Below are 288,358 nucleotides of genomic sequence, written 5' to 3' on the forward strand. Positions count from 1 at the left end.
TGACTGTATGACAGGAGCACCGAATCAGATGTATTGAGGTTCCTCTGACCTCTCTGAGGAGATGTATCCCTGAAAGAACAAATGTGTTCAACATCTAGATATGGGGAACTGCTAATCCTGCCAATATTCTGCATCAGGTTCCCTAACATAGTACCTATTGGTTTATGGGTACAGTATGTGTCTATATGAACTGTATGGAACAGTAGAGTGGTGTTTGCATTGGGGTACACTTTCTCTTTAGGTAATGGGAACCAAGGTGGTATATTAACGTGTCTGTCACCATGCACTTAAATATCAGATTGTGGATTCGGTTCTGAGGTAGAGTAAGGGGGAAACTAATGGCCTTGACATTCTTAAGGCTGAAAAGGGGGAGACACACCTCCCTGATGAGCACATTGAGGTCCTATGGGGAGGTAACAAAAGGTCTAGAGAAATTTGAATCTGCTCCATGATATTTTGTCTTTTCCTCCCATCAGGGAAGTATTCAGAATTTTCTTTCACAGAGAGCTTTGAAATGTTCAGGTTTCGTTTCAAATCAGAACAAAGCCAAATTTAAAAATCTCCAAATCCTCTATGAAACAGAATATCTGTCTTCCACACAATTCTAATTAATAATTCTCTCTTCAGAGCAGGTTTTAAATAGCGTGCAGTAAATAGGGCTTGAGAAAAAATGAGGATAATACAAATGATTGAATAGCTGTTCATTAACTGAGCACCACCCATTCTATGCAGTGAATGAGGCAGGGGTCCTGTGGAAAAAATAATATGTGATCATGTAATTAAAAGACTGTATCATATAACACATACACACAAGGGGGACAAATTAAGGTTGCATTTGGAATATCCTAACTTCTGAGTGCTTAACTTTTGCAACGTTAATGTTCTTTCAGTGAAGCATTTATGTGTATTTATCTGTATATAAATCTATTTGATAGTAGATTTGTTATAGTTGTTCATTCATTAAAGTAAAAAGAAAAGGAGTACTTGTGGCACCTTAGAGACTAACTAATTTATTTGAGCATAAGCTTTCGTGAGCTGCAGCTCACTTCATCGGATGCATACTGTGGAAAGTGTAGAAGATCTTTTTATATACACACAAAGCATGAAAAAATACCTCCTCCCACCCCACTCTCCTGCTGGTAGTAGCTTATCTAAAGTGATCACCCTCCTTACAATGTGTATGATAATCAAGATGGGCCATTTCCAGCACAAATCCAGGTTTTCTCATCCCCCCCCCCCCCCCCGGAATAGAGACTGGGAGTGGCTAAGTCATTATGCAAGGTAACCTATTTCCCCTTGTTTTTTCCTACCCCCCACCCCCAGACGTTCTTGTTAAACCCTGGATTTGTGCTGGAAATGGCCCACCTTGATTATCATACACATTGTAAGGAGAGTGGTCACTTTAGATAAGCTATTACCAGCAGGAGAGTGGGTTTGTGTGGGGGGTAGGGGGGTGAGAAAACCTGGATTTGTGCTGGAAATGGCCCACCTTGATTATCATACACATTGTAAGGAGAGTGATCACTTTAGATAAGCTATTACCAGCAGGAGAGTGGGGTGGGAGGAGGTATTTTTTCATGCTTTGTGTGTATATAAAAAGATCTTCTACACTTTCCACAGTATGCATCCAATGAAGTGAGCTGTAGCTCACGAAAGCTTATGCTCAAATAAATTGGTTAGTCTCTAAGGTGCCACAAGTACTCCTTTTCTTTTTGCGAATACAGACTAACACGGCTGTTACTCTGAAACTATTCATTAAAGTGTTATTTATAATATTTTTTTTGTTTTTTCACATATAGAAGTTCTGCTGTGTAAGAACTGATTATGAAAGTACAGCAGCAGTGATGTGTTAACCAATAGGCCAAGGCTTTGCACAGCAGCAAATGAAGGGCAGCATGTCATGGCAAGAGAGGAAATACATAGGTGACTTTGCATAAAATATTTTGATTCTGATTTGGTTTTGTGTGTTCTTGTGGCCCATTTGATGACCCCTGATCACTTGGGCACTGCATCTAGTGCATTCTTCTATATACTTGAAGAGTTGCCTGTTTGCAGAATTTTGCACTTCCATCTAGGCAGCATACAGGAGGTAGGTATGTATGTTTGTTTTTATTTCCAGTCTTGTCCCAGTCAACAGCAAGGGGTAATCTATCACTGCACAGCAGGAAAGAGACTGGGAAAATAGGTTCCAAAATCATTTGTCTAGGATTGGCTCTGCTGTGCATCTGTTTGGGGAGAATGGAGAAGCAGCTCATCTGTTAAGAATTTGATGTAATGAAGATACAAAACTAATAGTCTTACAATGTAAAAGCAAGTTATAGTTGAATGACCTAATAAATACATATGGAAGTCAAATTAAATTGTGGATTGTTCAATTTTCCTTAAATAATCGGGTAGATAGAAATCTGTTTAGAATTAGGCCCTGTCTATGCTAAACACACCATATTTTTGTAAAAATTTGACCTGGTTACAACACAAACAGTTTGATTGTGTCCACATAGCAATTTTTTCCCCATAACACAATAACGTAGGTGGCACATACTTTGTTACCTAACTATGGGTATATCAGTGCATTCTGGGAGAATATGGAGAGCATACTGCCTCAGTAAGGGATAATGCCCAGAAGACACACACACACAAAGAATAACATATGTCGAGCAATGCACTAAGGGATGTTTTATCACACAAAGCTAGAAGCAGGAACAACCACTTAATTAGGTTACACAGGCAAGGTTAAGACAGTCCCACAAACGCAGCCAAGTAAGTTTTATAACCTAGTTAGAGGAAAACAACGATGTGTCGCTTTGGGCTGATTGCAAGGGTGGCACAATTAGTTACCATCACTATTAAATAGTGCATTAGCCAAGACATCCAGGGAGCCAGCTATGTCAATAACTGGTTACAAACACTTAATTTATATTGCAAACAGGAATAAATATGATCCAGTTAACCAACTCTTCATTTTAGCACTCCTGATGACTTTGATTTTTATCATCTAGGGACCAAGTTCTGAAGTCTCATTCAGTCCTTATTCAGGCACAACTCTGATAGACTCCAGTAGTTTTGCCTTAGTAAATACTAGCAAATCTGGCCCTAGATTAATATCTTTCACCCACAAATGGTTTGTCTATACCAAAATTTTTAACTCTAGCTAAATTATCTCAAGTTAGCCAACAACTTTTTTACATGGTCGAGTGTACATGCCACGTTTGTTCAAGGACACGAATATCTGTGATTTAGCCGAGGGCTGAGCGTGTTGTCCTGGACCAACAATTTGTTGAGGACCAACAATTTGTTGAGTATCCCAGTTAGCATGTGTAAGTGTTATCTAACTCTGAGTTTAGACTCAAGTGCACAGATATCCACCCTGTAGGGAAGCTGATCTGCACAGGGGCTTTAAGCTCACTTTTACACTCTCCTGATTCTGCAGCTCTCTGCAGAACTGGTCCCCCTACACTATGTTAGAACAGCCTGAGGGCCTGCCAGGCTGAGAAAGATAAAAAAATTAGTTGATTGGTGTGATGCAGGACAGTCACAACTCTTTTCCTTTCTATGTCAGTAGCAGGGTATGTATGAGGTGCACAAGTCCCTACATCAGCTCTACAGCAGAGAATCACCTTGCACTGAGGTGATTCTCCCTGGTCCACCAAGCCAATTTCATAGCCAGAGTATACTGCTGATGAGGTGTCAAATAGTCACACCAGAGAATCTGACCCATAGAGCCTGCTTTTCAGGTAGGCTAGGGCTCCTTTACATCATTCATTTACACTCATCCTAAGATACCTTGGCACTGCCAGTGGGAGGCTAAAGCTCCTTTACACAACTGAGAATCAGGCCCACTATGTTTAATACCTTAATGTTTCATCTCATGTCTCATAAATTTAGGTCATAACCATTACACTGTTCTTAGTCTTCTTTTTATAATGATTGATTATTTGTTGTGATTTTTATAAAAAAACACCAAAACCAAACAATTCCAACTTTTGTGTATTTATTGTGGAGGTTATATTCCTTTTCTGGTTCTCTTTATGTTAATACTGTTTATTCAGAAGACACGCTACAAGCTCCAAATCTACAAATTTTGCAAACATATTAAGCACTTTGCAATAAAAGAAAATAAGTGAATAACATCGAACAAGAAAATGTGTTTCAAAAATTAAAAAAACAACGAAAAATCGATGTAGTGAAATAATAAAGAAAAGGATTGTAAGTTTGCATCTAAAGATCTGAGTGAGACAGCTGTACAGATATCACAACAAACAGAATAACTCCAAATGCGAGCCAAACAAGCAACAGCACAATATTTTGAGACAGCAAGGAAGAGGGTGGGTAATAGAGCTAAATCAGAAACAGAATGCAAGTTACAGGAGGAAACAAACATGAACCATATGGAAAAATATTCATAACACATTAGTGTTTAATTAAATAATATGCTGGAAAGGACACTTATCCAAGTCATCATAAACATAGACAAAGAATAAATGAAAAATGTGCTGCCCATAAAACTGGTTAACCCATTTGCCCTCTAATTGTAATCTGAGCAGCCACAAGTTCAGACATGGTGACTTAAAGCTGAAAATAATTATGTTTTTGGTAAATTACTTTGCTACTGTAAATCACAAGCTATAGATTAGTGACTATCAAAGTAGAAGCTCCAGGATATTGTAAGAAAGAGCTACTCATAATCAAATACATGAGCCCAGAATTAATGAGTCACTCTGCTAAAAGAAAAGGAAGAAAGTAGTAGAATGTATTTGGAAAGAGAATGTATTTGGAATTGTCATAACCATACAGATAAGGATAGCCTAGTATTTCCCAAAGGGGAAAATGAGCGATCTAACAAACCACTATTAACTGTATGAGAGAACTATAACTATAGAGAACAACTATGTGCACTAGGAACAAAAGACACTGCTAAGGCGCTTGCTGTAAGCAGTGAGCAAAGTTCCAGCTAGCTGTCACGGGCAGTAAGAAGGAACTGAGGGAGTGGAGGGTCGGCAGGGCCCTATACCAGGACCCTATACCGCTCCAGGGGGCGCCCAGGCCAACCCTACGGATGCTGCTACGGAAAAATCTTCTGACTGGCGTGCTTGTGGCGCACACACACCTGCTTGGAATGGACATGAACAATCACTCGAAGAAGAACTAATATTGCAGCAGTTGCTCTTTGCCTACAGGGCTGTACCACATCCCAATTAGGGTTTTCACCATTTGAACTTGTGTATGGCCGCAAGGTTAAGGGGCCATTACAGTTGGTGAAGCAGCAATGGGAGGGGTTTACGCCTTCTCCAGAAACTAACATTCTGGACTTTGTAAACAACCTACAAAACACCCTCCGAACCTCTTTAGCCCTTGCTAGAGAAAACCTAAAAGATGTTCAGGAAGAGCAAAAGGCCTGGTGTGATAAACATACCAGAGAACGTTCCTTAAAGTAGGGGACCAGGTCATGGTCTTGAAGGCGCTTCAGGCCCATAAGATGGAAGAGTCATGGGAAGGGCCATTTATGACCCAAGAGCGCCTGGGAGCTGTTAACTATCTCATAACATTCCCCACCTCAAACCTAAAACCAAAAGTGTACCATGTTAATGCTCTAAAGCCCTTTTATTCCAGAGAATTAAAGGTTTGTCAGTTTACAGCCCAGGGAGGAGATGACGCTGCGTGGCCTGAAGGTGTCTACTACGAAGGAAAAAGTGACAGTGGCGTGGAAGAGGTCAACTTCTCAATGACCCTAGGACGTATTCAGTGCCAGCAGATCAAAGAGTTGTGCACTAGATTCGCACTGATGTTCTCAGCCATCCCAGGACGGACCGAACGGGCATACCACTCCATTGACACAGGTAATGCTCACCCAATTAAAGCCTAACCGTACCAGGTGTCTCCTCAAGCCAAAACTGCTATAGAACGGGAGAACATGCTACAGATGGGTGTAATCTGCCCCTGTAACAGTGCATGGGCATCTCCAGTGGTTCTAGTTCCCAAACCGGATGGGGAGATACACTTTTGCATGGACTACCGTAAGCTAAATGCTGTAACTCGCCCAGACAACTATCCAATGCCACACACAGATGAGCTATTGGAGAAACCAGAATGTGCCCAGTTCATTTCTACCTTAGATTTAACCAAGGGGTACTGGTAAGTACCACTGGATGAATCCGCCCAGGAAAGGTCAGCCTTCGTCACCCATGTAGGGCTGTATGAATTTAATCTGCTCCCTTTCAGGCTGAGAAATGCACCTGCCACTTTCAAAAAAAAACGTAGGTAGTCTCCTAGCGGGATTGGGAGAATCTGCAGTTGCCTACCTTGACGATGTGGACATCTTTTCTGATTCATGGGCAGAACACCTGGAGCATCTGCAAAAAGTCTTCAAGCATATAAGGAAGGCAGGGCTAACTGTTAAGGCTAAAAAACGTCAAATAGGCCTAAACAAAGTGACTTTCCTTGGACACCAGGTGGGTCAAGGAACTATCAACCCCCTACAGGCCAAAGTGAATGCTATCCAAAAGTCCCCTGTCCCAAAGTCAAAGAAACAGGTCCAATCCTTCTTAGGCTTGGCTGGATATTACAGGTGATTTGTACTGCACTACAGCCAAATCGCCGCCTCACTGACAGACCTAACCAAAAAGAAACAGCCAAATGCAGTTCAGTGGACCGAAGAGTGTCAGAAGGTCTTTGACCAGCTTAAAGCAACACTCATGTCTGACCCTGTGCTAAGGGCCCCAGATTTTGACAAACCATTCCTAGTAACCACAGATGCGTCCGAGCGTGGTGTGGGAGCAGCTTTAATGCAGGAAGGACCAGATCAAGAATTACATCCTCTCGTGTTTCTCAGCAAGAAACTGTCTGAGAGGGAAAGTCACTGGTCAATCAGCAAAAAGGAATGTTACGCCATTGTGTACACTCTGGAAAAGTGCCCATACGTTTGGGGACGGCGTTTCCACCTGCAAACAGACCATGCCGTGCTGAAGTGGCTTCATACCGCCAAGGGAAATAACAAAAAACTTCTTTGGTGGAATTTAGCTCTCCAAGATTTTGATTTTGAAATACAACACATTTCAGGAGCTTCTAACAAAGTGGCTGATGCACTCTCCAGTGAAAGTTTCCCAGAATCAACTGGTTAAAATTGTTCTTGAAATGTGGAACATATTGTTAGTTTTTATATAATTAGTTGTATCTCTAGAGGTGCATGTGTCTTAATTCTGTTTTCTCCTAGCGCTCCAGGAAGAAATCACAGCCAGTGTGGTACAGGCTGTCCAGCACCGTCTGTGATTTGGGGGGCGTGTCATAACCATACAGCTAAGGGTAGCCTAGAATTCCTCCTTACCTGTAAGGGGTTAAGAAGCTCAAATAACCTGGTTGGCACCTGACCAAAAGGACCAATGGGAAAGAAGATACTTTCAAATCTTGAGGGGGAGGGAAGGCTTTGTTGGTGTGTTCTCTGAGGAAAGCAGAGAAGCATCAAGTCAGAAAACTCCTTCTCCTATAAACCATCCTAAAAGTCTCTCATATTACAAAAATTGTAAGTAAAAGCCAGGCAAGGTATGTTAGATTATCTTTTCTTCTGCTTGTGAATTTTCCCTTTGCTAGACGGAGGTTTATCCCATTTTTTTGTAACTTTAAGGTTTTGCCTAGAGAGGAATCCTCTGTATTTTCAATCTGATTACCCTCTAAAGTATTTATCATCCTGATTTTACAGAGGTGATTCTTTTACCTTTTCTTTAAATAAAATTCTTCTTTTAAGAACCTGATTGATTTTTCATTGTTCTTAAGATCCAAGAGTTTGGGTCTGTGTTCACCTGTACTAACTGGTGAAGATATTATTCTTAAGTCTTCCCCAGGAAAGGGGGTGTAGGGCTTGGGGGGAATAGGACTCCAAGTGGTCCTTTCCCTGGTTGTCTAAATCACTTGGTGGTGGCAACATATTGTTCAAGGAAAAGGCGGAATTTGTGCCTTGGGAAAGTTTTTAACCTAAGCTGGTAAAAATAAGTTTAGGGGGTCTTTCATGCGGGTCCCCACATCTGTACCCCAGAGTTCAGAGTGGGGAAGGAACCCTGAGAGGAATGGTGGTAGAACTTCCTTGATTACATTCCTCCTTTTCCTAAATAGTATTTTTTTTATGGAGGGTGTTTGTAAATCCACGTGGCTGGTTCATACATGTTACACACTAGGGCATGGATCCCCAGAGTAAAATTGGTGTAAGAGTGGAGAATTAGACACTGTTTGTCCTATTCATTAAATTTATACAATGAAGTAGCACAATGGTACCCTCCTACATAAATCACAAAATTGGCTTAGAGCATCATCCTGGGTTAATTGCCTTCTAACAGTAGACCTATCTGTGACAGCATTGGGAATGGAATGCGAGTGAAAAGTACGCAAGACAAACAAAATGGTAGGGAAGTAGTCTGGATATGTATGATTCTTTACATGTTTACAAAGAAAATTTCAAAAGAAAAATACACAAAAGTCTGACCAGCCCATAGTAGGTATAATTTACACAAGTGGTGCTTCATGGCACTTAACCCTAGTTTTCACTATGCTTACGACTTTCTGAGAAGTCTCTTTTCACTTACTAGAGAGATCTGTAGAACTATATAATTATTTTTATATAAATTGCACGTGGTGTTTTTTCAGGTTGGTAAGGATGATAGTTGGACCACAATTAATGTTCAGCAACAGGACTCAAACACAGAGAGAGAATTTCATGGTAAAGTTCTCAAATAGAGAAAAAAAAGTTTGAGAGGATAAAAAGTAGATAAACCCAATATTTTTAATTTTTTATTTTTTGTTGAATTGTATAAAGAAAAGATCCTTAATTATACAATACAATAATAAGTACTTATATTAATAGATAAAAAAATTTTGTATGGTAACCATGAGCACAAAATATTTCCATTTTACATGGTTTACAATGCACTTACACTAATGTGACTTTGTAATTATTTTCTTAACACAGTTTGCATCCCCTCCCAACCAAAGACTTTCAAGCCTAAAAGTTTCAAGCACATTATGTCCATATTGCACAAATTAAATTCATATTTAACTGGAACTAAATTTGTATAATATTCATATGGAGCTGAAAACTGGGTATTTTTGGTAGCTGGCCACATCTCTGGAATTCTTTCTATAAAGAAATATGCTTACAAACCAGGCTATGTTTAGAAAGAGCCACAAGATACATCTCTTTGCCCAGACGTTTACAAATAATTAAACCATTAATTCCTAGGTTCCTAGCTGAAAAATCAGATTAAAAGATGAGGATAATAAGGAGTTTCATGTTTCTTAATTCTTATTTACAATATAAATTGACACAATTTAAACCTTGTAAGATGTGCCTAGACACTACAGTGATGGGCATCTTATAAATGCAGTAATAACATTTAATTAACTGGCCTGTATGAGGAATCAGAAGAGATTCATTAGGCCAAATTATCATCTTTGACGATGGCTTTTTTATTTATTGTGACAAACTTTTAAAAACAGTATAGTGAGTATATGGCATTCTTCATGAGAGGCTGAGATCCGCAGTTGCTTGGTGATTAAATATAGCAAGGTTCAAAAAATCCACTCATCTACTTCTTAATGGTAACTGGGAGGCTTTCAAGTGGTGGTTGTGGGCTAATCCATCAATTTATGCAAACTCTAGCTTCTCTTTTTTTAGTTGCTAATCCTTTTGGTGGCAGTTAACCATCCAAATGTAAACTAATTCAGTGCTGTCTTCATGTGACTACAAACAGATCACTCCAGTGTCCCTCCTATTATTTCTAAGCAGCAGCAGTATGAAAATTAAGAATGCTCCTGTCAGTTTCACTTCTGCTCTTCACAAACTGGTGGTCAGCAGAGAAAATGACAACAAATGTCATCTGTTGTCTTTGTGCTGTTGCTTACAAATCTCCAAGAGACAAGTGTGAACAAGCACTGCAACTATTCACAAGGAGTATCAGATAAAACTGAACAAAACCTCAGAGGTGAGGCTGAGGAAAGTCAAGAATAGCAAAAGATATACCCCATCATGCAGAGCAGCCAGTAGGCTCAAGGAGAAATAAAGAAGCCGAGAAACGATACCTTCCTACAACAATCAAGAGGCTCTAGAGAAGGAAATAATCTTCCCTTCTCCCTCTCAGCAGCCTGAGGAAAGCACCTTGATAGGAATCGCAGCTTCTTTAAACCTAAGAGCCAAAGTGATTTTTTCCCCCCAAAGATGACAAGTTACAAAACAGAATCAAAACAAGCTGACTGAAGGACACATACAAAGGAGAAGTTTGGATTTTGGTACTGTGCGTGCAAGAGACAAATGTTATAAACCTTTTGAATAAAGAGAGTATGAATGGTGAATTAAACATCAGATTTTTTCCCCCATCTTCTGCAACTGCCATCTAAAACATCACAAGTTTAAAGAGACTGAAATCCTAGCACAGTACTCCACAAGCGACGCTCAGGACAAACATCATCTGTAGAATTACAAGCATTTAAATTTATTACCTGTGTTACTAATACCTTAGGGCAGTGGTTCTCAACCTATTTACCATTGTGGGCTGCATATGTAGCTCTCTATGTGTTATGCAGGCTGCATCCACACAATATATATATATATATATACATGCATATATATACACTACCTGTATAGCCCTGAGGATGTCATATGGGCCACAACTGTGTGCTGATTGGGCTGTACTTAGGCCCTGACCTGAAAGGTGCTCCATAGGACTGGATGTTTGCTTGTATGCAGAGCAGCTTGCAGGACTGGGCCCTAGACAAAATTAAAACCCTGTCTTACTTTTCAGCATTTATATTTTTTTACTCTTTGTAATTTACTCACTTTTAACAATAATATTTTACTGAGGGTTTCACTTGTATTTCATAGTCCATTTCACTTTGTGATTCTAAGGTACCCATGTACTTGGGTTTCAGAAACTTTTAATTCATAAAAAAGATTTCTATTATGATTTGTAACCCTTTTTAAAAAAGGTCTAATGGGCAGATCCTTAGCAGGCATAAACTGTTATAGTTCCACTGAACTCAATGGAGCTCTGGTAATTTACACCAGCTAAGGATCTGCCCCTAAATGCTGAGCCTAAACGTACCCAAATTTTCAGAAGCATGCACACTCAAACAATGCTGACATGTGCCTGTAAATGAGAGCTGTGGCATACTTAGGCATCTGAACAAATAAATCCATAACTTGCATACACTTTTGAGACTGTGGACTGCCCTGTCCCTTTAACACAATGTATAGAACAAATACACAGCTGCAAAAAATTAGCTTATATAGATCAGCGTTATGAGAAAATATTTGAGAAATCTGTGGAATCTCATGTTTCAGCTTTCTCTGTCATTTTTCAATTAAGAAAAAGTCACTTCAGTTTAAAAACCCATTGTTTCTATAAAATGAAGTCATATATGTACATGAATACACAGACTACCTAACGGAATGTGATAAGGTCATTTAGGCCCCAGATTTAGTAGTTTTAAAATTATTTTTAAAAATCTAATACAAGTAGAAATGTTTTCCCTGAAATTTACTGTGTTCTGTTCAGATTTAACCATTCACAGAAGTGTTGGCAACCTAAACATCACAGAATTATTCGAGTGCATGAGAACAAGGAAGTGAGAATAACTAGAAATAAGAGGGAAACTGACTAACTTGTTTTTGTTCTCTAAACTGAGTGAAATGTAAAAAGTAAACAAATAGCATAAATGGTGAAAGATCAATCAAATGTCTAACATTTTCAATGTTTTAATTACTGAAGGTATTTATTAAATAAAGAAATATGTGGGTTTTTAATTTTAAAAATAACAGCATCTTTTTGGTGTGTATAACCTCTCCACCCCAGTAAAGTAGAAAATATGGTTTGTTAAAAAGATATTTGACAAATTCTTTACATTGTGGAGACAGCTCACTTTTCTTCTAGTTCTTTTCTTTCTTGATTAGAGCCCTGTAATGCAATATCAACATCATTTATGTAAATCATCCCATATTACTTTGAAGTACATGACAAATCAATCAGTTACTTCATATCTATATGGTGATGGAGATTATGGTAAGAGGTAAGTGAGATCATGCTATACAAGTGGAGAAGAAAATGACAAATATGTAACATACATTATGTTCTGGAGCTGTTATGACTACAAGTGGAGCTCCTCTGCCATTTTGCACTTGGGAAGTCAAACTTAACTCTCTTCTTGGCCTCAGTTAACCTTTTATTTCCTAACACCAAGTGCTTTATTTAGTAAATCAGATCTTCTCTATAGGCTTGTACACCAAACAAACCCTGACTTGCAAAATCTGTCCAGCTATTTTGAGGGTGATGGTGAGAGAGAGAGAGAGATTCATGGGGAAGACAAGAGGTAAGACCTGCCCCTAGTGTCTTTGGGGAAGGAGACAGGCCCATTTGGGCGGGGAGGGGGGTGGAAGGGGGAGCAAAGACTCCTTCACTGAACATAACTTTTAAACTAAGTCTCTCTCTTCTGGAGATGACTGAAGGGGGATTTTGATCCGATAATTTTGCTGTAGACATTAGTATCCCTGCCCACGAGCATACCCGTCACACTCGGAAAACCCCCCGACTCGGCTCTGCACGGGGCCCCGGGGAGATCCCCCTCCCACACACCCAAGCTCACAGGAATCCCCGCCTTCCTCGGTGGGGATCCCCTTCCTGCACACCCCGGGCCTAAGGGTATCCCTCTCGCCTCCCGCCCATGGGATTCCCCGCCCCGCCCCGCCCCCGGTAGGGATCCCCCCTCCCGCACACCCCTTACCCACGGGGATCCCCCTCCCACATACCTCTTACCCACGGGGATCCCCCGCCCCTCTTTCGCCCCCGATCCCCGGGTCGGCGCCACAGCCCGCACTGCGCTCCCCTCTGCCCCGGCACCTGAGGCAGGAACTTTTCCCTCTTCCCCGTTCAAACGTGCTGCCGTAAAGCACCCGTCTCCCCTGGCAACAAGGTTCCGGCCGAGAACTAGGTGTAGGAAGGTGATGTAAAAGTAAAACCACCCAGTGTCGTAAACCAGGTCCGGGGGGGAGGGGTGGGAGGGGAGGGAGGGAGGGGGAGGAGGTGACTGGAGCATTTAGACACAAGCGAGAGGATCATGGCGGATGGCCCCAGGTGTAAGCGCAGGAAGCAGGCGAACCCGAGGCGCAATAACGGTCAGTCAGCCCGTAGGGCAGCGGCCCGCTCCGCGCCGGGCCGGCTCCGGGGCCGGGCCGGGCCGGGCCGCCCGGAGTGCAGGGGGGACGGGAGAAGTAGAAAGTAATTTCCCTGCTGCTCCTCGCTGGGTGCCCGGCTCCCTCTGCACCGTTATATCCGCTACCTGGTGCCTCCCTCGCTCCCTCCCTCCGCGCTCGCTCCCTGCCTCCCTCCTCCGCCTAGTGGTGCCTCCTCGCTCAGCCGCCTGTCCGGGACCGTTACACGCTGCCTCCCCCACACGCCCGGCAGCGGCAGCACCTTCTCCTGCCGCTCCCCGGGGCTGCGGGTCCCCCCTCGCGGGGCTCCGAGCCCCTCGGGCGAGCGCGGGGAGGCTCGGCCGGCCCTGGCAGCCCAACTCCCAAACTTGTTACCTGGGTGCGAGAGAGAGCGAGCGGGGGCAGGCGCCTCCGCCCCGGGCGGGCAGCGTGCGCGCCCCGGGCCGGAGCGGGGCGCCCCCCTCGCTGCCGCCGGGGCGGCTGTCTCTGTCCCCAGCGGTACTTTCCCCGCGTGCTCGCGGGCTGGTGTGAGGCGTTACCTGGGGTGACTGGGACCCACCCGCGGAGTGGGGTGACGGAAGGGGGGGCTGCTGGCGCTCGGGGGCTGCGGGGCTGGCCCCGGCTGCGGCCCGGGGGGAGGCACTGGTGCGTACTGCAGTGCATTATCGATTTGCGGGGAAAACACCCTCACCCCCACGCCCGGGGGACCGCAGTGAGAGGGGAACCTCCCCCACCCCCCAAAATAGCCCGCTTGCTACTTTTGGAGCCGCCTTTACTGCAGCGCAAGTTTATTTCTGTTTGCGGCCGTTGACTGGGCTGTTTCTCCTCCCTAAAAAAGTCCCGATCTCTGCAGGATTGTCGGGACAAATAGGTTTCTGTCGGAGTGGCGGGGAAGGGAGGGTTTCTGTCGGAGTGGCGGGGGAGGGAATGCGATTCGGTGAAGTTTCTTCCCTTCCTTTGGCTTTGGAGGTACCTGTTTGTATAATAATGGGTGGTAACGGTTTGGCCAGGGGCCTCTCTGCTGTGTGTCTGAACTGCTGCAGTCTATATAAGGAATTACATTTACATTTCAGACTTAAGGGGCTGTTTTTTTGGTACGTGTGTTACTTCAAAACGCATTTTGAGGATAAATAGAGGGGGAATAAACGCTCATAACTCCTACTCCGTGTTTATCTTCAGAAAATAAGGAAACAGCTCTGTTGGTGGAGTAACTCTTTTTAATGGGATGTTAAACGGGAGGTTTTGTAACCGTCCTTGGCAATTTTAGGTTTTATGTGGCATTTCCTGTGTAGGGTCACGGATAGGAAGGCTTTCAGCTGTGATTCTTACCGCGTGAACAGTTTTTATTTTGTTTATTTTTAATATATTTGAGCGAGGGAATTGATGTTTCTGATCACTGCTTCGAATTGTTTAGGTATATAAATGCGTATGTAAACATTGGCCTTTTAAGGGACTAACAAGTTGATCTGATCGTTCTGAACTCGTGGCTCTCTTATTTTTACTGTAGGGAGATGTTTTTATTATAGCAAGTATCGGTGTATTTAAAATTGCAGTTTTTAATTTCCTGTTTTACGTCAGTACTTATATTTAGTTGATGTGGCTTTATTAAAGGTAAGTTTAGAAAGTGCTTTTCTCTTCCACCTTATTTAAAACGTTGATGATCAGAGAAAGGGGCTTTTCTTGTTGCTGACGACATGTGTGTGACATGTGAGTCTGAACCACCCAGTGTCTGTGCGGGAGCAGTAAACATGTTTACCTGAGCAGGAAAGAAAATGGATTTTATCTTAAAGATCCCGTGATATGAATATCATCGTCTTAAAGCATATCAACAGATGACTTGCGAGAGAGAGAGATTTTTTTTCCGAAAACCTAGCTTTTGGAATCAACGGGAAAAAGAGGTTCTCGATCGCTGCAGCAAATGGCAACTTGTGCAGGTAGAAAAAAAGATGGTGTTTAGTTTTCTCCTGCATGCATGTCAGCCCCCTCCTGTCTGCTGCTTTCATTCTCTAGGGAGGGATTTATTTACCACGCTTGCTGTCAGTGTTTTTTCCTTTGTGCTTAATATTAGAAAACAGATTTGAGGCTGTTTAGCACAAAACGTTTTGTCTGCAGCGTGCATCGCTTGCAGAAAACAAAAGGTGTATAGGGCCATTCAGGTGTCTTTCATCTTCGTCACTTTTGGTCCTCATCATTGCACCTTTTTGTTATCGGAGGCGTTTTATTCTTTATTAACTAATTTTGTTGTCTAGAATTTTTTTATTGCAAATTAAAAATAACTTCTTAAGATGTGTATTGAAGCATGCGGATAGGATAGATTATAGATGCTGGATAATAGAGATTTCTGGGCAGTGGGCTTATGTCTGACTTGCAAATATTTACTGAAGAAAATTGATAGAAAAAATGTTAAACCTTTAGCACAAATAAGTAACTGAAATTATTTCTGTGGCAAGCTTCTAAATGTACTATAGATAGAGATCTTTTTGTTAATCTAAGATTAAGGAACAGTAGATCCTCTAGGCACTGTGTTACTAGGCATATGCAGTAAATTAATTTGTACTCTGTTCCTTTCTCCCTCTACATCTCTTCCCCCTGCAGGACATTTTACTGGATGTCAGCAGTGTATGGCTAGAACACCAAACTGTGTACTCTAAACTTTAAAGCTGTTGCTCATGTAATGGAGGCACATACAAGCTCTAATTGATTTACCATGACTTTTTTGATGCTGTCAATTATCTACCTTTTTTAATTCTTTTTTTTAAAATACCTATCCTTTTCTCCTTTCTTCCCCTGTTGGGAGTCCAAACTTATGGCTGCCATTCTGGTACATTAACTCTGGATGGAAAGACAGCTGTACACCTTTCTGTCTCTGGAGCTAGTTCCTTTGCTGCCTTTTGAATACTGGATTCTACAGCCAATACTGGATTCTAGCGAAAGATCTGATTGTTGCCAGTGAAAGCTTTCTGGTAGAACCAATATCTGGCACTTCCAGTTCATTCCTCAATAAACCATTGATTAAAGAGCAGCATAACACACATAAAAAGATCCAAAGAATAAATGTCTATATAGTGTGTCTGTATAATTAGAATTAAATTACCAGACTATAAACAGTAGCAACACAAAGACTCTTGAGTGATTGTATGTTTTTTGTTTAGTATTTTTGTGCCGGTGAGGGGAGGAGGGACAGGAAGAAGGCCCTGATTCTTCAGTCTGATCTGCATGGACGTTACCCTTACATCTGTGTAGAGAGCCCTTTAGAAGTCAGTGGGTCCTGTGTAGGCACAGGGGTCCAACAGTGTGGTTCAATGTTCAGGCTCAGGGCCTAAGGATATTGTTTTGTCCCTATGGCTTTAGGTCACACCTCTTCAATTAAAGACTTTATTAGCATATTTAGCATGCATGTTGCTTAATTCTTATTTAAATGGTTGTTATGGTAATGATTAATAATGGTGGATGGTGAATGTCCTTTAAATTAAAAAGTCAGAAAGCAACAACTATTACTTATTTCTATCACAGTGTTTAAATAAACTTCTTCTGCAGGAGGGCTAAATGGACAGTCAACTCAAAATAGTAATTTTCAAAAAATGAGTTTAGACACAACTACAGACACCTTGTGAGCACTATATCTTACATTGAGTACCTTTACCAGCTTTTTGTGTTGGTAAAATATTTCCACTTTTAAAAAATATGTCTTTCTACATGCAGAGGAACATGTGAAACTTACTAGCCACACACTACAATCATGTTTACAAAATTAAAAATAAGGTGGATTTTTCTCTAACCTTGCACTTATACTAATACATAATATTACTTCTAACAATAATAGACAAACATTTTCAGGAAAGCTTTTTTATTAGTGACTAACCATTTTACAATTGTTTTTTTCTTCATTTACGATTTTATGATGTAATTATATATCTTCCGTATGCTAAAATACAGATTAAAAATAACACTGCTTCCAAATAAACCAAAAGTATGACATGGCTGTTACCTTCAAGGTGTTAACAACTGGCAGGATGTCAAGTGTTTGTGACACTTGGGATACTACTTTCTTTTTCATGCCTTTCTCCCCCCAACCTTCCCAATAGGTATCCTGTTTTCACTCCAGCATTAATTTAAACTTGCAATTTGGGAATTGAGGAATGTAGCCCAAGTTAAAATTCTAGGGACAGTGAACAGGTTCTGCTCAGCCAGTTGAATTAATCCAAAGAAATCCAGTATCTCATGTAAACTAAATGCAATTTTTGACCATTTGAAAATCAAATCCAGTTTTCTCCTTTTTAACTTTCTTCTGGATTGTTTGTGTCTAGTATAAAAATGGATGTAAAGCCTGTTATTTGAAGTTAATCGGCTTATTTACTTCTAATAGCAGAAATATTTTCACTTTAATTTTTACAGCACTTTTCAATGAAAAAACTGCAAGCAGACAAGCTTCTATGTAGAGGAATAGAAGTTTAAGTCTGACTATACGTTACAGAAGCTTAAATTAACTTCCTCAGCCTGGCATCAGCTTTCTTATATCAGGAGTTTAGATGTTTGGGGGAGGTGGGTGTTCAATTAATTGAATGAGTCTTTTGTTTTGAGTTACCTTTTATCATGTCAAATATTCCTCCCCATTGAGAGCGTGATAGGAGTCTTTCCATAGATCTCACTGGGCTCTGCATCAGGCTCTGTACGAGTGTCCCAGCTTCTGTTGACTTCTGAATTTGGGTTTTATGTTTTCAGTGGTTATCAGCCTGGTATCTAGATGAGCCTGTCTCCTTAATAATTGTATGTACAAAAGAAGATAAAGTTCAGGCAATTAAATTATTGGTAGAATTTATATTCTGTTTTAGGAGGGAGGTTAGAGGGACAGGACAGGTGAAGCAATATCTTTATTGGACCGATTTCTATTGGTGAGAGAGACAAAGTTTCAAGCTACACAGAGCTCTTCCTGAGGGAGGTGGCATAGTGTTGGTTCATCTGTTCTTAATTATTCTCTGTTAAGATTTGTATACTTATTATTTTTCTCATCATTTTACATATTTCAGGTATTGTGCCTTTGCACATGTGGAAATGACTACAGAAACATGGGAGATTCTCAGCAAGGGATATTGATGATTATAAAACCATTATTTACACTTCTATTCCTAGGGATGTTATATTCTTTCGTTATAGTCCTTTTTTTAAACTCACTTACATATATGTCACTAGCATTACAGTGACTGCAGTTTGGTGGCTTTTTTTTTAAATCCTTGAGCAAAATATCTGCTTGAGCAATTATTCAGAATACTTACAAGAGGAAACACTGCTAAGACTGAGACTATCCAACCTGCTGGTTTTAAAAAAGAAAACAAAAACAAACCCTCAGGTGCTCAAACCTTTAGCTGCAGCCACTATGTTAATAAAAATTAGTTGCTTTTAATTGGTTGCTGTATTTTTTACAAAGACGGAGACAAATGAGAGCTGATTATGCATATCACTTATTATGAGGCACACCTTCTTGTGACCATAGAAGTGCCACAAGTGCTATTAATGTTAAAAATGTTTATCTTTTGGAGTGCCTAGAGGTCCTGGTTGTGGTAGGCTCTACGCAAACACGGAAGACACAGTGTCTGCCCCAAAAAGATGAAACTCTGGAGAATTGGGTTCAATTCCTGGCTTTGCTACAGATTTCTTTGTGACCTTGAGCAAAGGGCCTAAAGCTACATTTTCAAATGTACCCACAAATAGGATCAAATTTTTAAAAGTTTCTTTGTAGGCACGTAAATAAGGAACTGATTTATAAAGGTGCTCGGCACCCAGCAGTTGCTATTTTGCCACATATAACCAGACTTTAAGAACTCTGCACCTGTTGTGCTGACCTGTCTTGAAAATTTAGCCAGTTCATATTGGTACCTAAATGGGAAGTGAGCTTTCTAGAAAAAATATAGCCCTTAAGTGATTTGCCCAAGGTCACACATGTAGACATGTGACCGGAATTGAACCCAGATCCCTTGAATCCCAGTCCATGTTTTGCCATCAAGAGTGTGCATCCTCTCTGGTGAAGGGAGAGCTTTAAAGAAAAGGGATGGATCTAGAATAAGAATTTGGCAAATGCCTATTAAATGCTTAGGAAGCCCCTTTGACTGACTTAAAGTCAATACATACAAATATTAAGTTCTGTTCCTACATATCAAGGTGCAGGTACCATACATGTCAAGCAGTGGTACTTAATCAAAACCAACTAAAAATGATTAATGAAAAAATTAGGACACTTTCTTCATGAATGACTCTTCCTACATTTAAAGTCGATGTGGAAGGAATGAGGAGCAAAAGTTCTGTACCTTGATTTTGCACAGCATAACAAGCAATAAATCTATTGCAAAACAGAGTGTAGGCAGGGACACTAATAAAATAAAATGAATGAGGGAATTGAACTGTAAAGAATGCTAACCAGTGTTTAACAGTCTAAATCTTCTCAGGTGTCCGAGTAGCTGGTGTGAGTCTTTACTTAGATGGTTAATATATGAGTTCTATCAGGGGAGGAGACTGCTTGACCTGCTCTTGGTCGACTGTGGCTCAGAGAGAGAGAGAGAGCACTATTGGATGGCTGGAATTGCTAGTTTCAGAACGCATCTGCCAGAAAAAAGTAGCAGCATGGTGGGTTTTTTCATTTTTAGGTATGAATTGGGTTGGAATCCACCTGTTCAAGGTAGGCACAATAAACATCTGCTGAATTATGTTTATTTTTAAAATTTCTAGCCCTCATTTCTAGCATGGCTGCATGCATAGTCATTCAAGTGTGAAAAGAGACAGCATAAATCTATTTGGTGATGTCTTCCTAAACTGTCTGGACATCTCCAGTATCATCACTGCTTGGTGGGGAGGGAAGAGAGGGAATTGCTACTTTTAGGACAGGGCAGCAGAGAAGGCCACTCTGAGGAGTAGGGTGGCCTGGTGAGGTGGTTGCTGGTTGTACAGTCACCACCAACGCTGGATCATGGGTTTGGGCGGAGGGCTGGCATCCTAACTGAGGAATATGTAGACTTGTGGGTGAAGTCAAGGGCATCATAAACTAATCTCTGGTGACAGGGGAACTGTCTTTTCATTCATTTACTGAAAAGGAGTGTAGTTTGATTGGGGTAGAGGGGATAACTGGTTGTAGGAAAACATTGGGAGGTGTTGAAGAAAAAGCTATTCCTTTACTCTTTTGTAGAGGGTGGGGAAATGGGAGCATTCCAACTGTCACTGAAGTTTGGTACCTTGCCTCTATGGTGGTCTATCCTGGTGATCTTTTCGTGAAAAGTATACACCCATCTCTTACAACATAGTGCCATTGGCTGGTTGTGCAATGGGAGACAATAGTATAAAATATTTTTTTGACATCAGTTGATCAGCTTATGCTTTGAAACACTAGGATTGCTAACCCTTAACTTTTCTCCTTACATGTTCTTCATGTAAATGGGCAATCTTTTAAAATCTCACCTGGCTATTGCCTCCAATATCCTGATTTAGTCAATCCCACAGGTTAATTATGAGATGCACAGGAGTTTCTCATCAGTCTTTAATCAGGTTTTTTTAGCTTTTGAATTTCAAGTGTGTCCTTTGTTTTTTAAATTATAGGAAAGAGTAACGGAAGTCCATGACTAGGTTGAAACCACTCATTGTTCTATATTGTTGTACTTCTGTATTCTCAGTCTCTCTCTCCACTTCAGACTAAATAACCATAGTCTTTTTAAAACTGCCTCTTTTATGAAAATGTCTTCTGTGTATGAATTTTTTTACTGATCTTTTTGTGCCTTTCTAATTTTTGCTGTGTTGGCTAGGATAAGTCCTATTTGGCAGCCCAGAAAAATGAAACTTCCTATTTGGTGAACAAGCTACAGACTTGCACTTAGATTCATGTGGGTACCCACAACTTACCTAGGTATTTACCTGGACCACCACCATCATAGTATTTAGCACCTCCCAAGTATTTAAAAACAATGTTAGCTTACAGAGTCCCCTGTTACGGTGATTGTGTCTGTGTCCCTGAATCCTTGTCTAAATATTTCATTACCAGCACTGTTGCCCTCTGAATGCATTTTCTCTTAAGGACTTTTGTTTTACACAAGAACTTGCTCTCCTTGGTCTTCTGGAGAGTGAAGGAGGAAAATAAAAGTAGTGAAACTCTAATTTTTATGTTTAAGACTGGTGGGGCAGTAAGGGTTTAATTTCATTTTCTTGATGGGGGAAGACTCTTCCCAGCACCTGGCCACAACGCACATTTTTCAAAATGTGGGGGCAAGGATAAAGGAGATGGTAATACAAAAGAGTCAGAAAAAGGCTTTTAGATTAGAGCCAGGTGCTGATATTTTTGAACTTCTTACCGGTCTCCACCACCATTCTTCTGGGTCAGTTCATCCTTATCTCCCAACCCAGCATTTCATGCTTCTCTCCAGTCATGTTTCATTTGACCTCTTGTCTCCCTTTCAGGGTGTTGTAAAATTGGTGTAAGTATCCTGGGTTTTCCAGCATGCCTTTTTGTTCTTAACATGTCTCCGTTTCTACTCCTGTTTCTAATGCTTGACCTGGTAGCTGGCAATAGTAGTATAGTGAAACTGGTGTAATCGTGATCTATCGCTCTGCTGCTCTTGTGGAGGACGTATTTACAGGGGCTGTTCTGGTGAAGAGTAAAAAGAGGGGATGTTGCTGACAAACAAGGGAGTGGGATAGTAGTTTCACCGATGGTCAAGTGAAAGAACACATCAGTACCCCTGCTGCCTGGTCCAGTGCTGAAAAATCAGTGCATTCAGGGCCTGGTTTGTGAATGCTTCCCATCTTTCTAGGAAAATCCCATTCACTAAATTGCATCTGATAGAGTAGTGTGGATGGATGATGGTGTCAGCTATGCCCACCCCCTTTTGTACAGAGGTTGCCAACATAGAGGAACTTTTGGAGGGAGTACAAAAAATAAGATTCCAAAATATCCACAAACAAATATGGTGGTAGCTTAAAGGGGTGGTGGTGGTGGGAAATGTTCTCCATCTGAAGGAATGGATTAGAGAAGAGACCCAGAAAAAAGGAGAAAATTGCTTTTGCGGGTTTGAGAGTTATTTTTGCTAAGATGAAGGTGGCAAGCTGGACTAGTAGTTCAAAGAAAATATTCTAACTAAACCCGCCAGCAAAACCAACATTGTGGCATTCTCCATCTGAAAATGTTTGGGAGAGTGGGAGACTCTGCTTCCCTTACTCCCAGATACATACTTAATTTGTGTCTGTGCACAGCTTCTCTCCACACTTCAGTCTGAGCGCCCCTGCCCCACCCCAGTCCCCTTTCAAGGTTGTCTTTTGAGATTTCTTTACCATCATTTTGTTTGTTAATTTTCCAAGGCTACATATCACAGTGACCATCAGTCAAACTAATTCTGGATTTGACTTCATCCAAAGACTGGCAAACATTTTCTTTGGTCCAGCCTTCTGCTCTGCTTTTCCTTAACAGAATTTTGCCTGTGCCTTGTTGCTCCTGTTGCTATCTAGCAGCAGCACCAGGAGTTGCAACAGAACAGAACTGATGTTCCCTCTCATTAGGTTCACTCTGTGGTTGCCATGAGGAAGTGTTGCGAGTAGCAAAAGCAAATCCCCAGATGCAGTTGATTCCTGCAGCAAAAGGGTGTGGATAGAAGAGAATACAGTGATTCTCTCTTGATGTCTACCTATTAACTTTCTCTCCCGTCAGAAGAGAACCTGATAGGATCTGTATCAATTTCTTTCTGCTTTTGAGGAAGTGTTCTAGGTTGTAGCAGAGATGAGGGGTGATCTTTTATGAGACCGTCGTGCAGGGGAATTTCAGAACTTTTGAGTGGTGAAAAGGGACTAGAAAAAATAGTTCCCATGCCAAAGTTAAACTCTTGTATTGTGAGGATTACTTCAGTGAGTCATCCACAGCTATACTTAAGTCTTTTGAGAGATTACAACTAATTCAGATACCATTAGTGAATTAGAAGCTCAAACTTTTGGTTCCAGTGTGTGTTTATACTCTGAATTTCATCTGTAGATTTGTTGTTTGTATTATAAAGTTTAAATAATTACAATATATACAGAAAGATTTTTTGCTAGTATCCTATACCTCTTACTTCATCTAATAAGAGATTGGCTTAAACTCTGCATGTTATAACATGGATAAACTACGCTTGCTCAGTTGGTAACGATAATGATACTGAACAAACCAAGACTAACGACTTCCATTTACGGAATCTGTTCTAATTCCTTGTCAGGGATGTCAAATCAAGGACGTTATAAAATTCTCCCTGTGGAATAATGTTCTTTAGTAACTTATTTGTGGGGGTTTTTTTGTTTTGTTTTTTTTGGTTTTGTTTTGGAGCCTTGTTTAGGGAAAGAGGAAACTTTCCATCCTATACATAGTGCCTTTCCCTACTTCCTCCTCATTCTATACAAGAACAAATAAAATAAATGGTTTGCATTTTTCTTGCAAACAGGCCTTTATTGGGTGTGGGTGAGAGAGATTTCCCTCTAAATTGTAGAACTTTTGTCTATTTTCTAAATGTTTTCAAAATCACCTCCAGAAAGTTCAGGAAATTGTAAAATTCATATTGCAATCTTTTTTTTTTACAAGTTTTTATTTTCTCTAACTGGACATTGCACCTTAAATTTCAACCTTCACCTCTAACCTATCCAATTTAGAACTTTGAATTTCTCAAACTTTTATAAGGATTTCTCTACAGAAACTTCCTGAGACTCCAGCTTTGGCATCCTACAGACATTGCTTGTGTTATAAAGACTTCTGTTCTCTTGATATTTACGCAAACTGCGGGAAAATCTTAACTGGTATCAGGCATTTCACTTAGATTTTTAATAGTCTAGGTTGAATAGGCTTAAAGAACTGCCATGTCTCCCACCAGCCTCCACAATACTAGGTGTGGTTGCAAGAAACAACGAGACAAGCTCCCCGTAGGAAGGTATTGGATGGTCCAGCAGGCACAAGAACCAGCAAGTATTGATGAATTTTTTTCTTCCCCCTTGTCTCTCTTGCCACACTAACTGTTGGCAGGAAATGCTAACAGCTTCAACAAATGGCTCTACTGCTGTTAGGCATACAAGATGCTGTTTTCAAAGATATTGACACACCTGACATTAAAAGCGGGTTTTGACACAGCAGCTTGCATCTGCTTCACTCCTTGTGTCCTAGCTTCCTTTTTAACATTAAGTAACTTAACGTTTTATATCGGTAAACTTTACCACTTCACTCATTTTTAATCTGTAGAGGAGCTTTGTGTAGTTTGAAAATTTCTGTTTCTTTCACCAGAAGAAGTTGGTCCAATAAACCACCTTGTGTCGCTAAAATATAAAGCAGTCTTGGTGCACTTCCACATCAACCTCTGTCCTCAGTGAGAAATAGCCGTTTTTGATTGTTCCTCTTACCCAGTTCTTAAAGTCTGACAGTAGATTTATGTCAGGTCTGTTCCCAACTCTTTCTAACAGCATCTCTTCAGAGACTGTATTAAATATTTTGAAAGTCTATATTTAATCCACCAGCTCCCCTTAATCCATTTTTTTTTTTTAAATTTAACTGGTAGAGGTATTCAAAGCAGCCACAACTTCTCCATTGTGCCAAGTGTGCTAGGTGCTTTACAGACTAATCTAGAGAGTAGGTCTTTGCTCCAGAGATGATACATTCTGAAAGGACAGGGATTAAACAAGGGATAGCAGAAGGAATGTGATGCAAAGTAGCACAATAGTATGGTTAAATAGAACAAGTGTCTTATTCCACTTTAATTTAGTGTTTTGTATATAGAAGTGTGGTTTATCTAATCTTACAGGCAGAGATGTTAAGGTTTTATAGGCCTTTTGGAAGGGGTATCAGATCTACTTGAAGGAATGAAGGCCAGAAGCATGGTGGATTGAGACAGGGATGCAGGTCACGGAAAGAAGATTTGGAACAGATAACTTTACTGGTTGGGTGGAACAAAGGGGTGTGCAGAAATACTCAGGAGTTAGTGTCTCAAGGCCTAAACAACCCAACCTGGTACCCTATCACAGCAGATCAGGGTTTCAAAGACTTGAGCATTTTCTGCTACCCATGTTCTTCCTAACCTCCACTCTCCACTAGAGCTTGGGGTGGAGGGAAGAGACTTTATTTGCTTTGTGGTAGGCTTGCAGCATCCAGCCAGCAGATGCTCTACTCCTGCGTTCTGCTGTAAATGAAGGAGACTTTCTGGACCTTACCTCCACTCATGAAGTGAGGGCAGTGTCTTTGAGAGTTTGTATTTGTGTCAATTGAACTGGCAAGTTAACATGAAACAGTTTGTTTTTGTTATGGAAGGAGTCAGATGCGTGAGGTTTGCAAAATTTTATTTCCAGTGTTTCATTTCACCTGAATGAAAGTCTAGTCTATCTTGGCATTTTGTTTTTAGTCCTTAAACTCTGACATATCAAAGCGTTTTCAAATTTCCACATGGAAAAGGATAGTGTTTAACCAGGAAGGATGATCTAGTAGTTAGAACACTGGCCTGAGATTTGGGCAACCTGGGTTCAACTCCCTGCTCTGGCAAAGACTTCCTGAGTGACCTTGGACAAGGCACTGAGGTCTTGTCTACCACCCTGGAGCAAACATTCACCTGTGTTTTGCCTGCCACGGATAGCTCAGTGGTTTGAGCATTGGCCTGCTAAACCCAGGGTTGTGAGTTCAATCCTTGAGGGGGCCATTTAGGGAGCTGGGGCAAAAATTGGGGATTGGTTCTGCTTTGAGCAGGGGGTTGGACTAGATGACCTCCTGAGGTCCCTTCCAACCCTGATATTCTATGATTCTATGATACATGAACTCTAGTTCATTGTCATTTAAGCACTAAGTTCTTGTTACTGTATAATGTAAGTATTTGTAACTCTTACTCTGTTTACCTCTTTGACAGGTATATCTTATGATCTCCTTACTCCCTGGCTGCTTTTCTCTTGGTCTAACCATAATTACGGTCATTCAAGATGCATCATTTTCATGTACATGAGACTCACTTTATGACCCTTCCAGATTTCATTGTGTCTTAAGTACCTCTACACCAGATTTTCCTTCAATCCTAGATCCTATTGTCAATACCCTTTCCCTCCCTCCTATTTCTATTTTTCTCTATTTTAAAGAGCGACTTTAGAATATGAAACCTACTGTTGATCTATCTGTGGTCCACAGAGAGCTGGCAGGGTACTCGGTGCTGCCTCCACCTCTTTCCTTAGATTTGTTTCTACAGACATCCAGGCTCTTTATGGCGTTGAAAAGTCTGGCTGTCTATATTTTAAATAAAGTAAAAAAAGCTAGAGACAAGGAAGAACTATCCTAGATGCCTTCTGTAGAGCAGCTTCTAGTGTGGGGAGGGGTGAGTGGGAGGAGAATGGAATCAAAGCTACTCATGGAGACTATATCAATTATTGGAACATTAAAAATACTTCTTTCCACATAGGCAATTGATGTAGTTTATATAGTCTCAAATTTAAAGAGAATGGTTCATACCACCGTCTTGGGAAGGGAGGTTGCCAGTGAGACTCTGTAAAATGTAAGCCAGGCTAATGAACTCTTGTGTTGGAGCCCTAGTAGATTTCTGTGAAGGCCAGGTTTAACACTTATGACTGTGGCCAACCTATGTTTGTTACTAAAGTCTCCCTGCTTTTCAAACTGAATTGGCGCTCTCAGAAGTGAATGTCCCAGTCGACTGAGTCTCAAATGCCCATACATGGAAGGAGGGAGGAAGGTGTCCAAAGATAACTGTGACCTTCAGCAAATAGGGGAATTGAATATGAAGGGGATAATATTCTACAACTGTTAGATGTGCAATTATAAAGATCACATGTAAAACTAGGGAGGTGGTAATGCTGCTTAATGTCACTTAATGTCGACTTGGTGTGTGACTTTTGCTAGAATGTTGTGCAGTGGTCCCCACATTTCAGAAAACCTATAGAAAAAGCAGAGAATACCGTACAAAGGAGGGATCAATTGCCTGAGGTTTTAAAAACTAATTAGGTTAGAAAGAACTCTTGCATTAAACAAAAAAGATAGATAATGGTAGAATAACTACCAAGGTAGGTGGTGTCCGAAGCACAATTATTGCAGATATTAAATCTATTGCAAAAATTTGTTAGTGGGAATTATATAGTGAATAATCCTCCTTTATAGGAGGTTAACTGTGTTATTTTCAGGCCCTGCTTCTCTTTTTTTCTCCTCACTACATAAAACATCAGTCACTCTGATACCGCTGCAGATATTGTGGTATACAATATGATTTTTTTCTCAATTGTCTAATCTCCTAACTCAACCAACTGGCAATGATGTCTTTCAAACAAGATGACTACATTTGTCACTCTCATTGAAACTGTCAAATTGAGTTTGAGAATACTGTTCTAAAACTTTGTTTTAACACTAGGTTCTGTCCACACTGGCTAGTCCAAACCACATTAAAAACTGGTTTTGTGGAGATAGCAAAATGCAGTTATAGTAAAACTCTATCCTTGGGCCTCTGGTCTGCGTAGGATCACCTTGTAATCTTACTTCTGGGGGAATTCTGCGCCATTGCGCATGCACAGAATTCATGTCCCCTGCAGATTTCTTTGCTTCCCTGCAGAAAAGTGACTTTCTGATGGGGAAGCAAAGGAAAGCCCCAAGAGTGCTCATGCAGCCTTCCCCAGCAGTATGTTTTGGGTGCTCAGGGCAGCCTACAGAGATGCAAATCACTGTGGGGCAGGGGGTGGGACTTGGGAAGACCCAGCTGGTGGCTCCTACCCTGCGCCAGGCTTAGCTGATAGTCCTGGCTGGGCTGGGGAGGGTGGGACTTCCTCTTCTCCTGCACAGCATCTAGGACTGGGTCAGATCCATCCCCAGATTTCTCCCGAGGCTTCAGAAAGCTCTGCAAACTTCCCCCCCGGCCCTCGCTTCCTGCACCCATTGCTCCTCAGCTGCAGGGGGAGGGATTGCTGTATGGGGAGCTGATCCTCCATCTGCCCAACCCCCATGCATCCAGATCCCCTCATACACAGAACCCCCTCAGCCGAGCTCCACTGCCCCTGGTCCAGTCACTTGCACCTGAATCCCCACTCCACTGAGCCCCAAGCAGCTGCATCTGGACCCCCTACTTACCCCCCACACACACCCCAGACCCCCTGCTGAGCTCTATCCCCACCACACCCAGACTCCCCACCCCCATTGAGCTCCAACCACCTTCACCTGGATCCCCTGCAGAGTCCCATTAGTCTTGCACCCAGAACCCGCTCCCCAACAAGCCCCGGTGCATCCAGATCCCCCCTGCACCCAGGTTACCCTACACAGAACCCTCTCAACCCACACCAAGCCTCTCCACACTTGGATCCTGCCAGGCTGAGCCTGCCTGCCCACACCCAGTGAACCTGGCACAGAGGGACAGGGCCCTGGGATGTTCCTGGGGCAGGCCCCGTCCTTGCACTGTATCAGGATTAGGTGCAGCCTCACTGCTGAGTCCATGCCCCGGGGCAGGGAGCTGCAGAGTGATCTCCCTGCTCTGTGCAGCCAGTGGCCTGTGCTCCCCAATGCCATACTGGAGCTTCCACATTTATTTGACAAATAAAATTTGCAGAATTTTGAAACATTGTGCACAGGATTTTATTTATTTTTTTTTTGGGTGCAGAATGCCCTCAGAAAATTGAAACAGAGTCAGATTCTGGCCTCTGCTCCAACAGCATATGGAGTTATGGTGATTGAAGAGTAATTCTCTCACTGTAGGGCGGATGCAAGTGACTCTGCGCTGCCCAGCAGCACCCCATGGGCACAAGAATAGGAGTGTGCTAGGGGACAGGAGCGGGCATTCTCAGTCATATGGAGATTCTGGACTGCAGAACCACTTGAGTAAGGCTGTCATGAGTTAAAGCAGCACAGGGCTGCTTTAAGTCATGGTGAGGCCACTTCAGCCTTCAGAGCAGTCCAGAATTCAGGTTGTGTAAAGCTGCCTTTCCTTCAGTACAGAATCTAGCCTATTGTAGCCACACACTATAGAAACTACAGATTTAAACATACCCTTTGTCAAGCATGAGTTTTGGAAGCCAGATGTACATACATTTTATTAAAAATAGTCTAATGAAGTCACTTTTAATCTGGAATAAAAGCGAATCTGAACTGGAAGTTCTTTGCTCAATGATTGTGCATTCAGAGAGCAATCGTGCAACTTGCTGAAGCGACAGCTAAACTCACACCTGTGTCTTTGGTAGCTGGGAGTGTGTGCGCTTCACAAAGGCATTAAAAAGAATAAATTATTTTCTTACATTACTGTGTTTTTTCCTCACCAATTATCAGTTGCCGTCTCCCCTCCTCTTTAACTTTGTAGCCATCCAGTCTGCTAGTGTTTCAAATTGCTCCATGCTAACTGTCGTCTTCAAAATGTATTGAACAGTTCTGTAAAAATTGACATTTGAGGTGACTTTTTAATTGACACTAGTTAGAAATCAGTGTGTTGCAGCTCTCCATTTCTATCAAAGTAACAAATATCCTGATAAGACAGGATAATTAAATCTGAATTTTATACTTGATCCAACTGACTAAGCTTTCATTTATACAGAAAATGCTTTCTGTATTTTTAGGGGCAAAGGGGCAATTGAATTATCTATTCAGGGCCTGCTTTCCACCAGTTCACAATATTAGTTGCTCTATAGCTGAACTGTATTAATAAAAATTGAGATGTGATTTTTTTATTCAGTTTTTGATTTCAGTTTTAACAGGAGTCTTATTTGGGATTTTTATCTGTACTTAGAGACAAAATTGTGCCGCTTGCTAAAAAAAAAAAAGGAAATCTAGTTTTGCTGGTTCATCTAAATGACATTCTTTGAATTAAATTTACCAAACATTCCATGAAATATTCTTGGCCAGCTCAAGCTCCCATGTCAGAGTCTCCATTACTGTAGATAGGGTTAAGCTAGTCCCCTTTTTAAATCTGAGTAAGCAGCAGCTGAAATACTGCTAAATGACCTTTGACATAGGAACCCATGAATGCCCCAAGTATGATTTCACTTTCACCATGTTCTTTGTGAACCTGAATGCTTGTCAAATCAGATGTGTGTTTAGACCTTTTCACTGAATGTGCCTGGAGGGGGAGAACAAAGCATGGGGTCAATTTGGCATAATCCCCACGTTTTATCTTTATTCTGTTATAGTGGCTTGTGGGGGATGGGGTAACTTTTCTTCCTAAGGTGAAAGTGCAAGCAGAGTGTAGGGAGGCTATCAGTCATTTCTTCTAGACTTTCTTCTCAACAACCTAGCTGGTCTCCTGTGATATACACAACTAATGTATGGCTGACTAGATTGCTGTTGATATGTAATGATTGCTATTTGCTTTACTCACCACTGTTATGTAATAGTAGCATCAATTGGCTAATTATGTGAAGTAAACAAATGTGTATATTTAACCTTGGATAACAGATGCAGAAGTCTGTACTAAACACTGCTTTCTTCTTGGCCTTGGAGCAGGAAGATGATTATTTGTGGTATATTAAAATGATAGGTAAACAGTTTGAATATCTTAAATTATTTTTATAAAGACTTGAGCAACTTAATATACATTTTTACTGTGTAATCTTCATTACATTTCCTTTTGCAGGTTTTTGGTTTTACTCAAAGTAGTGACTAAATTTTCAAAGCATGTAAGGTTTTGTTGTTTGGGAAACAAATAGTAGAGCTCCTCTCCTACTAAATTATTACGGTTCTTGTAATAGTATTTGGAGATTTTACTCCTGTAGTAGATTGACTTTGCAATAAAGGATATTGGTTTCTCTATTGAGCTTGAGTGGTCTGAATCTGTAAACGAGCCATTGTGTGGTAAAGTATGAGTGGATGGAGGAACTATGACAAAGGCTTAGTTACCTTTACAGTTTGTTCGCTGTACCTTGTACACTTTGTTTCAGAAGAAAAGCGCTATTCAGTGTCTTGTGTGAAAGATTACCTCCTCATACGCAAGGCTTGTGGGAAATTTCTCTCCAACATGTGGGTTTTCAACTTGTGTAGAGCTACACTGAATGCCTTTGGGATGTGACTTCAAACAGTTTTTTTTATATAAAACATCTTTAGACTGAGCATTTCCTAATTTGACACTTTGACAGTGAAAACAGAAATCAAACCTCAAGAGCACTTAAGAGGTGGAACATGTTAGTCACTAGCCCTTTTTAAAAACTTACTCTTCAGAAAAGATGCCTTTCCAAGGGACTCCTGAAATAGGAAATTGCTTTCACTGAGGTTAAAAATCTTGCTTTAATTTTGGGAGGAGGAAAACGCATTCAAATGTAAAGAGCTAATTAAGTATTGTCTTAACCAATTCTGGAAGAAAAACAAGTTTTTCTTAACTGCGATCTAAACCTCATCTGCTGTCCTCATTAAACCTGATAGTTGTCATAAACCCCATAAAAAATTACATGTTTCAGCATTGTATCTGGGTATATAACTGCTTTAGAAAACAAAGGGACAACTTTTGTTTCTTGTCTATATTAGCATTGCAGAGAATAAAACTTTTAAAATACACTTTAGAAAGCTTCTAGGTACATTTAGGAGGTGTGCTTCACTCAAAATATAACTATTATGGGGGTTAAAAATGTAACTATTCTTCCTCTTTGCCTCCAGTCACTGATTTTTTTTAAATTTATTTGACTGCAGTCCTCTTTGGCATTGAAGTGGGAAAGGGTGTGATGGGAGGGGGAGAGAGCTAGGCTCATTCCTGGCTAGCAGCCTCCTTCAAGAACTCTTATATTCTTTCCTCCCTGAGTCCTGTTCTTAGCCCCAAGCTTATCTTCTGCCCATCTGTATGAATAGCTGCTTTTCTTGTCTAAGAAGGTAATTCTGGGAAAGGATTAATACTACTAGGCTTCAGGGACATTTCCCAGAGGAGGATGATTAAGAAGCCCAGCCTGTCTCTGAGGCAGGCCTTGGCTCCATGAAAGCTCTTGCAATTTTTCCCTTTTGCAACCTGCCGCCCTCTGAATTTTCAGACCTTACATCAAAACTACTAACCTAAGTTCACAAGCATGTGCTGTTCTGAATTAAAGGAATGCAAGCCAGAGTGCATTTGCAGAACACCTGAACAACAGCCTCTTCTCATTCATACCAAGGGTGCTTCAGTTCATCTGTACTATGTTAGTAGGTCATGGTGAGAGAAGCAGTCTTGGTAGGTACATTTTCTGCAACAAAAAAACATTGTTAAACTTAATTTGGAAATCTGCAAGCAAGGAACATTGGCTTAATCTGCATGCACTAAGAATGCTACTTACTATTGCATTCAGCATCTGCTTCAATTTAGCCTTAATCTAGTGATAAGGGGGAAAAATTACATTAATTGTGTTGTGAAGGTCTTTTGTCCCCCAGATGCATTCAGAAACTAAGAACAATTCTTTAATGTTTATGCAAAAGCACCTTTATTTTACTAGCAAACTGAAAGAACTAGCAGGAGTCTCTGTGCGAACCTGTATCCAGTTTTCACACATCAGTATTGATGTGGAGTGATCAGCACATACAAAATCACTGCATTCACCATGTTGCTTGGGTCTCCTCTGGTCAGCTGACTTTGGGTGAACATGGCAGCATCAACAGCTGAGTTTGCTAGGTTCTTCTGTGGTGGCTGGTTTTTTGATGGTAGGCAAGGGACAAGAGTGCTGCTTTGATGGACATAGCGAGATGATTGATATCAAGGATTCTTCTCTTTATATGTGTGTCTACGAGTCATTCAGCAAGACTGACAGGGAACAAGTGCCTTCTTTGTCTTGGTTGAGCATGTGGTGCCATGCAAGATTGTAGCAGATCCAAAGGACGAGAGTTGCAATGCCAGCAACATCAGGCACAAGATAAATGGTTCTTTTCTTCAACATACCTGAAGAAGTACATTCTTACAAGGTGGTCCATGTTATTGACACCACTTTTAATGTCATTGTAGTGGAGAATTATGTAGGGTTTCTTTGTCTCTTTCTACAACCTTGTCACGATGCATCTTCGATAGCATTATTACTGACTTGCCCTTCTTTGGCATATAGGAAACCAGTGTGTATGGCCTAGCAAACTTGAACATTGATGACTGTTTTTCTCTGCTGTGTTTATGGATGCATTTCACTGGGTATATGTAGCTTATTTCATTGGATTGTTCCAGCATAACTTATTTACCAGTTTTCAGTTTGCTGAAGATCTAACTCAATTTTTTGTTGAGGTAGGTCTCCAACTACATCTCTCCCAGTGTACATCAGGTCTGAACATGAGCTCCTAATTGTCTGAAGATGAACAATCAATGGAAATGTGGTCTTCCTTCTCAGAGCAACTCTTGATGTGATCAGGCACAAAATCACTATAATCTAATACATTGACGACTTGCTTTCGGAGTTGCCAAATGATGACAATCCTTTTTATAAGGCCAGAAGCAGAATATTCTGCCCATTTGTTTGCCATCTTGAATTGTGCAACACAGAAAATTGCCTCTAGTTTCCTGAGTCTGTAGTGTTTGGAGCACAATACCTGCATAGAAAATCCTCTTCAGTGTTGAGGATACTTAACACAGAGTAGACTGTTGCTGGCTGTCTTTGCCTAACAGGCCTGGAAGAACCAGCCTCCCTGGAATACTTTCTATGGGGACTATGCAGCTACCTCTGTCATTGCAATGCATTATCAATTAGTGTATGCTGACTACTAAAATACAACATACTCTCACTAGAAGCAAATATGTAGATTGAACTACTAGAAATACCAGATAATAGTGCAACATGTTTCAGGTACACTTGTGTACCACATACAGTGTTTTCATATAAATTTTTTTTCAACTGAATCATGTACGTGTGCCTAGGTGACAGTGTCCTAAAATAACATAGTTTGAGGGCCACTAGGTCATGAATTACTGCAACTTATATGCTTGTGGGATATAACATTACTCCATGAATGTGCATGAAGTCTCAGATGTAGACCCATGGAGAGAGCATTACAGTAGTACAATCTTGAAGTGACGATGGCAGGGATGACAGTCAGCCTGCTTCTAAAGGGAATGGTAGCCTCTAGATCATAGACCGAAGAGAAGAAAAGGCTGATCTGCCTTTTGATCTCCTGGTAATGGCAGAGAATCCAACTAGATCTCTAGATTGTGAATCTAACCAACAAATTGCAGACACATTCTCAATTAAGAGGACAAGAACAACTGCCTCATCTATCTTCGTTATATGCTACTGCCCATCACCATAATGTGAGTACTAATGATTTTAATGGAAGACAGAAAGTCAGTCCCTGATGTACCAATTGTCTGATTGCTTCCCTCAACCAACTGACCTCACCTCTGTCTTGTCTAGGGCCTCGGTGAAGTTCATTGAGACACTGGGGCAGGGGAAGAGGAGTGAATGTAAGTGGAGGATGAATGGGGGTGAGTGAACAATCTGGCTATGTATGAGTTGGTGCAGTGTTGATTGAGTAGTTAGTGATGGTTGGCGTGGCCTATGTGTATGTTTCTCCTTGTTTATGGTTATGTGAGTGGAAAATCTAGGGGTTTCTTCATGGTAAGGGTAGGCTACTAGGCTCTCATCCAGATTGGTAAATTTCCTTGGTAATTCTGGAAAACTGTCTTTAATGTTTTGTGCACTTAAATTTTAAGCCGTTAACTCACTCTGCTAGTTAGCTTCTTTTACCACAAAATTTTACTGAGCTCGATAGAGTCAGGAGCTATCCTTGGATCCTGGTTGCTCTGCTCTGTGGCACTATGAGCTAAGCGATCCTAGAGAGCTTAGCAGTGCCTCAAAGTGCTGAGAGCTAGGGCTGCCCCGACCCTATTTTGTTCAAGGTTTTGTGGTAGTGGAAGCTAAATTGCTTCTAGCTGAGCCAGTTAAGTGCGAAGGCATTTGAGGAAACTGTAATTGTTTAACCAATGAAGCAAAAAGCCCGTTATTGTTGATTAATATTTTCTCCAGCTTCCATGGTGTAGACTAACAAAGCTAATAACTCTTTACTTAAAACTGAACTATGATTATTTTGCATCTGTTCCACTAGCAAAATTTTAAAGTATTTAAACAAAGCCATGTAAATTTGAGGGATCTGAAAACTAACCCCCCGCCCACTAATTCTTTAAATTCCTCGACTATTGAATATACTTAACTCTGTATAGAGTTACAAGTTTATTCAGTAGTGTTTACTTAATGTGGCATACATTTCATGGTACACATTTTGTATTCTTCACAAGTGTTAAACCATGCTTCAGCTGGAAAGGAGTATCCAATACATATACAATTATAATGGATTTCCACCCTACTTCTCTTCTTTCTTATTTAAAAGCAACATTTTTCCCCCAGTTGGCAGCTGCCCCATCCAGCAGGAATTACAGTTGTAGAAATAAAAAAATAGTTGGTCTATTCTGCATCGCGGTTAAACTATACGTGAAGTTGATAGCTCTGCCTACAGTTAAATTGCCCAATGCTTGCCATTGTAAGACCCTGTTTTCAGTTGTTTATAACTTTGGGATGAAATATCCCAGGTGTTTGCTTCACACTGGATTTTTTTTTTGAAAGCTTCAGCAAAAACCATTCAACTGTTCCTCAATATCATTCTTAGAAAAATACATTATTTTGCCCACGGTTTAAAAAAAAATAATAAAAAAAAAATCTTACAACCATTTCCTTAAGAATCTTTAGTGTCTGGATGCTTTGCGGCAGGGACTTGAAACTTGGTATGTGTGTTCCCTTTGTGGCAGGGCTATGCTTTAAGTGGGCCTTTTGCTGCTCCTATGAAAAAAATCCAAATTTGGCCAAACTATTGTGAAAAATCAGTTTGCATATGCTCAGTAGATACTTGTTAGAACTTGGCAGCTAAATTCTCCAAAGATTCCACTGTACTAGCAGGGTGGATTTGATTTAAATCACTAGTCAGGAAGACTCGATTTAATCATGGATTTCTGCATAAAAGTGCATTCTTGTTGGTTGTTATAACCTTAATACATATTCTTCACAACTTAGATATAGGCTTCACTTTTAGAAGGTGCACATACATTTTTAAAGTGATTTATTTTGAAAACTTTTCAGATTAGTTTTACAGCTATATCAAAAAATGAATGATTGGTTTATTTCATTTACCAAAGGTAATTGAAGCAGATATTTATGAAGTCACTGGGAGGTGAACTATCTCCAATTCAACAGGTTAATCATTAATATTTGGAGGATTTTCTTGCCATGCTCTATTAGGAGGAGAACATCACCAGACAGACATTTTAAATGGTTTTATTTAACTAAAACAAGAACGTTATGTATTCTGGATTTTTTTCTTCAACGGCAAATGTATAATAATTTAACAAACAAACCATGAATTTTTGAATGTAGTAGTTAAACATTCAAATTTTTTAAAATCAAGTGTTTTTTTTAAAATTGTTTAACTAAAATCGTTAAATGAAATTAAAAAAAACCCCACACCAATTAAATCGACTATGTCAGCCAGGTCAACATGCCAAACTTAAAATATTGGCTGCTTCAGCTAACTCAGTCATCTTCACCTTCATTTTCCTGTTTGTTCATAATCTGGAAAAGAAAAACAAGCTTTCCTGCTTTTTTCAGGTCCCAAACGATTTCTCAATTTGGAATGAATTAGTCTGAAGGAAGAAAATCTTATTTCTACACCATCAGAAGAAGCCACTGCTGTTAAGTGAGATTATCACTTCAACAGTCTCTGAATCCAAGTGCTTAAGTGACTTCCACCAGTTGACTGGTGTGACTTTCTTTAAAACATCATCAGAAAACATATTTCTTGAATGGTTCTTATGCCCAAACTAGGTCTCTTTTATGGCCTGCTGTCATTATAGTTTTTCCCTTCCAACGAGAGAATGGTATGATCGATCTCAAATCAATGAAGGCTAGAATCAGAAACACCTCAAGACTTCTGGAATATGCTGCTCAAACAGTTTCACTTTTGTTTCTACTACCTGTCCCTCCCTTCTCACATATATCTCTAGACTTCTTCTTGTCCAGATCTATTCGGCCCCCAACAATCTTCTATTCATTGAACTTTTTGAAACTTTTAGAGAGAGGTAAGGGATTGACTCTGTGTATGCAAATTTGCAGAGGGACAATAGGGTTGAGGTCTGTTATTTCTCATCTCTATATATTTAAAAACATTTTTGCTGTTAACAAGCATGTTATCTCTGGAGACACAAATCCACAATTTGAGAACTGCAAAACTCAGCATCTCTGATGGTATCTTCTAGACTGAGCACTGAGTCCCATTGGGTAGGTAGAAAGATTTATTTAGGTTAATCTATACAGAGGCCCCTGGAATCCCATAAAATTGGGTCCCTAATCCATGAGCTATTGGAACTCATTTACAAAAGTTTTCTTAAACATTATATAAATATATTGTCTCATACTTTAGAATGTATAATCCCTATTCTATGATGATATCTATGAGCTATAATGTATCTTAATTAAAACTATCTTTAGATTGCTTTTTCCCTCAAAAAGCATTTTATCAAAAAAATCCGATTTAAATTAAAAAAAATCTGAATTTATTTTTTTATTAATCATTTTTATGTATACTGGGCATACTCCAGCCCAGGGCTGCAGGGATGGAATAGGATTATTGCTGCTTCTGGCTGCTATGGGCTGCTGTGGTGCCAAGCCACTAGAATTTAGAGCAGGGAGATTATTTTCTGTACTCCCAGTGCTGCCTCATTTGTTGCAGAGGTTAGAAGGTGGTAATAAATGAGGCAGGGGACTGCGGGAAGAGAGGATAGCCTCATGACTAAAGCAGTTGGAATGCTTCCCTGGAGAATTGGATTGTATCCCTGCCTCAGACACAAGATTGCTATGTGATGCTATATAAGTCACTTAAACCAAACTTCACAAGTTATTGCTAATTGTCTTCCTTATTTTCTGGGTGTCTTAGTTGAGACCCTGGGTTCTGAACTTTCACACTTACTAAGCACTCACAGTTGTAACTGAAGTTAATAGGAACTGTGCTTTGAACATACGAAGTACTCTATAATACTAAGTACTCTGAAAAATCTTGCCCCTAGGTGTTCGTAAAACATGCACAATACCTCCCCTTCACCTCACTGGGGTCTTGTGGAGATAAATTCACTTTCTGAAGCACTTGGATACTATAATGATGAGCGCCGCAGAAAATCCCATGAGGAAACTAATAATTCTGTATTCAGAGCAGGGTTTGAATAATGTGTAGTAAATAAGGGATGAGGCCACATATTAAACAATAAATATTCCTCAGGAAATTCTGTGCCCCCCCTCCCAAAAATTCTGCACACAGTTATTTTAAAATTCTGCATATTTTATTTGTTACAGTAACACTATATAGTCATGCCAGTTTCAATTATGTTGACAAGCATTTTGAAATAAATTACCAACAACTGTCTGTAATAGTGCAGACACACAAAAATTTCCCCTAGGAGTATAGTTAAAGAAACTCCTATGACAACCTGGTCCTGTTACTGTCTCCTCCCCCTCAGAGCCCAACCCTGGGGAGGGGTCAGACCCCCTCCCCCCCCAGACATCTGCACCCCTACCCCCTCCAAAACCCAGGCTTATATAGCATTTCCTGTGTGTGTGTGTGTGTATGTATATAGGTTCCCAGGCGCTTATAGCATTTCCTGCATACTGCCTCCTTCCTTCAGGGTGTGCCCAGAACCCTCCAGCTCCTCCCCCCCCCCCCCCCCCAAAACCATGTCTTATATTTACCAGCTGTGGAGCTGGGCTCTGCTGAGTCCAACAGCCCATAATGGCGGCCAGCAGCTCTGCAGTGCCAATTCTGTGGTGGTGGGGGAGGAAATTCTGCACAGAACATTAATTCTGTGCAAATTCTGCATTGCACAGTGGTGCAGAATTCCCTCAGGAGTAAATAAGGATAAAACAAAATATTGAATAGTCACTTATTCAATGAGCACAGCTCATCCTGTGTATTAAATGAGGCAGCAATCCTTTTGAAAGTCAATGTGTGATCATGTAATAAAAGACCGAATAATTATGCAAGTCACAACAGGGCCTCTTTAAGGTTGCATGGATAACTTTTTTTATTCTGGTATTTCCTAAACTTTGAGCAGTTGACTTTGCAACCTTAACATTCTTTTCATGTAGTTTTTTTGGAAGTAATAAAATTTATGTCCATGGCAGTTACATCCTATGAACAGTGGAGAATCTTGTAATTCTGTGTAAAAACACCGTACTAGCTTCCCAGTATGCGGAAACTTGATAGCTCATAATTTTAACTTTCCTCACAACTTTTTGTACACTGGGAAAGCTAGTACTCCATTTTATTATCAGGCTTGAACAAAAACTTCTGTACTGCACCATTTAAAAAAAACTGTTTACTATTAAAGTTAATGAGCTATCAACTGTGATGTTCCTTTTTCTCTTTCCTGTTCACATCTGCTGTTACAAATGAGGTGTTTGCTAATAATTTATTTTGTTTTTACAGAGTACATCAGGCCCCAGAAATCTTTGTACTACTTATTCTGTACAGGCTGCTGCTTTCTGAAGCAATTCATGCCAGCCAACTGTCTGCTTCTACCATGTATAAAAGGAGTGTTGAACATAGCCTGGGCTTATCTCTGATCTATAATAATTTTATAACTTAGGCCCTTTAACCCACAATATTTAAATCTATATCAGCCTGCCAGATAAATAAAAAGAGCACTTGTAGGCCTCCTGCCATTTGCAGAGTCACTGCCATCCAAAGTATTTCCTCCAGTGATAAGTAAAAACTGAACTGTCTATGGCATCTCTCTGGAAATCACTTGAACTTTATAAATATAGTCAATTTCTAATTACCTGAATTTATCGGGAATTATTTGTGTAATCAGTTTGATAATTGATACAAAAACAAATATACAGGCAATCCTCTGACTTACGACACAATTGACTCCTGAAAATTGTGTCATAAGTCAAGATGTTATAACTCGGAACTGCAGTCCACTCCACGGTGGGACTGAGCATTGTAAAGTTGAAACCAGATGTTGTAAGTCGAATCAATGTGTCAATTCAGAAGCATTATAAGTGCTGTTCGTTGTAAGTCAAATGTCATAAAGTCGGGGACTACGTGTTGTGACACGGTCGGGCCAGATGGCTACAGGAGAGTGATAGAAGGCAGATATATTAGTCCCTTTTCCCTGGGTAAGGTAACAGGAAAGGTTCTAGAACAATCAGGAACTTTCTGGAAACAATTAAGGCAGAAAGGTTGATTAGAACACCTGCAGCCAATCAAGAAGCTGCTAGAATCAATTAAGGCAGGCTTATCAGGGCACCTGGGCTTAAAAAAGGAGCTCACTTCAGTTTGTGGTGCGTGCGAGGAGCTGGGAGCAAGAGGCACAAGAAGCTGAGAGTGAGAAGGCATACTATTGGGAAAACTGAGAAGTACAAGCATTATCAAACATCAGGAGGAAGGTCCTGTGGTGAGAATAAAGAAGGTGTTGGGAGGAGGCCATGGGGAAGTAGCCCAGGGAGTTGTAGCTGTCACGCAGCTGTTTACAGGAGCCACTGTAAACAGCTGCAATCCACAGGGCCCTGGGCTGGAACCTGGAGTAGAGGGCAGGCCTGGGTTCCCTCCATGCCCCCCCCCACCAAACTCCCTACTTGATACTGGAGGAGTTGACCTGGACTGTGGGTTCCACCAGAGGTGAAGGTCTCTGGCGTGTTCCCCGATCCACTAGGTGGATCAGCAGAGACTGTGGGGATTGTTCTTCTTCCTTTTCCCATGCTGGCCAGTGATGAGGCTAACTGAGTGAATGGCAGATTTGAGCCATGAAAGTGGCCAAACTGAGGGCTGTCATGAACCTCTGAGGCGAGAAAATCTGCCAATAAGCCCAGGACCCACCGAGGTAGAGGAGGAACTTTGTCACACTGTATATATTTTTTGAATTGGATAAACTGGAAATATGGATAATTGAGGTTGAAATATAGCTTAAGAACCCTTTACACAACACTAAAAGGTACCACCTGAAAGAGTAAAAGTTGTCATATTCCATATAACCATTCAGAAAGGGACGAACCCAGTATCATCCTAAAACTGAGAGAACTTTTGTGGGTGAAATCATTTAGTCAAGGATAGGGCTAGTTACTACTACTGTACTACAAAATGTGCTTTTATTTATTTTTAACCCACATATGGTTAGGGCCTCCATCTCTTTTTTCTCCTCTAAAAGACACCATAACACCATGCCTGAACACTTGCTTAATATTTATTCAGAGGGGAAAAAAGCAATTCATTGACTGGCAAACACCTTTTTGCAGCACTTAGTATTCTTTAAATTAGGTATTCATCAGGCCTGAGTAGTTTAGGAGGTTTGAATATTGGAGCAGTATTGCTTCCTTTCAAACTACTCATTCTGTTAGGTGGGCTTGGGTGGAGGATGAAGCCTGGCTAGAGGTGGGAACACTCTCCAATTGTCTGTCTGTATTTGGACAGAGAGAATGTCTCCTCTTCTTCCCCCCCCTTTTTTTCAAGCAAATTTTCTTGTTAGTATATTGAATAAAGGAGGTGATGAACACAGCTTAAATGTACAGTAACCAATCTAGTAAGCAGAAAGCTTCCATGGGTTCAGTCTCTTTGAATTTGTGATTGCTATGTAATAGCAATACAATTATGATTAAAGCAGTTTAGTATATGTAGTACCAGACAAGATTCTACCGACTTCTAAAATCATATTTGACTTTTTTTTCATATTTCTCCCCAGCTTGGTGTTTATAGGGTAGAGTTAAGGTGATTTGGGTATAGTAACTGCATTTCTTTCTCAACATGTTTGAATTTCTTTTTAAGTGTTACCTTTTACTCTGTTTCTTCGGTTTGTAATACTTATTTTGGGATGATTATAACATCCTTGTGATGTGTGTTTGCCATTAAGTTACTGAAACATACACTCAATCTTAACTTCATCATATCATAGACTTTTTTGGAGAGTGGGGGGTAAAATTTCCTTTGTCTTGAATATTTAAAATTTCATTCTCTCTCTCAAACCCAAGGAGAATGCTACCAAGAGAGATTTCTAATGACATGTAGTAAAACTTAAAATTTTATCTTAAAAAAAATCTCTAAAGGCAGATTCACTGGTAGCACAAAACCAGAGTGCACTGACCAGTGAAGCAGGCTTTACAGCTGCTTTGTGTACTAAAACAAAACAGCTGAAGCATGTTAGTAAATCTGGCCCTTAATTTGCAGTCGACTTATCGGTTTAGAGGGTTGAGTTAATGAGACTGGCATAAAGGAATGGGGGTTGGGCAGGGAGAATTTAGTCCTAATGTCTTTGTGCTTTAAGGTATTCTCTTGTACTCTTGTCTCAGTTCTCCTGGCCTGGCAGTGCTGCCTCAAAGTACAGTGGACCCATAGCACTGCTGCTTTGGCACTTTCACTCGCTGATGCCTAAACTATCATGTAGCCACAGCATCTTTAATGATGGGACAAGTAATCTGCCAACATGAACTCTTGATGTGTGTCCAGTCTCCCTCAGACTGCTAATTCAGCACAGGCAATAGAATTGTTGTATTAAAAACTAGCTGTAGAAGAAGCGTGCTGGTTGGTTTTGTTAGCTCTGTCACAATGGCCCCACTTAAGGGTTACCTGACTTGTTGATTTGATCCTGTCTGGAGATTATGTAATAACAATAATTAGGTTATAATTAAGCTACATTATTGATGACTAACTTAAAATATAGCCGATGCACAATGTTTTAATAAATTATAAATTTATAGAAAGTTTGACTTGTCTGTTTCATTAAGAAATCTAGTATTTGTTTTTTTTTCCCAAATGAACTTAAAGGGCCCAGGTTTTAATGCTAACTGAGACTAATTAATGAATTAACTTGTCAATTCTCAGAAAATTACTTCTGTACTTAGTCTAAGTGCTGGAAGTTTGTAGAGGAGACACTGTATGTTTAATATAAAGCAAAAGATAAATCCCTGCTTTAAGTCAAAATGGAGTTCTCTTAGCTGTAGTCATGACCAGCACCTCCATCATATAATCACATAGCAATTAAAATAAACCAATTAAAGCTCCTACTCTGCAAAAATATTAATAGGTATCAAACCTAATATCTGCCAGCTTTTTACTCCCAAATAAAGTGAAAGGTAAGTACAATATTTCCACACAAGAAAGGAATAATGGTGTTGCTGTTAAAGCATTGAACTAGGATTCAGGTGATCTGTATTTAAATTCCTGGTTCTGCAACAGGCTTGTGTGACCTTGGGTAAGTAACTTAATCCCCTGTTGCTTCAGTTCCTTATCTGTAAAATAGGACTAGTGTTTCCTCTGTCTACTTATAGCTGTAAAATACTTTTGGTCAGGGGCTTCCTAGATGTACAGCCCCTAAAAACTTCATTCAATTTATTAATGCTAATATGAGAGAGATCCCAAGATGAATGGCAGGGCTGACAATTTACAAGTGAGGAATATTTTTCCTGAGCAGTATGATCGAGAAATCCATTGACATTTGTTGCCTATAAACTGCTCACTTTCAAGCAAAGTAACACCTTAATGAAAAATGGTGTAGGAATTCAGCTTAGTTTTCCATGCTAGCAGATTTTCCTATACTGCCTCTAATTTTCACATTGAGTCATCCTGTTCTGCACAGAATTACAAGAACACTCCCATAACACAAACTATTCAGATAGTAGGTGTTCACCCCCTCCCTTTTTAACTGCATTTGTGTACCCTCAGCACACCAATTTGTGATTTTTGACTTGTTACTTCTCCTTTCATCACTAAAGGACAACACAGCTGATTTTTGTTTAGGTACTCTTTCCTTCTGCTATTGAAATTTTTCTGCTGTTACTCTCTCTCCCTAGTATTTTCTTCTCTTCATAAGGACAGAAAAAGTTGAGGCAGTTGATGACTTATTTTCCTATGATAAAACACATGTTGGACTTGAAATATCTCAGTACAGTTGAAGTGACTAACTTTAAATAGCCACTATGACTGACTGACTGATTCTCTATCTGTCCTTACAACTGCATGAAATCGGAGTTGTAGGATGCCTGTCTTCAGATTCTCTTCAAAGCTTCTGAGGCTATTTATTTAGTACTGGGCCATTCTACTGCCTCTAAAGTATCTGACAAAAAGACTACTGATGGCAGTCCTTGGAAAAGAAAACCAGAGTGTTTATCTCTCATTGGGACCTACCAGCTTATTCAGGCTCAGTTCAAGGATTAGCATCACGTAATTGCGTCCTGTAACTATTTCACCTGATCTTTCTTCATCTAATTGAAAAAAGAGCTCCTGAGATAACTGCAACCTATTTGACCTTCCATGAGTTATAACAGTCACTTAAGGAAAGTTTATTATACTTAACTCAGATGGTTGGTTTCCCTACCCAAGGCGTACCTGGTTTTTACACTGAGAATGTCCATTACACAGGTTTCCTGCCTGGAAGAAGTGGGCAAGGCTTCACTCCAGATGTTGTCTTAATCTTTTTTGTTAGGTATATGTAACTCCCAGATTTCATAATGAGAAAGCAAAGGATTGCAGTCTGTGCTTATACTCCAAAATGTGTTGGCTTGACTAGTTCCCCAGCATGCTTTCTGAACACTGTCTCAATCTAGCTACTGTAAATGCTCCCCCTCCTCACTCTCCCTTCCTCCTTCCCCCAAATTTTGTGGAGTCACTAGGTGCTACGGTACACCAAATCCTTCCAAGTATTTGGTAATGTGCCAGGTGTACTGTGAGATAGAAATAAGTGCTGGAAACACCTCCAACATTAGTACTAGTTCTAGCACCTGGCAGTCTGCCAATAAGTCCCCTCAATTTTTAATGAGATGGTGCAGTTACCATAGGTACAAATTCTTAGACAGGTCATTTGAGTATATAGCTTCTTATAAATTCCTAGACAACAGTACATTAAATAGGTATAAGTGTAATTTTGCCTACTGAGACCAAAACTAAACACAATACTCAAGGTGAGGATGTGCTAATTTTATATATGTACGCACGCACATAATCACATTTTAATATTTTCAGTATTCTATTCCTTCATGTATTCAAACATCTTGGTCTCTTTGTTTTCAGTTTTATTGAACACTGCTGTGTATTGAGCAACAATTTCATTAAGCTGCCTATAATATTAGGATCTCATTCGGAGTGGTTTTAGTTAACTTAAAACGCATCAGTGTCTGAGTAGTTCATATTGCTCCTTCCAATATACATTACCTTGCACTTACCTACACTGAAATTCATCTGCCATTGTGTTACCCAGTTACGCTCCTTGGAACTGTGAAGGGGCTTCTTGCCAATTTGGAACACTTTCAGGCCACTTGCCTTGCAGCCTCCCTCACTAGTTAGAATCGTGGCTTTCCTCCTTGTGTTCCTTATTTGTTCCTTCAGGCCACTTCTCCTGCTGTCTGTTACTCACCTAGCCTCCCTAGCATTGAGCTGCCTGTATCTGTGGCTCCTCCTTTGTGATTCACCACTTGCATTTCTGGGATCTCCCCTCCACCCTGCAACCTGACCTAGACCTTCCCTTCTCAGTTAAATCGTGGAGGAGGATTCTCTACTGCAGAGGTGGGCAAACTTTTTGGCCTGAGGGCCATATCGGGGTTCCAAAACTGTATAGAAAGCAGGTGTAGTGTATTAAATTGCTCCCCATAGGAATGTGCTACTTACTTACGGCTGCCAGTCCTGGTGCTCTGAGCTGCATGGTAAGGGGGCGGGGAGCGGGGGGCTTGAGTAAGGGGCAGGGTGTCCCGGGGGACAGTCAAGGAGCAGGGGGCAGTTGGATAGGCATGGGAGTCCCGGGGGGCCTGTCAGGGGATAGGGGGTGTGGATAGGGGTCCGGACAGACAGGGGAGGTTGGATAGAGGGTGGGGTCCCAGTGGAGCAGTTAGGGGCGGGGGGTCCTGGGAAGGGGCAGTCAGGGGACAAGGGGTGGGAGATAGGTCTGAGGGGGGCAGTCAGAGTGGGAAGTGGTAGGGGGTAGGGGCAGGCTGTTTGGGGAGGCACAGCCTTCCCTACCCGGGTGTAGTGTATTAAATTGCTCCCCGTAGGAATTTGCTACTTATGGTGTACAACTTGCTGCCAGTCCTGGTGCTCCGTAAGTAGCACATTCCTATGGGGAGCAATTTAATACACTACACCCAGCGGCTCTTGCACCTACACTGTCCGGCAGGAGGTTGCAGCCCTGCTGCCCAGAGTGCTGACGGCACGCCTACCTGAGGCTGCATGGAAGGGGCTGGGGGCTTAAGGACTAGGGAGGACGGTCCTGCGGGTCGTAGTTTCCACACCTCTGCTCTACTGTCTGATGATTGGATTCCTAAGAAACCCTTCCGTGTTTGGACCAATCCTTAATATTACCATCCACCTGGTTTCTCTGTACAGGTAGAGGCAGTCAGATCTCCCCATTCATCTTTTGGCCCATGGTACTTTCTCACTCCTTGGTAACTGACGTGCTTGGGAAGAAGTTTTGCCTTTGAGTATATTATTCCATAATGTCTACTAAGGTTTCTTGCACCTGCCTCTAAGCATGGTACTCTTCCACCTAAAATGCATTTAAATTAGGGGTGAAAGGCAAAACAATCCATCCATTTCATCTGAGGTGCTAAGATGAATGAAGCCAGTTGGGAAGAGTTCGTATATTATCAAAAAATGTTGGTTTATTTTTAATATACATGTTTAAGGACTAAAAAGTCTCCTACTGAACCTGTAACCATGAATAAGTATTTGGTAACAAATATATCTTTTAATCTTTTTAATAGGGAAAGCTACTTTGAAGTGTGGTGTATCAACATGAAGAACTAGGGGTTTTAATAGCTGTAAATTTTTTAAATTGAATGGCTTTGAGTTTAGTGTATTTAGAATAACTTGATGGATGTTTGAGATCAAGGAAAAGTGAGTTCATTGCTTAATTGAATAATTCACAAGGCACAAAAGCAGCTTTTAAACTCTCCACTCCTTTCTCCCTATTCATTCTCTCTTAATGGCCCCTTCATAGCCAAAGAGCAACTTTGTCTGGATGTGCAAAAGCTTGGACATAACTGCAACCCCAGTGTTAACAGACTACTTAATGAAATCTGTCTTGAACTGGTTAATAAGCAAGAAAACTAAAAAACTGTGCTTAAATGCAAGCATTTCATTATTAGGCTCTGTATTTATTAATTTATATGAAGTGTTGTTGCAGAATTTCCATTGAAAATATCAGCATTCTAAAAGTCTTGCCTCTTTATATTGTATGTTTCAGACAGCATTAATTTTGTGATTTTTTTTTTCTTTAAAAAAATAATGGAACTGAAGAGCCCTGTGTTAGAGCAGGAGTAGAATTAGCACCACTTAGCTCAGTTGTTATTGGGCCACTAAAATAAATTTTTCAAGTGACCTGTAAAAAGATTATAGGCGCTAAAATCTGAGATTTTTACGAGAGATTGAATTAAACAGTACAACTTACTTTACCTCTCCCTTCAGACACCAATTGCCTTTTTAGTGACCTAAAGACTTTTTCTGGTAAATGAGACCATTATCAGGATGTAAATAGCCTAAATCCACCCCTTGACCTCATAAAGCTCTGTCAGAACGCTTGAGTTCTGAACTACAATTGCCGTTCCTTAGTCAGGTCTCAGAATAAGTGTCCCAGATTTCCACAGTATCAATTTGTTGCTGTCATGTTTTAGACTATGGAGATTAGTCATTTAATTTTAAAATTTTATTAGGGCTGTCAAGTGATTAAAAATTAATTGTGATTAATCGCACTGTTAAACAATAATAGAATACCATTTATTTAAATATTTTTGGATGTTCTCTGCATTTTCAAATATATTCAATTACAACGCAGAATACAAGTGTACAGTGCTCACTTTATTTTTGATTACAAGTATTTGCACTGTAAAAAAACAGTATTTTTCAATTCACCTAATAAAAGTACTGTAGTGCAATCTCTTTATCGTGAAAGTTGAACTTACAAATGTAGACTTAAGTACAAAAAAACCTGCACTCAAAAATAAAACAATCTAAAATTTTAGAGCCTGCAAGTCCACTCAGTCCTACTTGTTATTAAGCCAGTCACTCAAACAAGTTTGTTTTTATTTGCAGGAGATAATACTGCTCAGTTCTTGTTCACAATGTCACCTGACAGTGAGAACAGGCATTCTCATGGCACTGTTGTAGCCGGAATCGCAAGATATTTACGTGCCAGATGTACTGAAGATTCATATGTCCCTTCATGCTTCAACCGCCATTCCAGGGGACATGCGTCCATGCTGTTGACGGGTTCTGCTCGATAAGAATCCAAAGCAATGCAGACTGACGCATGTTCATTTTCATTATCTGAGTCGGATGCCACCAGCACAAAGTTGATTTTCTTTTTTGGTGGTTCGGGTTCTGTAGTTTCCGCATTGGAGTGTTGCTTGTTTAAGACATCTGAAAGCATCTTCTATGCCTCGTCCCTTCCAAAATCTGAGAGGGACTTCAGATTCTTAAACCTTTGGTTGAGTGCTATAGCTGTCTTTAGAAATCTCACATTAGTACCTTCTTTGCATTTTGTGAAATCTGCAGTGAAAGTGTTCTTAAAACGAGCAGTGTGTGCTGGGTCATCATCAGAGATTGCTATAAATGAAATGTATGGCAGAATGCAGGTAAAACAGAGCAGGGGACATACAGTTATCCCCCAAGGAGTTCAGTCACAAATTTAATTGACACATTTTTTTAATTAGCTTCATCAGCATGGAAGCATATCATCTGGAATGATGGCTGAAGAATGAAGGGGCATATAAATGTTTAGTGTATCTGGCATGTAAATACTTTGCAATTCCAGTTACAAAACTGCCATGTGAATGCCTGTTCTCAGTTTCTGGTGATCTTGTAAATAAGAAGAGGACAGCATTATCTCCTGTAAATGTAAACAAACTTGTTTGTCTTAATGATTGGCTGAATGAGAAGTAGGACTGAATGGATTTGTAGGCTCTGAAGTTCTCTATTGTTTTTGTTTTCAAGTGCAGTTATGTAACATAAATGCAGAATTTTTAAGTTTCACTTTCACAACAAAGATTGCACTACAGTACTTGCATGAGGTGAATTGAAAAATACTATTTCTTTTGTTGTTTTTACAGTGCAAATATTTGTTATAAAACTAATATATACTTTCATTTCAGTTACAACACAGAATACTAATATATATAATATAAAAATGTAGAAAAACGTCCAAAATATGTATTAAATTTCAATTGGTATTCTATTGTTTAACAGCATAATTAAAACTGTGATTAATCCCGATTAATTTTTTGAGTTAATTGGATGAGTTAACTGCAATTAATCGTCAGCCCTAAATTTTATTTAAAAATGCTTGCTACAGTTAGGTAGCATACCCTTAAAAATCCTAAGATTTAGGTTGTTGAATAAAAATGACTTATACATTCTTTTCTGATTTTTTTCTCTCTCATACATATATAAAATATACTGTATTTTAAAAATCTTAGCACTTTACACTTATCCTTTAGAAAGGTATTATATTGATTTTTATATTTTACTAGTTCAGTATAATAAGAAATGCAGTAATATTCCTTCCAAAATACGTGAAAATGTACTGGTAAGACAGAATCTTACATACAGTACCTTTTAAGTTTTAAGTAATACAAAAGCCTATAAACATCAGACTAATATTAGTCTAAAATAATGAGCCTGTAGCATAGGGTATGCTGATGAATTCTTATTCCAAAGAATCTTTTCTCTTCTGGCTACATCTTCCAGAATTCTTCATTTAATAGAGAAATAGATGTCTTGCTAAAAAATGTGAAAAAACTTCTAGTATGTATCTACTTCAAAGTTAAACTGGTTGTACACCAAAAAAGCTTTGAATATTTCTCCAGTCAAAGTATGAATGCAGATTGCACATGGATTGTGCTTTTGGAATTAAGTGATTCTGAAAGGGACTTGAGGTGGGGGGCAGTCATGGTGGATAATAAACTGAACATGAGCTCCTAGTCCATAAGAAGGCTAATGTGATGCTTACTCATATCAACAGGGGGTTATTGAGTAGAAGTAGGGAAATGCTAGTGTCACTATAAATAGCGTGAGACTGTTACTTTAATACTGTGTCCAATTCTGGTCTCAACACTTCAAACACAATTTGAAGGGCTCAGAAAAGAGCTGCTAGTGTGGCTTGAGATCTGGAAAACGTACCTTGCAGTAAAGAAGCTCAAGCTATATAATTTATCAAGACAAGGATAAGAGGTCTTGATCAGTACATAAATACAAACGGGAGTGAAGATTTCTTAGAGTAGAGGGTTCTTCAGTCTAGCAGACAACAGTATAACAAGATCCAATGGCTGAAACCTGAACCTAGACAACTTTGGATTAGAAATTTAGGTGTACATTTTTAACTGAGGGTGCTAGTAACTGGAACAACTTACCTAGAGCTATGGTGAATTCTCCATCACTAGAAGTCTTTAAATTGATATGGAATGTTTCTTCTTTTGTTTTTTTTTATTTTTTTCCTAAATGATATGCTCTTGCTCAACCAGAAGTAATGGGCTTGATGCCAGAATTACTGGGTGAAATGTTATAGCCTATGTTACATTGGTCAGGCTAAATAATTGTAATGTTTCCGTCTGGCCTTAAAATCTATTAAATAAATGACTCTCTTCACAAAACAGTTCAAGCATACCAGGTTCCAAATTTCTAATTCTCAGAGAAACTCATAGATATTTAGGTCAGAAGGGACCATTAAGATCATCTAGTCTGACCTCCTGCACAACGCAGGCCACAGAATTTCACCCACCACTCCTACCAAAAAAAAACAAAACTCACACCTATATCTGTGCTAAACTACTCAAATCGTAGTTTAAAGACTTCAAGGAGCAGAGAATCCTCCAGCAAGTGACCCGTGCCTCATGCTACAGAGGAAGGTGAAAAACCTCCAGGGCCTCTTCCAATCTGCCCTGGAGGAAAATTCCTTCCCAACCCCAAATATGACGATCAGCTAAACCCTGAGCATATGGGCAAGATTCATCAGCCAGATACTACAGAAAATTCTTTCCTGGGTAACTCGGATCTCACCCCATCTTCATATTTGTCTAACCAGGACATTTCATTAGAAGTAAATCCTCGGAGTAAATTGTTTACTATTTTGTTGCTGAAAGCCTAGGTCTTTACTGCTTAATGACTTCATCCCAAATACTTCCTGAATAAACTTCTATTGATAACACATCTTCCTGTTCCATAACAAAGCTTAGAGGATACAAACATTTTTAAAGAGAACTCTTTATTTTCCACAAATACTACCAACTAGTGCAAAGGTAGGTTATAAACAATCACATTTTTAAAATTTTACCCAAATAAGTTCTACTAAATGCTCATGCAGTTATTTATCTGCAGCTCAGAGTGATCCAGTTAGATACCCATTCATTCAATCTTACGCCAGAAGAAATGACTTTTCTCTCCTAAACCCCCAAGTACTGTTAATTGTACGCAGACTCTCAGTAAAGAAAATGGCACTTGGTCTACCATCTTCCTAGGGTGTGTTTACACAGCAGCTGGGAGGTATAATTCCCATCTTGGGGAGATGTACACTCTAAAAATAAATGTGACCACGGGGGCTTGGGCTAGCTGCTTGAGTACAGTCCTGTCAGAGATCATGTGTATGTAGCTGGCTGCAGCAGCTCAGGCTAGCCATCCAATTAGAGTAACTCCTCACTTAGTCATCTCGGTTAACATTGTTTCATTGTTACATTGCTGATCAATTAGAGAACATGCTAGTTTGAAGTTGCGCAATGCTCCCTTATAACGTTGTTTGGCAGCTGTCTGCTTTGTCCACTGCTTGCAGGAAGAGCAGCCCGTTGCAGCTAGCTGGTGGGGGCTTGGAACCAGGTTGGACCGGCAGCCCCCCTATCAGCTCCCCGTTCCCCTAAGTTCTCTGTGCTGCAGCTGCCCAGCAGGCTATCAATTGCCAGCAGTTCAGCTGTCCCTCCCCTCACTGCCACAAGCTGCTGCTGCTCCTGCCCTCTGGCTTGGAGCTGGTCCCCAGAGCCTCCTGCTTGCTGTGCGGGGGTGGGGGGCGGAGGAGAAAGGAGCCTAATGTCAGGGTGTCCCCCTCCCCCCTGCTCCTGCACCCTGCTTACCCCGTGTCTCCAGTGGGGTCAGCGTACTTAAAGGGGCAGTGCACATCTCTCTTTCTCTCACACAGTGTCTCTCCTCCCTCCATTCGTGCTGCCTTGTAGAGTGTGAGGCTACATTAACAACAACGGGTTAACCCTTCAGAGCTCAGCTGAGTGCTAGTTCATCATTTAGCAGTAAGGCATTCCCTGGGAAATATCCCACCCTCTGTCACCCATCAACCAAGCTTCACAATCATCATTGCTGTGTACCAATATTAAATTGTTTGTTTAAAAGTTATACTCTGTGTGTATGTGTGTCTTTTGTCTGGTGAAAAAAATTTCCCTGGAACCTAACCCCCCTCCATTTACATTTAATTCTCATGGGGAAATTGGATTCGTGTAATGTCGTTTCACTTAAAGTTGCATTTTTTCAGAACTTAACTACAATGTTAAGTGAGGAGTTACTGTGCATACCTAAGAGCTTGGATGGGATTGTACTCAAGTGCTTAGCCTGAGCTTCCACAACCACACTGTTCTTTTTAGTGCCTGAGGCTTGATTTAAAGCCAGCATATGTTGGTTGATCTGAGCTGGGAATGATACCTTTCTGCTGCAGTGTAGGCATACCTTGAAAATGCAAATACTAGGCATGCTGACTGCCTCAAAACTGAATAGAGCTGGATGGAAAACAGCATTTCCATCCCATGGGAAATTCCGACATTTTGAAATTTTAGAACAAAAGTCAAAACTTCAAAAAGTCTTATGGAACAGAAATTATGAAAATTTGCTTTAGAAACATTGAAACACTATCAACACTAAACATTTCAACATTGACATGAAACGGGAATTCCAGTAATGGTAATTTTGAATTCAGAATCTTCAGTTCACTAGCGTGGTGACTGACAATTCACACATGTAATCAATCAGTCACATACTTTAATAATGTGAGGGATTGAAAGGTAGGGGAGGAGGTGGTTAACCCCCTGACTAGTCAAGAAAAAGGCTCTCTAACGTTTGGGAGTATTTCTTAGGTAGAAGCGTGGCCCAAAGTGGGTGCCTAACACCACTGAAGGGGGGTTCCTAGGGCCATGGGGGTGGGAATCTGAGACCAGCACCCTGTGATGCCACCTCCACAGACAGCTTCAAGGGAGCAGGCTACACAGGTGCTTTTCTCTGAGGGAGTAGCTGCAAGCTGTGTCCAGGGTGCCATGCGAATGGGCTGTTGCAGCCCACAAAAGGATAGTGGAAGCCCAAGAGTGCCTCTGCAACAAATATGTTAGTGGGAAGGTTTTCTGAAATGGAGGCTACAGACCAGCTGATCAGCCAGACTGTAGCCTCTAGAACAGGGGATCTCAAACTAGGGGTCAGGACCCTTCAGGGGGTCACGAGGCTATTACATGGGGGGGTCATGAGCTGTCAGCCTCCATCCCAAACCCTGCTTTGCCTCCAGCATTTATAATGGTGTTAAATATATAAAAATGTGTTTTAAATTTATAAGGGGGGGGGTCACACTCAGAGGCTTGCTATGTGAAAGGGGTCACCAGTAAAAAAGGTGGAGAATCACTGCTCTATAACCCCTTTATTAGTTGCCCCGCTTATGGAGGGGGATGATTCTACAGGAAGAGGAGATTTAACAGAGCCTAGGGGACATGGTCCCCCCTACATTTTTTGTGTTTTGTTTCTTGTGGGAGGTTTTTTAAAAACAAATCCCCAAAAGTTAATGTTAAAACTCATCATGTAAGTTCTGCTTGGTGGAGCCTAGACACCATATAATAGGCATCACAGAAACTTGGTGGAATGAGGATAATCAATGGGACACAGTAATATCAGGACACAAAATATAGTGGAAGGACAGAATAGGTCGTGCTGCGGGGGGCACTATATATGAAAGAAAGCGTAGAATCAAATGAAGTAAAAATCTTAAATGAACCAAACTGTACAATAGAATCTCATGGATAGTAATTCCATGCTCGAATAATAAGAATATAGCAGTAGGGATATATTACCGACCACCTGACCAGGATGGTGATAGTGACTGTGAAATGCTGAGGGAGATGAAAGGGGCTATTAAAATAGAAAACTCAGTAATAATAGGGGGTTTCAACTATCCCCATATTGCCTGGGTACATATCTTTGCATCTTGTCCTGAGGTGATAAAGTTTCTTGACACCTTAAATGACTGCTTCTTGGAGCAGCTAGTCCTGGAACCCACACAAGGAGAAGCAATTCTTGATTTAGTCCTAAGTGCAGTACAGGATCAGGTCCAAGAGGTGAACATAGCTGGATGTCTTGGTAATAGTGACCATAATATAATTAAATTTAACATCCCTGTGGTGGGGAAAATACCAACACTGTAGCATTTAATTTCAGAAAGGGGAAAATGAGGAGGTTAGTTAAACAGAAATTAAAAGGTACATCAGCAAAAGTAAAATCCCTGCAAGTTGCATGGAAACTTTTTAAAGACACCATAATCGAGGCTCAACTTAAATGTATACCGCAAATTAAAAAACATAGTAAAAGAACCAAAAAAGCCACCATGGCTAAACAGAGTAAATGAAGCAGTGAGAGGCAAAAAGGCATCCTTTAAAAAGTGGAAGTTAAACCCTAGTGAGGAAAATAGAAAGGAGCATAAACTCTGGAAAATAAAATGTAAAAAATATAATTAGGAAGGCCAAAAAAGAGTTTGAAGTACAGCTAGCCAATGACTCAAAAAGTAATAGCAAAAAATTTAAGTACATCAGAAGCATGAAGCCTGCTAAACAACCAGTGGGGCCACTGGATGATTGAGATGCTAAAGGAGCACTCAAGGACGATAAGGCCATTGCGGAGAAACTAAATGAATTGTTTGCATCGGTTCTCTAGGTTGAGGAGGTGAGGGAGATTCCCAAACCTGAGCCATTTTTTTTATAGGTGACAAATCTGAGGCACTGTCCTCTAATGACACCTCAATTTGGGAGGTTTTGGAACACATTGATAAACTAAACCATGATAAGTCACCAGGACCAGCTGGTATTCACCCAAGGGTTCTGACGGTACTCAAATGTGAAATTGCAGAACTACTAACTGTAGTCTGTAACCTATCATTTAAATCCGCTTCTGTACCAGATGACTGGAGGATAGCTAATATGATGCCAATTTTTAAAAAGGGCTCCAGAGGTGACCCCGGCAATTACAGACCAGTACTGACTTCAGTACCAGGAAAACTGGTTGAAACTATAGTAAAGAACAAAATTGTCAGACACATAGATGAACATAATTTGTTGGGGAAGAGTCAACATGGTTTTTATAAAGGGAAATCATGCCTCACCAATGTACTAGAATTCTTTTGAGGGGAGGGGGTCAACAAGCATGTGGACAAGGGCGATCCAGTGGATATAATGTATTTCACCAGATCCGTCACCAAAGGCTCTTAAGCAAAGTAAGCAGTCATGGGATAAGAGGGAAGGTTTTCCTGTAGATTGGTAATTGGTTAAAAGATAAGAAACAAATGGTAGGAATAAATGGTCAGTTTTCAGACTAGAGAGAGGTAAATAGTGGTGTCCCCCAGGGGTCTGTACTGGGTCCAGTCCTATTTAACATATTCATAAATGATCTGGAAAAAGGGGTAAACAGTGAGGTGGAAAAATTTGCAGATGATACAAAACTACTCAAGATAGTAAAGTCCCAGGGAGACTACGAAGAGCTACAAAAGGATCTCTCAAAACTGGCTGACTGGGCAACAAAATGGCAGATAAAATTCAATGTTGATAAATGCAAAGTAATGCACATTTGAAAACAGAATCCCAACTATACATATAAAATGATGGGTCTAAATTAGTTGTTACCACTCAGGAAAGAGATCTTGGAGTCATTGTGCATAGTTCTCTGAAAACATCCACTCAATGTGTAGCTGCAGTCAAAAAAGCGAACAGAATGTTGGGAATCATTAAGAAAGGGACAGATAATAAGTGCAAAGACCAGTGCAAAGTGATATGGACCAGTCCAAAGTCCTTGAGGCTGACTTCACAGGACCTACTGCTCTCTCCCTCTGCATCCATGGTGGTACTCACAGCTGCTGCAGCATCTGCTGTAGTGTTGCCTTTTGGTAATGAGGAGACTGCTGCCCACGTCTTATGCATGGAAAATGACTTAGGCCACCATGTTTCACATTTTTGGGGTTTGACTGCCTCTCTGCTACCTGAGAGGAAGGAAGGAAGGATGGCACTTTTTGAATCAGGATGGGGAGGAGGTGCTCCTACCTATGTTACCATCAAGTAGTGCTCTTTCTCCCTGATAGCTTTAAGAAGGCAATTTCCTGCAAGAGCAGATAGCATGATCCCCACTAGGGTTTCTCCAGTGCTGTCATTCTCTTTAAGGAAGAGGCTCTTCATGTATGTCAGTCTTCTCTCCTGCAGGCATGGCAAGGTAACTACTTGTATGGTTCCTGTATCATCCCTGTTGACCAGCGTTGGGGCCTCAAAGGGCTCTAGGGTGTCCATGACTGGCCATTGGGAGGATGACAGGTGGAGCCTGGTGTGACTCTGCTTGTGTAGAGCCATGGACGTAAAGTGCTTGCACTGCTTCTGTCTGTGCATACAGACATTTTGGCCAATAAAAAGTGGAGTTCCTGCAGGACACTGCCTCCTCTGGTGGCATGGCGCTGAGTCCTGTAGCTGTCTGTGTGTGGCTTGCTGCACAGGATGAGCAGACATCGCTGCAGATCTTCCTGGGCATTAACAGCAGTGACTGCACCTCTTCAGAAATTTTCTCATAACCAGTTGGAGGCAGCTGTCAAGGCAAGGGACATGCTGGAGGACACCATTCCGCACTGTGTTTGTGATACTTTATGTACTGTCTGTTGCCACAAATCCAGCAGAGAGGGCAAGGGGTCTTATTCACTTTGCTATGACAGCATGTAGTTTGTGAAACATTCTTGGAGGTGTGATGTTTTTCAAACTCACATGTGGACAATGTGATATGCTGGCAACATGCACATTTTCAGATGCTGCTGCTAGTCTTTCTCCTGGCTGCTTGCGCAGTAGACCATAACAGACATGTAGTCCATTCTCTGTTTGACCATTGGTCAGCATGTCAGTTGTTGGGTGCATCCTCCCACTGTACAGCATGTTGTACTGCAGTTCTCACATCACACAGATCTGGCCACAATTGATCTGGCCATCACACTGCCTTTTCCACAAAACAGGAGCAGCTAGGTATCTGCCGCCTGAGAGCAGCTGTACCCATAAGGCATCTGAAGCACTTACTCTCCCCCCCAGGGAGAAAGGAAGCATGACCATGGCTAGAGCCCTACGTGGATAAAAAATTTGAATCCGCAGATGCGGATATCCATGGATATAAAGCAAATATCTGCGGCGCTCCAGGGCTCTACCAGGAACCGCAGCAGCAAAAGCAGCAGGATGTCAGGCCACTACTTGCATGAGCCAGTGCCAAGCCCAGGCAACTCCTCCGGCGTGGCTGTACTGCCCCCAGGCTCACCAACAGCTGTCCCAGGAGTCTCTTCCATGCAGCGGTCTGCGTCTTCTGTCTGGGAGCATGAGCTGCTTGCAGACGCTAGCATGAACAGGGACAGCTGCCGGTAAGCCTGGTGCCCGTCCTAGTGGGCGGGGCTGGGGGCGGTACAGCCATGCCGAAGGAGCTGCCTGGCTGGGCACTGGCTCCTGCAGGCAGCAGCCCGATATGCCCCTATGAACCTTCCTTATGTACATCCCTAATGTTAGCAAAAATTTCAGTCTCACATTAAATTCCTGGGGATTACTCGTCTGCCATTTTTATGGCTGTATCTTCTTAATGGGCAATATAATCTTTACATATTTGGTCCTGTCATAAAGTGTTTGACTTTAGCAGTGGCACGAGTCCATCTCTAGTCAAGTAAGGTAGTGAACAGAAATTCTTCTGTTGTAACCAAATGTGGAAAACTGTCATCTAGCATGAGAAACGTACTGTTATACAAAAAAATGCACAAATGTGAAATTCAGTATGGGCTACCTTTGATTTGGAATATTATACTGAAGACTGCAGTTTTAAGATTTCATGTCTAAAATCACTTTTTTTTTTTTGGTAAATTGTCTGGTTTGGGTTTTTTTGTGGGGGGGTCAGTTAAGTTTTATTGGTAGAGTAATTGGTATTGGTAGTGAGTCATCTTATTACAAAAAAAATCTTGTGATTAACCCACAGTAATCACAATACTTTTTCAGTTGGAATATTGAGGGTATATTTGCCATTTATTTACATCTTATCATAAATTGTGAGCACTATGTATGCTTTCTATGCTTACAATCTGGTGCAGACTTATTAGTGTTTTGATCTGTGGCTTAGCTTTTCTTTGAATTTCCATATAGAGGTTAAGTAACTTCACCCTAAGTATACCAGTTTGGAACTGATTGGCTTCTCCTCAGCTCTGACAGGTAGCTGCGCCACCAATAGCAATATTATGAGCTGCTATTATGTCTTCCATCTGTGAATCATTGCAAACATTTTTTAACGTTGTCAAGCACTAGTCCCTTATTCTGTGATGTCCAGACTGCAGCAGACTTTAATCCAGATGCCGGTCTGAGCCACTGTTACTGTCTTTGTGACAGAGGACACAGTCGGTGCAAGATCCGGGTGCACTCCGCTGCAGCTCCTTGTGAGAGGTTAGTGTGCTCAGATTCATTTGGAGCTGCTTCCGTTTTGGAATTGACTGTAAGACCATCTAAGAGGCATCTTCTAAGGGGGACTCAAAAGGAATCCATTTTATGCTTAGCAAGATGATTCAGGACCTGTGTGGAGGGGTGGGGAGCTTTTGAACTACAGATGTAGGCAGACTTCAGACATGGCTCAGGAGGTTGGGGGAGAAAAGGAACATTTTTCTTTCTGTCTACTTGGTAGTATTTTTTTATTTCTAATATAGTAATACCTATGCGCCCAAGCCATAGATCAAGACCTCATTGTGCTAGGCACTGTACAAACACACAACAAAAACACAGGCCCTGACCTGAGGCGCTTACAATCTGTTCCCTGCTGGACGCATAGTATAATGCACTTCATTATATAGGGCTTTTCTGTAGAGCCATGTTGATCCACTATTGTTGAGCTTGAAAAGATCAAAAATGCAATGATGGTTCTCAGGTGAAGTGAGTCACCAAGAACTCAACTTAATTTGAAGAGACTTGGGTCTACTTGTAGTTTGCTGTGGGACACAATCTCCAGTGCTAATTGCTGTGCTGAGAATGTTGGTGTGGCTATGTTTTGGCACCTCTGCTGTGGGACTTGCATGAACACTTACTCTGCACAGAACTGGTGTTGAGGGAGGACTGTAGTCGCAAAATATGCAACAGTGAAATACTCAAGTAATTTCTTGGAGAGGTATTTTCCCCTCCCTGCCCCTCCCCCTTGGAGCATTACACAGTGATAGGACTTGGGGGTGAGGAAGAGGTGGGGGGGAAAGGTAAAAAATTTTTTTACTACCAACCTCTGAATTTCTTTAAGAGGGAAAATATGCCCCTACTTAAGTTTGGATGAAATTTAAGGTGATTATAATTTAATATTAAAAGCTTTTGCTAATTGTTTGAATGGGCTTATGCGCTACCCTTCTTCTGTTCCTCTAAATTAATTCATTTAGCAGAATGCAATCCCTGCAACCTCAAAATTATGTGCATGTGGCTGCCTCTCTGTCTGGACTGCTGAGGGGGGAAAGGGTAGATGCTACTTCTAATGGTCTCTTCTCCCTTGTGGCCCACCCCTCCTTTGGAGTTTGAAAGATGACTAGCTGGGGGTGTGTGGGGAGAGGCTTCACCTGAGTGGGTGGGTGGGTAGGCAGGCATGTGGGGCTCAGGTAAGTCATTGGCCCCCATGGACCCAGGGGAGAGGAGGGTATATAAACCATGTCCCTCTGACTTGATGCCCTTCTGCTGCCAAGATTACTAGCTGCAAAGAAGCATCAGAGGAACCTGCCACTGTTCAGCATGGCAGTGGACCCACCCGCAATGCAGGACTGGAGTCCTACTGAGGTTGAGGGACTAGGAGAGATCTTTTCCCTCACTGCCAGGTATGGTGGAGGGACCTGGTGGGGTAGGTCAGAAGATAAGAATTTCACAATTTTAATAGGTGGCTGGTACTCATTATATATATATTATATATAAACAGAGACTTGGTGGGATAACTCACATGACTGGAGTACTGTCATGGATGGTTATAAACTGTTCAGGAAGGACAGGCAGGGCAGAAAAGGTGGGGGAGTAGCACTGTATGTAAGGGAGCAGTATGACTGCTCAGAGCTCCGGTACGAAACTGCAGAAAAACCTGAGTGTCTCTGGATTAAGTTTAGAAGTGTGAGCAACAAGAGTGATGTAGTGGTGGGAGTCTGCTATAGACCACCGGACCAGGGGGATGAGGTGGATGAGGCTTTCTTCTGGCAGCTTGCAGAAGCTACTAGATCGCATGCCCTGGTTCTCATGGGTGACTTTAATTTTCCTGATATCTGCTGGGAGAGCAATACAGCGGTGCATAGACAATCCAGGAAGTTTTTGGAAAGCGTAGGGGATAATTTCCTGGTGCAAGTGCTAGAGGAGCCAACTCGCGGGGGGGGGGAGCTTTTCTTGACCTGCTGCTCACAAACCAGGAAGAATTAGTAGGGGAAGCAAAAGTGGATGGGAATCTGGGAGGCAGTGACCATGAGTTGGTTGAGTTCAGGATCCTGACACAGGGAAGAAAGGTAAGCAGCAGGATACAGACCCTGGACTTCAGGAAAGCAGACTTCGACTCCCTCAGGGAACAGATGGGTAGGAGTCCAGGAGAGCTGGCTGTATTTCAAGGAATCCCTGTTGAGGTTACAGGGACAAACCATCCCGATGTGTCGAAAGAATAGTAAATATGGCAGGCGACCAGCTTGGCTTAACGGTGAAATCCTAGTGGATCTTAAACATAAAAAAGAAGCTTACAAGAAGTGGAAGATTGGACATATGACCAGGGAAGAGTATAAAAATATTGCTCGGGCATGTAGGAATGAAATCAGGAGGGCCAAATCGCACCTGGAGCTGCAGCTAGCGAGAGATGTTAAGAGTAACAAGAAGGGTTTCTTCAGGTATGTTGGCAACAAGAAGAAAGCCAAGGAAAGTGTGGGCCCCTTACTGAATGAGGGAGGCAACCTAGTGACAGAGGATGTGGAAAAAGCTAATGTACTCAATGCTTTTTTTTGCCTTTGTCTTCACTAACAAGGTCAGCTCCCAGACTGCTGCGCTGGACATCACAACATGGGGATTAGATGGCCAGCCCTCTGTGGAGAAAGAGGTGGTTAGGGACTGTTTAGAAAAGCTGGACGTGCACAAGTCCATGGGGCTGGACGAGTTGCATCTGAGAGTGCTAAAGGAATTGGTGGCTGTGATTGCAGAGCCATTGGCCATTATCTTTGAAAACTCGTGGCGAACGGGGGAAGTCCCGGATGACTGGAAAAAGGCTAATGTAGTGCCCATCTTTAAAAAAGGGAAGAAGGAGGATCCTGGGAACTACAGGCCAGTCAGCCTCACCTCAGTCCCCGGAAAAATCATGGAGCAGGTCCTCAAAGAATCAATCCTGAAGCACTTACATGAGAGGAAAGTGATCAGGGACAGCCAGCATGGATTCACCAAGGGAAGGTCATGCCTGACTAATCTAATCGCCTTCTGTGATGAGATTACTGGTTCTGTGGATGAAGGGAAAGCAGTGGATGTATTGTTTCTTGACTTTAGCAAAGCTTTTGACACGGTCTCCCACAGTATTCTTGTCAGCAAGTTAAAGAAGTATGGGCTGGATGAATGCACTATAAGGTGGGTAGAAAGTTGGCTAGATTGTCGGGCTCAACGGGTAGTGATCAATGGCTCCATGTCTAGTTGGCATCCGGTGTCAAGTGGAGTGCCCCAGGGGTCGGTCCTGGGGCCGGTTTTGTTCAATATCTTCATAAATGATCTGGAGGATGGTGTGGATTGCACTCTCAGCAAATTTGCGGATGATACTAAACTGGGAGGAGAGGTAGATATGCTGGAGGGCAGGGACAGGATACAGAGGGACCTAGACAAATTGGAGGATTGGGCCAAAAGAAATCTGATGAGGTTCAATAAGGATAAGTGCAGGGTCCTGCACTTAGGACGGAAGAACCCAATGCACAGCTACAGACTAGGGACCGAATGGCTAGGCAGCAGTTCTGCGGAAAAGGACCTAGGGGTGACAGTGGACGAGAAGCTGGATATGAGTCAGCAGTGTGCCCTTGTTGCCAAGAAGGCCAATGGCATTTTGGGATGTATAAGTAGGGGCATAGCGAGCAGATCGAGGGACGTGATCGTCCCCCTCTATTTGACATTGGTGAGGCCTCATCTGGAGTACTGTGTCCAGTTTTGGGCCCCACACTTCAAGAAGGATGTGGATAAATTGGAGAGAGTCCAGCAAAGGTCAACAAAAATGATTAGGGGTCTGGAACACAGGACTTATGAGGAGAGGCTGAGGGAACTGGGATTGTTTAGTCTGCAGAAGAGAAGAATGAGGGGGGATTTGATAGCTGCTTTCAACTACCTGAGAGGTGGTTCCAGAGAGGATGGTTCTAGACTATTCTCTGTGGTGGAAGAGGACAGGACAAGGAGTAATGGTCTCAAGTTGCAGCGGGGGAGGTTTAGGTTGGATATTAGGAAAATCTTTTTCAGTAGGAGGGTGGTGAAACACTGGAATGGGTTACCTAGGGAGGTGGTAGAATCTCCTTCCTTAGAAGTTTTTAAGGTCAGGCTTGACAAAGCCCTGGCTGGGATGATTTAATTGGGGATTGGTCCTGCTTTGAGCAGGGGGTTGGACTAGATGACCTCCTGAGGTCCCTTCCAACCCTGATATTCTATGATTCTATGATTCTATATAGGAGATCGATTCCTTGATAAATCAGAATTGGAAGTGGACTCAGGAGAAGGAATCCCCTAAAGAAGCTGGGAAATGGGGTTGGGGCTCCTAATGTTTGGTACAGTGAGGAAACAGTCCTTCTCCAGCCCCTTAACCCTCATAGAAGATGAGGGCATGGGGTCCCAGAAATGGTCTGGGAACCAGCTGTGGAGGGGTTGGGGGCTGATGTCAGTTTTCCACCAGGTGGACATGATTAAGAAAGGAATCATGACCTGTGCTCTGCGAGTTATTGCTGAGTAGTTCAGAGTTAATAAAAGCTGTGGGCTAATTAAACCACATCCCTTGCATCTTGTCTTTCTTCCCACATGTCGGAGATAATATTAAACTGCTTGTTGTGTGACCTAGGTGTCTTTCCTGCAGGCTGTAGAGTCAAAAACCTCTCACCTTTTTGGGACTTAGCTTTATCTTATGGGGTTTTTTTCAGCTCCAGACTTTTTCCCCCCATGGTTGGATGCTCTTAGGGTTTCTGATTTGAGGTCTGGCTGAGCAGTCCCATCTCTTTTCTTCAGATAGCTACTTGCACTTCCCATATACCTGGAAAGGAACCACAAAACTAGCTTCTAGCAAGAGCAATGCCTGCTGTAGCTTTTCACGTCCCACCTCTGATGGCAATGTACCAGTTTGTGATACCAGGCACTTCCAGAGGGATATATTCTTTGTCAAAGAATTATAGCAGTGAAAAAGGTTAAACTTAATGCACTATGAAATTCTTCTTTGTGTCTGATATTTGTCTCCAGCTAAGGTTTAATGAAAATGAGTTCCAAGTTACTTCTTACATTTGTAGTAACTACACAATTTAGTGGAAAAAGTTACACTAAAGGGCACTCAAATCATATGAAAAGACAAATGCGTAAGGACCTAAAGAGAACACAGTAGTAAATGCTAAAAACACAAAGGATAAAATGGGAAAGGGTAAGTCTTAAGTTGCACCCCTTTCTCACACCACATTTTGTCTGTTTATATACTGTCACAGGTGTTCTGTTGCTTTACAGACACATGAAGATAATTCCCTGCCCAAGAGAGTTCACAATCTATCTGAGGATAAGATGATCTAATAGTATTATTCAGAATATAGTTTTCCTTTGGAAAACTTCAAGGGCTGGAGTCATCTTGTAATTGAAAGATGAAGATTAGGATTGGGTCTTCAAAATTCGTTCAAAGATTCGAAATATAAAACTTCTTTGTATATTTTCAACCTCATTTTTAATAGAACTGTGGTCTTTCCATACTTAAGAATGTGACTAGATTTGTTTTAAATCACAGTTTGACCTGCCCTTCCATCCCCTGCCCTGCAATTTCAGGTACATTGATTTCTTTTTGCCTAAGTATCATGTGTTCTCACTGAGAATATCTTTGATCACTTTGAGGTTAGTCTGATATAGTATATGGGAGACATGAGTTTAAAATAGAGGGCTGTATACTTTTTTTAGATGGTTCGTAAGAATATTTTCCAATTTATCTCACAACTGGTATAGTGGTGTGTGGTATGGTTTTTGGAGGAGGGGGGGTTGTGTTTTTTTGTTTGTTTGTTTTTCGTGAGGGGGTGGGGAGGATATCTCAACAAGGATCATTGGCTTAAACTTTTTTTTTAATGAGGTACCTTTTAGATTTTGAGTTATCCTAAGCTTATTATAAACTTGAGTTATACCATAGAATTTGAAGTCTGAAATCATATTGAATGATATTTGAGATATCCACAGCCTTTTCCTAAAGTCGTTATTCAAGTCATGAAAGTATAAGAGTCATGGGGTTTAAGACACCTGTGACTGAAGACTTGTAAAAGCTTTTCAGGAACTACTACCTCAGAACACTTACAGGGGTCATAATATCATAGAAATACAGCAACGATGCCTTTCTCCCTTGTGGCCCCCTGCTGCTCTGTTTAACTGATGGGATTTCCATGGTTCCTCTTTTCTAATTTTTTCCTCTTTAAACACCTTAATTAGAATATGCTATCTGTTTTTTAGTACCTACAATATTCTAATAATCTACTGAAGTAACTGGCATAACACTTGGATTCATATAACAAATCAGTAACTATAGAACTTAGAGGCCAGTCACTAATAAATAATTTTTATAGAGAAATTAAAAGTAAAAAGAAAAGGATTAGTGCAAGACACTTGCTAGTATTTTACTAGATATTAATTTTGGTTTTTTTTTAAAAAAAACTTTTCTACATGCAATGCTTAGAGACTTCATTATGCAGAAATGAACTCCATTATAGTTAGATAAGCAATTTATTTTAAACTAGAATTTCCCGGAATGGTGGTGCCAGTTCAACATAGTCAAGCACCTATATCTACAATAGCATTCACTGTAATAGAAGTACCAAAGTTCATTGGGTTGATCCTGACTTACTGGAGATAAAGTAGTATAGTAAGTATTGATTATAATTAAAAATAGGGAGTTATGAAATGACTTTTAGTATATTTAAAGCAAAGAACAAACATCACCTCATTGTTTAGTTCAACTGTGTTTTAATAGTGTTGTATAAAGCAACTTATAAAATGCAGTTTTGGAAAGCATTTTGAAAAGATATGCAAGTTTAAATGAGTCTTTTGAACAGACATTTTATAATAGAATATATCTTTCTCTCTCTATCTACAGATATACAGTTTTAAATAGAAAAATCTAAAACAGTTTTCTCTTTGTCTAAAATTTTATAAGAGATCTTTTGAAATGAAAAGGTACGATGGGTGGATGGAATAGCTCGTGAATTTTGAATCCACTTTTGTCAGACTTAGGCTTTGTCTACACTGAAACTTGAACGACACAACTTTAGTCATTCGGGGGTGTGAAAAAAACACACACACACACCCGAACAACAAAAGTTTTGCTGATGATAAGCGCCAGTGTAAACAGCGCTTTGTTGGCAGGAGAGAGCTCTCCTGCCAACAGACAGCGTGCCTTTTAGCAGCATGGCTGTAGTGAAGTTTGTGAGAGAGAAATAGGGTGCATTTATCTCTTAAATGAACACTTGATGGTAATAGAACCACACCAACCTACCAGCTGTCTTGTGGTATATATGTAGGTCTCATCTTCCTTTTCACTCTAATGGTCTACTCAGTTCCTGAGAACAGGTAAGATATTGAAGTTCAGGCAAAGTCTACACTACAAACTTTTGCTGGCATAGCTGTGTGATTTGTGACAGACATACCAGTGCCGGCAAAAGCCTATAGTCTAATTGCAGATATACTGGCCAAGCTGCTTCCACCCTAGCAGCAAGAGACATTATAGGGTAGCTATATAGGCAAAGGTTTCAGAGTTGTAGCCGTTTTTGTCTGTATCAGCAAAAACGAGGAGTAAGTCTTTAAGGTGCCACAAGTACTCCTTGTTGTTTATACAGGCAAAATCTTCCAAGTCAGCCTGGCCTTACAAGAAGCGAAGCAGGATTCCTGTGGAATTGCATGTCTTGCTTGCTCACAGTCCTGAACACAGAAGATGGCATGACATGTTTTTGCTAACAAAAGGAGAGAGAAAAGTAGGTGCTAGTAGTAATTTATCTTGCTGATAATTTAAAACTTTATCAAGCTACAGCCCTTATTTTGGGGATCTGGGGTTTTGTCTCCCCAGGATGAGAAGATCATTTTAAATTAGATTAACTTGAGCCTGTTGCTAATAATTTTGACTTTTGTTTACGACATCCTTAATTTAGTATTATTGTGATTAAAGATGTGTAGGTAAGCATATTTTACTAAATTTAAACAAAAAATAGTCTTGATTTGGTGACTGTTTAAACTTTTGCATCTAGCCCCAGTTAGCTGTTGGCAGCATTCAGTTGCTCATGAGAGGAAGGGTGTGGAGGAAATGTGATATAGCTTGACAAATGGACTGTAACCCTTTTAGACTAAACCTGCTAGGACGTATGCGCATAGTCAAGGCCACATGCTGCTTAAAGTTTTTTATATATGAAAAGAGAAGAGCAGCTGGTATATGTAGCTAACATAAGGTAGTTTGTGGAGCTGAGTAATAAAAGTATTCTAGTTTTGAACCCTCAGGCTTCTGGAAAACTGCTTAGCAACTAAAGATGCGACCTGAATTAAAGCAGTGTTTTGATTCAGAGGGGGAAAATGAACTCAGGCTAGGGTTTTAAAGTTAGTTTAAGAAAAACAATTGTTCTGTTACTTTACATATACTTTATAAAGTGTTTGGAGGGAACTGTAAATGGTAGAAGTACAATTAAATAGCCTTATACATTTTTAAAAACATAGGACAAACATGTTCATTTTTCATTTGGAAAAAACAAACTGAGTTTTATAAGGCTTATGCAAGAGGAGGGTTATTGTTTGGTTTTTAGTCAGAGCAACAGAGATCCTTGTGTCACTATTTTCTGACACTTAATTTGATTTCTTCAATACCATACTAATATGATTGACTTTATCTGACTTTCTGTCATTTTCTGTTTGAGGCTAGTATTTTGTTACTATCTGAGCAGATTGATATAGACTTATGGATGAGCATTGTAAGTCCTCATGCATTTGTGGTGCTTTGAAAGTACCAGACCTACCTTTTAAGGCATGATGCTGGAAAGTATGGCAATACAGAGTTAAAGGAAGCTAACACTGTAGCAAAGGTTATATAAATGTGTTAAATATTTAATTAAAATAAAATTTTAAAAATTGCCAAGAAGCTTCAGCTTTTCTGTGGCAGCCCTGACTCATCTCTTGGCAATTGCCATTTTGAGGATTAGGGGGCAAAGCAGGCTGTCTCTCTCACTTCTGGGATGTTGCTAGAACATTTTAGGCAGAGGGAGTCACCTTCCCAGCAGATTACGTGCCACACATTTCACAGTAGATGCCCCTACCCTTCTCCGGGATTAAAAAGATAATGTACCACGTGAACTGGGTACCTTTTTATAATGTTGATTTCAAAACAACCAATTTGTTAAATGCAAACTGATAAGAATTTGAAATTTAGCTCTTTGATAATGGGGCATTTACTACATGCATAGAATCAAATATTAATGTGGAAGAAGAATCTCATGAACAATGAGTATATACAATTTTCTATAAAATTGTAGTAACACTTGTTAAAGCTGACCATATGGAAACAGCTAGATTTTTATGGTCAAATGTCTGAAACTATGGTGCATACTGCATTAAAAGAAAATCTTTTGTGAGTGGCCCATATATCCATCTTTCTTTTTTTCACTTCAAACTAATAATCATAGAATTAGAAAAATTAAAAGCAATTATATCTTAAATGATCAAGCGATTCATTGCTTTATATATAGTTTGAGAGTGGCTTAATTTTATATTTACAGGTTTCAGAGTAGCAGCCATGTTAGTCTGTATTCGCAAAAAGAAAAGGAGTACTTGTGGCACCTTAGAGACTAACAAATTTATTTACAGTCTCTCTCTTTATGTTACATTTATTATTTGAATGTTCCCTTTTAAAATGCACCATATACTTGGATAATTTGTGGAGAAACACAGAATTACAAATTGTTTCAGGGACCTAGTGTTCAAGTTTAAGATAGAAATTCAATTTGGACTTAAAACTCCCTATTTGGATCAACTTTGATAACAAAGGTCAATGGCGAACTTCTCTTCAAAAAAGTTTCGTAGTTGTCTTTACTAGACCTCTGGAAGAAGTAGTTTGTTAAGCTTCATTGACTGTTGAATAGGGTATTAGTGAATGGTTTGATTGCTTTATGTGTGAACTATGACTTTTATGACCTGTTTAAAACTAATTAACATGTTATGCTTTTCTGGAAACAACTTGTGAGTTTTGACTTTGAACAGAATGGTGCAGCCCAATTTGTATTAGGCTTGGATTTTTTAGAATAGATTGGTAGGATTTTTTAACCAGAAATATGAAATCGGCACTCAATATTTTACTGTCTGGGATTTCGTTCTTGTGTATTCTGTAGCTGTTTGTGTAAACTGAATAAATTCAGTATTCTCTGGCAGCCAATCACAATGCAAGACTTTTACACCACTCTATGCACTGGAAGAGGTGTGTTGTGTGTTTTGTTTTTCCCCCTTCAGACAGTGGCCTCATGCTGTGTTACTTCAGAATCAACATGTCAAAAATGACTGTCAGTTCGTTCTTACCCGAAACCCTAGCACTGCAAGAAGTACAAATTCTGTGGAACTCAATCTTTCTCTTAGGATGCCCTGTAAACCTTCCAAGCCCTTCAGAATACAGTTTAGGCATGAGTCTTCTATTAAAAGTATAGCTTGTTTAGTCATCTTTGCTTGCTTTAGAGCCATGTGGCTGTACAATACTTTAAGAAAGTTGCATATTCATGTGTACGTAGTACCCATTCTCTCCTTTCTGGATATCAATTTAAAAATACATCTAGCAAGAAGAAGCTACAGTGTTTGAAGTGTTGGAAGATTCCCTTACAGGTGACCAAAAATGAAGTAATAAGCCCAAAGAAGATTGTGTGTGTATATGGATATATTGTATGAATTAGTGGCTGTATGAAGTACTATTTCTACTTTAGGACAAAGGCTCAAATGGAGAGACCTTGGAGCAGATGAGAAATAACTGATTGAATCATATTCTTTGTTAGGTCACATTACTATTTGAGACCTTTTAAAATGCAGACTTGCTGTTCTTTCGCACAGGGAAGATTACCATGGCAGATGGTAATGTGGGCAAATTGAATCTGCAACAAAGCAGATTAGGCCATTTTACCGAACTTGAAATGATAATCGATGAGGTTGGGTTTCTGGCTAGATTTTGCACCAAGGTGTTTATGGTCTGTACTTATTCATTGTACTGATAACATTTACCAAATCAACACTGTACATTTAGGGGAAAATGTTCAAGTGACATTTTCATTTTCTTTTTTAAAAATAGCATTCTTTTTCCTTTGTTTGGGGTATAGAGCACATAATACTGTGACTACTGAATGTTTTAAAAAAAAAATTGTAGGGCACCTATACCTTGATCTTAACGCATCCTTTTCCTGTTTGACCTTAATAAATATTTTAAAATAAAACTTTTTTTAAAAAATAGGATTTTCCTAGACTATCTGTCTAGACTGGATACAGCGGAGTCAGCACTGGAGAGTCAGCACTAATTGCTAATGTATGCTAGAGAGACCAAACTTGCCACACTAGCTTGGAGTGTGTAACTGTGGTGGCCACTACCTAAAAGAAATCTGATTTACAGTAACTGGTGATTGAGCAAAGAATGTTGGACTCAAACTGCAAGAGCTAAGAATGATGGTTATGGAACTCGTGGGGGTGGGGGAAACAGGCATTTGGGTAGAGAAGAAAAACTATATCATGCTTCTAATTTGACACTGATTTGCCAAGTAATTGGGAATATATTTTTGGAAAATGTACAGCTAAAATATCTCTTCTAGTCGCGGAACATATTCCAGTTCTCTTGGTATGCATGAGCCCAAGACACTTCCCTAGATGAAACTGAATGGAAGTGATATGAAGATCACAGGTTGTGACTCACTTGTATTATTGTGTGAATTTTTTATAATTAATTTTATCCAAAACTTACTTCAATTTAAAAAAAAATTGGCTATTACTATTACTCATACTTCTAAAGCATGTGTCTTGGTACTATCAGAAAGCTCCTCTTATGTGAGGTATTGCATTCTCTCTAGAGAATTTGTTTGTGACACCTGTTTAGTGAGATAAGGTGGGTGAGGTAATATCTTTTCTTGGACAGCTTCTGTTGGTGGGAGAGACACTTTTGAGATACACATATCTCTTCTTCAGGTCTGGGAAAGCACTCAGGGTGTCGCAGCTAAGCACAAGGTCCACAGATAGTTTAGCATGATCTTTAATGTCTAGCAAAGTTATGAATTTAAGCTCCCAGGCTCGTCTTTTGAAGTTGTCATCCAGCTTTCCTTCGAGGATAAGGACTGATAGGTCAGATATAGAGTGATCGCTTTGTGAAAAGTGTTGACTCACAGGTGATACAGTGTTTTTGTCTTTTATCATTTTCCTGTGTGAGTACACTCAAGAGCGTAATGATTGTCTGGTTTTACCCACATACACCTCTACCCTGATATAATGCGGTCCTCGGGAGCCAAAAAATCTTACTGCATTATATGTGAAACCGCGTTATATTGAACTTGCTATGGAGGGCTGGGTAGGGAAGGCTGTGCCTCCACAAACAGCCTGGCCCCGTCCCCTTTCCGACCCCCACCTACTTCCCGCCCCCTCAGAACTCCAGACCCATCCAACACCCTCCCCCCCCACCCCCGCTCTCTGGCCTAGCCCCCTTAACACGCTGCTCAGAGCAGCTTGTCGGAGCCAGACATGCTGCTTCCATAGGCGCCGACTCCATCGGTGCTCCAGGGCTGGAGCACCCATGGAGAAAAATTGGTGCGTGCAGAGCACGCACCGGCAGCTCCCCACCCCAACTCACCTCCACTCCGCCTCCTCCCCTGAGCGCGCTGCTGCCGCTCTGCTTCTCACCCCTCCCTCTCTTCCTTCAAGGATTGCTGTGAATCAGCTGTTTGGTGCGGCAAGCCGGGGGGCGGGGGAGCAGTGGAGTGCTTGGGGGAGGAGGCAGAGGCGGAGTGGAGGTGAGCTGGGGCGGGGAGCGGTTCCTCTGCACGCTCCCTCCCACCCTCTGGTTACTTGCTGCTGCCCTCCCCATGCCCTCCTCCCGCCCTAGTTCACCTCTGCTCCGCCTCCTCCGCTGAGCGTGCCACAGCTCCGCTTCTCCCCCCTCCCTCCCAGGCTTGCACAAGCCTGGGAGGGAGGGGGGAGGAGGGGAAATGCTTTACCGCGTTATATCCGAATTTGCGTTATATCGGATCGTGTTATATCAGGGTAGAGGTGTAGTTGTTGTGGGGGCATTTAGTGAGATTGATGTGGTACACCACATGTTGTGTCAAGCATGTGCAGGATTTCTGGATCTTGAAAGATGTATTGTGGGGGGGTGTTGATCATTGTAGCAGTGGAGGTATGTCTGCAGGTTTTGCATCTGTTGTTCCAGCAGGGTCTGGTGTGGCTTTGAGTTGGTGTGTCCTGGTCTGTGGGGAGTTTGCTTCTTACAATGAATTTGGAGAGTTTGGGGGGGTTGTTTGAAGGCCAGAAGAGGGGGCTCAGGAAATATTTCTTTCAGGATGGGATCGCCATCGAGTATAGGTTGTAGTTGTTTGTTGATACCTTGTATGGGTTCCAATATGGGGTGGTATGTGACTACTAGCAGAGTGCAGTCTTTCAAAAGACAAGCCTGGGAACTTAAATTTGTAACTTTGCTCGACATTTAAAAACACAGTCTTTATTAAGACACTGGATTTATGGCTTACTACAGCAATCTGTAACCTGCTAGCCACCCTTTTTATCCTATGGCTGCAGGGGTGTTAACAGACCACTTCACCTTGAATGGTCCCTTAGAATATATGCTAACTACTTATGCTAAACTATCTCTTTGACCTTGTATTTAGCTGTGACACTTCTGAGTACCTTTCCCAGACCTGAAGAAGAGTTCCGTGCAGTTTGAAAGCTTCTCTCTCTCACCAACAGAAGTTGGTCCAATAACTGCATCCGATGAAGTGAGCTGTGAAGCTCACGAAAGCTTATGCTCAAATAAATTGGTTAGTCTCTAAGGTGCCACAAGTACTCCTTTTCTTTTTGCGAATACAGACTAACACGGCTGCTATTCTTAAACCTGATATTACCTAATCCACCTTGTCTATCTCATATCCTGGGACAGACATAGCTACAACAACATTGCAAATGACACGTTAGGATTTTTTTTGTTTTTAGTTATTACCTTTCATTATGAAGTGCAAATAAGATGTACTGTAACTTGTTTTTAAAGACTCAGACCTCACTTATGGCTATAATATTCATATTAACACTTCGATTTATTTTTTCCCGTATAGGAGTTCAAAGGAAACTTTAAGAGTAAATCTAATATCATTGATTAGAACATAAATAGGAACTTAAACAAAAATACAGTCTCAATAGAGTTGTGACTTTTAAAATTAATGCAAGACTGAAGCTAGTGGTCAGATATCTTTAAAAATCTAGATGTGTTTGGCCACTGGAGGGCTCCCATATTTTTTTCCATTTATGCAGTAGAAACCAAGTGGGAGAACTGCAATATGTTAAAGTTCAGACTCAGTACACTTAATTTATAATAAGATCTGATCATAAAACTTAATGCAAATCCTACTAAATTTACTGTGGTCATTCAACAAAAATGTGATTTTTTTAAGGTCAGGCTTGACAAAGCCCTGGCTGGGATAATTTAATTGGGGATTGGTTCTGCTTTGAGCAGGAGGTTGGACTAGATGACCTCCTGAGGTCCCTTCCAACCCTGGTATTCTATGATTCTATGATTCTATGATGGTGATCTTTTCCCCAGAACATTTTAACTATAAACTCTAGCCATAAATAGGGCACATCCTGTGTTTTGGTTTTGATTTTTATAAAATATGACTGTTTACACATACATACTTGCTAAGTCAAAAGATAGTCTTGTCATGATAGAATTTTTAATGAGAAACTTTCTTGTATAGAATGAGCACTACCATTACTAACTAGTCTTTGAGATATTAACGTGACTCTAAAGTACTTGTATAACTTTTCTAAATGAGAGTCTCCTTTTGGAAAATTTGGACCAGGGTGGATTTGATTTAAATCAAATTGATTTAAATCATGATATAAATCACTAGTCAGGAAGAAGAAAAGGAGTACCTGTGGCACCTTAGAGATTAACAAATTTATTTGAGCATAAGCTTTCATGAGCTAAAGCTCTAAGGTGCCACAAGTACTCCTTTTCTTTTTGCGAATACAGACTAACACGGCTGCTACTCTGAAACTAGTCAGGAAGATTCGATTTAATCATGGATTTCTACATAAAAGTGCATTCTTGTTGGTTGTTATGTTTTTAATACATATTTTTCACAACTCAGAGATAGATGTAAGTTTCATTTTTAGAAGGTACACAGTATACATTTTTAAGTGAATTATTTTGAAAACTTTTCAGATTAATTTTACAGCTATATCAGAAAATGAATGATTGTTTGATTATTTCATTTACCAAAGGTAATTGAAGCAGATATTTATGAAGTCACTGGGAGGTGAACTATCTCCAATTCAACAGGTTAATGATTAATATTTGGAGGATTTTCTTGCCATGCTCTATTAGGAGGAGAACATCACCAGACAGATATTTAAATTGTTTTATTTAACTAAAACATAGTTATGTATTCTGGATTTTTTTCTTTAACAGCAAACATATAATATTTTAACAAAACAAGCATATGAATTTTTGAATTTAGTTAAATACTCGAGTTTTTTAAAATCAGGTTTATTTTTGTTAAAATTATTTAACTAAAATAGTTAAATGAAATTTAAAAAAAAAACCACACTTTAGTCTTTTTCATCACTCGATTATGGACCTAAAAGTGGCAATTCTTCAACACAAAATCTTCAAAAACAGACTCCAACGAGAGACTGCTGAATTGGAATTAATTTGCAAACTGGATACAATTAACTTAGGCTTGAATAAAACTGGGAGTGGATCTGTCATTACACAAAGTAAAACTATTTCCCCTTATTTCCCCTACTGTTCTGGTAAAGTGCTGGAAATGGCCCACCTTGATTATCACTACAAAAGGTGTCTTCCCCTCCCCCCCGTCCGCCCCGCTCTCCTGCTGGTAATAACTTACCTTTCCTGGTCACTCTTGTTACAGTCTGTATGGTAACACCCATTGTTTCATGTTCTCTGTGTATATAAAATCTCCCCACTATATTTTCCACTGTATGCATCCAATAAAGTTAGCTGTAGCTCACGAAAGCTTATGCCCTAATAAATTTGTTAGTCTCTAAGGTGCCACAAGTCCTCCTTTTCTTTTTACGGATACAGACTAACACGGCTGCTACTCTGAAACCTTAAAGTATTAGCTTCTGCAGCTAACTCGGTCATCTTCACCTTAATTTTCCTGTTTGTTCATAATCTGGAAAAGAAAAACAACCTTTACTGCTTTTTCAGGTCCCAAACGATTTCTCAATTTGGAATGAATTAGTCCGAAGGAAGAAAATATTCTTTCTATACCGGCAGAAGAAGCCACTGCTGTTAATTGAGATTATCACTTCAACGGTCTCTTTGAATCCAAGTGCTTAAGTGACTTCCACCAGTTGACTGGTGTGACTGTCTTTAAAACATCATCAGCGAACATATATTTCTTGAATGTTCACCCTTGGCTCTGAAGTTTATTATAGTTGGCATTATGGAGGGATGGTTGCTGGATGTCCATGTCAGAGCCAACTCCTCCACTTCACCAGTTGAGGTTTGGTCCTGGTACCGACTACTGAGAATATCTGCAAGAAAATGAGCTGGAGATAGTGCTTGTCCCATTCGTTTTTTTTAATGCTTGTAATTTAACTCTGTCATTGCATATTTCTCTTTTTAAGATCTCACTCAATTCCTTCCAGATTTCAACAGCATCAGCAATAAAACAGCTATTTCCCTGCATTTTGTTCAAGGCTACAGAAATAGGCTTCAGGGACCTCAGCATGTGTTCAACATTTCTCTTATGCCCAATGTTGAGAGCTTTGGATGTGAAAGTGCCATCTGTTTTTTTTCACGGTTTTGTTCACAAACTGTCATCAGACTATGCCAGTTTTTGATACAGTGCTCAAAACAGTCCACTACTGAGTTTCAGCACATGTCTTGTGGGAGAGTTAGCTTGGTTACTAACACTTTTTTCAGAGCAGCTGCTGCAAAGTGGTTGTTACGGAAGTATTTTGTAATTTCAACAACATTAGCCTTTATTTCTGGAATACTGAAGGCTTTTTGGCTAGGAGGTGCATCAAATAAGCACTGCATAGGTGCCAACTTCTGCTGGCGTTAGTGCTCATCCCCCCTTCTGCCCCTGGCCCCGCCCCCATTCCAACCCCTTCCCCAAATCTCCGCCCCAACTCCACCCCCTCCCTGTCTGTATTGGACTCCTTCCCCAAATCCCCGCCCTGGCCCCGCCTCTTCCCCACCTCCTCCCCTGAGCACGCTGCATTTCTGCTCCTCTCCCCGCCCTCCCGGAGCTTGTTATGCCGCAAAACAGCTGTTTCGCGGCGGCAAGTGCTGGGAGGTAGGCGGAGGAGTGAGGATGTGGTGTGCTTGGAGGCGGAGATGAGTTGAGGCGGGGGGGAGGGGAGGGGAGCTTGGCTGTAGGTGGGTGCAGAACACCCACTAATTTTTCCCCGTGGGTGCTCCAGCCCCGGAGCACCCACGGAGTTGGCACTTACCATGTGTTATTAGCTTGGGACTCTCTTCATTGTCTTCTAAATTTCTTCTCGTCTTGAGGAAAGGAGTACTTGTGGCACCTTAGAGACTAACCAACTTATTTGAGCATAAGCTTTCGTGAGCTACAGCTCACTTCATTGGATGCATACTGTGGAAAGTGTAGAAGATCTTTTTATATACACACAAAGCATGAAAAAATACCTCCTCCCACCCCACTCTCCTGCTGGTAATAGCTTATCTAAAGTGATCGCTCTCCTTACAATGTGTATGATAATCAAGTTGGGCCATTTCCAGCACAAATCCAGGTTTTCTCACCCCCCCCCCCCAACTTGATTATCATACACATTGTAAGGAGAGTGATCACTTTAGATAAGTAAGTATCTAAGTACTCCTTTTCTTTTTGCGAATACAGATTAACATGGCTGTTACTCTGAAACTTCTCGTCTTGGTTATATTTGCAGCATTGTCTGTGACCAAGCTGCGTACTAGACATTTTAATATTTTTTCAGTCTGTTATAGTTTTTACTGCTACTTCTTGTAAGTATTCTGCTGTGTGTGCATTTCCTGATGTATCAATTGTTTCTGTAAGGAAGACATTCCCTTCTTCTGTTGTCACACAATTGCATACAAGAGGACCATTGTGGACATTGCTCCACCCATCAAGACTCAGGATAACAATTTCACCTGCTAGACCTTTTGGACACTACTCAATTTCTCTTTTATACACTTTATCCAGCAATTGCCTGTGACATCTGCTCTGTTGGGTGGACTGTATCCTGGTCTTAATGACTGAATCATGTTAATGAAGTGTGGGTTCTCAATCATACGGAAAGGAGAGTTTATTGCATTAAACAGGCAATTTTTTCATCAATTACCTCTTTGTAATCTGCTGGTTCTTATCACAAACTTATCTATGGTTGTTTCTTGATGATGGAGATTTTTTTCTTTTTGCTACGGGTGATATACTGTGGCTATGTGACATACATGATGTGACTGAAACATTATCATTGGCAGATAACTCTGAAACTATAGAAAATGATGGTGATCTTGAAGGTGGATAGTCTTCAGAGTCCTGTATGTTGAGGATGGATTCTCTTAAACAAAATAAGTCAATACAGTTATTTAATTATTATTACCATACTGCTCATTTAGTATTACTCATTGCATTCCCTGATACTCAGTATTACTTTAAAGGTGAAATTGTAAAAGGAAGATATGCCTATTTCAGCTATTTATTTTTTTTCACAACTGCATCTAAAATGATAGTACCGTAGAGTAACAACTATATTTTTTGCTCAAACATGAAAATTCAAGAATAGTCCAGAAAGAAGACAGGCAGTCCTTAAGAAAGAAGTATGAAATAAAAAAGTTTACCAACCCGAAGATCCTGCATGTTCAGACATGTTCCTTTCATCATCTTCCACGCAATCCCTCCTGAGAAGGAACACTTCTCATGATGTTTTATTTGGGCAACCAAGCCTTGTATTTCTTTGTTGCGCTGTTTGCATTTTGCATGCATGCCTGTCTTATCCACAGGTAGAGAAACTTCATTAAAATATTCCCAAACTGGGTCTCTTTTATGGCCTGCTGCCATTATAGGTTTTCCCTTCTAGTGAGAGAATGGTATGGTACCAATCAATGAAGGCTACACTCAAAGACCTCAAGACTTCTGGAATAAGCTGCTCAAACAGTTTCACTTTTGTTTCTACTGCCTGTCCCTCCCTTCTCATATTTATCTCCAGACTTCTTCTTGTCCAGATCTATTCCGCCCCCCAACAATCTTCTATTCATTTGAACTGTTTGAAACTTGCACTTTTAGAGAGAGGTAAGGGATTGACTCTGTGTACACAAATTTGAAGAGGGACAATAGGGTTGAGGTCTATATATTTCTCACCTCTATATATTATTTATTTACTTACTTAAAAACATTTGTGCTGTTAATAAACGTGTTATCTCTGGTGACACACATCCATAGTTTGAGAACTGCAAAACTAAGCATCTCTAATAGTGCTCAGTCTAGAAGATACCGAGTCCCATTGGCTAGATAGAAAGATTAACCTAAATAATCTATGCAGAAGCTCCTAGAGCCCCATAAGATTGGATCTCTAATTCATGAACTATTGGAACTCATTTACAAAACTTTTCTTAAACATTACATGAATATATTGTCTCATACTATAGAATTAGAATTTATAATCCCTATTCCACAATGAGATACATTATAGCTCAAAGATATCTTAATTAAAACTATCTTTAGATTGCTTTTTTCCTCAAAAAGCATTTTATCAAAAAAATCAGATTTAAATAATTTTTTTTTTTTTAGTAATTGATTTTTATCCACCCTGATTTGGACAAAACAGGGGAATTTACTTTCCGTAGAGTCTAGATTTTGAGTTTGTCATTTCTAATTATGATCTTGTAACTATCGTACTGATGTCTGTCTTCTATACTGCTCACTTGCCAGAGCATATTATGTGCATGGGATTACTATAGTACTTTGAAATTTTTATGTGTTTTTGCAGTAATTTCTCCACACTAGATATTGACAATGCAGACAGCTGAGTTATCATGCATGCACTCTTTTTAATAGGCAGATGGAGCAAAAAGCATGTCAGTCTTTTTGGCATTATGTCAGCTACGCTTGCCTCTTGCACAAGGACTTCGTATTTTTTCCCCTTGTGTTCAATTTCCTTATATAGCAAAACAGATCATGGCAGGGAAAATTAAGTATATGGGTAATTGTACCTCTTGTGACTTCCTCAATAGCCTTCTGTTCTGCTTGTGATAGATGCCATACTGAGACTCTCCTGAGAAATGGTAGCTCGAAGGCCTCATCTTGCACCTCAAAACAGAAAAGCGAGAAGTGTTTCTGGGCATAAAAGGGCACATTTCCTCTTCATCCACCCTGTGTACATGCAGAGCTGGTTTCGTTTTTAAGCAAAGCCCTATAAAGCATTCAAAGCACAGAAAACAAACCTGTTTAGAAGCCACAGCTAGCCTATGTGACTCCTGTAATCCGACATAGGATAGTCACCATCTTATTTTACATCAATCTCTTCCTCCTTAACTTACATTGAAACAAGAATAGGAGAATTCTTAAAATCTGTCCATTTTTGTCTTAATTTGAGTGATTTTTTTTTCAACAACTCTGTTTTCAAAAGAGGAAGGATGATGTTAGTTTTAGCCTAGAGTCTCTCCTTGATGCAGATAAGACTACTTACCTGCATGTGTATTTGCTTAATAGGTTGAGACTGAGTAGCACTACATTTAAGATGTAAAGCCCTGTCAATGTTTCTAGAAGACTGATAGTGTTCTCTGTCTGAGAGTATATAAGCACTTGGAGGAGCAATAAATAAGTTTTCCAGATGCGACGTATTCTTGGGTCGTCTAAAAATTTAAGATTCCCAAGGCTGTTTCCTGGATTGAAAGTCAACTCTTATAATGGACTCAGTGGTGGCAGGCTGTGTTGAAACCCTGTGATGGGACCAATTCTTTGTCCTTAAAACGGCAATTGTCAGCAAGATGGATGGTGTCCTAAGGGAGAGATAAGACACAGCTGGAGTCCTTAGTTTTGCCTTTTGACTTCTACAGTGTCAAATGAAATAGTGGCTTAGTTTAAAAATTCAAAGGATTCCAGGCACAAGAAATCTAAGAACTGATAAAAACTAACAGACTTTTGAATGATATCATTATAGCGATTACATTTGTTTCCAAACTTGATGTAGAGCCTACTGCTTAGATAAAATTGGTGGATTAAGCCTTTCACAAGGATTTTCACTTTGAAGGCCAGATTAATTGGCACCTTGTTTTAACGGTTAAAAACTGGAATTTAAAGACTGTTGTGCTGTAAGGATCTTTTTTATTTGTATTTATTTATGTATTTTATTTTGCTAGGGAAAGATGCAAATAAAATGAACTCTTAAGATGGGTCATGGTTTTGGGTCTGTCTTCAGTAAAAAACAAAACAAAAAAAACCTCCAATCCAAACAAACAAACCTAGAAACTGGCTGCCTAGAAAGGCCATACAAAGCCACATGCAAATGTTAATATGAAATGGTGACCATGTTGCGGAGGACAACTTGTTCCCATGACAGCAGTGGCAAATTGCAGTCCTTTTGGGGAAGGACAACTTCACAAGATTTAGGACAGAAATCAAAGTCTTGTGAATTTTTTTAAAGCCACCTAATTTTACAATAGTCATGATAAAATCATGACAGCCAGCAATATTGATTCCTGCTTGAGGTGAGGGAATGTGGTGAAGGATGTTTTGTTCAAACTGGACGGTCTCTACGTAAAAGAATAAATGGACACAAATCAGATATCAAGAATTATAACATTCATAAACCAGTCGGAGAACACTTCAATCTCTCTGGTCACTCGATCTCAGACCTAAAGGTCGCAGTATTACAACAAAAAGACTTCAAAAACGGACTCCAACGAGAGACTGCTGAATTGGAATTAATTTGCAAACTGGACACAATTCACTTAGGCTTGAGTAGAGACTGGGAGTGGATGTGTCATTACACAAAGTAAAACTATTTCCCCATGTTTATTTTCCCCACCTCCCACTGTTCCTCAGATGTTCCTGTTAACTGCTGGTCCACCTTGATGATCACTGCAAAACGTTTTCTTCCCTCCCCACCCCCACTCTTCTGCTGGTAATAGCTCATCTTAAGTGATCACTCTCCTTACAGTGTGTATGATAACACGCATTTTTTCATGTTCTGTGTGTATATAAATCTCCTCACTGTATTTTCCACTGAATGCATCCGATGAAGTGAGCTGTAGCTCATGAAAGCTTATGCTCAAATAAATTGGTTAGTCTCTAAGGTGCCACTAGTACGCCTTTTCTTTTTGATGTTTTGTTTGTTGATTTGCAGCTTCTTAGTCTAAGCTCCCCTAATTCTTGCGCATGAGAAATTAAAGCATAATTGGAATTTAAAATCTCCACCAGTGAAATACAGGAATTCCTCACTTAATGTTGTAGTTATGTTCCTGAAAAATGCGACTTTAAGCGAAACGATGTTAAGCAAATCCAATTTCCCCATAAGAATTAATGTAAATATGAGAGGTTAGGTTCCAGGGAAATTTTCTTCACCAGACAAAAGACTATATTTCTCTCTCACTCTCACTCACACACACCCCCAAACTAGCAATTGGCTGAGCCAAGGTAGCCTCACACTCTACAAGGCAGAAGGAATGAAAGGAGGGGAGACAGCATAGCAGACAAAAAGAAAAGGAATATTTGTGGCACCTTACAGACTGACAAATTTATTTGAGCATAAGCTTTAGTGAGCTACAGTGGGGAGATTTTATATACACAGAGAACATGAAACAATGGGTGTTAGTATACACACTGTAACAAGAGTGATCAGGTAAGGTGAGCTATTACCAGCGGGGCGGGGGAGGGCGGAGAGACACCTTTTGTAGTGATAATCAAGGTGGGCCATTTCAGCAGTTGACAAGAACGTGTGAGGAACAGTGGGGGGGGGGAATTAACATGGGGGGACATAGTTTTACTTTGTGTAATGACCCATCCACTCCCAGTCTTTATTCAAGCCTAAGTTAATTGTATCCAGTTTGCAAATTAATTCCAATTCAGCAGTCTCTCGTTGGAGTCTGTTTTTGACTTTTTTTGTTGAAGAATTGCCACTTTTAGGTCTGTAATCGAGTGACCAAAGAGACTGAAGTGTTCTCCGACTGGTTTTTGAATGTTCTAATTCTTGACGTCTGATTTGTGTCCATGTATTCTTTTATGTAGAGACTGTCCAGTTTGGCCAATGTCCATGGCAGAGGGGCATTGCTGGCACATGATGGCATATATCACATTGGTAGATGCGCAGGTGAATGAGCCTCTGATAGTGTGGCTGATGTGATTAGGCCCTGTGATGGTGTCCCCTGAATAGATATGTGGACACAGTTGGCAACGGGCTTTGTTGCAAGGATAGGTTCCTGGGTTAGTGTTTTTGTTGTGTGGTATGTGGTTGCTGGTCAGTATTTGCTTCAGGTTGGGGGGCTGTCTGTAAGCAAGGACTGGCCTGTCTCCCAAGATCTGTGAGAGTGATGGGTCATCCTTCAGGATAGGTTGTAGATCCTTGACGATGCGTTGGAGAGGTTTTAGTTGGGGGCTGAAGGTGATGGCTAGTGGCGTTCTGTTATTTTCTTTGTTGGGCCTGTCCTGTAGTAGGTAACTTCTGGGTACTCTTCTGGCTCTGTCAATCTGTTTCTTCCCTTCCGCAGGTGGGTATTGTAGTTGTAAGAACGCTTGATAGAGATCTTGTAGGTGTTTGTCTCTGTCTGAGGGGTTGGAGCAAATGCTGTTGCATCGTAGAGCTTGGCTGTAGACAATGGATTGTGTGGTGTGGTCTGGATGAAACCTGGAGGCATGTAGGTAGGCATAGCAGTCGGTAGGTTTCCGGTATAGGGTGGTGTTTATGTGACCATCGCTTATTAGCACTGTAGTGTCCAGGAAGTGGATCTGTTGTGTGGACTGGTCCAGGTTGAGGTTGATGTTGGGATGGAAATTGTTGAAATCATGGTGGAATTCCTCAAGGGCTTCTTTTCCATGGGTCCAGATGATGAAGATGATATTATCGGGGATACTGTTCCTGACGGCTTGTAGTCCATCTTTGTGTGGAATGTTGGTGTAGAGGGCTTCTACATCCATAGTGGCTAGGATGGTGTTTTCGGGAAGATCACCGATGGATTGTAGTTTCCTCAGGAAGTCAATGGTATCTCAAAGATATCTGGGAGTGCTGGTGACGTAGGGCCTGAGGAGGGAGTCTACATAGCCAGACAATCCTTGATTATCGCTACAAAAGGATTTTTCCCCCACTCTCCTGCTGGTAATAGCTCACTTTACCTGATCGCTCTTGTTACAGTGTGTATGGTAACACCCGTTGTTTCATGTTCTCTGTGTATATAAATCTCCCCACTGTATTTTCCACTGCATGCATCCAATGAAGTGAGCTGTAACTCATGAAAGCTTATGCTCAGATAAATTTGTTAGTCTCTAAGGTGCCACAAGTACTCCTTTTCTTTTTTCGATGGTTTGTAGTTTCCTCAGGAAGTCAGTGATCTTCCTGAAAACGCCATCCTAGCCACTATGGATGTAGAAGCCCTCTACACCAACATTCCACACAGAGGTGGACTACAAGGCCCCACCAGCTAGCTCTACCGGGCTGCTCTTCCTGCAAGCAGTGGACAAAGCAGGTGGCTGCCAAACGATGTTAGAAGGGAGCATTGCACAACTTTTAACGAGAATGTTCCCTAATTGATCAGCAACGTAACAACGTTAACCGGGATGACTTTAAGTGTGGAGTTCCTGTATATACAATAACTTCCCCAAAGTCTGGCATATGGTTGAGTTCCAGCAGCTTCTCAGTCCACGGCTGCAATTTCTCAATGCAGAGATTTCCCTATTTAGTTCCTGAGTAATGTCCCATGACTCATATTTAAAGTGCTGCCTATATTGAGGGAACACCCAGACACCCTTAAGAGGCAGCTATCAGTCTCCCCCAGAGCGCAGGAAATAAGTGCCAGCCATATGGGACAAATCTTGCCTCAGGGTGAACCCACCCTGATCATAAAATTTTTGGGAAAATCAGTCTCAGCTCATATTTATTTAAATGGGAGTTGAGACTGCTCAGCACTGTAAAGGAATAGGTCTGCAGATAACTTTACTCTCTGCTGAGAATTGCATTGAGGGAAGATAGCAAAACATTAATCTTTGTATGTTAGAACTCCAGTTTTCAGACTATTGGGCATTGAGGAGTTAATAAGATTGAACATCTCAAAATTACAGTCAGTATGGACATAAGTTGCAGTATGATATACTGCATCTCTTTCTTCTTGTCATTCAGACTACTGCAAAGTGATTTCCAATGCATTGAAGGCATCAGAATGTGAAGGGATGTCGACTTATCCTTCATTGACATCACTTTCATTATGTGATTTTTTTTTAAATACCTTTTCCCCATTTGGATAAATGGTTCGTATAACTGGTTGTTTGTAAGACTGGTGTTCATACAATTGAAGTTCCACTGTATAAACTCTGAAAATGACCAAGATTACTCTTGTTTTTTGTTACCTCAGTTTTCTGGAACACAAAGACCACACTAGTGATTCCAGATGTGGCTTTAGGAAAATGAAAATAAAAAAACAGTACTTGAGTGAGAAAATAATTCTTACTCGTATTAAATCCAGCTACAAGTGGCTCCATAGTAACTTCCAAACTGGTAGCTTTCTTCTGCCTTGCTGTTAGATCAGCAAGGTAGCCATTAACTCTCAGAACTCTGCTTCAGGACAGAAGTCTAAACAAAGTATGACCACAGTTTGAATAGAAATTGAATCACAGCCATTTCCTCTTAATGTTTGCACAGCATTTTTTTGGATGTAAAGCTTTGTGACTCTTGAAGAGTATTCCCTGATGAATAGCAAAGCACTCTTCGCTGTAGTATACACTAGAAAAGAATTGCTGGTATAGCTATACCAGCAAACCAGCCTAGTGCACAAGCACCTTTTGTCAGTATAACTTACATCAGTTCCCCAAATAAAATAATATTGGCAAAAACACTTTCCTCCCAGTATATAATTGCGGCTACAGTAGGACTTTTGCCAGTTATAAATAAATAAATAAAAAATTACACACCTAACTAGCACCACTCTACTGGCAAAATATTTGAAGTATAGACCTGACCTTAGTACTTAGATCTAGAGGCACTCTGGATTGAGGTAACACCAAACAAATATTTGTCTCTTTGGTCTCATCTAGTTAGACGTTTACATTCATAAACACATCTCTCAGTGCACAATAACAAACAATGAAAACCTAACCCAATACACAGGTTATAGGATAATGTTGGACAAACTTTAGACACTTGTGCTATCCATCTGACAGCTTTCACAAGTACTAAAAACTTCTTTAAGAAAATGTAGTGATAGAAGCTGAATGGTGGAGGTAGGCTGTAAGCATTGCTTGGAGGTGGGCTGTAAGCATTGCTTGGTCCACTCAACCTGTAACATCTTGACATTTTAAAAAAAAAAGGTAAGCTTTTAGTATGTCATTTAAATATATTCAGCAACTGTGGGAAAATTCTTTTGAAAATAAATGCTTAGTCTTATGGTAGATCATGCTAGTAGTACCAACTCATGCATGTGCTTGAAACTCCCATTGCATTCCCCAAACTGCCTCAATAGTCTCTTTAGATTTAACTTTAAAAGAAAATTTAAAAAGACACAAACTTTAAAAATCCACAGGGAGGATCTGATTTACCAGTCCTTGATGCACTACCAACTGCTTGTCCATCCCCCGGAGGCTGTAGCAGTGGCAGAGAACCTGGCTTTCTACAGGCTTTGACTTGCTGGGCAAACAGTGGGACTATTGGGTGTTTCCACAGGATGGGGTGGGCAGGAGCACAGCTGTCTTACTGTCATGGGAGGCACAAGGAATATGTGCCTAGGGCGGCTGTTGTGCATCTGCCATGAAGATGACTTTCTGAGAAAGTATTTCAAGCCCATAACAAAATTAAGGTAGTGTAATGATGAGAATAAACTTTAGTAACATGAAGAACAGGAGTACTTGTGGCACCTTAGAGAGTAACAAATTTATTTGAGCATAAGCCTTTGTGGGCTACAGCTCACTTCGTCGGATGCAACCTGGTAGTTTTAAAAACCAAAAGTTTTTGAACGGACATCTGGAGTTAAGAAGTAGTGGAAAGGCTGTAGTTCTGGTGTAAAGGTCCCTATTCATGAAAGAAGTCCAACATTGCCACTAACTCTGTCCCTCCTAAGTCCTTACCCTTGTTTATGCTTCCTTTTTACCAGTGCAAGGACCTCACCTGGTACCAATTCAAACAAAAGTTTTGTGTTTATCAGTTATGATACTTCGGCTTTGTTGTACAGTTGTATAAGCTGCCCTGGCAAGTGAACAGGGCAGACAGTGACCCACCAACAATTAGTGAACACATCCTACAGTTTGGCTCTTAATTTAAGAGTTGACACTTCCTATGATTACCACCACTCATCTCAAAGATGCTTCTCAGTGGCAATCAGTATCTGTATTACTAGTAAGCAAAATAAACCATCTGTAATTTTGCAATATAGTTGTGCACATGATTAGCAAAAGGAATGAAATGTAGTAAAAAAGGTGACATGTACCACATATTATCCTTCATCCAGATACTTATCTGGCTCAGCATACCTAAATACATATGTCTCCATCTATAAACTTTTTCCTTACCCAAAAGTTTTATATATTCATTTTGAATTAACTTAAATTTAAGTTAACAACAAAAACAAAACTAGTCTCCATGAGAAAAAGTGGTGTGTGTCCTTTGTGACATGCTGCATAAATTCTGCCTCACAAAACGGCAGTTGCTGTTGTAGACAGAAATGTAAAGGTTCAGTACAAAGGATAGTCACAAGCTGAAAAGAGAAACAAAATTATAGATAGATGGAGATACTACTATTTCTGGAAAGGAAGAGTAGGTAACACTGTACCAGAAGGATGTACTTATCAGCTGTAGACTGACTATATTTCACCGATTTTTTTTTAAAGGGGTCACTTTAAATTCAGTGAGGCATAGAATTAATAACAGGTGATCTACAGGAGATGAATGGCAAGACACAGCATGAGGTAGCTGTTTGTTTTAGCTGCAGATTAATGTGCAGTGTGTTTTTTTGGTTTTTGTTTTGTTTTTTTTCTGGGGACCCTCGATACTTTGGGTGCTCTCTGTTACTCTACAGATATGGTGCCTTGGCTATAGTGGTTGTAGGTTTTTAAAACCACCTTCCCTCCCTGCTCCTGTAGCATTCTAATATTGTTAGTCACTGGAGCAGGTCATGGATATGGAGTTGCAGCGTTGTCTCTACTCTTCCAATGTACAGCTCAGCTTGCAAAGAGAGTTTTCAAGCCCCACCCAGTCTTTATTGGATACCCCCACCCTGAGAAGCGTGTAGTTTTCAGATGAGTGAGGCCCTGTGCAGGGGAGCAGCCAGGAAGGAGAAGTGCAAAGAATGATTAAAAATGAAAGCAGAAGACATGGGGAAAACAAGATTTGGGGTGAGGTGGAAGAAGAGTGGTCAGAAATGTAGAGAAATGGCACCTGTGCTAGGGCATGATGAGGGTACAGAGAGCCCACCCAGCAATTCATCAAAAGGGGGCTTCAACAAAACAGGTTGAAACTCTTAATATAGATTTACAGTTTCTCTATCCTTTCACTGATTAGTTCCAGCAATGTATATTGCCATAACTGTGCACCAGTCTACATTTAAAAGGTTCAACAAGCTAATCAAAACTCTAATGTAAGTTTACATGCTTTTTGTGAATCTTCATGTCATCTCTTCCATCCTCAGTCTGTGCTTGTATAAATCTACATCATGGTAAAATCATTGGGCCAAATTAGGAGGTGATGCAAATTAAGTTCACTTGTACTTCCCTAGACCTACTTTCACCTATCCCACCCATGTGTAAAAGTGCTAAATTGCACCACTCGCCTCTTCTGAATTAGTCATTTTAACTTTTATGCTGGGGCCCTGACTTCATTTTATGGTGTGTGGGAGAGGCAATAATCTTTCCGATACTCTTTCTTATGTACAAGGGGTGTTTCCGAAATGGGGGTTTACTACCCCCTTCACTCCTCTGCAGATTCATACATCTGCTGCCCCTCTCCTCATTGTTTAGAGCAGCAGTACAAGGAAGAAGGGGAAGGAAGCTGTGTGGAGAAGAGGTTGCTGGACAAGCAGGAGAGCGGCTTCAAAGGAGGGGCAGATGAATATTCTATTTAAAGAGCGCCTTCTCCCCAAGAAAGGAAGATGGGGGAATGGGGAGAAGTCCACCCATCCGCAAGGACTACTACCTGCCTTCCCCCATACCTAGGGCCCTACCAAATTCATAGAATCATAGAAGATTAGGGTTGGAAGAGACCTCAGAAAGTCATCTAGTCCAACCCCCTGCTCAAAGCAGGACCAACACCAACTAAATCATCCCAGCCAGGGCTTTGTCAAGCCAGGCCTTAAAAACCTCTAAGGATGGAGATTCCACCGCCTCCCTAGGTAACCCATTCCAGTATTTCACCACCCTCCTAATGAAATAGTGTTTCCTAATATCCAACATAGACCTCCCCCACTGCAACTTGAGACCATTGCTCCTTGTTCTATCATCTGCCACCACTGAGAACAGTCGAGCTCCATACTCTTTGGAACCCCCTTCAGGTAGTTGAACTCTGCTACCAAATCCCTCCTCACTCTTCTCTTTTGCAGACTAAATAACCCCAGTTCCCTCAGCCTCTCCTCCTAAGTCATGTGCCCCAGCCTCTGATCATTTTCATTGCCCTCCGCTGGACTCTCTCCAATTTGTCCACATCCTTTCTGTAGTGGGGGGCCCAAAACTGGACGCAGTACTCCACATGTGGACTCACCAGAGCCGAATAGAGGGGAATAATCACTTCCCTCGATCTGCTGGCAGTGGTCCTACTAATGCAGCCCAATATGCCGTTGGCCTTCTTGGCAACAAGGGCACACTGCTGACTCATATCTAGCTTCTTGTCCACTGTAATCCCCAGGTCCTTTTCTGCAGAACTGCTGCTTAGTCAGTTGGTCCCCAGCCTGTAGTGGTGCATTCAAGGTCCATTTTGGTCAATTTCATGGTCATAGAATTTTAAAAATAGTAAATTTCATGACTTTAGCTATTTAAATCTGAAATATCATGGTGTTGTAATTGTAGAGATCCTAACCCAAAAAGCAGGGTGTGTGTGTGGGGGGGCGGGGGCACAAGGTTATTGTAGCGGTGCTGACTTCAGAGCCGGGCAGCTGGAGAGCAGTGGCCGCTGGCTGGGAGGCCAGCGCTGAAGGCAGAGCCGCCACCAGCAGCACTGCAGAAGAAAGGATGGCCTGGTGTGGTATTGCCACCTTTACTTCTGTGCTGCTGCTGGTGGGGTGCCGCCTTCAGAGCTGGGCACCTGGCCAACAGCCACCCCTTTCTGGCTGCCTAGCTCTGAAGGCAGTGCAGAAGTAAGGGTGGCAATATCGCGACCTCCCTAAAATAATCTTGCAGACCCCCCCATGCAACCCCCTTTTGGGTCAGGACCCCCAGTTTGAGAAACGTTAGTCTCCCCTGTGAAACTTGTATAGTAAAGGGTAAAAGCACACAAAAGACCAGATTTCACTAGGGGAGAGCAGATTTCATGGTCCGTGACGTGTTTTTTATGACCAGGAATTTGGTAGGGCCCTACCCATACCCACTGGTAGCTGCTGAAGGAGGTTTGCTCTGGGAAGCGTCTTCAAGTCTGTCCATTGCCCTGGAACTGAGCAGCAGTGCCCTCGCTTGTCTACTCCTGCAGAATGGAATTTTCAAATTGTGTGTGTGAAAGGACTGAAAAATGTACACTCTGTGAACATGCATTGAACTTAAAGCCCTGTGGGACAATCAAACTGCCATGCATGTTGAGCAAGTTTAAACGTAATCTTTATTTGATTCCAGTAAGTGAACCCCTGAAAACATGGATGAGAGCCATTTTTAATGGGGACAGGGTTGCGGCAAGAGGAGGACCATACTCTTGTCTAGGGTATAGCATCTAAAATTAGTAAACTTTGAAAAAAATAAACTGAAATTCCAGACTCTGATAATGAAGCAAAAGTTTACACTGAATAGCTGCAGCTTACTTTGAATAACTTCCTTCATTAAATGCTGTTAGTAACAATCAAGAATATTTGACTTCATTTTTATAGCACTATACATGTTCAGTCTGAGAATAAATTCTGTTTAATTTGTTAAGCTATTTTTATATCAAACTGAGAACAGCTTTTCTACAGCATAAATATTTTTTTTTACATCCAACTCAATAATGAGATGAATTCCTATTACATTATCAACCAGCTAAGCAGAGTAACAGTAAGCTATGCCAATCTGGTCTGCACTCAGCCTGTTTGTTTTTACCTTTCCAAATATGGAGATGGAGTGGAGCTCCTATAAGGAAGAAGAGTTAATCCTTTTTGTTCTTCTGTGTATGGCTGCCATGGAAGCAGAAATTTACACAGAAGCAAATACAGAGATAAAACAATGTAATAAAACAGTTGTTTGCTATTACATTTTAAACTTAAACTGTCTCTTACTGCTTTTATTATTTTTACTCTTTGTAAAAGGGCATTAACCATACAGTCATAGAAATTGAAGGTGGAAAAGACATTTTATGTAATTGAGACCCCTCCCACCTGCCAGTAAAGAATTGTTCTCTACAGTATATTTTTCAGCCCTTTAATCCTGTCCAGGTCAAAGTAATTACATTAAAATCATGTAAGGTTTATGTGTAATGGGGTTAAGAGTTCATTCTATCAAAAGACAAAAATCTGAGCAAGTCCAGCTCTGCTGTTCAATCCTATGTTAACATGCTTTGATGCCACTACTTATTTTTCATGATTTCTTTTGTGTATGACAGTGTACTTTAATTATATAAATGTGTGGATCTCTTCAGGTGCCTTTTTAATCCACAAGAATAACTTACAGTAAATTACATAGCCTATAATTTATAAGTAAATTTTGAAATGCTTCATTCAGCTATTTTGCCTTTTATTTTGTTGAAGTTACATTCTTGTAACCTTGGAAAGCTGTCATATAGTATGGGATGGTTTTAATTTGTTTTAAAATTATTTTCATAAGGATGGAGCCAAAACAGATTCTGTTGAAATGAACAGAACTTTGAAGTACTATGCATAAAGTGGCTCAGCCATAACCAATGTGAAACTGATGAGTTCTTCCCCTTACGCTTGACAGATACACAGAATTTTTGAGTCTCCAACATTTCAAAGTTTATACTTTTGATCTTTCCCATGCCTTAGACCAGACGAGTTTAATCCTAATACATAGTAATAAGGGGAGAACACACAAGAATGTCTTTCAATTTGTAATGCAACTACACAGCTTGGCATTGTCTGATTCTTTCTGAAGTGCATTATTTGGATGATAGGCATGGGGACAGAGATGGTATACAGACTGGACTTAAGTTATCTCCTCTGATGTGGCATTGGATAGTCATGAGGATGGTTGTTGCCCTGGGTGACTTAAATCTCCATGCGAATGATTATTCTTCTGAGTCATCTCATAGTCTCCATAACAACTATGAGCTGATCCTAGATGGTTTCTGGTTCAACATACAAAGCAAGTCATAGCATGGATCTTGGGTTTTGGGATGGTTTTGGGGAAAGCTGATGTCTATACTACTTTGCCATTACCGTCTCTACTTGAGGTCAGGGCTCACCTTTTGCTCCTTTTGTGGCATAGGGCCTGTTTTAATTACCTGGCCTCCAGATGGGTAGAATCAATTGGGTTTGGAAGCCTCTGCAGAAAAATGCTGTTCAGATGAGCATTATTGATACCTTGCTTTAGACATTCTGATTTTCTGTTGTCCTCAGTTACTGGCACTGTGGTTTTTAAGTCTTCTGTCCCTTTCTCCATTCTCAGAGGTCACCTTAATGTGTGAATAGTCTGCAGCAAATAAAACAATAAGAACACTAGAGCATTGGTGGTGGAAAGTTTTTTAAATTTGTTGTCCTTAAGAGTCTAGAGCAAAACCCATCTTTTCATTAAGGCTTATCTGGGCAAGCAAAAGTTTTTGGATTGAAATCTGGAGGTGAGTGATGTGTTCAATCTTTTTAAAAAATTGTTTTAAGGGTATGACTTGTTATTTTAATTCTTGTTATAACTTGATTGCTGGATTTTGTGTTATGATTTTGTATTTATTGTGGCAAAGGCACATAGAGGTGAGAATAATTGGTTTTTAAGGTGTTTTTCGTTATCAAAATCAGCAAAGTAAAAGTTTATTTGATAATCAAGTTTCTAACACTTAGGATTAATTGAAAACAATTCTAAAAAATCAGTACGTCTAATTCAAAGTAAAGGAAAAATAGAAATTACGATTCAGTAGTGCAAACAGATTTCTAACTTTGTCAGTATAGGAAATGGATTGTTTGTGCGTCCTTACATCTTGGATGCAAAATATACCAATAGGATATAGACATTCAGGTTCTAAAGCTCAGAAAATGGACTTCTTATGGAAATGCTTGTGCAGGTAGAGCTATAGTAATTCTGTAGGTTCTCCTGGGAGCACTACTGGAAGAAATTCACCAAAATTGTTGTTGTTGTTATTGTTTGTTGTTGTAGTAGTAGTAATTAAAAAACTGAGGGCATTTCATGTACATGATGAGATATGCAGGCTCTTACATTTAGTGTGAAGAAATTAGGATTATTGGTGTAGGTAGCTGATTTCAAATTAATATGAGTAACCTTTTGTCTTAGTTACTTTAAAAAAAAAAGAGGAGTATTTGTGGCACCTTGGAGACTAACAAATTTATTTGGGCATAAGCTTTCATGGGCTAAAACCCACTTCGTCGGTGGTTTGGCAAGATAGAGAAGAATTTGGGGGACTCTGCTTCCGTTTGTGTACTGCAGCCATAGTTATTGAAAGTGACACAGCACTTACGTGCAAAATGTACTGAGTTGAATTTTCAATCTACAGTATGGTGTAACTTAAATATAAAGGGTTGGGACTGTGCGTGTGGGTAGTTAGGTGTGCGTGTTAAACTTTGCACAGTTTGACACAAATTAGTGCTCAACGAATGTTGTAAACCTTATTATGAGTTAGCAGGCAATCTTGGTAATATCTTCTCTGGTATATCAGTCTTTTTTTTTCTTCCTCTCCCCCCCGCCCCCTTTAAGAATGGAGGTGGGCACTTAACATACTCAACTTCTTAAAGAGAGAAGAGTTTCCCTATAAAAGTAGCAGGTAACATGCTGAGGTGAAGAAAGTGAACCCTTTTGTATTATTCCTGTTTTGGGAGGTGTAGCAGTGTGTGCACTTGCACCAGAACCTTCTGACCTCACAAATTAAAAACGAAGTCTCTTTTTAATTTTATTTGTAAAAACAAATTGAGAAATCAGTTTTAAAAAGCATAAATTCAGGTTACATGTAAAAGAAGAATACTCAAAATATCCCAAATGAAGTTATTTTTATTGCGAGTTATAGTTTGTGCACTTGATCACATCAGTACTAATACTTCAGCACAGCTGCCTGCCATATTCCCTGGATAGTCATAAATATTTTATTTTCTCTTTTGTGTCTGGGGCCCACAAGCATAATAACTTTAAAATGTGGTACTTGCCTGCTATTTGGAATTTCATAACTTCAGTTTTACCTGCAACTGTTATTCTTATGGACCTTTAAAAACAGACTACACTTAACAAGATGGGTACACATGTTAAAATATAAATATGTTTGAGAAACTGATAATATAAATATTTTCTGTATTTCTAACATTGTTAAATCATTGGTGCTATGACCTTATGCTTTCGGTGTGCACTGGAAAAATCTTTTGTGAACAGGAAACAAAAATGAAACTAACTCCAATTATACACTCATTAGCTCTAGCAGCAATATTCTGGTGTAGTAATTACTGTTGAGTTACACGCAGTACAAAGAGTCAGTATTATCGGATCTCTCAAGAGCCCAAAACAGAAAGATTTGCAGTGAGACTATTCCAGTTAAGTTGGTGACTGACTTCTCCATACCTTTTTAAAATTAAAAAAGGGTGTGTGGCAGAGAGGAATTAAAAATGCTGAAAAGCATGGGTGGCACGTGCATACACACCCCTTTTGGGGAGGCTAGCCCCCTGCCCCTTCCACCTGAGGCCCCATCCCCACTCCACGCCTCACCCCCACTCTTGACGGCTGGTCCGCCAATGCAGCCTCAAACCCCAGCTGGTGCCTGGAGTGGCCCCAAGCCAGGCTAGCCCACTGGCATATGGAGTATCCCCGAGCCTAGCCAGCCAGCAAGGGCTGAGCCTGGGCCACTTAGAGAAGCTCTGAAGCCTGCCATGGCCTCACCCTGGGGCTGTGGCGAAGTGCATTAGCGGAGGTTTGGGAAGGCTTAGTCTCCCCCAGCCTTCATTACCTGCCTCCCATTCTGAAAAGCCCAGCTTTCCTCAAAGATTAACTAGGAGCCATGGATCTCAAAGTCCTGATGTATCAATTGACATAGTTTGTGTTGACTGAATTGGTTCACAGAAGTGTTTAATAAACAGCAATAGGGGTCTAAATGGCAGAGATGGGGGGAAAACTGATCTAAAAGAGCAGATTTTTTTGGAGGCATCAGTGGGTAGCCATGCAGCTCATAAAGCAGCCACAGTGACCTCGGAAAGTTCATTTAATAAGTGTAAGAGGGAACTAAAGGTTGAAAAACAGGGGATCTCTGCATTTCACTACAGGAGCTGGCACCAGACTTGTGAACGAGTGGCTAGGAACTTCCATAGATTCATGGTTTCTGAAGCCAGAAGGAACCATTATGATCATCTAGTCTGACCTCCTGTATAACACAGGACACAGAACTTCTCCAAAACAATTCCTTTTGAACTAGAGCGTACCTTTTAGAAAAACATCCAGTCTTGATTTTAAAAATTGCCAGTGATGGAGCAGCTATCACAACCATTAGTAAATTGATTTAGTGGTTAATTATCCATATCCTCTAAAAATTTCCTGTCTGAATTTGTCTCGCTTCAGATTCCAGCCATTAGATCTTGTTACAGCTTTGTCTGCTAGAATGATTGTGCTAATTATCAAATATTCGATTCGCATGTAGTTACTCTTATAGACTGTGATTTAAGATGCTCTTAACCTTCTCTTTGTTAAATTAAATAGATTGAACTCCCTGAGGCTATCACTGTAAAGCATAATTTCTAATCCTTTAATCATTCTCATGGCTCTTCTCTGAACCCTCTTCAATTTATCAACATCCTTCTTGAATTGTGGACATCAGACCTAGACACAGTTTTCCAGTAGTGGTCTCACCAAATACTTCTACTTCAGGTCAAGATTTCTGTTACTGTATCCAAGGATTGCACTAGCCCTTTTAGCCATAGTGTCACATTAGGAGCTCATGTTCAACTGATTATCCACCATGACCCCAATGTCCTTTAAAGAGTCACCGCTTTCCACAATAGAACTGCCCCCATTTCACCCCCATGTTGTAAGTATGGCCTACATTCTTTGTTCCTAGATGTACAACATTACATTTAGTCATATTAAAATGCATATTTCCTTGTGCCCAGATGGCTCTGTATCAGTGTCCTATCCTCTTAATTATATACCAATCTTTGATGCTTTCTTGGGGCACTGAGAACCATAAGTCACTGTATTACCCTCTGCCTCAGCAAGAGAGAGCTTTGCTGGAGATTAAACTGTGTCAGATCCCTGACACCAATTTGTCTGCCTCACCAGCAAACTGCTTGAGATTCTGCCAGCTTCCATCTTGCCTTGCAGGCAACATTCAGTGAATCTTTGTTCCCAAACCACCTGGAAGAACGTTCCTCTGCAGTATCCAGCCCCTTTCACTGGATACTCACAGATATTACCAAATCCTCTGCCTCCAAAGAGACGGTATACGCCCAGCCTATTAGTTTAGCTGAGGAATACCACTTACTTAAATACACAGCACTGAGATGATTTTATGGAAAAAACAAAAATAAATTTATTAATGAAGAACAGAGATTTAAGTAATAGTAAGCAAGGATAACAAACAGAAAATGATTACAAATAAAACAAAAGTAAAACACTTTCTGGTGTCTAAAATTTAACAGATTACAATCCTAGTCTCAGGCAGCTTCTCAGTTAGTGACTTCTCAGCGTTCTCAACCTACATGGCTGGGGGATCCACCTTTCACAGATTCCAAGAGCAGTGGCCTCTTTCATCCTTAAGTGATGGATAACCAAAACATCTTTTTGTTGCTCATTATATTCACCAAAGTTCACTGTCTTGCCTCAAAAGCCAAGAAGACCCACGTGGGTTCAGACTCCAATCATGCTGTTTGTTTTCCCTCTTCCTGCTAGTTTGATCACCCTGTTTACCTTGGATCCAAATGTACTTTCTTGTCTTTTGTTTGTAACCAAGCCAAGACTTTTCCTCCTTTGCCTGTTAGCTTTATCACCATGTATACAACAGATGCAAATATATTTATTATACATTGTCTCTGGCTTACAATTCTTGACCCAGGCAGACTGGCCAATATACATTCCATTGTCTAGGACCCTGTTTATCAACTCGGCTTGTATTGCTTGGTCCAAACATATTTTAATTGCATTTCCAGCATTCCTAGAGAATTCTTTACACACTAACTGTACACATATCACACAAAAATATGATGTGCAGAGTGTCATTAGTTTTCGTAGGATACCTTACAACATACTCTTTGGAATGTATATTATGACAACAATGAGTTGTGTAGTGAGTTTGTTAGTTTAAGATAGTGAACCTATTGAGAGGCTCAAGGGTCTCTCACTGTCACAGTTGTTGTCATCTGTAAATTTTGAGTGATGATTTCTATGTTTTCTTCATTGATAAAAATGTTAAATAGCGTAGAGCCAAGAACAGATGCCTGCAGGACCCCACAAGAAACACACCCACTCGATGATTTCCAGTTTACAAGTACATTTTGAGACTGATCAGTTAGGCATCTTTTAATCCATTTAGTGAGTACTCTGCTAATTTTGTATTCCAGTTTTTTAACCAAAATGTTGTGCAACACCAATGTTGTTCCTTACAGAAGTCCGTTACATCATCATTGTTACCTTTTATCAGTCTATCTTGTAATCTCATTAAAAATATCAGGTTAGTTTAACAGAATCTATGTTCCATAAATCCAGTGATTGGCATTAGTTATATTACCCTCCTTTAATTCTTTCTTAATCAAGTCCCATACCAGCCCCTCCATTATCTTGCCTGGGATTGATGTCAGACTGATAGGCCTATAGTGACCTGGATCATCCCATTTACCCTTTTTAAATACTGGCACAACATTAGCTTTTTTCCAGTCTTCTGGAATTTCACTGGTTCCAAGACCTATTGAAAATCAACATTCATGGTCTAGTGATCTCCTCAGCCAGCTCTTTTAAAACTCTTAGATGTAAATTGCTGGACCTGTTGATTTTAAAACTGTCTAACTTTAGCAGCTGCTGCACAACATCCTCCTGAGTTACTGTTGGAATGGAAGGAGTGTCATTGTCATCATACAATATGACTACATCATCTGTTTTTCCCCAAATACATAATAGAAATATTTATTGGACATTTTTGCCTTTTCACCGATATTCTTGATGATTCGACCATTTTGATCTAGCAATGGACCAATGCCATTGTTAGGATTATTTTTGTTCTTAATGTACTTATGGTCCTTGATTCTGCTGGCCATTGACTTCTTTGTGTCCCTGTACTTCCCTTATCAGTTTTGTACAATTCCTAGCTTCTGATTTATATTTATTACTGTTGACTTCCCCTTTCTTTCATTTGTTTAGCTGTCTTCACTTCCCCAGTGAGTGAGACTATTTTTTAACCATTATGACCTTTTCTTGATTGTGACTTTTTGAGCATCTAGTAAAGTGTTCTTAAACAATTCCCAATTATCATTCACATTTTCTATTTAAATGCTGTTTAAATTTCCAACATTGAGCTTTGAGCTCTGCTTTGATTACATATAAGAGCTTTGTCCCAGGCACTGGGTTGGCAAAAGCTAGTGCTTCAGCAGCTTTTAGATTGATGCACTGAATATCAGTGTGTTCTTGGATGGAAGAGTTGTGTAGAAGCTGTGTTTGTGTTAACAGTAATAGCAAATAAACACAAATGAATTGGTATAATCAGTACTGTTCATGGTGGGTTTGGGTGCATATTCTCACCCTGCAAGCTCTCATATGAAATTAACTTGTTGAATAAACTGAGTAAGAGGCATTCCCTTTCTGTGTTCATTCGGAGGCTGATTACCTTTCATTGATATATCAAAGGGAGGCCAGTTTCTATCTAGCCTGTAGTTACCATTATTAGTTTGGGGCTTGTTACTTTAATATGCAAATCTTTGCATTATGGGTAAGGCTACAGAATATGTGACTTCCAGCGACCTCCATGACTTCAGCCTGCAGTGGTGGAGAGCTGCAGGATCGCCTGTGGGGGCTGGGAGTAGCAGGGTACCCTCCCACTTTGGGTGGCCCTCAGAGCTCTAAGTAGCCTTGGGTGGCAGGGTACCTCAGAGCTCCAAGCCGCAGCGGGGTGGAATCCCCAGAGGTCCCAGCCCTGCGGGCGGCAGGGGCACCTCACATCTCCCAGCCGCCGCAGGGGAACCTCCGAGCTCCTGGCTACCGCAGGCACCTGAAGCGGTGGGGGTACCCCACTACTCCCTGCTTACATGGGAGACGGGGGCACCCCACAGCTCCCAGGTCTCATGGACAGAGGGGAACCCCCAGAGCTGGAGGCTGCAGGGGTACCCCGCAGCCCCCAGCGGCTGCAGGCAACTCCTAGCCCCTCCGCAGCTGCCCCGCTTCAGGCAGTGTGGGGACCCACAGTTCCCCATTTTGTCACAGATACTTTTACTAAAAGTCACTAGACAGTTCATGGCTTCCGTGAATTTTTCTTCGTTGCCCGTGACCTGTCTGTGACTTAGTAAAAATATCCGTGACAAAATCTTAGACTAAGTTATGGGATATTAATGTGGTCCAGAATAACCTAAAAGCGCTTTTTGAAACACTCAGTATCCTTTTAGCTCAAGTTTCTCACATGAGTCATGTTCTTGGTGGCGGAGGTTGGCTCTAAAGACTGATCCCCTTTACTATTTTATCATAATACTTTATCCTAGACTCCATTCCTAACATCAGTATTGCTGGGTTTCATTGTTACAGAAGCTCTTTCCAACTCTCTCGCCCATTGCCTGGTGATTTTATTTTGTGATTCCTCCCTCTCCTCCACTCCGCACCCCATAGAAAGAGATTCTGATATTATAATCCCTCAATTTGAACAGTAATAAATGTTTCTGATGTAATATTTCCCTTTTCTTCACTTCCTATTGCTTGTTGCAATATCTAATAGTTTAAGAAACTGGTCATTTTGTTTGCAAGGCATCCTTGGTTTTTTTAGTCTCTAGGTGTGGTGCTTGTTCACTCTGCCTCTTTGGAGAAATGAAAATCACTTGCCTGTAAGGCTATTCTTGAGATTTGCATTCAACCTCCTTCCCCTCCCCCCATCCCCCGCATCCTCTCTCTCAGTTGAAGGTCCTGCTACCTATTTGCCTATATAAATGCACACACACACACACTGTTATATCATCCATCTTGGATCCATGCAAGCTCAGAGTTCTAATCCATTGTTTTGAGGATATCTGGGATTAGATTCCTTATGATGAAAGTTATACATTTTTAGCAAAGTCCAGGAATTTCCTATTCTTGAATTGTGGTGTCAGCTATTACTGTTCTTGGAATTTCATGATATGCAAGTACAGATCTAATGTGCTTGACAAATGTTGTTGAGGTATCTGCCAGTCTGACTACTTCTGGGAAATTGGTAAAGTAGTCCATTATAACTGGCTGATCATGTCTTCCCAGGTTGAACACGGCAATTCCAAAGGACAGAGTTGGAATTGATAAGTTGTTTTTGAGGTGTCATTGGTTCTTGCTGCTGGGAATCTTTGTACTTCTAATACACTGCCCACCTGCCCACTATTTCTTGATGTGACTATCCATCTGGGGGCAGAATACAACTTCTCTAGCTTTTCTTTTTTATTTGGTTATTCCCAGGTGCTCTTCATGTATTCATTCCAGTATTTTCTGTCTCATCACTGTGGGAACCATGATCTGTGCCTCCTTCAAGAGCACTCTTGAGAGCACTGAAAGTTCACTTTTATAGTGGGAATAGGCAGATGGGAAGTGTTCAGGGTTTTTTTCTTTATTTATTTCTCATTTGTATCACTACTTCTAGCATTTCATCCTGAGCTGTTTCTGTTTCCAGTTTATCCCATATGCCCAGAGATACAGCACATGACATGATTAAAAATTAAGGTGTTCACATGTATGTTTATTGCTTGTTCCAGATCATCAAGCTGTGTATTGACAAGTGGAGCATATGCTCTTGAGAGTGTGTCTGCCATTACTAAGCAGAATCCAGGTTGAAGTCAAAAAAAACCTTGACAAATTAGTTAATTGGTTTGAAATAAACAAGATGAAATCAATAAACAAGATGAATTTAAAGATTAGTGCAAAGTACAAAACACAGAAAAGAAAAATCAAATGCACAACTACAAAATGGGGAATAACTGGGTCAGCATTAGTACTGCTGGAAAGGAACTGGGGGTTATAGTGGATCACAAATTGAATTAGTGAACAAGGTGATGCGGTTGCTAAAGAGGCTACTGTCATTCTGGAGTGTATTAACAGGAGTATCGTAAGACACCAGAGGTAATTGTCCCGCTCTGCTTGGCACTGGTGAAGTCTCAACTGGAGTGCTATGTCCAAGATATGGGCAAATTGGAAAGAGAGTCCAAAGGAAAACAGCAAAAATGATAAGGTTAGAAAACCTGATCTATGAGGAACAGTTTAACAAAACTGGGCATGCTTAGTCTTGAGAAAAGAAGACTGATTGGAAACCTGATAAATCTTCAAATATGTTAAGGTCTGTTTTTAAAGAGGACAGTTCAATTGCTCTCCATGTTTGCTGAAGAGAGGGCAAGAAGTAACAGGCTTAATCTGCTGCAAGATAGGTTTGGGATAGACATTAGAAAGTTTTTCCTCACTATAAGGGGAGTTAAGTACTTGAATAGTCTTCCATGGAGGTTGTGGAATCCCATAATTTGAGGTTTTTAAGAACAGGTTGGGCAAACACCTGTCAAGGGTGGTTTAGGTTTACTTGCTCCTGCTTCTTCACAGGTGGCAGATGGGAAGTGTAATCGCTTCTAGTCCTTCATTTCTGTGATTCTATGAAACTCCTGGGTCATGTCATATACTTCTGTATTTTCAAAAGTAGTCACTGTATCCTTGGAGGTGCTTCTCCAAATCCCTTACTGTGTATTGCAATAAGTGGTTTGTGATTACTTTCTGATTTGAAGCTACAGCCATAGTGAAAGTAGAACAATCTTGTATATTCATACATCAGACCGTGTTTTTCTTTCAATTTGTGTGTTCATCATTTCTGCAGCTGTCATAGTCCTAAATGTGTATCAGACTGACAACCAATCAGTTCCATGACACTGTAATAGTATTGCTCCCAGCTCTCCTTTTGAGGAATCTGTGGAGAGCTTGATGTCTTTCAGCGGGTCAAAAAATTGCAACATTAGCACTGATGTCAAAATATGCTTTAAATCATTGAAATCTTTCATGCTCTGGCATCCAGGCTCAGTCAGTGACCTTGTAGAGTTGTGTGAACTGTATTGTTAGGCATTAACTTGCTGACATATTTCAATATGCCTTGCAGCCTTCGAATTCCCCTTTTTATGTTCAGAATGTAGCATGTTCAGTATTGCCTGAATCTTTGATTCATTGGGCAAGATTCAATCTTTCTCCCAAATATGTTATTTCCATTGTTTGAAATTGACACTTGGTCTTATTTGCTTTAAGGCGGTTAGCTTTTGCAATTTCTTGACCTCTCATCATGAACAACTGATTATTGTCTCATCAGTGTACACTTTCAAACCTTCCAGGCCTTCTAGCATCTGGTTCATTCTATGGTAAAATACTTGTAAAGCTGAATGTATTCCAAAAGGTGGTCTTAAGAAGCAGTATCTGCCGATGGTACGTGAAAGTACAGATCTTAGAGCTTTGTGTCCAAGGGGTCTGCCGAAATCCAGCCAATATATCTAATTTGCTTGAAGACTTTGGTTCCTGCTGTCTCTCTTCTTGTAGGCAAGTGTGGTTTTTTCCGTATATTTTTGTTGAGCTCCTTAGGGTCCATACACAGCTGTAATCCCCCGCTCCTTTTTTCTTTACAATCACTGAGTGAATCCAAACTGTTAGTGGTTCTACTATTTGAATACCATCTGTAGACATGTTCCACAACTCTTCTAGCTTCTTTCTTATGGTTTGTGGCGTTTTCATGTAGCATGTACCACAGGTTCTGCATCTTCTGTTAACTACAGTTACAGAGAGGCTCCCATTTCCTATGAATACATCTTCATATGATGTGATAATACTTTCATACCTGGTTCTGTGTTGACCTCCTCTGTGGCATACATTCTCTTAATGAGACCACGTACCTTATTCGTGCATAGGCCCAAGACCAGTTGCTTGTCTTTGTATACCATCACAAATTCTTGTTTTATCATTTTCCCTTTTTATTTAAGTGTCTGTGTTCACTCTCCCAAAACTGGTATTGTTCCTCCATTATGGTCTTTCAGACATTTCTGATTCATGTACTTTCATATGGCTTCTTACAGCTCTCTGTTACGCACTGGGGCACAAGAAAACAATAAACTATTTTCTTTGGCACATAAATGCCATTTGTGGACATTATAATTAGCCAATTTTTTAAGTTTTCCTCCTCTTCCATTACTGCGCTTAATAACAGCTCTTCCTTTTTACTGGAAGAATCCATGCTTGCACTTTATATATGCACTTTCCTGCTTTCTCTGCATATTTCAGCATAATGGTTGGGCTTGTTACAGTTTCTTCATATCTGCCCAGATGCTGGGTATTTCCTGCCCTTATGCTGGTTGCCACATGGCTGGCATTGTTTCCTGTTCTCCAGTTTTCTGTCTCTGGACAATTTAATTACTGTGAACTTTTCCCTTGGTGGTTTAGCTGTGGCACTCAGTCATATGCTCTGTCCCTTTCTCTAGGCTTTTTAGTTGTTTGTTTGTTCTACTGTTTGGCGCATATATATATATATATATATATATATGCCAAATAATATATAATTGCTATTCAGACTTTTTTTATTGTTACACCCTTAGACAATTTGGTCTCTAATGAGTCTTTTAATATCCCATATTCACAGAACTGATTTCTTGACAAATTCCTATTGTTTCCCCTTCATTCTGTGTTCTCATCCTGAACACCTCTCTTATAACTAACTTTTTTTCCCCTAGGGACACAATGATTCTAAAACACTTTCATTATTTCCAGAAAGCTTTCCTCTCTTTCCCTGACCACTATCTGCATGGAATGCATTGTATACATCTAGAGCTTCTGTATCTACCACTGTTAAGAGCAGAGCAGTATTTGGCGCATCTTCCAGTTTATTTGCCCTTGTGGCTTTTATATACAATTCAAATTGCCATCTGAACATTTTCCAGGGCTCTTCAGCTTTCCCCCTGATTCTCAGGGCTGGCAGGGGAGTTACCTGCAGTTGCACAGGCTCTGTAGCATCCATTTCCAAGTTACATATCTTACCATAAGCAGACTGGTGTAAAGATAAGCCCTTCATTATTAAAAAGAACTATGTACAGAAATAAGGTAACAATTTTCACGATGCTTTGTGTAGCTGCAGCCTGCGACTGCCCTGTCCTAGGCTTATTTGTTTCTGCTCCCCAACAAGAATAGTTATCAGGGAAACCAAAAACTGCAAAACAAGTGTACAGGAACTGTGGCATCTCTACAATTTTTGGAGGACTTGCTCTATAGTGCAGTATACATACTTGAGCATCTCATCATTCTCTTCAAGGCTCTGTGCAACTTTGCCTCTACATCTGTGTTTAATTTTCTTTTAATCCTATCTTGTTGCTTTCAATTCTTCCATGCTGCTCTTCTAAACTTTTGTCTTTTTATATACTGCATTGTCCTGTTCATGTCCTCTTCCATGGCGTCCCTCACAATTAGAACTCTCTCTCTCTCTCTCTCATTGTGTGGGGAATGATCAGGGTTTTTTTGTTTTTTTTGTTTTTTTAATCTTCAACACACTTCTTTCTCAAAGCTTTTCGAATTAAATGTAGTTTTTAAAGAAATTTCTATCCCTCTATTTGTAAAGTCCGGCTTCCTTAGTGTCACAAATGTCAACTAGACTGGCCCTGCAAGAGAAATTTTATAACACCCACATTTATAATATTGTATATAGAAAGGCTGGTAAAGAAGGCAGACCTAACTAAAGCTACTTCATTTGAAATTTCTTCACTGGGTCCACAAACCCAACCAGAACAGAGTACTGATGGGTTACCAAGAAACAAGTAGTTTCTCAATTTAAGACACGGGAAAGGGCATCATTCTCTGTACAGAACAAAAAAATTCTCTTTATAACCTTGTTCCCCATCTCCTTGAAAAGGGTACAGGTTAGGTTGGTAAGGCAAAACCCTGACTTCTACATTTTGTCTCATATTTAACTTGTCCTTTTACCTCCACCAATAGAGTCATACTGGGTTATGGGAAAGCAAGCTACTTAATGCATGTAAAACAAGTTTACATAGTATCTGACCCTTCAGTATGGAAAGGGTATATGGCTAACATAATCAACTTTAATTTGCTTTATAATTCTTGTCTACTTTATTAACTTTTGAAATCAGAATGCAAGCCATTTATTTCTTTGAGATATTTCTTTATTAGAGTGTGACTTTTTGGAATAAAAATGCTGTTTTAGTCATAAAGCTGAAGTCAAGAAAATTCTACTATCAGTATTATGGTTCAGCATAATGTTTCCATAGTCCACATACTGCACCACACCCCTTTGTGGGCAGTCTGTGAAGCTTAAATTAGGTTGATGGAGCACGAGACGTTACTCTGAAAAGGTCAGCTGAAAAAGGGGACTTCCTAAAACATTTCAGGTAAGGAACACTAGTCTATCAGAAATATTGTAATACAGTAAGTGCCTTCTGAAACAGTTCAGCTAGATTTTTGTCCAGTTGGGTAAGAGTATTTATTTTAAAATCTTATTAATTGTACTTGATATAAAGCTGTTTTCTTTCTGCCTAAATTACTCACTGTCAGATTAAGTCTTGGATGCAAACTGTTCCTTTTTATTATTGAATTGTTTTCAGTGTTACTAAAATATTTAATAAATTGCCTATCAATTAAAGAAATAACAGCATTTTTGATACTCTGAACTGAAGGCATCTGATTTCCGGAGCAAACAGCTAGTAATATGAACAAAAATATTTTAATACCCTTTCATCAACATTTTCAAAATAGGGCCCTGAAATTGACAAGAAACCTTGTGGCCATTGGTGGGCTCTAGGTAGAGCATGGCTGACCCCCATCTTGGCTCCCCGCTCAGGGAGGTGAGAAGCCAGGGAGGCAAGAAGCCCGGGTGGATCTGCATGGAGCTGAGAGCCCTAGCTTTCAGCCCTCCACACTGCCCCTTTTCAGTTGGTGTAAGTGCTCCTGGTGAGGATGCGCACCACCTACCGATGGAGGGTCGTGCAAACATCAGCCACAACAATAATTACTTATTGACTTTTAGAAGAGAAGGGAGAAGAACTCTGGTACTTTCTTTAAGACCGGTCTTCTGCATATCTTAGTAATGTATTGATCCTTAAGTCAAGATAATGCCCATAATTTTGTACATGATGTACAAATGCTGTCCAGCATGGTGCTTACTACCGTGAGCCATCATAGTCAATGGGACTTCTCACAATAGTAAACACTACATTGAGTAGTATTGGTAGGAGATGAAACCTGGTTTTAAGTGTTTTAACCAGGCATACAATGAACTGCTTAATGGCAGAATGTTTCTTCAGTAGCTTGTATGGAAAAGTGGGGAGAGGGTGCAGAGAGAAGGGGAGAAAGTTGCATGATGATCTTCGAGGGCCTCTGTGCATTCCCATTTATGGGATTTAGTGCCTCTAGCATCAAGCTGTAGAACTATATAACAAAGCATTGTCCCCTGGATGGTGCAATAGTGTTCTCATGCTAGGATAATGCCATCTGCTCCATCTGTGAAAGGGAGCTCCCCATCTACCAACCTCTTTGGTTCCTTTGTTGCTGCAGAGAATTAAATAGAACTACTTCTCATGTCCGCAAGCTGGTTAGCCGTATTGTGTATTTGTTGCTTAGTTACTCACAGCACAGTTAGAGTAGTTTGGGCAACTTTCTTTGGCTTATCCTCATGGCTGCATCTGGTCCTGAACCCTGTAGGTTCAAGACACCTGCTCAGCCATCTTTCCAGAGACAGATGTACACATTTGGTGCCCAGTGTGCTTGGGAGAGGTTCACATAGTATCTCCGTACACCAGCGCTATAATTAAGCATTTTAGCTCCCATTTAGCCCAGAGGTCTTCAAACTGTAGGGCATGCTTCCCAAGGGGCATGTGCCCTATAGTTTGAAAACCATCATCTTATGTCAGGAGCTGGCAGATCAGAAGTTGGTGGGAGCTGCCTAGACTGCTCGGGCCCCTGACTTTCTGTTCTGTGAGAGCTGGGGTGCTGGTTGGCTTCATCTGCATGGCCGGCCGCTTCACAGGCAGGGTGGGCACCACAGCTGCAAGCTGCACCCCTGACAAACTCTTGCTTCTGCCTCAAAGGAGCTTGGTGCAAGCCCTTGACACCCTCTGGAAGCGGCCCCTGTCCCCGTGAGCCCAATGCCCAGGCCAAGCACTGGGGGCAGGCAGCCGCTGGCAGGGCGGACTTACTCCCGCCAGTTCCAGAAACCAAGGCTGTGAGAATGGAGCGACCCCTAGGATTACCATATTTTAAGTTCCCAAGTAGAGGACAGTACTGGGAGAAGGAACTGGGAGGGTATTTGAGGTGGGAGGGCTGAGGGGTGTCTGTGTAGTGGGAGGGAAACAGCTCTATGCCACACTCCCCACTCCCATTCTGGGCCTCTCTGGGGGCAATGTCCCCCACCCCAAACCACACCTGTGGACTGTGGCCGACACTGCTGGGCTCAATCCTAGGAGGGAGAGGGAGGCACTGATGCCACTGGTTCCGATCCTGCACTGCTCCATTTTTGTGCCCCTGCCAGCTCTGCGCCCTGGATGGCTGCTCCTTTTGCCCCGCCCTGCCCTAGTTACAGCCCCACAATACACAATTTGCTACGCCTTCACTCCTTGGATGAGGAAGAACAGACAGTTAAGAACGCAGACCACTAGGCTACTTTAAGATTTGAGTTGGAACATTTAGCACTCCTTTTGGAATTTTGAGATCCATCTCTTTGTCTGCCAAGGACTTCTGTAAAGAGACATGAGATGCACCTGCCACCCTAGCCTTGGAATGGCCCTCAATGTTGACCCATGATCTACCACCTCAGTGCAAATATCTACTCTAGCAGAGCTTCCCAACCAGGACTGTCCAATGCCTCAGGCTCCATTAAACCTGACTGACTACTCTGGTACCGCCATCTCTGTCGGTACTGTTGGTGGATCAAATGCTCTGTCAGTGCCCTTAGAGTCCACACCAATCAACATTGCAAGTGAGAGTTATGCATACAGATCTCCTCGTTCCCCTGCTTTTAGGGACTCCAAAAGGAGTGTAGGAAGGAGAAAAAGGAAAGCATGATGGTTCTCCTTTTCCATTGATATATATCACTTTTGGAGACTCCTTAGTGATCTCAGTGCTGCCTCTAGGATGCATCCCTTCCCAACTTGAGGCTCCAGTGACACTTTAGTGCACATACCTCTGACACAGTCAGGTTTCCCCTTTTATGACTGGGGGATTTCTGTCAAAGCTTTTGGCTACACCTCTGCTGCTTGACTGTGCAGCAGTATTTGTTGCTGGTTGTGACTGAGTGCTAAGAGAGGGAGCTTGAGCCAGCACTCTGGTCACTATTAGCACCAGTTAGGTTCCCCCAGAGAAGACCTAATTGCTCAGGGTGTGCCTGATTACTAGGCCAGATTGCAGTTAATGGGTAATTAGCTCATTAACATCCTAACAGGCACGTAGTTTAAAAACATCACAGGAGCAAAGTGAACAGAGGGGGAAGTAGAAGAAAGAGAGAAGAGGCCTGATAAAGGGAGCCGCCTGTGTGAAGAGACCTTTTCACACCTCCCCTTCTTGGGGGAATGACTGTAAATCATGTGCATGAGTATGTAAAAGGTGGTGAGGTGAAGCGCTGTACATAAACTGCACAGTGGAATCTCCTAAAGGAAGGTCTCTGAGTGGTCTGTGTGAGAGTAAAAAAGACGGGAGCAGAGGGCTGTGTCTCTATCACTGCTATGGTTCAGGAATATCCTTGAGGAGCAAGGGATTGCCTTGGAATCGGCCAGACAAGCTCCTGCGACTTGCTGCAGAGAGCCTAGTTAGCTTTCCTTACCAAAAGCTGCATTTGTCTGGAAAGACTCAAGAAAGGGCCCCCTACAGTTGTTAATTGGGTCCTACATTCAGAAGTCCATGAAGGCTTTATTGAATGCTGCCAAAACTAGTATGGTACATTTAACACTGATGATCACACTGACACAATGCTCCTTCTGGCACTGTAGGCAAAGGGCACAGTCAGGTCTGTCATTCCAAGTAAATTTCACACTCTAGAGTGGCTCAGGGCTGAAAAGCTGGAGGGAAAGTATATTTACAAGACCATGAATAATTTTGCTCTCTTCTTCTGAAAACTAGTTTTTGTCTTTACAGTTATTTGCCAAAAGCTCCCCATACACTATAATCTTTAAAAAGCTATATTTCACTAGAATACAACAGAAAAGAAAGAGAGAAAACCTTGCTACAGAAGAAATTATTACTAATAGTACATCTACACTTGTGGCAGCATGTAGAGTACAGACACTGCATACCCAGGTAGAGTGGGTATAAATAGCAGTGGAGACAGCTTAGGCGGGTAGAGTGCCCTACACGCCTGAACTCCCAAGGTATATACCTTCTGGTATACATGTCTACACTACTGCTTTTAGCTATGTAGTGTACCACTGACTCCCTGCTACTGGAGGCTTTTCATGTTGCTTCCCCACTGCTGAAGTCTTTCCCTGTGGTGTATAGCTATACAATGCAGTGACAAGTGCAGATGCAGCCTGCCTTTCACAAGGTACACTGCCTTTTACATGTGTAGCTGCACATGTAGTGCCTGGACTCTACACGCTACTGTAAGTGTAGATATAGCTTAAAAGATATAGCTATTAAATGCCAATCTGGGAGCTGTAATTGTAAAATGTAGGGTAGCACAAAACCAAACACCCTTGCTCTGCCCCCGTCCTGCCCCTCCTCAGAGGACCTGCCCCTCTCTGAGGCTCTGCCACCGCTCACTCTGTCCACCTTCCCTCTGTCACTCACTCACTCATTTTCACAGGGCTGGCTCAAAGCGTTGGGGTGCGGCAGGGGGGTGCGGGCTCCGGGGTGGGGCTGGGGATGAGGGGGTTGGGGTGCAGGAGGGTGCTCTGGGCTGGGACTGAGGGGTTCGGAGGGCGAGAGAGGGATCAGGGTTGGGGCATGAGGGGTAGGGGTAACAGCTCCGGCTGGGGGATTGGGCTCTGGGGTGGGGCTGGGGATGAGGGGTTTGGGATGCAGGATGGTGCTCTGGCTGGGATTGAGGGGTTTGAAGGGTGGGAGGGGGATCAGGGCAGGGGTAGAGGGTTGGGGAAGGAAGGTGTGCAGGCTCCGGGCGGTGCTTACCTTAGGTGGCTCCCGGAAGCTGCGACATGTCCCCGCTCTAGCTCCTACACGGAGGTGCAGCCAGGCGGCTCTGCGTGTTGTCCCATCCACAGGTGCCGCCCCTGCAGCTCCCATTGGCTGCGGTTCCCGGCCAATGGGAGCTGTGAAGCTGGCACTTGGGGTGGGGGAAGCACAAAGAGCCTCCGGGCTGCCCCTACACCTAGGAGCCAGAGGGGGGAACACGTCGCTGTTTCTGAGAGCCATGCGGAGCCAAGGCAAGTAGGGAGCCTGCCTTAGCCCCACTGCGTCACCAACCGGACTTTTAACGGTTGAACACGGATACCTGGCAACCCTAGTAAAATGCCTTTTTTAACCCACACTGAAAAATATTTGCAGAGACAGTGGCTTGTACTCTAAGGCCCTGATTTTAGCAGAGCACTTAATCATGTGCTTAAAGTTAACCATGGGTGTAGTTCATTGAAGTAAATGGGATTATTTACATGCATAAAGTTAAATGTGTTCTACTGAGTGGGGCTTAAAGCAGTGTCTTTTAAAGTGTTACCACCGATGATCCATAATTAGTGTGCACTGAAGTATGTAAAGGCACAAAAAAGGTCCGCTGTTTCATAGTGTGAATGTGAATTGGGCCACAATGTCAGTGGTGGAAAAAGATTGATCAGGTGTGCAAGATTAAGTCTGTAGTTGATATTAATATTGAAAAGGTTTTCTGATATGCTTACAAGTGCACAGCAGATCTATTGCATGTGGCCTTGGGCACATCTATGGCCTGGCTAGCATACAACAGTCTACATTTCTCAGAGCAGCAGCTACTTAATTGTCCACATGGGTACTACTTGCTAGATGGAGTGACAGTTCTTTGACAGATTAGTGTCAAAGTAAGTGTTCCATTTAAGTCACTTGTCTAAATAAGACAGGGTACTATCTAATCTTAATTAATATATTTAATGACCACCTTTCACATCCCTTTAATGAAATGATCTTAAAGATCACTTTCAACTGATGTTTTCAAACACCTGTATGAGCACAGCAGTACTTACTATGCACTTCTGGTATGTAGTGCTGTAGTAGTCTGTCTTTTTAAGAAAGTGGCATTAGTATTAGCAAAATAGGTAGAGAACTGACATTTTGTTGGAGAATAAAGAACTGTCATCAACCATGCAGAATCAATTTGGCTCTGAAAGGGGGAATTGGATTCTTTTCTGGCATCATCAGACCCTGATTCAGCATGTGCGGAACTGCAAAGCAGTGTGACTTAAGCACATGCTTTAGTTTCTAAATGTATTTATGTACCGTCCTAAATAGGGAAGCTTTTCTGATTCAGGACCTCAGTTTTTAACTGACTTCTAGTTCCTGGGTTTCTTTCCAGCTGCATTGTCTCCAGATTATGCCTCATTTGCACATGTTCATTCAAACAGAAGGCAACATGGTTGTACCCATATAACTGAGGACATAATTTGAGTAGAAATGCATTGCCCAGGTAATTAGGGATAGTACTTAGCCTGCAAAACTTATAGTTGGACACCCAGAAACCGGTTAGGTACTTCACAGGAGGAGATTAAGACTTAGTCTTTGCATCAAAGTTCTTATCGTCTAAGCTTGGACGTGCAGAACAAGTGAGCATGAAAAAAGGGATAAAAAGGGAGGGACTACGGCTATAGCAAGAAAATACATATACATGATCATTCTATTATTAATAATAATAATAATCATGTTTATCATGTAACCTAAGGGCCAACCACGAATGGGGTCTCATTGTGCTAGGTGCTGTGTAAACAGTAGCGGACATCTCCTGTCCCGAAAAGCTTACAGTCTAACTGGAAAAGACCGACACAGGGTGGGGGGAAGGGGTAGAACATCCAGCAGAGTGAACAGTGTGTTGGCAGCAAATGTCACATTAGTCCTAATTTTTGGTGGGAGATGATAAGTTCAATGGATGGGGAAAGGGAGGGTGGGGATCCAGGACAGGGGAGAAGAGGGTAAGAGGGGCAGGTGTGGCGTGAAGCTGAAGTGAAGAGACTGTGAGGGAGTAGGAGTGGGAGGCTTGGAGTAAATAGCCAATCAGCACAAGACAAAGAAAGTTCAGTCCAAACTATAGAAAATTCTCCAACATCCAGAGGACCACATGTCCCTGCTTTGGCCACTTCTGCCACTATAGGCTGGAATTGGTGTCTGGCTTCTTTCTGTACTGTTCTCCCAAGCCCACATTGGTAGGAGAAAGGGAGACATCTCCTGAATGCTCAAGCCCCTACAGCAGTAGTTCTCAATCGTTGGCCCACGGGCCACTTGCGGCCCAATCAGCACAGAGCTGCAGCCTATGTGACATCCTCAGGACCATACTGGTAGTATTGGATGCAGCCCACATAACACATTGTGGGCTACATATGTGGCCCATAATGGTAAATAGGTTGAGAACCATTGCCCTCGAGTGTGTGTGTGAGGTTTCCCCTGCACCATTGAGGGCCCAGGCAGTAGTGCTGCGGAAGGTCTGGCTCCGGCTGGGCCCCAGCATAGCAGTCCCTGCTATGGCTGTTTCTGTCCCTACTGGCTGGAGTCTCTGGCTGGCTTACAGATAAAATAAATTTTTAGATGAGTCTTGAATAAGGAGTGGGAAAGTGGCTTACAAATTTTGGAAGGGTAATCCCAGGGAACAGCATATGGTAAGGTACAGATGTAGAAGTAAAAAAAGAAAATGAAGGTGGCATCAGAGTACAGTTTGACTCACATCCAGGTTAAGTTTGCTGAAAGTACAAATAAACCAGCTTTTTACTTGCAAGTTGAGCAATATAGAAATCATTAATAGTCAAATGTAAAGATCACCTTTACAAAGTCAATTTTGAGAACAGAATTCTACTGTAAGAACTTGTCATCTAGTTTAGTGAGCTATTACCAGAAACCTGTGCAGAAGTTTTCAGACATTTATTAGTCAGCATTTCCATAAGCATAAGAACTGGAGGATGAAAAACGAGAGGGAACTGGAATAAACTACATTTTATGATTTTTCTTTAAAGTTAAATACAAACTTCTCTCAAAACAAAAATCGAAGTACTATATTTGAAGCCGAGAGCTCCTCTCTTTGGGGCAAATAATTCTTAACTCCTGTGATATTCTCCATCTCAAGGATTTAGATGCAGTAAAACACCATGAAAAACAATCAAAATTACACTAAATGCATGACGAATGTATTTTATGCTTAGTGTATAACACATTATCATAATGAGCAAACTATACATGGACAAATATTGAAAGAATCTCATCCTTCTGACGAAGTCCTCACCCACCATAATATGATTTAAAATGAGCGTGACCTAAACGTACAATGCAGAGAGGAAAGAATTTGTAAGAGAAACTGTACAAAGAGCTGAGTCCATATAACCTGGTGGTAGAAAGAAGGAAAACATGAAATAAGGCTGCATTAAATATTCTTTGCTGCCACAAAATAGCTTCACCCACAAAAAAAGCCTAAATAACAGATTAATCCAACATCAATTCAATTTTCCCCTTTAGACTAGACACAATTAAAAATCATGACAAACAGATTTTTGACAGTTCTTTGTCTGAACCAAGGAGTACTGCACCTTGAACCCAGCTGACTTCTATAAATAATTATTTCTCTTTCAAGGCCAATAAGATGCATACTGTTCCTTTCCTTTTAGTTTCCCATTCCCATTGCCTGTTGCATGAAAAGACTTTTGCTTTTAAAAAAATCTCTTCTGGCTTTGTGGACCTCAGTGGGTTTGAAGAGGCCTCCCAAACAGGCACCTACACACAAGGAGTATTATGCAAAGTGCTCAAGAAGAAACTGCTGTGTATTTATTAAAAAGCTACCTTATCCTACAGTGCAGTAATAAAATTCAAATATACCTAGCAGACACTTTTTTCAGTTAAATTCATAATATGGCAGGACAATTCCTAAATGAAGATTTGTATTTAAAATAAAGTTCCACTCATTTTCCTTTACATGCAACTTTAATTGGCTCAACAACAAAAAAGTAAACTAATGCAGACCTATAAGTGATTACTAAATGCATTATTTTAAACTATGGCAAGACTGTGCTACTAGTGGACACCTTATCAAATAAAAACTAATTTAAATTATGACAATTTATTCCAAAATGACTGACATACTTTGAAACATATTTTGAACAAAAGGTTACTATATTTTTGCAGGGAGATTCAAAATTAGTCATGCTTCTAGCATGCATATGAAGTGTGGTTTGTGAGTCACTGTCACCTGTTCCTTATTCATACTGTAGAGGTAGAAAAGAGATGACCTAGTCCCAGATGGTTAGAATTGGTTTCTTTCCAGTCTCTCCACCCAATTTTCTCTTTCGTTACAATATACATCGAACAGTTGCATGTCTGGTCAGAGAAGTATTCTTAAAGTTTGTGGCTTTCCTTTCCTGTTAATTTACATTAAAGTTTCTCTGATACTAACATTTAATATGCTTAAAATGGGCTATGACCATAATTTACTGCTTTGCAGTCATTAAGATCAGTACCTTGGTGGCATCTGAATCTTGCCAAGTAATCATAATTTGTTTTGAAAGAAACATCTTCAACTATTACAGTTGGTTGCAATATCTTATTCCAGGTCTGGATCACCATCTCTTGTGATAAAATTCATTGGGGGGCACTTAGGTAGAGGAAAATTTTGCAAGGACACTCTTGTATATTTTCTCTCTGTGTCCTGTATAAACACAAAAAACAACTACATTAAAAGAACAAATATTATTAAGGTTGCAAAATCAAGCAGTCAGAAATTAGAAAATGTCAGAATTAAGGTTGCGTGAGCACCTTTAATTTGTCTCCCTTCTGTGTATGCATTATGATAATCTTCAATTACAAGATCACATGCTTTTATTCTAGAGGACCCCTGCCTCATTTAGCGCACTTGATGGATAGTGCACAGTTACTGAACAGCTATTTATAGTTTATTTTATCCGCATTGTTCAATGAATGGCCCTAGCGCCTTATTTACTGCACACTATTCAAATCATGCTCTGAATATAGGGTTGCCAACTTTCTAATTGCACAAAAGTGAACACCCTAAACCCGCCCCTTCCCTGAAGCCCCACCCCCGCTCACTACATTCCCAGTGGCTCGCTCTCCCCCACCCTCACTTTCGCTGGGCAGGGGTTTGGGGTGCTGGAGAGGGTGGGGGCTCTGGGATGGGGCTGGGGATGAGGGGTTTGAGGTGCAGGAGGGGGCTCCAGGTTTGGGGGGACTCAGGGCTGGGTTGGGGCTCGGGGTTGGGGCACAGGCTTACCTTGGGCAACTCCCAGTCAGCGGCGCAGTGGGGGTGGGGAGGTGGGCTAAGGCAGGCTGCCTGCCTGTCTTGACACCGTGTTGCGTGCGTGCCAGAAGAAGCCAGCAGATCCACATGCAACCTTAATTCTGACATTTCCTGACTTAAGTGTATAACTTTGCAAACTTCCTGGTCTTTTAAAGACAAACTGAAAAAACAAAAATTCTCTTATGTGGCATTGCACTGGCTCCTACATGGTTCATCAGCAGGGTTGGAAACCTTAGATATCACAGACCTTGGCCACTTGGGCTAATGGAATAACTGATAACAATCGTAGGTTGCTTATCCTCTCTGAAGACCGGCACAAGAGGGTAATGAGTCGTACATTTTGCCAGTGGTTTTCACAGATGTTTGCTGATGGCTAAGAAATAGTCAGACTCAGGAATTTTGGATTCCATTCCAGGCTCTGGTGGGGACTGTGCTATAGCGGATGCAGATTCTTTTGTCTCCCCCAAGCTTGACTGCTTCTGGCCCTTTCTCTTCTGTCCCAGTCCTATCTCTTCCCCAACCCTGGATCTTGCCATTCACCACTCCTCAGGCTTTTCATCCCAGTCCCAATCTCTTTGCCTAGTCATTCCTAATTCCTCCTCCTGGCTCCTCAGCCAATCTGTCTTCCTAGCCCATCCCTGGCTTCTTGTCCCAGTCTCTTTGCCAAAGGCAGATTATGGATTTGTGGGGCCCTGGGCCGGAGCAAGTGGGGGCATCCCCAGCTCTCCTGACCCCGCTCCCCAGCAGAAGCGCTGGGTGGGCGGAGCGGGGCAAGCCCCCATGCCCCAACCTTGCTCCCTGGCAGGAGCGCCAAACAGGCAGGCAGAGCATGTCAGGACACAGGGGTGTCCATTTTTCAAGGGCCCCCATTGACCCAGTGGCTAATCCACCACTACTCTTTTCCCAGCCAGTCGCAGTTCTCTCCACCGCATTCCAGATCCTCATCAGATCTGTCTTCTCTCCCCTTACCCCCATTTCCCTTACATTGGTTTCTAGTTCCAATGTCCTTGTCCAGACAATCCCAGTCTGTCCTTTCCTCTTGCCATCTTCTTGTCCAAATTCAGAGTCCTTCCCCTGTTGCCCTCACCTTGGTCAACCATGTGTATCTTCTTGCCTAGCCAGTTCCAGTCTCTTCCCCTGCTAGTTCCAATCTCATAGACTCCTTTCCCCAATCTACTCCTTTTCCTTCCCTGCAGTCTGGCTTTTGTCTCCCCTGAATTCAGATCAGACAACTTTCTCCTTTACAGTGCCTCAGTGCCATCACGAAGATCATTGCGAACACGGGAGAGAGAGATGCCCGTCTCTCAGTTCCAGTGTCTGGCCCCACAAAGTCCTAAAGCAATTAGGAGCAGCATTTATAGGTAAAGTCCAGCTTTATGCCTGTGGCCCTGGGCTGGAGGAAGCATGCTCAGTCACTCTGTGGGGATGAGGCAGTCTGTTTGGTCAGCACAAGGAGCTGTGTGAGAGGTTCACAGATTCAGTCCACACTGAATATCTTGGAGATTTTAGCTATTAAATGCTAAGAAATCTTTACAGAGCATATGCAAACTCTGATTTTTCAGAGGCTTATAACTTGACTAAATTTGGATTTTCACAGAGGTAGCAAAAACGAACATCTCTAAGACAAACTCAAGCTTTCCAACAGTCTTGGGTTTTGGAGGGAGGGAATGGGCCAGACCTGAGTGGTCCTGTGTGCTGCTTTAGCCGCTTGAAGGACTGGGAAGTACATGAACTCTGCTTCCTGCCAAATTTCAAGCCCAAAGCATGGGGGCCTTAGAGTTTTCAAAGAAAGGTTGCCAGAATTTTTTAACAGGCAAAAAATACCTTATTTTTCCCAAAGCTTCTTTTCTCAGAAACAGCTAAACCATTTTGACTGAAATTTTCCAAAACAATTCAGCCTCAATGGTTAAACTTTGGCAAAATAATAAGCAACTGAAAAGAGAATCGTATAATGGGAAGTGTCAGCCAACCTTAATGGGTGGTACTACCAGCCTTGCCTATAATTCTATTCTATATAGGTTATTATACTGTTCTGTTAGGCAGGTGAGGAGTGTGTTGCTCTCTGCTTCCCCAGTAGCCAGAAAAACTGCCCCTCCCCAATCCTTGGGATCTTCCAAATGACAGGAGAACCTGTGTGGAAGTCTTATGACTCTGTGCTGGCTCTGTCCTCAACAATCCATTTTCTCCCTTCTGCCTCCTTCCCCTGCCCCCGGAAGTACAATTCCATTGCAGCCAAGCTACCAGGGCTGTCTCTTGGCCCAAGTTGCCCCAGGGACACCTCTCAAAGGGAGAGAGACTCTCCAGAAAAAGATTTACTTTAGGCTGTTATCTTTTCTCTGCAGCTCTACTAGGGGATGATGTCTGCCCCATAACCATGCCTCCAGCTATCATCGGGCCAGCTCCCTCCCTCCCCATCTGCTGGCTGGATCCTGACTCCATGCAGTGCATTTTCTGGGGTTCAGGGAATTAGATGCTGTACCCATCCTCCCCTCCCCTGTGTAGAGAAAGTTGCATCTATATATGTCTATATCTCTTTCCCAGTATGTTTTTCCTGCATTGTCAAATTTTGCCTTAAAATAAAAATGCTATTTTGTAACAGCAAACAGAAGCAATAGTAAAGCTATTCGAGAATTCTGAAATTTTTCTCAAGTACCACCTTTTACTTTTTAGGAGGTACCAACTAATATCTGTGCAACTGAATTGTCACATTTCAGACATGTTGTTCTGCTTAATGTGTGGAAATAATGCACTTTGTTTACATATCTGTTTTGAATTAGAACCTCCTATGAATGAGAAACTGCTGTAGTGAAATGCTTATGACACATGGAGAATAAACTGGAAGAACTAGAAGTATTAGTATGTAATTTAAATGATGACTTAAGTGGCATCACAGAGGCTTGGCTGGATAAATTTCAAGGCTGGATTATTGGTATAGACGGTATAGCTTGTTCAGGAAGAACATGCAAGGAATAAAGGGAGGTGTCACATTATACATCAAGTATATATACACTAGTTCTGAGGTCCAGAAGGAGGTGAGAGGCAGACAAGTTGAAAGTCTGTGGGTAAAGATAAAATGGGGAAAAAATAGAGGTGATGTTATGCTACGGGTCTGCCATCAAATCCGTAATAGGAGGTGGATGAAGCATTTCTAGAACAAATATCAGAAACATACAAACCACAATACCTGGTTGTAATTGGGGACTTTAACTACTCAGGACATCTGTTGGAGAAGTAATATGGCAAAACACAAAATTTCCAGTAAGTTTTAAGAATGTATTGGGAGCAACTTTTTGTTTCAGAAAGTGGAGGAAGTAACCGAGGGATTTTACATTTGATTCTGACCAATTACACAAGTAATTGGTTGTGAATCTGAAGGTGGAAGGCATTTTGAGTGAAAGTGATTATGAAATGATTATTTCATTATTCTAAGGAAAGAAAGGAAGGAGGCCATCAGAATAAGGACAATGGACTTCAAAAGGCAGACTTTAACAGACTCAGAACTGGTATATAAGGTCTCATGGGAAGAAAATCTAAGGGATAAATAAGTTCAGGAGAGCTGGCAGTTTCTCAAGGAGATAATATTAAAGGCACAACTGAAAACTATGCCAGTGTGAAGGAGAGAGAATAGTAAGAGATCGATATGGTTCCATCAGGAGCTCTTTAATGGCCTGCAAATCAAAAAGGAATCCTAGAAAAAGTGGAAACATGGATAAATTGCTAAGGAATACGAAAGAATAGCACAAGCATATAGGGACAAAATCAGAAAAGTTGAGGCACAAAATGAGTTACACCTAGCAAGGAACATAAAAGGGAATAAGAAGAGGGTTTTTATATACCTTAGGAACAAGAGAAGAACGAAGGAAAGTGAAGATGTTCTACTTAGTGGGGAAGGAGAGACCATAACTGAGACAAACAAGAAGAATGAGGTGTTTAATGCCTATTTTGCTTCTGTCTTCACTAAAACTGTTAGTGTGACCAGATACTCACCACAATTTAATATTAACAACAAAGGGGAAGAACAATTAAAGAATGTTTAAATAAGTTAGATGTGTTCAAGATGTCACGGCCTGATGAAATTCATGTTAGGGTACTTAAGGAACTAGCTGAAGCAATCATAAAACCATTAGCAATTATCTTTGAGAACTCATGGAAAAAGGGCGAGGTCTCGGAAGATTGGAGAAGCCCAAATGTAGTTTCTATCTTTAAAAAGTGGAATAAAGACAACTCATATAATTATAGACCAGTCAGATACGGGAACAAATTATTAAACAAATTTGTAAGCACCCAGACGATAATAGTGTTATAAGGAATAGCCAGCATGGATTTGTAAAGAACAAATCAACCAACCTCATTTCCTTCTTTCACAGGATTACTGACATAGTGGATGCAGGGGAAGCTGTAGATGTGATAAATATTGATATATATTTGTAATAAGGCTTTTGACACAGTTCCACATGACATTCTCATAAGCAAACTAGGGAAATGTAGTCTAGATGAAATTACTGTAAGGAGTGCACAACTGGTTGAAAGAATGTACTCAAAGAGTAGTTGTTGATGGTTTGCTGTCAAACTGAGAGTATGTATCTAATGGGGTCCTGCAGGAGGCAGTCCTGATTCCAGTTCTATTCAGTATTTTCACTGATTGCTTGGATAATGGAGTGGAGAGTATGCTTATAAAATTTGCAGATGACACTGAGCTGAGAGGGGTTGCTAGCGCTTTGAAGAACAGGATTAGAATTCAAAACAACCTTGAAAATTAGAGAGTTGGTCTAAAATCAACAAGATGAAATTCAGTAAATACCAGTACAAAATACTGCACTTAGGAAGGAAAAATCAAATTGTAAAACTACAAAATGAAGAACAATTGGCTAGACGGCAGTGCTGCTGATAAGGCCCCGGGGGTTATAGTCGCTCACAAATTCAATGTGAGCCAAGAACGTGATCATTCCCCTCTATTCGGCATTGGTGAGGCCTCATCTGCAGTACAGTGTCCAGTTTTAGGCTCCACAGTACAATAAGGATGTGGAAAAATTGGAAAGAGTCCAGCGGAGGGCAACAAAAATGATTAGGGGGCTGGAGCACATAATTTATGAGGAGAGCCTGAGGGAACTGGGGTTATTTAGTCTGCAGAAGAGAAGAATGAGGTGGGATTTGATAGCTGCTTTCAGCTACCTGAAAGGGGGTTCCAAAGAGGATGGCTCTAGACTGTTCTCAGTGGTAGCAGGTGACAGAACAAGGAGTAATGGTCTCAAGTTGCAGTGGGGGAAGTTTAGGTTGGATATTAGGAAAAACTTTTTCACTAGGAGGGTGGTGAAGCACTGGAATGCGTTACCTGGGTGGGGGGGGGTGGAATCTCTTTCCTTAGAGGTTTTTAAGATCAGGCTTGACAAAGCTCTGGCTGGGATGATTTAGTTGGGGATTGGTCCTGCTAATATCATTCTCGGATGTATACAGGAGTGTCATGTGTAAGACACAGAAAGTAATTGTCCTGCTGTATTCAGCATTGGTGAGGTCTCAGATAGAGTACTGTGTCCTGTTCTGGAGGCCACACTTTGGGAAAGATGAGGCTAAACTGGAGAGAATCCAGAGGAGAGCAACAAAAAGGATTAAAGATTTGGAAAGCCTACCCTATGAGGAAGGTTAGAAACACTGGGCATGCTTAGTCACAAGAAAAGAAGACTGAGTGGGGGACCTGTTAAGTTTTCTAATATGTTAAGGGCTGTTGTAGAGAGAATGGTGATCAGCTGGGATACTAGAAATCCATTTGCCATGGGAAAAAAACAGAATTTGTGTTTTTACAGAATATCTTTAGTTTCTACATTTTGTGAAAAAATAAAATAGTATATTACTCTTAACTAAATTTTACTGAAAATACCAGTGTCACTTATTCAAAGCACACAACCTACCCCTCTTGAATGTGCTTTAAATTTACATAGTGAAACATACTACAATAAACTGCTTCCAGTGTGTAATGGTTACTTCTGGGTTCTTGTTTTAATGCATCTCAAATGTCACTTCAGCCTCCAGACGTGAGTACAATAGAACCTCCGAGTTACAAAAATCTCGGGAATGGTGGTTGTTCGTAACACTGAAATGTTCATAACTCAGAACAAAACATGGTTGTTCTTTCAAAAGTTTACAATTGAACATTGACTTAATATAGTTTGGAAATTTTATTATGCAGAAGAAAAATGCTGCTTTTAACCATCCTAATTTAAATGAAACAAGCACAACAGTTTCCTTACATTGGCAAGTCTTTTTTAAACTTTCCCTTTATTTTTTTAGTAGTTTACATTTAAGACAGTACTGAACTGTATTTGTTTTTTTTTTTTTTTCCTCTACTGCTGCCTGATTGTGTACTTCTGGTTCCAAATGAGGTGTGTGGTTGACCAGTCAGTTCATAACTCTGGTGTTCGTAACTCTGTACTGTACTTAAAGTTATGAAAAGATGCCAGAAACTTTAAAAATCACCCTTAAAAACTGTGTCACTGAGTTTGGCAAGGACAAATTTCATGTTGATGGTAATGTGCTGTTCTGTACTGTATGCAGCATGGCTGTAGATTACATTTGGAGGCAGACAATTGTAGAACACATGGAAAGTGCTAAACTGAATGAAAAGAAACGAAAACAAGAGGCTGAAACAGCAGGGCCATCAACAACAGTAAAGAAAATTCACTGTGAATAGATTAGTATTAATTTTATTATGAGGCTTGATGGCATTGGTAGGCTTCAAACTTCCTTAAACGTAAATATATCAATAAAACATGTTCAACTGATATATATATTGTGGCTAGGGAAATTAAAGTTCAGTGTTTCATTTTAATTGCAGAAAAGGGGGGATTTTTATGTTTTGGGGGTTTTTTTAATCGGAGAATTTTGTTTTTTTATCACCGAAAAGTAGGATCCCTGCTGATCTCTTGTTCCCCTTGTCTGTTGAAGGGAGGACAAGAAGTAATTGGCTTAGTCTGCAGCAAGAGAGTTTTAGGTTAGGTATGAGGAAAAACTTTCTAACTGTAAATGTAGTTAAGTTCTGGAATAGTCTTTCAGGGGGGGTTGTGGAATCCCCATCACTGAAGATTTTTAAGGACAAGTTGGAGAAATACCTGTTAAAGATGGTCTAGGTTTATTTGTCATGCTTCAGCACAGAGGACTGGAGTTGATGACATCATGAGGTCTCTTCCAGTCCTACATTTTTATGATTCTATGATGCTCAGAGTTAAGCACTGAAAATATGTATACTTAGAAAACCAAAACCTTTATGTACTAATGTGGGTGTCTGAAAGTTGATCTCAGTGTTTAAGCTTCTCTTTTAGAGATTTCATTCAAGTTAATACAAGCTTCACTTTTTACCACCATTTCACTGAAGGCCCAATCAATACTGGAAACCCACAACAAGTACTTTCTGTACATCGCTATTTGACCTAAACTTATTTTCTCCTCATTTTTTAAAAAAAGATGGAAAGCTGATCCAAACTGATTTGTAGATAATTGGCTGATTTTCCCAATGTCTATCACCTTTGCCCCTCCTTTTTTAAGAGTACCATTTATAATATTTAAATTTTGGTTTTTCAAACCTGCATTTTATACATTTAAGAAACTTCTTCCGCGGTTGATGCAGACCAATACTATATTATTGTCCATAAAATAATAATTTTGTGGCATTTGCTGTTGCTGTATGGTATATCTTCCACCTTTTGCTCTATACGTGTCTGTTGCTGGTATAACAGTTAAACTATGTTTGTGGATTTACTATGACTTCCTCTTTAAAACTACATAATCTGAAATATATTTCATTTTGTAACTTTATTAATCTGAAATTTGTACAAATTTCAAATTATATATCTTGGGTTTGATGCAGAAAGTTAGGATTTCCAAATGTATGTTAGCACTTATGGCTGGAATTAGACCTTCAAATCCAAGAAGCAGCACTATATAATTAAAAAAAACAGAACAGTTATTTGATTTCAGCCACTAGATTTGGGGTGCATTGTCCCCTCTCAAATCCAGCCTGAACAGAAGGCAGTTGAAGATTGATTGATATGCATCATGATTAGTTTCTCTATCAGTTTATAGGTAATATACAACAGAGACGTTGGTCATTAGTTCTTTTGGTCTATCGGTGTTTTCCCTTGCTTGGGAACAGCTACAGCCTTTGCTCTGTGCCACACTTTCGGGATGTGATAGTCTTGGCTATGACAATACAAAATTGGAGCAGCCAGCTTTTGGTGATTCATCTCTCACTTTGGGCCAAATTGTTGTGGCTGTTATCCAGCCTAGGAGCATTGTTAAGATACAATTGATGTATAATCAGGTTGAGCTGTTGATCGGTAAAAGCAGCCATCAGATTTGTGTCCCCACTTGGAGTCTGCCATTTATCAGCAACAATCATTTTAACTGCATGGCTGAAAACTCTCGATTAGGAGAAATTGGCCACCAGCAGTGATGCAATGAAGTTTAGTGTGACTGGATTTTCCCTCTTGATCAGACTAAATGTCCACGCAGTCTCTTAACAGTTTGCCAGGGTTTGTGACTGGAATGCATGAAGTTCAATTTGGAGACAGGTTTATTTCCATTGCTCTTGCCTGATTTGATCTAGAAGGTGAAAAAGGTCTCTACTTCTGTCCAACCCCCCCCCCCCCCACCACCACCACCTCCTCCAAACACCGTATTCATTCTTGGTGGATTTAAATTCTTGATATAGTCTGGTTTTATCAGATGTCCATCCAGGAATGAATTGTTGATCAAATCAGTGAAGCATACATTTCTTTGCAACAGCCAGAACTTTATTGCTGAAAGTTTGGTAGACAGCACTGATATGGTTCTGAATATCTGATTCCAAGTCTTTACCCACAAGAGACTCCAACTTGGATTGGAACAGATCCCAGCTTGTCTTCTGGAAATTGTACCGAGGTTTCTGGGGGGTCACTTTTACTTGAAATTTGCATGTCTGCTGTGATCAGGCATGGCTAGTGCAGGGAACAAGGAAACATATAAAGCACTTGAGGCTGCATGACCACTAGAGGGTGTTGTCCAGTTCAAGGAAGGAACCCAAGGTCCATCTTTTATTCTGGGTGTGGCTACTTACAATCCTACAGAAGCTGCAGATTGACCATCGATGCCCACTCCTCTAGCCTTACTCCATCCACACCATCATCAGGGTATCCCTGGTGGGAATAGTGTGAATTTTAAATTGCCACAGTGAATTAAAGATCCTGAGAAGATGAGAAAGACAGCAGTTGGCTGATGGAGGTTTGTAGACATTAATAAGAGTCAGATCCTTCACTTTTGTAGCCTTCCATTTGATAACATCTGGACATGACGATGAACCTGGTGTTGCTGGAATACCTTCCAATATTGCCTATGATGCAGGTGAGTCACAAAGGCAAAGCCAGGAATTGATAGTTCAGTGTTAGTAACAGTGTGTGTTTCCTGAAGCAAGATGACATGTGCTTCAAGTTCTTCTGCCAGCTGAAGGGAGGATATCTCCCTTGGGCACTGAAATTCCTCTAATATTGAGGTGCAGCACCTTGAGAGCCGATCCTAGTGCTAAGGTTTGTAATGTTGACTCTGATACAGGCTCCGTTGGATGTTGATTCCTTCTGACTGTATTTCTTTCACTTTTTATGATGAGAACTTGAGTTCAGATTTTGCATTTTGTCAACTTTAACTTCAAGTTCTTTGTGTGACTCGAGATGTAAAAAATACATTTGAGTGAGGAAAGAAAGTTGGTACAGTCCTTATTGACCTGACAGCAATCTGAGATACTGTAGCATGTTGAGCTGATTGCCAAGCTGCTGCAGTTACTCCTTATAGGCCAATGGTGCTGTTCATCCAAGAAATGATCAGTAACCAAAGCTTCATCCTGGAAGCCGGGGAGAAAGTCTAATCACCTTAAATGTGTCTGTAATTGCCTTCCACAAGGGTCAGTTTTGGCTGCTCTTTTGTTCAGTTATATCTACATATATAACTGACCTGAAATTCAGGACAAGAAGTATGTGTATGCTGCTGATTAAGGCTATGTTTTATTAACAGGTATTTTTAGTAAAAGTCACGGGCAGCAAACAAAAATTCACGGCCTGTGACCTATCCATGACTTTTAATATATACCCCTAACTAAAACTTGGGCAGGAGGGTGGGGCCATGGGTGCTCAGGGGGGTGGTCCGGGGGCACTGTGGGTGCTGGGGAGCAGCCCTGTTGGTGTTGGGGAGCGCGGGGGCCGAGCCACATTGCTGGTGCTGGGAGGGAGGGATTGGCAGGGCTCGCAGGCTCCCTATCGGGCTCCAAGTCCGCATGTCCCCACAGCTCCGGCCAGGGGGGCTCCAATCACTCTTCCCGCCACAAGCGCTGGCTCCGCAGGTGCAGCTCCCATTGGCTGGGAACCACAGCCAATGTGAGCTGCAGAGGTGGGGCCTGCGGGAGCGGGCAGCGCACGGAGGTCCCGGCCTCTCCTTCGCCTATGCCAGTGGCAGCCGGGGAGCCCCCCACCCCAAAGTAAGCACCCCCCCGCACCCTTCAACACCCTGCCCCTAGTCTTGAGCTCCATCCCACACACCCAAACTGCTGCCACTGGCTCAGGGGCTGCCTGGCTTGGGCAGCCCCTGAGCCAGCAGCAGCCGCTGCAGAAGTCATGAAGGTCACGGAAACTCATGGAATCTGTGACTTCCATGACAGACAAACAGCCTTACTGATGATCTCTGTACTGATGGCACTGGAAACTATTTCCATAGGACTGAAGAGAATCTCAGCCAAGACATAGACATTTTGACCACTTACATCCAGCAGTGAAGACTAATCCTTAGTGAAATCGACAGGGCAACTACTTTCTTTCTAAACAGTCATCTTGCCAGTCAATCCATCTCGATCTGTGTACGAGGACAGTTACATTCCATTCTAACCAATTATCACATACTTGGGAGTAAAACTTGGCTGTAGCCTGAGATACCAGCCTCACCTGGAACACCTGAAAATGAAGATCTTTGTGTGCTGCCTTGATACAATAACAGTCAAGGACCTCCTAGGGGGCAGACCCTTCAGTCCTTTGTACACATGTATTGGCTCTGGTGTTCGCTCCAGCTGAATACTGCTCTGCAGCTTTGGGGGTGCAGTTGCCATGCTCATCTTGTCAAAATGGAGCTGAATTCAGCCATTCGTATAATTAGTGGCTGCTTGCATTATACCCCAACCTCCAGTTCATAGGCGCAGACTTCTAATGGCGCTGATGAGTACTTGATCCCTTTCTGCTCCCAGCTCCGGCCCGACTCCACCCCTGCCCCGCTCCGATTCCAACCCCTTCCCCAAAGTCCCTGCCCCATCTCCGCCCCCTCCCTGCCCCTATTCTGACTTCTTCCCCAAATCTCTGCCCCAGCCCCGCCTCTTCCCCACCTCCTCCCCTGAGTGCGCCATGTTCCCGCTCCTCCCCCCTCCCTCTCGGAGTTTATTACAGCTGTTTGGCGGTGGTGGCAAGCACTGGGAGGTAGGTGGAGGAGTGGGACACAGTGCGCTCAGGGGAGGAGGAGGAGGTGGAGTGGGGTGGGGAGCTTGGCTGCCGGTGGGTGCAGAGCACCCACTAATTTTTCCCCGTGGGTGCTCCAGCCCCAGAGCACCCACGGAGTCAGTGCCTATAGTTTGTATGTGCTAGTGCACGTCGGTCTGTCATAAGATGCAGTTACTGTTAAGTCTGCCAGGAGAGCTATGACAGATGAAACAACCTATTATACCTCTGGTTGAAGCCCCATTTTCAGACAGGAATCAACACACAGCACCAATTTGAAGATCTGGTTGCATTAATAGAAAGTATTAGAAGGAGTGTTTGTAAGCAAGACACGAGAAGTAATTCTTCCATTCTAGTCAGCATTAGTCAGGCCTCAGCTGGAGTACTGTGTCCAGTTCTGGACACCACCCTCTAGGAGGGATATGAACAAACTGGAGAGAGCCCAGAAGAGAGCAAGAAAAATGGTTAAAGTTGTAGTAAATCTGACCTACATGGAAAATATTGGGTTTGTTTAGTCTGGAGATGAGAAGACTGAAGGGTGACATAAGTCTTCAAGTACGTTAAAGGTTGTTTTAAAGAGGAGGGTGATAAAGTGTCCTCCTTATCTGCTGAGGACAGGACAAGAAGGGGTGGGCTTAAATTGCACAAGGGAGATTTAGGTTAGACTTCAGGAAAAAAACTCCTAACTGTAAAGGTAGGGATGATCTAGATCAGTGGTTCTCAACCAGGAATACATGTATCCCTGTAGGTTTGCAGAGGTCTTCCGAAGGCACATCAAATCATCTAGATATTTGCCTAGTTTTACAACAGGCTACCTAAAAGCACTGGTGAAGTCAGTACAAACTAAAATTTCATACAATGAGTTATTGATACTGCTCTATATCCTAAAAAGAAAAGGAGGACTTGTGGCACCTTAGAGACTAACAAATTTATTTGTGCATAAGCTTTTGTGAGAAGTGAGTTGTAGCTCATGAAAGCTTATGCTCAGATAAATTTGTTAGTCTGTAAGGTGCCACAAGTCCTCCTTTTCTTTTTGCGTATACACTGAAATGTAAGTACAATATTTATATTCGAATTGATTTATCTTATAATTATATGGTAAAAATGAGAAAGTAAGCAATTTTTCACTAATAGTGTGCTATTACACTTTTGTATTCTTATGTCTGATTTTGTAAGCAAGTAGATTTTAAGTGAGGTGAAACTTGGGGTACGCAAATCAGACTCCTGAAAGGGGTACAGTAGTCTGGAAAGGTTGAGAGTCACTGATATAGATAATACTTAGTCCTGCCTCAGTGCAGGGGACTGGACTAGATGACCTATCAAGCCACTGGCATTGACTTTTGTTTTTGCCACTGGGTGCTCCTCTCCGCCCCCTCTCCCCTATGTAAACTGTGGGCGGGGCCTCGGGGAAGAGGCTGAGTGAGGGTGGGGTCTTGAGGAAGAGTGCAGGCGGGATCATGTGGGGAAGAGGCTGAGCAGGAGAGGAAGAGGGCCAAACTGGGGCGGGGCTTTGGGGCAGAACAGGTGGTGGGGCCCACAAAAAATAAATCTGTCCTTCTGGGTGCTGAGCACCCCCTACTTTTTTCGGTGGGTGCTTGAGTACCAGAGCACCCGTGGAGTCAGCACCTACATGTCAAGGTCTCTTCCAGTCCTACATATCTACAATTCTATGATCCTGTGGACCTGGTTGTGACACCATGTCTAATCTCTAGACATCCCTTTGCTAAGGCATCTCATGCACTCCTAGAGAAGAGCGCTACTGGCCCTTTAGCATACACTACTGTTCAGCACTGCTAGTGAGTGGAAACATCTGTGGGGAACAGTCTAACACACTGAGTAAATTCAGGAATCCATCGCTGTATGTGCCTTCTTGTCCACTTGATCATAGATCCTGGACCAGGCTACTCTGGCTCATGCAGATTTGCCACAACTGTGTACTAGATTGACCTAGTCTCCTCTTCATGTGGAGCAGCATTGCAATCAGCAACTCATGTTGTGGAAGAGTGCCAACTTGACATCTGGATGACAGTTTATGCTTTGCCTAGCCTCCCTTCATTCAAAGGCTATTCTTTAGTTACAGAACCTAGACACAGAGCTCTGATGTCTGCATATGAGAAGACATTACTAGATATTTGTTAGCGGTAATTTTTAACGAGCTATACATATTTTTAACTAAAGTGAAAAACATTTCTGTTTTTGTCTACAGATGGTTTTACACAGGATATTGGCTAGTAGTAGGCAAGTGATTTTTTGCTTAGAAACTTTGCTAACAATGAGGTTTTACAACAATTTGCTTATTTCATCTTCCAATTATTTTTCTTTTATGCTGATGGTTAACTTATAGGAACTCTCTTTCATTGGGTTTCATTGTGTATTTGAGCTTCCTATACCTCACTAAAATGTGGTCCTTTTAAAATCCTGATCCAGATGAGCTTTTGCTAGACCATTTGGGCACAAAGGGTAAGAATGATCCTGTTTGGGCTTGTTTTTGGCACAACTTCAAATTCTGAAAGTTGTCATAGTTGCAGCTTTACACTGCAAGAGACACTGAGTTAAGCATTACAAATCTGGAAAACAGCAGGAAGCAGCTTCTAAAAATAACATTAAAGATTTCCTTATTCCCAAGTATTAATCTACAAAAATCTATACTGCCCTCATCTGTTCTTTGCATTCGGTTTTAAAACATCTGTTTAAACTGACTTTTCCTTTTAATTTCACAATTCAAACTAACTTATTGCTGGCTGAACTTGTTTAAAAGTAAATACTCTTATTTACTAGAACCAACATTTGATTAGTATGGCTAGTATAAAGTATTTAGGAAAAGATGCTGGTGGTGTCACCTATAGTTAAGGTTGCCTAATGCTTTCCTTGATATAAGTATCTGAAAACAGGACTTTAACTTTGCCAAACTCTAACTATTTGAACTACAAATATTCATGCCTGGTGTCTGTCTTGAGCTTTTTCTTTTTTTTCAAGCCTCAAAATGCTGAAACGTTTTGCTGAAAATGAGGGTCAGATGGGGGTGGGGAATATTTTTGCTCATGTTTTAAAAAAAAAATTAAACTATTTTGAGAAGATCTAGGTTCTCCATGTTTTGGAACAATTTGCTGGAGGGGTTGTCCCAGGGCAAGAAAGATTCATTTACCAATTTCTAAGACTAAAAACCACCATTTGCACATACTCAGCAGAGGTTTGTGAGATTTTAGAAGCAAAATTCTCTGAAGATTCTGTGAGCACTGAGGAAGGCTGTCCTTTCAACTTTTGCTCCTGGATGTTGGGGCCATTGGGGCACCAGGCACTAGAACTGAGAGCTTGGAGAGACACTTTGCTGTGCTTTGTGCTTCCCCTTCTGGTGCCCAGGCAGCACTGAGGAGAAAGAGGAAGCAGCCTGACCCCAATGCAGAAGAGCAAGAAGTCAGAGGAAAGGAGTGGGGGGAGGTGGGGGAATAAAGGGTGGGACAGGAGAAGAGGGAGACAGGAGCTGGAAGAAGAGGTGATGAGTCTATAACCCCTAGGGAACACTCCCTTGCAGTACCTGTAATTGAAAGCAGGGTCCCTGGGTCCCAACATTTTTTCTATTGTAAAGCAAATAGCCATTAAATCCCATTAGCAAAGGGTCTCATTCCTCCCTCCAGTGGCTGGTTCATATAGGATACGTCTGCACTTCAAGCTGGGGGAGTGAGTCCCAGTTGGAAGAGACATACTGCTCTAGCTCTGATTGAGCTACCATGCTAAAAATAGAATGTAGCTGTGACAGTGCAAGTGACAGGAAGGACTAGCCATCCCAAGTACATACCCATCCAAGATGCTACATACGTACTTGAGGTAGCTAGCCCCTCTCCCTGCTGACCTACGCTCTATTTTTAGCAGAGAAGCTAGCACAGGTGTGTCTCCTTAAGCTGGAATTTACATTTCCAGTTTGAAGTGCAGATATACCCATGGTCTAATAGCCTACTGCTGCTGTCAGTTATTCAATTACCTCAAATTGTTGAAATCTGTGCTGTTGATCTAAAGGTTCTAATGCTGCTGATGACCCAGGTGGGGGTCAGTATGGTTCCATCAAATAGAATTTATTTGTATAAGTTTGCTTTTTTTTTTTTTTTAATTTAGGAAATTACATTTAAAGATCATCAGATTAAAAGAACATTAAGGCTGTAACATCAAATACTCAGAAGTTAAGAAATGCCATATATAAGCAATGCCAGATTACCTGTGTAATATTAATTCAACCCCCTTTGTGCATAAGCATTATGATGGTCTTTAATTACATGATCACATATTATTTTTCCCATAGGATGCCTGCTTCATTCAGTGTACAAGATGGAGGGTGTCTGGGAATGAATCAGGGTTGGGTACTGATACCTTGGTCCAGGTTTTCAGAAGCATTTTTTGCTCACAGTAACTGAGCTGTAGTTTGAATTTATAAAGTGCTATAAAATACTAAGTACTCTTTAAAAACTAGGCCCTCAAGTGTACATGGGCGCCAGGTTTGTATAATTTTTGATGGTGCCCAGAATGGGTCCAAGCAGAGCTGTCCCGTCCATAGGACAGACCGGGGCAATTGCCCTGGATCCCACACTTTGGGGGGCCCCGCGCTTCAGAAGGATGCAGGGTCCAGGCAGAGCCGTCCCACCCATAGGACGAACCGGGGCAATTGCCTCGGACCCTGTGCTTTGGGGGCCCAGCACTTCACCGGGACACGGGGTCCAGGGAAGCCTGGAGGGTTAGCGGGGGGCCTGGTGCCGGCAGCAGCGATCGACCTGGCCCCAGCCTACCCCACCCTGCTGGCTCCCAGCATCACTCGGGGGAGGGGCGGAAGCTGGAAAGAGGCGGGGCGAGGGCTTGGGGGAAGGGGTGGAATGGGGGTGGGGAGGGGGTACAGCAGGGACGGGCTGGGGCCAGGTCACTCTCTGCTGCCAGCGCCAGGCCCCCTGCTAACCCCCCAGTCTCCCCTGGACCCTGCGTTCCCCTGAAACGTGGGGCCCCCCAAAGCGGGGTAAGCCCAAACATTGGTGGAGCCGGCCCCACATTCCTAAATATTGGTGGAGCACGGGCACAATGGGCCCATATAACCTGCCGCCATGCAAGTGTAGGTATCTCAAGTGTAGCATACAAATTAGTGGGCACTTCAACAGTTTTGACCTTAATCTTCTTGTGCTTCATTTCCCCATCTGTAAAATGGAGATAATACCACCTATTGTCATGGGATGTTGTGAAGATTGATGAATGTTTATGAAGCACATAGATATTATAGTGATGAGCACCATAAACAAAGCTCATGATTAAATTAATACTGTTTTCAGTGCAGGAATTGGATGGTGTGTAGTACATAAGGCCTGGGGCTACACATTGAATGATGGAGATAAAAAATAAATATTGATTAGCTACCTTTTCAGGAAGCATGCTATTCATCCTATGCACTGAATGATACAGTAGTAATGAGGAAAAAATAGTATGTGATCATTTAATTAAAGACTATACCATAATGCATACATACAAGGGGCCCAAATTAAGGTTCCACAAGAAATCTTAATTCTGGCACTTCCTAGCTTTTGACTGCTTGACTTTGCAACCTTAATATTCGTTTAATGCAATTTTTTGTATGTAATTTGTACTGTTGTAGTTTTTACTGGTTGTTCTCACCAGAGTTTCTTTGCGTAGTTTCTTCTATAATGTTGACAAGGTTTATATAGTTCACATTGTCCAGAAAATGTAATCTGAAAAATCAGATGTGCATATTTGCTTTTCAGTCTTCATCTAGTCCCATGAAAATCCAAGTCCTGTTACCATCCCTGTCATGTTTGTACAAGTGAAAGTTTTAACAGCCCATCTTCTCTTACTGAAATCAGTACTTTACTGGAGGGACCAGCAGCAGAAAGGTTGTTGGGTTTTTTTATTATTTTTTTTTTAAGTAAAAATAGGATGTGGGTTTATTTTGGTTTTTTGTTTTGTTTTTTAAACAAACAGGTAAGGTTCGTCTTCCTCTTTTTCATTGTTTAAAAAAAATCTTACTCTTTCTTTAGTTCCCTTTTCATTCTACATCCATGGTACTGTACATTTTGTTTCCTCACACAGTTATTACTTCTTGTAACACTGCTTCAAGAGATTGGAGTTCATTACAGTTTCAAACTAAAAGCAGCTGTTTCAGGATCTGAAATTTTCATATACCAGAAAAGCTCTTCACACACTACTGTTTTCTTTCTTTCTTTCTTTCTTTCTTTCTTTCTTTCTTTCTTTCTTTCTTTCTTTCTTTCTTTCTTTCTTTCTTTCTTTCTTTCTTTCTTTCTTTCTTTCTTTCTTTCTTTCTTTCTTTCTTTCTTTCTAAAATGCTAAACTGTTGCTACTCATTGAAACCACTAACTCCTCTACTCACTGCTAAAGTATCATTCATGATCTGCCCCCTAATATTTCTAGCAGTGCTATATTACAGCTTACTATGCTGTATTTAATTTAGTGTCTGGCATAATAGAATGCTAGCTTGTGATGCTATTGGAATTTATACCACAGAGAACTCTGAAGGATTTAAAAATATACATGAGAAAAAGATAATACCCACAGTGTTTTTTCTAGGATTTGGACAAAATGAGATTTACTTGTACGAAAGAGTTCTGAAAACATGATATATAACATTAGTGATATTTCATATCCACTAATGGCTCCTGGAAATGTCACTTAACTGATTGCACATTATATCCCAACGTGTTTATATAGAACTCTCCATTTATTTCATTGATATGGACCCAAGTATTTAGAGATTTGTTGGCCTTGTTTTGCCTGGCCCTACATCCAACCTGATAACACTTCTCTGTCTCTCTGTTGAGAGTGGCCTAACCAGGGCCAGTGCAACCACTAGGCGAACTAGGCAGTTGCCTAGGGCACCAAGTGGTTGGGGGCGGCCAAAAGTGCGTTCCGGGGAGGCAGTGGAGCAGAGGTGAGCTGGGGCAGAGGGGCGCAGGGAGGGCCGCCTGCAGCAAGTAATGGGGGGGAGGGGGTTTGCACAGGGGAACCGCTCCCCGCCCCAGTCCCACTCTGCTTCTCTCCCTCCCAGGCTTGCACGCCAAACAGCTGACTGGCTCCGCAAGCCTGGGAGGCGGGAGAAGCGGCGGCGTGCTCGGAGAGGAGGCGGAGCAGAGGTGAGCTGGGGCAGGGAGTTGCTGCATGGCTCCCCAGGCCGAGGGAGTTGCTGCATGGCTCCCTGAGGAGAGAGGGGGCGGCGGGGAGCTGCCTCAGGGGGAGTGCCTCAGGGCGGAGGGGGGGTGCAAGGTCGAAGTTTTGCCTAGGGCGCAAAACATCATTGCACCAACCCTGGGCCTAACAACTGTGGGGTGGATGCTTAGCCAGTAGGGAGAGCCAGAAAGAGAGAGGGGCTTTATTACTTCCTCTCTCCCAGCCTGCTGCTTTCCCAAAGTGTGCTCCATGGTCGGGAAGAACTGTCTGCCCATCCTTTGTGTTCTCAGTGTTCCCTCTGGAATGGAGGTAGGTTTTTGACCAGAATGCCCAGTCGAAAAGGGACCCTGGTGGCTCTGGTCAGCACTGCTGACCAAGCCATTAAAAGTCTGGTCGGCAGGGCTAATGCAGGTTCCCTGCCTGTCCTAGCTCTGCGTGGCTCCCGGAAGTGGCCGCCATGTCCAGCTCCTAGGTGCAGGGTTGCTCTGCGCACTGCCCCTGCCCCGAGTGCCAGCTCCACAGCTCCCATTGGCCAGGAACTGTGGGCAATGGAAGCTGCGGGGGCAGTGCCTGCGGGCACGGGTAGCGCTCACTGCGCAGAGCCACCTGGCTGCCCCAGGCCTAGGAGCCAGACATGGCAGCCGCTTCCCAGACCCGCATGGAGCCAGGGCAGGCAGGGAGCCTGCCTTAGCCCTGCTGTGCTGCTGACTGGGAACCACCTGAGGTAAACGCTGCTCGACTGGAGCCCGTGTAACCCTAACACCATCTGTGTGAGGTGCTCTGTCCCATCTAGTGGCACTGAGACCACTTAGAGAGAGAGAGATTAATGAATCTTCTCTACAGCTTTAGTAAACAGCCATATGGTTTTTAGGTCATGCAGTAGAGACTCATACATTTAGCTCCAGAGCGCCCAGGTTCAATCCCGCCTGGTGACAACCAAGGTCTGTCGGTGTTACATCTGCACCCCCTCTCACACCCAAACTCCCTCCCCCAGCCCGCACCCCTCCTGAACCCCAGCCCTGAGCCTCCTCCCGCACCCAAACTCCCTCCTGGAGCCTGCACCCCTTCCCGCACCCCTTGCCCCAGGCCTGAGTCCCCTCCTGTACCCCAAACCCTTCATTCCAGCCAGAGCCGTTGGCCCCAGCCCGGAGCCCCCTCCTGCATCCCAAACCACTCATCCTTGGCCCCACCCCAGAGTCCACAACCCCAGCCGAAGCCCTCACCCCCTTCTGCACCCCAACCTCCTGCCCCAGCCTGGATCCCCCTCCTGCACTCTGAACCCCTCATTTCTGTCCCCACCCCAGAGCCCTCACCACCTCCCACACCCCAACCCCCAGCCCAGTGAAAGTGAGTGAGGGTGGAGGAGAGTGAGTGGCAGAGGGAGGGGGGATGAAGTGAGTGGGAGGCGGGGCCTTGGAGAAGCATGGGCCAGGGGCAGGGCAAGGGTGTTCAGTTTTATGCAATTAGAAATTTGGTAACCTTAATGGAGGGGGGCGGTCCAGGGGGAGAGAATGAGGGATCCTGGTATATCGGGGAGGGAAGAATAGGGGACACAGAGCCCTGACATGAAGAAGGGGTTGTGGGCTGTAGGGAGTCCATGAACCAGAGGGTGATAGGAAGGTGATGCACAGAGAGCTAGTTGGGAGGAGGGTGGATGGAGAGATGCAGGGAGCACCTGCAGTGAGCTCTGCCTACAGAAGCAATGAAGTGTATGACCATCTAGTTTAAGTACCACAATATCAAGTACCATGCAATATCAAGAGGCTTAAAAATAATTAATGACAAAAGTTACATGGAAAAGGCTGCTCTTTTCTTTGAGAAACACTTTTCTGTATTTTGAAAAATACAGTTAGTACACCTTCAGTTTGCCTTGCAAGACTAGGAACTAGTCTGCAATTAAAGATAATGAGGGAGGAGCCCATAGAAAAAAGAAAAAGAGTACTTGGAAAAAAAAAAAGAAAAAGAATACTTCAGTGGTATTTTCCACTGAATGCATCCGATGAAGTGAGCTGTAGCTCACGAAAGCTTATGCTCAAATAAATTGGTTAGTCTCTAAGGTGCCACAAGTACTCTTTTTCTTTTTGCGAATACAGACTAACATGGCTGCTACTCTGAAACCTGTCATAGAAAAAAGACATACTCGTATTCAGCAGTTTCAAGTGTAATTGATTCTTCAAAAGGTGGATGACAGTTCCAGGCTTGGGTAAAATATTTAATTAACAATGTAGTTAAATGAACCTGGGGTGGGGGTTTTTTTTTGGGGGGGGGTGTTTTTTTTGTGAAGAGGGGAATGCTTATAATGCTGTAATGTTTGCCATCAGTAGAAGTATACTGTACATTTGGGTTGCAAGTATTATGTCTCTGGTGTGATCACAAAACTTAAGTCCCAAAACACTTTCTTAGATGGTCCAATTTGTCCAGTAAACCATACATTAAACAGAGGTAGTTCACTGACATTCTGCTACCTTAGTGATGAGCTTTTCATAGACCATTTGTGTATTTTAGTACTTGAACTAATAATGTTTCTAAGATCCTTTTTATAGAAACAAATAGAGACAATCTACTTCTAACAGCTGCATTTTGTGGAGTCTAGAATAGTACAGATATTACTTCTGGACACACTGTGCAACAGAATGAATTTGACATATCGTAACAGTACACTTTTAAATATGTATTATTAAAATGATGCAAAAATAAATAGCTTATCACTTTTTAAAGTGTCTCAATTTTATGTTTTGAAAGGGAAAAATTTGAGGGAAATATGGCATCCAGACACATAAATAAATCCAAAATTATGGAGAAGAAACAAAAGCTCTCTTATGAGCTCTCCCATTCTACAAACCTATCAGACAAACCTACTGATTTGTACCTAATTCAAAATGACTTTTGAAAGCAAAATGTAACTCTCCATATATACTTTCTGACAATTTGCTCATCAAGTCAGGTTATTGGCAAGAATCACATTAATTGATACTGTCACTAATCTAATTCTTTTATTCTAATTCTTCTGTATGATAGAGTAAACTATAAGTCCCCCCAGAAGCACATCCTTTCACTAAATAGAATTTGTATACATATTAAGGCACATTTAGCTGTCCTGTCATATAGAATGAAAGACATGGTAAAGCATGCATTAACTGTTCTGTACTTTAGATCAGTCTTCTGGAGAACTAGATGGCTCAAAAGGAGAAATTAAATCCCACCTTTTGTTCATCAATTCATAGTAACAACTAAAAGTTATCACCTGATGGCTCTCTAGCATATATGGGCTCTCTAGCATATATGAAATCAGTTGGTTGTCTTAGTCCAGTTTCCAATGGACATGTGTGTACATCTGGCACTCATGTTGGCTGTCTCAGCAGAGAAGTCATAGACTGCATTTCTGACTTCCAAAAAGTGGTCCCTGCAGGTAAAATTAGAGCCACATTAATGGGTTATTAAGGGTAAGCTTGCAATCAAACAAAATATAACTCAGCATTTTCTGGTTTTCTAAAGTTTAAGGAGATTCTTGCAACCCAAGAGAATCCAACAATCTTAATTAACTATGTCCTCTTTTGATCTTTGTCTGAAGAAGCTCCTCACGGGTCACAACTTACTTCTCAAGCATATCTGTCTATTGTGATCTTTAACAATCATCAAAGTACTCCTTGTATCAGAGAGTAGTGAAGTTCCATGGGATTCTGTAAATAGGAATGTTGGTTTGTAATTGTGGATCTAGAGAAATGGCTACTTTTTGTGAGAGAACTTAACTGCTATGTACTCAGTTATTATGCCACCCTAATGGGGAAAGAGTTAAGGCTGTTTGGTTCTGTTAATTGAGAAGTGGCACCTTACCTCTGTATTATCAGGTTTTCTGTTATGATACCAATGTCAAATTTAATTTTTAAGTCAAACTGATTTTAGAGAGGTTTGAAAATTCAGGTTTACACCAAATAGTTGTTGCATGCTTAACTGGCATGGCTACTCATTACTCCTTTATGTAAAACTAGAATATAAGACTTTTTTAAAGCCAGGCAGTATCATTTTGCTGCTCTGTTGCCTTCCAGTCTCCTCTGCTTCACTATTATCAGGTATAACTTTTACAGGTGATCAATAGAACAATGCAGCATACTCACTTGTTTAGCTCCAAAATAAAATGGACAACATTACCTACTTCACAGAGAAGATTCAATACTTGGGATCAAAGGGAATGTATGTAGGAAGATTCAGTCTGATGACTGTTTTATAAATTACTTCATAGTATCAAGAATTTTAAAGGAACTTTGTCAGACAAATGCCTGGAGTATCTGGATATTCAAATGCAGTGTAATGCAAAAAAAAATGTTCCTAAATATAAGGAAAATTCTGACCTCCCTTTAGAGAGAATTGAATTAATAACGTTCTGAAAGATAAGTGTGCAAGGCTTTTTAACAAAAGAACCTATTGTATTCTTCTGAGAGAAGTCGCCGGGGGGGGGGGGGGAACAAAAGAAACTCAGGCAACACCTTTTTGATCATGGTTTTTGGCCCAGAGAAAGAGACTGTCTAATACAGATGTCCCTCTCAGCAAGGAAGAGATTCTAAATGATAGCGAATGTAATAGTTGGTGACTATAGCTTGGTTATACCATGTACTAATAAGTATAAAAAGGCTTGAGTCTGATCTTACTGGTCACAATTGAGCTCAAAGTGTATGGCAATTAAAGCTTCCAAGTCTCTATCATCCTCAGTTATATTTTTCACTCTGAAAATTAATTTTGAAGAATAAAGCTATGTGCTTATATCATATTACACAAAACCTCAGAACGAGGATGATGAGACTTGGAAAAAGTGCATTTGCAAAGGATTGTTACTTTTAGTTTTATTTTGTAATATATGATCAGAATTAAAAATCAACTTTGCTTTTAAATTACACAATAAAACAAATTCATTTGCTGTTGTTTAAGAATTGCTTTCCTGCCCCCCTCTTTATTTACATGTTGGGTGGGCATGGAGCAATACATTAATCCTGGAGCTTTAGCTACTGTGAGACTTTTGTGTGATATGTCATGAATACATTCCCTTTCTGTTAAAATTGTGTTCAAAGTAAATGTAAAACACTACTGAATTGAAATTATTTGTACTTCTTTGTACCTGTTTTGCACAAATAGCAACAAATAGTTTGACTTCTGTGTTTGCTTTCTGAGAATAGGCTATTAGTTGGTTTTCTAGTAGAGAAGTTTATGGAAACACAGGACTTTTAAAGCAGATATTGAGAAATATTGAGAGAAAGCCAAAGCTGAATTACAGGTTTCAGAGCAGCAGCCGTGTTAGTCTGTATTCGCAAAAAGAAAAGGAGTACTAGTGGCACCTTCGAGACTAACCAATTTATTTGAGCATAAGCTTTCGTGAGCTACGGCTGAACTTTGTGACTTTGACCTCACCCATAACTATTTCACATTTGGGGACAATGTATACCTTCAAATCAGCGGCACTGCTATGGGTACCCGCATGGCCCCACAGTATGCCAACATTTTTATGGCTGACTTAGAACAAGACTTCCTCAGCTCTCGTCCCTTAATGCCCCTACTCTACTTGCGCTACATTGATGACATCTTCATCATCTGGACCCATGGAAAAGAAGCCCTTGAGGAATTCCACCATGATTTCAACAATTTCCATCCCACCATCAACCTCAGCCTGGACCAATCCACACAAGAGATCCACTTCCTGGACACTACGGTGCTAATAAGCGATGGTCACATAAACACTACCCTATACCGGAAACCTACTGACCGCTATTCCTACCTACATGCCTCCAGCTTTCACCCAGACCACACCACACGATCCATCATCTACAGCCAAGCTCTACGATACAACCGCATTTGCTCCAACCCCTCAGACAGAGACAAACACCTACAAGATCTCTATCAAGCATTCTTACAACTACAATACCCACCTGCTGAAGTGAAGAAACAAATTGACCGAGTCAGAAGAGTACCCAGAAGTCACCTACTACAGGACAGGCCCAACAAAGATAATAACAGAACGCCACTAGCCGTCACCTTCAACCCCCAACTAAAACCTCTCCAACGCATCGTCAGGGATCTACAACCTATCCTGAAGGACGACTCATCACTCTCACAAATCTTGGGAGATAAGCCAGTCCTTGCCTACAGACAGCCCCAATCTGAAGCAAATACTCACCAGCAACCACACACCACACAACAGAACCACTAACCCAGGAACCTATCCTTGCAACAAAGCCCGTTGCCAACTGTGTCCACATATCTATTCAGGGGACACCATCATAGGGCCTAATCACATCAGCCACACTATCAGAGGCTCGTTCACCTGCACATCTACCAATGTGATATATGCCATCATGTGCCAGCAATGCCCCTCTGCCATGTACATTGGTCAAACCGGACAGTCTCTATGTAAAAGAATAAATGGACACAAATCAGATGTCAAGAATTATAACATTCATAAACCAGTTGGAGAACACTTCAGTCTCTCTGGTCACTCGATTTCAGACCTAAAGGTCGCAATATTACAACAAAAAGACTTCAAAAACAGACTCCAACGAGAGACTGCTGAATTGGAATTAATTTGCAAACTGGATACAATTAACTTAGGCTTGAATAGAGACTGGGAGTGGATGTGTCATTACACAAAGTAAAACTATTTCCCCATGTTTATTTCCCACCCTCCCAACCCCCACTGCTCCTCGGACGTTCCTGTTAACTGCTGGAAATTGCCCACCTTGATTATCACTACAAAAGGTTTTCTCCCCCCCCCCCCCGCTCTCCTGCTGGTAATAGCTCATCTTAAATGATCACTCTCCTTACAGTGTGTATGATAACACCCATTTTTTCATGTTCTGTGTGTATCATAAATCTCCTCACTGTATTTTCCACAGTGTGCATCCGATGAAGTGAGCTGTAGCTCACGAAAGCTTATGCTCAAATAAATTGGTTAGTCTCTAAGGTGCCACTAGTAAATCTGAATTAGTAAATTCAAGTCTGAATGGAAACATCAGTTGAAGAGTTGCGGTCAACCAGCTAGGGAACAGAAACCATGTTACATGCCAAATAAAAATAAAACAACATAGCTCAAATAGTACTGTTAACAAACAGCTCACAACTTGTCTAATTCTTTGCCAAACTATTTTGAAGAACACACTTGAGAAAATTATTTCCTGATAACTATGAAAAAGGTGAAATTTTAACAAATTGTATATTGTAAATGGTTCACCTAACTGAAAGATACGCACACAGTTACTGGATAAATGAATGCTTTGTCTTTTTCAAATTACAACTACACAGTATTCCACCTAAATTACATTGTGTGTTGTGATTTAAAAGTACATCTTTCAGCTATATGCGTAAGAATTACTCTGATCACTTCGACTGTTTTCAGGTGATGGATAGTTTGCTTTCTCCTCTCCTTTGTGGTTTCCTTCATGCACCTTTTAATGGTGCAGCAGAGGAGGATTCCTGGATACCCTAAAAATGATATCCTTTGGAGCTTCCTCATTTCTTTCACTTGCAACAGCACAGAGAGCTTGGGCAAATACCTGCCCTTTCCAGCCATATTCTGAAGTCATCAAGACCTATATTTTAAAACATGAACTCAGCTGTTATTTACATGTCTTGCTACTGTAATTGGTTTCCTTCTCTCCTCTCTTCAATTTCCACACTCAGTTTGGTATCATACCAAACTCATGCCTCTGCCCTAGCCATCATGCCTCTCTCCATTCTTCTGTCCGTCATTTTTCACCTCAGTCTTCTTCCCTCCGTTTTTCCGTCTTACCATCCTCATACTTATCCTTTCCTCTATTTATACCCTACTGAGCACACAAAAACAACCCTTAATGCTGTTTGTTTAACATTCTTGTTTTTAAAAGAAAAAGAATCACCTAAAGTCAAATCATGATCAAGGATGGTTATAATCCTTTTCATCCTATTTACTCCCTTTGTGTGTATTGTCTTTGTTTAGATTTCAATCTCTGCTGTACGCTACTGCCCCTACAATGCTTTGGTGCTTTTTTAATAATACAAAAAGTAATAAGACTGGCAAATAACATTGTCTTCACAATAGGCAAAACTTCTGTTGTCCATAGAATGTTTCAGCCTTTTCTTCAGTACTCATTTGCTAACAAGACATTTACACTGTTGCATCACACTCCTCCAGAATAATTTCTTCAAGTAATTTTTCTTCAGTTGTTTGTTTTTATATAACTGGAAACTGAAGAAAGGCAGGTAGAGCCCCCTGCCTGACTTTTCTCTTCAGCTCAAGTTTTTCTTATGCACTCACTCAGGTTTAAAACTCATCAGAGGCCAGCAGGGATTGCTGAATTTGAAAAGTGATATTTTTGTAAATGTAGGTTGGACAGTACTATATGTCTTTGTTTTGTTTTTTAATTCCATTTGTGACTAGTTTAGTAAATTGCTTTGAGTAAAAATACTTAGTCTGTGGCATGGAATTTGGCCATATTTTCCATAACCTGAAATACTTAAGTCATTGTGCATGTTTGTCCTTCCCCTTGTGCAGTTCCATTGTACAGTCATCAGAGTCTCAAGCTTAATAGTGGTGTGTGTCTGTTGTATTTTATCCTCCAAGATTTTCACCCTTGGAATATTGCCTCCTTCCTAGCACTTCTGTGGTCTAATCACTTAACTTGTTTTAGAATCTCTACATGATCAGGAAATTCAAATCAGCTCTTGACATCAGTAGCTTTTTATTCCCAAAGTAATCTTGAATTTGGGCTAAAGATTTTACACTAAGAATTCTACTTGTACGCTTCCTAAAACAGTTGCTTATTAAAGGTACCATAACAGTTGGAAACCCTCTTCTGAATAGCAGTCTTAATCCTAACTAGACTGGATTTGTGGATGTTATTCTGAGTTATCACAGGTAATGACAGTTCTAGTGTTCGTATCTCAATTCAGTAATCTGTACTATCTGTGTATTAGTTTCTGGACAGTTTAAAGTGTAACTCTACTCTGAAAAGTGTACATTTAAAATGGCGCCTTAGTGTTTAACAGTTCTGTTCTTTTTAAGCAGTCAGTCATATCCACTGGCTGCAGTGACAAATAAGGGGTTTGGTTTTGTACTATTTATTCCTTCTGTTAGTAGTGGTGATGGAACACAGCTGAGAGAAACTGAGCAGGAGTCATTGCAAATCTGTTAGCTGCTTCTGCCAGAGATCTGTATCCTTATATCCCAGTCTCATCTCCCATAAAACCTGCTTCCATTCTCTACTTCTCCCTCAGAGCTCTTCAGCCTACTTCTACTTCCTGCTGTCCATCACACTTAGGGTTGCCAACTTTCTAACTGCTGGTAACCAGACCCCCTCGAGGCCTCGCCCCTCTGCCTTCCCTCTTCCCCCTAGGGCCCTGCCCCTGTTCAGCCTCTTTCTCTAAGGCCCGGCCCTGTCACTCACTCCTCTTACCCCTCTCCCTGTCGCACGCTGGATCATCTCAAGGAGCCTGTCTGCAGGTGGGAGGCGTCCCCAGCTGAGCAGGGGCTGGCACAGATTAATGATTCAGCACCTCTCCCTGCCTCACGGTAACCAAACGTTTGGTTTGGGTGCTATTTAGGTAGGGTGACCATATTTCCCTATGCTGAATATGGGATACCTGGTAAAATTATTCATATTCAGTCGAGTTCAGCAGCAATCCATCAGAACTATGCAGTACAAACATTCAAATTAACATTAAGTTGACTGACCCCCCATTAAAAAGAAATACTGCGTAGTTGGATTCTTTTTATTTACCATCCAGACATAGAAGCCAGAAAACAGACTGTCCAGGTAAAACCTAGACAGGTGGCAACCCTAGTCACACTCCTACAAACTCTAATCTCTTTTAATCTAGAAACACCTTTTCCAAAAGCACTCTAGATTCTAATAATGTCTAGCTTTTCCTCTCTTAATTTCTCTTTCCTTGGCCTCAGCTATCGCCTCTTTCCTCCATAATCCCCTTGATATTACCTGAAAGCTCCCCTCCTCCTTGAAACTCCCCACTATGCAATTCTTTTCCCCCTGTGCATTTCTTCTCAATGCCCTTTCTTCCTGGTAGCCTTCACTTTTCTGCGATCCATTTCCTCAAGCATCCCTTCCTCATTTCTTCCTAACTTCCAGGATCCCCTGTCCCTTCCCCCTGCTGCCCTCTCTTCCTTCCTGCCCTTTCTAATATCACCATTCCTCTTCCTGGTGTTGATCTTTTCCTCCTTTCTTCCAACCCCCAAATGGTCCATCCCCTAGTATCCTTCTGCCGCCTCCTTCTATCCTGGCATCAACTGTAGCCCCCCTATCACACTCTGCCCGGCTTCTACCCTACATCATGTTGCATCTTCTCCTGGTAGCCTCCATTTCTTTCTAATACTAATAGTCCCCAAGCCACTTTCCCTTGGCATCTGATTTTTCCCTGACCTCTACAAATCCTCTACCCTCCCCCTCCTTTCCTATTTCCCAAAGCCTCTTTGCCCCCTTCAACTGGTTTCCGCCTCTAACTTAAGCTCCCTCTGCTTTTCTCCCCCCCCCCCCATGAAAGATCACCATTGCCTAGAATTCTCTTTCCCACGGACTTCCCCATCATCTGCCCCCACAAGGATCTCCTCTTACTGCTGTCCTCAGTTTACCCCGTCCTCTAACAAGAATTCACTTGTTCCTCCCTCCATTTATTGCCCTTCCTCAAATATCTTCCTGTCTCATTATGAAGTTCTCTATCCCTCCATTCCAAAATGTCTCCCTGTACATCATCTTCCATCTTGAATCTCCCTATCTGACACTTTCCAAGGCTCTGAGTCAACATTCAGGGATCTGAAGCTGTGGAGTACAGTACTATCACCTCTCTCAAGGCTGAAACTTAGTGGGGACAGGTCTTCTATTCATCCTTAAAATTACTGCTGTGCTTTTGCTTTTGTATAACATGAGGTAGTAGTGAGCAACATTTTCTCGAAGAACACAGCAAGAAGCAGGATAGCTTTTGTCCAAAAGTACTCCAGTATTTATTATAGCTATTTTGACTGATGACAAAACATAGATTAGGACCAATTTTGTGAGAATTGTCTCACCAGGAAGGGACCTAAACACAGTCAGTACTGGGTGTGTGTAAGGAGGAGGGCATTTCAGCCAGTTTCATACACTGAAATTTTAAGTTTTCTTGAAAAGTTGTACCTAACAACCCATGGAATGTGTTAATACCCTTCATTGCTTACTAAAGCTATTAGAGAGACACCAGAGCACACTATTGATGAGAATTATGAATGTTTTCTTTTGGAAGGGCAAACTGCCTGACATTTTAGTCACTCACTTAGAAAAACATCTTTGAATGCTAATAACCTTGCCAATTATCCTGTCTCCTTGTGAAGGAGATCATTTGAAAAAATGGAGATGAACCAGCCCCAGCCACATTTGATTCCATATATTTCTTTGACCTCTGCCACTCTGCTTAGATTTGGATATGGACTTGAGACACCAATAATTATCTATTTGTAGCTATCTACTTCTATGTCAGCCAACATCAGAAAATCTGAGCACCTAATCACTGATTGATATCACCTCTCCAAAATTCTGGTGCTCATTTTTTTAACCTATTGGCTACTTTTAATACCAGATAGCCAGAGGATGCTGTTGATTTTCTTATGGGATCCTCCCAGCTTAGTTGGTATAACCCTTCACCATTCAAACCTTCCACTGGAGACATTCCAGAAAGCAGTGCAGGCTAACTTAGAATCATAGAATATCAGGGTTGGAAGGGACCCCAGAAGGTCATCTAGTCCAACCCCCTGCTCGAAGCAGGACCAATTCCCAGTTAAATCATCCCAGCCAGGGCTTTGTCAAGCCTGACCTTAAAAACCTCTAAGGAAGGAGATTCTACCACCTCCCTAGGTAACGCATTCCAGTGTTTCACCACCCTCTTAGTGAAAAAGTTTTTCCTAATATCCAATCTAAACCTCCCCCACTGCAACTTGAGACCATTACTCCTCGTTCTGTCATCTGCTACCATTGAGAACAGTCTAGAGCCATCCTCTTTGGAACCCCCTTTCAGGTAGTTGAAAGCAGCTATCAAACCCCCCCTCATTCTTCTCTTCTGCAGACTAAACAATCCCAGCTCCCTCAGCCTCTCCTCATAACTCATGTGTTCCAGACCCCTAATCATTTTTGTTGCCCTTCGCTGGACTCTCTCCAATTTATCCACATCCTTCTTGTAGTGTGGGGCCTCACCAATGTCGAATAGAGGGGGACGATCACGTCCCTCGATCTGCTCGCTATGCTCCTACTTATACATCCCAAAATGCCATTGGCCTTCTTGGCAACAAGGGCACACTGCTGACTCATATCCAGCTTCTCGTCCACTGTCACCCCTAGGTCCTTTTCCGCAGAACTGCTGCCCAGCCATTCGGTCCCTAGTCTGTAGCTGTGCATTGGGTTCTTCCGTCCTAAGTGCAGGACCCTGCACTTATCCTTATTGAACCTCATCAGATTTCTTTTGGCCCAATCCTCCAATTTGTCTAGGTCCTTCTGTATCCTATCCCTCCCCTCCAGCGTATCTACCACTCCTCCCAGTTTAGTATCATCCGCAAATTTGCTGAGAGTGCAATCCACACCATCCTCCAGATCATTTATGAAGATATTGAACAAAACCGGCCCCAGGACCGACCCTTGGGGCACTCCACTTGATACTGGCTGCCAACTAGACATGGAGCCATTGATCACTACCCGTTGAGCCCGACAATCTAGCCAGCTTTCTACCCACCTTATAGTGCATTCATCCAGCCCATACTTCCTTAACTTGCTGACAAGAATACTGTGGGAGACCGTGTCAAAAGCTTTGCTAAAGTCAAGAAACAATACATCCACTGCTTTCCCTTCATCCACAGAACCAGTAATCTCATCATAAAAGGCGATTAGATTAGTCAGGCATGACCTTCCCTTGGTGAATCCATGCTGGCTGTTCCTGATCACTTTCCTCTCATGCAAGTGCTTCAGGATTGATTCTTTGAGGACCTGCTCCATGATTTTTCCAGGGACTGAGGTGAGGCTGACTGGCCTGTAGTTGCCAGGATCCTCCTTCTTCCCTTTTTTAAAGATTGGCACTACATTAGCCTTTTTCCAGTCATCCGGGACTTCCCCGGTTCGCCACGAGTTTTCAAAGATAATGGCCAATGGCTCTGCAATCACAGCCGCCAATTCCTTCAGCACTCTCGGATGCAACTCGTCTGGCCCCATGGACTTGTGCACGTCCAGCTTTTCTAAATAGTCCCTAACCACCTCTATCTCCACAAAGGGCTGGCCATCTATTCCCCATGTTGTGATGTCCAGCGCAGCAGTCTGGGAGCTGACCTTGTTAGTGAAAACAGAGGCAAAAAAAGCATTGAGTACATTAGCTTTTTCCACATCCTCTGTCACTAGGTTGCCTCCCTCATTCAGTAAGGGGCCCACACTTTCCTTGGCTTTCTTCTTGTTGCCAACATACCTGAAGAAACCCTTCTTGTTACTCTTAACATCTCTCGCTAGCTGCAGCTCCAGGTGCGATTTGGCCCTCCTGATATCATTCCTACATGCCTGAGCAATATTTTTATACTCTTCCCTGGTCATATGTCCAGCCTTCCACTTCTTGTAGGCTTCTTTTTTATGTTTAAGATCCGCTAGGATTTCACCATTAAGCCAAGCTGGTCGCCTGCCATATTTACTATTCTTTCGACTCATTGGGATGGTTTGTCCCTGTAACCTCAACAGGGATTCCTTGAAATACAGCCAGCTCTCCTGGACTCCTTTCCCCTTCAAGTTAGTCCCCCAGGGGATCCTGGCCATCCGTTCCCTGAGGGAGTCGAAGTCTGCTTTCCTGAAGTCCAGGGTCCGTATCCTGCTGCTTACCTTTCTTCCCTGCGTCAGGATCCTTTATCCTCTATAAAATTGTGTAGGGTTCCATCTTATCACCTTTCCTCTTCAATGTGCTGTACTGTTCTCAATATGCCAGAGATACACAGCTCTATAACTTGGGTTTGATGAAAATGGGTCCTAGTTTTATGTCTCACCAACTATATGATCTGGCTGAAAGCAAACTAGTTGAGACTCGATATGAACAATACTGAAGCTGCTGCATGTTGGAGGGAATAATTTGAACTACTCCTACAACTTTACTGAATTCTAAAATTTACTGTATCAACTCAGGGAAAAGAACCTCACCTTCATTGTGCCATTCAAGGAAGAACTCCATTCAGTGTGAAGTAGTACATTTTAGAACAAACAACAAAATGTTAGAATGGATAAGAAATAGAATGGAGAATAATATGGAAAATAGTATAATGCCATTATATAAATCAGTTGTACATCTTTTCATCTGGAAAAATGTTCAGTTCTGCTCAGTCCATCTCAAAAAGCATATAGCAGAAATAAAGGGAGTTTATAGACTGGCAACAAGAATGATTAGTGGCATAGAAAAACTGTCATATGAAGAGAGATGAATAAGAGGGGACAAAGTAATGAACGGTATAGAGAAAAGAGATAGTGGGAATGTCGTTTCACATAATACAAGAACAAGGGTACAATCAATGAAATTGAAATTGAAGTGGCAAATTTTAAACTGATAAAATACTCTTTTGTGCATACACAATTAGACTGTGGAGCTCACTGGTATGAGGCGATACTGAAACCAACAGCTAAGCAGAATTTTTTAAAATGTACATTTATGTGGATGATAAGAATATCCAGTGCTATAACATTAAATATTTTGTTAAAAGAGCTTTGAAAGGGATATAAATCTTCAAGTTTTGAGACATCTGGCAACCTGTAATTACTAAAGATTAGGAAGAAACTTTCCCTGGGTGAGCTTATCCCATAACTGATTACTACAGGGTTTCTTCCTCCTAAGTGGCTGGTGGTGACCATTATGAGAAAGTCCTGGACTAGACAATCACTAGTGTTCCTATGATGCTTATTGATGAGGGGAAATATTTTGGTAGTCAGCACCACCTGTTAAGGACATATGCCTAACATTTTGCCAAAATGGCTGTCAGTTTTGGGGTCCTAACAGATCTGATTAGAGCTTCTGGGTTTTCAGGAAACTGTCGTAGCCAGTAAAGTCTGTTGTTCGTGACTGGCAAGAATTTTATCATAGAAGATTAGAGTTGGAAGAGACCTCAGGAGGTCATGTAGTCCAACCCACTGTTCAAAGCAGGACCCAACCCCAAATAAATCATCCCAGCCAGGACTTTGTCAAGCTGGGCCTTAAAAACCTCTAAGGATGGAGATTCCACCACCTCCTTAGGTAACCCATTCCAGTTATGCCAATTCTTCTTTTTTATGAGGACCTTGCAATGGTCATCCACAATGTTATCACTTCCCTGGGTAAACTATTATAGTGCACTCTATTTTGGGGTACTCTTGAAATCCACCTGGAGGCTATACCTGGTGTGGAATACAACTGCTGTTCTGAGTAGAGTAAGATGGTATGTACACACAAAAATTGTGAACAAATCTTTGCACTGATTTTTGTTTACTTCTGGGTGCAGTTGAAAGTGCAGAAAATTATAAAGCTCTTAATGACCTGAAAGATCACTCTTCCCACTGTGGTGGTTGATAGACTTCTGAGAGGCTCTTGCTACCTGTTCTTAGGGTCAGAAGCTGGAAATGATAGTAGGGTTTTCTTATTCAAGGGACCCACTTTTTCTGGCTGATTTCCCCTTGATATTGAAAAGAGTAGTATATTGCAGGGCCCAAAACAAAATGCATATACTCAGTTTCACTTTCATTATTTTAATACTTTATAAATAAGTGCTTGGCTACAATGGTAATAGTACTCTACAAATCAAAAATAGAAATAATAATCTAATAGGAGGAAACCTGCCTGAAATCTGTTGCAGTTGTTATATAACATTTTGGTAAGCTTCAAGATGGTGTCACTCAGATGCAAAATTTTTGCTTAATTTTTCTTGCTCTTCTCTCTCTCTCTTTCCTTTCTTTTTCTCTGTCCCTAACTTTTCTTAGTTAAATTATACCAACTTTACATCTGGATTTAATTTTATCTATTACAAAAATCTAGCACAGATATGTTTATTCCTGCTCTTCTACTCTCGTCCCAGTTTTTGTTGTTTGGCTTTGGTTTTTACTACATATTGACTACTTTGGCATATCCTTTTGATCAACTATTTTTGAACTCTGTGAAAGGAAAGAGATTTTTATACGTTCCTGTTTGTATTCATTCTCTCTTCTCATCTCTCTCAATTTCTAGAATGGTTAAAAAACCCAATATAATAATAGAAGTAGAAAAGAGGGTTTAATATGAAGCAGGAGTTTACTTAAATTAACTGTCTGCTGCTTCTGAATAAATGTAGAGGAGCATTTTTTCTGAATACCCTCATACAAGAACTTTGCCTAATGGACTTACTCAGGTAGTGCTTATACATTTAATTAATTTTGTATTATTTAATATTTGTAAATATTGTCTTTGGAGTGAGGTATAAACAGTATGAATTCTTTTAAGGGCTCTGTCTAAAAACGGTAGCATAATTTGACTGTTTTATTGATCTGACATACAGTACATACTTGCAATTGTTTGCACCAGTCAATAAAAGAATTTGTTGTCTTTCTTTTAACTGAACATTTGAGAAATGCAGTTCTTTTATCCTGTAGAATTTGAATTGCTTATGTACTGGAATATTTACTACCCTCTTTGTTGTTTCATTTTGGAATGACCTTATTTAAAGATGTATGAGGCTATTTATAATCGACTCTCTGGCAGTGATTAAAGAGGTGTGAATAATAGGTTATTGGAAGTTGACAGCTTCTTGTTTACTAAACCAGTGTTAGAACATTTATGCTGCTCAGTTCTACCTCATTTTTCTAAGGTGGGATTTGCATTTTGACAAGTGCATAGCATGGGTACGTATTTGGCTTTTTTTTTTAAGTGGTTACCAATGTGTTGGGGGGTCCTTATTTTTTACCTCTGCGTAAGACTAACAAATCACACACTACGTACCTAATCATTGTACCATGTATTAAGATAAGAGTCAACAAATTAGTTGTTTGGCTTGCAGAATGTCCCCCCACTGTTCCTCAGACGTTCTTGTCAACTACTGGAAATGGCCCACCTTGATTATCACTACAAAAGGTCCCCCCCTCCCCCACCCCCGCTCTCCTGCTGGTAATAGCTCACCTTACCTGATCACTCTCCTTACAGTGTGTATGGTAACACCCATTGTTTCATGTTCTATGTGTATATAAATCTCCCCACTGTATTTTCCACTGCATGCATCCGATGAAGTTAGCTGTAGCTCACGAAAGTTTATGCTCAAATAAATTTGTTAGTCTCTAAGGTGCCACAAGTACTCCTTTTCTTTTTGCAGATACAGACTAACAAGGCTGCTCCTCTGAAACCTTTCAAAACATTGTTCTTCCCACATGGAAATCCTTCAGACGTGCTTAGTCAAATAGTCAAAAGTCTGTCTCTCTGACAAAAATAGTGCTTTTTATGAGTGCTTCTGATATTTTTGTTTTGAAAGATAGGGATTTTTAATGACTCTTTAATAATTCAATCCCAAAATGGCAATGTTCAATTCTCTTCCTAATTGTTGTTCAAAAGCGAGATTCAAAAACTGTTTGGACACAGGAAGCTGTGATTTTATTTTATTTTTTAAAAATGTATTTTTATTTATTTTATCTTTAAGCAAGTTCAGTATTTTTGTTACAATGCTCATAAGCATGATTATAAGCATTAATAAGCTTGTATTATTGTCAGCTATTTATCCACACAGTTGTAAAGCACAGGTAACTTCTTCAGTTTCCCTCTGGTCTCCTGCTGTTAATAACGTCTTTGACCCTGTGTACCCCTTCTAAAGGTGAGCAGTAATTAAAGCTCCCTGCTTAGTCTTGTCTTTCTTTAGTGGAAATAAACAGTTCTCTGTATGTCTCTAGGTATTATAATCGGCAGTAGCATAAAATGTTAAGATAATTAAAAGAGACAAGGTGATGAGGTAATATCTTTTATTGGAACAACTTCTGGTGTGGAAGACAATTGAAGTGATTCTGGGTGGAGATTGATTTGAGAGGCACTGGAGAACTTCTAGTGCATATTCCATATGTATCTTGTGACTCTCTGCCAACAGAAAACTGATAAATAGATGCACTTTTCTTCACCAAGGTGTTTTTGCTCCCAGTGATTGAGCTTATTTAAAATCTCTTCATGCATTTTTGAACTATTACCCCAGAAGTGAAGGAGGATGATATATTATTCACAAACTCATCTGGTTCCATATTTTAATATCTGTATGTTACTAATGAGTGATATATTAAAATAATAGTTTAGTAGTAATGTTACTAATGACATAAGTGAGTTATGGAAAAAGATTTATAATTCTTGTTAGTTTCTTTTTGAAAGTTTGTCTTTTTATATTGTCTTTTTAAGGTAATAGAATAAGTAACCATCATACTACCACCTTCGACTGTAATCTCATTAGTCACACAGGATTTAGTACTTGGATGGAAAGTCCAAGATAGTGCAAAAATTATTATTGACCCAATGATCTGGAAAGTATTCTGAGCAATGAGCTGCTGTAGGTGCTACCTTTTAGATTAGATACAGTATAAAATTGAACACATTTATATTGTGCTCTCAAAAGGTAAATTGTATTTTTATAAGAATACTGATACTAACCCCTGTTTCCTGGTCATATTTATATTATGGCAGTTACATTCTCTCAGTAGTTTTAGAGATATTATTTTTCATTCTGCCGCCTCAAAACTGTGGTATTGTTTACCTGGCCTAAAATGAATGTCACATTCCACTCTAGAGAGAGTTACATTGTAGTGCTGTGTGATAGAGCCTTAAATAGTCAGTTAAACTGTTCTGGAATCCTCCTGGATGAAAAGATCTAAATATAATGTGGTATGGAGAAGGGGACCCCAGAGAAGTATATGGTCTTCTACAATCTACAGAATTTTTGAAAACCTCTCTAGGTGTCTTATGAAACACTTTGGAAATTTAGTTTTTCAACTTAATTGGAATGTAATAAAATAAAAAGTGTGTGTATGCCATTTTAAAAATAGATTACTGTTCCCTGTGCTAGAACTGAGCACCCTAAGAAGGGTTCTTGACACATACTCTTGGTCCTTGTTTTCTATTTGTTCAGGATCCCCTTCATTTTTTCCAGGCCTTCTCATTGCACTTTTGACCTCACTTGCCTATCTGTGCTATTTCTGACTAAATGCCACTGTCCTCTCGCTGCACTAGTGATGATGCTGAGCAGACACATTAGAATTTGATTGACTAGCTAGTGGGGTGAGTTTTCCTACATTGTTTGGGATGGCAAACAGCCTGAGAGAAAATGTTGGAGCTCAAATGTCACTTCTCACTGAAAGTCATCCCTGCTTTTACTATAGTTTCAATTCTTTTTTATTTAGTAGTCCACAGTTACAGATAGTTTTAAATTGTAATGTTTTCTTTTAAAAGAAACATTGCTCCATTTACAGTTTTAAAGTGGTATTTAAATAATATGCATGTTAATATTACAACTTAATAAGTCAGTGAAAGAGTTCTGGACTAAAGCCAAGACTAAGAATGCTCACATATGTTTCTCAGCACTGTGCAATACTGCAGAGCCTTGGAAGGGTTTCATTAACTTTTTTTACTGTATGCCTGTGTGGCCTAGAGTTTGTAAATCGACAGGCTTCACAAGTGTTCCAGATGATATATTCTTACAGTACCTTTTATGGCTGTTGGTTTCCGGAGTATAGTGATTACTTACCTGCAGTGGCCAAAACTAGTTGCTTCCTGTTACAGGTCAATGGTTACCTAATTGGTCTAAAATTAGCTGGTAAAACAAAGTTGATCTTTGCTTTTGCACCTTAGGGTTTCCTAAGTCATGAAATATTTAACCTGTAATAAGAAGTGCTATGCATTACCTTGTAAGGTTATTCCTATTTTTTGCTCTTCCCCCTCGCCCCCACCCCCCCAAAAAATAACTAAAGTGTCATTTATTTTGACTTATAAAAAGATGTTTACTAATAAATATTATTTTACATGTCTACTCCTATGTTAGATTTTTTGACATACTTTATAATTAGGGTTGCCAGGTGTCCAGTTTTCTACCTGAACATCTGGTCAAAAAGGGACCCTGATGGCTCAAGTCAGCACTGCTGACTGGACTACTAAAAGTCCGGTCAGTGATTCAACAGGGCTTTGGCAGGCTCCCTGGCTCCGTTCAGCTCCCAGAAGCAGCTGGCATGTCTGGTTCCTAGGCATGGGGGCTCCGTGCGCTGCTCCTACCCCAAGCGCTGGCTGTACAGCTGCCATTGGCCGGAACCACAGCCAATGGGAGCTGTGTGGGTGGCACCGGTAGGCGCAGGCAGAGCCCAGAGCCCAATGGACCCTCCGCTTAGAAGCCAGACAAGCCGGCCACTTCTGGGCGCTGCCTGAGGTAAGCTGTATGCGGGCTCCAGCTGGGCAGTGAACTCCCTCCCGCACCCAACTCCCTCCCAGACCCTACACTCCAAAATTCTTCCTGCACCCCAATCCCCAGCCCCAGGTCAGAAACCCCTCCCACAACCTAACTCCCTCCCAGAGCCCGCACTCCCTCCAGTACCCTAACTCCCTTCCAGGGTCTGCTCTCCCTCCTGTACTCCAAACCCTCAGCCCGGCCCCAACGCAGAGCCTCCAGCCAGAGACCTCACCCCTCCTGCACCCCAATCCCCTTTCCCAGCCCAGAGCCCCCTCCCATACTCCAACCTCTTGCCCCAGTCTGGTGATAGTGAGTGAGGGTGGGGGAGAGCGAGCGACGGAGAGAGGGGGGATGGAGTGAGCAGAGGTGGGACCTCAGAGAAGGGGCAGGGCAGGGCTGCAGGGAATGGGCGGGGTGCAGGGTGGAGCAAGGTTGTTTGGTTTTGTGCAATTAGAAAGTCGGCAATCCTACCTATAATTAAATAAAGACACTTTCTGGGAATACTTTTCAGCCGTTATTAGTTGAGTTCTGATAACCCATACTTCTCACCAACACAGCTGCTATCCAAGGAAAGTTGTCAGTTTGGGATTAAATACCAGCAGTGGTATAAAGTTTTTGTTTGTAACCAATAATTACCAGCAAATCTATAACTTTATTTCAACGGGATTTTACCAGCCAAAATTTCATACTAATGAAAAAATTTAATACGTTTGGGGGGAAGATTGGAAGATCCCCAGTGATAACTACTTAGAGTGATTTATCAAATGTGCTATCTTGCTCCCTTCATCCACAACATGGTTAAGATTGATCCAACTCTCTTCTGCCCTCCCCCAGCAGCCAGACCTTTCTCTCAGGCTACCCTGCTGAGCTCTTTCCCTTTCTGACCTTATTCAGCTTCCTTTCCCCACATTCTCTTCTGGCTCCTTGGCTTTTCTGTTCCCACTTAGCCCCTGTTCAGTGGCTCCTGCTTAGTGGCTTCCCTACTCAGCAGCTTCCAGTTCTGTCTCCCTCTCTTTCCCAATAAACCAACAGAGAGTTCTAGCTATAGGGATGCTCTCCAGCAGCAATCCTCCTTTCTCTAGCAGCTCCCTGACCTCTTCAAGGTCTGGATTCCTCTCCTGGAAGAGGGTGGGACAGCAGATGACAGATTATCTCTGACTGTGCTGATCATCATCTTTGGAGCTGCCATCTTCTACTTCCTGGCATCTTGCCCCACTATTTGGTCCTGTTTACATGGGTTTGCAACTACGAAGATGGGCCACCTGTTTTGGGGGAAACAGAAAAAAGTTAAATACTTTGAGAAAAAAGTTTTAAAAATACATTTTTATTTCTCATGCATGTCCCATATTTTAAAAGTGTCACTAATGTTACAAATTGTTCTAACAATATTTTAAGCTAAATGCCTTACTCATACTTCAAGTGCAAATTCTTTTCCTGTCACCTTTTCCCCTTTTACAGAGAACATGTTTGTACTCCTCACAATTATTTTGTGTCTGAAATAATGTCCCATTAATAAGGTTTATCAGTGGAGAAAAACTAGCTTAACCATTTTGCCTTTATTAGCATTGCTGTGTTCTACTTATTTCCTTTTCCGAGGAGAAAGTGAATCACAGTCAGACTGACCCAATGTACAGTACGTAGGTAACTGTTTTTAATAAATAAATTCTGTTATAATCAGTTGCAAATACTTAAATATATACCATTTAAATAAGCGTATTATGAAGTTAACTGAAATACCATATATACTACTTTAACATGTATAGGTAGCATTGTATGTTTGCTGTCTTCAATCTCTCTGACTTATCTTAGGAACTATTGAGATTTCTACCTCTATGTGAAGCACTGAAAATAACTCACAAAGTATTTGAAAACAACTTATTCTCTTCCCCTTCAGAATGCTCTCTCTCTTCATGAGTTGATCGAAGCCATTGCAATCTGTGGAGAATATTTCTCCATTTTGGACAGGATTGCACCCTCCCACAGTAAAATACAATGGAGGAGGCTAACAGAGAGGCATATCTCTGAGAAGAAGTTCATGGAGATTTCCCCGCAACATTTTCTTGGGATGGAATAGCATTTGATTTCCTGCAGAATGGGTCTTAGGACCCTCATTTGAATCACATTAATCCCCTTGATCAAAAGAAGGGCAAGGCCAGCCATGCCAAAACCCTGCTGCTCCAAGCTGGCTTAAACTCCCAAATGTACCCTTTGTCCTAGAAGAATGACTCCACTGGGGGAATGCTACCCAGGGGTTCCACTAGTCATGGGAACTTCCGTTATTTTGGCTACCCTTTCCTTAATGCAGATCCTAACCATGGAGGGGAGGGTTCCATGAAATGTAACACAATCACAGCCTTTATTATTTCTTCCTGGTAAGCTCTGAGATACCAAGATGAGATGATTTGCTTCCCCCACCGAATAGAGATTTTTTTTATTGGCCTAACACTACCTCTCTGCCCCACTAGCATTCAACTAGTTCTTCATATATGCAGCCTTCTGACAAGTAGAATATCTCTATTTGAAAGAGTTTGACAGAATTTCTTCTCCTATCCATGTCATTATTAACCTGAAATCAGACATGTCTGTTACATACCTGCTATACTTCATTTTCATTTACAAAAGGCTAACAGAATTAAATTCAAGGCTGCTTGAAATGCATGTCAGCTCATTTATGTGAACAAATGTTGTTTCTAAAATCTGGTCCTTTCTAGTTAAGTTACACCTAAGTTGATTCTTTCTCAGATTCTGCCTTATCACTACTCTTTCATCTTACATATGAATTTCAGTGTCAAATGGAACAGACAAGCTCCCTTAAATTAAAGTCTTAAAATATGTAACTTTGTTCCTGTGTAAACAATGAGAATTCAAAGGTATGGGACTGAACTGAACACATTTCTTCATCACCATCGTCATTAACAAATGTTTTGATATATGTGGTGTAGAATGAATTCCATTCATCACAGTAAAAATCTTCCAATTATCTTTTATTCTCTGATATTTTGTATCCGATTCATACTCATGACCTGGTGTGTTTTCCCCCGCTACCCCCCACACACTATTTTTAGTGTAATGTATTTATTGAGAACCTTATACAGACCCTAATGAATTAAGGGTCAACCTTAAATAAAAATGAGTTCATGTATTCTTGAAAATTCAGTGTATGCTGGAATTGTATAGCATATAAAGTAAAAACATATTTATATTCCATGAAGACTGTGGCATTTGATTATTAATATGCATTAATTCAGCCCACATTATAGTAACCTGATGTTAACTGAAGAAAATCAGAACAATCATGCAGAACTCTCTTGCTTCTTGTTTCAGCTGTATCATACTGGCTTTTACTGTTTTTCTCTGCAAATATGGGAATATTGATAATAATATGTACATGAACCTGTATGCTTAACAAAAAACAGCAACAAAATAACTCTGAGAAGTAAGATTTAGAAGTATATTAGCATGTGGCCACTGGTTACTATTGCAAGTGAAGAAAACCTAAAATACGACAGGAAAAATCATCAGTCTGGGACTGGCTGGAAAACAGATGTGAGGCAAATTGATAGAACCTCAAAAAGTGAGGTACAGAAGAGATTACTGGAGGGTAAAAACTCACATATCAAGTGTTTAAAACATAACTCATGTTAATTGCAGCTTTTTCTTCTATAAAAAAAGCTATTTCCCCTGGGGCTGAGAAAACTATTTCTTCTTCAAGTGCTTGTTCATATCCATTCCACGTTAGATATGTGCTCGCCACATGCACCATTGCCAGAGATTTTTCCCTCAGCAGAATCTGTCGAGCCAGCTTTAGCGCCATCTGGAGCCACGCGCTCATGCACTGGTATAAGGGGTGCTGCCAGTCACGCACCCTCTCAGTTCCTTCTTACTGGCATGACGGTTACTAGTACAACCCTTCTTGCTTCAGCAAGGTTTTCTTCCCAGTTGTTTCTGGTATAGGCGTAGTTAGGTGGGATTGGAGGGGAGGGGGGCATTGCCTTCCCAAAAAACGGAGTGCCACTCCCTCCGCCCCCAATTTCTGCAAGCGCCGAGCTGCCCTGCACAGCTAGCTCTCCTCTAGCAGGCCAAGCACAATAGCCTGCGGCTGGGCTGGGCTGAGCTGGGGAGCAGGATGGAGCTGCTGCTCTGGATTGCTACCTCAGCAACAGGCCATCACCTCCTGGGTCCTAATGCCTGCCTATTTCCTGTACAATGGTGAGTGCCCAAGGGTGAGGCACGTGGGTGGGGGGAAGAGACAGTGGGGAAGGGGGGATAGGGAAGGAGAAAGAAAAAGGACTGGGGGGAAGGGGCAGAGGCAGTGGGAAGAGGGAGATGAAGGGGGATGGGATGGGGAAGAGAAGGAGTTATGGGAATGATGAAGGGAAGCAGGAACCCAAAATGTGGCTTCCCCTTGGTGGCGGCAGCAGCAGCAGCCCCAGTCCCAGCAGGAAGGTGGCCACAGTAGCACTGGGAGGCACCAGAGCAGCCACATTGCTGCAGCAGCTGGTGCCAGGGTGACTGCAGCTCCTGTGCTCAGGTTACCACAGAAGCAGCTGGGGTCCCCCATTAAGCCGTCCTGTCTCATCCCATCCCCCACAATCATGGGAGCCCAGGAGGAGAGGCTGTGAGTCAAGGGAACTGGCTTCAGCAATGCACAGGTGTTCATGCATGCTTTGCCCCTCCCACACACACCCTTCTAACTCTTTGTTCTTAGTTGTCATACTTTAGTGTATATAGTTTTTGTAATTAGTATTACTGTACATAATGTAATAGATAGTTCCTGTCGTTCATGGATTCCTTCACCCCAGGGGCCAGGCATGTTCTCGTCCCGTGAGTGACCCACACTACAGCTGCGTGAAGTGCTTGGGGGAAACTCACATGAAGGACAAGTGCCAGATCTGTCAGGACTTCAGACCCCATACTAAAAAAGAAAGACATTAGGCTGAAAGCTATCCTTATGGAAGCCACCCTCAGAGCTGAGTCACTCCAATTTGGTGTTGAGCACTTCAGCGTCGGTGTGAAGTGCTCCTCCAGCAATGAATTCTTCCCGGCACCATTCACCATCCCTGGTGCTGAGGAAGAAGCACAAAAAGCAGTGCACTGACAAAGGGTGCTTGCTGGTGCAGAAGAAAGACAAGCAGGGGAAAGGCAGAGCAGAGAGACATGGGCCACTTTTCCACTCCTGGGCCCGTGATAGCATTGTCGACTCTGCTTAGAGTATTGAGTCTGGTGCAGGACCCTCCGCCCACACCTGGAAGCCACCATGGAACCAGCAGTCTGACTTGTGTTGATCACAGGGGGTTTCCAAGTGGTGAGGGACCTACTCTCTTTCCCAGTCTCACAGAACACCTTCCAGTTCCTGTGTCCAGAAGCAGGAAAGAACAAGGGGAGTTGGGCTCCTTCCCAGCACCAGACCGCCCCCCCCCCAGCATTCTCTAGAAGCAAGCCAACCCTGATCTCAGTGTCCCAACCATCTCTGGTCTTCCACCCATCCTCAAACTCCAGCACTGCGTGGTGGCAGAATTGGGTTCTGCTCCATCGTGGTCACCAAGAGGAGGGCTCCTCTTCTGAGTCCAAAGGGGAACGCTACATGCAACTCAAGGCTCACCACTGGTACCCAGCCTATATGCCACTGGACTTTAGTACGAGTCTCCCCTACAGCACTTGGCCAGTGGGTCATTCGCCGATGCAGTGGCCTTACTGGAACCTTGATTGCTCACAAACAGCATGTAGGTCACACCCTGAGTGTCTGTGTATAGCTGCAGCCTGCCAGCAACCCTCCAGTTGACACTGGTTTCCACCAGCCTTGGTTTCTCTTTTCCGGGTGACCCCAACACACTCAGTCCCAGATTTTCCTCTCCTGGATACTTCAGATATTAGAGGATGTCACAGAGTGCGTCACTCACCACCAGACTGGTGCCTCCTCTTGGTTGTTCTGGGGATTAGGTTGATGCCCCGGTTTGTGGTCTGCACCCCGTCACTCCTTCTCAGCAGTCTGCCTGTAACCCCTCTCACAGTGTCAGGAACAGCAGTTGTTGTCTTTGTGGCTCAGTCCTCCCGTTGTGTCACTGTAAGCGTTCTCCCCCTTCTGGGGGAAGTTTAACTTCTCAGTAGTCCAGCCACTTCCTCAGTGATGACTGCAGTAAATTGTCCTACCACTTTCCCAATGGCGCCTGCAGTAAATTGTTCTGCCACTTCCTGGTGGCAGTGGGGGGGACCGAGGCCCACCCACTATTTTGGGTCACAGCCCTCTGAACCGCAGTTGCTTACTGTGTTCCTTTGCCTCTACTATCACTGCATTTCCCTGGGCCACATCCCTGCAGCCACAATACCTTCCTCAGTCTCAGCAGCCCATCCGGAGTGCCTTCTCTTCTCCCCAGGTTCCCACCTGCAGTGTTCTGGCCAAGGTGCTACTGGGTTGCAGCCTACTCCAGACATAGTCCTCCCTCCTCAAGATCCAGGCAGCTATTCACCCCACTCTGCCCTGCGGGTCTTTCTTTATGGACCTGCTGGGCCCTGATTGGCTGCTCTTCACAGCCCCTCTCCTATTGGCTGCTTTTCGTGCAACCTCCCTAAGGCTATATTAACCCCTTACTGGCTAGTGTGAGGTGGACACCCCATCATAGGGGTCCATTGCCCCTGTATAGGCTCAATATGCAACAGTTTTCTACTTTAATTGGAGTTACCAAACAATTCAGTTTAAACACAACACTGGATTAGTTTTAATTAAAGAATAAAACAGTTTGTTTAACTACAAAGAGAGAGATTTTAAATGAGTACATGTATAAGGCATTAAAGTCAGAAATGGTTATGAGAGAAAGAAAAAAAAAGAAAATGCTTTCCAGTAACTAAAATGTAACAAACTAGACTTGGTTCAAGGTAAAATCCTTGCCACATGTTCCCAGCAACATAGCTGACCAAATTCTCAAGTCAGGATCTGCCCCCAGAGTTCAAAGGGCTGCTTCCTTTTTTCATCTTTTGCGAAAGAGCAAGAGATCCACTGGGGTGGTTTTGCCTCTCACTATACAGGAACGCAAGGAACACAAGGAGACAGGCTGTGGGAGACATGCTAGCAGACTGGGGTAGAATGAGTTGGAAAGGTTTGTAAACACTAATGAATGCTCCCTTCCAGAACCTGGAATAGCATGGATTCCTGAGTTCACAACATTCTTCTGCTGTCTGCAAGTAGCTGTGAAACCCACGGGCAAAATGTCTCTCTTCCCCCTGCAGTGTCTTCTAATACTACCACCAGTTCAAGTGGTATATGTCTGTGCTGAACATCTAAAGACCCTGCTCGTGACCCATGTGGTGGTCAGTTTGGTTCCATATGATGGGATTTGTTTTTATGAGTTTGGTTTCCTAAAAATCTAGGAAATTACATTTTTTTATAAAAAATTCTAAAAAAATTCTGTTGAAAGAATGTTAAAATTTCAAAGTCCAGCGCTCAAAAATTAGGAAATGCCAGTATTAAGTTTACCCAGGCAATCTTAATTTGGTCATCTTCTGAGTATGCAGAATGATAATGCCTTTAATTACATGGTCACATACTGTGTTTTTCCACAGGATGGGATGAATCAGGGTTGGAGGTGAATGTGATTGTTGTTAGTAAGACGCCTGATTCATTTGCTGGAGACCTTGGAAGGTGTGAAGTAAAGGAGCCAGGGGACTGCAGGAAGAGAGGATGCTCCCAGGATTAAGGCAGTTGAATGTCACCGTGAAGAACTAGATTCTATTCTGCCTCTTCCTGTGTCGCTTAAATCAGACTTCTCAGCCTTAGACACTGTATATTCCTTATTGTCGGGGTGCCCAACTTGAGACCGCTGGGGACTGATCTGAAGATGTGCTGAGCACTAGTGCAACTAGAGTGAATGAAAATTGTGCTTTCAACATACAAAATGCTAAGTACCCTGGAAAAAATAAGGCCAAGGCATCCCAGATTGGAAATTCAAAATTAGTGGATACTTTTGAGAGTTTTGGACTTACTCTTTCTGCACTTCAGTTTCCCCTTCTGTAAAAAGGAGATAATATACCACTTCACTTCATAGGAATGTTGTGAAGTCAAATTCATTGATGGTTGTGAAGCACTCAGATGCTGTGGTGTTGAGCACCATATGTGGAGATATAATTCTGAATTCAGGACAAGGTTTTGGATAATGTGTATTAAATAAGGCATTGAAACCACAGATTGAATGATGAGGATAAAAAGAAATATTGAATAGCTATCAATCCAGCTATCAATTCCAGCTTGAGCAAATGAGGCAGGGATGCTACAGACAACTTAATTCACTACACAAACCTGATTTGTTCCCTGAGCACCATCCATCCTGTGCCCTGGATGAGGCAGAGCTCCTGTGGAAAAAAGAAGTTGTATGTGATCATGTAACTAAAGACTGTATCATAATGCATGTGCACAAGGGGGCCAAATTAAGATTCCACAGGCAACCTTTATACTCACATTTCCTAATTTTTGAGGGCTTGATTTTGTCACGGTAATGTTCTTTTTGGTATGTATTTGTTGGTTAGTTGTTGTGTCACCCAAAATGTGCTGAGCACTTTTCAAACATATTCTTTTGTCTTGTGCCCGCAATCTTCCAAAGGTCACAGGATGGGGAAGAGCAAGAGGAAGACTAAAATATTGGAGCAAAGTTTCGTACACATTTTAGTATGTTGGTTCATTGAGAGTTGTGGAATGAAAATCTACCTGAAAGAGTCATTGGTTTAGATTTTGAGAATGGATCTTTGTTAATTTTAGCATTCCACAAATGTTGGGATGAGAAGATTTTAAGTTTGTGCTGAATCCAACCATGATTGTACTGAAAACATAAGAAGCTTTCAAAATAACTAGAATTATGAGTTCATTATATTTAAAATATAAAAACAGTGGTAATCAAGACCATTTTCTTTTACAGTTTTTTATTGTGCAGGTTAGACACACAAACTTACATGTGCATGTCTCCAGCTGGCTTGTATATTACAGACATTTGTTTTTCATTTTCATATTTGAACACCACTTTAACCCTGATTTTTCTAAAGATTCTAGTTAATATACTGATTATATAACTAAGCAAAACCAAAACAACCCCCCAGCAACCTGAGTTTTTATTTTATTTTATTTTCTGGAAAAAATGTTCTTATGTATCATGATTGAATTTTTAGCTCCTGATCCCACAGTGACCTCTATGAGGGCTAACCCCAATACACCTGTGTGGAGTTTGATTAAATTCAGTTGGGCACCATGTGACCAGACCTCTGCACCTGTGCAGAACACCATTAAATTCAATTCAGCTCCAAGGGGGTAAAGACCTCATTGCAGGATCAGGGTCTCAATTTGTAAAATTAGAAAAATATTTGTAAAATGTTTGTATCTTTTTTTACCTCATTATTGGTTCTATGTTTGCAAAGAAGACTAAAACATGGGTAGAACAAGTGACCAAGAAAAAGATAGAGGTCAGACTACAGTACATAAAAACAGCCATACTGGGTCAGACCAAAGGTCCATCTAGTCCAGTATCCTGTCTTCTGACAGTGGTCAGTGCCATGTGTCCCAGAGGGAATGAACAGAACAGATAATCGTAAGTGAGCCGTCCCCTGTCACCCATTCCCAGCTTCTGGCAAACAGAGGCTAGGGACACCATGCCTATCCATCCTGGCTAATAGCTGTATATGGACTTATCCTCCATGAATTTATCTAGTTCTTTTTTGAACCCTATTATAATCTTGGCCTTCACAACATCCTCTGGCAAGAAGCTCCACAAGTTGACTGTGTGTTGTGTGAAAAAATACTTTCTTTTGTTTGTTTTAAACCTGCTGCCTATTAATTTCATTCGGTGGCCCCTAGTTCTTGTGTTAAGAGGAGTAAATAACACTTCCTTGTTTACTTTCTCCACACCAGCCATGATTCTATAGACCTCAATCATATCCCCCCTGAGTTGTCTCTTTTCCAAGCTGAAAAGTCCCAGTCTTATTAATCTCTCCTTATAGGGCAGCCGTTCCATACCCCCTAATCATTTGTGTTGCCCTTTTCTGAACCTTTTCCAATTCCAATATATCTTTTTTGAGATTGGGTGACCACATCTGCGTGCAGTATTCCAAATGTGGGCGTACCATGGATTTATATAGAGGCAATACGCTATTTTCTGTCTTATTATCTATCCCTTTCTTAATGATTCCCAACATTTGCTTTTTTGACTTCCGCTGCACATTGAGTGGATGTTTTCAGAGAATTATCCACAATGTCTCCAAGATCTTTCTTGAGTGGTAACAGCTCATTTAGATCCCATCATTTTATATGTATAGTTGGGATTATGTTTTCCAATGTGCATTACTTTGCATTTATCAACATTGAATTTCATCTGCCATTTTGTTACCCAGTCAGCCAGTTTTTAAAGATCCTTTTGTAGCTCTTCGCAGTCTGCCTGGGACTTAACTGTCTGGAGTAGTTTTGTTTCATCTGCAAATCTTGCTACCTCACTGTTTACCCCTTTTTTCAGATGATTTATGACTATATTAAATAGGACTGGGCCCAGTACAGACCGCTGAGGGACACCACTATTTACCTCTCTCCATTCTGAAAACTGATCATTTATTCCTACCCTTTGTTTCCTATCTTTTAACCAGTTACCAATCTACAGGAGAACCTTCCCTCTTATCCCATGACTGCTTACTTTGCTTAAGAGCCTTTGGTTAGGGACCTGGTCAAAAGCTTTCTGAAAATCTAAATACACTATATCCACTGGATCCCCCCTGTCCACATACCCCCTCAAAGAATTCTAGTAGATTGGTGAGGCATGATTTCACTTTACAAAAACCATGTTTCAGAGTAACAGCCGTGTTAGTCTGTATTCGCAAAAAGAAAAGGAGTACTTGTGGCACCTTAGAGACTAACAAATTTATTTGAGCATGAGCTTTCGTGAGCTACAGCTCACTTCATCGGATGCATACCGTGGAAACTGCAGCAGACTTTATATACACACAGAGATCATGAAACAATACCTCCTCCCATCCCCACCCACTGCTGTTCAGGTCAGGGAAGGCATTTGAACCCTGGCTTATTGCTTTCCTTCACACCGGTGTTTCTCAACACTTACAGCAACTGTACATTGCATAATTAGATTCACTGATCAACTGAAGACGAAGTAATTCAGGTTCAACAGATCAAATGGGCCAAATATGAAGATGTGGACAATCCAATTTTTAGATAAAGCTGAATTTATTACAAAATTTCAAGCTCTTAACAAATGAAGAGTCATCTAATGAACTATTAGAATGAGTGGGATATTTTTCTGTATATTTAAGCAGTTAAATTAATGCTAGTTAAAAGATTTGCAGGTGAGAGTCCTTTAAAGAGTTGTGTGGTGTTTTTGTGTAAATGTGCCAAATAATATCATTACTGTAAAAGGATCCAACTTGGCTCCACTGAGTATATGAAATTATTGTAACAGGAGTATCTGATGTAATTCCTTCCTACTGCCATTACCCTCTTTACATACTGAAATCAGGATAGAGAAATGTCAGGAAGATACAATTAAATAATTCTGGTTTGGTTTTTATTGTCAACTTAATGTAAGTCTTTTGTTTTTCTTTTATTAGTACTATCTTTCAAAACTTAATATGCATAAAATGTAATTGTTAGTAACAATAGAATAGCAAGGTATTAATATGATAACATTATCACATTGTACATACACCAGAATGTGGATTTGTGGATTGTCATAGAAAACCTAAAACCATGAAGGAGTGGTTTCAGAGTAACAGCTGTGTTAGTCTGTATTCGCAAAAAGAAAAGGAGTACTTGTGACACCTTAGAGACTAACCAATTTATTTGAGCATAAGCTTTCGTGAGCTACAGCTCACTTCATCGGATGCAGTGGTTGCACATTACATTTTTTGAAAATATTGTGCATATATGAAATATGTGGTGATCATTTTAAAGTCAAAAACGTTGTTTTGTCATGCTGGTGCATATTTTACATGGGACATTTTTCTTCTGAAATGGAAGGAAATGAGCTAGTGGTTTGCTGATTTGCAGTGAAACTATTTCCTTGCTTAAATGCTTGTTTTAAATGGTTAGAATATTTACCTTTTTAAAAAAAGTGGAATTGAAAAGAGCAGGAATCTATCCTCCCATTTATTTTAGTAGGCAAAATTTCAAATGAGAGAATTAATCTACCTTCTGGAGTGTTAACAGTGCAAATAGCATAGGTGTGCAAGTATCCTAAAGTAGTGAGATTACTACATCATAGATATGATTCTTTTAACCTCTGGAGGAGTATCGCCGGTATAATAACATTTGTAGGCTTATTCATTGATAAATATTTGCCTTTTTTTAAATCCCCTTTCTCATTCAAGGTATGTCAAAACACTTCATAACAATACATGAAAATCTGCCAATGATTATTGATATGCAGCATGAGTATATAGCAGAGAACTTTACACCAAAAAATATAAGCGTAAATAGTTTATACTTTAAAAATATTAAAATTTCAGTATGTGTAACATTTGTTTCTAAAGTTTGTAAGAGAAAGAAATAATGTTTTTGAATAGAATAATTATAACAATTCAAAATTATAACATCTCCTCTGCATCTTTAGGACTATTTTAGTGATATCTACTTCCATGTGATGGAAATACATAGAGCCCTCAATGTTGATAAATGCAAAGTAATGCACATTGGAAAACATAATCCCAACTACACATATAAAATGATGGGGTCTAAATTAGCTGTTACAACTTCAGAAAGAGATCTTGAAGTCATTTGGATAATTCTCTGAAAACATGCACTCAATGTGCAGCGGAAGTCAAAAAGCAAACAGAATGTTGGGAATCGTTAAGAAAGAGATAGATAATAAGATAGAAAATATCATATTGCCTCTATATAAATCCATGGTATGCCCACATTTGAATACTGCATACAGATGTGGTCAACCCATCTCAAAAAAGATGCATTGGAATTGGAAAAAGTTCAGAAAAGGGCAACAACAATGATTAGGGGTATGGAACGGCTGTCCTATGAGGACAGATTAATAAGACTGGGACTTTTCAGCTTGGAAAGGAGATGACTAAGGGAATATGATAGAGGTCTATAAAATCATGACTGGTGTGGAGAAAGTAAATAAGGAAGTGTTGTTTACTCTTTCTCATAACACAAGAAGTAGGGGTCGCCAAATGAAATTAATAGGCAGCAGATTTAAAACAAACAAAAGGAAGTATTTTTTCATACAACACACTGTCAACCTGTGGAGCTCTTTGCCAGAGGATGTTGTGAAGGCCAAGACTATAACAGGGTTCAAAAAAGAACTAGATAAATTCATGGAGGATAGGTGCATCAATGGCTATTAGCCAGGATAGACAGGGATGGTGTCCCTAGCCTCTGTTTGTTAGAAGCTGGGAATGGGCGACGGGATGGATCACTTAATGATTACCTGTTCTGTTCATTCCCTCTGGGGCACCAGCATTGGCCACTGTTGGAAGACAGGATATGGGCTAGATGGACCTTTGGTCTGACCCAGTATGGCTGTTCTTATGTTCACTGTACAGCCTTTTCTCCACAAGACTGTTATAATATGTCCTCCAGTTTGAACAAACATAAACTCTTACTCTTTCCAGGTACCAAATGATAGGGGAAGATGATGTGTAACATTTCCTTTGTGAAGCTGCCACTAGGCTTGTTTTGTTTGTTTGTTTGTTTGTTTGTTTGTTTGTTTGTTTGTTTTGTTTTAAAACCTTAATTCTGTTGGGAGCTTGTATAGTGTGGTGTAGGCTTGTATGCACCACTCGTGTATACTAGCTTCTAAAAGAAGAATATACAGTAACTGCTTATCACCCACACTAAATATCTCACTAAACATGTTGGATGTGCTGTAGTGATGCCTCTAAAGAAATCATAGTTATAGTCTGAACTAAGAGTGTTTTTGTTGATTTATTTTTTGCTTTTTGTCTCCATGCAGTTACCAATTACAATAATGTGGTAGAAACAAATTCAGATTCAGATGATGAAGACAAATTGCATATTGTGGAAGAAGAAAGTGTAACAGATGCAGCAGATTGTGATGCTAGTGTGCCAGAAGAGGACTTGCCAACAGACCATTCAGTATTACCAGAAAACAGTGAAAAAGCGGGAAGTACAAACAGTTGCTGGGAAGATGAAGGTATGTTCCGTGTGGGTAACGATGCTCTAATTAGAAAAATTATACTTGGAAACATTCACTCAATAGAATTTTTTTGAATACACTTCATCATTAATGTGTATTTGTAAAGTCAGGGCTAGATATACAAAGAAACGTAGGAATGGTGATGCCAAGAAAATTATTGGGATTCAGAAAGCCTGAGTTTGGTGCTTAGACTCCCTGTGAATGGGGAGAGATAGGCATCTCTAGAATGGGATTCACAAAACCCAGTACACTAGGAGGCTCCTTGCCTAAGCTAGCCATTGGGAGGTACTAAGCCTTGCCTCTTTCTCAGAGATAGATGCTTAAGTCCAGGCTGCAGGCAGGTGCCTCCGTCTGCTTGGGATTCTCAGATGAAAACCTTCTCTTGGTGGAAGGTACCTATGCTGTTTTAGCAAGAAGCTGGGGTGGAAGGTGAGGAGCTCTCTAATAACTTTTAACCCAGTGGTGAGGGTACTCACCCGTGTTGTGGGAGATGCCCCGTTCAAGTGCCCCCTCCACCTGAGTGGGAGAAGAGATTTGAACAGGGATCTGCCACCTCTCCTGTGAGTGTGCTAGACAGTAGGCTATAGGATATTCTGATGTGCAGCTCCCTCAGTGGCTCCTGTTGAAACGGTTCCTGTAGGGATATAGATAGATAGATATAGATATATATTTTTAAAAAGTTATTGGAGCAGAGGGACTCAATCCAGGACCTCCCATCTGTCAGGTGAGTGCTCTAACCATCAGGCTACATTGTCATTTTCATGCTTTTGTTCTCTCTCTTTCTAGTCTGATGTTGAAAGTATTCCATGCTTACTGGATCGGGCCCTGCAGACAAGTTAGGTGGGGGAACACCTAACGTTCCCTCATTCATGAATCACTCAGGGCAGGGGCGCTGGAACTAGGGGGTTCAAGGGGTAAGAGCCACTCGGGGAGCCCAGGCAGCTTTGTGGAGTCACTGACCCTCCACCTGCCCAGGGTGAGGGCCCCGAAAGCCCGTGGCCCGGCTGTGGCTCTTCGGTCCCCAAAACTCCACCCCCAGGCTGGCAGCTGGAGCCAGGTCAGGGTAGGAGCTGCGTGGGCAACTGTGAGGATCCGCGGACCCTCCACCTGCCCTAGGTGGAGCGTCCTGGGGGACGGTGACATGGACATGGGGCTGCTCTCAGGCCACCTAAACCCAGGCAGGTGGAGAGGCCTGGACTTCCTGCTCCAGCTCCAGCTTGGCCTCAGAGCGGGTCCTCCAGGGGAAAAGGAGGGTTAGGGGCTGGGTCATGGTGGGAACAGGGCCTCGTGGCTCCCTCACTTTTGGGAAGAATCCCATACATGCTGTGCTTTCTCAGAGCTCTAACACTGTAATTTCACCTGCTTTTACTGTTCTTATTTAAATATACCATGCAGCCTTTCAAATCTAGCTGATAAAATTGAGCAGCTGAACCAAATTGTACTATAAATCTGGTATGCGTGCCAGCATGAGTTTGAGAGACAGGTGGCTTAGCTTTTAAGCTTGGCTCTAAATAGCTCCATATGTATAAATTTGTACAAAACCATGACTTTGGATTGGGCTCAATTATTAACTTTACTATATTTTGATTTTTTGTCTCTATTATACATACATTAAATATGCTGCAAATGATTGTGTCTACTTCAGTCATTTTTACTAACATAGACTTTCATAGCTGTTTGAACAGCTAGTAGATTTAAATAATTCATATACCGTGTGTTTGCTAAAATAAAGTTTTTAACATTCAGTACTGAAAAATATACATACTCTAAAACATTCTTCTTATAGTGAAGAGAAGTCAGTTTCTTATAAAACATTCTTCTCATAGTGAAGAGAAGTCATAGGTGGATATAGTACATTACAACATTTTGATTTGCTGTGTATTCATATTTTTGACATTTCTAGTAAGAAAGTTAAGTCACAAGTAATTTGGTGCTCTTGGTTGTACAGCATAGGTCTAAGGAAACAACACTTGAATACGTGCTGTTTGTCTTAAAGGGGAAAGACAATAGGGTGGGTAACTGTGAAGCACTGAGAACATCCCTGAAACACTTGTGTGTGTGTTAAGAATACCAGTTTACAGCATGTATAGCAAGTTGTGTTTTCATCACTAACCTGTACAGAAATTTATCCTGCATATCTTTACTCAGTGTACTTTTCGGTTTTCATCTGATTGATCAGTTCAGAAAAATGTAAAAGTAGGTGCAACATACTTAAACTACATTTCATTATCAGATCAGTTTCTTTCCGTTTCCAGCAATTCTAACTGAAGTTCTAAAAGACCTTCAGAACAGGTGTCTCAAATATAAGGTGTATATCTCAAGAGGTTTAACTGAAACATGAATACAGGTCTCAGCAAGTGAACCACATGCATCCCATACAAGTTGATGGCAATGTTCCAGCATTGGTGTGTGTTGTGATTCTATAAGGTCTTCTTTTTCCCCCCTTTTAGTTTAAACTAAAACCTACATTATATTTTTAAAAAAATTGTTATAAAGTAAAGTTTGCTGATGTAAAAAAAATAGTGTTGTTAAACTAAGGTATGATAAATTTCCAAGTAAAATATATAGGAAATTAAGAGGAACAAAATATACATTTTCTGACTGTTTTTTTCAGGTGTTTAAAACGTGACTGAAAAATTCCATTCCTGCTGGATTTCTGTATCAGCATCTTAGAATGAGAGCAAGATTCTTTTTATCTTTCTCTGTGTTTAAAAAAAAATAGTTCAGACATTTGAGGAATCCAAATGTATTTAAAAAATTAGTTCAGATACATTTTTGTGTTTGTGTAATTCAAAAACAAATTAGGTGTAAAATGGCATTTGACAAATAGTCAGTCCATAACAAGGTGCAATAGCGTTTGGCATTAAGAGGATAATTTTGAAAAGACCTTATAGAATTAACAAAGTATTCAAGCTCTGAAAACCACATAAGGTGAAATTCATACTGCTGAAGAGGGCCCACTCAAGATCCCATGCAACATTTACACACCACATTAAGAATTTAAGTATGGCTTAAGTGCAGGGCATCTGGTATGTGATGAATTTCACCCATAATGTGCACACATTCAACAACTGGATGCTGTTCATATCTAGTGGATACAGTGCTTATTAAACTATTTTTATTTCTGTATTCCTTTCGATTTAAGTTCTTACATTTGTATATTAGTGCCTTCCAAGTTAAAAAATAAGCAGGCTTATTAATGTAAGTCAAATGTCGTTTTCTCACCATTTTCCCTCTACCCTCCTCACTCCAAAGGGGAAAAGTTAGATTTGGTTTGTGCCTTTTTTTTTTTTTTTAGTAGAAGTAAAACTAATATGTTGTAGGTTGCTATCCAGGAAACCCATGTTGAAGTGAGTCTTGCTTTTCAATGGGGAGATTATAAGGTTTGTGGTTATTCTTAGTTTCTGCCGGAGGGAATTCTATATTCTTGGGCCAGCCCTCAAAAAATCTTCTTTCTTGCACCTATGAGCTTCGCTCCTGAAGTACGCAAAGCCATCATTTCTGAGGAGCAGATCTGTTGTGGGTGGTCAAGGTGCTGGAGGGTAAGACCTGGTGTAGCCAGACCATGTCAGTTTTTATAGCCTTAAAACTGACAACTGAGAATTTAAACTTCAATTGATGTTTTCTAGAGAGGCTTTGAAGTTAAAGAAGTGCAGATTGTGTTTTCTCAGTAACCTGAGTTACTGAGGAGACATGCTGCAGCATTCAGCATTACTTGCAGCTTTTTTCAGGCCTCATGCTTTCAAGCCCAATGTAAGCTGCATGATATAATCAAGCTCAGAGATAATGGAAGTGTGGTATGATTCAAGACAGGTTATTCCCAAAAAGTACAAGCTTTAGCCAGTCAGAAAGGGCAAATCAACTTGACTGTAGACCGGACTTGCTATGTGCTAGTCCAGAATCAGAAAGTTGTCTATAAAGATTACTACACTACAGAGTGCCTTGATGGTTTGTGGAATATCTCTTCCTCCACTACAGACAGCACTGTGGCAAAAAAAAAACTCTGAAGTGTTTCTCTGTCTACAAGCAAAACCTCCTTTTTGCTAGAGTTTAGCTTCAGCCAAGACTACCTCATCCATGTACCGATCTTTGTTACCTAACTGTCTCTGACTGTGGTGATAATGTAGTCTGTGAACAATAGGTAGAGTTATGTGTGTTCTGCATATTGTTGGCATTTGAGCCCATAAAATCTCTCCATTTCTCTGAGCAGCTGTATGTAAATATTGAAGAGGAAGAGAAGGGAACTGCATAGTATTCCACAGATGAGGGCTCTGGCGGCAGCGAACAGACGCCCATCACTACCTTCTGGGTGTAGCCCTTGAGAAATGTTTCACGCCATTTTAGAGCTTCTGCCTGAGCCTCTGGTACTTCTCTTAGGCTGGGTTGTAGTAGTCTATGATCAGCCATATTGAATGCTGCAGTGAGATCCAAGAGTATGACTATCCCTTCATCTATAGATAGCAAGAGATTGTTCATCTGCACTACCAATGGTGATTCTATTCCATGTCCTGGCCTGTCACTTGAATGGGAATAGTAGGTAGAACCGTGCCAAGGATCTGACCCATGTGCTGGTGCCCTCATCTAGGATGAGATGAGTGCAAGGTGCCCAAAAAGCCTTTAGTCAAAGCGCTGCAAGTCACATTTAAAGGGGCTTTTAGCACTAAGTCCAGACCACTCTTGGATAGCAGAACTCTGACTCCTATTGGATCAGAGAATGTCTTGCATTCTTCTCCCTAGCACTGGATATCCTTTTTCTCCTTTCTGCTCCTCAGTGTCTATGTTTGCAGCATAGTCCTCGACTCCTGAATGCAAGAATGCAAGTAAACTGTTCACCGATGTTGCTATCCTTTGCTGAACATATATGACTACAGAGTCATTAAAATGATTGTATATTTGTTTGCAAAATATGTTGCAAGGCTAATAATATAACAAAATATATAGAATACATATTCTGTTTATTAAACATCTGCTATGTCATGGTTAACACTGTGGGGGATATGCAAAGACTGAGTTAAATTTGTGTATCTTCAGGACACAGAATACCTTCCTACATGAAGAAAAAAGAAAGATGAACCTCTGTTTGTTTATTGTATTATGGTAGTGCCCAAAGGCCTAGTCAGGATCAGGGCCCTAGGTGCTGTACAAGCACACAGGAAGATGTAATACATACCATGAAGAGTTTACAAAGTAGTAGATTTAGGAATTTTTTTTACCTCCTGTGAAATTAAATCCTGTTGCCACTGAAATCTTAAGTTACTCAGGATCATCTTGGCTAATATTATTTTTGCCTGTTATGAAGCCAGAGGGACTTGCTGTAAATTGTTATAAATAGTCAGTAAACTACATTAATAATCCCACCTCTCCAGCATATCCCATTGTCCTAATGAAGAGCCCTTTTTATAGGGGAAAACCTAGTTTTGTGTAGTATGGGCTATTTTAAATAAACTAAGTATTTGGTTCTAGTGGATTTACAGCATGTAAAGATTTTGGACTTGAAGCACAGGACAATTATCATTGGTGGATTGGATCAGACCAACCAAACATGGATTTGTCTATGACTAAGACTTTTCAAGGTGATGATCAAAATTAGAGCTAGATTTAAAGCACTCCAGTGTTCCTTTAATTATATATCTTGTTTGTGACAATATCTGCAAATGCAGGAATATTTTCTAACCTATTAGTTCTGTAGACTTCTGACAGTCTTCATTACTACTGTCTCCACTATTAGGGTAGTTAGAATTAGTCATCCTTTTCCTTTTGGAAAGACCTATTTAGAATGGAATTTAAAGTAGTCCTAGAAGTCCTCAGGTTATGTGTAAAGCAGAAATTGGCTTCTGTCTTGATTAAAAAGGTAGTATGCCCTTGCTCTTTTAATAACCACTACAAATTATGGATTCTAGCATTTGTTATGTGATTACAACACTTTTAGCTCACTTCTGTGGGAGCGTAAGAACATAGGAATTGTCATTCCAGATCAGATCAGTAGTTCATCTAGTTTAGTATCCTGTATCTGAAAGGGGAACAGGACCAGATGTTTTTCTGTTCTATTCTATTCAGGTTTTATGCCATGCTTATCATTGTAGTATCTGAGTGCTTTCCAGTAGTGCATCTGTCATGTCTCATTTGTTCTCTCATTTTTTCCCCAGAGGGAGAAACATGTGCAGTGGAGTGTCTTGTTTTGGTAGTGTGTTTTTTAAAATGTATTAATAAACATTGCAATGTGTATATTTAGAGAAGGCCAAGTCAAATAAATGCACCTTGCCCTTGGAGCAAAAAACTATGAGATCTGTGATGGTCCTTCATTCCTGGGGGAGTTCACTCTACAGTCTCAGAGCACCCCAGAGAAAATTCTGTTTCCTTGCATGGGTGAGCTTTACTCTTATTGTTGAGAGTCCCATTGTGCCAAAGGAACATAGAGGAACATGCTAGAATCCCCATAATGGACAATTATAGAATAATCTATTTAACCCCCACCAGCTGCCATATTCTCTGAAGCACTTGTATTTTTGTCCTAATTAATGTAACTGTGGATTTTCTCATTATTCATATACTATAAATGATCCGCTGCCTCTTTTGAATACCTCTAAGTTCTTGGACTTGCTATATGTGGCAGTGAGTTCCACAGGATAACTATGCATTGTGAAAAAAGTACTTGCCTGGAATAAAGATGTATTCTGTTTTTAGAGAACCAAAGATTTCTAAAGCTTTTATACAGTACCTAAAATCAGTGGATCATTCCTGAATTAGAAAAGCATATTTGGCATTAATCTTGAATAAAAGTTCAGCTGAAAAATATTTGAGCAACTAGTTGGCTCTTTTCTCTTTTTGGTATTATTTCAAGTTTGATGTGACCTTTGGGTTGGAAAATTCTATAGATTGTGATGGGCTTAGATAGACACTGACTTCAGATCCACACGCTGCATTTCATACCAAAACTTGTACTAAATAAGAATTCCATAGTTGAGCATGTATTGATTACAATAGCAAGTATAAGTTACGATGCTTTTATCAACATTCCACATACTATACTGCTCATTCCTGAAGTGCCATTGTCTACCACAGAACACAAGGGAACTGGACAACTGGATGGCTCAAGGGACAGATAGTAGAATATGTGGGTTTTCATGTTCACTACCCGCTACTGGCTCAAATCAATATGGGCTGAAAGTTGTCACTGACTGAAAGATGTTTAATGCCTGTATAAAGTGAGTTGGTAACTTTAGACAAGTTCATACTGGACACGTCTCCAAATTTTAAAACCACCATAACCTTTGGGACTAATTGTCTCTCTTGTTAATAGTCAAAGAGTTGAGGCATGTTGGTGAAGGTGTGTGCACAAGCCTCAGTTGTCAGTGTCTGTGCTATACTAGATTTGTAATTAATGTAAGAATTTTGGACTCTTGTATAGGACTGCTGTTCTAACTCCTTCAGCAGCAAAAGCTTCACTTAAAAGGCCCCCATCTGAAGCCACTGTTTCTAGAGAAGAAAAGAAGTACTTGTGGCACCTTAGAGACTAACCAATTTATTTGAGCATAAGCTTTCGTGAGCTACAGCTCACTTCATCGGATGCATACTGTGGAAAATACAGAAGATGTTTGTTTTTATACACACAAATCGTGAAAAAATGGGTGTTTATCACTACAAAAGGGTTTCTCTCCCCCCATCCCACTCTCCTGCTGGTAATAGCTTATGTAAAGTGATCACTCACCTTACAATGTGTGTGATAATCAAGATGGGCCATTTCCAGCACAAATCCAGGTTTTCTCCCCCCCACACTTTGATTATCATACACATTGTAAGGAGAATGATCACTTTATATAAGCTATTACCAGCAGGAGAGTGGGGTGGGGGGAGAGAAAACCTTTTGCAGTAATAAACACCCATTTTTTCATGATTTTGTGTGTATAAAAACAAACATCTTCTGTATTTTCCACAGTGTGCATCCGATGAAGTGAGCTGTAGCTCACGAAAGCTTATGCTCAAATAAAGTTGTTCGTCTCTAAGGTGCCACAAGTCCTCCTTTTCTTTTTGCGAATACAGATTAACACGGCTGTTACTCTGAAACCTGTTTCTAGAGAGAAAACAGTAGACAGAAGCAATAAATGATGGCCACCATCAATATATATTTGATGAAAATATGAGGCTGGTAGTGAAAGTGACCTTCCAGTATAGAGGGTCACCCTTCTGAAATGGAGTGGAGAACGCTGTGACCCATAGAACAATTTTACCATATCTAGTGCCATGCCTAGACTCAGTCTTAAAACTGATTTAAAATCAGCACATAAAGAAATGATGTCAGATCATGATTTTTAAGTCAGTCCTATTTTGCAGAGATATGTGAATCCTTCAATAAATCATCTTTTAAGGGCATCCATCCAACTGCCCAGAGATACGCAGTGGTGTCAGTAATAGTACTTTTGTATAAGTGATGGTTTGGTGAATCCAATACACAGGAAAGCAGTTGGTAAAACACTTAAAATCAGGTTTACACAACTGAAATATATGCTTTAATTCGGTGCCAATATTTTCTTGTTTTCTCAATTCAATAGTCAAACTTAGCAAGAACTCTCATAATTATTTTTATTTGGCTAAGTTTAATAGGCTCTAGATGTCTGCAGGTAATTATACAGTATTACATGATAGACTGTTGAAAATAATTTTGGAGTAATTACTGATGATCTGCTGGTTTTGCTAGTTAGAAAAAGCAGAGCAAATGTGTTAATTTTACAATAAATTAACCTTTGAAAGCAATAATCTAGTGACTCAGATACTAAGAACAAACTGCTTGCCTCTTATTCTAAGCAGCACACTTTGTACTTGCCAAAAAGATACTTGTACTACAAAAATACCCTATTTGGATATGTAATTACTTTGGTATTGTATGTTTGCCTTCTGTTAAAATTGCAGTTTCTTTTTCTAGTAAAATCTTTATGACCTGAGAAACTCAATACAGCTAAAATCATGAGGAATCCATATTTTTTCAAGTGTATGAGATTTAAATATATTTTCCCAAACATTAGAAAAATATGGAAATTTTTGTTTAAGAAATAAGGGAACTTTTGTAATATGCAAAGAAAGATAATGGTATTTTAAAATGTTAATTATTCCTCTTTTTCAATATTATATTTCAGATGGAAAAGAAACAAAAGAAATCCTGGGGCCTGAAGCTCAAGCCGATGAAGCTGGATGTACAGGTATTTGTCTCGTTAAATTCTACAGTCTGTCCCCCGTATCCATAGAATGTTCTTGGGATTGGAATAATTTAATATCCCTGGAAATCTTTTAGGATTCCCCCTCACCTTTCTTTTTAAAGTGCCTTTCTCTCCTGTACTTGATGTGGTAAGTTGCAAACGCTGTTCTTGGTGAAGAAGACTAGACTGGGCTCCCTTTAGATCTCTTCAGTCTTGAGTTTTGCTGACAAATGACACAAAGCAGTCCCTTTCCCCAAGCGACTAATTGCAGTGCCTCTGCAGCAGCTTAGCCTGACTTTAGGAGAAAGGAAAGGATGAGGACTCTCACTCGTGTTTCACATGGTAGTATAGAGCGCTACTATGGGTCATTAGACAGAGCCTAAACCCATAGCCATTAAAATGAACTAGAATTAATATCTCATTATTAACTCTTCTGTTAATAGTAATATTACAGAGTAGATAAAATAGAATGTGTGTCTTCATCTTCAGTACTATGCTAGAAAATGCACAACTCCTTTTTCTTACTATATTACTATATTTTTCTTCAGTAATGTTGAAAATAATCACTGTATAATTTAAGAGAATCTATATACTATTTTTAAATGGTCAGATAAATTAAGATATATGCTTATTGGTCAGTACTTAGATAGCACAGTGATAAGTATTATACCAGGGTGGCTTGCGAGCCAGAAATGGCTCTTTTACAGTTAAAGTGCGGCTCGTGGAGCTCTCCTCCCCGCTCCCCGCCCACCGCTTCCCAATTGTCCACCTACCAGACTTAGGGGGTGGAGCTCAGGGCCTCTGCCTTGCAGCGGGGTGGTGGGTTAGGGGCTTCTACACAGCAGGAGGGGGGTCTCATGGCTTCAGCCCTGCAGGGCATACCTGCTGGGGCATGGAGCTCCAGCAGGAGCAAGGCTGGAGCCCCAAGCCTCAGCAGGCATCTCCACCGGGGCTGAAGCCTTGAGCCCCGGCAGGTGCCTCCTGGCTCTTGAACTCCTGAAGATTGTCATATGCGGCTCAAAGGGTCAGTAAGTTTGGCCACCCCTGAACCATACAAAAATGTAGGATTATTCAGAAATATGTTTGCATTTTTTGAATCTTGGTATACATATTTTAACCATACAGTCAGTACCAAAGAGAACAAAGAACTACTTTACAGTGTGTATGGTGAAAACTGTCCCATGTCATAAATAGAATCTAGCGCTTGGATTTTAAAACAGGAAGACCAGTATGAGACTTCACACTGTGAGACAAATGGTAAAGCTTTACCTTCTTATTAAAAATATGTTCCACATTAATAACTGAGAATGAAGTATAGGATAGTAATTTACAGTCAAAGCTTTCATAGAATGCATTTCATGGCAGTAAGTATAAACTCCATGAATATTTACTCACAAATATTTGTCGTGCTATAGATTATGTAAAATATTTAACTGTGCTTTTGCTAATAGTGAAATACAGTTTTAATGAAAAACAAATTAAGTTGATCATTGATTGTGCCAAGTTTAAACCTAGATGATTTGGAACAGTACTAATAAGATCCAGAGAAAACTGTTTGTTTGAAATCCATGGCCAAACGCTGGTGAACAAGCTACTCAAACTCTCAAGCTTACTGCATTTCAGCCAGGAAGCATGCTTTCAATGAAAATCTGCATGAATATGTCCTACAGGTTTGCAGTAATGAACAAACTTTAAATATAGTTAAAAATTGTGTCTTGAACAAATTCAGCCTTGCAATTGCAGGACCCAAAGAAGCTGAAGGAATGGCAAGTGCCATTCAGAATAGAATCACTCAGTCATGATCAAGAATCCATCATTTTATCCCAAGATTTTGGAAAAGTTAAGTTGAAGAAAGGAGCCTAACATGGACAAAGTTAGGACTTTAAAAAAAAATTGTCCTAATTTTTAACTTTTGTATTATCTTCTATGAGTCTGAAGATGGAGAAACCATTCAGGAAGGGAATCCACAATGGGAAATAAAAACATAATGCCAACATTTAGTGGTTTGAAGGGAGGTCTTGATAATTGCTACCTGTAGGGGATTTCTTTTCAGTCTGTACACTTTTTAAGGCAAATCCTGGGTCCAACTAGTGCAGTGGAATTGATTGTTGTTCCAAATAGGCAGGCTTTGAGTGGTTTCCTCTGAATGTGCCTATTTAGAAATTAATTAAGTCTTATCTGTTCAACTGCTGTTTTCAGCTTACCCCAGTGTGTTAAACATGTTGAAAAAAGAGTATGCATTTCCTTTCATGGAGGAGAATAGTCTTATGAATTAAGTGAAGGACAGGACGGCAGGAAATCCACATGCAATGCCTGGTTTTGATACAGACTTTGTGTGATATTGAGCAAAATCTCTTAGAGACACTGCCAACTTGAAATCTAGTCAAAATCTAAAAATAGTTTAAGACACATTCCTCTAACTCTGCTTGCTAATTTTTGTGGTTTTACAACTACATTTTCCTATTTCTTCCCCCAATTGCTTTGTGAAAGACAAATACGGACCGGGGACAGTGACTGACTAAATAACTGAGCCTGAAAGGAAAACAGTGAAACATTATACAGATGAACTTTGATTTTGTTTAAGTTGGTGTCCTTTTAACTTAACTATGCCACAGTTTCTCTGTTTGTAAAACTGGGCTAAAACTCTTTTATCTCACAGGGCTTAACCTAAGACTTAATTAATATTTGTGAAGTGCACTGGGATCCTTGAATGGAAGATGCTATAGAAGTGCAAAATATTACTGTCATTTATGTATTATTTTAAAATATTTTCATGTGACATTGAAATTCCATTAACAAAGCTTTTTTTTTCATTTTAGTAAAAGAAGATGAAGGTGATTCCGAAGTAGAAAATGAACAAAATCATGACCCCAATGTTGAAGAATTCCTTCAACAGGAAGATACAGCTGTTATTTATCCTGAAGCACCTGAGGAGGACCAGAGACAAGGCACACCAGAAGCTAGTGGTCAGGATGAAAATGGTAAATATTATTTCACTAATCAGTAGTCTTTACAAAATGAATTACACTGAAAGGTTGACCTACAAATTCCCTATATTTTAGAAAGATAAGGATCCATGCATCTATTGTAGGCTGTGTAGCTGTGGAAATAGATGGAAGTTCAAACCACTGATTATTATGAAATGAGGCTATAATCAAGCAAAAATTACTTCTAAGGTTTCTGAAGCTTAAATGGCCTTAGGTTTAGCATTGACTATTTATTTTTATGATAGATTTCATTTATACCCTCTTATACGTTCTGTTTCACTTACTTGTCTTGTGTGAAAGTAACAACTAATACATGCGATAATTAAAACATTTGGGTTTGGATTATTTGTACTGGGAGTTGTTAAGTGGAAATGCTAGTCTACAATAACGGAGTGTAAAATAATGGTCTAGTACTCCATTTGATAATAAACGTAAAAGCATAATAAAACAACATTTAAATTAATGTAAATGGATTGAGTCAAACTAGCACACTTTCTGTAAAAGTAACTTGTGTCTCTGTAACAGGCTGGCTATTTGAAACATGTAATAAAAATAATTGGCAAAGAGAATCTGCTAGATGATAATTCCTTGAAGATCTAAATCATTTATGGCAAGTTCCTTCTCAAAAGACTAATAAGAAAATAAGAAATACTGGCTTACGTACAAAATCCTCTTCTGGAATAAGAAATGGCTAAACAGCAGAAAAATAACAATTAATGGTTGTTTATCATAGTGGAGATAAATTGCAAGATGGATAAAAATGATTATTTACAAAAAATTAAATTATTTTTTAAATTTAAAACACGATTTTTAGTTGAAATCAGATTTTTGATTTACATGTTGCTAGTTCTTTCTTCCCATTTTATAACCTTACATTGCAAAAATCGATGTTCTGCACTAATTTTCTTAATTAGCTTCCTGGTTGTTAGCAAAATTCAGAATTTATACAGATTTTTTTCTATTAAGAAGTTTCTTACTGGAAATTCGTAGCTGTAATGAAAAATGCTGATCTGAACTGAAAAGACAATTCCAGAGTCTTATTCAAATCCTTACTGCAAGAACAACACAAACACAATAATTGATAAACAAATAGCCCATGGCCTATTTGCAACCAACATCAGCTTTAGATGTATTGAACCTCCACAAGTCAAGAAAACAGAAGTGCTTTGACCGAGCTATGCTCCATCAGCCATTTGAAGTCAATGGGACTTGTACTCCTAAAACGTTCAAGCTGGGAATTTCAAAAGCACTTAGGTATCTACAAAATGGCTTAGTAGCCTAAATGTAGGCTCTGATTTTTGTATATTATGGCCTGTCTGTATAAAAAAAAGTTCAGTTACTTTGTTAATCTAATAAATTTAAATAACTTGTTGTGTTAACACCTAAGGAATTTTGTTTTGAAGTGACAAAGATTTTATGCCATGCAAAGAGATGTTTCTTTTTTAATAAAAATAAAATATTAGCTTCTGATGTTGCAAACATTTACCATCATCAAACATGTATACCCTACTGAGAACTGTTGCATCAGCCTACTGAGAACTGTTGCATCACCAGGCATCATGTAGTGAAATTCCAAGATCTGGCTCAATCCTGCAAATCCATGAATACTTGGGGGCAGTGCTAGGTAGGGTCAAGGCATGCACCCCTTTGCACATCAATAGAGAGATTGATCGCACACTGTGCTTGGGTGTTTTTGTTCATCCTGACGTCATGGCTGAAAAGTATGGAATGCTGCTTTTCAATGTAATGAGTAATTAAAGGAAGGCCAGATCTCTGCAAGATTATGACATTTCACACAAAGTCAAACAAGTGTATGCTTAGGATTTGGCACTAACAGTGCATATGGAGTGTCTTTAGGTGCTTCAAGTCTGCCTATAGGTCTAGGTTTCTGATCCGTATATAGAGGTAGTACACAGGTTTTGAGATATCCTGAAGTTTGGGCTGGTCTATACTAGAAAGTTAGTGTAAGCTTCTTACCTCTCAGGGCCCAGGTGCCGCCTCTGGTGGCACTGGGGAGTTGGTCAGGCAGCCTGGAATGCAGCTGTGCAATTGCACAATAGCAGTTCAAACCTTCAGAGGACAATTAAGCAAACAACCAGTCAGCCAGTAGCCCAGGCCTCCTGCCTGAGGTGAACGGCAATAGTCTATAGCCCACGCCCCCTAGGTGTGGGCTTGAGCAATTACACGGTCTATGGTCCCGGCTGCCTGGCTGGGGTAATTGACTATAGTCTATGGATCAGGCTTTCAGGCCTACAGTTAGGTTAGCTTAGCTACATTGCACAGAGTGTGAAAAGTTCACACTGTTGACAGACATTGTTAAGATGACCTAAGCCTAGTGTAGACAGCACTAGGTCAATGGAAGAATTCTATCAACCTAGCCACTGCCTCTCGGAGAGGAGGATTTTCTGCAGCAACAGAAGAACGCCTTACGTCACTGTAGTGTCTACACCAGTGGTTCTCAACCTTTTTATCATTGTGGGCTGCAGGCCACAGGTTAAGAACCACAGAGCCCTCCCTCCCTCCCCCCAACCTCCCACATTCCCCTGTGCCCAGCAACCCCTGCCCAGAGACCCCTCCACAGAGTAGGACCAGAAGCTGAACACGGAACTGGGCAGCTGGACACTGGACCACAGTGCAGGGCTGGGCAGCCGGATCTCACAGTCGGGACCCTGCTGTCAGGGGCTGGGCAGCTGGCAGCTGGGACCCTACCACCCACGGCTGGGCAGTCGACTGCCAGGACACCGCCACCCAGGGCCAGGCAGCCGGCAGCTGGGACCTGGATCCCACCGCGCCAGGCAGGCGGTTGGGACCTCCAGTGCCAGGCCAGGATCAAAGTGCCTGGTGCGGGCCAGCAGCCAGTACCTGAGGTGCAGGGCCAGAAACGGAGCCCCACATAAGACCTGGGGGTGCTGCAGCACCCCCACAAACCCCTAGTTCCCAGTGCCCCCCACCCCTTCACTGCCCAGAGCCCTCTCCTAGCCTGCCCAGAGACGCACTCTCCCGCAACCTGCCACCATGCAGCACTCACCAGCCCCCTGCTGGCAGGAGCACTCCAGCAGGGTGCCAGACGAGGTCTCCCACTCAGCTAGCCCCGCTCCCTGCCAGCCCAGAGTGGCAAATTTTGAATATTTTTAGAACACAGCTGGGCCGCAGCTATGTGCTATTTGGGCTGCATGCTGCTCAGGGGTTCAGGTTGAGAACCGTTGGTCTACACTACAGCGTGTGTAGTATAGACGTACCCCAAGTCTCAGACATTTTTGCTTCCATAAGTGAGACATGTACTTCATGCAGTAGGCTGCATGATATTTTCATCAAAGAACATCCAGTTTGCTGCAAATATTTGGACGCTGCCTGTAGCCTAGCTAAATGAACTCATCAACACTCAATATAATAGACAATTCCACCTGCACCAGTGGTTCTGGTGGCCCAGCTCCAAGATTCATGCCATGAGGCATTCAACCCCATAGTGGAGACAACATCTTGGAAGGCAGAGCTGAAATTCTCTGATTTCTCCACTAGCAGGGCAGCATCGTTGGTGTAGTCTTGGTCAGTGAAAACTTCTTGACCCACCTTGATTCTGACATGTGAAGCGGCAAGTCCCAATATCCAGTTGATAGCTTCACAGAATAATGCTGGGGAGAGAATGCATCCCTGCCACATACCTGGGGTCATGTAGAAACATGGAGAAAGCTGTGAACCACTACACACACTTGGCACCAATACCAGTGTGACGACTGCACACCAGATTTATCTAAACATCTGGAAAGCCAGCTCCTTTCAGGGCGAGGAAAAGTGCTGACATATCACCTAATCAGAAGCTGCTCTGATGTTGTTATATGTCAAATGGAGTGAGTGGTTAAATTTTCAGTGCAGATCAGCCAGAAGCCAGAGGTAAGGATGGAGTCTATGGTCAACCACCCAACAGGGAAAACTGATTTCTGTGGAGGACAATGTTTGTTAAGGAGTGGCTGCATCCCACCAAGACAAACGTGAACAAAGACCTTTCTAGGGACCAATAGCAATGAGATTGGCCTGTAGCTGCCACATTTGATGTGAGATCCTTTGCCCTTGTACAGGGACACTATGATGCCGTTTTCCATTCTGCTGGTATTTTGCCTGATGCCCACATTTTAAGAACATGCCAGTGGTTACTGGTTCCAAGGTACCTTGAGCAGCTCGCGCGGAACCATTGACTGACCTTTCATACTTTCTTGAGTGACAAAGGTTTTGTGTTCTTTTTAGAGGGCTTGGTCATGTCAATTCCATTCGAAGTGCGCGCGCCTATGTGCGTGGTCATTGGAGATTTTTGTCTTAGCGGTATCCGTAGGGTTGGCAGTGGTGTTGCATTCGTGCACAGGTATATCAGGCACCACCAACCCTACGCCCGATCAGTTCCTTCTTGTCTCTCGTGGTGGTTAGTCGGAACGCCTTTCCTTGCATACCAAGGGCTAGCAGTTTTTGTCTTTACTGACTTCGAGCCTTAGGGCCTTATAAATAGTTTGTTTATAGTAGTTAGTGTTAAATAGTTGTTAAGTGTAGTTTGCAGTTAAGAGTCCTAGCAGGGACTTCACCCTGGGCTGGGTTTAAGTCCTGCGTAGACTGCAACAGGCCTATGCCTGTAAGTGACCCCCATTGCAGCTGCCTCAAGTGCTTGGAGGAATCACACCTGAGAGATGAACACTGTATTTGTAAAAACTTTAAACCCTGCACGCAGAAGGAGCGGGATATTCATTTACGGGCTCTCCTTGTGCAGTCTGCCCTTCAGCCGGCTTCCATGCCGTCCCACCAGGACTCATTGAGTACTCATCTGCCTCGGTGTGCAGTGCTCCGCTCGTCACCATTCCCCCTTTGCTGGTGCCCAAATAGAAGGCTAGGAAGCAAGGCTCCCCAACACCAGGCAAGAAGGGCCATGGGTCATCAGGCAAGAGATCCACTTTGGGCTACCCGGCCACTCCACAGCCACACATTCGTGCCTCCCCAGTTGGGGCCTTTAGCCCTTGAAAGGTCCACCACTAACTCCTAGGAGCGGCGTGGAACCTAAACTCCTAATGGCACTGACACCTTCAGAAGCTCCCCCAGCACTGAGAGAGCAAAGGCCTCCACTCATGCCATCAACGCAACACATGCCTCAGGAATCAGCAAAGGCTCCCAGTGTGGGCAAGCCAGCCGCTAAGACCTCTCAGGGGGCAGTGGAGCACTGCCAATCCCCCAAGACAAAGCAACGCTCTTCACCTTCACGCTGCAGATTGCCGGAGTCACAGCCCAGATCCTCTGGGGCTTGCTCTCGGTCACTGGCACCGCGATCATGGTCCCCGCCATCTTGACCTGGATCACCTAGAGGGAGACACTGTTCTCCGTACTACTGGCACCATTCACCCTCCCACCCATCATCCTCTCGGTGCAGGTCTAGGTTGCCTGCTCTGTGGGAGTGCTCCCCATTGCATCTTGGTCCCCTTGACAGCTGTCTCCGACGGCGATGGTCAGCAGACAGACTCAGGCATCAACGGCTCCACCGTGGTCACCAGAAGGCGATTCCTCTGGCACAGAAGGACAGTTCAGCCCTTCGCCTACACTTGACCGGTGCGAATGGGCCTGAAGCCACGTCAACATCAACTGTGCCGCCCTGACAGAACGGCCAGTGGCCAGCGTTGTGGCCAGCGCTGTGGCCTTATTGAAGTACATGGGGAGTACCGGTCATGGTGATGCCCCCTTCACACCGCTCATCGGCCAGTGCCTCAGCGCAACAGCTGGCAACACGGACGGCACTGGGCTTGGTGCACAAGGCACGCTTGGACATCAAAACAGAGGAGCCTGCACCTACCCCTAAGCCTCCCTTCCCCCACAGGAGAAGATGCCCCAGGGCCTCCCCCGGCAGTACAGTCATCATCTTCATCCCCAGACCAGGTGGTTGCGAGGGCCAGCCTGACAGACAGTTTTAAAGAACACCAGGCCATTCTTCATCGGGTGACCAAGAACTTGAGCCTGGGGGTGGAGAAAATGGCTGAACAGGCAGACACCTTGTTTAATGTCCTGTCAGCAGCTACCCCAGCCTGTGTCGCACTACTAGTGCATGACGATGTCCTCAAGATTGCCAAGGCCCTCTGGCAAACTCCCTCATCCATCCTTCCCACCTCAAAAAGGGCAGAAAAGAAATACTTTGTCCCAGCCAAAGGGTTTGAGTACCTTTACATCCACCCTCCCTGGGGCTCACTGGTGATCTCTGCAGCCAATGAAAAGGATAAGCAAGACATACCAGTTCGACCCCCAAAAGAAAGAGGCCAAAAGATTGGACCTGTTTGGGAGGAAAATTTATTCACCTGTCAGCCTGCAATTCTGCATGGCGAACCATCAGTCCCTCCTAGAGAGATACAATTTTAACTTATGGGACTCCCGCCATAAGTTCAAGGAGTCACTCCCTCAGGGCTTGGCCCAAGAATTCGGCACCCTGGTGGAGGAGGGCACCACAGTGGCTCAGTGCTCCCTTCAAATGGCTTGGGAGATGGCGGCTAAGGTGGTCGCTGCAGGTGGTTATGAGACACAGCTCCTGGTTTCAGACTGCCGGCCTCTCCCAAAAGATGTAGACCTTGATCCAAGACCTCCCATTCCATGGGATCGGTCTTTTCTCAGAGCAAACAGATGCAAAGCTGCATGGGTTGAAGGACACTTGGGCCACCCTTTGTTCATTGGGCATGCATACGCTGCAGTCTGCAAGAAAGCAGTTCTGGTCATCATCACCCGCTGCCTAGGTCTTGGCAGTCTCACCTGCACAGCTTGGCGCAGCAAAGCACCTAAGGGGCCAGAAGCATATGTTTTGAGGGTGCAGTCGAGAGTGATGCCCCAGTCACCTCCCAGGATCCACCCCATTCTTTCATCAACCATCTTCATCCGTACCGTTCGGCCTGGTTGCGAGTCAGCTTAGACTGATGGGTGCTGGAGATAGAGTTCACGGTCTTGCAGGGTGTAACCTTGAGACACTGAGTCCACTTCCATTGGCACTGCTTGTGAGTCACCTAGAATGGAATTGATATGAGCAAGCACTCAAAGAAGAAAAAATGGTTACCTACCTTTTCGTAACTGTTGTTCTTCGAGATGTGTTGCCCATGTCCATTTCATTACCCGCCCTCCTGCCCCTCTGTCGGAGTTGCTGGCAAGAAGGAACTGAAAGTGCATAGGGTCAGCGGCGCCTGATATACCACCACATGAGCATGGCACTCAAGGGGGCACAACTGCTGACCCAGCAGATAATGCTAAGGCAAAAATCTGGGACAACTGCATATGTGGGCGCACGCACACCTGGAATGGAATGGCCACGAGTAACACATCTCAAAGAACAACAGTTATGGAAAGGTAGGTAACTGTCTTTTCATCCCAGTGTCTGCAGCCATGTGGTTTGCCAAGTGACATGGCTCTGGACGGTTGTCAGCAGGTGAATAGTTGAGTATGCTTTCATAATGTGTTGTCCTTCTGTCCAGGACTTGTCCATCAAAGAGCAGAGTGAGTTGCCTGGTTTTGTGATGGGGATGTTAGAAGGTTGTTTATGGCTGCCAGTCAGGAGTGTGATGACCCTGTAGACAGGATGCAGATTGTTGTACTTTAGGCTGTCCTCTGCTTCATTGGCCAGGAAGTTGATATAGATCTCATGGTCATGTTTTACCCCTTCCCCCAAGGCCCTGCCCCCACTCCACCCCTTTCCTCAAGACCCCACCCCTGCCCTGCCTCTTCCTGCACCCACTCTGCCCACACCCCACCTCTTCCCGCCCAATTCCTCCCCCTCTCCCATGCATGCCCCTTCTCCGCTCCTCCCGCTTCCTCTCAGCACCTCCTGCACTCTGCAAAACAGCTGATCACAGAGGGCAGGAGTCACTGGGAGGGACGGAGGGAGGGAGAGGAGTTGATCAGTGGGGCCACTAGTGGGCGGGAGGCGCTGGGGGAGAGAGGGGTGCTTGCTGCCAGTGGATCCTAAGCACCCACTAATTTTTTTTTCCGTGGGTACTCCAAGGCGGAGCACCCATGGAGTAGTCACCTCTGCTTGTTAGTGGCACAAAACTAAGCAGCTTGTGAGACACTTGAAAAGGATGCAATGAAACTGGGGAATTAGGCAGCACGATGGAAGACTAAGGGTGGGATTTTAAAGTGCACCTGATTTATTCCGTTACCATTTCTCCATTGACTTCACTGAAAGCAGTTTGCACAGTATGCATCCGATGAAGTGAGCTGTAGCTAACGAAAGCTTATGCTCAAATAAATTGGTTAGTCTCTAAGGTGCCACAAGTACTCCTTTTCTTTTTGCGAATACAGACTAACACGGCTGTTACTCTGAAAACTGAAAGCAGTGTTAGGCCACAATGAACCTTTTAAAAATTCCACCCTAAATGTAACTTAAACAAGTGCACGATACTGTAATACACATTGAGTGATACTCTGACTCGAATGGAGTGTGTTTCCACATCACTCTGCATCACTTAAAAATGAATTATAAATGGGGCAGAAAATAGACATTATAGAAAGATGATGATAGGATAGCCACACCTTTACATCTGATGAAGTGAGCTGTAGCTCACGAAAGCTTATGCTCAAATAAATTTGTTAGTCTCTTCGGTGCCACAAGTCCTCCTGTTCTTTTTGCGGATACAGACTAACACGGCTGCTACTCTGAAACCTTTACTATTGTGTTCAGTTTGCTCGCCCCGCCCAAAAGATAGGCAGAGAAGAGAATGAAAGTATCCACAGTAGGGTACAAGAAACCGTAGGTTCCACATAGTTAACCTGCAAACATAGGCAGAGTTTGGGGGCTCATGGGAGGGCATTGCCCCCAAACTGCAAGCCTCAGGCAGGCAGTCTGAGTGTGCAATGTAATGAGTTCTGCAGAGGAGACAGGAGACTACTAACAGCTTGTGCCCCTGAGGCAAGAAGTCAGAATTTTGTTTATAAACAGAGTGATTAACGGGTGATTAAGATAAGAAAGGGCTGTTAGGATGTTTCCTAAAGTTAAATGATCTGTTCCAAGCTTGGTGAACTGCAAAAAGTAAAAAGAAAAGGAGTACTTGTTTCATGTTCTCTGTGTATATAAATCTCCCCACTGTATTTTCCACTGAGTGCATCCGATGAAGTGAGCTGTAGCTCACGAAAGCTTATGCTCAAATAAATCTGTTAGTCTCTAAGGTGCCACAAGTACTCCTTTTCTTTTTGCGGATACAGACTAACATGGCTGCTACTCTGAACCCTGCAAAAAGTAAGTAGCCTAAATGATAGAAAGTAACCGTAGATTTTTTTCTACAATTGTTTCAGTTGTTGTACTCAAGAGGTGGTAACAAAGTTAGTAATATTTTTCTTTGAGAAGATAACTGACTTTTTAGACAAAGGAAATGCATTAGATTTTATCTACCTGGATGTCAGTAAGGCATTTGATACAGTTCCACATGAGAAATTACTTGTTGAATTAGAGAAGATGGGAATTAATAACTGAAAGGTGAATGAGGAACTGGTTAAAGGGAAGCCTGCAATAGGTCATACTGAAAGGTGAACTGTCAGGCTAGAGGGAGGTTACTGGTGGAGTTCCTCGGGGATCAGTCTTGGGACCAACCTTATTTAATATTTTTATTACTGACGTTGACGCAAAAGGTGGTAGTGTGCTAATAAAATTTGCAGATGACACAAAGTTGGGAGGTATTGCCAATACCGAGGAGGACCGGAATATCATACAAGATCTAGATGACCTTGTAAACTGGAGTGATAGAAACAGAATGATATTTAATAGTGCAAGATCATGCATTGAGGACTAAGAGCAAGAATTTTTGCTATAAGCTGGGTTATCAGTTGGAAGTGACAGTGGAGGAGAAAGAGCTGGGTGTATTGGATGATCACAGGATAACTATAAGCTATCAATGTGATGCTGCTGTGAAGAAGGCTAATGCAGTCCTAGGATGTATCAGGTGAGGTATTTTCAGTAGAGAGAGGGAAGTGTTAGTATCATTATACAAGCCACTGATGAGACCTCATCTGGTGTATTTTGTGTAATTCTGGTCTCCCATTTTTAAGAAAGATTAATTCAACGTGGAACAGGTGCGGAGAAGGGCTACTAGGATGATCTGAGGAATGGAAAACCTGTCTTATGATTCAAAGAGCTTGGCTTGTTTAGTCTAACCAATAGAAGGCTGAGGGGAGATAGGATTGCTCTGTATAAGTACATCAGAGGGATAAATACCAGGGAGGGAGAGGAGTTATTTAAGTTAAGCATCAATGTGGAACCCAGAACAAATACATATAAACTGGCCATCAATAAGTTTAGGCTTGAAATTAGGCCAAGGTTTCTAACCACTGTTCCCTCTACGCTGTGCGTGTGTCTGCACGCACATCCTAAACCCCACGCACATGGCGAAACACCGCATGCACAAACATTTGCACAGAAGCACAAACATTTGCACAGAATAAATTTTTTGGGCGCACGGCCTGTCAAAAATTTGCACAGAAGAAATTTTTTGCCCACACAGCTGGTCAAAAATTAGAGGGAACATTGTTTCTAACCATCAGAGGGGTGAAGTTCTGGAGCAGTCTCTGAAGGAGAGCTGTGGGGGCAAAAACACTAACTAGCTTCAAGACTGAGCTTGATAAGTTTATGGAAGGGATGGTATGATGAGACTGCTCACAATGGCATGTGGCCCATTGGCGACTGCCTGTAGCAAAAATCCCTAATGGCTGGAGACGGGACACTAGATGGGGAGGGCTCTGAGTTACTACAGAGAATTCTTTCCCAAGTATCTGCCTGGTGGGTCTTGCCCACATGCTCAGGGTCTAACTGATCATCATATTGAGGTCAGGAAGGAATTTTCCCCTGGGTCAGATTGGCACAGTCTGTGGGTTTTTTTAACCTTCTTTTGCAACATGGGGCATGGGTAACTTGCAGTTTAAACTAGTGTAAATAGTGAATTCTCTGTAACTTGAAGTCTTTAAACTATGATATGAGGACCCCAGAGCTTAGGGGTCTATTACAGGAATGAGTGCATGAGGTTCTGTGGCCTGCAGTGTGCAGGAGGTCAGACTAGATGATCACAATGGTCTCTTTTGACTTTATTAAGAGTATCTGAGTAAGAATATACATTACGATTTTAAACCTAACCAGTGTCTCATAAGAGACTTGGCACAAGATGTCAGAACATGTAAGTATTAGAGCTGAGTGGGTTTAATATTTATTTAATTTTCTTTCTTGATATAGGAATTAGATACAATGCTCCTGTCAGATATTTCTCAGCTATTATCAGCAAAAACACTAGAGTTTTCAGTTGCCTAAGTCAGTGGTTCACAACCAGGGGTATGTGTACCCCTGGGCATTCGCCAAGGTCTTCCAGGGGGTACATAAAGTCATCTAGATATTTGTCTATTTTTACAGCATGCTACATAAAAAGAACTAGGAAATCAGTACAGACTAAAATTTCATACAGATAATGACTTGTTTATACTGCTCTATATACTATACACTGAAATGTAAGTACAATATTTATATTCCAGTTGATTTATTTTATAATTATATGGTGAAAATGAGAAAGTAAGCAATTTTTCAGTAATAGTTTGCTGTGATACTTTTGTATTTTTATGTCTGATTTTGTAAGCAAGTAGTTTTTAAGTAAGGTGAAACTTGGGGGCACGCAAGACAAATCAGACTCCTGAATTACGGTTAAATCTCCTTCCCCCCCAATCTGAAATGGAGCCTCTGGGGGCAAGTACGGAATTTGTCCCCTCCCTCCCATATGTTGCCCTGGTGGCCTGACTGGAACTGCCCCCCCTGATGTAGAAGTCAAACTATACCTATGCCTGCAAATATGAGCATTACTTACCCTGAAAATGCAAAGATTAAGAAGGGACTTAGTTGAGAGACACAACACTACGAAGAATATAGTGAAAATTGATATGTCTCCTCTTTTCTTTGTCCCTCTGTGCAAGAACAATGGAACACTCGATAAAACTGAAAGGCAGTAAATTCCAAGCAAACAAAAGGAAATGCTTCTTTATGGAGCATATAATCAGCCTGTGGTATTAATTGCCACAGGTCATCAAGATAAATAATTTAGAACTACTTTCAAAGGTACTGGCTAATTTTATGAGTATTAATAATATTTGTAGTTATGCAAGTTAAAATAACAGTCCATGGACATTTACACCTTGTGCTTCAGGGTATAAGATCATAATCAGTGGGGTTCAAATAGAAATTCTGCCCTCTCCTTTGCAATAGTTCTGCACAGTTGGATAAATTGCATGATGGCAAGAATTGCCTTCCATTTCCTCTGAAGCATGAAGGATTGGAACTGCCAGAGGCGGGATACTGCACTTAATAGATCAATAGTCTGATCTAATATGGTAAATCCTACATTCCTAAAACCAGGTTTTTATTATGTGAAAATAAAATAAGAGACTTTTGAAACAATATTTTCATTTTTATTGTTAAATATGTGAGAAGATTAATGGCCAGGATGTTTACAATGTTATACATAAGTTACTTTCTGTATAACATAGTTATGTTTAGATATCAGTGTAAGCGTTCTTGAATATATGTACTTACATATAAAACCATAAACATGTCTTCTCACATACAGTCCTGTCTAGTCATAGAGAGACTAATTCTGGTTTTACTTTGTTGATGTAAAGCACAAGTAACTCCATCAAAGTCAGTAGAGTGACATCAATGTGAACCTGGGTGTAAGTGAGATCAGAATCAAACCTGTTTGTTCTCTGCTTTCTTCCCTCTTTCCTCAACTGCATATTAGTGACATTTGTACCACAGGTAATGAGTGAATACATGCTAGGAAAAACTGAAATAAGAATTCTTATTCTGAGGTATATTCCTCCATGTACATTATGGAAATTACATGAACTCACGTATGTGAAAATATATCCCCAATATGTTTATTCATATTAATATATTTGATCTTTCATTTTATCTCAATAAAGGTTTATTGTTTGTCCTTTGCAGGAACACCAGATGCATTTTCCCAACTGCTTACCTGCCCATATTGTGATAGAGGTTACAAACGCTTTACCTCTCTGAAGGAACACATTAAATATCGCCATGAAAAAAATGAGGATAACTTTAGTTGCTCATTATGCAGTTACACATTTGCATATAGAACACAACTTGAACGCCACATGACATCACATAAATCAGGAAGAGATCAAGTAAGTGGAAGTTTTATTAATTATATATTGATTATCATAATTGTAACAATATCTATAAAGACTTATTTATGTTAGCAATAATGCAAAGCTAAGAGTGTGGGTATACCAGATTACCTACATTCTAAGGTCCTGATCCTATGGTCTTTGCTTGGGCAAACTTGCTATTAAATTCATACTTTTCTGTTGGTAATCACTGTGGGATTAGGCCCCAAATGAGGTGCCTTCAGCCACTTCATGTACAATAATTGAATTTCTTGAAGTGTTTTATTGCCTTATAGGTAGTGTGTTTTCTTAAATTTTGTACCAATTGGCTATTGATGCCTGAGCCTTGTGACTACACCAGATATTACATCAAATTTTGTACTCAACCAATGACGTTTTTTTTCACAAAGATCATTTGATAATTTTGGATCTCCAAATGCATTTTTCTTGCTTTCTTACTGCAGGAAGAATCACTGTCTTTATGAAATATAGGTTGTAAGTAGGTTCTTTATGGACATTTGAGTAATGAAAATAATTGTTTGTACATAAATAAAATGATGCAATACTAGAAAAAATCAACAAAAAGGCCAAAAATTATTCTAAACATGTTTTTTTGATCCTGAAAGGTGCTGAGATCTCACATGCATGCTGAGATAAGTGGGACTAACAGATTACTCAGCTCCTCTATTCCTCTTGTATGACTGACTCTCAGGATTGCTTATGATGTATGATCTTGGTATAGCTGTTACTTTGGCAGGTTGTAAGTAACTTTCCATTTGAACTTCATTAATTCATAGATATTTTTTTTAAAGCCAGAAGGGACCAGTACGATCCTCTACCCTGACCTTCTGCATAACGCAAGCCATAAAATCTCATCCATTCATTTCTGCATCAAGCCCACAACTTCTGTTTGAGCTAGAGTATATTTTTTTTTAAAAAAAGCCACTCTTAATTTAAAGACTAAGTCACAGAAAATTCATCATGTCTCTAGGTAAGTTGTTCCAATGGTTAATCACCATTATTGTTAAAACATTGCACCTTATTTCTGAATTTGTCTAGTTTCAGCTTCTAACCATTGGATCTCAATTTACCCTTTTCTGCTGGATTTAAGAGCTGTCTGCTATCAGAAATATCGTCTCTATCTAGGTACTTGTGGACTATGATCAAGTGACCTCTTAATCTTCTCTTCAATAAGAAGCTCAATATGTTTCGTTTAAATCTATCACTATATAGCTATATGTCTCTCACTATCATTTTTCAGTTCTCAAATCATAATTATAGCTCTTTTCTGAATCCTTTCCAATTTTTGAAGTGTGGACACCAGAACTGGACACAGTATTCCAGTAATGGTCTCATTAATGCCATATACAGAGGTAATATTATGTCCTTACACCTATTTGTTATTCCCCTGCTTTTGCCTCCAAGAACCATGTTCATCCACTTAGCCACAGCTTTGCACTGGGAGCTCATGTTCAGTTGGTTATCTACCATTACCTCTAAATCCTTTTCAGTGTCATTACATTCCTATCTTGTAAGTGTGGCCTACGGTCTTTGTTCCTAGATGTATGACCTTTCATTTGGCTGAATTAAAACGCATGTTATTAAAATGAGCTCACCTTACCAAGCTATCCACATCAGTTTGTGTAACTGACTTGTCCGCATCATTATTTACCACTCAATCAATTTTTGTATCATCTACAAATTTTACAAGCAATGATTTTGTTTTCTTCTAGATCATTGATAAATATACTGAATGGCATTGGGTCAATAGCGGATCCTAGTGGAACTCCCCTAGAAACACCTCATAAGTTTCCCCATTAAAAAATTGCTTTTTGAAATCTATTTGTTAACAAGTTTTTAATCCATTTAATATGGCTGACATTGATTTTTGTATAGTGTTAATCTTTATCAGAATGTTATGCAGTACTAAGTCAAGTACCATGCAGAAGTCTAATTATATTATGTCAATAGTTACCTTTATCAACTAAAATTGTAATATCATCAAAAAACTATATTAAAATTTGTTGACAAGACATATTTTTCATAAAGCCATGTTGATTGGCATTAATTATTTTACTATCCTTTAAATCTTTTTACAGTTTTTTCTGGGATCAATGTCAAGCTAACTGGCCTGTGATTATCCAAGTAATTTGGTTTACCCTTTTCAAATAAGGCACAACTTTCACTTTTTTCCAGTCTTCTGGAACTTCCCCATTGTACCAAGAAATCTAACATTTCTTTTACTTGCAGCAGGAATAACTGTTTGGCAATCTTATCATACTATTTCTTGTATTCTGCTTTCTAGGTAGCTCTTTTGTAACTACTTCAAAGTAATTTGTCTTTGTCTCAAGAAGCTTGTTAGTTGTTGGTACTAAGGTTTTTGGCTGTTTCTCTAGAAGTCTCTGAACTCATAGTCCTAAGAAATCATTGTGAAGACCTGTGATATTCCAACAAAGCTGTGTCTCAATCCTTTGAATTCACCAACGTTTTTAATCGAGTTCTTTGTTTTTTATTCTGACTTTTCTGTTAACCCATTTGGCAGTGCATTGGTAAAACTTGATGTGGTGTGCTTGAAAGTATCAAAGAGAATTGTTCAAATGAGCCATTCATGAGGGATAGCTCAGTGGTTTGAGCATTGGCCTGCTAAACCTAGGGTTGTGAGTTCAATCCTTGAGGGGGCCATTTAGGGATCTGGAGAAAAAATTGGGGATTGGCCCTGCTTTGAGCAGGTGGTTGGACTAGGTGACCTCCTGAGGCCCCTTCCAACCAGGATATTCTATGATTCTAAGTATGGGCCTTCACTTGTTAACTCATCTGGAATCCAGTGCAATGTATTACACTATTACATTGCTATTTGACATGTTGTTCAAACCTCATTTAAAATAAAAACACATCAGTAGTCTATCAAGAAGAGACAAACTTTTCCATTCACTTCAAACAGATCTGTGCTAGCCTTGGACCCAGTTCAGTCAGGAATCTTACGTGATTTCAGAGGGTTTTTTACATTCCTTTTCCCCACATATATTGCAGACTTCACATTTTGGGTACTTTTCTTCTATGACTGAATTAATAGCTGACCAGAGGAGGATATCTCAGTCTCTGTTCTTACAGTTTTCAGTACTCAGAGACAGCATGGATTATTCTTAGCATTTCTGACTTATTTGTGTGATATTATGACGGGTAAAGAATTTCTTTGTAAAGAATCCCATCATATGCAACAATTTCATCTCTGTCGCAGGACATTTTATTTTTGGATTTGCCTGAGCATTTTCCGTTGGCAAGCCATGTAGAATTACACTGTCATGCTGTTGTAAGGTTGGATCATTTTGTGTTTCTTGACTCCAGTGGAACTTGTTTCACTCAGAAATGAAAGTAGTTTATAATGGTTATGTTTTCCAGTCATGGAACAGATACAATATCCTATGATTTAGGTGCTCTGTCAAGAAAAACCGGGGTATCACTGTGGACAGATCAATTACCATATCTTGTCCAAGCACAGCAATGATCAAAAAAACAAACAAAATGTTAGGATGTACAGTCGAACACCAAAGTTACAAACTAAACGGTCATCCACACACCTCATTTGGAACCAGAAGTACACAATCAGGCATCATCAGAGACCAAAAAAAAGCAAATACAGTACTGTACTGTGTTAAACATAGACTACCAAAAAAAAGTTGACAAGTAAGGAAACTGTTTTATTTAAATTAAGATGGTTAAAAGCAGAATTTTTCTTCTGCATAGTAAAGTTTCAAAACTGCATTAAGTCAGTGTTCAGTTGTAAACATTTGAAAGAACCATAATGTTTTGTTCAGTGTTACAAACGTTTCAGAGTTAGGAACAATCTCCATTCCCGAGGTGTTCATAACTCTGGGGTTCTACTGTAGATGGGACAGGAAATAAGACTGAGGATATTATAATGCCATTATATAAATTGAATGCATATCCTTACCTGGAATACTGTGTTCAGTTATGATTACTTCACCTCAAAAATATACAGCAAAAATAAAAGGGGATCGAGAGTTGAATGACAAAAATGCATGGAAAAGCTTCCGCATGAGGAGAGATTGAAAAGACTGAGACTGTTTAGAGAGGAGAAAACAGGGAACATGGTAGGGTACAAAATAGAGAATAGAGTAGAGAAAGGTAAATTGAGAGCTCCTGTTTACTCTTCCTCATAAGTTAAGAACAAAATAACAGCCCATTCAAATGAAAAGTGTCAGACTTAAAAATGATTGCGGAAATACTTTTTTTACACAATACATAGATTAACTTCAGTGCTGCAAAATATCATGGTGTCCAAAAGCTCAGCGGGGTTAAAAATAATTAGATATCTATATGGCTAAAAAGAGCATCACAATTACATTAAATACTCCTGAGGGAATTCTGTGCCACTGGGCGGGCACAGAAATCATGTCTCTCTGAAGATTTCTTTGCTTCCCTGCAGAAAATGACGGGAAAGCAAAGGGAAACTGCAAGAATGGTCACAGACCAGATGGCACCTAGTTTTCATCGCCTGGAGCAGCAGTAAATCACTGCGGGTGTGGGTGGGACGGCAAGATATGGGCGGGGGAGCGTGTGCCACTGCTCCTCCCATTTCTGCAGGTGCAGAGCTGCCAGGGTGAGAGAAGGTGGCCACTTGGGTTCCTAAGTCGGCAGCTGGATGCTGCCTCTGGGTCCTAGTGCCAGTCGACTTCCCCTTCTATGTGTGCTGGGTGGTTTTCTGTACAGTGGTGAGTGCCTGCCATGGGGCAGGGCAAGAGGGGTGGGGGAAGCAGGGAAGAAGCAGTGGGGATAGGATAGGACAGGGGGTTGTGGGAGTGAGAGAAGAGTTGGGGCAGGGGGGTGGGGATGGGGAAAAGAAAGGGATAGGAGAATTGGGGGGGGGGGGGAGCGGGAGCAGGTCATGCGGCATTCCCTTGGTGGTGGCAGCAGCAGGGGCTCCCCTGCTAAGCAGGCCCATCGAACCCCCACCCTGAGTACCCCCACTCCCCTGCACCTGGAAACCCCCTGCCCCCGCACACCTGGACCACCCCAACAAGCCACCCAGACCCCTCACCCCACTGGACCCCCACCCTACCAAGCCCCACTTCTCCAACATCTGGACCCCCCTGACTGAGCTACATCCCCCCCACACCCAGACCACCCCTGCTGAGCTCCAGCCACCTCCACAGCAGAGTCCCATTGTCCCTGCACCTGGAACCAACAAGTCTCTTCACATCCAGAATAACCACTGAGCCACGTGCATCCAGTTTGCCCCCCACAGAACCCTCTCATCCTTCACCTGGATCCCTCCACACTGGAATCCTGCTGGGCTGGGGCTGCCTGCCCACACCAGCTGCATCTGGCATCAAGGGGCAGGGCCCCGGCATGTTTCTGGGGCAGACCTGGCCCTTCTGCTGTGTCAGGGTCAGGTGCAGCTTCACTGCTGAGTCCCTGTCCCAGGGGGTGGGGGGCTGCCGGGTGATCTCCCATCTCTGTGCAGCCAGTGGCCTGGACCCACTGCCATCCTGGACCCTCCACATTTATTTATTGACAAATAAAATTTGCAGAATTTTGCAGAATTTTAAAATATTGTGCATAGAATTTTTATTTTTTGGTGCAGAATTTTTAATTTTTTGGCTCAGAATTCCCTCAGGAATAATTAAATAAGAGAAAATATTACAAGGGATATAAATAAGAATTCTTCTGGACATAAACTTTTACTAGCTGATGGGAATTAGGGGAAAAGAGCAGGTTATTCCATAATTATACATTACTGGGGACTTTCTTCTGAAGCATCTGGTACTAGCCACTGTCTGACACAGGATACTAGACTACATGGATCACTGGTTTGATCTGGCATGGTAGTTCCTAGATACTTAAGTGAATACTCCCTGTAAACATTTCTTGACTTTCCATTGGCTGTCTTACCTGCTATCTTTTAGTTGGCTTGGTTCCACAAGTATGGATACTTTCACTTTAAGTACTGCTGGATGTTCCTAGTGGTAAATGTTTTGGATGGTTCTAATGTATTCTGGTTGATCCTTGTTACTGTATACATGTTAATTTATCATTTAAGTAAGTTATAATTCTTTGAGTGGTGTCCCTGTGGGCACTCCACTTCAGATGTGCTGGACCCTGCACCTTTTGATCAGAGATTTTTGATAACAGTGCCCATTTGGCCGGTGATGCACCCCATGCATTCTTGTGTCCCACGCCAAGATTTATACTGGGCTGCGTAAATGAATGGCCCTCGGTACCTTCTCAACCACCTTTAGCCCAAAATGGAGTTTACTGTGTGCCTGTTCTCTAATATTTAGCTTTTTCCTCAAATAGTTACCTTATACTGTAGTTACTTACTGTTATAGTGTTATAGTTGTTGGAACAGTTGTTCCCTTTGTTTCTTTTTTCTTTAGAAACCAAAAAACATTTTATTTATAGAGATTATTATATTGTTAAGAGAGGTACCCTTATGGGGGTTACATTTTCTTTAGTTTGGCTCGAGAATGCCAGGCTCCCTGGGATTCAAGAGGTGCCTCTTTTGTCATGAAGCTATTCCAATAAGTGAAGGACACTCCCTGTGCCTCCACGGTCTGGGCAATACTCATATCTTCAGTGCATAGACCTCCCCGTACAGCCAGTGCCCTGTACACATGGACATCTCAGTCATGACACACTGGTAGAAAGATAGATAGTACCACGGCAGTGAGTATATCTACAGTACCAAAGTCCTCATTTACATCTGCCTCTAAGCTGAAGGAAGTAAGGAGTGGATCTTCAAGAAGTTCTCTGTCACCATCTCACAAAAAGTCTACAGAGGCCTCAGGTCACAAGGGGAGTTCCATGCAGGTTCCGAGTGAAAGTGCTACTACAAAGGTGAAGAGGAGTCTGTCATTTAAGACAAACTCAGTACCAAGTTTGGATACCCATACCCAGAGCTGCAGAGACATGATTGAAAAGACCAAATCCATCCTTGAACAACATGTGGTAACAGTAATAATAAAATCAGTGGTATCAAAAACAGCTCATCTGCCTATGGTACTGAGGGAATCCCGTATCAAGTGCTCAGTATCAGCTGTATCAGTATCAAAACCATCTGCTACAGGTTCCCACACAGCCCAATCTTTGATATTGTTGGTAGTGCAAGGGTTTAGGTACCCTAAGGATTTTATAATATCTTCTGAGTTGGAGTCTCCTCTGTTAATGGGTGCTGGGGGTTTGTCAGTGTCAAGACTCTGTCACTGAACCCTCTATCACATAAAAAACATCACACTCATCTATTCTGTAAGCTGAACAGCTATCCCCTTTCTTAGAGTATGTGGAAGAGGCTCTCAAATTTCAGTACAAGATTCCCCTGGCTATTATAGGACACATTATAGAGTCATAGAACTGGAAGGGACCTCGAGAGGTCATCTAGTCCAGTCCCTTGCACTCATGGGAGGACTAAGTGTTATCTAGACCATCCCTGGCAGGTGTTTGTCTAACCTGCTCTTAAAAATCTCCAATGATGGAGATTCCACAACGTCCCTAGTCAATTTATTCCAGTGCTTAACCACACTGACAGAAAGTTTCCTGATGTCCAACCTAAACCTCCCTTGCTGCAATTTAAGCCCATTGCTTCTTGTCCCACCCTCAGAGGTTAAGAAGAACAATTCTTCTCCCTCCTCTCTGTAACAACTTTTTATATACTTGAAAACTGTTATCATGTCCCCTCTCAGTCTTCTCTCTTCCAAACTAAACAAACCCATTTTTTTCAATCTTCCTTCATGGGTCATGTTTTCTAGACCATTAATAATTTTTGTTGTTCTTCTCCAATTTTTCCACATCTTTCCTGAAGTGTGGTGCCCAGAACTGGAGATAATACTCCAGTTGAGACTTGTAACTGTGCCTCAGTGGGTCACAACTGAGCATACCCAAATTCAAGACAAACTGCTGAGAAATAGAGTAGACATACCCCAAACTGGTGGTTATTCCTTCATAAGATATACCAAACCAGCAACAAAAGTAAACTTCTGTCTCACAACACTGTCTAACAAGAAGTTATAAAAGCAGTTTCCTTAAGTATTCCAATCCTTGTATCACCCCCCAAAACACTGGATTTAAAGATGAGTGGTTCTTTACAACTAGCCTCATCAAATAAAAGGTTCTTCTAATCCCAAAGGACCAGCCACACACCCACGTCAATATATAACCCAAAAATCATGCTGTTGCCAAGCCTTTAGTATCTAAAATCTAAAGGTTTATTCATAAAAAGAAAGAAAGATGAGAGTTCAAATTGGTAAAAGGAATCAAATACATACAATAAATGCAAAGTTCTTGGTTCAGGCTTGTAGCAGTGATGGAATAAACTGCTGGCTTGATAAGTCTGTGGTTGCTTCCAAATCATTGAAAGGACCTCAGTCTCTTGGTTAGAATGCTCCCATTAGTATAAGTCCATAGTCCAGTAGGAAAGAGGCAAAATTGGGGTGTTTCCAGGACCTTTTATACTTTCTGCCATGTGGAAGGGAACCCATTGTTTCAAACAAAGCCCTCAGCAAAGCTAGTGGAAAATTAAGAGGTTCTTTAAAAGATGGGAGTTTGGAGTCAGATGGCAAATCACCTGTCCACGCCCAATTTTGCTTAGTCTTAGCAGGAAGCCATTACCTATACTTCAGATGGAACATTAGCAGGACAGGTTTCAGAGTAACAGTCGTGTTAGTCTGTATTCGCAAAAAGAAAAAGAGTACTTGTGGCACCTTAGAGACTAACCAATTTATTTGAGCATAAGCTTTCGTGAGCTACAGTAGCTTACGAAAGCTTATGCTCAAATAAATTGGTTAGTCTCTAAGGTGCCACAAGTACTCCTTTTCTATTAGCAGGACAGTCTGTTCAGTGTAGATGGGCATCTCCCATGGTCCAGTGTCAGTTAAGTGTTTCTTGATGAGCCACTTAATTTGAATAGTCCCTCCAAGAGGTGCAGGCTAAATACCTTGTGGACAGTACCACAGGAGCAAACATTTGAAATCCAGATGTAGAGCCAATACTCATAACTTCAAATACAAAAATGATACATGCATACAAACAGCATAATCCTATTCAGCAGGTCATTACCTTTCCATAGACATCTTACATGCCACATTTTGTACAAGATTTGTTGCAATTATGTAACAGCAGTTCCAACAATGATCTATATGGTCATATTTTAATCAGAGAATATCACACTCTCCAACACAAAATTGATGCTCCAGACACTTCTGAATGTATCACTGGAACTTCCCATTCTTGGTTCTGTATTACCACAGCTCCTAACCCAATATTAGAAGTATCAGTGTATGGCAGAAATGGTTTATCGAAATCATGTTTGACTAAAACAGGAGTTTTCTTTGTAAGACTTATTATGGAAGTAAGAATATTATTGAATTTCTTTACAAACCCAAAGTAAAACTTGGTTAGACCAATAGTGGATTGAATCTGCTCTTGCACCATAATTCCTGTATTCTCGTGTGATCTTGCCATAAACTAATGAAAATAGCTAATTTATCCATACAAGCTCTGGCAAATGTTTGGAACCCAATTAACATCAAATCCATGTAGATATTGATGTTCTTCTTAGTGTAGGAATCTTGGCATTTAGCCATGAAAGCAATATTGTAGCATGCCTCAGTTTCCCTTTTCATACAACACATTAGGTCTTCAATGTCTTTTCTCCTGTGTACAGTTTCAAAACTAGTTACAGGCACTAACTGTGAAATATCAGTATCACCAGGCCTTTTAACATAAAGTGTGTTCTTATGTATCACTCTAAACATGTTCAAGGGTTTTTCCAAAAGATTATACATATTTACAGTTTTTGGTATCAGCAACACATTAGTCACAAAAGTTAATATTAGCATTAATATTAACATCAAATCCACTGCAAGTGTACATTTACAAGCATTTTTGTCATGCCATGCCTTCTGTTCAATATCATTGGGGTTTTGGCATTTTTGGTTGTTAACCTGTGGCTTCCATTAGTATGAAAAAGTTTTTTCCTTCCTCTCTGTCCTGTAGGGTAAAAATCTGAGCTCTCTGGTGTAACAGAATCCATTAGCTGGCTGGATGTGTCCTCTTTGCTAACAACTACCAACAAGTCTTTCTCCCCCCAGTCAGTCAGGTAATTTGCATCAACACAGACACAAGCTTGTTTACTAGTTTTCAGATTCTTAACCTTTACCAATTCCAAGGCTGGACTCTGTCTTAAAGAGAGATCATCCATTTTCACAAGCATGTTAGACTTAAGGTTCTTTTGTCCTTCCATTACCAATCTCTGCTTCCACATGGAATCGGATGTTGAGTCCACTAAGAGACCCCAAGACATCTCCCGAGTGTTTACATGAGAGTTTGCCTGCCATCCCCTGTATTTCCGAGAGATCAGTTGCACAGCTGTCCTGCTCCGTAGATCCAGCTACCCAATCTTCTCTCTGAACCTGAGACACAGACTGTTCATTTACAGAATCAACATGGAGACATTCCTGTCCCAACAACATTGCCTCCCCAACAATCTGGTCAAGCTTATAGGGCTGTTCAAAATCCCTACCAATTTTCATTCCATCTAAAACCTTCTCAAAGCTATCCACACTGAGTCTTTCTGAAGCAAAGCCAATGGATCCATGCACATCTGAAAGACTCTGAAACTACCTCAATCAAATCACTGCCATGCCCTTGCTTGCGAAAACTACCATGAGGATTCTTCTCCTTAGGAGCTTCTTTAAGTAGCAATTAATTTTTCACAGAAATTCTGCTCTTATCCTCTTCACCTAGTGCTTGCTTTAAAGGAACATTTTCCTGAGCAACAACAGACTCTTTCTGGGTTTCACGTAAATCCAGAATCACTTGTGGCACGTTAAGAGAATTTTCACACAATTCCCCTTTATGCAAGCTGCTAGACTCCATAGTTAGAGAGACTCCTCTCCCCCTCTGCAGCCCTTCTTGCTTCTAGTTTCCACACTGTCAGTGGGTAACATGGTTAAATCACCTTCATGCTCTTCTTGTGCCCTGGCAATGATATCAACCTGGTTAAACAGAGTTGCCATATCTTTACTCAGCAATACACTAGCACCAGGCAAAATAGAAGCACCAGAATCACCTGGTCCCTGGGATCTAGTTATGACACTAACTGGATGCGACCTAGTTACAATGTCATTCTCCCTAGCAGACACAAACTGAGGAACCTTTCCTTCCTGGGCTTTAGTTAAATCCAGAACCAACTCTCCTACAACTGATACATTTTCAAGTAGCATAAACTGAGAAGCACTTTCTGTCTGCTCCCAATCCCATGGAGCCACCAAAGTTTCCTCATCCAGAGATGCTGCCCTAGGAGCAGGACTTTCCGGTAATCCATCCAACAGCCTCAGCTTCAGCCTCGCCCCCACATGATGCGGTGTTGCATGGTTTGTCCTCCCCTTCCATCCTACAGGACTTCAAAGTACAGTAGAAACTCAGAGTTACAGACACCTTGGGAATGGAGGTTGTCTGTAACTATGAAATGTTCATAACTCTGAACAAAGTGCAGTTCAGGCTCCAGACCTGGCAGCAGGGGCTCCAGGCCCGGCAGCTGGGGCTCCCTACTCAGCACTGGCATGAGTTTGCAAGGTTGTCCCCCTCCCGGCAGGGTGTGTGTGTGTGGGTGTGTGTGTGTGAACAGCATGTCCCCTCCCAGGAGAAGGGAGGTAAAAAAGTGTGTCCTCCTCCCAGCCAGGGGAGGGGAGGTAAAAACTGCATGTCCCGCTCCAGGCGAGCGGAGTGCGGGGGTGAAAGTTGCACAGACTGCAGCCTTGCTCCTGCTCTGCTGGCAGCCCCAGCATCTTGCTGTAAATGGCTGTCCCGTGCATGAGGGGTGGTGACAGGCAGCCCGGATGTGCCTACCTTTCAGATGCAATACAGGCAGCGTACAGTATTTGCCTTTTTTTTTTTTTAATCTCTGCTGCTTCCTTATTAATTTCTTCTGGTTTCACATGATGTCCAATTGACTGGTCAGTCCATAACTCTGGTGTTCATAGCTTTGAGGTTCTGCTGTGTACTAGGACCTGTTATGTTGGGTGACCTCATCCTTGGGTATGCAGGCGGAGTTTCTCCAGGAGAATATCCATAAACTCATGGATACACTTTTACCTTCTTTGAGAGAGTAACACCTTCTTTGAGAGAGTAACACCTTCTTTGAGAGAGTAACAGATTTTTTAGATAAAGGAAACGCAGTGGATCTAATTTATTTAGATTTTAGTAAGGCGTTTGATACTGTGCCACATGGGGAATTATTAGTTAAATTGGATAAGATGGGCATCAATAGGAAAATTGAAAGGTGGATAGGGAATTGGTTAAAGGGGAGACTACAACGGGTCCTACTGAAAGGTGAACTGTCAAGTTGGAGGGAGGTTACCAGTGGAGTTCCTCAAGGATCAGTTTTGGGACCAATCTTATTTAATCTTTTTATTACTGACCTGGGCACAAAAAGTGGGAGTGTGCTAATAAAGTTTGCAGATGATACAAAGCTGGGAGGTATTGCTAATTTAGAGAAGGACAGGGATACCCTACAGGAGGATCTGGATGACCTTGTAAACTGGAGTAATAGGAATAGGATGAAATTTAATAGTGAGAAGTGTAAGGTCATGCATTTAGGGATTAATAACAAGAATTTTAGTTATAAGCTAGGGACGCATCAACTAGAAGTAACGGAGGAGGAAAAGGACCTTGGAGTATTGGTTGATCATAGGTTGACTATGAGCTGCCAATGTGATATGGCTGTGAAAAAAGCTAATGTCGTCTTGGGATGCATCAGGAGAGGTATTTCCAGTAGGGATAAGGAGGTTTTAGTACCGTTATATAAGGCACTGGTGAGACCTCACCTGGAATACTGTGTGCAGTTCTGGTCTCCCATGTTTAAGAAGGATGAATTCAAACTGGAACAGGTACAGAGAAGGGCTACTAGGATGATCCGAGGAATGGAAAACTTGTCTTATGAAAGGAGACTCAGGGAGCTTGGCTCGTTTAGCCTAACTAAAAGAAGGTTGAGGGGAGATATGATTGCTCTCTATAAATATATCAGAGGGATAAATACCAGAGAGGGAGAGGAATTATTTAAACTCAATACCAATGTGGACACAAGAACAAATGGATATAAACTGGCCACTAGGAAATTTAGATTAGAAATTAGACGAAGGTTTCTAACCATCAGAGGAGTGAAGTTTTGGAATAGCCTTCCGAGGGAAGTAGTGGGGGCAAAAGATCTATCTTGCTTTAAGATTAAACTCGATAAGTTTATGGAGGAGATGGTATGATGGGATAACATGGTTTTGGTAATTAAATATTCATGGTAAATAGGCCCAATGGCCTGTGATGGGTTTTTAGATGGGGTAAGATCCAAGTTACCCGGGAAAGAATTTTCTGTAGTATCTGGCTGATGAATCTTGCCCATATGCTCAGGGTTTAGCTGATCGCCATATTTGGGGTCGGGAAGGAATTTTCCTCCAGGGCAGATTGGAAGGCCCTGGAGGTTTTTCGCCTTCCTCTGTAGCATGGGGCACGGGTCACTTGCTGGAGGATTCTCTGCTCCTTGAGGTCTTCAAACTACAATTTGACGACTTCAATAGCACAGATATAGGTGTGAGGTCTTTTTTAGGAGTGGTGGGTGAAATTCTGTGGCCTGCATTGTGCAGGAGGTCAGACTAGATGATCATAATGGTCCCTTCTGACCTAAATATCTATGAATCTATGAATCTATGGACATTCTCCAACCCTCTGTCCCTGGGAGAGTGGCCCTGTTGATTAATGAGGTGCTTCTCAAGCCTGCAAGCGCTCTTTGGAGTACACTGGCCTGAGTACTACGAGCGGACAAATGCTTGGAGAAGCGCTATTTTGTTCCAGTACAGGGATACAAGGAATTTTATTGCCAGCTGGCTGCAAACTCCTAGTAGTCACAGCAGTGAATGACAGCGCCTGGCAGGGCAGATTCAAGTCCTCCCCCAAAGACAGAGACTTGAAGTGCCTAGATCTCTTAGGCAGGAAGATATACACCTCATAGTCACTGCGAACCAGCAAGCCCTGCTGGCCAAATATGACTTCCTCAACTAGTTGGTTTTGGCCAGGGTTGAGCAATAGTTTTCCCAAGGCCTCCTGGCATGAATTTTGTGTTTGTTACTGAGGGCAGAGTAGTGGCAAAAACATTGTTGCAATCTGCGCTTGAGGTGGCGGACACTTCAGCCAGGGCTATGGCCTCCACAGTTACTATGAGGAGAGCTTCCTGGTTTCAGATTTCCGGGATTATACTGGCTGTCCAGCAAGCAACTGAGGACTTGCCATTCAATGGCCAAACCTTGTTTTCGAATAAGACTGATGAAACCCTGTATTCCTTCAAGGATTTGAGGACCACTTTAAGGTCCGTGCAGGTTTGTACAACACACACACACACAGACATCATTATGGTGCGCAGCAGCAGCAGTGATGCGGGCTGCAAAGCCCCTTTGTGCAGCCCTTCCCCCCCAAAAGACAGTGAGACTACCCCAGGAAAAGGGATAGGTCTCACAAGAGGAAGCACTCAAGCTCAGGGCCTGGCTGCTCTGTGCACCCTCCTTCAGCACTTGCTAAACATGCATTTTGCCTCGTTAGGCCAGAACATTGTTCCAGTTGTTCTTCCTTCCTCATCATCCCCCTGTTCCTTAGGGGACAAGCTGGTTCACTTTTACAGTGCCTGGGTCTTGATAATGTCCAACAGCTGGATCCTAGACACTTTGGATCGGGCTACACCATCCAATTCCTCTCCATGCCTCCTCTCCAAACTCCGCCTCCCGCCACATTCTTCTCACGAGATACTGCTCTTTGAACAGGTCAGCTCTCTGATAGTGTTGGGAGGGGTGGAGGAGGTTCTGTGAGAACACCACAGTCCTGGGTTCTACCCCCAGTATTGCCTGATACCAAAATCCAAGGGTGGGATCAGGCCCATCCTCAACCTCCAGGTATTCAACACTTTTTCTGCCTAGCACTAAGATTGGTTTGCTAATTTGGTTGTTTACCTGATCAGATTGCTGGCTCAGCTTTTCACCTGATCAGATTGCTGGCTCAGCTTTTTACCTGGCTGTTTTCTTTCCTTACCAGACAAGCAGGCTTCTTTTTTCATGTCCCAGCACCAAAAATATACATTCTACATACCACATCCTACACATGCCTTCCCGGACCAGGGATCCAGAATTGTCTTGCGGATCATTTCAGCAGGATTTTCTCCCCGAGCCTCAAGTGGTCCCTTAAGTCAGAGGTCCTTCAGATGGTGTTCGCAACGTGGGGCATCCCTACATTCGACCTCTTTGCAACAAGGCAAAAGAGGAACTGAGCCCAGGCTCCCTCTCTGACTCTTTCTCCTGCAGCTGGAAGTCAACTCTACTGTATGCATTCCCTCCTATCCTGATTCTTCCCCAGGTCATCACCAAACAGCTCTGACTGTACTTTCAAAAATAATATACTTGGTCAGTGTTTAAATATATACATTTGTACATGTAAACTATTTATACTAAAACAAAAGTGCATTTATTTAAACTTACCTTTCTTGGCCTATGCTACTTTAAAAGAATTGTAATGTAAATAAGGCTAAAATGATGAAAATACTTTAAATGCGTAATAAATGTTCTCACAAGACAAGACATAACAAAAAAGATAGTTAAGTGGCTTCATCACAATTGTTAACAAATATTAAGTGTTTGAGGAATCCATTTATTATATTGCATATTTTAATAGAGATTTTTTGCATTTCTTTTGAGAATAAACTGGGACTGAGAGTGCCTTTGTTGTTACTGAACCATCTTCTCTTCAGCAATCCTGTGGTGCCATTACATAAAGAATCTAAGGCCAACAGTAAAAGCTGGAAGCATGTAAATGGAAAAATCAAGTCAACTGATTAAATTTTAAACTGTCTCTAAATGCTTTAATGTTTCTTTCTTGTATTCCATATCTATTGGATGATTTTTACAAATAGAAAAGGGAATATCTTATTAAATTTCTTAGGCACGTAAGCTGGCCGTATTCCCTTTTTGTAAAATTAGGATAGAGAGCAATGTCTTTTTTTTTAACTGTACCAAATTTACACCAAATGTTGTGCTGAAATTTGAAATACGTGAGGTTTTCCTTATGCTGTTTATTCATTACATTTGAACTTCTTTGTTCTCTGAATGAATTTCAGATTTTCTCTTACAGAGACATGTGACTCAGTCCAGTGGTAATCGAAAATTCAAGTGCACTGAATGTGGAAAAGCTTTCAAATACAAACATCACCTAAAGGAGCATCTACGAATCCACAGTGGTAAATATTCCAAGTCTTGATATACATAATGAATATTATCCCATGTACTCTGTATGACTTTGGCATGAAAACAATTTTGTAACTATAAGTTTAAAACATAAAGTTTATATTTTGTTCTTGGAGATACTGTAAATTCTGGCCCCAGTACTCAGCTGTGTCCAAAGTGCTTCCAGGGCAATTCAAGAGGCTTTGCAAAAGTGGCTTTAAGCTGAAACAGTTAAGCAAAACTTCAGCTGTAGTGTTAGAGTTCTGGCATGTGTAAAACCAAAGATAGGCAAAGGAATTTGGGGATGTTTTGTTCATGCTATGTGTATGTATACAATTCTTAATTTTAAAAAGTGGACAGCCTTTGCCTTGACCTCTTTACTTGCATGTTGTACCTCTTTCCCTTGTTCTTTGTTGTACACCTTTCCTCTATCCTTTGCTTGTTTACCTTTTTCAATTATATCCTCTTTCTATGTGTTTGTAGAACATTTAGCGTGTTGTGGCCACTACTGGAAACAAGTAATTTACAATAATAATAATAAATATGACAGCTACCCACCTTACTGTGCCTGTGTATACCACCATACAAGGGTAATAGCAATAAAATACTGCCCTAAGCAAAGAAGACAATCGTACCCAAGATTTTTGTAGATTGTCATCTCAGCAGTCAGTGTTTCATTCTGTATGAAATTCTAAAGGTTAATTTTGGTCATTAAAAAAAATCCTCAATTTCTCCCCTCCCCCTCTTCTTTACCGATTGAAGACAGACAGAAAAGAAGTAGAAATGAAGGTTTCACATTATCCTTTCCTACTGCTTTGCCATCTGAATCAGAGAAGCAGCATTTAAGAAAGCTCTGTTTTTTCCCATCCGAGTGCATGTTCTGTGCCTCACTTTTGTTTCTTCTCCCAACTAACAACACCTGTGTCTCATCTCCTTACTTTCAATGGTGACTCTGTTGGTGGAAGAGCCTGTGCTGGCACTCATCTCTCCCTGCAAAGAGGCAGATCTACCAGCTATTCTCTTCCTCAGCAGCAGAGCTATGTTAAGAAGTCAGTGCTACCACTGGGCTTGACCACCAAGCTGGCTAGCTTGTAAGGAAGCTTTACAACTGATGTTCATCTCTGACATCAGATCACATGCATGCCTTCTGTGTGTGCCCAATTTCCCTTTACTCTGGTGTATCTATTTGGCTGATTACAGTTATGGGTAGATAGGTGGCTAGTTAGTGTTTGTGTATGTGTGCTTATGCCACTAAAAAAAATTATAGGATTTTACATCACCATTTATTTTATTTATGCCACTTATTTTCTTTGGATTTATTGTTGTTTTAGTCTCCTGCTTTATCACTTTCTAAAGTACTTTATATTAGCTACTATGGAAACAAAGTTATTGTTTGGGTGGAGTTTAATGAAGTCTACAATATAATATAAAGCCAATTTATATGTTGGGTTTAGACACTTACGCCAAGGTTTGGAAAATGCTAGAATTTATCATGGCCATATGGGGCCTGATCTTTTATTTCTAGTGCACACACAATTTGTATTGAAATTCATGGAAGGAATGCCTGATCAGGCGCAAAGGTGGCATAATTATCTATATTGTTTAATTGAATATAAAGTTTTTGTTGTCAGAGTCATGTCTGGGACCGTTTGAGAGGAGAGAGATTGTTTTCCCATTATTTTAGTATAATGGAGATGCACTGTAGCCTAATCAACTCTCATTTGTCTTTGTTTAGGAGAGAAGCCATATGAGTGCCCAAACTGCAAGAAGCGTTTTTCCCATTCTGGTTCATATAGCTCACACATAAGCAGCAAGAAATGTATTGGTTTGATGCCTGTGAATGGTCGAGCACGGTCAGGGCTCAAGACGTCTCAGTGCTCCTCCCCTTCCCTTTCCGCATCACCAGGTATCCCAGCAAGACCACAGATACGGCAAAAATTAGAAAACAAGCCCTTACAAGAACAACTTCCCATTAACCAAATTAAAACTGAACCTGTGGATTATGAATTCAAGCCCATAGTTGTTGCTTCAGGAATCAACTGTTCAACCCCTTTGCAAAATGGGGTTTTTAGTGGTGGTAGCCCATTACAGGCAACCAGTTCTCCTCAGGGTGTGGTGCAAGCTGTTGTTCTACCAACAGTAGGTCTGGTATCTCCCATAAGCATCAACTTAAGTGACATTCAAAATGTACTTAAAGTGGCAGTAGATGGTAACGTAATAAGGCAAGTATTGGAAAACAGTCATACTAATCTTGCATCCAAAGAACAAGAAACAATCAACACTGCATCCATACAACAAGCCGGTCATTCCCTCATTTCAGCTATCAGTCTTCCTTTGGTTGATCAAGATGGGACAACCAAAATTATAATCAATTACAGTTTGGAGCAACCTAGTCAACTTCAGGTTGTTCCACAAAATCTGAAAAAAGAAAATTCTGTTCCCACAAACAGTTGCAAAAGTGAAAAATTACCAGAAGATCTTACAGTGAAGTCTGAGAAAGATAAGAACTTTGAAGGAGAGATCAATGATAGCACTTGCCTTCTTTGTGATGACTGTCCAGGAGATCTTAATGCACTTCAAGAATTAAAGCACTATGACCCAAAAAATCCCACTCAGCTTCCTCAGCTCAGTGAAACAGAAGCTGAGAAGTCTGAATCCCCTGTTCTGTCAGAAACAGGGGAGAGCAATTTATCTCCTGGTCAGCCACCTTTAAAAAATCTTTTATCTCTTCTAAAAGCATATTATGCATTAAATGCACAACCAAGTGCAGAAGAGCTCTCAAAAATTGCTGATTCAGTAAACCTACCACTGGATGTGGTAAAAAAGTGGTTTGAAAAAATGCAAGCTGGGCAAATTTCTGTACAGTCTTCTGGACCATCTTCTCCTGAACAGGGCAAACTAAGTAATCCTACAGATAATGATGATCAAGCAGGATCTACAAATCCAAGTGAACCCCACAACAACACAAGTAATTCACAAAACTCCCTCAAGATAATTAAGGCTCAGACTTTATCAGTGGGATTGACCCTGAATGGTTCACGAAGTAACACGCCGTCCCCATCACCACTAAACCTCTCTTCATCCAGAAATTCACAGGGTTATGTGTACACAACAGAGGATGTACCAGAAGAGCCACAAATAGAACCTCTTGACCTTTCACTACCAAAGCAACATGGAGAAATATTGGAAAGATCTACCATAACTAGTGTTTACCAGAACAGTGTTTATTCTGTCCAAGAAGAACCTTTGAACTTGACTTGTGCAAAAAAAGAACCACAAAAGGACAGCAGTATTACAGACTCTGATCCTGTTGTAAATGTAATCCCACCAAGTGCCAACCCCATAAATATTGCTATACCTGCAGTCACTGCCCAGTTACCTACAATTGTTGCCATTGCTGACCAGAACAGTGTTCCATGCTTAAGAGCTCTAGCTGCCAATAAGCAAACCATTCTGATTCCACGGGTGGCTTATACATATTCAACTACGGTTAGCCCTGCAGTTCAAGAAACACCGCCAAAACAGACCCAACCTAATGGAAATCAGGTACCTAAGCCTGTGTGTATTCTTGTACGTACTATATGTAGAGGTGTGGCGTAATTCAGGTCATTATTTTTACCAAACTAAAACACTTTAATGGTAAAAGAAAAAAAGCCAGAATTGGTTAAAATAGTGTTTAAATTGTTGATAATATTTATTTTGGTTACATCCTAATAAGTGGGTGATAGAAGTTATTGTAACATTTATTCCTTTGAAGCCAAGCTGGTACACAGTCGGGCAACATACAGGAACTAATCGTTGTGTCAGATTTTCAGGACCAGTTTTCAATCCAAATAATAAATATATTATCTACTTATGAATTCCAGTACCACTGGTTAAAAAGCAATGTAACCAGACTCATATATTTTGCTGGCTCACTATCCCCTCCAAAAAAATAAAAAAGGCTGGGTGGGACGTCTTGACCCTCCTATTTTGCCCTTCCTGTCGGCTCCCAGCCAGTACTATCTTGATCTGGTGGGTAACTGAACTCTTCCTGTACCATAATGTAACTTTAAACAACATTAAAATGAAACTTTCATTGAAAATTGGGCAAGTGCTTGTCCCTTGCATGTGTTGTTTATGTACACTGCTCTGTTTCTACTTCAATATATGTCTCTGTGATCAGAGTCGATCCCACTGATAGTTGTACATAAATTATTAAGGTAGGAACAGAGAAGAATTAAAAAAAAGATACATGCAAAGGATAAGATCTTTTCCTGGTTGACTCCTTGTAAGTGGGTGATGGAAGTTAATGTAAACTCTTTCCTGTACAATTGGAAACTGGTCAGCCTGGGTTTGGACAGACACAAGGTATGTTATATATTACGCTCATGCATATATATACAATGTTATATATTACGCTCATGCATACTGAGGTAGCTAATACATATTTTATTTGGATTTGAAAACTGATGCCAAAAATCTAATACAGTTTTTGTGGGTTTTGTGACTTGCTCATACCATTAAAATATGCTTTTATGCTTCTTGAGAGTGAATTTAGCAGATGAATCATCTGGGGCTACAGTTACAGTATTATGGTATTATAGGTACAGTTTTTGTTCATGGAATATTAGCATTCCCTGGCTAGCTACTTTAGGTTACATTTGTAACAGAATTATGGGAAGGAAAGTAGCCAGTTTTACAGAATTGAACACTAATGTTAGCATAATTTTAATTTCCATAAAACTGGTGAAACATTTAGATGCAGACAGTATACCTTAATGTAAAATACTGTTAGAAACGTCCTTGGTCTTCCACATTCCCAATGCCCTTTTACGTACCTTTTCATTCTATAATCTCTCCCTTATCCAGCTCTTACTTCAGGCGTGGCCAACCTGTGGCTCCGGAGCTGCATGTGGCTCTTCACAGGTTAATATGCGGCTCCTTACCTAGGCACGGATTCCGGGACTGGAGCTATAGATGCTAACTTTCCAATGTGCTGGGGGGTGCTCACTGCTCAACCCCCTGACTCTGCCCCAAGCCCTGCCCCCACTCCACCCATTCCCCCAAGACCCCTGCAGACATGCGAAGGAGCAGATTGCAGGTGGAGTGGAGATAGGTGCTGATTGGTGGGAGCTGCCAGCAGGCAGGAGGCGCTGGGGAGTGGATGAGGGGCTGCTGACGTATTACTGTGGCTCTTTGGCAATGTATATGGTAAATTCTGTCTCCTTCTCAGGCTCAGGTTGGCCACCCCTGTCTTACTTGGTGTGTCAGTGCTCCTCTGAAGCTTGGCCTGAAGCCAACTCTTGAAACTCAAACATTGCAACTCTGTTAAGTACTGGTTTTCTAGGCCTTCTAGTTGTAATAGATCGGGAATGTTAGTGTCACAAAGAGAGAGTCTTTTCTTGGCTATGTAAATGTTAGAATTAAACAACATTGTTTGTCAATTTATTGAAATTAAGTGAAATTACAACTAAAATTCCAGAATATGATTTATAATCTCGCTTACTGTGTCCATGGAATTTGTACAAGGTTTGATATTTTTTTTGTAATTTTCTTAGGATGAAAGGCAAGATACTAGCTCAGAAGGAGTCTCAAATGTGGAAGATCAAAATGATTCTGATTCAACACCACCCAAAAAGAAGATGAGAAAGACAGAAAATGGGATGTATGCTTGTGATTTATGTGACAAAATATTCCAGAAGAGCAGTTCACTGTTGAGACATAAGTATGAACACACAGGTATGTAGTAGTAAATATAGTTTTTAAAATAGTTTTCTTATTTTAATTCTGATTGGATTCCATGCTTCAAAAAGAACATATAATATGCCCATGGTTGAAGGGTGGAGGAGAAAATAATAACTTTTTTCATCATCATGGCTCAATGCATACCTTTTTCAGTAAATCTACATTTTTTATGTTCAATTTTCATTGCAATTCCAGGATGATGTTATATTTTTAGGGATTAATACAAACACATTAAGTGATCAAGTATCTCTTCTCCAGCTGGGTCATGGTCATGATTATCTGACAGCTCCTCTAATCAGGGACTCATTTTCCGCCTTCTAGCTCATACTGCTGTTTTCATAATTATTATTTATTATTTACTCACAAAACACCTTATACGTGTGGGACACTTTACATACAACTAAGAGACAAAGTCCCTGCCCCCAGGCATTTTACAGTCTAAGAGTCTAATCTAAAATCACTTGGAAATCAGTGGGAGTCTTCAATGAGCTTTGAATCTTTCCCAAAAAGACTAGTGTTACAGTCTTAAGTTTTTTCATTTTTATTTCTCTGCATTTCTCCTTTCAACTCAGGTTCTGGCTTTTTTGGTCATTTATTACATTCCTTTACTTTAGTCTTTGCTATCTTGTGTATTAAAGACGTGTTTTGATATGTGTATCTTCATATGCCTCTTTCTTTTTTATTGACTAGATCTCTGTATTATTTCTCTGTTTATCTGCATTACTCTTTTTTTAAATCTCTATCAGGTTTGGTTCTTAATGGTGTATTGTCTATTAATTCTGTTAATTTTCTTTTCAGTTTTTCCCATTCAGGTCAATTTCTCAGAGTGTGTTTCTCAACAAAATTTGTATTTTTCCCAGCTTTGCTTTCCTAAAGTTTAGTGTATTAGTTTCTCCTCTTTTAGAACACACTAGTTCTTTCTATTTTACTTTTTAATTAAGTATAGAGCTCAGGAAAAGTGCCTGTTTGACAGTACTAGACATAGAAGTCATTTCTCTTCTGTTTACTGTGATCAGAAAACTACCATTTGTCTGCATCTTTCATATCAAGGCTAGGCTTATACAAACTTGTTTTGCCTCATTTCTACCCTATTTAATTGTGAGTTTTGAATGCTGAAACCAAACTAACGTTACTGGGTTCTCTTGTATTAATTTAGATGGAATATATGGGCCCAAAGAGTCAAAGGTGTTAACATGACCCTGAAACTGCAGTATTAAAAAGTTTTAAAGAAGTGTTGGGGTACAGAGACCTCAGCTGGCTTAGTCCCATGGCAAACACCATTACAAATCATTTACATCTTTTATTAAAGATACAGAAAAAGAAGAAAAACAGTTAAAGCATTTGAAATGTAAAGAAATAAGTAAGGTTTTCATTTTAACCACATCCCTCTTTCCCTTTAGCTGGGGAGAGTCTTTAAAAGTGTGGGGGGGAATAACTTGAGTCTCTTAGATAGTATCAAAGATGATGATAAATGTCCTTTTTGGAAGAGGGAAGTTAGTTGGAATGGGCTGGAGCGGTTGTTACTGTTTTTGTTGTTGAAGTCCAATTCAATTTCCTAAAAGACAAAACAAGAGATACACGGAGAGAGAGAGAGAGAGCGAAAAGAGGAGAAAGAAAAGAACAGGGAAGATAGAAAGCACAACTTCTGTTTCTGGTATTGCCTTTCACTTGCATCCTCATTGCTGGAAAAACACAGGCACAGCTCACGCTCTTATCTGCCACTCTGAGATCTGGCAAACTCGTACCAGCATTGGGTTGTTTCGGGGACATTGCCTTTAGCTTTTTGCTCAGAGGCTTTCAGCAGTGTTGCAAAATATACATTCTTGGCTGGTTGAATCAGATTCTTGTTAGATAGAATGCAAAAGGGGAAGGAGAAGAAGTAAGGTGGGGAAGGAAAAAGGACACACTGGGGAAAGGCGTGACAAAGTCTCACATATCAGGTTGTGTTTGGGATTCATCAGAGCCAGTGAGTGGAGGTGGAGCCCTTTTATGGCTTGGTCTGGTCAGGACATCTCTTGGGATTAGGACAACCAAGACACAATGATTTTACAGTGGATCCCAGGGTCCCAGGAGACAGTGCAGGTGGCAGCTATGATGGTGAAGCTTGCTCCTTCCCCTCCTTTCAGTCAGCAATTGTCTCCCTTCACTTTCTCTCAGTCTCCTTTATTTTAAGGACCCCAAAAGGGACTGATGGGCAGAATACTCCATCCTCTCATTATTTTGTCCACCAATAGGCCTAATTTCAGACACACCAATTTTGGTTCATTAATTTCTGATCTCACACTGTTCTTGTTTACTAGGTATGATCTTGATCAGTTTTGTTTAGACTAATTCAGTCTTCTTTTCTTTTCTGGTTTTATTTTTTACCTTTTCCCATCAAATTACGTTGTTATAGCTTATTGTAACATTTTATGAACTTTCATTCACTTTTCACAGTTGAGCTCACAATTAGGTTAAGTTTATAGGCCCAGTAGTCACAACAGTTTGTTATGTTTAGAAGAGACATTAAAAATAGCAGAGGGGGACAAAGAAAAAAATCTGAAAACTGGAGCAGAGAGAAGACTGAGGGATAAACAAATAAAGAGAGACTGAGCTGGGAGTAGGAGAGAGATTTTTCTAATGAATTTGTAGGAACAGAATAAACACTTGTGCCAATCTGTTTTTGTGGGGGGGGGGGTGAAGATCTTTCTTCTCCTCTCTTCTTAATACGAAGTGAGCAAAAATATTTTAAGTGAGTATGAGTGGAAAAAATGGGATTAAAATCCAAGTTAAAAATGGATTTGAATTTGAACTAATCTTATAACCAAAAAACGTTTCATGAAATTCACCATCATTAATTGGGACCCTATTCCTCTTATCCCACCTGATTGTGGGATGTTCATTCACTAAAAGTAGCACCCAGGAGCCACTCTATCAACTTCCTACATTCTGTTCAACTTTGGCAAATGGCTTTCAAGACGGCCATCCTTGTGTTCTCAAATTATTCAGTTTATGTAGAAATTCAAGAAATTCAATTCACACAGTTCAACAAAGGAGTTAAATGGATGTAAGCATGTGATTAAATCAGTGAGACTCAAGCATGTGCTTAAAGTTAAGCACATTAATTCCTTTGCCAAATTGGGGCCTGAGCATGCAATGGACGATGGTGCTGAGTCTGCCCTTTGTTAGAATGGGAAAATAGGGTTAATAAGTTTTGCAATTTTCGAATGTCTTTTATCATCTTTTTTGGAATAAGGTTTTAGTTATTAATGTGGATCTTCATAATTCCATTGAGTTAGCTATGCAACTAGCCTAGAGTTGGTCTCTACAGACCTGTCTCCATTCTCATCCTGTGATGAGCAAGGCATACAGTCTCCTGATAGTTTCATCACAAAAGGAAGACTGGTTCATTGAGTGCAGAAAATAAGTCATTATACACAAGCCTCTGACCTTGTGATATATGTCATATTCACTCAGAACTTTGGATGGGTTAATTTAAATTTATTATTATTTTGATTTGTTAAATCCTACTTTCAGCCTAGAATTTAGGCTGAAAATTCAGTGGGAAATGGGATAAGTCCAAAGCAGACTGCAAAGCATTACAAAGGGATCTCACAAAACTGGGTGACTGGACAACAAAATGGCAGATGAAATTCAGTGTTGATAAATGCAGAGTAATGCATATTGGAAAACATAATCCCAACTATATATAGAATGATGGGGTCTAAATTCACTGCTACACGCAAGTCAGAGGTATTGAAGTCAGCGTGGATAGTTCAAAAAAACCAACAATTTTAGGAAACATTAGGAAAGGGATAGATAATAAGATAGAAAATATCATAATGCCACTGTATAAATCCATGGTACGCCCACATCTTGAATACTGCATGCACATCTGATGGCCCCATCTCAAAAAAGATATTAAAATTGGAAAAGGTACAGAGAAGGACAACAGAAATCATTAGGGGTATGGAATAGCTTCCATATGAGGAGAGATTAAAAAGACGTGGACTTTTCAGCTTGGAAAAGAAACAACAAAGAGGGGATATAATAGAGGTCTATAAAATCTTGACTGGTGTGAAGAAAGTGAATAAGGAAGTGTTATTTACTCCTTCACATAACACAAGAACTTGGGGTCACCCAATTAAATGAAAAGGCTTCAAGTTTAAAACAATCAAAAGGAAGTACTTCTTCACACAACACAGAGTCGACCCGTGGAACTCGTCACCAGGGGATGTTATGAAGGCCAAAACTATAACAGGGTTCAAAAAAGAGCTAGATAAGTTCATGGTGGATAGGTCCATCAACAGCTTTTAGCCAGGATGGTCAGGCTAAAACACCACATTCAGAGTGTCCCTAGCCTCAGTTAGCCAGAAGCTGGGAGTTGAAGACGGGATGAATCACTTGATGATTACCTGTTCTGTTCATTCCTTCTGAAGCACCTGGCATTGGCCACTGTTGGAAGACAAGATACTGGGCTAGATGGACCATTGATCCGACCCAGTATGGCCGTTCTTATGTTATGATCTTAGGCTCCTTTGAAAATCCCAACAACCCTGAGAAAAGAACACCTTCTTAAATAAATCTCCCAACAGTTGTACCAAAATCCAAATGTGAAACCGCTGCTTTTCAACAAATAGCCTCCACGAACCATAGATGATATGGAAACCAGTAATAACAATTAAACTGTGGAAACTAAAGTTACAAATATTTGCTTATTATTTTTAGGTAAAAGACCTCATGAGTGTGGAATCTGTAAAAAGGCATTTAAACACAAACACCATTTGATTGAACACATGCGACTGCATTCTGGAGAAAAGCCCTATCAATGTGACAAATGTGGAAAGCGTTTTTCACACTCTGGGTCTTATTCTCAGCACATGAATCATCGATACTCCTATTGCAAAAGAGAAGCAGAAGAGCGTGATAGCACAGAACAGGAAGAGACAGGACAAGAAGTCCTAAATAATGAGCATGCTGGTGCCAGAGCATCTCCATCGCAGATCGACTCAGATGAGAGAGAAAGTTTAACGAGGGAAGAAGAGGAAGACAGTGAAAAAGAGGAAGAGGAAGACAAAGAGATGGAAGAACTTCAGGAAGAAAAAGAATGTGAAAAACTACAAGAAGTAGAGGAGGAAGAAAGGAAAATTGAAGGTAACATGAAGAAAGAAGAAGCTGTAAATCACGTGAGCAATGTAGAACAAGAAGCTATACAGAATGATGAGCGGGTGTCAGAAAAAACAAACAAAGCTTAACTGATAGGTTTTTTTTCCTATAAGGAAAACAACTAATTGGTAATGAAGTTTGTTCTATACTATATATGCTTAACATAGAAACACAGTAGTCTGCATACTGTGATTTCTGTTCACTACTGTGTAAAAAAATAAAATAAAAAAATTATAGTAAAAGAAGAAAATGAGAAAAAAAAAGAAATCCAGGTGTGCCTGAACCTCAAACCTAGTAATTTTTCATGCAGTTTTCAAAGTTAGGAACAAGTTTGTAACATGAAGCAGATTAGAAAAATACAGTGACTCTGGAAGCAAAGATTTAACAGGTTGTAGGAAACCTGATTTATTAGACAAGCATCTGGCATCATTTGTTTTATCAGTATTAATTTTCATTCTTATGTCGATTAATTTTAAGCTATACAATTGGGAGAGATTTATATGATTTTTTTTTTATCCGGAAAACATTTGCTAAATCCGCTTCAGTATTTTATTATGTTTAGAAAATGTGAGAACTTCTGCACTACAGAATTCCCTTTCGCAGAAAAGTATAATGCAGTTCCAAACAGTGCTAGACTACCTTTGTAAATTCAACCTAGAAGGTAGCAATTATAACATTAGATGTTGTAGTAGAGCATATTATCATTTAAAGTGTATTGTTAGCCTTAAGAAAGCAGCTGATAGAAGAACTGAAGTTTCTTACTCATGTGGTTAAAAATGTAGTTGAAAAGATTGTTGTTGAGTTCTGATTGCAGGGACTAACAGTGTTAATACTGGTAAGGACAGCAAAGTCGTCAAAAATCAGTGTTTGTAATTGTGTTTTGAGTATGTAGTAACAATATGAAGGATATGATATGAAGCTTTGTATCTCCTTTGGCCTTATGCAAGACCTGTGTGCTGTAAGTGCCATTTATCAGTATTTTAAAGGCTCTGACCAGCCTTTATTTAATGTGTGGCCTACAATAACTAGCATTTGTTAATTTGTATCAAACTTCTAAACTAAATCATGCGGGGGGGAGGGGTAGGAAACACTCAACCATCCAAAAAGTAAGAACACTGGTACATTTCATTATTTAATTCTTCAGTATTATGTTTGGTTGATATCTAATTTGCAGAATTTCTCTACAGTAATTACAAGGGAAAATTTCTAATCTGCTTTATTGGTTTACTTTAATTTCAGACACATACAAGACATGTTATCTGGCTCATAAGTGTTTCCAAATGTTAGTTATTATGGACCCCATTTATTAACAATGTTAGCTGATTTTTACCTATCAGTATTATTTTATTTCTTTTAGTTTATAGATCTGTGCAACATTTTGTACTGTATGTCTTCAAACCTGGCAGTATTAATACCCTTCTTACTGACATATGTACCTTTTTAGTTTTAGAAAACTTTTATATTTATGTGTCTTATTTTTATATTTCTTTATTTATTACACAGTGTAGTGTATAATACTGTAGTTTGTATTAATACAATAATATATTTTAGTATGAAAATTTGGAAAGTTGATAAGATTTAAAGTAGAGATGCAATTGGTTCTCTTGCATTGAGATTTGATTTAACAGTGTTATGTTAACATTTATACTTGCCTTGGACTGTAGAACAGAAGAATTAAAATGGGAATGTATTAATTTTACAGTTGCAATCCATTCATTTTACCTTTACCCAGTTTTTAATATAAAGCTCTTACATTTTGAAATTCACTGTGTGACTAATAGCATGATGCTCTGCAGTTTTATTAAGAGATTAGCCTAACCATAAAACTCTCATTTCCTTAGGAAGCCAAATTAGAATAATCTTATAAACAGTGTTGGGAACAATGTTTAACATTTTTTGTGCCAATTTGTTCCTGTATTCATGTATGTAAGTTACAAATCTGAATCTTCATTTTTAAGTTCCTTGTTACATCATGGTCATTTTCTAGTTTTTTACCAGGCTCCCCATCTCACAATAAAATGCGTCAACAAGCCTGACTTACTGTCGTTATTCCAATAATATAAAATGATTATGTTTTGAATTATTTTTATGAGATGTCAGGCAGACTTCACTTTTTGCTTGGATACAGATACTCCACTTGAGCTGTGTGTTGGTAACAAATTAATAAGAGCAAGGCATAGGGATAGCTGTTTTGGTGGTTCACTGGCTTCTATAAAGATCAGTACACCAAAGATTTTGGTTTCAGAACAAAACCACGTGTTTTCTTGGATTTTTGTTGCTTTTGGATCTGTATTGTATATTTTTAAAAGATATATCTCATTAACACTTATTTTAAAGAAAATAGTTCTGTGAGTGTTTTCTTGATTTAGCAATAGGTTCAAGTATATATTGCTGTTGGACTTCCTAAAAATATTGAACAGACATCTCTGATACAGAAAGCCACTAATGTAAAATTAAGGTTTTAAAAAAAATTACACCTAAATTTACATTAGAAACTGTAAGAAACTCATATCTTTACATTGCATATACTGAAAAGAAAGGTAAAAGAATATAAAGAAATGTACTGTAAACACACACCATTTACAAACAACTTTCTGCTGTCTTAATGATCCCTAAATAGCATTTTGATGTTAAGGCCATGCATCTTTTGCTTTACATTCGAATAAAGTGTTTTGAAACACTTTAAATCCTATTCTAGCATGACTCTCCACCATTAATACATATAGAGGATTGTTCCTATGTAACTATAAGATAGCTAGCACTTTGGCTGTATTTCATCACATAATATACCAAATATTGCAAGGTTTAAGTGGAGTAAACTGACCACTAAACAGTATGCACCTCTTTGAGAAAAACCTAACATTGATTGATTTACAATGATGAAGAAAGATACATTGGCTTTTAATTAACATCTTTGGATTATAACAGGAATTGTGCAGGAGGCTTATGACTTCTCTCAGAGAAAACTGAATCTGTGTCTAAAGATCCTTTAAAGGCATAGGTAACGATGCCCCTCTTAAAGCCCATTTCAGAACAGGCATTTCAGCACCTCCACAATTAAGGATGATTTCTACTTCTCTTGTCTATATTAATAAACCCAGTGAGACATTTGTTGGAGATGTGGGGGGAAGAATACTTGCTTTTGCACTGTAAAAATGAAACAAAGGATTTGAGCAAATCAGGAAGTCTCTGTTATCTGCTGTTACACATGATAAAGATTCAGTTATCATATAAATCCCAGTTGCATGTGAAAGGCCAAAAGCTTTCAGTTCTAGAACCTCAAATGAAGCAAGAGAAAACTATGCTCAGATAGAAAACAGGTTCTGAGTAATTTGGAATCAGGAAATTCCATGACCTTCTATGAGGAGATTTATATTGATTACAGATTTAAACCCTGTGTTAAAATTCTGAAGCGAAAAACAAGAATATCAGCTTTAGCACCTGTTAAATTTCAGAGATGGGCTCTGATGCTCCTGGCTTATTGTTTTGACATCATGTATTGTCCATCTGAGGAACTCAGATGCATTACAGTAACTCTGATGCATTATCCTAAATGCAATTAGAGGAGTAAAATCAATTGCAACAAGGTGGAACTCTGGAGACCTGGATTGTATTCCAGGCTATGTCACCAAGTTCCTACGTGACCATAGACAAGTCAGTTAAACTCTCTGGACCTCAGTTTTTACAATAGTAAGATGGGGATCATACTTATTGGTATATATTTCACAGGGGTGCTGAGAGTTTAATTTTATGAATGTGTATGTAAAATATTTTAGATCCAAAGATGGGAGACACTGTGTAACTATAAACCATTATTTATTTATAATTTCCTTCTTGGAAGAACTTTCTATTACTCCAAGGGAAATTACAGTGAAGACTGAAAAAGAATCTATCATAAAGGGGAGAAAAAGATAAAACTGCATACAGTATTTTCAGAATCTCATGAAAGCAACACTCTCTAATAGTTAGTATGAAAGCTGTCCAGCAATAAAGGCCCATCTTGCAAATCTTATGTGACTAAACTGTACTCACCCAAGATCCATTGTCTACTCAGCGAGTAACATTTGCAATATTAGGTGCCATGATTGACTCAGGATATAGAGCTTGTGAATGCACAATGTGATGTATGCACACAGACCCATGCTCTGCCACTACATGAAGCTGCCATCCTTGGATTTGGCTTAGAACCCATTGAAGAGAATTCTTTTTGACTTTACAGACTAATTAAGGACTGTTTTAAAATGCCATCTTAGAACAATATTGTCTTCTCCTGAGACAGCAAGTGGCAAAGCAATTACAGGAAAAATCAGACTGACAGAAAAATGTAAAAGTAAAAGGGTATAAGCTCTGGATATATATTTTCTCTCCTAAACAGGTGTTAGTCAGAGATTACAGGGGAAGAGAGAACTAAAAGTGGAATAAAGGTTTACTGAACGGGAGCTTTATCCTATGATCTGTGTTGTGTTTATAAATGGAAAAGTGATCCAGGTGAGTCAGTCTCAGTAAGGTCACAGACTATTGTCTGTGCCTGTTTCTCCCTTAAACTCTGCAGCCATGAGATGGCTCGGCCATCCTGCCCCATGATGCGGGGGAACACCGCCAGTCCAGATCGAAAGAAAAGGTAAGGCTCGTTTAGAGGCACTATGGCTCAATGGGATAATGATACTTACCTCCTTAATAAAGTATTTTGAGATATACGGAAGAAAAGTGCTATAGAAGAGCTAAGTATTATTGTTACATATTATTATTTTATTATTGGGGTATAGGAGAAAGCAGGGTCTTCTGGGCTCAAAGATTCAGAGAGAGCAGGAGTAGAGCTCTGAAATGGAAAACAGGAGAGGAGCAAGTAAGATCCTGATGCAGAAATAACTGCTTGATTTCTTCATCATCATCTCCCAATGTATGCATATTGTGCATGTCTTTATTGTATGCAATATGCTGTGATGTTTTGATGCAATTTTTACATTTGTAATTATGTGAAACAGCTGTTTCATTTCTGACTTTAATCGTAATATTAATAAATTGAATATTGGAACTAAACATGAAATGTGCATAAGCATGAACACTTTTGATGGCAGGTGTGGGGGTTGGCCCTGTAGTTATGTTTACATTGCAATCAAGGTGTGATTCCAGAGGCTTCATTGCTATTGGTACCCAAGCTAACTAGATTAAAGCTAGTTCAGGTATGTCTACATGTGCGCAATCACATACCTTGATTTTGGATCTTTTAGTTTGTCAGCTTTCCAGGACAGGAACTGTCCTCATTTTGTGTCCTGAAAAGTGCTGAGTGAATTTTTGGTATTTAAATAATGAGGTGCTTTACATAATGTGTATTTAACCTAGGGACTTGGGGGTAAATGAGTTTTGAAATGCATGTACATGAACTAAGCTTGGCTCCTTGTAAATTTCTGATTTTCTTTTACCTAGAAATGAATGGGAAGGGTTTAGTTAATTTATTGTTACAACTAATATTCTAGCTTGCACTTGTAGCAAGGGGCTTAATCCTACATTCCTTGGACACTGGCAGAATGCAGAATTGGGCTGTAAGAAAGGAGAGACCTGTGTGTAGAAGGGTGCCGAGGAGAAGCATACTAACTTTTTAGATGCTTAGACTGCTGTATGCATCTTTCATTCTTTGGAATCTCTTTTTATGCCAAATCCTATGTGACGGACTGCACATCATCTCCTTGAAGCTCTTGACTTCAGTAGGTCCATATATGTGAGTAAGGCTAACAGGATTTTCCCTGTTGTGTTTAATAATATCCAGATGAATATTTTTTCTTTCAGTATTAAAAAATACACTTTGATATTTGAAACAGATTTTTCTGGTGCTGGAGATAAACTCATCTGAAAGTGCTGCACTGGAAAACATTGCAAAACTCCAAACATATCACACTGAGGCTAGGTCTACACTTAAAATGCTACAACAACATGGCTGCAGTGCCACATAGCTGTGCCACTGTAGCACTTCAGTGTAGACACTCACTACAGCCACGGGAGGGGTTCTCCTCCCACTGTAGTTAATCTACCACCCTGACAGGCGGTAGCTAGGACTGCAGAAGAATTCTTCCATTGACCTAACAGTGTCTACAGTGGGGGCTTTGATTGACTTAACTGCATCTCTCAGAAGTGTGGATTTTTCACACCCCTGAGAGACAGAGCTATCCCTATGTAATTTTTCATAGTAGCCCAGCCCTGATTTGCAATTAAACAGCTCTTTAAGGCACTAGTTACACAGCAAAAAGATGTGGGGAGTTTTTCAATCAAGTTAGCTCAATAGATTTAGCTTAATTTGATTAAGAACCCTCCTCCTCCTTCACATTCATGTGGACATAGTTTAACACCTTTTAGATTGTTTGGTTGGTCTTTAGATCATATCAGCTGGCTACCTTGTGGCTAACACCTTATAGATTGTTTGAAGTGGTCATGACTACAACATGACCAGCTCAAATGATGTAAAAGGTGTTAAATTGTGGCTGCACAGCAGTTAAGGGGAGTTTACAATCCAGAAAAAGAAGACTCCATTGAGTTAACACACCTTTTCCCCCACGTAGACATGGCCTAAATGTCAAACCCTCGGCCTAGCACACGGCTCAAATAACTGAGCCATGCGGATCCTTTTGGCAGCAGCTAGCAAAGCTGTTTTGTAGCCTGCATCACTATTATTATTGCCATCTGGGACAAGAGGAGGCCAAGTCACTATTCAACTACATTAAAGATTGAGAGTTGACTTGAGTACAGTGATAAGAACCTTCTTGGGGAGAAAATACTGAGAATTAAATAGCTCTTAAATCTACCAGAGAAAGGCACAATAGGAATCAATGGTTGGAAGTGGAAGCCAGACAAATTCAAACTAGAAATAAGGCAGAAATTTGTAATAGTGAGGGTGATTAACCACTGGACCAAACTACCAAAGAAAGTGGTGTATTCTCCATCTCTTCACGTCTTTAAATCAAGACTGGATGCCTTTCTGGAAGACATGCTTTAGCACACACTAGTCACTTGTCTAAATATGTGGGTAGCTGGGTGAAATGTAATAGTCCCAGAAACGTAGGAGGTCTGACTTGATGACCTGGTAGTGTTGCTAGCTCTTGTGTTTTTTTTCACGAGTGACAGACTTTTGGCTGGGGCTGGAGCCAGTCTTGTGATGACATGAGACACTCCAGCACTCTGGCGAATTTGAGCCCTCTGATGGCTGCCTGCCCCACTTGTTTGTCTCATGAGGCTACCAGTCAGATCTGCTGCTGGTAGAGTTGTCCACCTGGCCTCCTCTCAGCAGCCCAAAACCATTCTTATGGGGAGAGGAGGGAGCTAAAGAGCCCAGGAGTTAAGGGCAGCTCTGTTCACTCCTCTCCTCTCCCCTCCTGTGGGTAATGGGAACAGGATGGCCCCTCTGGTCCTCTCCCCAAACTCCCTGCAGAATCTTGCCTGGGAAAGGGCAGAGAAGGGTGAAGAGCCCTTGACCTGTCCCCCCCTCCTTACCCCCTCAGCCTGGAAAGGAGAGAGGGAACTGTGTTGAAACATCCCCCCCCCCCTTTACACCTGGAAGAGGACCAAAGGTGAGGCTGGGTGGTGGGCTGAACTGATATGGGTAGGGACTGAACTAATGCAGAGCCCTGCAACAGGACCCAACTACAAGTGTTAGGGTTGGGTCAGGTCACCTTTTATGATCTTCTCTAGCCTGTGGGATTGGCATGGTGCAGGGCAACATGTCCTGCTCCTGCTATCCACCATCACCTCACTGCAGAGTGAGTATGCTGATGAGTCGCAGCACCTCCCATGGACAGGAGGCAGCAGCTGCAGTGCTGACTCAGGTTCCGGGGGGAAGGGTCAGGTCAGACCGGAAGGGACCTGATAATCTAGTCTCATCTCCTGCATAGCACAGGTCATATAACTTCCCCAAAATAAATCCTACAGTATATAAGAAAAACATCCAATCTTGATTTAAAATTGTCAGTGATGAAAAATCCACAACAACCATTAGTATGTTGTTCCATTGGTTAATTCATCTCACAGTTAAAAATTAACACCTTATTTCCAGACTGAATTTGTCTAGCTTCAATTTCCAGCCATTGGATCGTGTTATACCTTTCACTGCTAAATCAAAGAGCCCATTATCAAATATATGTTCCTCCTGTAGGTACTTCTAGACTGTAAACAAATGACCCCTTAACCTTCCTTTGTTCAGCTAGATTGAGCTCCTTTTTTGTCACTATAAAGCAGATTTTCTAATCCTTCAATCATGCTCCTCATGGCTCATCTCTGAACCCTCTTCAGTTTTTCAATATCTTCTTGAATTGTGATCACCAGAACTGGACACAGTATTGCAGTAGTGGTTGCACCAGTGCCAAATACAGAGGTAAAATAACCTCTCTGCTCCTACTCAAAATGCCCATTTATGCATCAGCCTTAACATCTGTGAATCGGTGCTGCAGGGTTGGCTGGAAAAGAGGGCTTAGATTTGTGCTCTGCTGCTTCTGCCTATGCAGCTGTTCTCAGCACAGTGCTTTTTGGTGCCAAAAGCAGCATAGTCAGAAGCAGCACAGCACAGAGCAAAGCCCCCTCACTGCCAGCACCAGCCACTTCCTTCAAACCCCACCTGCTCGAGCAAGAAGAACCAACAGGCCTCAGTGTTGGGAAGGCATAGAAGGATAACCCTGCTGTTCCCCCTCTGCAGGAGAGCATGGACCTTTAGGTTGCCCTCCTTGAGGGCAAGCACAACCATCTGGCTCTCCCATCTGACTCCCAGTGTGAGGAGGAGAGAGGAGCAGTGGAACCTAACAGTGGGACTCGTCAGAAAGCATGTAGGACGGGAGCCCCCCTGGCAATCTTTGTGGGGGGAGAGGGAGAGAGACACTCCCTATACACAATGCCCTGTAACCTAGCAGAAAGCACACTAAGCTGCGACCCAAAAGCTCCAATCCCAGTGCTTCCACTGACCACTGTCAATATTCCTATGTCCTTCACAATGCTTATGATAAGCCAAGATTTCATAGCTTGGCAGCAGGGTAGTAGTGGTGATCAAAACGGTGAACAATAACAGAGCTTCTACAAGGTTACTTCATGCAGAGCTGGGAATTGAACCTATGCCTCTAATATAACAGAGCCAAGTGTCTTCTGCTTTGCCACATTGTCTTTTAGAAGGGCCATGACAAATTAGGTCTTTCTGTAATCTACACTATCGCCATTTAGCAGCTGCACCACAGATAGAGGTTTAAACTGCTGCTACTTCCATGCAAAGAGGGCTGGTTCTTTAGCTCAGGTAGAGGCTCAGATATTAACATCTAGAGTTCCGGTTCAGATGAGCCGAAGAAAGATGGTGGTACATTTGGCTATACGGTTTGTAGCCACTAGATTTCAACATAGTCCTAGAACCAAGAAGAGAAACCAAGAATGCTAATGCCCAACATTCCAGTGCTGTCTGTCTCACAAATACCTGTGTAATAGGTTGGTGATGTGAGTTGTCTCTCCCTGTATGAGCTGGTCCACATAGAGGATAGTAGCATACTGCCCCCCACTTCAACCCCATCCCTGATTACTACTATAGATGAGGTGGAAGAGGTACGTGCTGTGGAACAGAAGTTTATGGGTTCAAATTCATGTCAGAATGAAAAAATATGTGTTTGTACAAACATTAGCGAAACTACTGTAGAATAATTGTATGATTTTATATTTTAAAACTTTGCTTTTAGCTGTGAATTAGGATACTGGTACCAGTATTGGTTTTACCATTGCATTTTGCCTGGGGAGCCGTGCCTCCTAAATTAGCATGTGACAAACTGTGCGTTGTAAATTTCTCTTCCCAGGAAACAGGCCTAATTGATGTGGACACAGCGACAAAGTGAGGACAGACACATGCATGGAATTAAGTGGCAGGCCACAACTTTTATTAATCTTTACCACAGGGGAGGGGTTCTACCCACCCATCACCCATAATCTGCGATATTAGGCATTTGATTGGTTCCAGTGTGGGGATTACAGGGCTGCTTACGATATAACCTGTAACTAATGCCAAGATTACAGCGGTCCTTACCATGTAACCCATAACATGGGGTAGGCTCAAGTTAGCTCCCTCAGTCCTAGCAACCTCCCCCCACGAGGGGGATAGAGAGGGCAGCAGGTTGGGGATCTTGGCCCCGGAAGACCACATGGTCTCACCCTGTCACATAAACCCAAGACTAAACGCCAAAATCCTAGGTTTCTTACCTCTGGGGACTGTTCATTTTATTCTCTTAACCACACTGGAAACCAGCCACAGGGGGTGCCAGTGACTAGCTGGTAGCTCCCCATCCAACCATGCTGCCTGGTATCACACCACCTGCATAATCTGTGCCTGTACGTGGCATAACCATATGTCAGCACCTCAATCTGACAGATGTACCCCATCATCCCTGAACACTTCTGGCTATTTTAATGGATGTGCCTGTGCTGTCTCACTGAACCCCATTCATGGGATATCGTGGTGACCCCCTTAGTTACTTTCTTACTAGCTTTGTCCACATGGGCTGGATCTGCTCCCAGCCCCTGCCTGTCAGTGAGTGCAGAAGTGGTATGAGCTGATCCCGCTGCATGCCTCTTCTGGATGCAAACAGCTTCGGCCTGAAAGCCCAGCTGAGATCCTGCTGCCGTCTTAGCTGCCCTCTTGTGGGCCCGATGCACTATAGAGTCCCCACACATCCAAACACTGCTACTCTCTGGGTAGCTTTGGAAATAAACAAACATTTTGGGTTTTGCCATTCCCTGCCATCTTTTTCTTGGTGCAGACATATATCCTCTAACACCTTGATTTCCAGTGTCCTAATGCCTGCACCTGCTGCAGGCAGAACATTCTGCAGCCGCTAACATGGCTGCCCCAATCCTGAAAGGATGAGTGCCAAATTTACACTGGTCAAGACCACAGTAGCACATGGGGTTTTTTTCAGTACTGTGCTGAATTGGTACCTTGTCAGGAAGCTGCCATCACCATGTGTGAATAGCAGGCCCGGCTGGAGGCCCCAGATTTTTAGTGAATGTATAACATTAGCATTTGGGGGTGGGGATTGGATGCCTCAGCACATTGCTAATGAGCTCGAGTGTCTTTCGGCTGTAGGTCACCAGTGTGAGTCCTGTCCTGCTCAGTGGGGATCAAACTTGTTTTCATTTAGTGCATGCTTGGTCCCTGTTACAAACAGGCCTTGTACCACACTGTATGCACATCACGCTGCTGAGAATGTACCCAATTTCTGGATCCCATGTGCTTCCATGTGAATTAGGTATGGGTGGAGTTTAGTCATGATTTGAGTCCCCAGGCTCAGACCTCTTGTCTGAACTGTTCCTTGTGACGTGGGACTCTGCAGTTCAGCTGCCTAGAGCCCGAAACCTGTGCCTCAGACCTCCTAAGCCTCCCAGTCACTTTTAGTCAGTCCCTCAGAATTCCACTTCACTGTGCACACTCTGGGCTGCTAGTTTAACCCCTTTGAGATGCCACAGCAGGAAAGCAAGGCACACATTCTTAACCACAGAGCTTTTGCTCGTAAAGCACTTGAGAGTTACAGATCTTTGAGAACACTGTTCCCTAGCACAATGGAAGCCTGATTCTGGGCCCCCTAGGGAGGACTTCTGCAAGAAGGGCCTAATTTACCTTCCTGTCTATAAGTTTATGAGAGTTGGCAATGCTACAATTGTCATAATTGGGTAAGGAATGGTGACCCTAGCCTCTGTTCGTCAGAGAGTGGAGATGGATGTCAGGAGAGAGATCACTTGATCATTACCTGTTAGGTTCACTCCCTCCGGGGCACCTGGCATTGGCCACTGTCAGTAGACAGGATTCTGGGCTGGACGGACCTTTGGTCTGACCCAGTAGGGCCATTCTTATGTTCTTATGTCACATATCTATTTGGGTGAGCAGGGGAAATTAAAGATCAGGAGACCAAAACTATGATTTAATCTTTTTAAAGCAATATCATGGTATTTTAACTTTTAGAGTTGGCAATATAGTATTCCAGCCAGCCTGCGCTCTGCTGCTCATGTCTTGTCCCAAGGCTCCAGTGGATGTGGGTGCTGTGAACTGTAGTAACTTGCATATTCAATAGGATGCACCGTGTTTGAGGGTTTTAGGTGCTATCACAGTATGAATGTTTAGAAATAATGTGAGTACTAAGTCAAATGAGGGTGTCAGGGAAATGGATATTGTGGCAAACCTTCTATACAAAGGGAGGGCCCATGGGTTGTGGGGGAAGCAGGTGTCAGAGACCCATATTATCTGGGGATTCTCCTGCACCAGAGTAGTCCCCAGCTGACTCTTTAAACCCAGATTGCTGACCCCTTTGTGCCACCAGAGCTGTGCAAAAAGCCCAGCATGGGGGCTAGGTTCTGTCCCAAAGAGTTCACACTGCACAAGTTCTCTGCAACCAGAGGACATGGAAGGGGTATACATAGCCTATGGAGAGGTAATTCTGACACAGGATCTGAGGAGAGGGATGTATTTTCCCCACCATTTATTTAGATTACTGTAGCTCCCCCAGTGTGGTCAGTGCTTCCCAAACATAGAGGAAGGCATAGACCCTGCCCCAAAGAGCATACAGTCTTCATAAACATCTATAAATAAAAATCTGGACAGTGCATTTTACCTGCATCCCTAATTCCCTCACTGTACATCTTCCCCTGCTGGGATTACTCATGTTCTGGCAGACACTTGCTCCTGGCACAAGTAATCTGAGTGGGTGGCTCTGCAAGGGCTGGCTGTCAGAACACAGGAGCAAAATGACTCTTTGGGCCTGATCCTGAACTCCGTCTACCCAAATCAAAGTTGGGAGTAACTCCATTGCAGTAAATGGAGTTTCACCTGTGTAAAGCCATCAAAGTGAAACCATAATTAGCACTTTCATTCTTCTTCGAGAGATGTCCCTGTGGGTGTGCCACTTCGGGTAATGGTGCATCCCTGCACCTTTGCTCTGAGAGTTTTGCAGTGGTGCCCGCCTCGCGTGCCGTTGATGCTTCATCTAGCGTGCGTGCAACCCAGTCTCCTCAGTTCCTTCTAAACCATCTCCGGCCTGAGATGGAGCTCAGCTGTCCTGCTGAAAACCTTCATTTCTACTAGACAAGTTTAGATAAATTAATAAGTTAGGATAGTTTAGATATGTTAAGTTTCAGTTATTAGAGTTATGTTCCCCACCAAAAAAAAAGTTTTTATTTTTTCCATCCCTTAGTACAGTTAGTCTTAGATTAGAAAAATTCCTGGTTCACCAGGATTTAAAAGATGCACAACATGCAGAGAGGCGATGCCTGTGTCAGATGCACACACTCAATGTGGCCATTGCCATGGGGAAGCTCACATTCCTCAGAAATGTGCCCATTGTAACAAACTGAAAGCTAGGGCATGCAGAGATAGAAACCTGAGACTGAAACTCATCTTGATGGAGATGTCGCTAAGACCAGCCTCCAACCCAAGGCAGGAGCCCTCTTCCTGGCATAAGTCACCAGACTCTTCGCCGACAAGGTCCCCAAAGACCAAAAAATCTGCAAAAAAAATGGCCATCCTCTTTGCCTCATAGAAACCAGACCAACACAAAACGGTCGCCAACTAAATCACTCTCAGCGGTGCCGGCCACACCATGGCCACCATGGCTGGCACCGTCCATGTAGCAGCCATCGCTGGAACCCAGCACTCCGGTGCAGAGTCTAAGGGCTCTAAGCTGTCTGTCTCCACCATGGCACCATCAACAGTGCTAAAGGAGATGGCACCAACAACCGCTCCTATTTCCGTGCCGAAGCCCAATGCTGCTAGTGCAACAGTGCTGACACAAACTGCACTGCACCAGCTCAGCACACTGCACTCCCGATGCAATTGGCACCTCACTCTTCAGCACCGAGGCTCTTGGCACCACACCACTTTCTGCACCAGAAGACACCAGATCCCCATCTCCACCCTCGGAGACCATAGTGACCAAGACAAGGGATGAAGCCGTGGCAGAGCAGGAAGAGGACAGTGCTCCTGACACCTCACCAACCAACAATTCATCCTCAACAGATGAGGCTATTATGCCTCCAACCCCAACCACTGCAGATGATTTTACCCACTTCCAAGATTTATTCAAAAGAGTGGCCAGTGAGCTCAAAATTGCTCTGGAGGAAGTGCCAGAAACTCAGCATGAGCTAATGGATATTTTACAGACATCTTCTTCCTCAAAGATAGCCTTGCCAATCAATTATGGAACCCTCCAAGATGGTATGACAAATTCCAGGCACCATACCTCCAACCTGCAAAAGGGCGGACAGAAAATATTATGTTCCCTCGAAGGCATCGGAATTTTTATTCACTCACCCACCTCGCTGGTAGTGGAAATGGCCAACTAGAGGGGCAAACAACAGCACTTTTGGTCCACGCCCTTCAATAAAGATAGTAAGAGGTTGGACCTATTCAGCTGCAAAGTATATTCTTCCTCCAAGCTTCAATTCAGAGTGGCAAATTAAATGGTACTACTTGCCAAATATGACCACAGAAACTATGGAAAGTTTATGGACTTTATTAAAGAGATTCCAGAGTAAAAGAGACAATTTAAATCGCTGGTCTCCGAAGGACAAATGATTGTATGCACGGTTTTACAGGCCTCACTAGACGTTGCTGACACAGCCGCCAGGTCAACCACTACAGCTGTGGTCAGGAGACAAGCCTCATGGTTTAACTCCTCAGCATTCTCACAGGAAAGACAGAACACAGTTGAAGATCTCCCCTTCGACAGAGAAAAATTGTTTGCAGCCAAACCAATAAGATACTGCACACTATGAAGGACTTGTGGGCAACTCTCCATTCCCTCAGCATTCAAACACCTGCCACAAAAAGGAGACAATACAGGTATCAATCATATCAGAGAAATAGATACTCAGCATATGCACAGGAACACCAGAGGCCTTATGAACAACGACAAAGACAGAGGCCACAACGATGCCAACTTCCATCACCAGTGGCATCTCAACCGGCTTCCTCTAAGCAACAAATTAGAAGGCTTCATCAAGGGTCTGGAAGACCTCTCCCACATTCCAGCACTTACAACATCCGTCCATCTATTTGGAAACAGTTTGCTCCCATTATACCTGAAATGGGTTGCCATCACCATGGACAAATGGGCCCTAGATGTCATCCATATGGGCTATACCATTCATTTCCTGTCCATACCCCTCACCCTACCCCCATCCCTTATCAGGGACCCTTCTCACAAACATTTTCTACCCCAAGAGGTAGACCATCTCCTCCAATTAGGGGCAGTGGAAACTGTTCCCCTGCAACACAGGGGGAAGGGGCTTTATTCCCAGGACTTTTTAACACAAAAGAAAAATGGGGGGTGTCAACCTATCCTCAATCTCAGGTGACTGAACAAGTTTGTGAGAAAGCAATGGTTCAAGATGGTCACCTTAACAATACCAGTGCTGGAGCAAGGGGGCTGGTTTTCAGCTCTCAACCTGCAGGACGCTTATTTTCATATTACGATACACCCTACCCACAGGTGTTTGCTGAGATTTACTTTGGACCCCACAGACCACTATCAGTACAAGATTTTACCTTTCAGCCTGTCAACAGCGCCTTGCATTTTCTCAGAGATCCTCGCGGTAGTAGCAGCACACCTGAGAAAACAAGGAAGAATAATATTCCCTCACCTGTGCGACTGTCTCTTGAAGTCACACACTTGATCAGACACCTTTTGCTCAAACAATGATAGATTGCTTCCAGAGTCTCAGTCTACAAATAAACTAAAAGAAATAAACAATAGAACCATCTTACCACTTAAAATTCATTGATGCTTACCTTGACTCAGTGGCAGCGAAAGTGTCACTTCCACAAGACAGATTAGGCACAATAAAGACACTTACATCCGCAGTGCAGAACAGCCCACAGGTCACAACCCACACATGCCTAAAACTTTTGGGCCACATGGCAGCCTGAGCATTTGTGGTCAAACACACACACTTGCACATACTCTGCCTGCAAGGATGGCTAATAACCATCCACAGACCAAACAAACACAGGTTAAACATACGATTAACGATGCCCACCCCGGTCAGATTCACTAACCTTGTGGACTCGACCACACAACCTGTGCTCGGGGATCCCGTTTACACAAGATCCTCCATGACACATGATAACAACAGATGTCACCCTCAGAGGGTGGGGAGCACATATGGAACATCACAAAATTCAGGGATTATGGTCCAGAGCCAAGACAAGGCTACACATAAACCTGCTAGAACTTCGTGCCATCTGCAGTGCCTGCCTCCACTTTCTATCGTTCATAAGAAATCAAAAATAAGAGTAATGACCGACAACATCGCTTGCATGTTTTACATAAACAGGCAAGGGGCAGCCTGATCACACGCGCTATGCACCAAGGCTGTGAGACTCTGGAATTGGTGCAGCCAACACAATGTCCACATCTCGGCTTCCGACCTATCTGGATGCCAGAACGCTACAGCAGAGGAACTCAGCAGATATTTTCCCCACAACCACAAATGGGAATTAAATGACACCATACTGCAATGTATATTCCAAAAATGGGACCACCAACAAATAGATCTATCTATTCACAACTGCCCGAAACACCAAATGTCCGAGATTCTGCTCCAGTGCAGGTCCTGACCAGGTGGAATACAGATCTCCTCTATGCATTCTCACCAATGCCGTTACTACCCAGAGTAATAGAGAAAAGAAGGACCGACAAAGCCAGAGTCATCCTAATAGCCCCCACTCATGCCAAGACAAGTGTGGTATCTGTACATAACATAGATGTTGGTATGTGCCCCAATCACTCTCCTGCACCAGACAGACCTGTTAACAAGAGGGTCAAAAGCAACATCTGAACATAGAGATGCTACATCTGAAAGCATGGCTCCTCTATGGTTCTGTAATGGCAAACTAAGTTGTTCTGAACAGATCCAGCGGATGCTACTCCACAGTAGAAAACATATTACATGTAATACCTAACTACAAAAGTGGAAGAGATTTACAGCATGGTGCACCACCAGACAAACCACTGCAGCATCTGCACCTCTTCCATTGATATTAGACTACCTCCTGGAATTAAAACAATCTAGTCTCTCCATCAGCTCAACAAAGGTACACTTCATGGCTATCACTGCTTTTCACCAAAAAATCAATGACACTACAATATTTGCTCACCTAATCACCAAGCACTTCCTTGGGGATATTCAAACCATTTATCTGACATGAGATCACGCACACAACCTTGGGACTTAAAAGCTTGGTCTTAATGGCCCTCACTCGGAAACCATTTGAACCCTTAACAAACTGCTCCCTACTACACCTATCCAAGAAGGTGGCATTCCTAATAGCGGTAGAGAAGGAACTGAGGCGTCTGGGTCACACACGCACTAAATGAAGTGCCAATGGCGCGCAAGGCAGGCACCGTGCGTGCGTGACCTGTATGGGCACTGCTGCAAAACTCTCCGAGCAAAGGCGCAGGGATGCACCATCACCAGGAGTGGAGGATCCCCAGGACACACTTCTCGAAGAACCTCAGTTACTGCACAAGGTGAGTAACCTTCTCTTCTCCCTCCCATCTTTTAACAAAAACAGAGCTATTTATGTTCCCATTTCAAAGGCAAAAGTAGAAAATGGAGAGCCAGAATTTGGCCTGATGAGTTTTAGGCATTTTTTTCCTGTCATGAAAAACTATGTACAAAAAATAAAATATGTTGCTTTAATGCCATAATATGGTTAATAACCCAACTTATCTGTCATGTTAGTTGTTATAATGTTTCTGTCATCATGTTTAACAGTGTAGATCTCAGTACTGCAAATACTTACTCATATGAGTGATCCCTACGTGTTGAAATAATTCATATCAGGATTACTCACATGAGTTAAGCTTCAAAGCATCTGACCCTACTTTGCAACTAGAATCTTCAGAAGTGTCACTTAAAAAAAAAACTGCCATGGAAAACACACACTATTTTCCTGCTTATAACTTAATGGGAACATTCTATCTGATTCATTATTCCATCCCTACAATCTCTATTTCTGTCTCAGACTGACATTAAATGCATTACTCATGCCATAATAATGGAAATGTATACAGTGTTTTTTAATCTGTATCCATTCAACACACAATATTGGAACCTTTTAATTTAAAGTAGCTACAGAGTCTGACATCTGAATAAGCAAATGTTTAATGACCAAAAATGTGCGTAAGTCATAGACGTTTTATATTCCGGATTTTAAAATATATGGAAACAAGCACCGTTAAATATATTCTGTTATCACTCTATGTAAATACAATTGCATATTTGTATCTGCTATCCTCTCTTTTCAACAGTACAAACAATAATTAAAGTGCTTTACAATACCGGAACAGGAGCCAACTTATGTTAATTATCACAGTAGAACCACATTATGCAATTAGACAGCTGAACCTAACTCACATCTTAATTCACATTGTTTTATTTATATAGTGCCTTCTAAATACAAACTTTAAGCTGTTTTATGGGATTTCTCATACTTTATGCCCTCAAGATACATTTAGAGACAGTCTTACATGTTTTGCATGCCAACTTTTCTTAGTTTACATAACTGAAACACCATTGAATTGGGAGTCTTCTATCACTTTGGAAGTGTTCTCTTCCATATTGTCTCTTTCATATCAGGTCTGATGCCGTATTTCAGATGTTAGCTGCTATGAGGCTTTCTGAATGTATCTTTGACTGTGGAAAGTTGAATCTTCATCCCTCTGATGGGTCTTCACTAACAGATGTCAAATAGTTCCCTAACAGTTCTGAATTGCAAATCGTTGCCAGAGTGAAAGGAAAAAGAGTTCTGTAAACTTGTAACACATTGTAACTTTGGGACTACAACATATTCCTCCCTCAAAGACAAAATAATCATCTGGAAGAATATTAGTAGTTGTATTTTTCCAGAAATTGAATAATAATTGCTAAATAGTACAATACCTTTGATAGTAATATTCTGCAATCCTTTACATTATTTTTTAATTTCCCCAAACCAGCTGTCCACTATGGACTAATGTACTGCAAAATGTGTGTATTATACTAAAGCTGTTTTATGATTCCTAAAAAAGCACAAAAAATTCTAGTTGCGTTTAGATTTTTGTCTTTCTGAAAACTTAAAAATGGCCACTCCCATTTAAATCAAAGTAATGTTTGGGGGCAGGGGGCGGGAAAGAGTGTCAGCCTGTGCTGAATTTATACAGAAGTTTATATGGTAGGGAAGTTTAGCGAAGAATTGTTAATTATAATCTATGGTAGTGATAGTGGGCACTTCAAAACCAAAATGTTACTTTCATTCTGCTCTGAATATGGAGTGCACAGTTACTATAGTTGTCAAGGCTAATTCTCCACTCTGACACTTCGAGTGCAGAAGGCGGGGGCCCTCAAGGATTCTAAAAATTAATACTGGCCACCATAGGCACTGACTTCCCCTCTGCCCCCCGCCCCTGCACCATCCTCACCCTGCCCAAATTCCACACCCTTCCCCCAAGTGCCCACCCCTGCAGCGCCTCTTTACTGCCTCCTCCCCCTCTCTGCCAGAAAGTCCTAAGCGCTGCCGAACAGCTGTCAGGCGGCGGGTGGGAAGCGCTGGGAGGGGGAGGAGCAGGGACGTGGCGTGCTCGGGGTAGGAGGAGGAAAGGAGGGGGTGAGGGTGGGGGCAGGGGGAGCTTGGCTGCCGGTGGATGCAGAGCACCCGCTAATTTTTCCCCATGGGTGCTGCAGCCCCGCAGCACCCACAGAGTCGGTGCCTATACTGGCCACTCTAGGTTATATTAAACTTCCAAGGTTACAGCTTTCCTCTGACCTTGGATTGGTAGATGCTGCCACCGCCCAAGTGTAGAACCCCTTTGAGACACCAGGAAGGCGCACTTGGGAATTCCTTCCTGTGGGGTACCCTCAAGCCCTTTCACCTCCCCACTCCGGGGAAGAGCTGAGAAAGAAAACAAAGGAAATCAGCTGCTGCCACCAGCTAATTAAACAACATGTGCACAAACCTCTTAGGACACAAAAATCCAATTCTGTTATTAAAAAAGGTAAATTTTATTAATAAAAGGAAAGAAAATACATCTGGGAACTCAGGCTATTGCTAGATTTAAAAAAAAACAAGGATTAAGCACCAAGAATAGCTTTTTTAAAGTCCAGCTTCAAGGTTACAAGCAAAACAAAAGCGCCTGAGGTTAGCACAAGGGAATCCACAAGCCATAACGAAATAAAAGGGATAAACCTAATCGCTTCTTCCTAGACATTTCCTGATCTACTTACATATCTGGGGTTTCAAATGAGTAGTTCTAGGTATGATGCTGATGATTTTTTTCGTACCTGGCCCCAGCTTCTTACAGCATAGTTCCAGCCCTGTCTGCCTCATCCTGAGAACAACCACAGACAGACAAAAGGGGAGTGTTTTCTCAATTTTAAAAAGTTCTAGCCTTCCCATTAGCTCTTGTGGCTAGGTGCCCACTCACTTCCTTTTACCTAGGCATAGCAGTGAGACTTTTTAATGCTTTACAGGTAGAGCAATTAGAGAACAGCTACTAAGAGGGATTTTATAGCTACTGGCTGGCTGGGTGTCCATAAAAGGGAGCTACTCCTCCCTCTTTCATTTATCACAACAGGTCTTTAAATATTAAGTGTGATAAACTTTAAAGGCAAAAAACTATGTTTGCTTCCTGCATAACCATGGCTTAAAACTTCAAATATTCTCTATAGTGTAATCAATTTACTTTAGGCTGTGAGCAATTTGTAGCAGGGATCGTCTTCTCATACGTGTGTATGTTGCCCAGCAAAGTAGGGCCCCCAGTCACTGTCTGGGACTTACCACTGCGACAACAATACAAATAATAATAGTAATGGACTTATACCACTGACATTCTAGCCAACTCTTGTTTTTTCTTCATCCATCACAGGACCTCTGTATATCCTGGTGACATATCAGAATCAAGCTCGGGGCAATGGCATTCAAGAGCCACTGTACTGATGGTTGTGAACTGAAGTTAATCAGAAAGGCCAAAAAGTCCATTGACAGAATAGTGTGTTGGCAGAACAGTACTCTCCTTCTGAGGCCTCTGCAAATATACAGGGCTGAGTTAGTCCAGGCAGTCTGAGAAACCGTTTGGCCTAGAAAATTAGAGAGATTTGGTGGTTGAAGTAATATCTTTTATTGGACCAACTTCTCTTGGTGAGAGAGACAAGTTTTCAAGCTTACACAGAGCTCTTCTTCAGGTCTGGGAAACTTACTCAGGCCAGGTCTATGCTACAGACCTATATTGATATAACTATGTCGCTCAGGGGTGTGAAAAATCCACACCCCAGAGTGACATAGTTACACCGACCTAACCCCCTTTTGTAGACAGCAATATGATGACAGGAGAGCTTTAGCCGTTGACATAGCTACCACCTCTCAAGGAGGTGGATTAACTTCACTGACAGGAGAAGCTCTCCCTTCAGCATAGTAACGTCTTCACTAAGGGCATGTCTACACTACAAAATTAAGTCAACCTAATTTACATTGTCATACAGCTGCCGCCGTAATTATATCACTTGTGCATGTCTACACTTTGCTCCTTATGTCGGTGGTGTGAATCCTCACCAGGAATGCTTTCACCAACTGAACTGTCAGTGTGGGGCATTGTGGGACGGCTTCTGAAAGCCAGCAACAGTTGATGTAAGCAACAAAGTGTCTACACTGATGCTACGTCAACCTAAATACATCAACATTGACTCTATGCCTCTCGTGGAAGTGGAGTAAAATGCTACGGCGGTGCAGCTGTATGTGAAGACAAGCCCTCAGAGTGTCAAAGTTAAATATGAGGTAGAACAGATTGTTTATCATAATTAGTTAACATATATTTCAAGGGACTGTTCAAGGTGAAGTGGCCCATTAACTGTCATGGGGGGAAAGGAATAGGGGGAGAAGAAAGCTGAGCGGAATTGTTAGTGGGTTATAGGTTGTTGTAATAAGCCATAAATCCAGTGTTTCTAGTGAGTACATGATTTTTGGTATCAAGTAAAATTATGAATTCAAGCTCCCAGGCTCATCTTTTGAAAGCATTGTGCAGGTTTCCTTTGAGGATGAGGATTGGTAGATGAAAAGTGTTCACCCACAGGTGACAGGGTGTTTTTGTCTTATGTCATTTTCCTGTGTGAGTTCTTTCAAAAGTGTAGTGATTGGTTTCACCCGCATAGATGTTATTGGGTTATTTAGTGTTCTGGATGAGGTACCTCACATGTTGTGATAGGCATGCAAAGAACCCATTGATCCTGAAAAGTGTTTTTTGGGCGGTGTTGATTAGTGTAGCAGTGGAGATATGTCTGCAGGTTTTGCATCTGTTGATCTGGCAGTGTCTGGAGTTGCTTTAAGTTGTTGTGTTCTGTTCTGTAGGGAGCTTGCTTCTGAGGATGAGCTTGGGGGGTTGTTTGAAGGTCAGAAAAAGGGATTCAGGAAAGATTTCTTCCAGGATGGAGTCTCCATTGAGTATGGGTTGTAGTTGTTTGATGATACCCTGTATGGGTTCCAGTGTGGGGTGGGAGGTGACAACTAGGGGTGTGCAGTTGGAAGGGGTTTTATTTCTGTATTGAAGCAGGTTCCCTTGGGGTATTTGTGTGGCCTGTTCCATCATGCTGTCTCCACTTCTACAATGATCAACACCCTCTACAACACATTTTTCAAGATGTTAGTTCAGTTCCCAAATTAATGGATTTACCAGTGTCCAACATGGTTGTAAACAAAAGCTATCCAATAACCCAAGGGACAAGATACATCCAAAGGTTCCTCCTCGCTCATTTATAATTTACCCAACCTTTGCTCTCTCAGGAGTTTGGCATTCTAATTTGATGCTTGCATTCATATTGTGCATTTATGAATGCAAAGTTCTTGCAGCCACTAAATTATCTTGAACCAGATTCTGATACCCATGTCCTTGAAATCAATAGGGATAATCACAGAGTGAAGTACTACTCAGTTCAAGTAGAGAATCATAATCTGTATCCAGATAACAGTTATGGCCAGATTCTGCCATCTTTACTAATCTTGTAATGTCTTATCTGTAGGTACTACAAGGTGAGTAAGGATACCAGAATCTGGTCCTTAATCTAAATGTTCTCAGGAGATTTGCTCGAAGTCCTTTTTTAATACTTGGAAAAACAAAACAAAATTTGTTTATGGCACTAAAGAAATCTCTCTCCTTCCATTTCAACCCTGAATTGCAGCCTAACTTTTGACAAAAGGGAGGAGATACAGTCTTGTTTTAAAGAACTCTGAATCTCCTTGGCAGTATGCCATGAAATGACATTAACTCAATATAATTACAGATTACTAATGGCTTAACCCAGGCATTCTATCCCCCACAGTTTGTCTCTTCTGCATATGACATTTCCTCCAGTTCTTGCTAAATTTCACTAAATACTGGTGAGCTGCCCTGATGGAACAAATAATTTACATTTTTCACTATTAGGGCTATTACAAGAAACCATGAGACTGGATGTGTCTTCATTCTTCTAGCTGTTCAGTATTTCGGCAACAGCTGGCATAATGAGCTGAATGTAAATGGTTTTGTGTTTGTAGTACAGCCAATCTCTGGAATGAATGGGATGGGGGAGGGAAATCCCAGACTATAACCATCACATAACACTACAAAAAAATTAAAATGGCCATGGAGCATGTGATGAGACTTATTAATATCTGTACCTTAAAGTGCTTTGATCTCCTTGGGTGGAAGAAGCTATAGAACATCCAAGTATTATTAATTACTATTATTTTATTATTTATTTTATTATTATAGGTGGGCTGGTAACATTGTCTCTTATTGAGGCTTCACAACACATCCCATTACAAAACCCTGTTTTCAGCTGCTTATAACATTCCCAAACTGGAAACATTTGGGTGTTCGCGTTTGACTGGTAGAGATTTGCTCGAGCTTAGCAGTTAAAATCTCTGACAATTTCATTCTATTTACAAGTCTAGTGCTGACCAGTTTGTGCATGTGCCACTCCCACAGAAGGATTGAGTACGCTCCAGCCCAGCTATGGGAGCTCTGAATGATTTCCCCCCTAATGGCTGCTACTAGCTGCTCCATGCTGAGGTGGGGTCAGGAACCAGAACTGAGAGCAAAGATCCTGCCATTCCTACGCTGTCAAAAACCGCTCTGCTGGTGCTGAGGCAGTATGGAGAAGGAAGCTGTCTGATTTGAATGCAGAGGGGAGAAAAGCTAGATCAGAGGGAAGATAAAGGACCAGATTGGGCCTGGAGAGAAACATGATTGGTTGAGCAAGGAGACTGGGACTGGGACAAGAAGCCTGTGGAGTGGAGAATGGGATGGGACAAAGAGCGAGGACTGGGACTGGGACATGAGGGAGCAGACAATGCAGAAGGTATCATGTTTGGGGAAAATGGGTGGAAAACTCTGTGCCCACTAGAACACACTCTTCTCCAGAGCCTGGACTGGAACCCAAGCCTCTTGAGTCTCACTATCCCTCAACTGTCCATAAATATCTGTGAAACTCACTGGCAAAGTGCAAGTGTGTGTCTCATCCCTCTCTAGTGCTGGTCCACATGGAGGATGACAACCTACTATTGCTATCAGTTACCCAACAGCTCAAATGGCAGGGGTCAATGTGGTGGCTCTAAAGGTTCTAAGATTGTTAATGGACCATGTGGGTGTCAATATTATGTCACATCGTGAAATTTATTTTTCCTTTATGCTTTTTCAAAAAAACCTAGGAAATGAAACACACAAAGCTACATTAAAGAACATTATTAAGGTGGCAAAGTCATAGAATCATAGAATATCAGGGTTGGAAGGGACCTCAGGAGGTCATCTAGTCCAACCCCCTGCTCAAAAGCAGGACCCATACCCAATTAAATCATCCCAGCCAGGGCTTTGTCAAGCCTGACCTTAAAAACTTCTAAGGAAGGAGATTCCACCACCTCCCTAGGCAACGCATTCCAGTGTTTCACCACCCTCCTAGTGAAAAAGTTTTTCCTAATATCCAACCTAAACCTCCCCCACTGCAACTTGAGACCATTACTCCTTGTCCTGTCCTCTTCCACCACTGAGAATAGTCTAGAACCATCCTCTCTGGAACTACCTCTCAGGTAGTTGAAAGCAGCTATCAAATCCCCCCTCATTCTTCTCTTCTCACCCCTAGGTCCTTTTCCGCAGAACTGCTGCCTAGCCATTCGGTCTCTAGTCTGTAGCTGTGCATTGGGTTCTTCCATCCTAGGTGCAGGACCCTGCACTTATCCTTATTGAACCTCATCAGATTTCTTTTGGCCCAATCCTCCAATTTGTCTAGGTCCCTCTGTATCCTATCCCTGCCCTCCAGCGTATCTACCACTCCTCCCAGTTTAGTATCATCCGCAAATTTGCTGAGAGTGCAATCCACACCATCCTCCAGATCATTTATGAAGATATTGAACAAAACCGGCCCCAGGACCGACCCCTGGGGCACTCCACTTGACACCGGCTGCCAACTAGACATGGAGCCATTGATCACTACCCGTTGAGCCCGACAATCTAGCCAACTTTCTACCCACCTTATAGTGCATTCATCCAGCCCATACTTCCTTAACTTGCTGACAAGAATACTGTGGGAGACCATGTCAAAAGCTTTGCTAAAGTCAACATACAATACATCCACTGCTTTCCCTTCATCCACAGAACCAGTAATCTCATCATAGAAGGTGATTAGATTAGTCAGGCATGACCTTCCCTTGGTGAATCCATGCTGACTGTTCCTGATCACTTTCCTCTCATGTAAGTGCTTCAGGATTGATTCTTTGAGGACCTGCTCCATGATTTTTCCAGGGACTGAGGTGAGGCTTACTGGCCTGTAGTTCCCAGGATCCTCCTTCTTCCCTTTTTTAAAGATTGGCACTACATTAGCCTTTTTCCAGTCATCCGGGACTTCCCCCGTTCGCCACGAGTTTTCAAAGATAAAGGCCAATGGCTCTGCAATCACAGCCGCCAGTTCCTTTAGCACTCTCGGATGTAACTCATCCGGCCCCATGGACTTGTGCACGTCCAGTTTTTCTAAATAGTCCCTAACCACCTCTTTCTCCACAGAGGGCTGGCCATCTATTCCCCATGTTGTGATGCCCAGCACAGCAGTCTGGGAGCTGACCTTGTTCGTGAAGACAGAGGCAAAAAAAGCATTGAGTACATTAGCTTTTTCCACATCCTCCGTCACTAGGTTGCCTCCCTCATTCATTAAGGGGCCCACACTTTCCTTGGCTTTCTTCTTGTTGCCAACATACCTGAAGAAACCCTTCTTGTTACTCTTAACATCTCTCGCTAGCTGCAGCTCCAGGTGCGATTTGGCCCTCCTAATTTCATTCCTACATGCCCGAGCAATATTTTTATACTCTTCCCTGGTCATATGTCCAACCTTCCACTTCTTGTAAGCTTCTTTTTTGTGCTTAAGATCTGCTAGGATTTCACCGTTAAGCCAAGCTGGTTGCCTGCCATACTTACTATTCTTTCGACACATCGGGATGGTTTGTCCCTGTAACCTCAACAGGGATTCCTTGAAATACAGCCAGCTCTCCTGGACTCCTTTCCCCTTCATGTTAGTCCCCCAGGGGATCCAACCCATCTGTTCCCTGAGGGAGTCGAAGTCTGCTTTCCTGAAGTCCAGGGTCCGTATACTGCTGCTTACCTTTCTTCCCTGTGTCAGGATCCTGAACTCAACCAACTCATGGTCACTGCCTCCCAGATTCCCATCCACTTTTGCTTCCCCTACTAATTCTTCCCGGTTTGTGAGCAGCAGGTCAAGAAAAGCTCCCCCCCCCCAGTTGGCTCCTCTAGCACTTGCACCAGGAAATTGTCCCCTACGCTTTCCAAAACCTTCCTGGATTGTCTATGCACCGCTGTACTGCTCTCCCAGCAGATATCAGGAAAATTAAAGTCACCCATGAGAACCAGGGCATGTGATCTAGTAGCTTCCGTGAGCTGCCGGAAGAAAGCCTCATCCACCTCATCCCCCTGGTCCAGTGGTCTATAGCAGACTCCCACCACTACATCACTCTTGTTGCTCACACTTCTAAACTTAATCCAGAGACACTCAGGTTTTTCTGCAGTTTCATACTTGAGCTCTGAGCAGTCATACTGCTCCCTTACATACAGTGCTACTCCCCCACCTTTTCTGCCCTGCCTGTCCTTCCTGAACAGTTTATAACCATCCATGACAGTACTCCAGTCATGTGAGTTATCCCACCAAGTCTCTGTTATTCCAATCACGTCATAATTCCTTGACATCACCAGGACCTCCAGTTCTCCCTGCTTGTTTCCAAGGCTTTGTGCTTTCGTATATAAGCACTTGAGATAACCTGCTGATCGCCCCTCATTCTCAGTATGAGGCAGGAGCCCTCCCCTCACAGACATTCCTGCCTGTGCTTCCTCCTGGTATCCCGCTTTCCCACTTACCTCAGGGCTTTGGTCTCCTTCCCCCGGTGAACCTAGTTTAAAGCCCTCCTCACTAGGTTAGCCAGCCTGCTCGCAAAGATGCTCTTCCCTCTCTTCGTAAGGTGGAGCCCGTCTCTGCCCAGCACTCCTCTTTCATGGAACACCATCCCATGGTCAAAGAATCCAAAGCCTTCTCTCCGACACCACCTGCGTAGCCATTCGTTGACTTCCACTATTCAACGGTCCCTACCCAGGCCTTTTCCTTCCACGGGGAGGATGGACGAGAACACCACCTGCGCCTCAAACTCCTTTATCCTTCTTCCCAGAGCCACGTAGTTCGCAGTGATCCGCTCAAGGTCATTCTTGGCAGTATCATTGGTGCCCACGTGGAGAAGCAGGAAGGGGTAGCGATCCGAGGGCTTGATGAGTCTCGGCAGTCTCTCCGTCACATCGCGAATCTTAGCCCCCGGCAAGCAGCAGACTTCTCGGTTTTCCCGGTCAGGGCGGCAGATAGATGACTCAGTCCCCCAGAGGAGAGAGTCCCCGACCACCACCACCCGCCTTCTTCTCTTGGGAGTGGTGGTCGTGGAACCCCCCATCTCAGGACAGCGCATCTCATGCCTTCCAACCAGCGGAGTCTCCTTCTGCTTTCTCCCCCCAGACATATCATCTGGTCCACTCTCTGCAACGGTACCTGTGGAGAGAAGCATTCCAATGTTAGATACCTGGGTTTGTGATGGCCAGGAGAACTGCATGGTGAATTGCCAGCTGGGTGCAAAGGGTGCAGACCTGCTGAGACATCTAAGCAGACATATGCAGTGCTGGGGAGGAGCCAGTGGTTGTGATACATGTAGGTACCAGTGACATAGGAAAAGATAACAGAGTGGTCCTGTAGGCCAAAATTAGGCTGCAAGGTTTGAGATTAAAGGCCAGGACTTCCATGGTAGCATTCTCTGAAATGCTTCCAGTTCCACACTTTGGGACAGACTGACAGGCAGAACCGCACGGTCTCAATGTGTGCATAAGGTGACGCTGTTCGGAGGCAGGATTTAAGTTTATAAGGAACTAGGGACCTTTTGGGAAAGAAGGAGCCATACAGGAAAGATAGGCTCCATCTAAACTAAACCAGAACCAGATTGCTGGCATGTAAAATTTAAAAAGTTGTAGAGGAGTTTTTAAACTAAGCGCTGGAGGAAAGCTGACAAGTGTGGAGGAGAACGTGATTTGGACAGATACATTACTTAGGGAAGGATTTATTAAAGGGGATAGTCTATGTGCTAGTAAAAAGGAGAGGATAAAAGTTGACAAAGTAAAAGTAAGAACTGAAGAGAAACAATCACATAAAAAAGAGTTCTCTTCAGTTACATCACATGAAGGCAGACAACTAAATATTGACACATTTTATAGGTGCTTGTAAACAAATGCAAGAAGTCTAAATACTAAGGGAACTTGAGGATATTAATATAATAGGCATTGGTGGAACAATCATCATCAATGGGACACAGTAATTGCTGGATCCAAAATATATAGGAATGACAGAGTAGGTCATGGTGTTGGGGGAGTGGCACTGTATGTGAAAGAAAGCACAGAGTCAAATATAGTAAAAATCTTAAATGAACCAAATTGTACCATAGAATCTCTATGGAGAGAAATTCCATGCTTGAATAATAAGAGTAGAGCAGTAGGAATATACTACTGACCACCAGACCAGGATAGTGATGGTGACTGTGAAATGCTCAGGAAATTAGAGAAGCTACAAAAACAGAAAACCCAATAATAATGGGGGATTTCAACTATCCCCATATTGATAGCATACATGTTATCTCAGGATGGAATGCAGAGAAAAAATTTCTAAACACCAGTAAGGACTGGTTAGTGGAGCAGCTCATCCTAGAACCTCCAAGTGGAGAAGCAATTATTGATTTAGTCCTAAGTGGATCATAGGTTGTGGTCTTAGAGATTACTATAACTGACCAGTAATAGCAATATAATTAAATTTAACATCCTTGGGGAGGGAGAGAAACCCATCACAGTAGAATTTAACTTCAAAAAGGGTAAGTACACAAAAATGAAGAAACTGGTTGAAAAGAAATTAAAAGGAACAGTCAGAAGAGTGAAATGCCTGCAAGCTTCATGGAAGATATTTTAAAACCCCATAACAGAGCCTCAAACTAAATGTGTACCCCAAAATATCACAATGACTAAATAGCAGAGAAAGAAGCAGTTAGAGGGGAAAAAGGCATCTTGTAAGAATTGGAATTCAAATCCTACTGAGGAAAATAGGAACATAAACTCTAGCAAGTCCAGTGTAAAAGTATAATTAGGCAGGTCAAAAAAGAATTTGAAGAGGAACTAGCAAAATACACAAAAACAACAAAAAATTTCTAAAGTACTTCAGAAGCAGGAAGTCTGCCAAACAAGAGGTGGGGCCCCGGATGATTGAGATGGTAAAGGAGCACTCAAGGAAGACAAGGCACTTGCAGAGAAGGTAAGTGAATTCTTTGCATCAGTCTTCACTGTAGAGGGTGTGAGAGACATCCCCACACCTGAGCCATTCTCGTTAGGTGATAAGTCTGAAGAACTGGACCACACTGTGATCTCCGCAGAGAAGGTTTCAAAACAAACTGATAAATTAACAGTAATAAGTCACCAAGACCAGACGGTATTCACCCCAGAGTGCTGAAGGAATTCAAATAGGAAATTGCAGAACTACTAACTGCGGTATGTAACCTATCACTTAAATCAGCCTCTGTACCAGATGACTGGAGGAAAGGTAATGTAACACTGATCTTTTTTAAAGGATTCAGCAGTGATCCTGGCAATTTCATGCCAGTAAACCTAACTTCAGTATCCAGCCAATTAGTTGAAATTATAGTAAAGAACAGAATTATCAGACACCTCAGTGAACATGATATGTTGGGGAAGAGTCAACATGGCTTTTGTAAAGGAAAATTATGCCTCGCTAATCTATTAGAATTTGTGGATGGTGTCAACTAGTTTGTTGATAAGGGAGAACAAGTGGATATAGCGTACTTGGACTATCAGAAAACCTTTGACCAGATACCTCACCAAAGTCTATTAAGCAAAGTAAACTGTCATGGGATAAGAGGGAAGGTCATCTTATGGATCAGTGAGTGGTTAAAAAATAAGAAACAATGGGTAAGAATAAATTATCAGTTTTTACAATGCAAAGTGGTAAATAGCGCCCCCCTGCCCCCCAGGATCTGCACTGAGACCTGTGCTGGTCAACATATTCAGAAATGATCTGAAAAGGGGAGTGGCAAAGTTTTCAGACAATACACAATTACACAAGATAATTAAATCCAACGCTGACTGCAAAAACTTAAAAGGTATCTCACTAAACTAGGTGACTGGACAAGAAAATGGCAGATGCATTTCAGTTTTGATACGTGCAAAGTAATGCACATTGGAAAACATAATCCCAACTATACATACAAAATGATGGGGTCTAAATTCGCTGTTACCACGCAAGCAAGAGGTATTGGAGTCAGTGTGGATAGTTGTCTGAAAACATCTGTTCAATGTGCAGCAGCAGCACAAAAAACCCAACAATGTTAGGAACCATTAGGAAATGGATATATAATGAGACATAAAATATCATAATGGCACCATGTACACAGTATGCCCACACCTTGAATATTGCATGGAGTCCTGGTCACCTCATCTCCAGAAAGAGATATTAGGACTGGAAAAGGTACAGAGAGGGGCAACAAAAATTATTAGGGGTATGGAACAGCTTCCATATGAGGCAAGACTAAAAAGACTGGGACTGTTCAGCGTGGAGAATAGATGACCAAAGGGTGAGATGATGGAGATCAATAAAAGCATGAATAGTGGGGAGAAAGTAAATAGGAAAGTGTTATTTACCCCTGAACATAACACAAGAACCAGGGGTTATCCAATGAAATTAGGCAGCACGTTTAAAAAAAAATAAGGAAATACTTCCTCATACAATGCACAGTCAATCTGTGGAATTCATTGCCAGGGGATGTTGTGAAGGCCAAAAGTATAACTGGGTTGAAAAAAGAATTAAGTAAGTTCCTGGAGGATAGGTCCATTAATGGCTATTAGCCAAGGTGATCAGGGATGCAACCCCATGCTCTGAGTGTCCCTAAACCTCTGGGCCTGCACAACAGGGAATAGATCATTCAATAATTGCCCTGTCCATTCCCTTTGAAACGTCTGGCACTTCTCACTATCAAAAGACAAGATATTAGGTTAGATGGGCCATTGGTCTGACCCAGTATGGCCATTCTTATGTTGTTATGTTCTAGGAAATGCCAGAGTGAAGGTTGCTAGTGCAATCTTAATTTACACCCGTTGTGCATATGCATTATGGTACAGTCTTTAATTATGTTTTCACAAAGGCCCCCTGCCTCATTCAGTGCATAGGGTGGACCTACTCTGGGGATGAAGCAGGGTTGTGCAGTGAAGGAGGCTGTTGTCTATGGGAGCCCTGCCTTATTTCTTGCAGAAGTTGGAAGATTTGTAGTGATTGAGGCAAGGGACTGCAGGAAGAGAAAGAGGTCTTCTGGTTAAAACAGTTAGAATCCAATTCTCCAGGGCAGCATTCATCTCTGCCCTTGACACAGAGTTCCTGCATGATGCTAGGCAAATCACTTAAACCAAACTTTTCACAGGGGTCACTAATTGTGTGTTCTTTGTTTCCTGGATACCCAGCATGAGACGCTGGAGTCTGATTTAAAGAAGCGCTGAGTACTTACAACTGCATTTGAAGTCAATGGGAGTTGTGGTTTGAACATATAAAGTTCTACATAATGCTAGGTATTCTGAAAATTCAGGTTCCAGGTGTTTCAAATGAGGTACCCAAAATTAGTGGCTGCTTTTGACCTTAATTTCTCTCACCCTGATCCACCTAGGGATTTAGGTTTTGCAATGCTGAACATCGCAGCACCTAGAAAAATTACAGGAACAACCTACCATCCACAAAGCTGAGTTAGGTTCCTAGTCTTCCTATCCACGTATGGTGAGAGAGAGGCACCCTATGAGCCACAAAGGCAGCAAGCTAGGTGGGGAGCTACTTAAGCTAGCCAGTGGGACATGCTGACCAAAGGGATGTGTGCTAAGCCCTGCCCCCTCTCAGAAATAGGTGCCAAGTCCAGGCTTCAAGAAGGTGCCTAACTCTGCTTGTGATCCACGAACCAGGGAAAGATAGGCATTGGGCTGCCTAAATTTTGTGCAGGGCCCGAAACAAAATGGATGGGGGTGGGAGGAGGTCTTTCCTTATAATGTTTAGCCTAAGGGATTAGTTACTTGCTCAGGATGTGGCAGTCAAGCTTCTCTCCCCCCACGGAGAAGGGATTTGAACAGGGCTCTGCCATCTCTTAGGTGAGTGCCCTAGTCATTAGGTTATAGAATCATTTAGCTTTTTCATTGGCCCCGTTAATATTTATTTATTCAATTATTTAATTAAAGTGGAGCAACGTCAGTAGAGGCAACCCCACATCAGAATATTCCATGCACAACCTGAGTTCTGGCATTTCTTAACTTTAGAGTGCTTGACTTTGCAACTTTAGTAACCAGTGTAGGTTTTTTGTGTGTAATTGAATATAAGGTCACTACTATTAAGAACATTCTTGTAATCTAATCTGGTGCAATAAAAGTAATTAATTTCCCCCTCAGTGCCATTCCATGTTTTGGAATTGACCAACTATAGGATCCTTAATACATATTTATAAACTACGAGGTGTATGGAAGGGAATGTTATCTAATGATTCAAGCATAGAGCTAAGTGTTAATACTTATGGGTTATTCCCCTTTCTGCCACTGATTCATTGTTTAACCTTTGACATGTCACCTAATATCTTTGTGCCTCAGTTTATTCATCAGTAAAATACTTTATATTTACATAACACTATCCATAGACCTTCTCATTGTGCTTTACAAGTGTAGTATAGTCATCAAGTGTAGATAAGAATTTTTTCAATATACTAGGAACAAAAGGAATCCTAACAATGTAACAATGGTATTGTTCCATTCCTAGATGGGAATGGTAGAATTGTTAATAATGGAAAAAGCAAATATGTTCAATAAATAATTCTGTTCTGTATTTAGAAAAAAGCCAGATGATGTATTCATACTATGTGATGAGGATGGAATACTTTCCACTGCAGTAGTAACTCAGGAAGATCTTAAAAGCAGCTACTAAAGCTGGACACTTTAAAATCAGCAGGTCCAGAGACTTTGCATCCAAGAGTTTTAAAAGAGCTGGCTGAGGAGTTGTCTGGAACATTAATGTTCATTTTCAATAAGTCTTGGAACACTGGGGGAGTTCAAGAGGAGTGGAAGAAAGCTAATGTTCCAATATTTAAAAGGGGTAAACCGAATGATCCAAGTAATTATAAGTTTGTTGGATTGACATTGTTCCTAGGCAAAATGATTGAATGCCTGATATGCGACTGAAAGAATTAAAGGAGGATATCATAGAATCCTAGAATATCAGGGTTGGAAGGGACCTCAGGAGGTCTTCTAGTCCAACCCCCTGCTCAAAGCAGGACCAATCCCCAACAAATATATACCAATGCTAATTGATATGTGTTTATGGAAAATAGATCTTGTCAAACTAACTTAATACCTTTTTTTAATGAAATTATAAATTTGGTGGAAAAAGGAAACAATGTTATTGACTTAGACTTCTGTAAGGAATTTGACCTGCATAATGTTTTGATTAAGAAACTAGAATGTTTAAAAAAATCAACATGGTATACACTGAATGAATTAAAACTGAGTAACAGGTAGGTCTCAAAATGGAAATCATCATCAAGTGGGTTTGTTTCTAGTGGAATCTGGCAGGGACTGGTTCTTTATTTAATATTCTTATCTATGACCAAGAAGGAAACAAAATCATCACAGATCAGGTTTGCAGATGACACAAATATTGGGGAGAGGTAAGTACTGAGGAGGACAGGTCACTGATGCAAAGCCATGTGGATCACTTGGCAAGCTGGGCACAAGCAAATATGTGTTTCAATACAGCCAAATGTAAAATCATGCATCTAGAAACCAAGTATGCAGGCCATTCAGGATGGGGGACTCTATCCTGAGAAGCACTGACTGAAAAGGACTTGGAGGTCATGGTGAACATGTGCAGTGTGATGTTGTGGCCAAAATAGCTAATATGATGTTGGATTATAAACTGGGGCATTTTGAGTAGGAGTAGATGTTATTTACCTTGTATTTGGCCCTGGTGCAGCTGCTACTGGAATACTGTTTCCAGTTCTGTTGTCCACAATTCAAGAGACACTTAAAAAATTGGACTGTGTTCAAGAAAAGCCACAAATATGCTTAAAGAATTGAAAACTTGCCTTATAGTGATAGGCTCCAGGACTGCAATCTATTTAGCTTATCAAAGAGAAGGTTAAAGCATGACTTGATCACAGTCTATAAGTACCTACATTGGGATCAGAAATTTGATGATAGAGGACTTTTCAATCTAGCAGACTAAGGTATAACAATGTTGGAAATTGAAGCTAGCTAAATTTACACTAGAAATAAGGCACATGTTTTTAACAGAGAGGGTTATTAACCATTAGAAAAATGTATGAAAGGCTGTGGTGGAAATGTTAAGATCAAGTGTTTTCTAAAAGGTCTGCTCTAGTTCAAACAGGAATTAATTCTGGGACATCCTATATCCTGAGTTATACAGAAGTTCAGACTAGGTGATCACAATGGTGCTTCATAATCTATGAGTCAGTCCATTCCCTGATTGGTTAATCTGGACCAGGAATTAGACACAGTGTGTGTAGTGCATTGGAACACAGGCTATGTTCCTCAGTCTGCTAGCTAGAGGACCCAAGGAATGCTGCAAGTGTCTGTGCATGTCCAGCATCCTGAACAAATAAATAGTCCTTTTTGTGTTTGCTACACCTGAACCCTGTCATTTCTGTATCACAAGGGACACTACAACAAGCACTGGTTAGTTTAGCGTTAAAACACCCCTGTGACATAAGTATGATCACCCCATTTTACAGAAACTGAGGCAGAGAGTAAGATCAGGAGATTTTCCCCAGGCCACACGAAGTCTACGGCAGAGCTGGAAATAAAACCCTGACTTCCTTAGTTGCAAGCCCTGTGCCTTAACCACAAGACAATCCTTCCTCCCATACTCCCTAAATGGGCCTGATCCTGGCTGCCTTGGGGGTATTTCTACATGTTCAAAGGGTATACTACCAAATCAGAATTGTCCACTCCAACCATGGTAGTGTTTGACACCCACTTTGCACAAGTGTGAAGAATTTGGCCAAATTTGGGGAGTTTGCGTAGGTGCTGTACTTCTTCTGTGGATGAATAGAGGACTTGAGTCTGCAGGGTTGCCAATCCAGCATAGTTCTATGAGCAAGATATTTGCACACAAATCATTTGGGGGGTTTTATATACAGACTTGATGTTACTTTCACCTTTTATATGGTTTGTCTGTTGCATGATTCTTCCACTTGCATCTCGAAAGGCACCACTTCCCCCATTTGCCATTGTGTGTCTCCTGGGAGAAATCTCACCCAACAAGGAAAATGCTTATGAGTTTCCGCGACTCACATATTGCATCAGAGAAATGCCTGGGACTACTTCTCAGAAAAGTAACAAAATCCAAAGGTTGAACCTCTGAATTAAAAGGTGGCTGGAATTTTGGATCCTATTGAATATTTTGGGAAGTATGGAAAGCGACACATTCAGTGACTGTCAGATATAAAATTTAGCAGCTGGGAAGGCAGGAGTATGATATATCTGAGTGTTTTTCTGGACCTTTTATAACATTACATACAACAACCAAAAATACATGTTCCAGGAGGTCAGCCTGGTCAAAAGCCACTGGGAAAGGAGAAAACAAGAATCTTGCAGATCAAGAGAGCAAACAGAATGAGATCTAGGCTGAGTTTTTGTTTGGTTTTGTTACTATGGGCTGTATTTTAGGTCCGAAAGCAAGCAATGTTTAATTCTGATGTAAAGACTCTGATGTTACTGCTTTTTTGACTAGTCCCTTCTTGGCCCCTGGGTTTTACTATTTTTCAGTCTCTGTTCTTGTTCTAAATACATGTAGACATACTCTTTGTACTGCGCTGTATGGGACTGCAGATGTCCTTTTTCTTCCTTCCTGTATGGTACAGCATCTTTCAACTGGGAATATTTTTGAGACTGTATGTATAAATACGTGCTTATTGGGCTATTTAAACTCAAAGTTATGGATTTCAGTCGTAGGCTGCCCTTTCTCTGCTTTTTCTTTTGACTATTATTATTCAGGTAATTACTTCTGGTTAGAGTGATAGTACTTCAGAGTCCTTAGCTGAGGTAGCAAAATAATAACGACCTCTTTTAGAGAGATTAAGTCATCTAGGCGTAATTGAATCTGGAGAAGTAATTCCAGTTCAGACCATTTCTAAAGATATTCCATGAACACTATTCTCCCAATAGGAAATCAACTACCAACATCGTCCACCACAGATGCATAGAATAGAAGCATTGCAATTTCAGAATGCTAATTGGTAGAATGTGCTTTACAAATTAACCCTTTCATGAGTATCTCATACATTTCACGGTAATCTTATTCTTTTTCCAATGACTGAACACTATAGCCATAAGTATGTTTCTTTCCCTGCTAAATACACAGAGCACAGACTATTCAAACACAGTATTTAAAAGTCTTTGCCTTTCTCACTGAGTCTACAGCATAATGTTTCTGGGGTTGACAAAACTGCACTGAAACCAAAATGTAGTAGGTTTGTATAAAAGAGATCAGGAAAATACATAAATGTTGCCATTTTTAAAGGGTTGTGAATTGTTTGCAGAAGGAAAGTGCAGGCCTTAAAGAACTTGTATGATCACTGGGAATTCATCCCCAGAAAAACTGGGCTCTGGAGTGAGTCAATGCCTGACACAGTTCAAAGAACATATTTTTTAAACACCAATAAAAAGGGATGTTTGCCTCTAAAAAAGAGCCATATGAGTCCTAAAAATATAACTTGAAATTCTTGACTGAGCACAAGACTAGGAGTCAGCAAGCCAAGTCTCAGCTTCACAAGTGATTGCTGTGTGACCGAAGGTAAGTCACTTAACCTCTCTGTGTTTAGTCACCCTACCTGAAATATGTGGTTAGTAGGGTGTATTGACCTTTGTAAAGATCTTTAAAAGCTCTGGATGAAAAGCATTGTATAAAACCAAAGTATTGTTCATTATCCGGTTAAATGAAGCTGAGTGGTACATGCAACGTTGATTTTTGAATACAAGCAAAGCTAGTAGGACTTGACTCATTGCTATTTGAAGACTTTACATCACGAGCACAATTTTCAGCTTCTAAGAGGGGGCATAGAAAGGTAAGGACACAAAATGCTGTTAGGCTTTATCTGCCCCTCCAACAGCAGGCTCTAAAGATAGGGCACCTCCTTCTAATTTTCTTCCCTCCTGACATCATATACAGCAGAGGTAGGCAAACTACAGCCCACGGGCCACATCTGGCCCATGGGACCCTCCTGCTGGCCCTTGAGATCCCGGCCGGGGAGGCTAGCCCCCCTCCTCTGCAGCTACGCCACTGTGAGGGCCGCGCGGCTTGCACAGACACACCTCCCACGCTTTCCAATAAGCCAGTCCTGCCGCTCTGAGCAGCATGGTAAGGGGGCGGGGAGTGGAGTGGGGTTGCATAAGGGACAGGAGGTCCAGGGGGGCAGTCAGGGAACAGGGAGTAGTTGGATGGGATGGAGATTGGCAAGTGGCAGTCAGGGACAGGGAACTGGGCAGTTGGATAGGCGTGGGAGTCCCGGGGGGCTTGTCAGGGAGCAAGGGTGTGAATAGGGGGCGGGGCAGTCCGGGGACAGGGAGCAAGGGGGGTTGGATAGGGGTTGGGATCCCGGGGGGGGGGTTGGGGACAAGGAGCTGGGGGGAGTTGGATGGGTCGAGGGTTCTGAGCGGGGCAGTCAGGGGGCTGGAAGTGGGAGGGAGCGGATAGGTGGCGGGGGCCAGGCTGTTTGGGGAGGCACAGCCTTCCCTACCCGGCGCTCCATACAGTTTTGGAACCCTGATGTGACCCTGGGGCCAAAAAGTTTACTCACCCCTGATATACAGTAATGATATTACTGGTCACAAAGCAGCAGCCCGTACTTTGCATAACATTGGAGATAATCTTTCCTGTGGTTGAACTGGTTTTTCATCGTTTTGTGATGCAATGTGCCATTACTGGGCCACTCTCACCACAGGCAGAAAATAGCTCTGAAAGTTATGGAGCATGTTAAGGCTTGTCACAGTGGATAAGGGTAAAGCTATCGGTTCAGCTGTTTCTTATATGATTCATAAGGAAAACTCTCATTCCTGATAGTCCTTCGTTCCTCAGTGCCAGTAGTCAAAATTCCAAGCCATAAATACAGCTGCGCCTGTCAGTAATGTACTCACTGGGGATGGCTACCACAAAAAATTAGCTCCACGTGTTGGCAGTAGGGTCCCAGTGTTATCTCAATGAACTAGAATAACTCAAGAATAACCGGAGACATGTTTTCCCCAAATCACTTTGTGAGTTGGGTCATTCGTGAAGCTTTAATTCTTTGTTTCTCCTTGTTTAAAGAAGAAACAAACAAAGCAATAAGGAGAGAGCAGTAGCTCCAGTGTGAGAACTGTAGGAACACAAAGACAAGTAGAAATGAGAATAAACTACACAAAGAGAAGAGGAAACAAAAGGTAGCTTTAAACCTGGAAGTCACCAACCTTGCCTAACAGAGCATTGCCAGCAAGCTACAGCTGTGCACCCTATAAGCAGGTGAGAAAGCGACACTGAGAAAGGGGTAATGTTGGTTGTGTGTCAAAAATGCATCCAGTTCAAGGCACCTTAGCATCTGCTATGTTATTTTATTTCTAATTTAAGAGATTTAAGTAGGTGAGTATCTAAATCTAAAAGACTACATGTGAAAGAGGACCTAGGAGGTGGCATGAATGGCTAATATGTGGTCATCAAAGGCTAAAGTGCTTGTCGTTATAAAGACTGAGATGGAGTCTCATTTAAGTAACTTGTAACCATTAGAATCAAATGATCAGTGCCTGCAGACCCATAAAACGGAGAGCTTCCTAAATCAGCTGTGGAGAGCGAATCTGTACTTCTCCTTTGCGAAAGAACAAAATGAATACTGCCAGCTGTTATTGTGCCAATGCAGGTAAATCAATGTTGTTGGTTCTAAGTGTGACCCACAGGGTGACCAGATAGTAAGTGTGAAAAACCAGGACACTTTGCGGGGGGGAAGTACGGTTGCCTTGCATATGTAACACAAAGCCCCCGCTATCGGGATGTCTGGTCACCCTAGTGACTCACATGCTGTTAATTCATTACATGCAGCCAAATTGCAATCCGAATGGTGCAAAGTTCTTTCTTGTCTAATGAAACATCACAAAAATACAATCAAGTAAATGGTTTCTCATTGGATCCTTAACAGACAGCACCCTGGATTGTTACAGGCAAAGAGTGAACTTATCTGAACCAAGGGGAACTGGCTTTGGGAAAGCCAAACTTAATCCATGGCCTCAAAGGCTCATTACAAGTGGTATCAGTAAAAGCTGAACTCTCCTCCTGTGTGAAATGGAAAGGGGTGTTTGTGAGGAGGATTCTCAACTGCTTTCATTCCTCTCATCCTACAGGGATTTCACTAGCCCAAATGCCTCTTCTTATTGACCCTAAGAGGTGACTTTTAATACATTTACAGAATAGTTTGATATGTTTTAGTAATTACAAACAAATCAATTTTTCTTTTGTGGGCATCTCTGCAACATCTCTAATGAACAGTGATTGTGGTCCCATTGCCTGCTCCTACTCCTCAATCACAGAACTATTTCCAGTTATTGCTGAGCTGTGGCTTTATTGTGTGACATGGGGCAAGGCAGGATCCTCCACGCTATGTAAAGGTCTTGCTCCCCAGTGACAACTTAATGGAGCTTCTCCTATAGCTGCTGCTCCTGGACTGAAGGAGCTAGGTTCTAACTCCCAGCAGGAAGAGATTCCTCATAGTCAGCACTGCGTGAAATCCACCCAGTAATGCCTGGATGGTAGAAGATTCCACTTACGCTGGAATTATGCATGGGATGGGCAGTGATGGCACAGGCATTAAGGGAAACTCCACACCTCTCTATAGGAGGAGTAGCCCTTGTTCCAGCTCAGGGACTGGATCACCAGCTGGCACAGAGAAATTATATGCTGTCTATGGGCTGGGTGTAGATTCCCTTTTTCCCTGTTTTGCAGTGTTATCTCACAAAGACCCATTAACTTTGCCTTTATGTAGAGCATATGTAGGGGCCAGGTTACTTCTATTTCTATGCACAGAGTATTGCTGTAAAAGTTAATAAATTTGTCACTTTTCACTGTTTGCTTCTGCTATTTCTGTCCTTGATAACGCTGTCCATGGCCAGTTCATGTTTTCTATAATAGGAACACACGGACCATATTAACAGTGGCACTGGAACAATTCTTATAATCGGGTTGCTGAAGGCAGAAACCATGTGTTTGGGTTGTTGTTACTACTTCAAGCCATGGGGGGCAGCAGCTCCCCTCACGCTCCTAGCTCCAGCACTTATGCAAATTAACATAAACTCTTACTGCAAAATTCTAGTATCTCAGAACTGTCTTCACTCTGATCTTATCACTGGATGATTAAAATGTTTAATCTCTTAGGCAGTAGGCATAGTCTTGGAGATTCACTTTTGAACAATGTCTACCAGAATTGCATTCAGACACTCAGGGAGTTGATCATTTTGCTTAAACCGAACAGCCTGGCAACAATCAACATCAGACCCAAACCCTAATCCTTCACTCAGTGAAGCTCATGGGAACTTGGATGGGAAGAGAAGCAGGTGCCTCCAATGATGAATAAAAGTGCAGAAATGTTCCAATTGGCAAGCTTAAACTGCAGTGGGGAAATTACCATGGTACCCAAGATGGGGTATTGATAAGGGTCTGTCCCAGACACTGAATCAGACCAAAGAAGAAGATGGATTACTTCTTAAGCACCTATTTGTAATGTGTGGAATGAAAAATGGTGGTGTTGTGCAGGACTTCAATTTTGAAAACAGATGCTGGAGGTCTCTTTCAGCCAGAAGTAAAATATCATTAGAGTTTCTAAAAATTAGTGACGATGATTTTCTAACAAAAAAAAGTATTACACCCAAAATAAATCAACTCTATTTTGGACCTCATTATGGTGGATAAAGAATTCGTCACTGGACTAGAAGTTGGTGGTTGTCTAGGATCAGTGATCATGATCTGATTAAATTCAATACTGGCAAACAGAGGACTATCCCAACTGTATTATATATATCTGGTGCTTCAAAAGGGCTAATTTCACAGTCAAGGAAAATTATGAGTGAAATTGATTGAGGGGAAAATTAGACAGAAAAAATTAATAAAAATTGGGAGTTCTTTAAGAAGAGTTTATTAAATGGCCAAAAAGCCATGAATCCACAATCAAAGAAGAGAACAACTTTGGCAAAAAGACCAAAGTTCAGTGATTCAGTGGTGAAATGAAGGAAGCACTTAGAAATAAAGTATTCTATAACAAATGGATAATTGATAGCAATCAGAATATAGAAGAAGTTTAAAAAATTGATAAGAGAAGCTAAAGACATCAGGGAAAAATCCATGGGTAGCTGAACTAAAGGCAATGAGGAGGAGTTTTTTTAGTATATTAGGAAGAAAAGAAAGCATAGCTCTGGTACAAACCCACTGCTAGATGGAGATGGTAAAGTTGTTAATGATGGAGAAGAGGAAGAAGTGTTGAATAAATATTTCTGTTCTGTATTTGGAAATAAGCAGGATAATGTACTTGTATGACATGAAGATGAAATACTTTCCAGTCCATCAGTAACTAAGGAAGATATTAAACAATATCAACTGTGGATAAACATTTTTAAATCAGCAGACCTGGATGACATGCTTCCAAGGGTCCTAAAAGAGTTAGCTGAGGAGATCTCTGGCACACTGATGTAGGATGCCTGCTCTCGCTTGTCAGAGGGATGCTGCTGCCGGAACAGGACAGTGGTGTGGGAAGAAGGCGCAGCATAATGATGCAATAAATGCTGGTGGCGTATATGCCCCACATTGGGAAAGCTCCCAGACTGTGCACTCATTCAAAAAAAAATTGTTTTAATACAGCCAAATGTGGGGTTCTGCTGGGATCAATACCAGGTGTGATGCTATTCAACATTTTCATTGATAATCTGGAAGTAAATATAAAATTGCTGCTGATAAAATTTGTGGACAATGCAAACATTGGCATAATGGTAAATAATGTTGAGGACAAGATAGTCATACAGAGCTATCTGAATCACTTGGTAAGATGAGCCCATTCAAACAAAATTATGTTTTAATACTGCCAAATGCAAAAGTATTCATCTAGGAACAAGGAAAGTAGGTCAGGCCTACAGAATGGAGGACTATATCCTGGAAAACAGTGACTTTGAAAAGGACTTATGGGTCCATGAAAAACAACTCTGCATTAGTTCCCAGTGTAATGCTGCAGCAATAAGAGCTAATGCAATCCTTAGATATATAAATGGGTAAGTAGAAGTAGGGAGGGGATTTTACCTCTGTATATGGTATTGCTGAGGCCAATACTGGAATACTGCCTACCGTTCTGGCATGCACATTCTAAAACGGATTTTGAAAAATTGGAGACGGTGTAGAAAAGAGCCACAAAAATTATTCAAAGATTGGAGAAAATGTCTTACAGTGAGAAACTTAATGAGCTCCATCTTTTTAGTTTATCAAAAAGAAGATTGAGAGGTGACATTGTTAGAGTGTATAAGTACTTTCATGGAGAGACAATATGGGGTACTAAAGGGCTCTTTAATTTAGCAGAGAAAGGCATAACAGGAACCAGTAGCTGGAAGCTGAAGCCAGAAAAAAATCAAATTAGAAATAAAGGAAAGTTTTTTAGCAGTGAGGGTGACTAATCACTGGAACAAACTATCAAGGGAAGTGATGGAGTCTCCATCTCTTGTCTTCAAATCAAGACTGAATGCCTTTCTGGAAAATATGCATTAGCCAAGTTATTGGCTTCAACACAGAGATAATTGATTGAAATGTAATGACCTGTGATATACAGGAGATGAGACTAGATGATCTAATGGTTTGTTCTGGTCATAAACTCTACAAATCTCCCACTCTGTTATTGTACAGAAAGAAGAAATGAAATAATGGGAAATGCAAAAAATACTCCTTGGCAATTTAGTTTTGATTTAAATGGGAGCAGGATTGTTTGTATAAATGGCTATATACTAGGGAGGTAAGCTGAAATTTACTTAGGAACCAGTTTCTTCATTAAAACATACTAAAAGGTATTGGAGAATTTGTTTAGTGAAAAAAAAATTGAAAATAGACAGAAAGATAGATAAGAAAGATGGCAGCCAGGTATGTATGTATGAATGGGGTTTGAAGGTGTTCTCATACCATTGTGAATGATACAGATTAAGAACCTGACTTGTATAGAATAGATGTCCCTTCGTAACATAAAGGCCAAGCTGAATCCTAGAGAGATCAATAGCAAAGCTGCCATTGACTTTCAAGGGAGCTAGATGCAGGCCATAAAGGGTTATCAAGGCTTTCTATAGATTTTCAGCTGTGGGACTCCTGTTAAACTCACAGGGACTAAAATCCTTCAGATAGCTTTGAAAAGGTAACCCAGAGTAGCACTGTCTCTTTTTTTTAAACTGTCATCTCTCAGTTATGGATTGAGCCTATGACTACTGATGCTGGGTTCGTTGGAAAGTAGAAATATGCTTGGTTTTTTTTGGGGGGGCGGGGGAGTTAAATTTATTTAACGTTTGGGTGAAACTTCTCCTTCTCTCCCTTTCCCCCTATTTCCTATGAAAATTCAGAGGATTGTTAACACAAACCTGCTAGATTTGTAACAACTGCATTAAAACAGGCTGTAAACAAGTACTGTGGGGAACATACTGAGCTATCAGGTATGTAACATATGTAAGAGAATTAGAGGGTCATTAACATTAAAATATGTTAATGGCCTCTCTGTGCCCTGACCTCTAAGTGGGAAACGAAGAAAATTTCTACTCGGCTGCCAGCGCTTGCATGGTTTGTGTCAGCTGGACCCTCTCCAACAGGGAGCTCACAAGAGAAGGACAGACGTTGTTACTCCATAATGCAACAGTATGTATGTGTATACCCTCTGTGAACACAGGGAGAGTTACAGCACATGCCCTAGCACAAGTCTGAAGAGAGGTTACTGCCAACTTTGATGCCTGGAGAACATTGTTGGGTATTCCTGAGAGCAAGCATAGAATGAAGAATTCAGAATAAAATCAGAAACTCCCAGTAAGCCCCATTCCAATCTGCTGAGCTGAAACCTGACTGTTACGGGATCTACAGTGCAACACCACATTACTTAATATCTTGATGCCATCCCAGAACATCTCTAGGGCTCCAGGAAATTATCCCCAGAGAGCAGGGAGAAGGAGAGGGATGGTGGCTTCCCTGTGCAGCAGCCCTCTCCAACCATCCCCAGATCACAGTGTGCTCTGGACCCACATGGCAAACAGTTGATGATGTGTACATCTTGCATAGGTACCATAAATATCACTGTGTTGTAATGCACTCTGGACTCAAGTTCACGTATGCAGAACACAAAACGTCTTTGCTCTGACTACTAGAATGTTCAGCCTCGATATATTTACAGGTGGTAGCAGTGAAAACTTCCCGACACTAACTCACACAAGAACTCAGGCTTGTCACAGAACAATCACCTCTAGTATTTAAATATTTTGGAATTCCATGATACACCATCAGCTTACACATTCAGCATAGTGCATGCTGATTGCAGTTAATGCATTTTGTGCTTCCACACCCCCACAGTACAGTATATTATGCTGATCCTTCGGAGTGTAAGAGGTTAGCCAATGTTATACTCTATAAGGACAGGGCTTTTTTTCCTCTGAAACTCATGTTTTCTCTCTCGTTACTTTTTTTGTATTGCTCTGTGGCTTGAGGGTTCATTTGTACATGATACGTGTCCCACATTCCTTCCCCTCACCCTAAATTCCCTTTGTGTCAGCAGGATCTTGCATTCATATGAGCTTGACTAAGGGTATGTCTACACTACAAAATTAGGTCGAATTTATAGAAGTCAATTTTTTAGAAAGCTATTTTATACAGTCGATTGTGTGTCTCCCCATTTAAGACCATGAAGTTGGCAGAGTGCATCCACAGTACCGAGGCTAGCGTCAACTTCCAGAGCGTTGCACTGTGGGTAGCTATCCCACAGTTCCCGCAGTCTCCACCACCCATTGGAATTCTGGGGTGAGATCCCAATGCCTGATGGGGAAAAAACATTGTCATGGGTGGTTCTGGGTACATGTTGTCAGGCCCCCCACACCCTCCATGAAAGCAACGGCAGACAATCGTTTTGTGCCTTTTTTCCTGGGTTACCTGTGCAGACGCCATACCACGTCAAGCATGGAGCCCACTCAGCTCACTGTCACTGTACATCTCCTGGGTGCTGGCAGACATGGGACTGCATTGCTACACAGCAGCAGCTCATTGCCTCGTGGCAGCAGATGGTGCAGTACAACTGGTATCTGTCCTCGTCGTCTCCTGGGTGCTCTTGACCGGCCTCGGTGAGGTCGGTCAGGGCAACTGGGCAGACATGGGTGCTCCTTGCAGACCTCAGTAAGGTCTGTCAGGGGCGCCTGGACATAAATGGGAGTGACTCAGGTCAGTCTCTTCTTTAAGGTTTGTCTAATGGAGATTCAGTCCTGCCTGTAATATTGGCAGAGGGATAGCTAAGTGGTTTGAGCATTGGCCTGCTAAACCCAAGGTTGTGAGCTCAATCCTTGAGGGGGCCATTCTGCCTCAGGCTGCTCTCCCAGCCAGCAGCACCGCGAGCACCCAGGAGACGATGACAGCTAGCAGTCGTACTGCACCGTCTGCTGCTAGCCTACCCCTTGCTTTCCCCTCCCTCTACGAAAGCAATGGCCGACAATCATTTCATGCCTTTTTCCATGCGGGTGCCATATTGCTGTCAGCATAGTCATCCACCCACTGCTTCCACTGCCATTCTGCTCTCCTGCTTACGCCATACCACAGCAAGCATGGAGCCTGCTCAGATCACCGCAGCAGTTGTGACCACTCTAAACACCATGTGCATTATCCAGCAGTATACGCAGAACCAGAACCTGCAAAAGCAGGTGAGTAGGCGACGTCAGCGTGGTGAGGAGAGTGATGAGGACATGGACACAGACTTCTCTCAAAGTACGGTCCCTGGCAATTTGGCCATTCTGGTGGCAGTGGGGCAGGCTCATGCTGTGGAATGCCGATTCTGGGCCCGGGAAACAAGCACAGACTGGTGGGACCGCATAGCGTTGCGGGTCTGGGATGATTCCCAAAGGCTGCGAAACTTTTGCATGTGTAAGGGCACTTTCATAGAACTTTGTGACTTGCTTTCCCCTGCCTTGAAGCGCCAGAATACCAAGATGAGAGCAGCCCTCACAGTTCACAAGCGAGTGGCAATAGCCCTCTGGAAGCTTGTGTCATAAATATAATGGGAAGGGTAAACACCTTTAAATCCCTTCTGGCCAGAGGAAAAACGCTTTCACCTGTAAAGGGTTAAGAAACTAAGATAACCTCGCTGGCACCTGACCAAAATGACCAATGAGGAGACAAGATACTTTCAAAGCTGGCGGAGGGCGGGGAAGGGAGAAACAAAGGGTTCTCTCTGTCTGTGTGATGCTTTTGCTGGGACCAGAGCAGGAATGCAGGTCAGAACTCCTGTGAAGAGTTAGTAAGCAATCTAGTTAGATATGCGTTAGATTCTGTTTTGTTTAAATGGCTGATAAAATAAGTTGTGCTGAATGGAATGTATATTCCTGTTTTTGTATCTTTTTGTAACTTAAGGTTTTGCCTAGAGGGATTCTCTATGTTTTGAATCTGATTACCCTGTAAGGTATTTACCATCCTGATTTTACAGAGGTGATTCTTTTACTTTTTCTTTAATTAAAATTCTTCTTTTAAGAACCTGATTGCTTTTCATTGTTCTTAAGATCCAAGGGTTTGGGTCTGTGTTCACCTATGCAAATTGGTGAGGATTTTTATCAAGCCCTCCCCATAAAAGGGGGTGTAGTGCTTGGGGGGATTTGGGGACGGGGAGAGACGTTTCCAAGTGGGCACTTCCCCTGTTATTATTGTTAGACACTTTGGTGGTGGCAGCGTTTAACCTAAGCTGGTAAGAATAAGCTTAGGGGGTCTTTTATGCAGGTCCCCACATCTGTACCCTACAGTTCAGAGTGGGGAAGGAACCTTGAAAGCTTGCAATGCCAGACAGCTACTGGTCAGTCGGGAATCAATTTGGAGTGGGTAAATCTACTGTGATCCAAATAGCCAACACGATCACTGACCTGCTGCTATCAAGGGTAGTGACTCTGGGAAATGTGCAGGTCATAGTGGATGGCTTTGCTGCAATGGGATTCCCTAACTGTGGTGGGGCGATAGACAGAACACATATCCCTGTCTTGTGACTGGACCACCAAGGCAGCCAGTACTTAAACCAAAAGGGGTACTTTTCAATGGTGCTGCAAGCGTTGGTGGATCACAAGGGACATTTCACCAACATCAACGTGGGATGGCCTGGAAAGGTACACGACACTCGCATCTTCAGGAACTCTGGTCTGTGGGAACAGCTGCAGGAAGAGACTTACTTTCCAGACCAGAAAATAACCACTGGAGATGTTGAAATGCCTATAGTTATCCTTGGGGACTCAGCCTACCCCTTAATGCCATAGCTCATGAAGCCATACACAGGCATCCTAGACAGTAATCAGGAGCTGTTCAACTATAGGCTGAGCAAGTGCAGAATGGTGGTAGAATGTGCATTTGGATGTTTAAAAGTGCGCTGGTGCAGTTTACTGACTCAGTTAGACCACAGCAAAACCAATATTCCCATTGCTATTACTGCTTGCTGTGTGCTCCACAATATCTGTGAGAGTAGGGGGGAGACGTTTATGGCAGGGTGGGAGGTTGAGGCAAATGGCCTGGCCACTGATTATGCGCAGCCAGATACCAGGGCAGTTAGAAGAGCACAGCAGGGCACGCTGTGCATCAGAGAAGCTTTGAAAATCAGTTTCATGACTGGCCAGGCTACCGTGTGAAAGTTCTGTTTGTTTCTCCTTGATGAAAACCCACCCCCTTGGTTCACTCTACTTCTCTGTAAGCCAACCGTCCTCCCCTCCCTGCTTTGATCACTGCTTGCAGAGGCAATAAAGTCATTGTTGTTTTAAATTCATGCATTCTTTATTAATTCATCAAACAAATGGGGGATAACTGCCACGGTAGCCCGGGAGGGGTGTGGGAGGAGGGAAGTATCAGGTGGGGTGGTGGAGGAGGGGAGGACGGAAGGACAAGGCCACACTGCACTTCAAAACTTATTGAATGCCAGCTTTCTGTTGCTTGGGCAGTCCTCTGGGGTGGAGTGGTTGGGTGCCCGGAGGCCCCCCCACTGTGTTCTTGGGAGTCTGGGTGAGGAAGCTATGGACCTTGGAGGAGGGTGGTTGGTTACACAGAGGCTGCAGCGGCGGTCTGTGCTCCTGCTGCCTTTCCTGCACCTCAACCATACACCAGAGCATATCAGTTTGATCCTCACGCTCGGACCTCGTGCTCGTTTTGTGCTTTCCTGGAGTCTGACATTATCTCCCTCCATGCCTTGTGCTGAGCTCTTTCAGCAAGGGAGGACTGCATGAGTTCAGAGAATATTTCATCGTGAGTGCGTTTTTTTCGGCTTCTAATCTTTGATAGCCTCTGGGACAGAGATGATACATGGAGCGATGAAATATATGCAGCTGCGGGAGGAGAAAAAAGGGAAATTAATCTTTAAAAAGAGACATTTTAGAGAACAATGGGTAGACTCTTTCACAGTGAACCAAGCTGTTAACATTACATAGCACATGTGCTTTCTTTACAAAGCCACATTTTGCCTCTTATATCGAGGGCCTGCCGATATGGTGTGACAGATCACACACGCAGTGCCGACAGGCAACAGAATTCGGCTTGCAGGCAGACATGGTAAGCCACAGTCTTTTGGCTTCTTTAACCTTCCTAACATGTGGGAATGGTTTCAAACAGCAGTGCCCTCATTTCATATATCCAAGCACCCATTGGCCCTTTAAAATGGGTTGCCCATTTAAAAGGAGGGGCTGTGGTTTTCAGGTTAGCATGCAGCATAAACCCAACTAACCACCCCCCACACCCACACACACCCCCTATTCTCTTCACCCCACCCTCCACCACATGGCTAACAGCAGGGATCATTTCTGTTCAGCCACAGGCAAACAGTCAAGCAGGAACGGCCACCTCTGAATGTCCCCTTAATAAAATTCCCCTATTTCAACCAGGTGACCATGAATGATATCACTCTCCTGAGGATAACAGATAAAAAACAGATGTTGCTTGAATCCCAGCCAACACCGGGACCATACGCTGCCATGTCTTGTTATGCAATGATTCCAGACTACGTGATGCTGGCCTGCCATGGTAAAGTGTCCTACCATGGAGGACGGAATAAGGCTGCCCTCCCCAGAAACGTTTTGCAAAGGCTTTGGGAGTACATCCAGGAGAGCTTCATTGAGATGTCCCTGGAGGATTTCCGCTTTATCCCCATACATGTTAACAGACTTTTCCAGTAGCTGTACTGGCCGCGAATGCATCCCAAGTCTTCAGGGCAAATTAATCATTAAACACGCTTGCTTTTAAACCGTGTATTATATTTACAAAGGTACACTCACCAGAGGTCCCTTCTCCACCTTCTAGGTCCGGGAGCCCGCCTTGGGTGGGTTGGGAGGGTACTAGATCCAGGGTGAAAAACAGTTCCTGGCTGTTGGGGAAAATGGTTTCTCTGCTTGCTTGCTGTGCTTCAACCTCCTCCTCCTCGTCCCCAAAATCCACATCCCTGTTGCATGAGAGTCCATTGATGGAGTCCACGCACAGGGCTGGAGTAGCTGTAGGGGCACCCCCTAGAATGGCATGCAGCTCATCATAGAAGCAGCATGTGTGGGGCTCTGATCTGGAGGGGCCGTTTACCTCTCTGGTTCTTTGGTAGGCTTGCCTGAGCTCCTTAACTTTCACTCAGCACTGCTGTGGGTCCCTGTTATAGCATCTGTCCTTCATGCCCTTGGCGATTTTTTCAAATATTTTGGCATTTTGTCTTTTCAAACGGAGTTCTGCCTGCATGGATTCATCTCCCCATACAGCGATCAGATCCAGTACCTCCTGTTCAGTCCATGCTGGAGCTCTTTTGCGATTCTGGGACTGCATGATCACCTGTGCTGAAGAGCTCACCATGCTGGCCAAACAGGAAATAAAATTCAAAAGTTCGCAGGGCTTTTCCTGTCTACCTGGCCAGTGCATCTGAGTTGAGAGTGCTGTCCAGAGCAGTCACAATGGAGCACTCTGGGATAGCTCCTGGAGGCCAATACCATTGAATTGTGTCCACACTACCCCAAATTGGACCCAGCAAAGTCGATTTCAGCACTAATCCACTCAGAGTACAGAAACCGGTTTTAAGAGCCCTTAAAGTCGGAAAAAATGGCTTTGTAGTGTGGACGGGTGCAGGGCTAAACTGATCTAACACTGCTAAATCTGACCTAAACTTGTAGTGTAGACCAGGGCTAAGTAATCTAGCTGTCTGTTTCTTCTGAGCTCCTTCCAGCACTGGTGGATTTTGGAGTTTCTGGAATGAGATGCTTTGCTTAACTTCCATCACCCTTTCAGCCTGGAAGTTAAGAGAAGAAAAATTGTTAATGTTTTGAGTAAGCATGCTAAACGGTTCTCAACCTCCAGCACTAAGCAGTGGCTCACAATTAATTATATTTCTCTACAAGAGCTTATAGGACATATTGAAGCAATACATCATGGGAAACTGAAAGGGGAACAGTAAGTTTGGACTTAAGTGAATACATTTTTGCCTTGCTAGCTCTTGGTACATAGCCAACAACAACAGTGCAGGAGCTAGTTTGAAAAGACCACAGTGAGCAGGTGTGCTCCAGACATTTCTGGAAATACTGAAAATAATATCCTTAAGTAGTGCACTTCTGCTTAGTGTCTTTAAGGCACTTTTGGTGGTAAATGTGCACCCCATGTGAGAGTCCTGAACACAAAAATGTTTTTTTGTTAGTGTTCATTTTGAATCCCTGGAAAGGATCATGCTGTAATGCCTCCATGGTATGGGGAAATTGAAAAATTGAAATGATTTAAAATCAAATGTGATGATTTTCTTTGGATTTCTGACTCTTTAGCAAATAGTATGCTATACAAAGTGTCCTGAAGTAAGAGATTCGCTTTCTTCCATAGCTGCAGTCAGTCACATGCAGTACTGTTACCTGCTAGAAATACTGACAGAATATTTTTTCATTCCGCAAATTCCACACTGATGCTCTATAGAGAAGCCAAAGTCAGCAGTATATTCCCCAAACCAGAAGTCATGACCTTCATTTCCAGGCGAACAGCTACTACTGTTACAAACCCTGAACCACACTGCCTGCTGCCTGAATCCAAGAAAAATCACTTCTCTGTGCTCAGAAACCTTTTAATCTTCACTCCATTAGTCTGGGTCTCTTGATTAACTAATAATCTCAGTGCCAAATCTTGAGAGTTGATGAGCATCCCTAGGTTCCCCTTGAAGTCAATAGGAGTTGAAAGGGCTTAGTACCACTCAGGATCTAGTTGTCTGGATTTTAACACGGTCCATGCACTAGCATGGTATATTTTCCCCCTAGTGCCTATTATTTCAGACACTCCACTTGCTGCAGCATGTGTTTCTCCTCTGGAGTAATGGCGTATAAAATCACTGATTCCTGATACAACTTCAATTGAAACCTCACCCCGACACATCACCACCTTTGTTGAAAGATGAATTAACAATGCTTTTGTTTTATTCCATTCCTGAATGTTCCATACATTGCTGAGAGCCTCCAGTACACACTCAGGGCAGAGAGCTCACACTGTACAAGAACGAACAGAATTAAATTAAATTAAATTAAATTAAATTAAAGGCAAACTACCTCCTAAACCTCAGGGGCTTGGCAGAGTTAGAGGAGTTGGGCCAGCAAAGCTCTTATGAGAAGACAATCTTCAAGTATTTCAACAAATAAACCAGTGTAGAAAGGCTTACAGACTATATCAATAAGAACTGCATCTGCAGTTACACTATTGCAAGAGTTGCCAATCTTTATGCTTCAGGTCATAAGATGATCACCAGCTGGGGACAGGAAGAAATCTGTTGATGTAATTGAAGTTTAGACCTACCTCTGAAGCCTCCAGTATTAGCCACTGCTAGAGAAAAGACACTAAATTACATTGGCCCATACCTATTTTCCTAGAAGAACAGAGCTCACACACAGGGACACACTCTATATGAAACATTTATAGATCAAGTGACCAAAAACTAAAACAAATTAGACTTATTGGCTTCTTTGCCTCAGATTGTTCTTTTGCTTTTAAATCATGGACTCATTCACCAGAGTTGGGATTTCTTTCGAAAATTAAAATGTGAGTATTACAAGATGAACATTGTGTAGGTTATATAAAGCTTTACTATAATTTTTTTGAAACCTTGTCTCTTAGATGTGAGTATAAAAAAACCCCACCTCCATGAAATGGACATACCTGTCAACAGTCTCATTCACCCATATTTTCCTTTGTGGGAAATAAAAGGGATATGATAGGACTTATGGGAAGATAGTTTCAGCTAATGCGTGTACTACAAAGGTTTATGGAGGTGGGGCAAATGTGGAGAGGTCAGCACTAGAGGTATGATGAGAGGAGTGGATCTTACATTTGATAAATAATATGCTTAAGGACTCATATGGAAAGCATAATTCCATCAGAACCAAACAGGTGTCCAAGTGAGTGTCACATTTGATGGGATGGCCCAGAATGCAAATGGATTGCTTCAATTATCTGGACTCCACGATGAATGAGAGCTACCGCAGCTCCTGGAAGGTCCAGAGGAAGCAGGCAATAGATTAATCAATTATGACATCACTGAAGTCTGGCAAGATCAGAGCATTTCTGAAATTAAAAAGCTTAGGCTTCCCCAGGCTCTTCGGTCTGCACTAATCTAACTATGTCTGTGTGAACAGGCAAGTGAGAGGGAGAAAAAAAGACGTGGTTTGAAATCTTTGAGAAGGAAGCTCATGGAACAAGCACAACCCCAATGAGTGAACCTACAAAGATGAAAAAAAATCCTGACCAAACAAAGAACAGCTTAGGTCCAGAAGAGGAAGATAACTTCAGCTTCTAGGGTGAGACATGCCAAAGAAAAGGCAAGGCAACTAGCAGATGTAAGAGAATCATCTTATACTGGGCAGTTACTTGACCACAAAGGACAGAGGAGGTGATTCTCCTCCACCTACCCTTTACACCAGTAAAGCAGCAGTCATTTCAGTGCAGTTACACCGATGCAAAATGGTGTAAGTGAGAGGAGAACCAGGCCCAGAGGTCCCTGTGCACCTACCTTTCCATGTGCGCAATTTCAACCAGCAATTCCAGTCTCTTCCTCTTATTAAACCAATGACAAAAGCTCCAGTAATCTGCAATAATAGCCCAAGACACTGCTGTGTTGCTGTTGTAAGTTGTAGTGATTTGAGCTAACACTGTAGACTACTCGTAGTACTTTTTTTAAGGGTCACTACTGTGCTGGCCCAGCAGAGGCTGGAACGATACAACTCTAGGGGCTTCTGCTGGTTAAACAGAGTTGTACCATTGAAAGGGAGCCTTTTTAGAATCATAGACTTTAAGGTCAGAAGGGACCATTATGATCGTCTAGTCTGACCTCCTGCACAACGCAGGCCACAGAATCTCACCCACCCATTCCTGTAACAAACCCCTAACCTATGTCTGAGCTACTGAAGTCCTCAAATCGTGGTTTAAAGACTTCAAGGTGCAGAGAATCCTCCAGAAAGAGACCAGTGACCCATGCTGCAGAGGAAAGCGAAAAACCCCCAGGGCCTCTGCCAATCTGCCCTGGAGGAAAATTCCTTCCTGACCTCAAATATGGTGATCAGCTAGATCCTGAGCATGTGGGCAAGACTTTTTTGTGTCCTGCTGGCCAAAGGATGCTATTGCAGGATGGTTGAATGTATGACAACACTTCTTCCAGAGGGATAGAAATGAACTATGCCATCTCCAGCATGCTCCTCTGTGGGTGGAAAAATATCTAGGGAAATGGCCACCACACAGGAAAATGTGATTTAAAAAAAAGCAAACAACTTCCTATATCTTGGCTGATATTGTTCTTTCCGGATACCTCTGTGGGTGGATTGTAGGAGGTATCTATTCTGGAAGCTGCTTGTTTCAAGAAACATTAAGGACCAGAGCTGAGTAGCTCATTAATTATGATGGCAGTGCTATGTTATAATGGTAGAAGCCTATCCTACAGCAGATTTATATACATCCTCATTTTATTTATTCTTTCTGAGACAATCAAATTTTTCAAACCATCCAATTAATTTAAAATAAGATCTCATTCTCATACGGGGTTATAAATTATCTGGATTCTAAAGGAATGAGTCTTTACAATACCTCTCATATTGATTCAAAAAGCAAGTGTAAGGCAAGTCTTGTTCCCATGTAGGATATGCAAATGGATTAAATAAGTTGCCCAAAGGCTAAACTACCTGTGACAGATATTGCAGCCACATGCATTATCTTTGGGAACCATATTGTATTAAGTTTATGAATGGTCTATTTGTCACTGTGTGCCAGGGACTGTATGCAGCTCCAGGGGGGAGGGTGTCACATTCTGGAGTGCAATCCAGTGCAATGAGGGTTAGTGTCACCACTTGCCCTCCAATCTTGGGTGCTTCACCTGGGCCATTTACAAACAGCATGCAATTCACACCCTGAGTGTCTCTGTGTAGCTACAGCCCTGGTAGAGCAACTCTGACCCTAGCAGCCTGTCAGCTACATATCAGTCACTCTCTGGCTCCCACCAGCCTAGGTTACTACTCAGAGGGTGACTGCAAAACACTCCCAGTCCTGAATTTCCCCCAAAATATGTGTTCTGCATTGTCCAGCCCTCTCCTGGACAGTTCAGATGTTAACGGTCTGGGGATGCTGTAAGAGGTTAATATATAACAGTTTGATACTTTAACTGGCATTACCAAACAGGTTAGTTTAAACACAACACTGGATTAATTTTGATTAAAACATAAAACAAGTGTATTTAATTACAGGTTTCAGATTAATTAAATTTAATTAAAGATTTTAAGTGAGTACAAGTAAAAGACATTAAAGTCAGTAATGGTTACATGAGAAATAAAGATAAAATGCTTCCTAGTAGCTAAAGCTTAACAAACGAGACCTGGTTCAAGGTAAAATCCTTACCACAGGTTCCCAGCAACAGGGCTGACCAAATTCTCAGGTCAGAACCCTTCCCAAAATCTAAAGACTGGTTCCTTTGTCTTTCTAGATGAAAAAAAGAGAGCAAGAGCCTATCTGGGGTGTTTTTGCCCCTCACTTTTATAGTCCAGTCACCCTTTAAAATACATTTTCCTGGTGGTTATCACTAAATAAATTTCCTTCCCACTGTGAGGATGGAGACATGGAGTCTCATGGTGAAAGATTCCTTGTTGCTGTTTGCTAAAATGCAGATTGATCGTGTCCTGCCCCACTTCATTGCCAAAGAATGGCAATCATTGGTCAAGTGGCCAATCAACTTTGATGACATCTGGCTAAAGGTGTCAGCTTCTCCTTTCTTTGAGGAACAGGTTTGCCCTCACTCCTCAGACTTGTCTGGTAAACATATTTCAGTCATAATGTTCATAACAGTTCAGTCAGCTAATGTTCATAACTTTACATGTGTTGCTACACACATCTCATCTTATTGACCTGCAAGTTATTAGTTTTCAAAATGATATCTCACAAGGCCTATTTTGTGCAAAGATTATTACAATAGTGCATAAGGTGTGAATGCAGCAGTGTGTTCAGGCACAGAGTTCCAACAGCTCCTCCAGGAACTATAAACAGTGCAGGGTTATTAAGGCAAATCACTCAGGTTGTGAACACCTCCAGAGAGGTACCATCCGTAGGAGAGGCCCACATATATTGGTTCCAATTGGGTTTTCCAGGGACCAGCAAACAGCAAAAGGGCTTTTTTTCATGTAAAAAGCTTGGGTTTAAATTGACTCAGGGCCTTCTTTCTGATCCAACAAACAGACAGACCTGTCTGTCCAAGGGGGGCTCCAACCCTTGTAGAAGAGTTCGAAAAAACTTTGGCCCACTAGGGCTCCATAAGACTGATGAGTCACCCCTAGGATATTTAGTGTGTATTTAAATCTGTTTATTGTTTTTAGTATGTTTTCTCTGTCATGCTTTTACCTTAAGAATAAATGCACTCGACTGAGAAAGACCTGCGTAGTAACTTGTAAGGGCTGGCAATATGCTGTTCATAGCCCTCGGTGAGAAAGCAAAGTATGGGCTCTGGCCAATAGGCAGACTGGCTTTGAGAGATATTACAGTGGATAGCAGGGGGCTGTGCAGCCTTAGAACCGCCAGTCAGAAGGGAGTGGGTCAAGGATCTCTGCCCAGAGACAGGAGATGGCTGGAGACAGGACACCTGACTGGACGTTGAGAATGGGGGATACATGGCAGTTACCCTGAAACTGTGACACTATGTACATCCTATTTTCTTGGCACTGCAAGATGTTACAAAATGCTGCCTGTGCTCAGAAAAGTTATATCATGTCCTAAAGTGACATAGCTGCCAAGTTCAAAACAGCACCTTGAGAGACATTGCCACAGATGTGATTGTGTGATGTGAGTGAGCTTCTTGATTCAGTCTGCCTCCCCTTATCTACTAATACTAAATGAGTGATAACACTCCCATCCCAAGATGGTACTGTGCTTTCACCAGCTTGTGGGTTAAGATCATCATTAGTCTTTTTACAGCTAAGGAAACTGAGGCATGGGGCAGTGACATGACTTTCCCAAGGCTACCCAGTGAGTCAGTGGAAGCCCTGGAAATTAAATCAGGGCTTGACTCCCAGTTGTGACTCCCAGTTGACTCCCAGTTGTGTCCATTAGCCACTAAATAATCCTCCCATTTGTCTCTGCATTTGTTTGTTCCCTCCCATTCTCTCTTTCCAGCTCTCTCTCCCCTATCTTTTTCTTCTTCACTGTCTCTCTCTCTTTGCAAACCACCTTCAAACAATCATCCATTCGCCAAGTCAGTCTATTCTTTCCCTACATAGTGAGAGATGTAGTCTACCCAGGGAACCCAGCCACTAGAGGAGGACCACGGCCGTTCAGCAGACACAGCTCAATGTCAAACTGAGCCAAAATGAAATGTTTTGATTCAGTTCAACAAACTGAAACATTTTGATTTGACAAAGAGTATCAAAATGATATGTTTCAATGCTAATGAATGCAAGTCTTTGGACCCTACATTTCCATGAAAAATGTCAATATTTTGACTTTAATTCCATTTGGGGATGAAAACATATGTCAGAAAATTGGAATATTCTGTGTGACAGAATTTCTGATTTTTGACCATGTCTACCTAACCTTCACCTCTGTCACTGTGCTTTCTCTTCTCTGCCATCTGCTAGTGTGGATCTAATTTTGTCTCCTAGTCAGTAAGAATTCCCTCTCATTCAGGTATCCTTGAGTCTTTCTTCTTTCCCTCCAACAAACCAAAGCACTGTGCCTTCCAATGTCTGTACAGTGGGTTGGCAGCCTTCCCTTGTTATTTTGGCACATTACGCCCTCCACAGCGGGTCATGATCTCCAAAGGATTTTTCATTCCTTTTGAGTTACACCCTATACAAGCTTGTCACCAGTGACTGGAGGACTAGGCCCAGTGTTCAGCAAGGACTGGCAGGACCATTCTGCCTGCAGTTTACAGTTCTAGCAAACAACTGACAAGAACTCTGCAAGAAATATGCTCGTTGGGGTGTAACATGTGCCAGAATGGTTGAAACCTGTAATACATGCATCCTTGGGATCTATTTTGAGCACAGCAGTAAGGCTAGGAGAATAGGGGGAATTCTCTGGACTAAAGTAATAATACAATACTTGTTACTGCTCCATTGCCTTCCATCCAGGGAGTTCCAAGCACTTAACAAATAGACTCTCCACGCCCTGTGATCCAGGCATGTGTTATCCCAGTTTTACAGGTGAGGAAAGTGAGGCTTGGAGAGGGAAAGGGACTTGGGCAAGCTCATTGTCACAGGCTGGCCCTTAAAGGAGAGTTGGGCTCAGTCTTGTCTGAGTGTGATGGCTTTCAGGGGTGCCAGTCCAGATGAATCTCCACTTGCACTACAACCCTGGGTGACTTACAATGCTTTGCTGCTGTAGCTCTCAGCCTGGGATGCTCAATCACCCTACAAGCATGCAGGTCACAACCTGAAGTGTCTGTGCTAGACAGCCCTGGTTCAGCAGCTGTGACCTCAGCAGCTCAGCTTAGGCTTCCACCAGCCTTGGTTACAATCAGCAAGGTAGCCCCAACACATTCCCAGTCCCTAATTTCCCCAAAACGGCGTGCTCTGCGAAGTCCAGGCCTCTCCTGGGCAGTTTAGAGGAACAAACAAACTTTATTATTTCTCTGAAGACACAAAAGCACATCACAGCTTATTAACTTAACTGGGGTAAATTCACCCTTTCATTTAAAGAGCAATGAGTTGATTTATAGTAAAAATAAAATAAATGTATTAACAATAGGACATAGGTTAAGTGATGCCAAGTAAAAGGAATAAAGTTAGAAAGGGTTACAAGGAAATAAAAGTGAAAACACACATCTAAAAGTCTAAAAATCTAGCAAGGTACAGGCTTTGTTCAAGATTCTTCTCACCCATATTCAGTTTCCAGAGACTTCACTCTTACCCCATGGTTGAAGGACGCATTTTTCCTCAGCTCGCAAGAGCACTGTTCCCTTTTGTTTATCTAGTGATGGATGCCAAAGGTGGCTTCTGTCTTTTCTTATATCTTCCGAAGTTCAATGACTTTGTTTCAAGGGGTAGGATAACCTCATGCTGTTCTTCCCTTCCTGTGAGCTTCCCATACCCCTCTATGTAAATGGGGCTTCCATTGATTTGATTCCAGAATGCTTAATTTTATGTAGGAGACAGGTAAATAGCTGTCTTCTCTCCTGTCTGGGAGGGAACCTGTTTCTCTCTGTTTGGCCACAGACTTTAAAGCATAATAGTATATAGTGTTAATACATATATTTCACAATGATAGTAATCATCAATGTGCCATTAGCTTTCATGAAAGAGCTCACTCTATACAATCTTATAATACAGTAATTGTGTATGCAATCAGTTGATTTAATTGCTTTATCACTTGCAATTCAGCTCCCCTGTCTTTATAGGCCAATAAACCTTTTACATGGATTTTTCTGAGGGTTGTCCCTCAAAATAAAGTTTATTCAAGCTATGAGGAAGGCAATATGGAGTCTCTCAGTTAAGAAACCTCCATGCTCTTTCTTCTTCCTCGTTAGCTAAATAGCTTTGTTTACCTAATATGTAAAAATAGACCTTTATTGTCTTTGCCTGAAGACTGGGCTGGTCAGAGAATCAGATACACATTCCTTTGTCTAAGGCAGACCTGTTTACCAACTCCCCCTGATGTGCCTGGTCTATACACACTTTATCCATAATTTCAACATATATTCATAACTTTTTGTACATCTGTGCATATAGCATGCAAGAATATGAATGATCAGTGAGTTATTAGTTTTCAGCTGCTATCTCATGACATATTTTGAACAAAGAGTATTACAATAGTATGTAGGGTGTGAATACAGGGGTACTTGGTGTCACAATGTGACAGCAGCTCTCCCCCCTCTGATCCTGATCTGGTGCTTAATTACCATTAGTGATCCCACCTGTGACAGGGTCAAGCAGGACTACATGAAGAGAGGGGAGAACTCAGTCGGGAGGTGATCCAGGAGAGATTTCCCTCTCTTTGGGAAGAGCCTGCTGGAAGCAAGCTAGAGGGAGCAGGTTAGGCATCTGTGGGAGGCCCCGAGATAGGGCCTATAAGAAGCAGGAATGTCTCTGGGAAAGACTGCCAGAGTCAGGGAGGGGAGGCAGTGGGGAAACCTGCTAAGAAGAAACAACCCTGGGAGGCAGTGCTGTGCCTAAGGAGTGGAGAAGAAATTCTGCAGTGCCTGAGAGCAGGGGTATAGAGCAGAGAACTTTAACATAGCCCAAGAGAGGAAGAAAGATCATTTTTTCTGGATATTTATTTGGATTCTGTAGTTGGACTGTTAGCCCTAAAGGGGGTGAACTTTAAATATGACCTGGCTGCAAAAAATGTAGACAGCCATCATGAGACCAAACAAGTGGTCATCAGAGGGTGCTGGACAGGAGGATCCCTGCAATGACACAAGCTGAAGTCAGGGGTCAGTGAGTGGAATCAGTTAGTCTGACAGGAAAACTGCAGCAGGATCAGATCAATGGACTCCCAGGGGTGTGTCTTATCCACAGGACTAACCTTCCCCCTGCTCCTTCCCTGTCTCCATTTAGCCAAGCACTTTTGATAGGAGATGATAAAGATTTACCAAAGACAACGTCAGGAGGTTTGCTGAGGGGAGAAGGGAGAACACAGTGATGGAGTCAGACAGGGAAAGGAGAGGGAGGAACATCTGCTGATGACCCCTCACCTTTGGAGGGCCTTGAATTTGGGATTACTGACAGGAGCTAGCTCCTTCTCTTAGTGGTGTCTGCAAGGGTCTCCCCTCATCCTCTCCTCTCTGACCAGCCACGCCCCCGAACACAGTGAGAGAAGCAGCCAGGTGGGGGTGGGAAGGTGTGGAGACAACAAAGACCCCACCCCAATTGCTAGGTGCTCCCTCAGTTATCCAGTGTGCTGTGCTACCTGGCCCATTAGCATGGTCTCCTGTTCACAATGCACCCACAGTCTGTTACTTTTCCTCGTGTGTACCTTCAGTCTTTAGCTTCTAGCCATTGCAAAGTATAGTACAGAGAGGTATGTGGCAAAGCCATCCACCCAGCTTCCCCCTTTTAACATCCTCTTTCTGCCAACTATATAGCTTCCCCTTATTGAGCTAATTAGCCCAACCATTGCCCCCAAGTGTCAACAATCCCCATCATTGTCACTGATTCCAGTTAAACCTGTCACCCTGTCACACAAGCTATGAGACCTCCTCAGAGACCCACTCAGAGAAGCAGCTGATGGTGGGTAGAGTGGACAGCTGCTGGAAAATCCTCAACAAAAGAAGTTTGGACCAGCTCTACCTGATGAGTTCTGGTAGCACTTTTCTCCCACTATCTTTACAACCTTCTGGAAATCTGACTTCTGACAATCCACCAGACTTCACAGGGTTACTTACATCAGTGAGATGTTTCAACACTGGTTGCTTATTTAGTAGTTATTTAGCTGCCTGTATTATTATAATGTTTAAAAGTAAATAGGCACCTAAAAGAATAATCGGGCCTGTTGGTAAAGTGACCAAATTATGACTGTGATGGGTTGGATCACAGAAACCCTCTTGGGAAATGTCACCTGATGTGCCTAGACTGCTTCCGACCCTGCACTAAGCTCAGGGGCTTTTTAGTTAACAGAGACTTTCCCAGCACCCAGCGTTCAGCCTTTCTGAGCAATTTGCAACCTGTGCAGTTCTAGCTTCTTCTGATCTTCACTCTTACTTATTTTGCTTACTTTTCTGTCCCTATTTCCCTTACCCGAAATAAGCAAGCAGAACATAACAAACCAGTGACCACTTTGTCTGTTCCCCAGCCATCACACCCAAAACTCACTTAAAATCACTACCAGTATCTCAAAGCAATCAGCTGTGCACAGACCCTGCTCAATTACACCACTGTGACGGGTTGGATCACAGAAACCCACTTGGGAAATGCCACCTGATGTGCTTAGATGATTTCTGATCCTGTTTTCCCTGGCAGCTTGGGACTTCAGTGCCCTGCCTGGTTTGAGCCAGACACGCTAGCCTGCTACAAACACAGACTCAGGTCTGAACTATGTCCCACAAACTGCAGGCTTAACTGAAAACAGCTCCCAATTGGGTTCAAACCCCAAATAGATCCATTTTACCCTGTATAAAGCTAGAAGGAGGCTAGTCTGTAAAAGAAACTTATTGGAACATTGCTGAGGGTGAGATTTGATCTGTAATCATTTTCTTACTCTATTAGGTTTAGACTTGCATGTTTTATTTTATTTTGTTTGGTAATTTACTTTGGTCTGTCTGTTATTACTTGGAACCACTTAAATCCTACTTTTTGTATTTAATAAAATCACTTTTTGCTTATTAATTAACCCAGAATATGTATTAATACCTGGGAGGGGCAAACAGCTGAGCATATCTCTATCAATATTATAGAGGGTGAACAATTTGAGTTTACCCTGTATAAGCTTTAATTAATTAATAAGCAAAAAGTGATTTTATTAAATACAAAAAGTAGGATTTAAGTGGTTCCAAGTAATAACAGACAGACCAAAGTAAATTACCAAACAAAATAAAATAAAACATGCAAGTCTAAACCTAATAGAGTAAGAAAGTGATTACAGATGAAATCTCACCCTCAGCAATGTTCCAGCCTCCTTCTAGTTTGAGTCCATCAACCACTCACACCCCTATGGTTACTGTCCTTTGTTCCAGTTTCTTTCAGGGATCCTTTTGGGGTGGAGAGGTTATCTCTTGAGCCAGCTGAAGACAAAATGGAGGGGTCTCCCAAGGCTTTATATAGTTTCTCCTTGTGGGTCTAAACCCCTCCCTCCCCCTGTGTAGAATCCCCTCTACAAGATGGAGTTTTGCAGTCACATGGGCAAGTCACATGTCCATGCATGACTTAGTTCTCTACAGGAATGTTCCCAGGAAAGCTCAGATGTGCATTGGTGTCTATCAAGGTCCATTGTTCGCCAAGTACTGTCATTTACTTGAATAACTCCCTCACACTATGTTGATCAAATTTGCCTTAGGTGCTTTCTACAGCAAACACTTTAAATACAAGCCTAGAGCTAACACTCATAACTTCAGATATAAAAATGTTACATGCATATGAATAGGATGAATACATGCAGAAGAACATAATCTTTGCAAAGATATGTTATGTGGCATATCTAGCATAAAACATATTTCAGTTATGTCATATTTACTTTCATAAGCATATTTCCATAAAGCATTATGGGGTGCAACATCACAATGATAACTGTGAGGGTGTAGGCTAGAGGCCACGTGATATGACAACATGCTAAAAATGATAGAAAAGGGCAAGGAAAGGGGTCTATGGAAGGAATACTTCACGAATTAAAATATTACAAGTGATAAAAACCAGCTGGAGAATGAAAGATCTCAGATTTATGTAGAGATCTGTAGAACTACCCAGGCATGGCACTCTGGTAAGATAAATCTCCTCCTTCCAGGTCAAGCTACTGCCAGATAAATTTTCTTTCAGATACATTTGTAAAATGCAACAGTGGCACTATATGGCCAGTTAAGTTAACGCCTAACATCCCAGACAGACTGCTATCCCAAGCCTTGTTTCCTATTTGCAGAAGTAGTCTGAATACGAATAATGTAATTATAACTTGGGTACCAAGGTCTCCACATTTCAAAGTAAAGCTTCATTATGTTGTTGTTGTGTAAATGTTGGTGATTTAGGACCTGATTCTGGGAGAGAGGTTGAGTTCTTCCAGGTCCCATGAAAGCCCACAGAAATTATGGATGCTGCAACAGGATCAGATCCTTGAATTTCACAAACAATATTTATATATGAACTATTCCCTCCTTGCTGGATATTAAGTGGCATGTGATATCTGCTGCTAATCAAAATGTTAGGCTATTTTTTTTGGATGCTCCAAAATTAAGCATTATGACATCTTGGTAGATTTGGCAAATCATTTTTTGTTGTACAGAAAGAAAAATGTGTGGTGAGAGAAGGAGCAAGGGTATTTAGAGCAGAAATTATTGTAGCTATATGCCAGGACTTCTTTTTGTATGGAGTAGCTGAAAAGCTGTCTAATGCTGATACAGGGCCTCATCTGTAGCTTCTTGTTCATTTGCTTGAACTTTCAGACCTCCCAGCATTTTAAATTTTTTTAAATTTCATTTGTTTTAAATCTGAATGTAAAGGGCTTGCTCACTAGATGATTAATGTAAGAGGAAGTGATAATCTTCACAGTATTGCTGAAATAATAGCTAGGCCTTTTTATCCATTTCTAGTGCACCAATCACTGGGTGCCAAATACAAGAATTAAAGTCTATGTCATCTTGGGAGGACCATTTGCTCTGCTTCTCCCTTGTGATGTTTTATCATGTGGATTTTACTACATTCAAGCCATATATTTCTAAAATTTATTTACACTGAATATACCTGTTCTTTGAATGGGGAGGGTCATCTCCTGTAGAATACGTGTATAATGTTGGTAAAGTGCAAAGTACAGCACTGACCACTTTTAGAAGCAGAAACAAATATAATTTAGTGCTGGGGAAAGATGCCATCTAGACAGCCTTGGTAATCGAAGTCTGCAGTTCATCCACAGGGAACAGCAATACAAGAATGCTGACACTTCTCCACCTGTATGCCCTGATTGTGATTGGGAGGGAGGGTCTCTCAGAGTTAGATGGGCCGATCCCTCTCATACACATTTCTGGGGAGCTTACAATCAGGGCACTTATTTTTATCAGTTGTGATATGGACTGAATTTAAAGCAACTTGGCAGTCGATGAGCAGACATCATCCAACACTAATGAATTTTGGTTGCTACAGAGGTGACTAGAGCCATCTTAAAGGTAGCCATACATCCAGTCCCAGTATGATCTGCAGTTCTGAAAAGAATGTCTGAATGTGGGTATAGCTGTATTAATGAGTGTGTTGTTATTGATACACGTTCTGCTAGCAGGCGAGAGAGGGGTAGAACTTGGGAAAGAATTTGCAAACTCTCTGATCTATTCATGGCTCGCTGGCTGAGTTCACGTACATTCTATAGTCTCAGATCCACTCTGAGTAAAGCTCCTTCCTAGGAAAGCTCTTGACAAAACATTATTCACATTGTATTAAGTGTGCAGTGAGGCTTTCATTTATACCCAATCTATGCTTGATTGTCTGCTTCTGGTGGGGGAGGGCAGCAAGCTCACTCTTTATTCAGAAAGAAAGATGCAGGAGAAAGTCTCGGCTGTGTGTGAAGCTTTTTGCCACCTCCGCTTGTACATTCCTGAAATCTGACACTGCCAGTAATTTTTTTGTTTTGTTCCAAGGTGCGTATACTTCAGACGGTGGTGTCTTGACATTCACATCCATTATGTGAACTGATTGCAGAAATAGCTCAACTCGGCACTCTCTCTCCCTCTCTCTTTGGGATATTAATCCGCTGCTACGTTCTGGAATTAAGTGGCTGTCATTCTCTTCCCTGGTTCATAGACACACTGAACAGCCCACATGCTCCCCAATACTAAGAGTGCTAGATCATGAGGAAGGCAGAGAGCATTTTCAAAATTAGGCCACCTCATGGTTCAAAACTGAATCCACGTCAGCACATTTGAGCATTTCACCCAGCTGATCAGCCACAAGTGCTCTGGGTAAAATATAAGATCTTTAGTCTGATGGTTGCTACCACTAATATCATATTATGGGAACCAGATTGCCTTCATTAGGCACTGGCTGAAAAGTGTACAAATGAGACTGAGGTCAGCAAATTTAAAAATGACTGTTTCTGTTACTGTGGCAAAGAATGATTAGCTTTGAGGTGAGGAGACCGTGTTACCTTTTATACCCTGTTGACTTTTAGTGCTTGAATTTTTATACAAGCACTGCAGGCTGGTTCAAGCAATGCAAACTATAGTAATTACTCCAGATCTCAGTCCATCACTCCTTGGAGCAGATGTCCTTAGGGAAAGAACCTGCAGAAGGAGAAGAGAGAGGAGAAGAGAGAAAATTAGAGTAATTGTACATTAGTGAAATGGGATGCCCATCTGGATTGGGGGCTAGTGCTGGCAGAGCTCATGGTTGCTGCACAGGATTTTGCCATGATGTTGCACTATTTGCTGTAACCATTGGGTGTTTCTCTGACTGCCAGCACTTAGGAGGAAACACATCAGATCGGGGAAATATCAAAGGTTGGAAAACAGCTAATTCCTCTGCTTAACTATTTCTGGAGCCTAAACACTCGCACTTCTGTAAAAGGCAATGAAGATTTTTTGGAAGGGGGGGAAGAAAGGGGGAGACCTGAACTGCACCAAACAAAAACAAAAAAACCCATGGAGCTGTCTCTGTGAAAGCTAAAGAGGAATGCAAAGATGCACTGACAAAACAAGCCAGAAATCTGGAGGCCGAGGTTCTGAAACACGTACGGTGTGTGTTGTTCTTACCGCAAACCAAAAATATGTTCCTATTTGAAATGGTTGAATCCACAGCTGTTTTAAAATCCCTTGGTACTTCTGAGACAAATGATCGAAGTCAGACTGTGCTAACAGGGTCAATTTTAGAGCCAAGCGAGAGCTGTGACTGATGCAGAATCACTGCAATTCCAACCCTTTTCACATCAATCACTTCTCAATGAAAATCCTGCGGGGCTGCCGTACTTTCTTACAATGTTGTTTACATTAGAAGATGATGTAAAGCTCCTCCAGCAAAACTCTGCTGCTGGATTATGATCCTCACTAATGGCAAGACAGCTAAAGTTACCATATTTATTGGAGCTGCAAGACAGACTGGGAGATGCTGCAGACCACCTCCAAATTCACACCTCCAAATACAGACATTCATGTGTACAAAACATACCTGGCAAATTATCCCAATGATTATAAAGTACCTTGGGGTGAGTCTGCATCTTTATAAAGTAACCACCATTGATGTTGGACTAGCTGAAATGGCTTTAATACATTTCCTCAGAGTAGCAGTTTTAATTCTGAGAGGGTTGGCTGTCAGGAAAATAATATTTTTCTCAGAATCACACCTGAGGTCAAAACCTTGCCCTATATGTCAGAGCAAATACATCACAATTTTCTTTAGAATTGCTAGGGCAGAATTCACCAGAAAGACAAAAATGATCTTCAAGGGAGTTTGCTCCAAAGCAGGGAGGGTGAAGAATCAAATCAGGATATAAACCCCTCCAGCAATATACTATAATCACATATTGGGAAGGGAAGGCTCACAGTTGTTCCAGCTGTCAGGCTTTGCTAAAGAAAGATTGTGCACCTGTTTAATCTTGATTGAAAGCTCTCAAGTTATGATTGCTATGCTCTAATAAACCCTGTTAAATATTTGTATATTAAAAATACAAAAAAGGAAATCTTTTTAAAGTGACAGTGAATGAATAACATCTCTACTTCCTTTGTCCTCCGAGACTCTGCTGGACAGGCTATTGCTTATTTCCTCCCTCTTTCCAACTTACTGATTCAATGCTTAGCTGCATTCTTTAAAAAGGAACAAATACTCTCGACAAACCAATGATGCAGAGTGGTCACCATTTAAAAACAAACAAACAGGTACCACCCAATTGTATCAGAGATCTCCTCGCATTCCCCTGTATTCATGTGACAGCATGTACAAACCCCACA

The 288,358-nt window shown here is 41.6% G+C and overlaps 1 protein-coding gene across 2 annotated transcripts; it reads left to right on the forward strand.

Annotated features, from left to right (window-relative positions):
• The first annotated feature begins 13,043 nt into the window (after positions 1–13,043).
• On the forward strand, positions 13,044–222,465 carry ZEB1 (zinc finger E-box binding homeobox 1). Of its 2 annotated transcripts, none has more exons than XM_073334398.1 (9): positions 13,044–13,147; positions 167,764–167,964; positions 177,099–177,161; positions 179,978–180,139; positions 193,110–193,312; positions 209,471–209,576; positions 211,298–213,108; positions 215,103–215,283; positions 219,997–222,465. In XM_073334398.1, the coding sequence occupies exons 1-9, from the start codon at positions 13,090–13,092 to the stop codon at positions 220,521–220,523; spliced, it is 3,312 nt and encodes a 1,103-aa protein (XP_073190499.1). In that variant the 5' UTR covers positions 13,044–13,089; the 3' UTR covers positions 220,524–222,465. The 2 variants fall into 2 exon arrangements, with proteins under 2 accessions (XP_073190499.1, XP_073190500.1); XM_073334399.1 differs by lacking the exon at positions 13,044–13,147 and adding an exon at positions 14,186–15,117.
• Positions 222,466–288,358: the final 65,893 nt, after the last annotated feature.

The sequence above is a fragment of the Lepidochelys kempii genome, chromosome 2 (assembly GCF_965140285.1).
Source record: "Lepidochelys kempii isolate rLepKem1 chromosome 2, rLepKem1.hap1, whole genome shotgun sequence".
Lineage (NCBI taxonomy): Eukaryota > Metazoa > Chordata > Testudines > Cheloniidae > Lepidochelys > Lepidochelys kempii.

Coding starts and splice junctions, on each gene's coding strand:
- ZEB1 (XM_073334398.1), top strand. CDS start 13,090: ATGGCGGATGGCCCCAGGTGTAAGCGCAGGAAGCAGGCGAACCCGAGG. Junction 180,140..193,109: donor TAGTGGTCAGGATGAAAATG/GTAAATATTATT, acceptor TGTCCTTTGCAG/GAACACCAGATGCATTTTCC. Junction 215,284..219,996: donor ACATAAGTATGAACACACAG/GTATGTAGTAGT, acceptor TATTATTTTTAG/GTAAAAGACCTCATGAGTGT.